This window comes from Trachinotus anak, unplaced genomic scaffold, assembly GCF_046630095.1.
Source record: "Trachinotus anak isolate AG129_WGS33_773 ecotype Australia unplaced genomic scaffold, CSIRO_AGI_Tana_v1 ptg000019l, whole genome shotgun sequence".
Classification (NCBI taxonomy): domain Eukaryota; kingdom Metazoa; phylum Chordata; class Actinopteri; order Carangiformes; family Carangidae; genus Trachinotus; species Trachinotus anak.
In genome coordinates, this window is record NW_027273870.1 from 9,604,705 (window position 1) to 9,893,062 (window position 288,358).

Genomic DNA, 288,358 nt, shown 5'->3' on the forward strand with positions numbered 1-288,358 from the left:
TGGAATGAAGGCCAAATGTTGCAAACATCTATCACAGTTTATGCACCAACTTCCTTGTCGAGCTTTGGTCTACTGTATGTGTTGGTCACTTTTAAATGCTTAGAAACCTGGACATAAAGATTTACAATATTGCAGCCAATAGCTGTATACACAGCCTTTCTGTGCTATGAGATTATTAAAGCCTTTGTGGTTTGGTTGTGTTCACTGGTTCGCCTCAGAATAATGTTGTTTAGATAATAGACTTAAACTGCTTATTTACCTGTTTGTCATCTTTAATAGAAGTGATGGACAAAACTATGAAAATCAGACCCAAGTAAAGACTGGTCCTTTTCAAAAAGACCTCCAACCACATACCGTCCATACCCTATGATACGATCCATAGGACTGTACTAGTGGCAGGCATACAAGACCTCCGTTGTCATGGTAACAATAATAAACCGACAGTTTGTGGAAAGGCAACCGTTTTTTTTTAGATTGAGGAAACTGGTTTAAAGTACTTAGGTTAAAATAAGTTCTTCCTTAATGTTAGAAGAGCTTTGTTTTCATGGTTACAATAGTAATCACAGAGTTAAGGTTGTGCAACGGTCATGGTTAAAAGTAACAATGGTTTTACATGGGAAATGAAAAGTGGACTTCTGTGGAAGAGTCTTATTTTGTTGATCCATCCGCCACAACCGGACAGACACTGAAGGATCAACACTGTCACCCTCTATACACACACATATACATACATACACTCTCTACTTTTACATCATATAATATATTCGTCACACACACTTTCCCCCAAACAACCTGAAAAGCACACACACACACACACACACACACACACACACACACACACACACACACAGTGATCCGTCTCATAAATCAGCAGGCTCTCTGAGAGGGCCGGAAACCCAAGGACAGCTCAGACACGTGGAACAGACACAGCCAAGACCTCCTGGTCCCACGCCACCCTCTCTCCCTCACTGTGTGCGTGTGTCTGTGGTGTGTCGTGTGTGTGTGTGTGTGTGTGTGCTTGTGTGCATATTTGCGTGTGTGAGTGAGAGAGTGTGTCTGTCCATATTTATGGCTGCCTCTGAATGTTCATTCCCGTGTGTGCTCTCACAAGCACGTGCATGTTTCTCTGTGTTTAAGTGTGTGCACATTTGTGTGTGTGTGTGTGTGTGTGTGCGTGCGTGTGTGTGTGTGTCCAGTAAATGTGTGCTGCTGTCTCTCGCTGCCAGATTGGCCTCTTGTCTTTCTCTGGTCTGTGTGGACTTGCACAAGGCCTCTAAGTTATGAATCTGCAGACCGCCCTCCCTCTCTGGCCCCTCACCAACTCTCCACTCCAACACTTGGCTCTTGTACACGCAGAGTATGCAGTCGTGTGTGTGTGTGTGTGTGTGTGTGTGTGTGGGTGTGTGTGTATATTATGTCTTTCCTGCACTTGTGTCTTCACTCAGATCTTTCTGCTCGTCCTGTCTTTATGCTTCACAACAACACACACACTAAACTCACACTTAACAAGCTTTTGATCCCCAAATGAGTCTGACCCCCTCCCCCCCCCCCAGTTAATGGCCACCTGTTCTGGGCCTATGGGGAACGTGTTGTAGCCAAACACTGTGTTGTTTAACATGATTAACACACAACAATGTGAAGGGGGCGAAGGATGGAGTGCACGTCAAAAGGAAGCAGTTGGTTTTTAATGATGTTTTTCAGCCTCTAACTGACTCCTTATAGCAGCACAGAGCAGAGAGCATTGAAATGAGACAGCAGCGGGAGAGGGTCTTGTTGTCTTTTGTGTGTGTGGATGGGACTGTGAGTTATTTATGGGGTCTTTAACAGTCTGAGGGGACAGGGAGGAGGGCTGGAGAGGTGAGCACAGTGTTGGATGGAGAGGACGGCTCATTCAACAGAGTCACTGCCAAAGTAGAGCAGCTTTTCTTCCTCTCTCTTTACAAAATTCCTTCTCATTCTCGCTGCTCTCTTCCTTTTATCATCCCCTTTTCCATTTGTCGCTCTTCCATACCCAATACTTTCCACAGATCTGAGGGATAATTCCAATTTTTCCTCCCTCAGCCTCTGAATCAAATCAAATTTCTCTCAGGTACACTCAGACTAATTTGGCATTAATGCTTCAATCCCGTCTCCTCCTCCTCCACCTTTCTCATCTCTCTGAAGCTCCTTCACCAGAGTGAAATTCAAGTGTAATTTTAAAATCTCCCACGGAATCAAATCTAATTTTTCTCACTGTCTCTCACACTAATGTGTATTTAAAAAGATCTAATGCTGTATTTTCTCTCTGGTGAACTCTATCCCTCTCTCTCTCTCTCTCTCTCTCTCTCTCTCTGTCTCTCTCTGTCTCTCTCTCTCTCTCCCTGGGTATCCATCCCTTTCTTAACCATGTATTCATTCCAGTTTCAAGAGCAAACAGTGAGAGTGAGACTCAAGGAGGAATTTTCAATGCTGTAAAAAAGGGGGACTTGAGGAAGAGAAATTTCCAAAACATGATTTTATTTAAAGTACTTGATTATTTTTGACATTGCTTGACATTTTTGAGTCCAAAATTTTAATTAATTTTAAAAAGACCTGTTTAAATTCATCCCTGGCACTAATTTGTCTTACAACAGTTTATTTTTGTCACCCTGTTCATCTCACTTTCTTCTTCTCTGTTGTTTCCCATCTAACTGTTTCTTTTTAGTCTCTCTCATTCTTTACTCTTACCCCCCCCACCACCCTCCCCCCACCCTCCCCCACCACACCCCCCACCCCCCCACCTCCTCCAGTGTGTAACCAAGGGTGCGAGATGTCTGGTCAGAGAAAATGTTCCTACATATCAAAAGGCTCCTGGGCTCTGAGTGGAAGTGGCCAAGAGAAGGAAAAGGTCAAGTTGAATACAGTGGGTGAGGAGAAAAGGATGAGGGCAGAGCTGTGATTAATACCAGCAGCACTAAAAGGGCACAGAGCGGGAACTAATACCACACTGCTCTGTCCTTTATTTCCTCTTGGAAATATCCATTCATTATACATCTCTTATCACTTCTCTTTTAATGGTTGGGCATCGTATTCATTTTGTTACATCATTGGTTTTGATGCTGATCCCCCCTACAGACATTTAAACAGGTTTAGATGTTATAGATCAATGTACTGTTTCAAATGAGTGTTTTTATGAGTATTACCACATACTAACAAAACATAGAAAATTTTTATTAATTAGAATAAAGAAGCAACTGTATTTGTTTTTAATCATTTTAGGAGAACTGTCGAGCTCCAAGGCACAGACCTGCAGGATCTGGAAACACAGACCTACAGTAGGATCATTTTTTCATAAAAGAAAAATAAAGAATATCTTCAGGCTTATCTTTTAAATTTACTATTTGTGGAATAAATAATAAAATACAGTCAATTATTTAAGGGAAGTACAAGAACCATGGCCCACTTTTTTGCCAACAAAAGGCTTTTGTAGAGGACCTTGCAGGAGACGCCGGTATTTATCAGCTCTGGCTGGTGAACCTGCTAATTTTTACCCCTTTTCCTTCTGTAACGTCTTTCAGAGCACAGACACTGTGGACAGACCTGTCACCTGCCCACCACAGTGCTGTTAAACCAGAAACACCGCGGCTATAGTGCGCCAAGGGTGAGAGAGTGAGCTGCAGCCACAAAGTAAGTTTTAAAAACACAATCACCGATTGAAGTGTCTCACACGGAGGCTCCAACAACTTTACAGGAGCACCAACTCAGAGATGAGCCGGATCCGACAGATTTTACTGTCTCTCCACCGTGTCTGTGTGTGTGCTCTGTAAATGCACTGCAGTTGTGTGTGTCCTCAGTCTGAACAAAAAGACAAACTTGACTGGCAATGGAAAAGGGATCAATCAGCTTTTATACGCATGTTTACCTGTGTAAAAATCTGCTTATACCCAAAAATTTTGGTTAAAAAGGGGTTAGGGTTATATTTCTCCCTGTAAATGGCATAACAAAAGCCCTTCTCCATAAAATGGCTCTCAAAATCTCTGTCAGTGGCAGCCATTTTCATTCTCTCTTTCAGACTCCTTGTGTTATTTCTCTCCTTCCCTCCTCAGTGTCTTCTCAGTTCCCCAAACCACGTGGCACCCTCCAAAAAATAATGATAATTAAAATTAAATCACAATAAGCAAATTTGCTCCCCCACAGAACATCAAGTGGTGCAAGGTACTCCAATCAATGGCCTTGTTCCCTCAACACAGGCCTGGAGCTCGTAATTTGCATGACATTGGACGAGTCTCTCTCTCTCATACTCAGCCACAAACACAATTGCATGCATATTATGATCACACACTTATTGCACTCCATAACAGACAAAAGACAAGGATATTCACACAGGCACAATGCAGGCACACGTGTGCTCACACACAGACACACACACACACACTTACAGAGAGAGAAAAAAAAAAGAAATACAATAAAAATCTTGGCAGGTTGGTCTTATTACACATAGATGTGAAGTTTCCATTAAACATAAATCCAACTTACTGCAGCCCTGATGTGCTGTGGCTCCTGTCTGCTGCTGATGGTGGGTGGATTTTTGTTTGTTTATGAGAGATGTGTAATTTATTGTTCACTAAACCCTTCCCCAAAACAGCAATTTTGTCCAATCATAACTTAATGTCTTTAAGTGGGCATTAAGCCCTGTAACTAGCAGGTCTGTCAAGCTTTGGAGTGTGGAGTGGTGCTCATGGTGCTGTAGCGAGAGCAATATTTCAAATGCAAAGAGTTTGGTATCTGTTCAGCCTTTCCAAAACCCAGTGAGTGTTTATCTGCTCAACTGTAAGCCACTAACTTACTAATGACACTAGCAACCTGCTGTTACTCCTGATATCAAGGGGTCGAATATCATTATTTTGTGGGATTAAGTGCAGCTCGCACTTGTTGTGTTATAGGGTATCATAAAGCAGCATATTATGTTAGCCAGTTAATTCTCGTAGCACAAACCCGATGTGTCATCCCGGAGTAGGCACGGTACGTGAGGGCAGCAAATGTAAAGGCACCTGCTTTTCTGTGGAGCTGATTTATGTTGGGGATCAGTTATTATAAGATTGGGGATGGGGAGTAGAGCAGTAGTATATTCTGACAAACTGTCAACCCATGATCATACGTCAATGCAGTGGCATGCTGGCAGGGCAAGCAAGGCAAGCAGTGCTTTAACAGTTAAGCTAAAAACAGTCATCAGTTACAGCAATACTGAAGTGGAAGTGATGTCTCTCCTTCTCAGAACAGCCTCCTGTCCTATAAAGGATCTGACGTTGTCTGATTGCATACATAACGTCATTTGTATTGTCTCTGAAAGCTAGCGGTGAGGCTGGCGACCGGAACAGAGTTAGAAGATAGCAGTGTAGTGGTGAAGGACGTGCACTGTAGGATGTTTGTCACTAAATAAACGCTACTACTCCTCCCAAAACCCAAGTTTCTGCTCTCCCCTGTGCTTCCCAACTGCAGGTGAATAATGCAGAGACAGGAAAATACAAGATTCTGCATTGTTACTAGAATTTGTCTTTGTCAATTAATGGTTAGAAAAAAGTTTGCAACCAGCTCATGGAGTTAATGATAATTAGCTAGGTACAGATTGTATCAGCTGCCAGCGACAGTTGTTGGCAGTGGAAAAGAATAGAATTGGTATTCACACCCAGGTCAAAAGACTCTGCAATAGACGCGTACTTATCGGCTCCGGCTACAGTCGGCTGTGATTGGCATTGATGTTAGCACAATACTCAGGTGAACCCACTACTTTTCACCCCTTTGCTGTTGTAATGTCTTTCGGAGCACGGTCACGGTAGACATTCATGTCGCCTGTACAGAAACACCGCGGTTACTCTGAGCACAGGGTTGAAAGAGTGAGCACAGCTTCAAAATAAGTTTTCAATCACTGATCGAAGCATCTCACACAGAGGCTCTGACACTTTCACAGGAGCACCAAGTATGGCCGTCCTCTCCACGTGACAGATCCGTCTTACCAGTTTGCACCGTGGCTAGCAGCTCACTCTTCCTCCACTGCTTATGTGTGTGTGCTCTGTAAGTGCATGGGATGACATTGCTCCTTGCAGTTGTGTGTGTCCTCAGTCCGAACAGAAACTGGAGTGGCAGTGGAAAAGGGGTCAGTCGGATTTTATTATTACCCACGTTTAAAAAATATATGAGTATGAGGATATGAGTTACAAGCTAGATATTGTCTGTCTCTGTGTGAAATCAAGGACCCACTGTCTAAATAGTTACTGTTAATGTTCAATGATATCTGCCGCTGTCATCATTGTTTGCTGCATACATGCTATTCTAGAGAGGAAAGCTTGACAGGCCTAGCAACAGTAACTAAGGGAGGTGGGGCCTTTTAAACATTACACACACACACATACACACACACTCCTGTCTTCCTCCTCTGTCTAGCAGGTGAGGAGAAGAGAAAGGGTTTGTGCACGCGGCAGCTAAGTGGCTCAATGTGCTATCGACTGGCTCACCGTGGCAACCTGCAGAATTCCACCGCCTCCCCACGAGCCAGACAGACTATCTGTTCACCCTCCCGTCCCTCCTCATTCCTTTCCTACCTCCCTTCCTCCCTCTTCCCTTTCTCCCATCCCCCACTCCAGCAGCTCCAGGGAAGCAGTGACGTGGGGGCTCCCTGCTCTGAGAACAGAGAGAGAGAGAGAAAGAGGCACGGACAGAAAGAAAGCCTGGTAGAGAGTGAGGATGAGCTGAGAGAGAAAAGACAGAGCTGCCGCACTACAGAGAGAGAGAAAAGGAGCAGAAAAGGAAAAAAAAGATAAAGATCCTCCCTCTCCCGGCACTCGTTGACAATGACACTGGGAGAGTCATTTCGAAGCAATGAGCCAGAAAACGCAGAGCTGCTCTGCCATTCATCCTCCGAAGCACGACACTCAGTCACCACCATGCCACAATCACATTCATCTCGGAGGGAAGAGCACTGGCTTAATAAAATGTATGGCAGAACGCTCATATTACAAAAACAGCTATTTTGAATGCAGTGACTCATATTCATGAAAAATAATAGAGAAGTGGATTGGGATGGTGCGATAAGCTCTCCCGCTTGACTTGCACTAAAACTGTTTTAAGGGGATAATGTATTTTTGTTTATATAATTTTTGAACAAAAAGATAAGAAATAATATGTCTTGTACAGTTGATTGATTTAAGTGCTCTGCATCAGTGTCCACGCATCACATAAAATATCCCAAATTTAAAAAGAAATACAATATAAGTAAATGAGTTATACTCATAAATCAATCATTCGAGATACTGAATATCAAATAACACCAAAATGAGTACATTCACAGCAGTACAGTGTCACTTCACTTCTTCTCCAAGTAGGACATCTTGTAATTGCCTGAAGTGAATATTCATGTCCCAGCTACCAGCCCTACTCCACTTTCTCTCCCTCTACAAATAATCAGAAATACCATCTCATTTCCACCAATCAGCCTCAGGTCATGTGCTGACGCTGAGATGGAAAACACAGCGTGTCGTTAAGCTGCCAGCTAATCAGCGTTGGCTAGTAATCCCCCCCTTTTCCATCATGTCTTCCAAATAGGCCCCTTCTCTCCCTCCACCACCTCCACCGCTGCTGCTGCCGCACTGCTGCTGTAGTCAGCCTGTGAGATGGATGGCACAGCGCTAATCACCCCCTGCAGTGCACGGTCGGCACGGCTGCAGGCCGCTCTTAACATTTACACCACATGATCACACACGCACACACAATAAACACAATCCAATAAGTGAGAGAATCTACTCTCACTCACTCCTCTGCTTCTCTGTTTTCTCATCCTTCAGCTTCCAGCTCCCCCCCTGCGCCCCCACCCCCCACCCCCACCCCCCAGCCCAAGGCCCACCATGCACCACCACTTCTCTTGCTGTCACCTTGGACGGATTCAGTGGGATGAGGCTGTGTCCGGAGGGCTGAAGAAGGTACTCCTCCTCTTCCTCCTCCTCTTCCTCTGCCTCCTCACACAGCACCTTTCTGCTGTTATCTCCAGGCTGGAGCCTCATCAGCCTGCACAGCAGCTCTGGCTTCCAGCTGTCTCATAAGCAGCTCCGACAGGGGAGAAGGCTGCCAGAGGAGCCAGGGAAGGAGGCCGCTCCTATATCAGCATCCTCTCATGTGGCCTGCTTCAAGGTTCCTCTTAGGCAAGCTTTCAGTCAAGTCTACATTGTGGCTCACAAACACGCGCGCACACACACACACACACACACACACACACACACACACACACACACACACACACACATACACACACACACACACTCAGTGGTTGGCATTCATTTTAAGAGTCTCGGGTGCAGATTTCACCATTTTAAAGGATTATTGTTGTTTTTCTTTTTACTCTCAACAGCAAGTCAAATGTACACAGTGTGATGTGACACTAAGATAATTCCAGTGCAACTGCAGTTGAATATGACGGTATAAAAATCTATATCTAATCTATATAAAAACATCTTTAGACATTATATTAATAAGAAACGTTAGGTTCATGTATCAGTCCTTCCAAATCAAAGACCAGAGCTCTTTTCTATACCGCTGCAGTGACCTTCAGCATTCACACAGGGGGATGTCAGTCAGCAGGAGTCTGATATAAACCAATTCTCTCACAAGGAGTAGCCTCAAGCGACCATGTCCTGTTTTTATCAATTTTCTAGATGTGAAATTTTGAACATAAATGAAAGATAAAAGTAAAAATCCTCCCTGAAGGTCTCTGCTGGTACACACTGAAGACAGGAGAGGTGTAAGACATCAAACATAAAAACTGTGGAGGGCAATACATCAATGAAACGCTAAGAGCCCTGGACAACAAACTGAATAAACACCTGAAATACAGAATATTGACCGTCTTTGAACACCACACCAAAACCAACAGCAGCTGTTTTGCCCTGGCGTCCTGACAGGTAAACCTGGCCCTGATCTTGGGCTTGGAGACTACAAGTAGTTGATAAAAAGCCTGGTTGAGTTTGAAGACAAGGACAGGAAGAGGAAGTGTAGTGAAAGATGCTATAAAGTAACATTATGGGAATTGTAGAATGCAGCATTTTAATCTATGCTAGGGACCAGTGGCATGCACTGAGTTTTATAATGATACACCCCAATGACAATGTAGACTCCTGAATTTTCCAGCATCGGTGTTGTTAACCTTTCCTGGTTTATCATCTGGACTGTAGTTGTAGCACAGAGACACGGAAACATCAGTCTTGAGGAATCCTAGCTTTTATGTACTGACACACAGCCCAAAGTGCACGTACATCGCACTGTACGTTCACAGCTACACTGCTAACTGCTAACTAACTAGCTAACAGACGGGTGTTTAGCTTAGCATAAATACAGGAAACTCAGGGAAACAGCCAGGGCAGCTTGTCCAGAGGTAACAAAATACACCAATCAGTACCTCTGAAGCTCACTAATGATTACATTATGTACTGAGATCCCGAAAGGAGATGCTCTACTCCTGCAACAGTACTCTGTCTCAAATTTCTCAAACTTACAACAGATCCCGCACAGAGATTATAAATAAACGTAATTTGCTTGCTTTCTTGCTACTGCTGCCTTTTAACTTTTAATACGTTTAGCTGAGCCAAGGACAGCTTGCATAGCACACCTTGGCTGTAGTTACTCACCAGTCAAAGATCCCAGAATTATACTCAATGCGCTTGCATAAACCTCCAATTTAAGCTGCTCTCCAAGCTCCAGCCTTTGTCAATCGGACATGGTGACATCCACGAAAATGACAGAAACAATAAGTACAATGGTTGGCAACACGAGAGGGCAGTAAATTACATGATGGATGCAAATAGGCAACAGATCATTTATGGGATAGAAAGCTGTTCTGAGAACAGACGTAAGGAGAGATATCACTTCCACTTCAGTACCGTTCTAATTGAGTTGAGTTGAGTTTTTAGTTTTTGAGTTTTAAACTGGGCAAATACTGCTTGCCTTGCTTGATCTGAGGCCACGCCACTGATAGGGACTAAAGCTACGTCTACACTACTATGTTTTCATTTTAAAACGCAGCTCTTTTGCTATGTTTTTGCCTCCCGAAAACAGAGCGTTTCGGAAACACTGCTGGCCCAGTTTAACTTTAAAAAACTTCACGGTTGCACTGTAGTGTGAACAGACTGAACAGCAGATGCTGAAAATCTGTTGTCACGTTTAATTAGAATGTCATGGCCAGTCAGACACAGCCGCATCCCATTTGCAATTCTATTTTCTTGTCTTTTTTTAAAAAATCAATTCTATATTGCGCAAAACTGCAGTTTTATGCTGAGTATGCTGTTTGCCACACACGTATATATACAGCAGGTCTAATACAGAAATCATGACAGAAAATACAACAGATGACTGTTTTGTTTTTGGTTTAATGTGACTTAAAGAGAAACATCTGCCTCGCAGCAGCGAGATGAAAGCTGTACGCCGTTTACTGCACTTTAAGCTTCATTTCGTACCAAAAAATCCAAGTATTTAACATTTCTTTGTTTTGTTTACAACAGTTTTACTTAGTGATGTCTTTTTTTAATATGTAACACAGCTTGCAGACAGTAAATATGCAAAATGACTTTAAAGTGTACCAAGCACCATCTTCAGCACCACATACAGTGTTAAGAAGCTCTGAACAGCATGTGCATTAACTCACTCGTAAGTGCTGCTCTGAGAAACACTTAGATGCAGGGCCCAGGTTTTTCAGCACTACAGGTTAAAGTTGCAAACCACAAAAACAAACAAACCATATTTTTGCATCCAACATCAACATTTTTATATTCAGCAGTCCTACCAGTGTTGCAGTCCTCCCTTCCCCCTTGATTTCCCATTTAAAACTTGCTCTACCTTGACCAGCTACAACAGTAAAATACTGCTAATCTAGTGATGCATCAGTTGGCTATTAAAAATCTAATAATGTTAGGTTGGTGATGCTAGGTAGCTACCAGGTTTTCATTTTAAATGTGGCTAATGGCTGGTTAGTTTACTACCTATTACTGATGCTCTGGGTGGTGAAAAAGCCCCTGATGTCTCTTTTTTGGTCGCATGATAACTACAAAGTACAAAACGTGTTGGTATGGACAATACTACGTTTACGCCCATGCTTGAGGTCTGGACTGACAGCACTGATAACTTAACGTTGTCAGCACATTGATCTGCTCTCACCTCCTCCAGTAAGTATTCACACATCACGTGAGCCTCCAGATAGTCCGTGCCCTTTCAGCCAATCAAATGCTAGCATGCCTAAATCCGTCGTCTTGGAAACGTAGCCTTCGGAGTGCACATCAGGATTACCTAACGACTTCACTCCAAATGTAGTGCGAAAGAGTTCACTCAAATATTAGTAGAGACAATTCTGTCCTCCCAAAATACTCGTAGGGACATGTCCCTGTCGTCTATATGCAAACCTACGACCTTGATAATATAAGCTGACCACAATACAGCAATTTGTAATGCTACCACTGATGTTATGGATCTGTGTGGTGTTTTATTATGACACATTCCCACACATTTCTCAGGATCTTTTTCTGTAAGTGTCACGTAGGAGTAACATAGGATACATCCTCAGGTCTGCAGATGTGTTCTGTCCAGCCATCCTGCCATTACAGCTGTTATTGTTCTTTTGATACCTGAGATTCTCTCTTCTTGGCTCTCGGCACGCTTCTCGGCAGCCAGCTCCTGTTCACAGCACACAGAGAGCTTCTTTTCTTTTGAGGAGCTCCCTCTTTAGCGAGGGCTACTTTTGGAGGCTTCCTGTAGACATCTTTCTGGAAGCTGCGGGTTTGGTTTTCCACATTTTTCGGGTCAGAGCTTCTATCTTTCAGCTCAGAATGGCTGGGTCCTGATGGTGGGCCTCTTGAGGTCCTTCTCTCTCACATTTAGCTGTTCCTCAAGGTGGATCGTCCAATTCTGCAACCTGTCCTCCACCTTCTGCTGCTTCTCTCCAGTCTTTTCCAACAACGGCCTTCAACCTGTGACCTTCTGTGAACTGTTCTTTCTTTTTCCTCCCTTCCTTGTTTTGCGACATTTCTCAAACCGTTCTGTCAAAATATTGTTTGTCCGAACTGCCTAAGAGTTCAGATTTTGTTGAGGGGTAGAAATTTGTTCGTCTTCCTCCCTCACCTCCCATAAAGTCTTTCTGTGCTCTGCCTCCAGTTCCTTTCCCCAACCGTGAGGACTTTTATTTGCTTCACTTGTTCAGTGGCCATGTCCGTCATTTTAATATTTTTATGACATGTATACTGTAATCTTTTGAGGATCCTGAGTGAAAATAGACACACACAGACACACACACACAAACTGTTTGAATTGAAGTTTGTGTCTATGTTTCACTTGGCTTCCTCACACACCTTTATTTTTTATTTTTTCCAGGTTTTCTGCCAGTGAAATGAATTCCCTTCCTGTTCTGACTGTGCATGTGTGTCTTGTGTGTGTGTGTGTTTGTCTGTTTGCTGTATATACTCGTCTGCTCCTCTCATGACCTGTTGACCCAACTATCAAATGAAACCATGTGTCCACTCAACAGCCAGACTCCAGACTGCTCTGTTGGGCCGTTGCCTCTCCTCCAGTCTGCAGCCTCCCCACCAGCACCACTGATGTCTCCTACACCAGCCCCTGCCAGATACATAATTACACTTGTTTCCATTGGCACCAATGGTCAACCATGAGGTACAGTGCTACTGCACAGAACTACATCTCCCAGGAGTTATTTAGTGTGATAAAAACAAGCCAGTAAGTCCCAGTTTCTGGTTCAACCTGTTGTTGTGTACTTGACTTCTTGTTTTAATTGTCTGTGCCGGGAAATGGAAACTGCAGCTGATTGATGTCATGAACCAAACACTGAAGTCAATAATCACACTCATGAAGTCACATTATCCCACACAGCCGATTGTGAGTGAGTCAGGCATAGGTGGGAAAAGGTGCTTTTCACTGCAGACTGACGGCACATCATTGGAAAATTCATAAATCTAATGAATAGTTTGAACGTATGTGTTTTCTTGATTTAACCCACGTCACTATCAGCGCAAGATCCATTATGTAGACCTTTCTGCTGTGAGTCACAGAGCACAGTGGCCACTGCTCAGACAGTCGTGACTGCTACCTGCCTCTGACGTACACACACATACACACACACACACACACATCTTTATCAATTACACGTCTAGATGAGAGTGTGAGTCACTGTGATGCCAGGGCACATCTTTTCTCCTCTCCCTCTAAATGCACAGGAGACGCAGGCAGCTTGTGTCGTGAGCACGGCCACTGTTGACGTAAGCAGGAGGAGTCTTTAGAGAATGCCGGCGAAACCTCCTGAGAGACTCATTTCACCCATGAGTCATGTGCACCCATTAACTTCTACGTCATTACATTCCAGATAAAAATAACTTCAATATCAGGACTGCATCTTGAATCACTAATTGTGTGCTGGTGATTTATGAGCAGGGCTTGCTTTGTGCAGCTCTGAAAACCTTTTGAATTATACTCAGAGGATGAGATAATGAGTGTGACTTCATGAATCCCAAAGAATTGACTCTGTCACCTCGGCAGGTTAAAAACGTTTGTCACACACCAATACGCAAATGCTTTTTCTTTTATGGCTCATACAAAGACAAACCACTGAAGTGAGATTTTAGAGAAAAAAAAAATCACATAATTATTTTTCGTACCGTCAATCATTTTACAAATGTAGATGTCACATCAAATTGTTAAAGTCTGTTAAAGACAAAATCTGTGTTAAAAGTTAATGAACATTCAACAATTTTAAGTATCTCATTTTAGAGCTTTAAGAGTACAATTTCTCTATCTTGTACCAAAACCAATATAAGACTTCATAAGCACAGGCTGAGCTGTTGTTAAAGGGGCTTTAAAACCTGCTCATAGTGCAGCGGTGACACTAGTTTGATCTCCATAAACAGTTGTTGTGAGTCTCGGCTGAAAATAAGAGAACAGTGAAACAGAGTAATGACAGTTTGAATTGTTCATCCGTGACCCACGAGGAAACACAACTGTAACCTTTGCTCCGATTACCCGACTAACCCCGCTCGGCTCAAACGGTCTGATTTTCAGGAACTTTTAGAAAGCAGTCTTGTTCCCAGATGAAACCTCAGGCATGTTCAGTTTATTCAGCAGGTTTTGAGACAAATTTCCCTAAGACAATAGAGGCGCATTTGAACTGTCAGCTCATGTGGAAATATGAAAATGTGATGGTCTTGAATTATTTGGTTTATATAACTGAGTCCATCATCCTCGGTACTCATTCAGACAATCTGAGGTGAACTGTTATGGATATTATAAAGAAACCTCTCTATTTTAAGCTTTTAGTACCAGGACAGCATTTTCTTTTCCAATACTTAAAGGATGTCAGCAGTGACAGTTGCAGTTAAATAAAAGTCATGTAAGGAATTATAATTGAACTTTAATAACATATATTTTTTAAATTTTGAATTGTTAAATGTCATTTTAGTAAATTCACTTCTTAATGGATCACAAAGGTCAGAAGACTCATTTATGGAAACTTTCCAGCTCTCCAGGGGGAATTTCTTTTAAGTGTGTACTGTTATTAATCACATCCTTTCCACTGGACTTTGCTTCGTGACACCTCGTCCTCCCTCCATCCTGCTGTTTTCCCCTCGCTGTCATTTGATCTGTAGTCCAGCGCTGTGACGCAGGCAGAGCATCACTTCTTCCTATGTGGAAATGTCATCTTAATCAGACGTCCCCACTCATGAAAGAGCAGTGGCGTCATCACCTTCATGGATCATGGATAAACATAAGCTCTCATCCTCATCTGTTGCTGCTCCTCCCCTTTCTGTGCCATTAAAATCCCCTTTAAAGCTTTTCTTGAGGATTTTCAGTCGTCCTCCTTTGTGTCTACTGTACAACAATTTGCTTGTGTATTTTTCCAGCTCAACACGGATTGTAATTTATGTCATCAAGCTACATACTGGCCAATACTATCCCCTGACAAAGAGATTCTGAAAATTTTTAAGACAGCAAAAATGATCACTTTAGATTTGTGTGTCTCACCCATCTTCACAGTCACGTCATCACTTCTTCATCAGCTTCTCTCCTCCTCTCACTGTTGAAAATAATCACTTTTCCCCTTCACACTTCTACCAAGTAAGTGAGATAATGCCTACCTCACTGACTTATCTAACTTGTACAAGGTGCAGATCCTGAGTAAAGTTAAGACTTATTTAAGACTGAACAAATGACTGCAAACTGCCACAGGTGAAAAGTCATCTGCTTAAGCAACAATGATTTATGCTCCACTTATAACTTATAGTTTCCATGGAGTATTAATGGCAAGAATTACAGTGTGAGGACACATTTTCTCCGTTCAAAATCATCTTTAAAATGAGTTCCCTCTCTTTTATTTACTGTGGACTTCTCATGTCACGTGTGTGGCATTTAGTGAGGGAAAGTCCTTTCCTGGTCAGTAACTGGGTCCCCGACGTGGCAGCTTACAGCTTGTGTATAAGATCATTTCGTGCACCTAAACTGCAGAATGAAAACAGGGAAGTCAGAAAAAGGATGGTTATAAATATTTTTCAGAGAAACCGACAGCTACTTCACCGCACCCTTGAATTTCTATTTTTATAGGGAGGCGACCTGAGGAGGAGTTCAGATGTAGATAAAGACGATTGCGGTTTCATCAGCTGTGCTCAAAAGACACCAGACCTGTTTGTTCGCTTGTGTGTGTGTGTGTGTGTGTGTGTCACATTTCTTTTATGGGCGTTTGTTTGTTTGTTTGTTTGTTTGTTAATAAACGACTTCCCCATCCCACGGCGCTGCATTCTCATGAGGTGAACTGTGCTTGAAACAGCTGGAGACAAACGGGACAGAGAGTCGACGTCTGGGCGGATTTTCGTTCGTCCCCTTCTGAAAATGATCATGTATGATGCACATGGCGGGCTGTCAGAGGGACAGCATGTGTGTGTGTGTGTGTGTGTGTGTCTGCTCAGGTGAGGTTCCTGTGCGCGCACGCGACCCTTAATGACACACGCACGTGCGGCATCACATTCCACCCGCCCCTGTAGCACGTGCACCGGCTCTCAGCGTCATCGGCCATTGTTGTGGTGCTGAAATGTAATATCCAGTCGGCCTAAACACCGTGTGTGTGTGTGTGTGTGTGTGTGTGTGTGTGTATTTGTACTTGCTACATAGTAAGGACCAAAAAAAGTATTTTACTGACAGAGTGAGGACATTTTGGGAAAGTGAGGACATTTTGGCCGGTCCTCACTTTTTGAGACACCTTCAAATCACATTTTGAGGGTTAAGACTTGGTTTTAGATTTATGGTTAGAATTAGGTTTAGGTTAAGGTCAGGGTCAGGGTTAGGGTTAGGGTTATGCACTCAGGTGTGATGGTTAAGGTTAAGGTTAGGGTAAGGGGCTAGGGAATGCATTATGTCAATGAGTGTCTTCACAAAGATGGAAGTACAAGTATGTATGTGTGTGTGTGTGTGTGTGTGTGTGTGTGTGTGTGTCCCCTTCATGTTGTGTTTGCTGAAGCCGACAGGTGACATGTCGGACGGCACCTTTCAGCCAAAGCTCTCCGGCTTCTGAATTGATGCCCGTGTTCCCTCCGCTCGTCGCTCCTTTAGGAATGACGCCGCTGAACGAGCGGGACTGCGTGCAAGGGGCGCTGCGCACAAGCCCCGCGGTGCCGCAGGGGAGGGCAGCGTGTAGACTTCCACTGTGCTCCTGAAGGGCGCTTGGAGCAAAACAGACAAGTGTGGATGTGCTATGGTCGCTCGATTCATGCGATATTTCACCGCCGATTTGCACTCATTGCCTTATAAGGAAAGACAGCCGTGCCTTTCTGCAATAGGCCGAGCGCTGCAGCCTGGGAGCCCTGTGCTTTAACCCTTTCACTGCTGAATTTTATTTAGTCCAACCGCCTGATACAATGCGAGGAGGGCTGCGTGGGCACTTCGACGTTCTCGATTTTGAAAGAAGTGCATCGAAAATGGACTCTAGTTGCTTTAGATCTATAGTTTGGCTAATAAATAACAATAAACAGCTGGATTCATGAGCCAAAAGCAGCTAACAACGGTGTATGTGATTTATAACCTTCTCTCTGTCCAGTCATATCAAAATAAATTTCCAGTGTGCACATAGGTGCAACCCCAGGCACTGCCCTGCGACAGCCCAGCTTTGATGCCAGAGGTCGGTGTGTCCCTTCAGGCCTGTGCATTAACGTAGGTCTTGTCTGCGTGCCAAGTGATAACCGGACCGGCTGGTGCCTGTCCTGCTGGGGCTCCGCAGTCAGAAATAACCCCGCTGGAGTTAAACCCGGTGGGGCTGAGGATACTGACCTACATCGGCTGCAATACAACCAGGGGCTATATTTTAACACCGTCAAGATCCACCAGAAAATCCCCGCGACACGAAGCCGTCTGATTTGTCATCTGGTCGTATGACCTTGACTCAAAGGGGATATGGAAATCTATTCACTGTAATGCGCACAACAGCGGCTGGGCTCTGGCCGCAGTTTAACTCTCATGATCTTCCTCACAGAAAGCTTGATCCAATACTACAAGAGCATCGGCTGTGAATTTCTCATCCTGTATCCTGTAAAGGAGGAGGCCTTGTTACGGTGGCGGTGATAAATCAATGTCAGCCAGACTGTGGCCTTGGCGGTGGTTGGGCCTAGGTGGAGGAATTCGTTTATGATATTGGTTGCCTTGTAATTGCAGGTAAACCCAACTGTGTTGCGCGCCCCGGTTTACACTTGAGATGTTGGCGAAAGACCGAGGACCCACAGATGGAGCAAAACACACGACGCACCCCGCCTGCGTCGTGTTGTCACTGGAAACACAAAACCAGGCGACAGGCCTCTCCGAGCTGCGACATTCAAGTGGGTGAGCAGCACATTGAGGCCATCACGACTGTGGATAGCGACGCTCTCCTCTTTCATAGCACCCTCTTGCAGTTAGATCTCGCTTCACATCCAGCGACATAGGAAGGAGAGATGCTGCCTTCAGGATCTCGTCTCAGCTCGTACTTTTGACAATCACAGTCACGCCTTCAGTTTGTAGAAAATTTACTAGCTTTTGGGTTGGCCATTATGAATGATATTGTACATGATTATTATCTATGTAGTAATGGGTGTTGCTGAATCCTGTGCCATATGTTGGTTTCCTTCTAATGGCATAACCTGGGCACCCTGTCATCAAGGGGGAATACCTATTGTGACAGTTGTGTTTTCTTATGGTTTTGTACGCTACTGCACCAGTTAAGTAAAGAATTGCTGATGCCCTCTTCAGATAGAGTAAATATCTGATTTATGTAGATAGACTGACTAACGGTTAAACAAGGGTTTAAACAGCAAAAGGTTACAATTAGCCTTCAAAAAGGGGTCAAACTGTAGCCCACATTATGCCACAGTAATAAAATTCACACTTAAATCGCCAGGTGTTGCCATGGTTACTTTTCACTAAATGTAACAATTTAACGCATCAATTTTAATAGATAAATCAAACACTTTCTATATTACAATTATTTGTCATAGTTGTAGTTATTAGTTATTAGCATAGTTATAGTTACGACAGGCCGCGGAGTACACTTTTTTCCGACAGCATTTGAAATCAGCACGGGAACAACCCCCTCCCCTATTACCTCCCCCTCGTCTGACGTCACGCCAACGGCTATTTGCATGAAGTGTTTTGTTGCTGCAGCTTCAACTCGCCTGCAGAGCGAGTCTCTCCGAGGGGGAAAGCGAGGGAGGAGGCGCAGTGAAAATAAGAAGAGCGCGGCTCTTGCGTTTCACACCAGAGGAGCAGAGGGGGGACGACGGCCTGGACGCGAGGATAAAGGTGTCAGACACCAAAAGCAGAGGAGGAAAAAAAACAAAACAAAACAAAACAGAAGAGCCGCTTCTCTTTTATTGGAAAATGGAACTACCCGCCGCGGGAGAGCACGTCTTTGCGGTGGAGAGCATCGAGAAGAAGCGCAGCAGAAAGGTTTGTCACCAGCGCGGTGAAGGACATTTTTACCCACATGCACATGGGAATGAGTGTGATCTGGCATTTGTTTTCCTTCTCTTTCTGGTGGACTACATGTTTAGTTTTTTCACTTGATAATTTCTAAGATGACTGTGCGATGCGGGGTGCATTTTGCTGTGTAAAGTAACGTTAAGCTGATTATCCCGTTCCTCTCCATTCACAGGGGAGGGTTGAGTATCTGGTCAAGTGGCGAGGATGGTCTCCCAAGTAAGTACCCTCATGCAACATTACGATCATGCTCATGTATGATAATACAGCATTCAAAATAGAAGTGTGCGTTGATGTGTGCATCCGTACGAGCGTGGACGCGCATATGGGCGGTTGCGCGTTCTTGCTGTAGGCGCTCGATGCGTTGGCCCCTATGATGGATGTGGTTTTACCATGTATGCAATCCCCTGTGTTCCAATTAGAGGAGGACATGTCTCTAATTGATCCAATGTTCAAGAAATGCCCATATATCTACAGTTGAGCGAAGACTGGGCCATTGTATCCACCTCCCACCCCCCCACCCCACCCTCCTACACTCGTGCGTAAAAGTTACTCATGATTTATTACACGTGCATCCACAGGGAGTGCAAGTCTCTCAGTTTGTTGTTTACACATATACACAATTGCAGATATGGGATACGGGAGAGTTCATTAGTTAAAGACAGTTGAGGGTCGCTTTGGTGCAGAAATCATCAGCTATCCTCAGCCATTACTTATTAATGTCGCTCATGTTTGACAGGCCAGTGTGTCTTCACTGTTCACATTCTCTTCTCTCAACAGATACAACACGTGGGAACCAGAGGAAAACATCTTGGACCCAAGACTGCTTGATGCTTTCCAAGACAGGTGAGTGTAGAGCTGGATAAACCAGCCCGACATGTGGCGAGGTCCACAGAATAGGTTTAAATTCTACTGTTCCAGGTCTTCACTCAATATATTACCTGAATGTCACTCATCCACGTGCCCCACGTAGGAACTCTCTGTTTGTATGTTTGTTCTCTGTTTGTCAGGAGTTAGCTATGCAGCCCGGTCACACAGTGTGAATAATCCTATGTTAGTAAACTGTCCACATAATGTGTCAGTCAGAAATTCAGTGCCTGAGGGCAGGGGGTTGGATTAGGGTTAACACTGGTGACATCAGTGGGTCAAGTCAGGGTTAAACTCAGGTCAGGGTTACCAGAGCAAACTGGGACACTATGTCGAGCATCTACTTTTTGTCACCTGATAGTTATTTGAGTGTCAGCATCAGGTCATCATGTTTAGGTGCTGCCTGATGTCATGTGTCCATGTGTCATCCACCACAGGCCATGACAACCAGTTATATATTAGCCAATATAATTGATTGTGTGGTTAATTTATTTTTCAGATTTTCCTCATTCAGTATTATTCAAGTAGATACAAATTTAAAGACCTTCGGAAAAAACGTAAGTTACTTTGTTTAAAATTAAAATTACATTTACTTCTTCTCTGTCATTAATGACAAAAATTCCAGATTCTATGAATATGAAAATATTGGTCATTTCAAAAGTGAAGCTGCTTCAAAATCACATGTGATATCGTAAATTCATGGTTGTGCCTGTGCATTCTACACTGAGATTTAAGCACATAGAAGCTTTCTTCCTGCAGCTGATGGATGTGAAAACAGTCATCTGCACAGGCATCACTCTGCACAGTGAAGGTGAAACATCCAAGTGTAAGGAACAATAGGCAAAACACATTTTTTGCATGGAGGGTTTTTGATTATGGTGCACATCTTTTCTTAATCTGCTCATGATGTAGTGGAAAGGCATGAGGAAATGAGGCTTTAAAGTAAGCAGGAAAAGAAATAATAGCTTAGTAACTGTCATAAATCAGAGGTGCATGCATCATCTCAAAATTTAAACCAGAGAAACTTCCTCATGGTCTTTATTAGTAAAGGGCCAGTTCTCCATGGTTTTCAAAGTGGCTACCATGGTCAAATTAGCTGCTTGGCTAATTGCTAAATAGTCTGTTTAGTGACTGACCAGACAGCTCCACATGAGGGACAGTGTAATCGAATTTCTTAAAAGCATGGCGTGTTAAACTGTCACTGGCTTCTCTCTGAGCCTCCCTCAGCGTTTGCTTACAGCAGCCTTTCAGGCCAGGTCACACGTTAAAGCAAAACATCGACATCACTCCACGTCTGTTTTTGCAATTACCTCTCTCTCGAAAGGGGAGAGATTTTATTGAAACTAATTGCGTGTCTCTCCGGGGAGCCAAATCGTCTGAATGCCAGGCTATGAAAATACACTGAGTCGTCATTGTAATTAGATGTGAGGGAGGAGGGTGGGGGAGGGGACTGACATCACTCCTGTCTGCGGTATTGAGTTACTGCCTTGGAGAGACTTGCATGGAGACTGAGGAAAGCTAAGGAAAGTCAGACAGGAGAGAGGCCTTTATCTTCCACTGTGGACACAGACATCATATGAGATATTGAAGGTTACTTAGGGAGAAGGAAACCTCAGTTGTAGCCACTGTTTAGCCTTTCGTATCAGTGAGGAAAAAGTGTGACGTGCTATTAAATATTTGATGGTGCGTAAAGGAAGGTTAGGATACTTGTGTAAAGGTAAAAACATAATAACAAAATGAGATGAATGCTCCTTTTAATCTGTTGAATGAATGTCACTTTGCATCAGGAAGTGTAACTCCAACCTGTAACATGGGCTCAGTGTTTTCTAACTGAGCCTGAGGAGGACACCCGTGACGTTGTGTTGCCATGCAACGGCGACTCATCTCTGCAAGATGGTTTCACTGATTGGCTGCTGTTTTCTTCTCCCACAGAGAACGTCAAGAGCAGCTGATGGGATATCGCAAAAGAGGACCCAAGCCCAAGCACCTTCTGGTTCAGGTACGAAAACAATGATACTTAATACGACTCCTGATTATTCCAAGCCTAATTACTTCTGAAATCCCACGATAAGGAAGAAACATGGAAAAAGTGAATTTCTCAAATAAGGCAGGTTCAACTGGGCACTCCAGGGATTTAATGTTGCACGTCCCTGAGGCCAAGGGACTCAGAAGAGGGATTTAAAAAGTAATTGTCAAAATTAAAGCAGCAAAAAGCCAAGACAAGATCCTGACTGTGATAATGTAGGGCCCCACATTTCCCATAATGCAACTCAAAATCATCTTTTGTTAGACCTTCCCTGCCTGCTAAGCACACACACCATCCAAACTTCGCACCTCCAGTTTGTAAAGCTTTCTATTACAAATGACGCCTTAACTGAGATCATTAGAGGTTATTTTGTCAGGCTGTCAGGCAGCTCCTTTCAAATTGACAGAAGACATTATGTGACTGTTTTTACAGGCTGAGTAGAAACAGCCCCCCCCCCCCACCCCCCCCGAGATAAGTGACTGATATTCATGTTTACAGTCCTCTAAGTTCCCCTTTCATTTGGGTGTTGGAAGCGACAGTTAAATATTTATTACAAGCAATTAATTTTTTTATCTGCATTAAATTTTATAGGGACCAGTTCCCTGACTTAACAGTTGTAGCTAAATGACTGTGAATTGTATGTTTAGCACATTAATCACCGGTCCAAAAGGCCAGGGGAATCCCTCAGAGGAGTGTTTTTGTTCCTCTCAGGAGGGTGTTGGTGCTAACACATGGGACAAAGTCAATGACGGGACACAAAGCAGCCAGTGACATTCCTCTGAGCTGAGGTCACAGCCGCAGGAGACACTTGGAAATATCACTCTGATGCCCAGGCCTGTGGCTGAAAGAGTTGCTCAGGAACTGTAGGAGGGCTGTGTGAACATGGGACCAAGGCCCCTGAAATAAACCATGCTTGTTCAGGCCTCAGAAGGGCCCCTTCACACATTCCAGGCACAGCTCAGTTCATTGGCCCCAGCGAGCCATAGCTTTTTGTTGTAGCTTGACACAGACACATGTATAGATATTGTAGACAGTTGCACCATTAATCAAATTTCCCACCCAGAGGGATGTCCTTTATTTTAAATACTCATGTCAACAGCATGAATATAATATTCATCAAGATATATTTTTGTGCTTTTTTTACACTAATTACTCTCTTGTTTCACAGGTCCCTTCATTTGCCCGGAGATCCAGTATTCTGGCCGACCTTCATGAGGCGTCCCTGGATGAGGTTAGCTGTCACAAGTCCAGCCCTATCCAGATGCTCTGTCCTCAGGGCCAGCAGTACCAGCTGAACAGCAAGAAGCACCACCAGTACCAGCCACTGTGCAGGGAGCGTGAGGCCGAGCAGCAGACCAACGGCAAGAAGTTCTACTATCAACTCAACAGCAAGAAGCACCACCACTACCAGCCAGACCTCAAGGTGCATGAGCCCATATTTGCTAAACCCAGGGCCCCGGAGCTGCCAAACAAGGGGTACAATGTGCCTCCGATGCTGCAGCAAAATTGGGTTCGGGATAAAGACTCAGGCTGCCTGACCAAAGTGAAGGATATCACTATGGAGCTGAAGAAACTTCCAGGAGATCTCAATGGGCACAAAGAGCCAGAGAAGGTAAAACCTAAAGAGGATGCTTTGCCACAGTCTAATGGTGTCAGCAGCAGCAAGCTAAAGATAGTGAAGAACAAAAACAAAAACGGGCGGATTGTTATTGTCATGAGCAAGTACATGGAAAACGGAATGCAAGCGGCTAAAATTAAAAATGGTGACTCTGACACTGCTGAAAAGTCGCCAAAAGGAACTGATAGCAGCGCAGAGAATGACCTGGAAAAGATGAAACTTGTCAAGAAGCTCGGCCTCATGAATGGATTTGCAAAAACCCCCAAAGACAAACCAACAGTTCCAAGTTCTGGTTTTAACATAGCTTGCCCTAAAGAAAAGGACCAGTCCCCAAAAATGGAGCCAACTGTGACGGAACAGGATAAACATGTCGAGGTCAGGGGTCAGGGGCAGCTTCCAGCGGATCAGCCTTTACAATTGACAACCAAGCCTAATCTGCTCTCCCTGCCTTTGGACAGGGGAGTTCCCTCTGCACAGGACAAAAGAGGAGCCCAAGGTGGATTTCAAGGACTAAAGCGACACCTCTCTGACACAGACTGTGAGGAGCATGGGAGTAGTAAGAGGTTTGTAAGCTCCAGGAGCATCAGTGTTCCCAATGCAGTATCTTCATCCAGCCAAAGCATAAGCATCGACCAAAACGCCCACTGGAGTCCCACCGGCCTGCAGGTCTGTGGGTATGCAGACCAAGAGGAACCCATTGACTTGAGTATTGTCAAGACCAGGCCTACAGCCGCAGCTCCCACAGTGACCCAGCCTGAAACACACACACAAGCTGAAACTCTAACACAAACACAGGATGAAACACACACAGAAGCCGAAACACAAACACAAATGGACACACAAACAGATGCACAGCCCCAGACTGAAACACAGAAATCTGCAGAGAAGATGAGAGTTGACTCGTCCGTTTCTAACAATGAAAAGAGAAAAGAGGAGACATTTCCCTCCTTCCAGCCTTTTCTTGGGAATATAGTGATCACAGACATCACTACGAACTGCCTCACCGTTACGTTTAAGGAATACGTAACAGCGTAACAGAGCTGGATATCATCTGTATAACTGTATAGATGTACATTGGATATATTTGATTTCCAGATGCTTGAATGTACAAATGACCCTTGATGTTGTTTTCATTTTGTATAGTTCAGACAAAAGAATTGATCTTTTATTGCGTTATTTGCATAGCTCTTCTTATAAGCTCTATCTGTTGTTATTTCTGGAGATGCACATGCAGTATCTAATTTCAGCGATTTCAAACTTAGTTTAAAAAGCAAAATTAGATCAAATAGATGTTGGAACTTTAATTGAAAATGCACTTAACTCTTGTAAATACTCTCCACTTTTCTATGGATATAATTTGATTTATACACTCAACTGTCTACATCTCAGATAATGTTAAAAATGTCGGCTATATGGAGAATTTTGTAAGGAAGAAAAATTATATTGAATCGTGGTAAATTACACTGTGTCTGTGTGTGTGAGCGTGTGTGTGCGTGTGTGTGTGAGTGAGTGAGTGAACAGATGGACAGGTTTAAACAAGGATGCATGCTGCTTGGACACATTATGCCGTTAGGCATGCTTAAACAAGCAGATAAAGAAAAATGAAGCGCCTTTCTGTTGATTAATGTGATTTGCATTGAAAAGGAAAAGGTGTTTTTTTTTTTTTAAGATTGTTAATGGTTAATGTTTGATATATGCGCCTATTATTCAAAGTTCAGAGTGTTTTTGAGTTATGCATCTCAAGATCTAATATTGAGCACAAATCACATCCATTAAGACAGCTGATATTCAACCATAAGACCTTATTTATTTTAAAGTATTGCAGCTGTGCAGTTACTAAAATGGGTTGTTTTTTTTCATTCAGTCACAGATCTGTGTTAACACTGCCAGGTGAGCTGTGTAATCTAACAGATTAGTACCAGCAACTGGATGCTCCACAATTCAGATTTTTCCTGTTCTCTGGCACCCTGACACGTGTAAGACACACAGTTAGGCTATGTGAGGAGAATAAATGCCGTTTCCATAAGGAAATATGAAATATTTGTGTCATATTTTGTGTAACTTTTGCAACAAACTAGTCATTAAAAGTCTGTAAAAGCACACCGTCTAGTCATAATCAGACCTGTTTCCTTATGTCATACATTCCTCCTCTCCTTTTTGAAGAAAACCCTTGCAGCACCATGTGACCTGAGCTGCACTGACCTGCTCTATGAGAACACTGATGAGATGCACTTTTGATGTTTTATCTGAAGGCTAAAAAAAAAGTGAAGGCTTCCTATGATGTGTTTTGCAATAATAAAATTGTTTGCAAATGATGTACATAATATGCCTCTTTTTATACCTAGCCTATTAGCACACATAGCTGTTCATGTATGGCCTTGGCTTCCCGTGTGGAGCTGAAGATTTTAGCAGGAAAAGGCGGCTGCTATAATGCTCTTAAATGGCTAACCTTACCTCAGAAGAAGCTAAATCTGTACATGGCTCTATTTGTGGCTCTCCGTGTGAGTGAGTGAGTGTGTGTGTGTGTGTGTGTGTGTGTGTAGGCTGCGGACCGTGAGGATTATTACAGGGCCTGTCAGTTTATTTTCAGATGGGCATCGCAGGCTTTGCCCTGTGTGCACACTGCAGCTGCATGTCAGGCCTGGTTTACTGTAACACATGGAGACTCATTTAAACCATGAACAACATATTCAGTTGAAAGCGACTGAAAAGGTCACATGTGTGTTTCATTCTTGGCTCTTTATTGATCATCTCGTAAATGTAACATCAGAGCTCTTTGCTATAGGCTGCAGCCGAACTGGTTAATATATAATAATCTAAAGGCCTAATTGCCACTTCTTCATGCAAGAAAAAAAAAAACTCCATACATAATAACTTAAGGGAAATCCTTCCACGGTCACCTGGGAAGTGCTTTATGTTTAACTAACACTTGAACGTGTCTTTGAGGAGGATATTATTAGTTTACGGCTCCTGACTTTGACCTGAGCAGCTGTTCCTGTCAGGTGTTTCTTGACTAAAATCCTCCGGACACGCTGAGGGGCTCAGCAGGAGGTCGAGGCTGGTTTCTCTGCTCGACCCACAGGTTGAGTTGAAAACGACACGACGCCAGCCCCTTGTCTTCCATTTCAGCCACAGACACAACGAGACAGTCGGTTTGCTGTTTCTCTGGATAACTGATAACTGGAGGTCGCTGTGAATTAAAGATGCGCGGGGGGCGGGGGGGAGGCAGCTCGGTCCACCGCTGCTTCAGAAAACCTCGGTCTCCTCCTGTCATGTGGATGTAACCTGCGCTGATGTCCGCCTGTTCCGACTCTTCTGCGCAGACGCGGTTCGTCCGGAGACGCGGTGCGGCTCGACGGCTGGGATGACAGAGAAGCGGCTCCCGACCCTTCCCTCCCGCAGCCCGCCAAGGAAGCGCGTCAACGCGAGCGACGCCAGAGAAAATGGCTGTCCTCTCTGCTCCATCCACCCTCTCCCCTCTCGCCTCGCAGCTGCTGCGGCCGACAAGTAAACGCAACATTACGTCTCTGCGCGGCGGGAAATTCCCCTCAGGAGCGCAGCGGAGCAGAGCGCATTATCTCCTCTAAGTATCATATGTGTCCTTGTATTCAAGCAAAAAAAAAAAAAAAAACCAAGCCAAACTCTGAACAAGCCGGTTACATAATCCCTTAAATAAAACAAGAACTGCATGAAATAGTGGACTACTTGTCTTCTTCATGACCCACCCTCTTTTCTTCTTCCTCTTATCTGCCCGCTCATATTTGTGCATGCATGACCGAGCCAGGCCTGTAGAACACGATCAACTTCATTTCCGAAATCACAGTTGCATTTCGGGGAATATTCAGACCGCTGCTCTGACGGGGACGTAATCTAAATTCTCCACACGTCTTCAGTAGGCCTACAGCCCCCCCCCCTCACACACACACACACACACACACACACACACACACACACACAGGCGGCGTGCACAGGAGTGTAAAGTCCCAGCTCTGCATCATAGATTTAAATCAACACATCACACCAGCTCAGTGACGACAAGGGCTGAAATACAACAGTTTGCAACAATCTGTGAGGCGGGCTTTGTTTAATTACTGCTCCAACACAGTCATTTTAACTGTCGGGAGCTGGTCACAAAACAGCCAACAACTTTACCCCTGTGTAATGGTGACGGTGTAATGGTGCGACATTTTGAGGTCACCTGAGCTACAGAACCAATTCATTTTGTGAATATTAATACATTGTGTAAAAGAGAAAAAGAAAAAAAAAAAAGAAAAAAAAAACGCGGGATCGCTGCCGCAAAACCACCACATCGGTTCCCTGAGATAAAACTGTACCCCCCCCCCCCCCCCCCCCCCCCCATTTACTGCTCTCCAAGAACCGATGCAGCGCCCACACATTTCCTCCTGTATTTTCAGCCTTCCTAATAACCGGGTGGTGAGTGGGAGGCTGACGGGAAACAGCTGGATTCAACACACAGGACTGCGCTCAGCAAAGCTTCTCTCACGGGGACTAACCTGCTGGGATCACTCAGCTCTGTCCAAGTTAGTGACAAACACACCAGCGACTCGTGCAGCGGGGACTGATGCGTCGGCGCTGACCTCAGTGTGATTCAGCTACACAGTAAGGACGCAGGTGAGATTTAACACGGGCCCGCACGGGTCTCCGTGGGGACACGATCACCCAGTGAGCCACTTGACACTGTGGGTGTATCCACTGGAGGTATGCGCCTGGCAGAGGAGCCTCCGGTTGTCCCCACCGTTCATTCACTCACAGAACATGCCTGATGTCTGGTGCGATTAGAACTGGTTAACACTGGGGTCTGGTAGACTAAATCTGAGTGAGGCAAAGGGGGATTCCGGGAAAGAAATCCCGGCATAGAACTACTTGCAAACAGTCTGCTAAGCACAGTGAATATAGCCTGCCTGTGTGACGTGAGACCCTGACAGATAAAACTGTCCCGCCTCACCTTTCCGTCAGTGTTTATTTCCTATAAATAGCTAAGTGAAATAAATGAAAGTCCCCGAAAAAGAAAAAAAAAAAAAACGGAATAAGATAGTTGTCTCATATTAATCATCCATCTCTAACAGCAAAAATCGAATCTAATTGTCTTAACGGGGACGAAGATTGCTCCAGCCCCTCTCTATCTTTGTCTTTTCATTATCACTGCTGGTGGTGCGGACGGGTTTCCCCGTTTTTGCGCACATCGGGAACCCGCGTCTTGCCCGGATACAAGCCAACCAATAGTGTTTTAAGGGCGGCAGCGCTGCTGCACTGCAGGCGCGCCGAGACCAATCGCATCCAGAGTGCGAGGTGCGCCCGTCTTCATCTTTCTGTCTGTGCTCGGCGCGGGTTTCGGCCGTGCACTCAAACATGCGGGAGGGCAAAACAGAAGAATCGGAAGGTGAACAACCCGTAGCTGCGCAATTAGAAAATCAGGTCGCACACGTCCTCCTCAGCGCAGGCTTCAAAAAGCGCTGATGTAAGATCCTCTTATCAGATATCCGGCATTCATGGCAGCCTGCACATCTTTACAGTTTCACTGAGAAAACAATATGAAATGCGCATCTTCCAAATATGAAATGTTTGGTCAGATGAGTTTACTCTCCCGAGACATTTCATTCGACACGATGAAGTTCGGACTGGGTGGGATTATTTGGATTATAATTCATGTAAATCAACAGGACTGTGATGACCGGAGCGGACTGTCTGGTGCGGGAGTTTTTATCGGATCTATCTTTTAAAAACAATGACACTAATTTGGGAGTAACAGTAAATGAAAGGCTCAAAGCATTCAGTCCAACCAAGGCGCATTTTTTAATCTCACGCACAGCAATTCATTAAAGCACAGAGGCCTAAATGGCAACGTCCCTGATATCATTTGCACTGAACCGCCTCATGATGATTTTATGACTAGGCCTAGGCTTAAATGGATTAGAAAAGATGAAAGGAGTGGTCAGTCTAATCAGTCACCGGCCCTCAATTACCCCACCGGGTCAATTGTCTTGCCCATTTTTTATTTATTTTTTTTCTAGATGAGGCTGAGTCTATGGCAGGTGCCACCTTGTTGAAATTGACCCCGTGTTGTCGGCCCGGGTCTTTACCCTCCCACCGGTGAGCGCCGGTTGTTCTCCTGTATTTAATGTGAAAGTAATTGTATTATCTTCGCTTTCATCAGGCCGAGGACTTAGTCATTCACTGACAGAACAAATGTCATCGGTTCTTACAAAATGCTGTTAACAGACGAGTCATAATTATCAAGCTCTTTAGCTGGAGGTGCTGTGATCGAGTCACCGCCAGCCACACAGGGGGAAAGGGGATCAGACGATTTAAGTAGACAGATTTCAAATACTGGTGTCTTATTCTGAATGATATTTTTCATGTATTCCTTCATTGGCACTGATTACGTTCAGCAAGAGTCTCCTGCATTTAAATTATTATTATTTCCTTTATTTTACCAGGAAGTCCCATTGAGATAAAAATCTATTTTGCAAGAGAGGTAAGAGAGATAACAGCCATCCAAACACACTACATGTAAAATGCATACACATGCATAGGAAATTCATTTCAATTAGTCGTTTTCTGTATAAACCTTCTGACCTGTGTTTACAAGCTACAGCTAATTTAACTGTTGCTATTAATCATAGGCTATAGAAAAAAAACAATCAAAATTATTATTATTATTATTATTATTATTATTATTATCATTATTATTATTATTATATTACCAAAGCGTCCGTGAAGAAGGCGCTAAATTAGACTTGGTTTTCTGTTTCCGTCATCAGCTGATGTGTTTATCAAAATGAGGTTGACAAATAGAAAGGAAAGAGGAAAGAAGGAAAGAAGGAAAGAGTCACGAATATTTTAAGGATTTAACAAATCATCAAACAAATGATCACCCACGACGGTATCAACGAACTGTATAGTCAGTCATTTGTTTTCTTATTCGCAGAGCCTAATTGTTCAACAAATGGCTGGATTAGCAGCTTTGTATAGTCTACCTTCAGTTTTAAATGAATTAAAATGATTAAGGTGCCTGTTTTAATAAAATAAATTTTAGTGACACTGAATAATAATAATAATAATAATAATAATAATAATAATAAGGAACTCGGAGTATTTATTATTATTTTATGTACAACAGATAGGCCTATACAGATTAGGCTACTAAGATCTTGGCCACTCAAAAAGTGTTTTTTTTATCTATCTTTTCTTTTTTTTTTATCTTTTTTTTTTTTAAATCATTATTCCTAAACTTTTAAAATTGACTTGTCGGCCTTTAATTGCAATCTGAGAGCTGATGAGGCACAGTCATGTCATTGCTTTTTTTTTTTTTTCTTTTTTTTTTTTGAAGAGTCCACAATGAAAAAAAGAATTAAAAAAAGGTTGTAGGATTTGTATTTCATTTTGTACATATATTTTTGTTCCGTTGTTGTAGTCAATCTGCCTGGAAACGATTCCAAAAATAATATTTTCCTTTCTCTGGTGTTTAGTTCTGGCGACCCAAGTGCTTTTTTTGGTGTATTAAAAAACAGAAGGCCCAATGAAAACCTGTACCGATGATTTCTGGTCCCTTTGGTTGAGTAGGCCTGAAAAACAACGGTCAGACATGGAAGCTGTTCACGCTCCAGATACGACAGAAGCAAACTGACCACTCAGAGTGTCTGCAAGGAGGTGACAGGTCGCTTTGGTCGAATCTTTGTCACAGTACAGAAAAATTATTTACATGCACCAGCGGATCTTCTGCTTATTGAGGGTCATAACAACAGCGTCCCCCCCCCCCTCCCCCCCCAAAATGTTATAAATCACAGTCACTAAATGTCCTGCATTACAGAAATCCCATGGACTGTCCTTTCACCTGGCTAACTGTGTTTTTTTAAGTGTGCACTGAGTTCACCTACATCTCTATGGATAACAGGCCTTAGCCCAAAACGAAGATATATTTTATCCAGCAAACCATAAGCATTGGCAAAAAAAAAAAAAAGAAAAAAAAATATATATACAGGACTTAAAACTTTCCCTTCAAGATTAACACACAAGCGGCGTTTAGATGAAATAATATGAATATAAATAGCCTACAATTATACAGTGCACAGAAATAGCGCACCGATCCTCTGCGTCTGGCCTGACACAGCGAGGCCGAACGAAGTGGATCGAGTGAGACTTGTGACGGTGTCGCCCCAGCCCAGCGCGCTCAGGGACTCGGATATCAAGCTGCGCATCAGCTGATAGATCCGCGGCTGGATGGGCCGAGCGGCAGAGAGGGATCGTCTGCACTCGTCTCGACAGTTTCTCGAGTGGCGGGCGTGAAGCGCGCGACACCGCGACGTCTGCGTGGGGACACTGGCGCGTGTCTGTAGACAGATAACTTTTGGGACCACGTGCGTGGTTGGATCGCGCGCATAACTCGCGCGAAACGATTCACCCGCCGCGCGAGGGAAAAAAAAAAAAAAAAAAAGCCACCATTTTCCCCCCCGAAAGAATTCACCGAGCTCAGGCTCCTCCCCTCACTTAGCAACCAGAGCACGTAGCAACGGCTGGACCAATGGGCGCCCTTCTAGAGGTTCCACCGACTGCGGTTCCTTAGCAACGCTGTAAAAAAAAAAAAAAAAAACTGCGCTGACGTCCATTCTGTTCGGGAGTATTATGGTCTGTCGGGAATTCAGAGTGGCTGGGACTGGAGAAAAATATCTGCTCTGCTAACGTTAGCGTCCACCGAGCTAACGGTAGGTAGCACTGGAGTAAACATGGAGCTGTCTGCCGTCGGGGAGAGGGTGTTCGCTGCCGAGTCTATTATCAAACGGAGGATAAGGAAGGTAGGCGTGAGATGTAACATGCCCCTTTTTTTCCAGAGCGTTGAATATAATGCACCACCACCGCACTCAAATACTACTGTTGCCCTGCAAGCTAACGAAGTATATTCTGTTTGTTTCTGATGGCATGCAGGGTCGGATTGAATACCTTGTGAAATGGAAGGGCTGGTCTCCCAAGTAAGTGCTGCTTCATTGTGTCTCTTACATGTTTTCAACCCGCGGCTGTGCTGTCTGTACTGTGTCGGCTGTGGCTGTCGTTAGCTCACCAAAGCTAGCGAGACAGCCGGATTAAAACTGAGGTGCACAGCACGATGGAGATTTTAGCTGGCAGGCTAACGCTATGGCCATCCACACACTGTGTGTCAGCGCCCGCTTCCTCAATCTGACTGAATGTTCTAATTCACAGGTACAGCACTTGGGAACCAGAGGAGAATATTTTGGACTCCCGCCTGTTTGCCGCTTTTGAGCAGAGGTAAGATGTCTGCAGGGGCAGAGCCAGTGAATGTTAACATGTCCAATAAATATATGGTGTACTCGCTGCACTTTGCTCCGTGACACTCAAAATGGGAGTCTGCTGCTATATATTTCACAGGGAGCGTGAAAGGGAGCTCTATGGGCCCAAAAAGAGAGGACCAAAACCCAAGACATTTCTGCTCAAGGTAAATGTAGCAGCTTTGTTTAATGTTTTCGGAATGAATTGTGGCTAATTACGCGACCAGCGTTGTCTCGGCAAGTTCTTCAGCCTGTTTATAAAAATAGAATGTGTGCTCTTGTTTGTTAACTGTCTACTTAAAGCTCTTACTAGTTAATTTCGGCCTCACTCTATTTCAGAGAAATACGCAATGCTCCTAATTATGCTAATTACGCATATTCGAAGTAGCGCATCCACCAATGGATGTGTATTCAGCTTGTGTTTGAGCTAATGGGGAACTGTTGACACGTTTGAAATAGCTTAACAAACAAACAGACAGCCCTCTCCAGAAGCTGCTGCTGCTGAAGCGACTTCCTCAAAGGCTTTAATCCTTGTATAAAATCGATTTTTGTTACTAAATTCCAAAATTAAATTCAGATTCTAAAGTGTTACTGTCGTATGTGAATGAAATCGGTAGAGTAAAGCTTCATAGCCTGGTGCAGCCAGCAAGAGGTTTCAGCTCTTCAGGACAGTGAACCGTGAAAATTGCTAAATGACCGGCAGATTATCTTGAACTAAATACCAGAATCTCCTTCGACAGGACTGCTGCTTAGAATAAGTTAGATGAATTTCACTAATAAATACTGTGGCCCGACAGGAATTGTTTTCTGTTGTAGTTGTTAGAACCTATTAGTATATGTTTGCGACTCCATTACACTCATTTTTCACAACAATGTAAATGACACTGAGTGTCAGGCATGGGCCTTTTCAGGGAATACAGTTTGATAAGTGAGCAGGAAAAGCAGGTTGCAGAGGTATAAATAATACAATTAACAATAGATTAATACAATTTACCTGCTTCAGGGTCCTGTATTGTGCGTGGTGGCTCACTGTCACTCTGTCATGTATGCTAGGGCTGTGCTATGTTACCACTATCTCATATCCTCATATAGATCATTTCATATCCAGACAACAATATATATATATATATATATATATATATATATATAGCTCATCTAATGTAAATTCATTGAATGCATAGTATATATAAAATGATCACATGGAAAGGCCTATTTCTTATTACATTTTGAATTTTATATTCAACAAATAAAAGGTGCTTATTCTCTAATTAATATTTCTTTTATTTAAAACCAACAGATGTATTAGAACAAATTACAAAAAAATACTTCTGTAAAGAGTGTGATTTGTGATACAGTTAAATAAGTACTGGAGCATCATATGAAACAATAGACAATAGACATTTTCTATCATCACCATATATATATCTATATATCTATATATAATGGCTGTTCCAATATGATGAGTCAAAGTGACTGGTGTGAAAAAAGCCTGTTATTTCAACTTAGAAATAAAAAAAAATGTAATGGAGTAGTGCCATTTTAATATAGTTTTGAATAATAATTTCCCTGTTATTTTCCTGTTTTGTAATAGGCTCAGGCAAAAGTTAAAGCCAAGTCCTATGAGTTCAGGAGTGAGGCGGTCCGAGGGATGCACATCACCTACCCAACCCCAGAGCCAGTTGTCACCCCCAGGGCTAGAGAGGGCCTGAGAGCTGTTGTTCCCACCATCTTCCCACCCAGCACTGTCAACCGCGGAGAAAGTGTTCGTGTCCGACCACCAGAACTTAGCATCCGTGAGCACCAGCAGTCATCCCCTCAGCAAACTAGCCCAGACGGACTCATTCATGTGCCCAAAAAAAGAGGCCCAAAGCCTAAGCCCCGCTTCAAGGACAGCAGCTACAGCCCTACGGCCTCTGAGACCCACAAGAGGAGGGCAGAAGAGCAGTTGAGCCATGGCCCTCACAAACTGGCCAAGCTGCAGGGGGTTGAAGATATGAGGCTGTTCAAAGTTGCCCACAGACATCCAGAGAACCACGGTCACAGCCATAAACACCACCATCACCACCATCACCACCACCATCATCATCACCAACAAAACAGGGAACTCTCTGGTGGAAGCTCCTACAAGCAGCTCTACTCTGACCGCAGCCTGCATCCACACAGGATAGACATCGATACACACAGGACTAAGGAAGGATCCAGCTACCTGGCACCTGCTCAGTTCAAGCATCATCCCAAAATGAGCCAGAGCCTGAGTCGTCCCACTGAGCTTCCGCTGATGGAAAAGCCTTACTTCTTGGACAGGCCCTCCCCAACTCGGCTCGACGACAACTTGGATGACGTGTCGTGGAGGCCCTCTCTCAGCAGCGTTGAAAAGGTCCTGGTGACAGACGTGACCACCAACTTCCTGACCGTCACCATCAAGGAGAGCAGCACTTCTAAAGGCTTCTTCAAAGAGAAAAGATGATTGTTTGATTGCTTTTTTTTTTATGCCACTCCTTGTTTTCTCTGACTTGCATCAGAATCATTCTCATGTTTATAGGACATAGTGTGATTATTAAGCAAAGCTGTTTTTGTATGTAATGTATAAAGGCAAATTACATAATGTGCATATGTGTATATATTATAAAGTTGGACAACTATTTAATGTATTGACCAAATCAAATGAAGTCCATTTCGCTTCATGCACTGGTTAACATGAAAGAGTTGCATGTTTCCTTTGCAGCAGCTGGCTACTTTCTGTACAGAGCTTGTGAATTTTACTATTTTGCAAATATAACTAACTAGAATGTATTTTTTTTTTCACTCTGTTTTCAGCCTGAGCGCTTGCTAGTGAAAAATGAGGCAGGATATTAAATCCTTTGTGTGGATTGAATATTTCTCTATAATTTGAACTGATTAGACTGAAGTTACCCTGTTCATTTCAATAAGATTTATATTTAAAAATTTACTCAAGCACTTTGAATTCAAAAGTATTAAGAAATAATCTGTTTTTGTAGTGTTTAAAGACAGATGTTGCAATGTCTCTAACATTTCTAATTGTAAGCTAAATTAATAAATTCAACATGGACACTTTAAAAGTTTTCTCAATGCTCATATAACAACATTACAGTATAGTTTACATTTTCATAGAAAACCTTCATGAAGCTTTGATGTAATAACGCAAATTACCAAGTTGGTGTCAAATTGCTTTTTAGACGCTTTTCAATAAATACTCAATTTTCTCATTCTGTTGTGTTTAAATGTGTCACTGTCATGTCTCATTATTACGCCGTCGGCCATGAACGCAACACCTAAAACCTGAAATCAGATCACGGATTGTAAACTGTGACGCCATCAGGTTTTTAGGCCACCGACTAAAACGATAGGATTATTTTTCTAATGTAGGTTTTGATTGCCTCAATTAGGTTTTTGGGGGAATCTATGAAAAATCGCGCTGTTTTTAATGCCTACAGGCGAAAAAAAAAAGAATCATCTATATCATTATTGCAGTAGAAGTGAAAGGCCTCGGGCTTGGACGAAAACGTGAAGCTTATTTGAGCGAGTAGGAGCCTGCTGCTGCTGCTGCTGCTGCTGCTGCTGCTGCAGGCCTACACGCGTTTCTGCTCAAAGCAAACAGCACAGCGAGCCCATGGCTTTACCCTGAACGAGAAATGGAATTGAATGTAGGCCTATGCGTCGCGCATCTCATGGCTGTTTTTTATGAACTTCTGTCAGTCCAGAGGCGTTTGAATAAATGACAAAATTGCGACTAAACGCGGCGACCTATTCTCCCATAGGCCCCAACTGTCTGTCATTTCAGACTCAGCGGCAAATTCTATCGATTTACTTAATGGTTTTTTTTCTCTCCGGAGGTGCATATATACACGAACCCCAGCCACATACCAAAGCATTTATAACTTAAGGTGTTTTGCAATGCCCGTCCCTAGACGAGCTTTTAAAAATAGCCCACCCATTGTTTTTTAATCGGGTCTATTTCTCTGTGCGCAGCCCGATGGATCAACCTGACACTGCTGTTTGAGCCTCTGCGCTGTTTATCCATCACACATCAGGTCTCTCTATATGGGCCCAATAAGCTTCAAAGCTGGGCCATGTACACCTTACATACACAGGACGATCTATTTTGTGCTAAATAATAATAATAATAATAATAACATAAAAGAAATAAAATGTTCACATGTTGAACCTTTTCAGTTACAGACCTGATCCCGCTCTCCTCTGAGACCGAGCCTGTATCTAAAAATTTAGACGCACAAACATGATAAAAAAAGGGAAGTGCTTTCTGGCCTAGCTGACCACCAAAGGGTTAACTAAAGTCATATTGTCTGTCAAATTATGTAAATTCAGTTTCACATTCAGACGTTCGTGAGGAAAAATAGGAGTGAGGGTTGCAGCCTGCAGCCTTCACCCTCAGAGCACCCCTCCTCTTTTTAATGCGAACCACCTCAAATTCAATTAAAGTAATACCACCATTGTTGCCCAGTCCAGGCACTCATGCATTTCGGTTTATTTTTGACTGTATTCACTGTTCACAAACGACACTCTGTGATGATACACGATACACAGCTCAGAAAATAAATGTAGAATCTACTGGAAACAGCAAACTACACAGATCTAACGCGGTAAGATTACATATGCACGACCATTCATTCAGTATTCTGCATATGGTCTTTATATTTCAGGAAGAAGAGAGAGAAAGTCTTTCTATCCTTCTGTTTTTCAAGAGTTTTCACTGTTGCCATTGTCGCTTCTGGTCCTTCACTGTGGAGAGAGAGAAAAATAACAATTCAAATACTGGGAAACTATCAGGTGAAGTCAGATATATGTGTATCATGGATTACACATGCAGAACATTTCAACATCATTCAGAGATATTGAGAACCAAAAAATATCAGAAGGACAAGATATTGACAGTGTGATAGTGTGAATCTTTATCAGTGTGATATTTTACAAAGAGTTCTTTTACAACTGGATTATCCAGATGGACACATTTGAAAAGAATTATTAAAGTGATATAAATTATTATAAATCTTCTTAAATTCATCCATATATTTAACCTGCTCCTAGAACCTTAACCTAATGTTTAAGCTCAGTTTTAGATTCTGATGAGATGATATTGGCAGGTTCTTATTCCTTCTTTATACAACAACCCCTGTGTCAGTTGTATTTTTCTTTTTGAAAACAGAAACATTTCAGTCTTAATAAGTGTTGATTTTTCCAGGGACAGTCAATCTTATCAGTGTTGATGTGACTCAAAACTACCCAAGATGTTAAATTAACTTTACCGTACTAGTGTATATGTAAAAAATATTACATGATATCTATCTATCTATCTATCTATCTATCTATCTATCTATCTATCTATCTCTATATATATATATGACATATTATACATATTACATTAGTTATGTATTATTATACATATTATATTAGTTATATTATATAAACTGTTAGACAGGTTTCTAAGGTTGTTGTTGCATTGAACAAAAATCACAAAATAAACGGGAAGAGGAGCAACACAACAGCAGTGAGACATTTCCAGGACACAAACCAATGATTCAGTATGAAAAGGAGAAAAAGGGGTTTCACTCTGTCATTTCGTAACATCTGACTGAAATGAAAACTGTTGATGACCTTTGTCATCATCTTCACACAGGGTATCCATAGTTCCGATCACAGCGGGGGGGGCAGTGAGGGTTCAACCAGCTCTCCAGGTTGGTCTCCTGGGCCCTCTGATCCAGAGCCTGCATGTGGAGCAGATGCTCCTGCATGGTTGAATAAGGGGGGAGGCAAAGACACATGAAAATGAATTGAAAGAAACAACAGAGGAAAGCGGATGAGCGTGGATACGGTTTGCTGCCCACATTTGCACAAAGTCAGAGCAAAACTCTGCTTATTCACGTCTATTTATTGAGCTGCAGCAACACAATCAAAGTAAAATTACAGAGATGAGTAAAGCTAAACATGGGGGAAACATGCTTGGACTTATGAATAATGATGAATGGCAGCATTGCAATACACAGCAAAATGAGCAATACAATGCACAAATGCATTGAGAAAGATTAGTTCGGTGTTGCTGCTGTTCTCACATTTTCCTCAGCTCATGAGAGAAATAGAGGAAATAGTGTCAAAGGCTGATCTGTCACATGCTATTCAACTAAATGAAATTAGGTGGTTCAGGTGGAAAGATTTCTATAGGTTGTCATCAGGGCTCTGCTGTGAGTTCGGAGGTGATCTCCAGCATGACACAGTTTGTTGTAAATGTACTTTCACAGCATGTAGAGAAACAAAATGTGCTCAGCTAAAATTCTTCTCAACTCCATAACGACCACGGTGCACAGATACTCAGAAACAGATATATAATTCATTTTAAATTATTATTTAAAATGAAATATAATTATGTCAAGTTTTATCTTTCAGAGCAGTTCCGTGGCCATTCAAGATCACTAAAGGAATTTTTATGTTTATCAAAAATGATTTTTACTTACTTATGTATTATCCATTTTGACTTTTGATCTGTCACGTTGCTTACTCTGATGATGAGTTTAATTTTTGTGTCAGCTGTCACTAATGTTTAATTTAGAATTATTAAGTAAGAAAAAAAAGAATGACAAATAAAATGATTAAATGTTTTTAAAATATACTGGAGTAAAGTGTAAATAATTATTTTGTTTTAACATTCACAACTAAGCAGCCCTCATTTTAGCATTTAGAAGCACTATATAAACACTTATACACACACCACAATATGCTACAACAGATGTAAGGACACTTTTAAGTGCTCATTTGTGAATTTATCAACAGTTCCTCAGCTCCTCATATAAAGCACTCCTGACTGTGTATGAACAGATAATGAATGTTTGATAACATAATATTACGTGTTCATAATCATGTCACTTTCATGGAATTTCAACACCATTATTATCAGTTTTAAAACCACCTGTACCTGTGTATAAACAGTCAAATGCTTTATAAAATACTATAAGATTTGTTCGCATATACACAAATATCATCGTGACTGCAGCAATATCTATCTGTGTTATTAAGCACCTGTTTATGCAACTGCAATTAATGCTTCGCATGAGAAAATATAATTGTTGACAACAAAATTAATAAATAAACACAATGTCTTTATATTTGTATATAGCTACAGTAGTGTGTTAAAAGCATTTGTTATCTGCTCATATAGTTCCTATAAATGCTGAAGAGAGGGTAGTAAACTAAAGCGTTAACCAGAAAGCTATAGATCTGAGAATGATCACTAGTAGCAGGTTAATCTCTGCCTTGTATAATGAATCTATGCTCTTTGCTCTGGATGAACCTTACCCTCATTGGCTCATCAGGGTAGCCGGCCTTCATTGGCCGGTCCTGCCTCTTGCTGCGGAGAAGCTGCTTAGCAAAGCTCTCTTTGATGATAGGGCTGGCATCTGAGGGAGGGAGGAAGATAAGGGTTTGACTGCAAAGAGATAAAGTGTTTATTCATATGTCTTGTGATACACACATTCAATTCTTCTGTGCGTGCTCGGGGAGATACAGATTCAGTAAAATGGATTCACTGCACATAAAAGAGATAAATGACTAATTTTGTTCAAGTCATGTAGATGTGAGTCAGTGTGTGTTGGCAGTTTCCTCTATTTTTACTTCCACTTTACAAGAACGTCAGGAGCTAAGATTGTCTGCTCTGAGTTTGACCTCTGCTTGAGTTATTTTGTTATTGTGATGAACATAACAGCTGTTTGCTTGCTGGCTGGGTATTGGCTAATCAGGATAACATTCCTCTGACTGAAAGCTGCCTTCAGACCCATGAATAAACCCCTCACCACTATCTGCTGCTGGTGGGCTGTGGCTGACCTGATCTGTTTAGCTAGTCCATGTGAGGCTGTTTATTCCTAACGCCAGCCCCGGGGGAGCTGCTCTCTCTCTCCCTCACGCACACACGCGCACACTGGCCTCTGCAGAGCGAGGGCACTCTGTCTCTGTCTCGCTCTCTCTGAACCCAGGCCTGTATTGGGAGGCAGGGTATTTGGTGGAAGGTAACAAAGTGCCCATTCATCCTCCTCACTCCCCAGGGAGTCAGCCCGTGCAGCACGTGACCCCAGCAGGCAGCCAGGCTGGCTCTCTCTTCCTCTGCTGCCAGAGGGAGCTGCTGTGGAAATGAACCCAGCTCTGTCAACACAAGGCCAGAGCTGCTGCTGCTGCTGCTGCTGCTGCTGCTGCTGCTGCTGCTGCTGCTGCTGCTGCAGCCCAGGCCCTCACAGCGACGTGGCAAAACACCTAACACAGTCTCCAGCTGTCTCATTAGGAAAGCTGGTTTTTGATTTTCAGAAAAAAGTGCTATTTGGGAAGATCTGTGCAGTTTCATCTTGTGTTTGATGCAAGAGCGCATGCAGAATACAATCTGTTATACATGGAAATGCATTGGCTGTAAGATGTAACACTGGTGCAAAACAATAGTTGCAAAATGCAGCAATCATTGAAGTGAAGAAGTCATGATACACCATTTCTCTCTTAATTCAGCGACTATGGTCTAATGTAGTCATGCAAAAAAGAAAGACACTAAATTCATGCAAAATTAGCTTAAATGAGACCACACAATGACCTCCATTATTCACTATTCTTCTCTGTCCTTTTCTGATCTGATGGGCCTGCGTGCACTGACTCATTCTCTGTCACAAAACCAGGGTGCAGAAAAGCATGAAAGGCTATTCATTTGATTAAAATTTCCCCCCTTGATTCGTCGTTACAGCTGCTCTCCTCAAATCCCTGAGAGTTTCTTACCTGTGCAAAAAGTCAGTAGGACCAGGCAGAGCAGAAACACCACCAGCTTCTTCATCTTCTACACTTGTTTTCCCTGTCTGAGCCGTCTCTGCTCTGAGGTCCTGACCAGAGTCCAGTGGGGGTGAAGGGAAAAATTCTCCTCCTACCTCCTCCTGCATGTCACCCACAAACTATCACATACCTACTCATGTTACCCAGGAGATATTGAAAATAAATGGTTATCAGTGGTAATACACCGTCTTACATAGAAATATGATTGATATACATCCATATTAAACATTTTAAAGTTGAAAAATGAGGATTAAATTAAAAAGCACCTACTGCGAGGTCTATGGAGGCAGGTAGCACTCTGTCCACTAGATGGCAGTGCACACACAGTCATTCAGAAACCATAACCGTTTCAGTAAGTGAGGTGGTGAGCACTTTTATGAAAAAGTGTCCTATTATGAGCAAAAAACTACAGCTTAAATAAAAAATTTTAAAAAATCAAAGGATTCACCTGTTTCAGCAGGGAAATATATCTCTCTGTCCCTCGTTACTTCAAAGGCCTGCTGTTTGCATGTTAAACCTTGTCTCGGGTTAGAATTAGGTTTAAATTTAGGACCAGGACCGGGATAAGGTTTAGGGTTGGAATAAAGGCTGGGGTTAGGCATTTAGTTGTGATGTTTAGGGTTAGGGGTGATGGACTGCATTGTCAGTAGGGGTCCTCTCAAGCATAGAAAGACAAGCATGTGTGTTGTATTTATCTGCTGTGGTTGTTACATTAACTTTTCAATTTCAATTGATAAAACCACACACACAGTTTTGTTAAACAACACAATAAACTAAATGCTTTGATAAATCTAAAGGGAAATTCCACCTATTTTATGCAGGAAGTTCAGTTTACTTGTCTAAAGGGGTAGCCTACTGCTCATCCTGTGAAAACAGCTTCGGGAGCTTTTTTTCTGAGAAAATAGCCCTGATGATGTCATCAGGGTTATCTTGAATTGTTGACTTACTGACTACAAATGTTTAACAGGAAATCTGTGTTCCAAACTGGGGGTGTAGCTTTTAAAAGATGTGGATGCTGACCAGGCAGGCACAAAAGGGAGAGACCGAATTCCAGCATATGTTATTGTTTGCTGCTTCGATCTTGACCATTAAAATCTGCCTAAGTGCTCCAGCTTCATGGGACTACAACAGTATTTTGCTGAATTACCCCTATGACACTTTTAACAATTAAAACACTACTGGTGAGTAGGTTACCACACTAGCAGCCAAACTCTACAACGACCTTTACTCATTTTAAAATATCAATATTATTTTGATATCAGGGTTTCTTTGTTTGATTAAACATTTCCCTGCCAAAATTATTTCATCTCATGATTTATTTATGCATTTCAAAAACGGATTGGCGGGCTGCCAGTGACATCCGAGGGAAGACGTCATTGCGCGTCATTCTTTCCGTTTCCGCTTTTCCTATCCCTAGTGGATTAAACACGTGTCTCCAGCACCATGCGGATTTTAATAATCATTTTTTGCTTTGATTAATTCCTGAGGCATAGAAAGCTTTTGTTCCCTCGTGTGATTATTGAGGTCGCGATGCAGCTCACCGCGCATGCGTGCTGTGGAGGAGCAGCGCGCACATCAAACGCTCAAGATCAGAGATGATATAAAAAGTGTGATTTAGCCTGCGAGTACTTCCGTGTTCGCTGACCACGTTTGGGCCCCTTGCCTTTTGCTCCTCAGAGAGAAAGTAACCACCAGCAGTTGCTGACCATGTTAAACAAATACCCTTGACAAGGTGTAAGTGCATTTGCCCTTGAAGCAGTGGTGGAAAGTAACTTATACAGTTACTAAAGTTATAGTTACTGTACTTAAGTATAATTTTGATGTACTTGTATTTCAATTTCATGCTGCTTTAAACTTCTGCTGCACAACATGTCAGAGGGAATATTGCACATTTTACAAAGTTATCAAATTATCCAGTTTTCTTCTCTTCTGCCCCCTTAATGATCTCATGACCCCTCAGATTTATCTTGTGATGCTTTTAATGGGTCCGACCTCTAGGATGGGAACCACTGGACCAAACCACCTATCTTTGGTTTAGACTAACTGCACCTCAACATGCCACAACAATACATTTCTGCTTACAAACTAACACATCAGTAATAAAATAAAATATATAATAATATTTCAGTCACAAGGGACATTTTACTGCAAAACAAATAGGCCTTTTACTTGTGATTTTTGTATTGTACATTTTGTATCTAATATTTTTGCACTTTTATTTAAGTTGGACTTGACCTGAGTACCTCTTCCACCACTGACAGAGGCCCTTTCTTGTACTAGGCCTACACGTTTGAGACTTGATGCACATTTTGTTGCTCATACATATTTGATTTCATTCAATACAATTTTGAACGCGGGACCTCTACTTGTAATGGAGAATGTATTATTGTGAGGCATAGCTTAAGTGAAAGGTTTGGAAGGATTTGAGTACATTTTCCACTGCTCCTGTATGTGCACTGCGGATCACAGTTGTGCGCATGCGCCTCGGTGACTTATCTTAACATCTAAATACTCTCCGCTGAAGCTAAGTTAGCGAGGTAGGTCGTGGGTTCAACGTCACACCGTCGCCCCCTTGTTTACAGCTGGTCGTTTATAAAATGGTCAGATCTGAGTTCAGATTAGTGGCAGCGTCCTGCTGGTGTCTGTGAACATGCGAGTCGCAGGGGAGACGTGGAGCTCGTCCTGTGTGCAGTCACTGTTGTTTACACTCTCCCCTTTCTACTGATTTCCGCACATTAGCACCAGCGTCCAGCAGCGATGTACAAGGAGGGGGACGAGTTGCAGGACGACTGCGGCTCCCGGGAGGAGTGGACGCTGCTGTTCTGGACCTCTCTGGCCGTCATCGTCCCGGTCATCATCACGCTGTGGTGCAGCGCCCAGCGCTCCAAGCGGAAAACGCACATGAAGGATTTCTTTCGCAAGAGCAAGCACGGCTGGCACTACACGGACCTCTTCAACAAGCCAACCTACTGCTGCGTGTGCTCGCAGCACATCCTGCAAGGGGCTTTCTGCGACTGCTGCAGCGTGTGCGCCGACGAGCAGTGCCTGCGCCGGGCCGACCGGAGCCTGCCGTGCAAGGAAATCATGGCCCCCTCCGGCCCCGATGGAGCCATGGAGCACCGCTGGGTCCGCGGAAATGTCCCCCTCGCTAGTTACTGTGCAGTGTGCAAACAGCAGTGTGGAACCCAGCCGAAGCTCTGCGACTTCAGGTAGCGTTGGGGGAGCTGCAGCTGCAGCTGCAGCCACATGTGCGCAGACATACTTCAGTATGTGTGCAGCAGTTCTGAAGCTGCGTTTGTGCGTAAAAAGATGTGGTTTTGGTGTTTTTGCAGCCTGACGAGCTCCAATGCATAGATGGTTACCTACACATTGATATACCTGTAAAGTACAATAGAAACAATAACCCAGTTGCCTGCATGAAAGGCTGCTGGTGTACACATCACAATGCTGCACAAGGACCTTTCATTTTAATCTGTCTTTAATTTACTCTAATGGACTGCTGCTGCTGTCCGGTTTTGCAGGCACAAGCTGGTATAATCTCACACTGTCGGATAAATTACTCCACTAATCCTAAATGACCCTTTTACTCCTCCCACCTACACAGGTCAGAGGTCAGTGTCAGAGACAGACCAGTACCTCTCTAGCTAGGGTCACAGAAGCGCCTGCTTCTGTGTATTTTCTTCCTTCTCTAATAGGGTGGTGTCCCTCTCTCTCCCCCTCAGGTGTGTGTGGTGTCAGACCACAGTGCACGACGACTGCATGGACAGCCTGGCGGATGCTGACCAGTGTGACTTGGGCGAGTTCCACAGCCTGATCATCCCTCCTCACTACCTCTACCGTGTCAACAAACTCCGCCGCAGGCACCCGGACGAGTACAGCAAGGTGCTGAAGATATGTCGGGGCTGTTAGGACTCGCAGTGTGTTCTATGTGATGTTCCAGAGCTGTCATAAGAAATGTTGCTGTTGTGCGCTTGTGTTTCTGTAGCTGGCATCTTCTTGCGGCAGTGGCTGGACTCCGGTATTGGTCTTGGCTAACACACGCAGTGGTAACAACATGGGGGAGGCTCTGCTGGGAGAATTTCGCACCCTCCTCAACCCAGTGCAGGTCAGTCTGCAGCTTGCCTCAGTAACACTGAATTTTGTTCTGCACAAAACATGACTGAAACCGGTCTTTCCTCTCCTCTTTCCTCCAGGTGTTTGACCTGTCTGAGCTGAGTCCTTCCAAAGCCCTCCAGCTATGCACTCTCCTGCCCCCTGGGAGCGTGCGGGTGCTGGTGTGTGGAGGTGACGGCACGGTGGGCTGGGTGCTGGATGCCATCGATACCATGAAGCTAAAGGTGAGACGGGGCTGTCTGTGTGCAATGAGGGGGATTTAGATTTATTTTTATTTGCAATGTTGCATTACCTCTTTCTTTTTTTGGGTCTGTCCCAACATCCGCATTTTCAGTATTGGCTAATATTCAAGTGGCTGCTCATGTGAGGTATTCATTACTACAAGTGTGCGTATATGGGACAGACTCATTGTCCACACCTCTGTGCCACCACTTGTCTTTGCAAAGTCGATAACATACCCGCTGCTCTTAATTCTCCTCTGTCAGGGCCAAGACCAGTTTATTCCCAGGGTGACCATCCTGCCACTCGGGACAGGAAATGATCTTTCCAACACGTTGGGCTGGGGTGCAGGCTACGCTGGAGAGATCCCTGTGGAACAGGTTCTCCGTAACATCCTCGATGCAGAGGTGGTCAAAATGGACAGGTGGGGCTATAACAGTGTTCCGCAGTGTGATATTATTTCATCATCTTATAATTTGTTATGTTTCAGATGTGTTTGATGTGCAGTGTTCTTCAGTCAAAAGCCACAGAGGAAACTGCTGCTGGCATTATCAGATCTGCAAAAGTCTCTTGTGGGCACCCAGAATTTGTTTGTGTTTATTCATGGTTGTTTTTGTAGCTAACATTTAGGACACTGGAGTCATTTTACCTTCTTTTTTTTTTTTTTTTCCTTGAAATTTCAGTGTTTTGGGTACAATGGGAAGTTCACGGTATTTTTAAATGAAGTATATTTAAATTTCACTACCGCCCCAGAACTGTATTTGTGTTAGTGTTGAGGGGGCTTTAAATCAGCAGTTAGACCTAGGGAAGCAGAAGTTATAGAAAATACAACTTAACTCTTAACCAAATAAACACAAAAAAATAATTTTTTTACCGACTTTCTTTTTACTGCCTCATCAAACCTTTCTGAGGGCTCAGGTTTGCATTGGGGGGCATGGGCTCACGGCCTCTATATTTCTATATTATCATTGTGTTCCTTTTGCTCCTGCTTATTATCTACATCATGATTTTCAGATGGAAAGTGCAGGTGGCCTCAAAAGGACTCTACTTTCGTAAACCAAAGGTGAGTTAGAGCTCTGATGAATCTTAGAGTCTTCTTTTTACTTGTCAGTATTTTATCTTAATGTCATTCAGGCTTTGTGTGTAGAGGTCTACGGTGCAACCGATGACAACTGGCCCACTGAAACACTTAGTGGGAGATATAACACATACTGTCTCCTCCTCAGGTTCTGTCTATGAACAACTACTTCTCTGTGGGGCCAGACGCTCTGATGGCACTGAACTTCCACACACACCGCGAGAAAACGCCCTCCTTCTTCTCCAGCCGCATCATCAACAAGGTCTGAGCCACTTCATTTGAACGCATGAATCATGTGCAAATTTTTCCTGCATATGAATTTGAATATTATGACAAAGGCCTGGCCTCTGAATATGTTACCCGTCTGTGTCCTTTTGGTCAGAAACATCAGAGAAACAAAGTGCTGGAGTTAATGTCTGCCTTTCTCTTTTCTCCAGGCGGTATATTTCCTGTATGGCACCAAAGACTGTTTAGTGCAGGAATGTAAGGATCTGGATAAGAGGATTGAGGTACAGCAGCTTTGTTCATGTGCTGAAGCTTCATGCTAATTCTGTGAAGGAATCAAGCCAACGTTTTCACTATTTGTGGTATTTCAGAATCACTGATGTCTGCCCTGGACTGAATTTGTTGTTGTTTGACTTGCTTGGTTAAAAAATAATAATTTACACTAATTTCAGTGCAAATAGAGTTTTTTACATTCTGTCTGGGCCCACTCATAAATAACAATGACCTTTTTGAAGTTTATAATTATGGCTAAACAATATGCAAAAAAAATCATATTGCGATTATTTTGACAGATATTGTGATTTGCAGTATAAGTTTGTTACATGCATGCATTGTTGTATTTCATTTTCACTGAAAAAATTTACAAATGATGATTATGTCATTTTTGCTGGGGCTTGTACCAAACAAGCATGTTCCCTTTCATCTGGAGAATATGATTTATAGGCCGGGGCATCTCTGTAGAATCAACAATGCTTCATTTATGGTATGTTGTGACACATTTTACATGCATCCAAAAAAATTGCAGCTCCTGTGATTTGGATAATATTTTGATTAATTGTTCAGCCGTAATGAAAATGATTGCCTCTCTGGGTAAAGGTAAGGGTAAAGGGTAAAGGGTAAAGGGTAAAGGTTAGCATAAAGACGGGGAAGCAGAGGGGGGAACAGCTAGCCTACAGCTAAGAGTTAGCTCCAGTTCAAAAATACACCAACCTCGCCCCATAAAACCACAACTTCTCACTATTACACATCAGCATTGAGGTACTGAGGAAGTAATTTTGAACTTTGGTGGAAGACAGGCTTTATACGAAGCTAAACTAAACTAAGCTAAGCTAGGCTAATTGAATCCAGACTCTTGTTCTGAAAATACCAGTATTGTCCTCAAGAATCCACCATCTGTCAGGCTGTAGTCTCCGGGCCAGTTACCGCATTGGGTCTGTTCAGAAAATAAGTGTGTGTGTGTGTGTGTGTGTGTCCGTGCGTGCGTGCGTGTGTGTGTGTGTTCCTACCACAGTTGGAGTTGGATGGGGAGAGGGTGCTGCTGCCCAGTCTGGAGGGGATCATAGTTTGTAATATTGGCTACTGGGGTGGAGGCTGCAGACTCTGGGAGGGTATGGGGGATGAGCCTTGCCCCCCGACACGGTAAGACCTGCACCTGCAGGACAATCACAGATAATTATTACTGTGAGAATCACTTTTTACTCATGAAAATGTTAAGTTAATCTCTAATGTCCTGCCACCGAAGAGTTTGTATCTAGTGCTCCAGGTTACCATGGCAACTAACGGTGTGCAGCAGCGTTGTGTTTGGTCTCACCCTGCAGACTGGACGATGGCCTGCTGGAGGTGGTGGGTGTTTTTGGCTCCTTCCACTGTGCACAGATCCAAGTCAAGCTGGCCAACCCTGTACGACTGGGACAGGCCCACACTGTCAGGGTGAGGCGATCTCTCACACACACACACACACACACACACACACACACACACACACACACACACACACACACACACACACACACACACACACACACACACACACACAGTCCTGCTGTAGTGCTTCCTGTTTACCTCAGTAAGTGGGTATGGAGAAAGACAATGAGGGGCTGAAATTAGTTTTCACTGCCATTACTTGAGAATCCAATTTGAACTAATCTGATTAAGCACCCACCACCCAGCTCTTGCATGTGCTCATATACTTTGCTTGTTGTAATTTTAAGCCCTTTAAGGAAAAAATCCAACCTCATACACTCATTAAAAAGTGCTTTCAAAGCAGAGGAAGTGAGCAGTTAATGCTGCCATCCAACATTTTTACTGTGAATACGATGTTGGTGGCAAGGAGAGGGGCGAGTTAGCATAACCATAACAACCACAGCCAGTATAACGTGGAAAAGGTGGAGGCACTAAGTTAACAGGTATTAAAATAAGTAGTTTGGTTCATAATGGTATCAGGAACATTGCTGCGAACCAACCAAACAATGCATTTGTTGGCATTTACATAAGGATACGCATCTGTGAAATATTACAAATAAGTCTGGAAAAAATTTTTTCCTATCGTGATGGTGTATGTAAACCCATGCAAATGTATGTCTTTTATGAGACGTGTGTGAGTAACTGTGCTGTTGTGCTTTATGTAAATTAGTAATTATAATATATAGTATGAATGGTCTAATCCCTAATTTAGATTCATTGATGGAGCTCTGACAACGTCAGATAATATAAGGAAAAAGCTTCTTACTTAGTTTTATGCATTCTATGTATTCTTATTTATAGTAATTTTAATGTTTTTTTTTTTCAATTTTTTTGTTATTTTTTATTATTCCATCTCATTTTACATTAATGTTTTTAACATGTTTTTATCTTTTTCATGTGAAGCACTTAATGCATATAATTTCTTTATTGTAAAGCACTTTGAGCTGTATTTCTTGTAGGAAAGGTGCTATACAAAAAAGATTCTTTTTATTATTATTATTATTATTGTTGTTGTTGTTGTAAAGAGTGGTTAAAGTTGTATATAATTGTAGCCATGGAAACAGAAGTGCATCCCGCTTTTGCAAGTCAAATAGAGAGCAGGATTGTCACATGAGGGAGAAATGCAGAGGTAATGGCTGATATCATTGGCGAGACACTTGATGATACTGCATGTCACATCTCTCCAGCTGGTTCTCAAGAGCTCCAAGATGCCCATGCAGGTGGACGGGGAGCCATGGGCCCAGGGCCCCTGCACCATCACCATCACCCATAAGACCCAGGCCTTCATGCTGTATCACAGCACGGAGCAGACAGACGATGACGACGACGAATCCAGTGCCTCCGAGACAGAGAGCCCCACCCCTCACGACTCGCCCAGGCCCCCAGGGCCAGCCTCCGCTCGTGCATGACCCACCCCAGACATCATGTGATCTGAAGCTCTTCTTATCTTAGGTTTCTGTCTTCTTTCTTCAGCCCAGTCTAGATTAATCCCTCTTTTGCGATTGGCACTTAGTCGTCGTCCTCTAAGATTTCTTAACACACTTTATCCTCAAATCATGTTGGTGAGAATAGATGTCATAATCCTTTCGTGATCATATTTCAGAGCTTTTCTGAGAGATTGCAGGGGTTAGACAGGTTAGTTTGTCATTGGGCTGGTGTGAGTTGTTCTTCGGTCTTTTACCTCCACACTCCACATGTATTGTAACCCAGAGCTCAGGCAGCTCCCCCTCCACAGGCGGGACAGTCAGGAGGAGGTTATTGTTATGGAGAAAGATTGCTGTTTATTTGCACTGATCCCTTGTGCCATAGATATCTATAGTAAACTATAATGTATTTATTATACTTTATTTACAATTGAATGCCTAGTGCAGCCCTGCCACGTATCAGTGAGCCATTTTTTAACACGTTGCCCAGGTTCAATTGACAAAACCCCCTCAAAGCCATGTCTAGACCAGCAGCAGGTGGTGATGTTGTAACACAGTACTGTTCTGTTGAGTGTCAAGTGGACATTTCACTAACAGTACATGCAAAGCTTTATTGTCCATTAATGAAATTGCATTACACAATAAGCACAAAACACCTTGCAGCAAAACACATATTCTGCGAGACAGTGGGTGCTGCGTAAAAAGTTAAACCGCACAAAATATCTTAAATTTCACTTCCGGCCTCCTCATCAATGCGGACCGTTTTCTAGTGTCTCCTGCATTTTTCATCCAAAGGAAGGCTTTGAAATGTGTGTTTAGGCCAAAAGGTCTCTATGGAGCCAGGGCTCTGTTATTACACCTGTAACGTGCTTGTCAATCACTGGACATTGATCTATGTTGGTTTGTTTACTTCATGATGCACTGTTTCACGTAGCTCGCCAAACTGCTGGACTCTTGAGGCTAAATTGAACTTTGCTGTAAGAGCCACAGGAAACAGGCCTGTTGAGGTTTTATTTTGAAAGTACTGCCAGAGGATCCTTTTTGTATTTCCCCCTTTTCTTTCCTCCTGTTGACATATTTTGTGTTGCACTGTTTTGGCACTTATGCTGATTAATAACTTACACTGCTTAGGACACAGGTTACAAACATGAAACCATAATGCTGACTTTTAATGTTACAGCTGATAGTGATAACTGCTGATGAGATTATGCTGTGTGTTATTGTTATTTTACATTATTCTTGCATTTGTGTTTTACCACGCAGTCCCCACAAGGTGGCAACTAAAGACAGTATTTTCTGCAGACAGGCCAGGCTGAGTTGTCTTTTCCTCAAACCTCTACAGTTAATTATTAATACAATCACATGTGTATACTTTTATGTGTAGTGTTTGCGTGACTGACATACCTGTTGAGTTTTATTGGTTGTGTCTGTCCTGCATTCTACATATAATGTGTGTAAGAGATCATCTGTTTGTGAAACAACCTTCTTGTAGGGAAATTAATTTTGTCATTTGAGGTGGTCCTGTTTATTGCGGAATGCCATGTTGCTCACAGCCATATGAGAAAAGTCTGTAAAATGTTAGTTTATGTTTCCAGTGAACCTGAAGCCAACCTGCTGCTCATAAGGCTGAACAGGGATCAGTTTCTTCGCCGCGTGATGCCTATGCTTTTGGAATATGCACCTCCTTGGGCACCACCCTCTGTTTATTTGGTGAATGTCCTCTTGCTCAAGGACACGTGTTTGACCTTTTACCTTCTCACCCATGTTTACCAGACCTGTTTGTCTTGTGTTGCGTTGCACTGAATTTTCTTAAATGTACCTGGGGTTTATTGTGAGGTTGTTAGCCACGTTAGCAGCAAGGCTCTAGTTCAAGACACTGTTTCAGAGGGAAATACCTCAGTAATTGCAGGACTGATTGTTATGCAGTTTGATACAGAGACGCCTGATGATTTTGTAAAGTATTGAGTAATTTTTTATTTGTGCTTGTCAAACAGTTCAGTTCAGGACATAATACTCCAAAAACTACTGACCCAGTTCCTCTCAGCCTCAGCTGTGGTTTGAGACTAATGCTAGATAGCATGCTAACATGCTAAATATGAGCCTAATACAGCAACATGCTAAATGTCTAGCCTATATCAGTGCAATATGAAGCTGCACTAATAAATAATTTTAGATTTTTATGTGTAATGTGAAATTGGTTGCTCACAGTAATGAATCCAGACAGAATTATAACAGCGCAGAGTAGCTGTGTGCTAGCTCAGAGCCATGAGATGGTAAAGACCAAAACATCTAAAGAGATATTTGTCATTTGGTAGAAATATGACATGGAATTAATGCCAATGTAACTCCTCATCTGCTGGTAGTGTATAGGTTTTGTTTGCTCATATATTTGACATATAAACTTTACAAGCTGATAATATATAAAACATGTCTATGGAGTTATTCTCCTTAGAAACCAACTCAAAAATCTGATGAAAGCAGCACAGAACTGAGGAAAGTCGACAATATACGACTGTGTCTGAAAAGCTGAGAGCTGAAAAACACGGATAACCCTTGCAAGTTATGTAACATGGCACCGCTGTCACTTTTTTCTTTTCTTTTTTTTTTTACCTCAGTTGTGATAAGGATTTGATAAAAGCCAAGTGGTCTCTTAAAACCATCCAACAAATATAGAGTCTACACAGAGGGTTGCTAGTGCGGCTAATAACTCTTACTTATTTTATTGTGTGAGGTGGAGGCACATGACTGATATGTTATAGGTTGTTTTGAAGGCTCGCAGTTCATAGCTGTCAGTTTATTACCTGTTAAACCTTGGCAGATACACAACTGTGTTCTGTAGACTCAGTTTGGCAAGAGCGAGTGAAACTGTCACATTGCTATCTGATTGGCGTCATCGTCACTGGGCCTCTGCGTTTAAAACCTAGTTGGTCCTCACCTTTCACTATGTTGTGTGTACCAAAATGCTTTCATTATTATTAATATATATTTGAATATGCTTACTTACTTTTTTGCTGTCAAATATGTGTAAAAATAAGAGAACCCTGAAGGCTGATGAGAATGTGCAGGAAACATGATGATTTCATACAACATGGTCCTAAGAAGAAGCCTGATGTGACCTGTGCGAAACACAGAGGAAAATACAGAGAAACCGTGTGTGGGAGAAAATAAGCTTTTATTGGTAACAATCATGTAAATTGTGCTGTTTACAAAAATGGTAGTAAAGAGGGTTTTGGTGAATTTGCTCAAGTGAAAACTGATTGAATTGAATGTAATGAAGCAACCTTTTGAATTTGAAGACATTCCCATAAATATTTTCATATATAAACCTCACGTCTCTGTGTTTTCATGAAGTTATATTTAAAGCCGTGTCATTATACTGGGATGTGTTAATCATTTACCAATGTTACAAACACTGAGCTCAGAGAGCTGAACGTTGGATGATGTGTTCATTTCCAAACAGCTGCTACCACACCCTATTAATCATTTACAATTTAAAAAATACAATTGTCATGTCATCATGCAACAATCATACATCTCCATAGTACCTATTATTTGAAGTAATGTAAGTAAGTGCCAAAGGCTAGGTGTGTGCATGCATGTATACTGATGATTTTTTTTTTTTTTATGCCCATATCTTCACAGTCCCTCATTGTTTCAGGACTAATTATTTTTCTTTGGCCGTGGATGGGGTTTAGTTGATTTTTCTGAAGGAGGATGGCTTTTCGGATTATCTTTCTTCGCGACATGAGGTCGTGCTGAGCCTGGTTTAGTTCCACCTGGAGCTCCGGGTTTCTTTTTGTCGTCCTCTGAAGGAAAATATACAGAGAGGTTTCTTTAATAGTTTGTCCTTAGTGTAAGACTTTAAACCACTCGCCAACCTGATTGGAAGTGTATTCGCTCAAAGTGAAGTGAGTTCTGTCAAGCTGAAGCAGTGGGAACACCTGAATGTGTAGTTATCACTGAATATTGAAGTTGCTCTTAAAGCCAGAGTCACAAATGCAACTCGCCAAACGCCTTTAAAAGTTTGCCAACATGTTGGCACAGGTAACAGGTAATTCAGGTAGTGCAGGGTTATGACAAGTGCAACAGCTGTTCCCTGTGAATTTCAGTCCATAACTCCACTGTTGTTCTAGCGAGGGCTGGAGAGAGGCAGGTGCCACATGGTCACTACTGGGCAAACTAAAATAATACGACATTTAAATCTGAGGAGGTCAGAACAACAACACATCAAACTCGCCCTGCCCTCACAGCTGGAGCTCATTACAGGTGGAACATAACCTAAAGGATTAAGTAACACAAATGCTTGTACAAATGTAAAAGATGCTTCCAGTTCTGAACACAGATGTATCTGGCCAGTCTTAACATTTCGCATAGACAAGTGAAAATTCAGAGACGATGTTTAATGTCGTGTGGTAGACGACTTTTAAAAGTTTAATTGGAGCACAAAACAAAAACTGAATGGAACTAAACAACAGAGCCGCTCGTCATCTTATTGGTCAGATTGTAGTGAGTGAACATTATAAAATCATTAAATCCATGTCTGGTTAAGATGCTGTTATATCAACAAAGGCTGAGAAATACATCTACCTAGTCCGTTGGTAAGTGTGCATGACCAAAAGAATATATATTCATGAAATAACATGAATTTGCAAAACAATATGAGGGGAAATGACTCACTGTGGGGGGGCTGGTGACTGGAGTCACTTTTCTTGTCTGTATAAGAGAAAAATGAAAATAGCAACACACATTTGTTTTATAATAATAATACATTTTATTTATAGGTACCTTTCAAGGCACTCAAGGACCCCTTACCACACACAGTAAATGATAAAAGGCATATAAAAAGGCAAAGGCAAATACTAAATAGATTAGAATAAATATAATTGCATAACATAAACATGATTGCATTTAACGCTAGTGGTGTGTGTGCATGACCAAAAAGAAAATATATTCATTCATCATAACATTTCAAAATAAAGTTTGCTAAAAAAAGTGAGGGTAAATGACTCACGGTGGGGGGGCTGGTGACTGGAGTCACTTTTCTTGTCTGTGTAAGAGAAAAATGAAAACACATTTACACACACAATACATGACAATTATTTTACTTGAGAATACAAAACATTCTAATGCTTCATGCTTCTTTGAGGTTGCATCGATGCTCTTTAAACAGCAGTGTTGGTCAGTTTATTATCTCTACATTATCTGTAAATCCAATTCACTGCCTGCACTAAATTTGTCCAGTTTCATAATGAGCCAGAAATGTATTCTCTCAGCACTCAGGACACACAGAGCTGCTGCTGTGTGTGTTGGGACTGGGCTCACTGGTCAGTCACAATATGTGCTCAGCTCACCACAGACAGAATCTAACTCTAACTCTGCACCATGATTATAACAATGTGTCAAGGTGCAAGTGCACCTGGCTTTTAAAGGGAATGGGAGATGGCACTCTGATTGGCTTACTGCATGTGACATCAAAAACACTCCATGATTAATGAAGAGACTAAGTACAACCCTTTTGAACCATGCTCCTGGCAAAGCGACTGTTTTTTTTCCAATGTTAAAATAGCAAAAGTGATATGGACAAGCCCTAAATGCACCTTGTGCTTTGGAGTGTTAAATCAGAGCCCTCGGTGTCACTCATAGTGATGAACTACCAGATAATTATCGTGATACTGCAGCTCCCCTCACATCGGCCAAAGAAACCACAGCCTGATTCAGCACTCATTTAGTAAATGGACATTATCTCTCAATACCACTTTGCATAAAAATGGAGAGCCTATTTCTCTGTTCAATGCAGTGCTTGTTACTGCTGCAACTCAGCCAGGTGCTACATCCATGATACACTGTAACCCAAGCAAGCTAAACATACTAATCTGGGAAACCCAGAACATTTCCATTATAACAACGCACCTCAAACTAGCCCTGTCTCCTCATTTGTCAGATTGTAGTGAGTGAAAATTATAAAAACAGTGAATCCATGTCTGATTAAGATGCTGTTATGTCACGCCCGGTGATAAGTGTGCATGACCAAGAGAAGATATGGTCATCAAATGAGAGTTCAAAAGTTTGGCAAACAATGAGAAGGTAAATGACTCACGGTGGGGGGGCTGGTGACTGGAGTCACTTTTCTTGTCTGTACAAGAGAAAGATGAAAACAGCAACACACATTTGTTTTATATAATAATAATAATAATAATAATAATAATAATAAATTTTATTTATAGGCACTTTTCAAGGCACTCAAGGACCCCTTAGCACACAGTAAATGATAAAAGGCATAAAATGCTCAATAGATTAGAATAAATATAATTGCATAACATAAACATGATTGCATTTAACGCTAGTGGTGTGTGTGCATGACCAAAAAGAAAATATATTCATTCATCATAACATTTCAAAATAAAGTTTGCTAAACAATGTGAGGGTAAATGACTCACGGTGGGGGGGCTGGTGACTGGAGTCACTTTTCTTGTCTGCTTAAGAGAAAAATGAAAACGAACAAACATTTACACACACAATACATGACACAATTATTTTACTTGAGAATACAAAACATTTTAATGCTTCATGCTTCTTTGAGGTTGCAGTGAAGCTCTTTGAACGGCAGTGCTGGTTAGTGAGGGTAAATCCTCCCTTCCTCTGAAGGAAAATATACAGAGAGGTTTCTTTAATAGTTTGTCCTTAGTGTAACACCTGAATGTGTAGTTATCACTGAATATTGAAGTTGCTCTTAAAGCCAGAATCACAAATCTGAGCAAGTCAGAACAACAACACATCAAACTCACCCTGCCCTCACAGCTGGAGCGCATTACAGGTGGTACAAAACCCACAGGATCAAGTATCACAAATGCTTGTACAAATGTAAAAGATGCTTCCAGTTCAGTTTGCAAAACAATGTGAGGGTAAATGACTCACGGTGGGGGGGCTGGTGACTGGAGTCACTTTTCTTGTCTGTGTAAGAGAAAAATGAAAAAAGCAACGCACATTTGAATACATGACACACATTTGTTTTGCATAAAAATTGCAGATCATCTGTACATCATTTGTACATCCAACGTTTTGATCCAAAGTGAGATATTTTATACAATTTCACATATCTGCATTAAAATAAAGTTTGATACTGACATGACTCCTGATGACTTTCACATTCAGTTCGTGACCAGAAACCTTAAAGCTGCTATAATCAACATTTATATCATAACAATGGATCTGATCGCTGTGTGAACTAGTTGTCACACATAGTGATGAACCACCAGATAATTATTTTGAGTTATCGCAGTTTCCCTCAGCTCTCTGCTGACACATCACTCAACAAAACCACACCTCTAATACTCCTTTGGTAAATGAACATAAACTTTCAAGACTACTTTGCCAAAACATTCCAGAGCCTATTTGCTCGTTCAATGCAGCGCTTGTCAAGCTGATCAAGAGTAATGAAGTGAACGGTGATTTGATTTGCAAACATAGCAACAAACTCCACACAGCCTTACAGTAAATTACACCCGTCTTGTAGATGAGTCACAGAAAATGACTGTATCAAGCAGCAACTGGAATTACCAGCTCACGGTTGTATGCCTCCACCACTCAGACTAGTTTAAGGTTATTGTTGTCATAATTGCTGTGTGAAGTCTTGAGTAATGGCTAAAAAATGTTTTGTGAAGTCACACTGACCACCAAAGTCAAATCAGTTCATTCTTGTGTCCAGGTCATGTGGCAACCCACTGTGACGTCACCCATTGGTTTGTGAACTGCCGTTTTGAAGCCTTGAGTTTGCAACGTGGCCGTCGCCATCTTGGTTTTTTTAAACCAGAAGAAACCATATTTGGAGGAGAAGGTGGAGCTGAGGAGGAGTGAGGGGTGGATCTGACCTGCTCTGTACTCTGATTGTCAGGCAGGTCGCTGTGTGTGGTACAGTCTGTCAATCACATGGTAGCCCTGCCCTAATGCACCCTGCTTTATGGTCTATTTTCCTCTAAATGGGACCATAATTTAAAACATGAACATCAAATTGTATTGAAGAAGACTTGAAACCAGCGATTGAGACCATAAACTGATTAGGAAAACGTTTACTGAGGTAATAAATCAAGTGAGAAGTAGTATTTTTCCATAGACTTCAATATAATCAGACTTATTTTTGCAACCAATGGAGTCGCCCACTGATGATCATTAGATAGAATACAGGTTTAAGCCACTTCCACATTTGCTTCACTTTTTAGACCCAGAGTCCACGGCTATTTTTATATTCAGTCTATGGTCCTTCGAGGCAGTACAGAGATATTGTGTTCACAAGGCCAAAACTGCGTTTTGTGAGGTCACCACGACCTTGACCTTTGACCACCAAACTCTAATCAGTTCATCCTTGAGTCCAAGTGAATGCTTGTGCCAGATTCGAAGTAGTTCTATCAAGGCTGAGATACTGAGATATTGTGTCCATGAGACATGGCACAGGGGCATAAAAAAGCTGTAGCCTGACATGTTCAATTTCATTTGCCTTACCTGACATTGCAGTCCTGCAATGTGACAACACGGAAACAATATGTTGTGACCATAAAGAATGAAGAAAATAATTTTTATAAATTATTATTATTATTATTATCATCATCATTATTATTATAAAAAGATTACATTAAATTAGGAATTCAACACTACAATAGTCATGCTACGTCCCTAAAATGACTGTTCGGACTTTGTATTTACAACTTCCTGTTTTATTTTGAAATTCTTTTCCATGTGTTCAATTACCCTCCATTCACTTCGGTATTTACATCAGATGTCTCGCATTCTTGCGCCTCCCCAGAGTCTGCTCCCTGCCCACTGACAACTCAGTTTCCTGCTTCCTGTTTGTTTCTGGAGAAGTCAGCAGTGTTCATGTCATTGAACGTCACCATTTGCATGAGCCAAGGCTAAAAAAATACAATAACATTAAACATATTTGACTTCATCAGAGGGTCAAGATGAAAAAAAGACTGATTTAAGACAGCTCGGACGACCAGCTTACACCAAATGAGCCAGATGACAGGAGTGACTCTAGCAAGACTTTTCTGAAATTTGATTGCAGTTTTTTATCTTACTTACGTGTCTTTGGTCCCGCCTTGAAGGGAGGAGCTCTATTAAAATGTGGTGCCGTGCTGCGTGCATACTGTGATGAATTCCAGTCTGGCTGTGAGCCCATAAAGGAAAACAGAGGTACAGGGACTGGCTGGAAGTATGGCTGAATAGGAGGAGGGCCTGGACTGTGGGACCTGGGTGGTCTTTTCTGCTCTGGAGGCTCCGGTGGTTCTGAAACAGAGAGGATAAAATGAGAAGGCGTCTTGTACAGTGGAGGATCGCACTCAGTGACAAGAAATCATCGTCCAGCTGTCAAGCATGCAGAATAGCTGCCGTTTAAATAGTAAGCACACTCTCCTTAAGCTATTTAGTGTATTCACTGTTAAATGAGTTGCTCATTTAACAGTGAACTTCTGTGTTTACTGGGAGACATTTTACAAACCAACGGTCCACCTTTAAAAAATGTTTCCTCATTTCTCTGCCTTGACCACCAAGAAAACAAATCCATTGAACTAGAAATCAAATTATTCAATAATAATCACTGGATCAACCTCCTCACATATGACACATGTCCACAGAGGAAATTAAAACCCTTAACTAAAATACCATCTTTGTTCAAAGACAGCTGGACCCCATGTCACTTTTTTCAACCCGAACACAGTTTTTTTGGGAATAATGCCATCCAATTCACATCCAATACCACCATCTCAAATCAGAAACAAACACCTTGACACAACACAAACACAGAAACACACGCAAATCCAATATTAGTTGCCATATTAATTATTGGAGGCACAATGAAGTGGACCACCTCATCTCTTGTGTCACAAAATGCTTGTCAAATTGTTTTACACTTTCTTTTTACCCTCTTGTTCACTCAAAGCCTGTAGGTGCTGTGAAGGTATTTTATCCTCAAAGATTCAGTCTGCACCAGTGACTAGTAAAAAGCTTTCTTTCAAAGCCATGTGTAGACACTTGTGTGAATGTTGATCATACACATCATCACACACATATCGTTCAAATTATGAAGTTAATTAATTCAATTGTTTTTAAAATTAAATTCATAAAGAATGACAAACACAGAGATGAAGGTACCAGATTCTGGCTGAGAGCCAGTACTCCCAGTACTCCCGGTACTCCCGGTACTTGCAGGTCCTGAGACAGGAGCTGTTTTTTCACCTGTGAATGGTAAAAGGACTGTATTTACAGTGTATAGCCCTTTATAATTTGCCCTTCACACACACACACACACACACAAGCATGCCCATACTTACACCCACATGACACAAACTCACCAGATGCATCGATGTTGAGTTCTGCAACAAAATTGGACATGATTGGCTCTGTTATACTTTCACAATGCGCCACCAATTGTAAAACCTCCCACTGAGAAATCACCTAAACATTCACCTGGCTTAATGATCGGTAGTCTGGCCTCAACAGGCTGCTGAAGGGTCTCTGTCAGGTGTTCCTTCAGTGCAGCAGCAAAGGCCTGTGTTGCTGTCACCTTCATGGAGTCCAGGTGAATCCAGGGCACATAAGGCTCAAACTTCACAACCGTCGGCAGCTCAAATGAAGCCTGGGAGGAACAAGCGGAAAGATATTATTTCTTAAAGGGATGTGGTTTTTTTTCCAAGTCGTGCAAGACATGGCTGTAGTAGGTGTAGGGGATAGCAGAATCTATTGTTCACCTTCTTTCTGACACTATCGCCAAAGTCAGAAATGTTGAAATGCAGTTTCTTTTGATAAAAGGTAAAACGTGTCTCAACAAACCATGAATGAGACGTTCTGGCCTACAAATGATATTCTCCAAAAGTAAAGGAACATGTTTGTTTGGTACTAGACCCACCAAAAAAAAAAAAAAAATTTTTTCAATGAAAATGAAAAACAAAAATGACCATTCCAACTTAAAAACTGGCTCATATCACAGTTGCAATATCTGTAAGCCCTAGTGTCACTTAATTTTCTCTTGATCAACTAATCAACAAATTGTTGCGGCTCAACAATTTTGCTTTAATCTGAATTGTGGTGATGAAACATGACACGCTGTACATGCAAATGACATACAGGCCAATTCCTCTATTTATTTAAAGAGGGCGCCTTTAAAAAAGAAACATATTATTCCACATGTCTACAACAGTAAGACAACATCAGTTGTTATCTTGGTCTGCAGTCTATTCTGTCTCACTTGTCTTTAAGAGGTAAACATTAATTTCCCTCCTTTCCCTTCTCCCCTTCTTCGTCTTTCCATGACAGTGATCGTTCACCTGTAGGAAGGCCGTGGTCTCAGACTGACTCAGCAGACTGTCGATATCCTCTCTGGCTTTTCTCATCTGCGCAGTGTTGTCAATTAACCTCTTCATAAGTTCCTGAAGTTTCATCTGACCAGCCTCCAGCTCACGGTCCACCTCATTTTGGGCCTGATGCTCCTCTTGGGCCAACATATCCCGCATCTGCTGATACACGGCTGCCAGTGCTGCTTTTCTTTTGGCTGCTCCATCCTAGGCAAGGACCACGAGAGGAGCCGTAGACAAACACAGGGACAAGTCAGCAGACATATAACTGACATTATGTAATTGCCATCACACTTTCCTTTTTACCTATTCTTATAAGATGTATTGGGTAAAGATTACCATCAGGTTGCTCCGCAAGTCATTCATTTGAAACATAACGGTCTCAGTCTTCTCAATCTTCCCGTCCAGCAGACCCAACTTGTCTCTGAGTTCTGACTATAAAGACAGATATAAAAAACAGCTTCAACACACAGAGAGTGCTTTTAATCCCGCAACATACTCTGCTGACATGTTCCTATGTTGCTGAAATCTATTTGGAACAGCAGCCTAGTGTAATAGCCTTCTGTGACGTGATCAGTGGGGATCTTGACTGTTGATCTACTTTTACTATCGAGCCTTTGGATGCTTCCTTTGTGAACAAACAGTGGTTGATATTTGAAGATCCTGCTCAAAGCAACATCGGCACTAATGTTGATGAATGGTGGATTTTAAGATTTGTGTAAATTGACTGTATGTTGGAACAGTCTGGTGTAAAAGTCTTGAACGTTGATGATTTCTCTCTACTTGTCCATTTCTGATAAGCTGGTGTTTTGTTGTTTTATGCAGCAGCAGCAGCGGCAGCGACCCCTTGGCTCAGTTTAGCACAAGGACATGAAACAAGAGGAAGCGAATACTTTTATTTCTCAAAACCCATGACTCGCACAGACCTCTTTCATGCTCCTCTGCTCCTCGGGGGAGGTGAAGGTGCAGCCTTTGTGCACATGTTGGAGGCAGAGGCTGCAGATTGGACGGCCATGCTGGCTGCAGAACAGCTCCATCAGCTTGTGGTGGTCCGGGCAGATGCGCTCCGACAGGTCACCCACAGGTTCACCCAGCTGGTGGAGTCGGAACACTGGGTTTTCCCGGTGAGGACGCAGGTGCTCCTCACAGTAAGAGGCCATGCAGGTGAGGCAGGTCTGGGACGCCTCCGCTTCCATGCACGTATCACAGCGGATGACATCTTTCACCTCGGCTTTTTTCTCCTCTTTCAACAGGCTGACCTCGCTCTTGCTCGACCTCAAGTTGAAAGTCTCCACGACGGTGCTCAGGACCGTGTTTTTCTTCAGCTCCGGTTTGGCCGGGATGTGGGTCCGGCACTGAGGACAGCTCTGGGTCTCCTCCCAGGTGGCCAGGAGACAGTCCTGGCAGAAGTTGTGTCCGCAGGGGATGGTCACTGGACACTCAAAGGTGCTCAGACAGATGCTGCAGGTCAGCTCATCCTCCAGACTCATCAGCGAAAACTGCGCCTCCTCCACATCGGCCATGATGAGAGTTCAGACGAGGCTGCGAGGGGAGAAACGAAACTTATCTGGTGGGGTACGTGTTGGCCTCGGACGCCAGCCGCCTTCTGGTTACTGCAGCCGAAAAGCAGTAAAAATTCAAGCAGCTGAGCTCACTCACTTATCGACGCGACGCCGCTACCGTCTCACCATACATTTATTTTTCCAGTACACGTCTAATCCACGGCGCGCACACTGTCCATTGTAAACAAGACCACGGGTCAAAGCCTGTTGTGCGGCTGGACCGCGTCCGGGTTCCTTGCGTTAGTGTCAGCTGGTTTCTGGCCTAGTATCTGTTCGCTTCCCTACTTCCCTGTATTTTGATAAAGCCGAACTCGGAATAAAGCTGCTCTCATTTACATGTTTCTGCTTCCGCTGTCGGACGACGCTTGAGGGCTTCAGTGACTGAAAGGCGGCCCATTTGACACCACGTTAACCAGCAGTTGTACCCAATCTGCTGCTAAAATCCCGATTTTAAAACCACGACATAGTGATTTAAAAAAAAAAAAAAAATCACCAAATAAAAGACAGAGCTCCTGTGGTTTCGGCTATGCTTCCCTGTAAAATGATCAGTCTCAGACTCTTTTAACCCCACTATAGACAATATATTTATGTGCAGTGCATTCAGAAGGAACCCTTCAGCTTATTCACATTTTGTTATTTAAAAAAATAAATAAATAAATAAATCCTCACTCACTACATCATAACGACCAAGTGAAAACAATTTTATATTTTTTTGCAATTTTATTCTGAGGGAAAAACGGAAACATCACATTGACTAAGTATTCAGACCAGGAGGAGCCCTGGTTGCTCCATATTCCTCCATTTCAAAACCGTGGGGGCCACTGCGCTCCTGAGAACAGGAAATGCAGCAGACATGTTTTTGTATATCTCAGAGATGATTCATATAAAAGGGAACAGAACTGTTTTTATTTTAGCATGAGCCTGCGAAAAAACTAAATGTGAAAAAAAAAAAAATTGAAGACTGGAGAGGAATCAGTTATCAGCTGTATGATGAGGGTCAATATTGATGCTGACATTGTAGAAAAAAGAGCGCATTTCTTAAAATGTTGAACTGCTCCTTAAACCACTTGTCCCAGCTTAAGAAAAGAAGAGTAGCTCAGAGAGAAAAGAACATTTATTACGTGAGGACATTGGTTAATTTGTAATACAAACAGATCTTAGTTGAATTAAACTTTTAAATTTTTAAGACAGTCACCATATATTTATATTATATCATTTTAAGCCATCATCTACACTGAACAACATCACAGATATGGCAAAAGATATCAACTAGCACTTAGATTTACCTGTTTCACACACACACACTGAGCACAGGACAACTGAACAAGGAAAGATTACACAAAAGCTGCTTCAGCAAATAGCAGTTTTTAGAGTGAAATCCGATTCACTGGAACACACAATGAACTACATTTTAGTTGAACATCAGTACTGTAAAATCAACAACAAATCAGCAGAATCATCTATGAGCCAATGAAGTCTGCAGTTGGTCCCAGATGCATTTTAGGAGCCAAAAACAGAAGCAATAAAGTCACATGTTGCAAATAAACAACTCTTCCTCAATTCCACTAAGCACAGACACCACTATCATGTTATTTAAGCTTGGTAGTAAGACCAAACAAGTATCAACACAATGTCAGGACTTTGGCATTCATTAAGATATGGTAAAGCTCTCAAACCAAACCAAAATTTCTATTGTGAAAATAAGCAACAGCAAATAGTTAAAACAGCAGATTTCACTGTACAGGTTCAGACTTTCTGTGCATAGGTCATTTTAATAACAGCATGTAACCTAATAAAAAGGCCCATACCTGAAGTGCACTGGCAGAAATGCCTCAGTGAAGCTTTCACTTGTTTACTGAGGTCTGAACCTTTACCAATTAATCAGTTACGTCACTCTGGACAACGGTGTACTTGGTACTTAGGCTGCCTTTGTCAAAATGACAAAGAACTATGTTCAACCACCTAACTTCACTGTTCATGTACTATATGTTGTGCAGACAGATCTCTACTGCTCGACACCCATATGGTTCGTCATTTCACAACTTTTAGCGCCTGCAAGACGAGCACGCTCATGTTACATCTGAGTGAACACGGTCAGTGCGCACGCTGACCAACCACCTCACCCCCTGATGGACTCCAGTGGTGTCACATCAGGAAATGAGCCATGGTAACTAATGTAACCAGTGTGCTGCAGCAAACACATCTTACAGGCTGGGGTAAACTTTGTGTCAAACAACAAATAATTTAACCCTGTGAAACTGTACAGTACATCTTGCTACTTTCCCGCCACCTAACCAAAAGCCTACAAAGCATTCTGATGGCTTCTTGGTTTAATGTGCCTGCCACAGATATAAAACAGTATTGCATTTTATTTCCATGGGGTATGCCATGCAAGCATGACATCCCAGGTTGAAATGTGGCCTAGGATCATTGCTGCATTTCATCCTTTACTCTCTCCCATGATTTTCTGGCTCAAACCAATAAAGCCAAAGTTCCATAGAAATATAGGAGAAAAAAAAAAGTCACTGTCAGAACTTGATTCGAACAGAGTCTATGTGACGTCTGTTCTCATCAGCCAAACAGGTCAAAGAGTTGAGGAAGTGAGCATATAGAGCTGGGGGATACAAACAATATATTGCCTGATTGATATGATAAAATGATACAGTGATGAAATGATGTGAAAATGAGACACTACAATCACTGCATCATGGAAACAGAGGATTTTTTTTATCTAATCACGTGTCAATCCTTTGAGTAAACAGGGATAAATAAACATACAACATGTTATGGTTTTGGTATCAAGAACTAGATAGATGGAAAACAAGAGCCCTCTTTCAGAGTGTCAGCTCCATAGCAAAAAGGACTTTATGTGCAAGGATTTCGAAGAATTTATTGCAACAGGATTTAAACTTTATTTTTTCCGTTTGCAGCCCATTAGTCAATCTGAACCTTTAAGGTCACCAGCAATGAGTCATACCATGACACATAACAAGTTATGTGTGCTGTATCGCCCAGCCCTATGACTTTAACAGCCACACTCACTCCAAAACAATCATGTATTTTTCACATGCAGACTGTATCATAACACTGTACTGATGTGTGTGATAACATTCACATCCATTACAATTCTTCAGTGTATAATAAACAGTCTGCACACTTAAAACAGGACACACACTGGGATAAACATGCTGTACAGTAAGTGTACAGTGAACTATGTGTGTTCTGTTACAATTGTAAGGGCATCACAGCCACTTAAGATGCAGTTCAAGCATGTTATGTTGTTTTGAGACACCTGCTGTGGCAGATGCTCTGCCAGCTGAATTTCTGTGGTCGCGTAAGCATAAATTTAGTTGCCTTAAGTCACAGCCAGCATAGGTAATGGTAATGGCAAGCTGTTAACTCTCACATCCATTTCACCTGTGACACTCTGTGTACAAATATATTCAGAATAACCACTATTACTTAATTTTCTTGGGGTGCGTGTGTGTGTGTGTGTGTGTGTCTGCATATGCAACTATATGTGCACGTGCTCCTCATGACTGCAGCTTGCACAAAGAAATGGACGAGCCACTTGAGAAGATCCAGAAAGCTGGATACACTGCTTCAGCAAAGGGGAACACAAAGGAGTGGAAGGGATACGCCCTGTCTGCAACGTTATAGAACGTAGCCATGCCCCCCTCACAATCCAGCAGCACGCCTACACGCTTTGGACTGGGATTGACCAGCACGGTCTCGCTGCTGTTATGCCAAGCTGACAGCTTGACGTTGAACCACTCAACACACCAGGACTGGGCGTTACGGCCCAGTCGACTGGTGGGACCTTTGCGGTCAATGCTACCATAAGCTAAGCCTATGCCGATGAAGTTGTTGCTGCTCATTCTGACTTCCCAGTAGTGGCGCCCTCTAGAGAAACCCTTGGAGGTAAGCACTTGGGAGCAGACAGAAAACCGCTGGGGGCAGTCTGGGTAGTTTGCGTGCTCATCTGATACAGAGGCCTTAGTGAAGTCCTCGGTCAGAGTGATGCGTTTGTGGGCCGTTCTTGGATCCAAAGTGAGTACCGTGCCATCTAGAAGGTACAGAAGAGAGAAAGACCAATTCAAATAGCAAACATGGTGGCTATTACCATGAGAGTAAGACACCTGATACACTCATACACCTACATTTCAGAAGCTCGCTTCTTTTTTCAGCAGCTGTTACGTTTAGAGGAATGTCCGGAGTTTCTGCAACAGAGGAAGACAAAAAAGTCATTTGAAAACAGGCTCAGAGATAACAGACTAAAACAAGAAAGGAGGGAGAGGGATTTACAGATCAAAGTCTATTCAGATGTCCAGCAGAGTGCTGCTGCATGTGTGAAACTAGAATTACTGCCTCGCAGTTGTACTCTTCTGCCAACCAGGCAAGGTACAGGAAATATGCTCTCAATCTCCCCTTCCTGAGTTACAGCATTGAATAATGCAGACCATTATGATGTCACAGTGAAGTTGACCTTTGACCATTTGGATATAAAATGTTATCATTTCAATGTATCCCTACTGAGATATCACTTTCACAAGAATGGGACGTACAGACGTATGGATGGACAACCCAAAAACATACTGCCTCTGCCTCTGGCTGCGTAGGCATAGAAAGTTGTATGAAAACTTCTGTGGCTCCAGCAGGAGCAGTGTACCTGGTTTCTGGTTGGGTTCACCTGCAGGAGGACAGTCGGTACCTTGTAATTTTGCAGCAAGTTCCCTCAGGTTTTCCATTGACCGGGCCAGATTATTTCTTAGAATTTCTTCAGTGGATTGTGGAGGTTTTTTTGTTTGTTCTGACGAAAAAAACAAAGCAAATATTTGTTGTATGGCTTAAGTAAAAATTCTGAAAAGCTGTTTAAGCTCCTGAACAAAATAAGCAACAATCAAAGTTAATAGTCCAAAACTCAGCAAAAAATCTCTTGTGTGAAAAAACAAAAGCTGTTTTAACTTTGGCAGACAATAGTGTGGTCATGTCCCATTGCTCATAGCAGGAAGCTGATTGAGAAAATGAGCTATGCAAGTGTTACGTTACAAATAACTGCAGCCTCCAAAGTAAACATTAAGTGAACAAACTCCTCTCTATGACAAAAACTGAACATTATAACATTTATGAATGTGGGATTTAATGTGTACTTTAGTTACAAATAGGTGTACCCAATAAACTGGTAACTGAGTTTATCTTATCTGTTTGTCTAATAAGAAAATTACTTGAAGGTTTCTTCTTTGGGCCTGCTTTGGGTTGGGGACCTGGACCTGGACTGTGGGACCTGGGAAGTCTGGTATGCTCTGAAATACAAGCAGGCAAAAGAAAAGACATTTTAATTTTGAACTTTCATTTGTCATAAATCCTTGTCACATATCATAAAGCATATGTGCTGGTAAGATGAACATACCAGATTCCTGGTGAGATCCAGGGCTGAAAGGTGTAAATCCTGAGGCAGAAGCTGCTTTTTCACCTGAGAACATGTCAGATAGTGTCATTACAGTCGTCTTTTTATTTTAGATTTTTATCCACACGACCCCAATATCCCACCACCACCCAAGTCTGCACCAATTTGAGGAATATTTTTAGATTATTGTTTTGATTAGATTTCTGTTTGCACCAACTCCCACATGACACAGACTCACCAGATAAAACACTGTCAGTATCATAGTTAATTTCTGCAACAAAATTGAACATTACTTCACTCTACTTTCTTGATGCATCTTCAAATGCTAAATCTCGTGCTCAATAAATAAACGTACCTGAAGCTTCACCTGGTTTAATCATTTTCATTCTGGTCTCAACAGGCTGTTTACAGATCTCTGTCAGATACTCCTTTAGGGCAGCAGCAGAGGCCTGTGTCGCTATCACCTTCTTGGAGTCCAGATTGATTCGAGGGGTGTAAGGGTCAAAGTTTACAGCTGGGGGCAGGTTAAATGACGCCTGTGAGGAGAGGAATGAGATAAAGCTGTATCATTTCATAATGTGGAAAATTGCAAAAATTAATTTATCTCTCATTGGAATAATTGATAAAGTTGTCTGATGTGTGATGATTGAAACAGGATGAATTCAAATCAATTTGCAATAAAATCATGATCAGGTCATTGTCTCGTGCAGATTAATGTTCTTTCAGCCTTTTAAAAGAACAACATAATTAACATAGTAGATTGAGACGTGTCTGCTTACTGTTGACAAGTTATACTATCACAGTGTGGTAATTCGGCTGTGTACGTTGATAATCACAGTTGTCTCACCTGTAGGAAGGCCAGTGTTTGGGACTGACTAAGAAGACTGTGGATATCTTCTTTAGCTTTGCTCATGTTGTCAATGTTCTCAGTAAACTTCTTCATGAGACCCCTGAGTTTAGTCTGACCACTCTCCATCTCTCGATCAACTGCAATCAGAGCATCGCGCTCGTCTCGCATCAGCATGTCCCGCATCTGCTGATAGTCAGCTGCCACAGCTTTCTTCCTGTTGGTGGCTGAGTCCTGGGTGAGGACCGGGAGAGGATCCACAAACAGATCAGTAACGAGACACAGCGGAAATGTATTAAAATTAGGGCTGTCAAAATTAATTAACTTAGATTAATTCATTTCAAAATGTGCGATTAATTTGTTAATTTTGACAGCCCTCATTAAAATACAATAAGCTTGCAGTAAGTCATTTTTTAATGATCAGCTTGTGTGACATGTTGGGTTGAACAGCAAATACTGATATGTTTTAGGAAGGGCTGGGTTTCAAAACTTTTTAAATTGATGCCAATAAGAAACCTGAGTACTTGCATTGATACCATAACAATACTTTCTTTTTTTCAGGAAAGATAAAATGTTTCGGTAAAAAGCCTAAAACAACAGGAATAAAAACTAAGATTAAAAAAACAACAGTGCTGGCAGAGACTGGGAAACAAAGTGCAAATCTGCAGTATATATACAAATATGCATTGTATGTATACACATATGTGCACATACATTCATACATCACTAAAACAACACCATTACCATATATTCATGTGCGCACAAAGGCAGGCCAGGTTCGAGCCCATCTCTGTAGCCAGGATACACTGGACAGCGGGGAGGTGTTAAAAAGCCTGATGTCCCTGGGACCTAATGAGTTCTCTGAGCGATCCTCCTTACAACCAAGAGAAATCAGCCTGCCACTGAATGTGCTTCTCTGGCCAACCAGAGTGCTGTGGTCTCTCTGCCATCATCATGAGAGAGTCCAGCTCCATGCCAAGCACGCACCAGCTTTCTTTACAAAAACTCATCATTAAACAAAAGTGTTTCATTGTTTCAACATCAATGAAGAATTACTCCTAAATAAAATATAGTCTGTAACGGTTGTTTCTTCCTATGTTCCAATGTTTCCTGATTTAGATCATTGAATAAGAAGAAATAGGTATACATGCCAAAGAGTCTAAGAAAAGAAGAAGAGAGAAAAAAAGAACAATTAAATCCCAAATGAAGATACTTAATGTTACAGTGTCAGCTTCGACTGATAGGCACCTTTTTTATCAGGGAATTTTCAAGGCAACATTATCATAGAGTAACAGTTGCTTAATGTTACTTTTCTTATCATTTGGATATTTGCTTAATGACACCATACCACCTAAAATACAGACCATCAAGTTGAATAAAGCTTCCCTGAGGCTGAAAAAACACTTTCAGCTCAACACCAGAAAAAACCAAGACTTCTGGCACAGCAACCCCCCCACCCCCCACCAAGTTTCTAGGGGTGTAACTCAACAATAAACTGGGCTGGTCAGACAACACTGAGGCCCTTGACAGGAAAGGAGAGGGCAGGCTGTTGTTTTTGAGGAGGCCTGGGTGTTTCAATGTGGTGTGAGGGAAATCTTCTCTAAGGGAGAAACGACTTTAGCAGAGTGAGATTGATGAAATGAACCTTTTAACATTTAATGGAGGTTACAGTTGCACACTACACTCATGAATACAGAAATCATCTCTTTTTTATACACTCAACATCACCCTTTGACAGATATACTAAAATAGAACAACACCAAATGTGGTCTAATAGACCCATCTTTCCCCAGAACACTCTCATCCCAGTTGTTACCCAATAACTAGTTGTCACACACTAAATTCCCAACACTGGATCTGTCCAGGTCGACATGATCCAGCCAGACAAACGTCCCTGCCAAAACTTTCTTGGCTCTAACATACCAGTTAACATCCCCGACCACATGTTTTCCTATCCAAGTCCACAAACAGGTTCAAATGTGAAATCAATACATGCCAAACATACTACAACCATTCCTCACAGTGGGCACTAGGCTGCTGTGGATGTTCTCCCAGTCTGAAGTGGCCAGTATCGTTTTCTTTGCTGTGGTGTACTGGGGAGATGGCACTGAGAATAGCTGGTGAGGAAATGCAGCTCTGTGGTGTGAACGAAACTGGACAGTGTGGAGACAGCGACAGAGAAGAGGACGAGAGAGGCCGAAAGCTGTTATGTGCAACTCCTCTCTCTGAGGCGGCCGAGGAGCACGTTCAGACTCATCCAGCAAAGCACTTAGAGGGCTCTTTCCTACCATCACACTCCACGATGCTACAGCACCCGGTACCTCCTACCTCCACTGACTGAGACTCAGCCATACACCACTCACAGCTAAACTGAGCTAGAGGCACAGCTGTTTGACTTATACATACAGTATATACACACACACACACACTGTACATGCATATACACATAAATCTATCTTATTGTGTGTATTATCCCCATTCATTTTATTTTTAAACTTATTTCTCATGTATAAATATTTATGGAATTTATTTAATTGAACTACACTTGCATATGCTGCTGTGTGAAATTGAATTCAACCAATGAGGGATCAATAAAGGTACATCATAAGTTATTGAGACATAATGTGGTAATTTATGCTTTTGGGCTCTCAGTACTTTTCCCACTGGTAGCTGTTTACAGTATGTGGATCACAGCACAGTCAACTTTAAAACAAATGTTCAAACTCACCTTCAACTTGTTCTGCATGTCCTTCATTTGATTTATAACAGTCTCATTCTTTATAATCTTCCCATCCAGCAAAGCCAACTTTTCTCTCAGGTCAGACTGCAAACAGAGAAACATAATACATTTAGTTTATTCAAACACAGACACACAGTTCACAGAGGGTCCATTTTCCACTTTGGGCTTTATCTTTATGTTTCGCTTTCACAATGAAGGTGGCTACGCTCAGTTTACCAACCCTGACCTGTTAAATCTCTAAATACAGCATCACCTCTATAAAGGTCCCATGGACCTTTAAAAAATCTTGCAAAGTCATTTTAAGAGGCCACACGAGGAAAAACACTGCATTTTGAATAAGACAGGCAAAAACAAAATACAATTTGTTTCACATTGAGTAATTTGGGGAAAAAAATTTGTCCCAGCAAGTGCTCACAACAATGTATCCTTCCCAGTTAGGTTGTGAATGGTTTTCATTTTAACACCTTTCTACCAAACAAATAATCCATATGGAAACTGTTGATGGTTTGTTCTGTGGGTTAGGCAGAATATTAAACACTATACCTCAAAGACAAGTTATTGATTTTCTAAAATATAATTTTCAATGCTGTGAGCACTACAAACAAATTACATTCTCCCCTGTGTTGGGTCCGGGTCGAGGTCCCAGAGATTGATATTTCAAAAACCAGGAAATGACACCTAAATGATCTGCATGTCCAGCACTACAGAACTGCTCGCACAGACCTCTTTCATGCTCCTCTGCTCCTCGGGGGAGGTGAAGGTGCAGCCTTTGTGCACATGTTGGAGGCAGAGGCTGCAGATTGGACGGCCATGCTGGCTGCAGAACAGCTCCATCAGCTTGTGGTGGTCCGGGCAGATGCGCTCCGACAGGTCACCCACAGGTTCACCCAGCTGGTGGAGTCGGAACACTGGGTTTTCCCGGTGAGGACGCAGGTGCTCCTCACAGTAAGAGGCCATGCAGGTGAGGCAGGTCTGGGACGCCTCCGCTTCCATGCACGTATCACAGCGGATGACATCTTTCACCTCGGCTTTTTTCTCCTCTTTCAACAGGCTGACCTCGCTCTTGCTCGACCTCAAGTTGAAAGTCTCCACGACGGTGCTCAGGACCGTGTTTTTCTTCAGCTCCGGTTTGGTGGCGAAGTGGGTCCGGCACTGAGGACAGCTATAGGTCTCCTTCCAGGTGGCCAGGAGACAGTCCTGGCAGAAGTTGTGTCCGCAGGGGATGGTCACTGGACACTCAAAGGTGCTCAGACAGATGCTGCAGGTCAGCTCATCCTCCAGACTCATCAGCGAAAACTGCGCCTCCTCCACATCGGCCATGATGAGAGTTCAGACGAGGCTGCGAGGGGAGAAACGAAACTTAACTGACGAAATGCACGAAAACGAAACTGCAGACTTTCGATTCGTTTTGAAAGTAAAATGTAGTCTCGATGTCGACGGTTTTATTCAAGTTAAGCGTATTTTATTGGCAACATAGCAGTGTTAATTAAGAATATCGATGGAAATGTAAGCAAACGTCTTTTAAGATTTGAAGAGCGCGACGCCCGAGAGTGACGTTCACTTTGTGATTCACAAAATGAAATACACGAACCAGGGTTTCGCAAGTAACATATTTTAGATAAATGTCCCACATTACCTTGAGTCCTCAAACGTACAGCTGTCCAAGTCACAGCAGCGACCTGCTCCTGCTTCCGACAAAGTGTGGAGTGGACTACAACGTAACACAACGTTGACATCAAGAATGTTGGGTGGCAGACGCGTCATCCCTTTTCAGGCCAGGGGGGGGCGTGCCTCGGCAAATTTTTGATGTCTGGATTTTCTTTTTTTTAATTATTATTCTAATTTGTTTTTCTTTTATTTTACAGCTATTATTTTTTATGATATGTAGTGAGGATGATTTGATATCACGAATCAAACGTATTCTTCGAAATGTGTCATAGATCAGACTTAAAAAAAAAAAAAGTCACACACCCCCTTTTCCCCATGGTATTGGTGTCTTCCAAAAGTTGCAGGTTCACAACAGCAGGTAAGCAAGCGATCCTGGAAATGCTGTGGTGTTTTTTTCCCTACAGTACCGCCGCTGCCCCCTGCTGGACTAAAGCAGCTTCTGCAATTAGGGAAAAACTGTAGCTACATTCACACTCATTACAGGCTATTTTGAGTGTGAGGTTACAATGAGGATACTAATCAATATTATTATTAATACACATGCACAATTTCTCCCACTTGTAACAGATGTTGGAGGGAGAGTCTCTCTCATGTTTCGTGACTCAGGTTTTGAACCAGAGCTCTGACTCATTCTGACAGGAAGACAGCCAGAGAGGTGAAAGGTCAGAGGTCAGACTGGGTGTGCAGGGAAAAGCAGCACTGTCACAGAAGTTCACCAACTTCTTTGTTTAAACAGTGTCACAGCTCTTGTCAATCAGATTTATTTGTCTTTTTTAATATCCCCCCCACCACCACAGTTACAGCTCATATGAAAGTCTAATGTGAGCTTTTCAAACAATGAATGTGTCTAATTAATTAATGAATTCTTGTAGAATCATGTAGTGAAACAAATATGACAAAGTCTACAAATTGAGTTTATTTTTGTGACCTTGCAGCTTCTCTCTTCTCATGCAATAATTTTATTTTGAGTTTTATTTATATATTTATTAATTAATCTTTAAATGATTATTGTTGGACTTAAAGTCACTCTCATCTTTATTTCTGCTCCTGTAAAGCTCCAGTTTCAATAAAGTTTATTGTTGTTGTCAATAAACTGTTTTAAGTCTTGTCAACTTCTGGGTCTCTGACATTAAGACTCACACAGAAGAGACACAACAACCTCTCTCATATAAACACAGATTTACAAATACAAATTTTGACTCATATTTTTGATGTCTGAACTCCTTCTCAAATCCTAGATGTGAAGGCAGATTAATGAGACTGAAACACACATATTTAAAATGTAAACATTTACAGAGGTTTATAGGTATATGAAGTCATAGCAGTGACATAAATGTAGAATAGTGACACCTGTATAACAGAATAAGAAAATAAATGTGGAAATACAAACAGGAATAAACCAAAGACTAAATAAGTGAATAAAAAATGTGGGAATATAAATAAAAATAAAGGAGGGGGGAGACCCTTTAGGAGGATTCAGATAAATTAGACATCAATATAGAGTTTATTTCATTGTAATAGTCTTGTGTGGCTGTGGTCTCCACTACATTTCAGACAGAAATATTCTACTTTCTACACCACTACATTAATTTGACAGCTTTACTGAGTGGTTACCTTTAAGATGATTTTTTTTACACAATGGATAAAATAACAAGATAAAATACAACACATAATTACAAGTAAGTTACTAAAACATAAGGTTTGAGTCACAGTTTGTGTCAGGTTTTAATCTTGAACATTAACTGTGACACATTTACAACACTGATGAAATATTCAACCATGTTTTCTAAATGTGAGCAGGATAAAAACTAGGTTGTATTTAAAGGTCCCGTATTTTACACTTGTGTTGAAATCCATCAGAAGATATATTTGTGGTTTTAAGAACCAAAGAGCGTCTGAGTGTAGTTTAACATCTCCTCTCTCAGGCTTCTCTCTGGAGCTCGAGTGACAACAGGTCAGTCTGACTGTTTTCTGAGTTACAGAGGTCCTGACGTCACGTCTAAAAAAAGGTTTATTCACAATATGTTCACATTTTAAACGTGATGAGAAATCCACAGTAACATGATGTAAGAAGTGAACTCTCTATACACTATAGAGTGATGTTCACACGCATACTTATTCTAGACTCTTTTCAGGGAGGAGTAGAGGAATTAGAACACCAGAGCGCTTCCTAAGTTGAACCAGAACATATAGCCGGCATTTATTTGACAGAAACACTGAACAAAGTACAGTTCCTTTTTCCTTCCAGTGTAATTTGTTAGTCAGTCTTCAAAAACAACCCTAAAATCTCCTTCAGTCCAAATAGTTTGAGATTTAATAAATAAGTTCAATTTCAGTTCCGCTTTCTCAGTTCTCATGTTGAGGAGCTGTGTATGTTTCTTGTTCATTCAACCAACTCAGCTTGAAAAAAGAAATAACCAAAATAAACAAGTCAGAGCTCTGAGAAAATAACAAACCAAATGAAATAAAATATGTTCATCTACCCGGGTAGTATGTTTTTTTTTATTTTAGTTGGATTGTGGTGAGATCTCAGTGCTTATCTGTAAACAGCGATGAAGGAAGGCAGAACGAGTCAATCCTCTTGACTGGTGAGACGCTCCTCGGCTCACATACACCGTGGGTCCTCGGCCCGTCCGTGGTCGGTTCTTCACCCAATTGTCCAACAACAGTCTCTCTCCCTCGCAAATCATCAGTTGCAAAAAAAACCAACCTGCGTAAGCAGGACAAAACTTAATTATTCTCTTGAATTTCTTCTAATTATACCTTTGTTTATTCAACTCAAGTGCTACTCCGATTTTTCAGTAAATGTCTTAGAAATTGCCACATTGTGAACACACTCAGAAAAATGGCAGAATGACAGGACTTCTCATCAAAAGAAGATCTCTCACTATGACAGAGTACTGCCGTGGATGTATTATAACACCTGGATGTCGGATCTAAAAATGGCGCCCATTCAGCGCTATGGCGCATACGCCGAAAAAGTTTGTGGCTTTATAATACAACCATGGTGGCTTCTGGGTTACTTCCGCGTTATGGGGCCCATAGAGACTGCGCAGTAGTGTCACTCCCATCGCGCTGCGCGTTCACGAGTGCTCTGCCAGCGGACTTCATGGATATGTAACCATAGACTGCATGTGTAATAGACTTCCACAGGACTGGCCCGGGGCTTTAAACAAACGGCAACAGGAACAAACAGTGGAGATATTGTTCTGAAAAGTAAGGTGGCATTAAACCCGCGGTTGTTGATATCGTGTAAGGAGTTAATTTATTTGTGATGTTAGAGGGAAACGTGTCAACATTCAGTTTGAAGCTTTAGAGCCTAAAGTCACACTGGAATTAACATTTAAAAAAATCCTAACCAGGCAATTTTAAGATATGGATGCTGCATGTGGCAGATAACGACAGCTCATCAGATAAAGTCATTACGTTTACATTCTCTCATTGAGAAGCAGATTTATACGGCATGCCTTCTTTAAAAAAACAAACAAAAAAAAAAAAAAAAACCAAAACTGTGCAGTGCTGTGGTTATGCTTGATGTCCTGTCATGACTTTCCCCTGTTCTCCACAGCTATATGCTCCAGTCAGGACTGGGTGGGTGCATTATAACAAGCCGAACCTCCACATGTCCTGTCCCCTGCAATCTCCGCTGTCAGGAGAAAACACTGATTTATTCATAGTGGAGTAAATCAAACGCCTGTTGATTATTTGACTGTGCTGATTTTTTTTCTGTCTTACCAACTTTGATCCAGCAAAGCTTTTCAGTTTTACTTGTATTTCAATATATATTTATTCATGGAGTCACTGTTAAATACTTAATTGTGTTTAATATTGTCAGTAAAATTTGGTGCAAATACGTGAAAGTGAAGCTGTTATTTGTGACGACCTTCTGTCAAACTGAGCCACATGTAGTTTGTAACAGCCAAGCTAACGGCCCTGCTCTTTACCATGTAAACCACCGTCTGTGCATCCAGGCCGGACTCAGTTATAATTTTAACACGCTGACACAGCTGAAGTCATAAAGTAATGTACAACAGAATAAGGCGGTTGCTGTGATCGGACGACAGGCTGGTGAACTGCAGTCAGGATGAGACACTGCTGGCACACAGATCACAGAAACTACCACGCAGAAGGGAAATGACCACGAAAATGAAAAATCATATCGGCGTCTTAGTGGATCCAGTGATGCGGCTAATATATCGATTAAATTCCTCATTCCTGAAAAAAAGTGTAAGAAGTGACGAATAAGTGCGACAAAAAAAAAAATCACAAATACAATGTACCTTGATGTGTGTAGAAGAAAACTCGCCTTTGTGCCGTTTATTCACTTTTCATACAAACTGTTTCTCATCCTTAGGACGCTAGCAGTAACCTAGCAACCACGCTCGTTCCCGAGACACAGCACGACCGCGGATAGAGTGCACCTACACAGTGGTGACGTCACTCAGAGAAAAAAGACTTTGAGGGACTTTTTTTGAGCTTTGAAAAACTTTTACGAAGATTAAAACCCCATGGCTTAAAAATGTAGAATAGAAAGATTGATATTTGGCTGCGTGCACAGCTGGAGGTGTCCTGTTAAAAGTTTTACAGGCCTCTTTTACTATTGATAAATGATATCATACATATCATTTATTGGTTTGTTTTAATTTGTGTCTAATGTTTCATCTTCACACCACCCACATAGGTTTCGTGGCTTAGTGCAGCACATTGTTTTTCCACCTGGAATTTAATGTGCCAAATGAAGAAAGCTTTACTTGCTTGCATAGTAATTTAAGTAGATAAATTACTTTTCTTTTTTAGCTGTTTTTTTTGTGTTGTTATTTTGGGCCATAAAAGGAAAGGAAACATTTTTATATTTATTTTATTGCTTCTCTCTTTCATCCTGACCACTCTGAAGACGTGGCCAGCCAATGCATTTGTCACGCCACACACTTGAGCTTTGTATAGTGCATGTGCTAAAGTTAAAGGCATTTGCTATTGCTTTATTTTTTGTTTTTATTGTAAACAAAACCAAAGCTGACATTCCAGCACTTCCCCATGAACAGTGGACTGTTTTAGTTTTTTGGTTTCTTGTGACCTGTGAACAAGTAGGCACTTTTTGCAGGAAACTGGCATCTGACTTTTTTGTATTATCCTGGGTTGTTTTGTTATAATTTTGTATCACATGTACATTTGATCTTTTTTTTTTTTACAAAGTAGTTTGAACTACTTTTTCTAAGTAGCTTTAGTTTACTGAAATTGTTTTCTCCCTCGGTAGCTTTGCTGTAGTTCAACTTCTTCCAGTGGAAAGTCATTGGTTGCTCACAAAGCTATGCTGTCATAATGACACTGGTCATTAAGCACTGCAGTGGAAATGGAGTCATCTCTCTACCCATCATCTTCAAAGAGGACACAGCAGGAGTGCTCAATATTGAAGTGTGCAGCAACAGAAAAGTCAATCAAAATTAGCTCTGTGACATCTCTGTCTTCCCTTCACAGGAGGCAGGAGTGTTGCTTCCAGTGTGTTTGTTTAAAAAATCCTTAAACCTAATTTCTGTGTTAAGCAACATGAATGGAAACAAAAAGAAACCTTTCATCGTCACTCTGCTGCCCAAAAGCCTTTTTACATAGACTGTGATTTTTAAGGTGTTGTTTACATTTGCATTTATTGCAGTCATTTAAAAACATTTCACAAAATGTAACAATACACATACAAGAAATCCAATGTTCATTTATTTACTTTAAGGTCATTTAATGTTTATGTTTCTTTTCATGACTTCGCACTATATGAATACAACTGACTCGACTAGACTTGACTTGATGCAGTGCTGGTTGAAGATTCTACTCCCACAATGGAAGGAACAACATTGTTATTCCTTCCATTGTGAGAAAAACTCATCTGCATCAAGTCAAGTCAATATTATTTATACAGGACCAAAACATAACAGAAGTTATCTCGGGGCACTTTTCATGTAGAGCAGAGGCCTGTACTACGAAGCAAGTTCAACACACCCAAGATGCCTTTATCTTTTCATTATCTGGCTTAACTGAACCTAACACTGTCTGTGCTGATAGCCTGGGCCACAAAACTGGTCATCAACTGGCTCAGTTAAGCCTGGGTTTACCTATCCATCTATGAGCGTGTTCATGTTCATCATCATTGTTGGAATCCTGTTGGAATGAGGATTCAGTTTTTCCAGTGATCTGATTGGTCAGTAGTTGAGCTGTTGGCAGGTTTCTAACCCCAAATGCTGCTGCTTCGTAGCACAGGTCTCTGGTCTAGACCGTTACCGTATAGGGTTGACAGAAACCCAACGTTCCCACCATGAGCAAGCACCGGGCGACAGTGGCAAGGAAAAACTCCCTTTTAACAGGTAGAAACCTTGAGCAGAACCAGGCTCATGGTGGACGGCTGTCTGCCTCAACCGGTTGGGTTGGGGGGGAGCAGAGAGAAAGAGGGGGAGAGAGAGAGAGAAAGGGGGGGAGAGAAAGAGAGGGGGAGAGAGAGGCAAAGAGGGGAAGACAGAGAAAGAGAGGGGGGAGAGAGAGAGAGAAGGGGGGAGAGAAAGAGAAGGAGAGAGAGAGAGAAAGAGGGGGAGAGAGGCAAAGAGGGGGAGAGAGAGAAAGAGAGGGAGGAGAGAAATGGAGGAGAAGAGGGAAAGAGAAGGGGGGCAGAGAGAAAGAGGGGGAGAGAGAGAGAAAGGGGAGGAGAGAAAGAGCGGGAGAGAGAGGCAAAGAGGGGGAGAGAGAGAAAGAGAAGGAGAGAGAGAAAGAGAGGGGGAGAGAGAGAAAGGGGGGAGAGAAAAAGAAGGAGAGAGAGAGAGAAAGAGAGGGGGAGAGGCAAAGAGGGGGAGAGAGAGAAAAAGAGGGGGGAGAGAGAAATGGAGGAGAAGGAGGGAAAGAGAAGGGGGGCAGAGAGAAAGAAAGGGGGAGAGAGAGAAAGAGAGGGGGGAGAGAGAGAGAAAGGGGGGAGAGAGAGAGAAGGAGAGAGAGAGAGAAAGAGAGGGAGAGAGAGGCAAAGAGGGAGCGAGAGAGAAAGAGGGAGGAGAGAGAAATGGAGGAGGAGGGAAAGAGAGGGGGGGCAGAGAGAAAGGGGGACAGAGAGAAAGGGGAGGAGAGAAAGAGAGGGAGAGAGAGAGAGAAAGAGAGGGGGAGAGAGGCAAAGAGGGGGAGAGAGAGAAAGAGAGGTGGGAGAGAAAGAGGAGAGAGAGAAAGAGAGGGGGAGAGAGAGAAAGGGGGGAGAGAAAGAGAGGGGGAGAGAGAGGCAAAGAGGGGGAGAGAGAGAAAGAGAAGGGGGAGAGAAAGAGAAGGAGAGAGAGAAAGAGAGGGGGAGAGAGAGAGAAAGGGGGGAGAGAAAGAGAAGGAGAGAGAGAGAAAGAGAGGGGGAGAGAGAGGCAAAGAGGGGGAGAGAGAGAAAGAGAGGGGGGAGAGAGAGACATGGAGGAGAAGGAGGGAAAGAGAAGGGAGGGGGGTCTTCAGTCCAGATAGAAGTGGAGAGGAGAACAGTCGGGGTTGTGCCGTGAGGAGAGGATTTGTTCAAACTGCTCCGTCATTAGTGTATACTCTTCTCCAACGATGGTCGGGTGGGTGGGGGGGTAGAGTGGGGGGGGGGGGGGGGGGGGGGGGGGGGGGGGTTCTTGTTCTAGACCGTACTGTATAGAGTACAGTTTACAGAGTTTACAGAAACCCAACATGCCCACCATGAGCAAGCACCGGGCGACAGTGGCAAGGAAAAACTCCCTTTTAACAGGTAGAAACCTTGAGCAGAACCAGGCTCATGGTGGACGGCTGTCTGCCTCAACCGGTTGGGTTGAGAGAGGAAGGGGGGGCGGGGCAGACAAAAAGAGGGGGAGAGAGAGAGAAAGAAAGGGGAGATAGAGAAAGAGAGGGGGGAGAGACAGAGAAAGAGAGAGAGGAAGAGAGGAGGGGGGCGAGAGGGGGGGTGTCCTCAGTCCAGATAGAAGTGGAGAGGAGAACAGTTGGGGTTGTGCAGTGAGGAGAGGATTTGTTCAAGCTGCTCCGTCATTAGTGTATCCTGCTCTTCAACGGTGGTCTGGTGGGTGGGTTCTACACAGTACACTGGTGGAGACGTGCACTGTGGGCGATGTTCATACATCCATGGCAGGTCATCGGTGTCGCACACAGGAACAGTCACTGGAGTCTCCGTGTCAGGAAGCGTCACATAGAAGATGTGACGTGTCGGTATGCAAGGATCCTCCATCACCAGGACTGGAGCTTCCGTCACGCCTGTCTGTGTGTGTGGAACCTCCACGGTACCTGGCTGGGCTGTCTGGGTGGTGGCAGTCTCCATCACTGCTGGCTCCACTGGTGTCACATAAAGATTCTTGGCTTGCCCCGTCACCTCCTTTGGTCTAGATGCAGATGCTGAAATACAAACAAACCAAAACACTGATCAGTCCACTGAGACTAGAGATGCTGTTTCTTACACTTGCATCAATATTTTTTGATGCTAATACCAATATATATACATTTTATTTCATAACATCACAACTTTTGTTGTATTTCTTGTTCGTTTTAAAAAATAATTAACTTTTCAGCTGAAGATAAAAGGAAGTTCTGAACTTCACAGTTGTTTTGTGGTGGTCATAACTTTCATTTTAAAAGTCAAATACGTCACATGTCCTTCAGCTTTCATCACATTTCACATGAAAACACACTAATCCGCAGAAACATTGTCTCACCTTCAGCTGTGGTGGGAGCCTTCCTTCTGACCCTCTTTCTCTTTTTGCCCTACACAAAAACAAACACATTAGACTTTCCATCTGATGTCAGCAGATAAAAACTCTCTGACTGTGTTGCATCATCTAGAGTAATGATGTAAATATGTAAGTGTTGTATGTGAGCGACGTGTGCATACGTAATTGTTGCTGCATGACCAATTAGGGAATTGCTGGGCGTGCAGCTGCTTCTCCCTGTTTGCTTGTTCATAATACTTGGCCTGCTCTTCCTTTGACAGCGCCTTCCACTGTGGACACACAACAACACAGTGTCAGCCCACACAGAAACACACAACTACATGTAACTACAGGCTGACTAGCGCACAAACACAAGCATGAAAGAAATCTTAACAGATACACACAGATCCACATTAATAATTGCAGCCCCACAGTGTATTGGTGCCATAAAATGCTGGAAATCCTCTATTTAAATTTAAATTTGTTCTCTGGTCACGTAACAGTAAATAACAAATCATTCTCTTTCCAGAAAAGAACAACAATTACTGGAAGTGTTGTCTTCGACACTGCTCGATTCATGTCTGCAGTTAACTTGTAAATCTTTTACCAAACTGTGATGAAGTTTGTGTGACACTGAGTGTCTCAAACACACAAGAGCGAAGACACTTACTCTCATTCCCAGGACAGTATTTACTAGTGCACTGTCCGTGATGTTGAGTCCAGCGATGACGTTTGGGCTCTGCTCCTTCCTGAACAGCATGAAGGCGTTGGGCGGCTTCTTAATGTATGGGCAGCCGTCATCTTCCTGGCTCTCACGCTTTCTCTTTCTATGGGAAACAGAAGAAATGGAATGAGAGCATCATCGCTGTGTCAAACTGTGAGGAAAGAGCTATTTTTTAGAAACAACCAGCAACAGTTGGCTGGAATCTTGGTAGACAAATAACAGACACCTGAAATCAAAGACCAGAAATGAAATATAAGGTGACTGTGATTTGATTATGAGTCTGGCTTTGTTATGGTCTTCCAGTTGGTGACCACTGCCACAGATCATGAGCCAGTCGGGCTGACTTACTTTGACATGGGTGTCTTAGGTGGAGGAGCAGGTGAAACAAAATGAGTGAATCTCTCTGCTGGTATCCCGTACACGACCTCTCCGTTCCTGCATAGATAAAACCAGACAGATGCATTAGAGAACAGAAAAAGTGTGTTTGAGGATACAAACAGAGGCTCACAGATGTGTGCACACATGTGTTTGTTTGCATTTATCTGTGTTACTTACACTACTCCAACAGGAACCAGGTTCTGCATCATGTCTTGAGCGATCCTCACCGTTGGCATATTGTCAAACTGGAGACACACAAACACAGAACAGGTGATTAGACAAGCTGCATCATTTGCTGTGTCATCTGTCCAGCAGGTGTCACAGTTTCTCCTCCCTTTAACTTTGAGTGACAGCTTGAATGACCTGCAGTGGCACATGTGGAGTAAAAACACATCTGGAGAGTCTATGACACACAGGTAAATAACCACAACACGATGATGTGTGAATGTTGCTGCAGAGGGCCACAGACAGCAGGAGTTCACATACAGAACGGTTTGCAAGAACCTTATTAATGCTTTAATGCAGCATTTAAAAAAACTAATATCTCATAGAAATGACCCTCTTACATCCACCTGTGAACTGTAGGTTTTTGATATCCGCTTATTCAAACTGGTTTTAGGAACTCAACCCTTCTGTACTTGAGCTCAGCCTGAAACTCTGGCACAGACAGCCTTGATAATTACACTTCTATTTACAGTCATAAAATGTGTCTTTTTTGTATTGGAGTATTGAACTGAAAGAGCACAAACTCCAGCTGTGACTGATCCAGCACTGATGTCATATTGATGCTGCTAATGCTGCTGTCTACTCCACCACATCTGCAATCAAAGAGTGAAGACCCTTCTATTGTTCCAAATGAATAAAAAATGATATCCTCAAGCCTCTGAGAGGATGTGGGAGGCACAGGGGATTTCCAACAAAGTAAACCTGCCATGTAATTTGAGTGAACCTTAGTCACACTGAGTACAGCATGAATTATTGAACCAGGACTAATTACCAGTTATAAGCTTATTGATAAACAGATCTTCACAGTACTGTTGCTTAACTCAATAACTAACCTATTCTTAGCATCTTACCTGTCCCTGGCTGTAAGTATCTGGCTGGCTGTACTGGTGACCTGCTTGCATGGCATTTTGCTGATACAGTGGCACTTGGTAAATCATGGGGGCAGCCTGCACAACACTCGGTCCAGGAGTCGTCATTACTGGCTGCTCAAACCTGTGGGGAGCTGCTTCCTGGGGGATGCACCCACCATATCCTCTTTGCACTGGCTGAGGGTGGGTGGCAGCAGGGACAGCGGTTGGAGGTGGAGGGGAAGGAGGAGGCAGAGGTGGGGAGTTGGGTGTATTTCCCAACATTTCATTTACCATCATGTAGACAGTGTCAACCACCTCATTCCAATCCATCCCTGCTATGACTTGATCAAACGTTGCTCTGAGATCCATCCTCTTCACAGACACTTGTGGCTCTGTCCCTACAGCTTGTCCTTACTTGAACTCTGAGGCTGTCTTACTGATATTCTGTGACAGTGATAGGAAGCTGGTTCTGAGACACTTTTACTGGGAATAGCATCATGGATAAAAGTACAAAGTGACAGCCTGACAGCTAAAGCTACGTCTCACTTGGCGGATAAAGATTTAATGTAAATATGCTGCATAGTTAAAGATTCAACTATCCTATAATGTGTAATATTTGGCTTCATCTCAACATCCAACATTTAATCTTATATATTGATGAAAAGGGATTCCTAATTCAATAATGTAATATATCAGGATATAAAACTTTAAAAGAACTCACCTTTTATTTTAATCTTATGCAATGTTGCTGTACTTTTAGTTCAGAAAATGTTACATTTACTTGTAATATTTTCACATTGTGTAATTGGTACTTCTATGTCTGTACCTGTATTAACCATCAGCTAACACCGCAGTAGGCTGAGTGTCTTTACTTTCGTCAACATTTTTTCGTGTTGAGGAATATTGTTATATTGATAAATAATAAGCCACAGGGTGTGTGAGTTTAGGCAGTAGAGTATATTTAAGTTATGACTGCTAAAAAGTACTATAGCAGCTCAGTAATCTACTTTCTGCATTTGAAAACAACACATGCAAAGCTAGCCAAACAACTAGCTAAATGAGTACTTACCTGCTGCGTTCACTGACGGTTCAGTTCGCTCACAATCGACGTTTTCATGCCTTAAAATGCGGGTTTGCACTTTTCCTTGAGAAGTGGTGTTAACACTGTGGAGTCTGCAGGTGAACTGAAGCAACAGAATCCTGACACACAATTTACCGATTGTGCGTAAAGTTCCACAGAACGTCATCGTCATAGATGAATTAAAATATTCTATTCCCCATGCAGATCATGCAGGGTCATGTTACTGCCTCATCCTTAAACAGGTCATCCAGTTTACTGATAAACATTACAGCTATCAGTGTCTCTATCTCTTCTCTGCCCCCTGACGGTATAATTCCAACGATGTAAAAATACTCCACAACAAGTAAAAGTCCTCCATGCAAAATACTAATAAAAGTATTCTCAGCTAAATGTATCAAATATATTGAAAATAAAGGTAGTTGTTCTGATCTGCAGTAAAATGTCCTCTGTGACTCACATATTTACAGGACATTATAGATTGTTAATATCTACTATGCAACAAGCAGAACTTCACTGTTGTAGCTGTTTGATGAAACTCCTATAAGACAGTTTAGTACAGGGGTCTCAAACCCGGGGGGTCAGACAATCCACAAAAAGTCACAAGGTAAATTTGAGGGTTCAGGAGTTGATTAATGGCCATCTCTCAATTCAGTTGTTTAGCTTTCCTCACTTGCTACCTAGTCTTGAATTGTGATACTATTGCATCCTATTTAATGCTGATAAAGCAGAGCTGTGTGAATCTAACTGCAATGAGTCGACAGTTCTTACAACAATATCACAGGTTAGAGTTACCTAAACACTGCATACCATTTGATATCTCCAAGGTGCAAAAGAAATGATCTCATCATTCAGAAAGCATCACACCTGTCCTCAGCCAGGACATTGACTGTGCAACGGGAAGATTAGGTGAGATTTACAGTGATAGCCTACTTTTCCCTGAAGAAAGTGTATGCCGATTCAATTGAAAGACTGACCATTTTAGACCAATAAAGGGATGATGATGATGAAAAGTCAAAGTTAAAGACGCTGATCTGTGTGAATCAGGTGTAAAGATCAGTGAATGTCCAGACGATGGTTCTCACAAGAACAAAATGATGATGATAATTATAATACTACTAGTAAAAATAATGTTGTCAAAGCCCGTTATTATTCACATGACATTTAGGGATTGGAAGTCAGCTTTGGAGACAGGGAAAGATTTTGCTAAAACACAATTCAAGCCAACAGCATATTGAACACTTTCAATAGTGACATATGTATTTTATAACAATTAATGAGCAACTGTCATCAATTGATCAACTGACAAATTTCACTGATGTGCATTGGGAGCTGATGGAAAATGACCCGAAGAGAGCCAAGACACTGAGGTGCTGCACAAAATGACACAGAGTCCTTCATTACCATGGATTTGTGGTGGATCGGATTTAGACTAGTGACGCATTTGACTGGGACACATCAGGGACTGCACTGGCACTGGCTTACAATACTGCTCTTGCTCTTTCTCCCACTCCCGCTCAGTCCCCACACACACACACACACTCAGTTGTAGTTAGCATAATTAGTGGTAACATACACAGCCCTGATATGGCTGTAGGAGAGTGACGCAATATTGCAAACAGTACTGTTGGGTTCCTTGCTGCGTTTCTTGTGACTCTTTCTTGTGTGTGAAGGCAGTTTGGATAAGATATTGAAAACAACTATTAAGAGAGATAAAGAATGTGGAATTACCTTGAATGGCTATTGCTGACAAAATAGATATAAAAAATGCAATTGATTTCGTGAAGCTTTTAAAGATTATAACTTTAAAGTCAGAAGTATGGCATTTATGAAATTTACTAAAACAAAGCAAAGATATATATTAGTAAATGTAACTAAATATTAAATAGAGACTAATTGCTACACGGAGAACTCTGTGATCCAGCCGTGATTGTACTATTGGATTAATTTTACCAATGCATTTGTGTTTAAGCAGCACAGCATTCAATTATCTAGGTGGAGGAAATAACTAATTTCATCAGCTTGGATTGATACTAGACTTCGTCAAGTCGAGTATAAAGTACAACAGATCCCTCTGAAATGTAGTGGAGCAGAAGTATAAAGCAGCTAATAATTTTAATTCTCAACTAAAATCGGCTTCCTCAAAGTACCTCAAAGCTATACTTGAGAAAAGTATTTGAGTGAATATACTTCACTTATAATGACATACTGCAGAGAAACACTTCAGGTTGTATTTCTTTTATTTATCATAAAGGTTTTACAGTCAAACTCTTCTGTAGCTGAGATATGGTAAAAGCTGAAATGCAGACAAGTTCTGTAGGTTTCATATTCACCTGAGTTTGCCCACTCACATCCATTTTGAATATATTTATAGAATAACATTACATTTCATTCGGAAACTTAAATTGCAACTTCAGGCAGTGGTTTCCACATCAACTCTATATATGTTTTTATACAAAACGGTGAAGCTGAAGCTATCAGATTTCAGTTGCTGTTGATGCGTGGCTTTTCAGGGTGCTGTATGTTGTTTTGGACACTTTTGCAGGCCTCACTGAGCTGGTTAAGGTCCCTCTGCAGGCCTGCAAACTGCTCCTCCTGTGAGCACACAGAAAACATCAATATGTTTTATTCATCTCATTCATAAATGCAATTCACTTATTCTCTGCTTAATAGTTAGCTTTCTTACCAGTACGTTCATCCGCTCAGCTGCTGCAATGGCAACACTTAACTTCCTCTCGTCTTCCTCCCTTTCTTCCTCAATCACACCCAGCCTGTGACACAGATATAAGAGATGCCCATATAGACAAGAACTCTTCTGTTATACATGATATGAAAACATAAGATCATTTGTAACAACACTTTGGACACAGCCAAGCCTACTGCTTTCTGCATCCTATCCAAAAGCTTCATTAAGTTATAATACAGACTGAATACACATATACACACACAAATGCAGGCAAAATTAAATATATTTGGTTTGAACACTGAATACATTTGCATGCACATTACTGTTAAACTCCACGATGTTACCTGAAGGTGGCGCTAGCAAGCTGCTCTTCTCGCACCGCCAGCAGATTCCGGAGCTCGTTCACCTCAGCCTGCAGCATTGCATTCTGGTCCTGGCTTTGGTTGATGAAGTCCTCCAGGCGCTTTGCCATGTCCAGCTCACGCTCTGTCACCTGCTCTATCCCAAGACGAAGCTCCGACAGCTCTTGAGCATGCTGGTGTGTAAATAACAGTTGACATTTAAGTGTGATGAAATCATACACTATACAGCCAGAATTAGGTCACTTTAGTGGGTAGGAGGTTTAACATACCCTATCCAGTAAGTTGAACTCCGCGTTCTCAGTCTTCATCTCACTTGACTCTCTGTTGTGCATATCTTTGATCCAGGGAACTATTGCAGGTGGACGTTTAATACTGGCACTCTGAGACAAGATGAAATCATTTCTTTTAACTATCTAGAGAAAGCCATACTTTCTCTGTGTTCACATAAATGCCAAAAATATGTTTATTATGGATTTTAATATAAAAAAAGTGTAGTATTTATTTCAGTGGCATTAGAACATGACCTGCTGATGGCAGCAGCCAAAGTAGCTGAGGTGAGCTCACAGATCCCCTTTGTACTCACAGTTTTTGGTGGTGAGATAAGTGGCAGGTCGTTCTCGACCTCTTGTTCTGGGTCAGGTGTTGGCAGAGCCTCAGAACTTGTCTGCCTCTTCAAGGTATGTTTCGCATGACCAGGACGTCTGTGTGGAGCACTCTGAGTCCTGGCAACTGGCTTCCTCTCTTTCATACTCCTCCGAGTTCTGCCCTCCCTGTTGAAAAAATAAATGAATTAATTATTGAAGTGGCTTACATCAAATGATGCCATTTGAATCTTCAAATCATTTTAGAAGGTTAAACCATCCTATATCTGCACTGTGTACTATGTGTATGTGTATATCCTGAACTGAGCAAACGATACCTTCCAACCAGTGCTGTGAACTAATAATATGACATTCAACTACAGCCAGGTGCAAAACTAGGAATACTTTCCAGGAGAGACTGTCTTTTAATGTGTGGCGTTATCCACATATTAATCAGATGAACTTACTCTAATCAAGCATAAACAAACATTTATGTACATTTATGTATTTATGTACTTCCAACCTCAACACAAGGTTATGAACTCCAGGTAGTGACCGAAAGAATAAGACTGTGGACATATGCGCTGCAAAAAGAGCCCTATTAAAATGAAGCCAAATATTCTTAAATTTAATCAAATTGGGGTAAGCCAATTTTGCTTGACTAGAACTCTTAAAACTAGCAAAAAGTTCTAGCTACTGAAATATCTTTATGGGCCTTAAAACTAGACAAAAAAAACCCCCCAAAAAAAACAAAAACGAAATTCAAGCAAATAGATCCACGAACTTGTTGTCGTTTCATAGGATTCTTAAATTGAGAAGTTGTGTTCTTACTCTTAAAATAAGGAAAACAATCTTGTTCCTCTTCTGGGATATTATGTAAAACATTGTTATAGCTTATTACTGGTTCAAATTAGCTTGATATTAGCTGGGATATCTTATTAGAACAAAGTTAGATGTATTTTCTTAAAATGAGATTACATTTCTAATGCAAATCATGCCTGATGGGATTATATTTCTTTTTAGACAAAAAATAAGACCTAATTTCCTGGAAGCAAGGCTGTTTTCCTTTCTTGAAAATCTAAGGAGCACTGGTTGCTACGACAAGCCATAATCGGCGACTGTCAGAAATCAAATGGATGTCTGAATGGATCATTGGTACAAAAACCTAAGGTGAAGTCAGAAGTCACAATCTTCATGATTATTGACACCCAAAAAGCACCATTGACTGAGGCCAGTAACAAATACAAATATCATACGCTTCTCGTAGGCCTTTGGAGTCCGCAGGAAACTGCTGGAAGGATGACTGGTGAGGGGTGTAATTTCCCAAGTCTTTTGGAGGAACATACACTGGCTTGGCTTGTCCTGTTTGGCTGCAATAAAAAGTGTGCTGAAGTAACATGTAACAACACTGCTTAAGTTAATAACACATCATGTTGGTGACCAGACAAATAAGATACAGTCCTTCAACATACCTACTAACTATGATCCGAGTTGCTTCAGGGCCAAGTGACTCTGTTATCTGGTTCAGAATTGAAGGCAGAGGGTGCAGCTTGTCGATTGTGTCCTGAGGAAGAAACAAGCTGCATGTTAGGCCCCATTTAGTGAATTTAAACATGTCATCAGTATCATGATACCTTGTGTGGATAAGAAAAATGGCATTAACAAAAGCTGTACATGCAAACATCGATCAGAATATATTCAGCTGTGGCTAACTGCAACTGCAGCTGGTCTGGCAGTTGAAATGAAAATGTCTAATTGAAAACTAGCTCTTTATCAAATAATAGCTAGACATATGTCACATTTTTACTATCAGGTGTAAATAAGGCCTTTAAATGGGCAATCTGAGAATTGTCCTGTCAAGGGAGTAAAGGGGCTGTGCTATATGTATTTGTTTGTTACAACCTATGAACCAAACAAGTTCTGTCAAATTTTCCTTAAACTCTTGAGAACATAAATTCTAAAATGCCATTACAACCTATATTTTGTCTACACCAGATATTAAAAGTAAGGGTTAGTGTTACTCAGTTAGTGTTGTCAGTATACTTCTTCAAAAGTGCTTGTACGGTGGTCAAATAGCTTTGAAAATCCCATCATCCCACACCTTTCCGATGTTAGAAGTGGGAGGGCTAAGTAATTTTTGTAACTTTCCAAATCCAACAAACCGACACTTAGTCCATGGTGTCCAGTGACTGGCCTGGTGTGGGAGGTGGGAGAGTAAGCACGATTTGAACTTCTCTCCCTAGCTCCATTTTTTTGTTCTTTACACAACTATTTCTGACAATTTTCATGTTTGCAACTGAGTACATCATTATGAATGCATTTCGACAGAGACTTGCAGAAAAAGTGTCATCCCTATATTAAAATGTAATCTAATCTATAAGTCTGTCTTCTCTCTATGAAAGCCATCTATTTACTCCACCTTCAATTGTGGCCATTTGCATGTGGGCGGACAAAATATTGTACTAACTCGTTCTTCCCCAGCATAACCAGACCCTAAAGATTAGGAGGCACAGCAGCTGAGCCAACAGTGATTTAGGTTGTGGCATTTCCTGCGTATGAGTCTCCAAATCAGCTTATAGACTCTGGAAACTATACAGTTTGCTGTACAGTCTGCTGTTAAATCATACACAATCTTAAAAGTTCCTCTCAAGACATGTTTTAAACTATGTAAAAAATACTCTAGAAAAAATGTAAACCCGGGGCTGGAGGCACATCTACTCTTACTTTCTCATTGAAAAATTCTGTATCAGATTACCCCCCACCATTGCTTGCACTAAATTGACAGCTGAAAGAGCAGCGTGTATCTAGACGGTTAGGGGAGGAAACATCAGAGAGACTCAGCCACATGTTTGATCCTCGGTCAGACCCAGAGGAGGAGTTTGTTTTATATTTTAGTGGCTGTGCTAATGCAGTCTCCTGCTCTCTCTACTGACAAGGTTTTGAGCAGCGCGTTAGCAGAACCATCAGAGAGATTCAGCCACATATTTGAGCCTCAGTCAGACCCAGACTCATGAGTCTGTTGCGTACCAAAAGTGGCAACTAGCAGACATATCTGAATGGTTAGCATAGTTAGCATCTTTTATTCGTTTATGTTGTTGCAGTGGTTGGGACAGTGTTAGTGGCTATGCTAATGCAAACTCTCGCTCTCTACTTACAAGGTTTCCAGTTTATTTTGCCCCCATCCCTGCTAGTTGAGGGGACTGGTTCTTTAGGTTATATAATGTATGACACTATCAGTGGTTCATTGCAGTTTCAGGGTGGAAATGCGCAGTCATGGCGTTGATTGCTTATTTCACTACTGACATGTTTGTACTATATAAAAAAAAAAAACACCATATGGACATGTTAATAAGGTTAACATGATTATCATCAGAGGGGATTTTTAAATTCAAGTACACGTAAATGATTGCCTTTACAACTAACTACCAAACTGGACCCGGTTTTCCATCCTACCTGGTCTCTCTGATAGATGATGTCTACCAACAGGCCATGGAGCACAGCCAAACGCAGAGGCAGATCCACATAGCCATCAAAGGAAGACATTTGGAATTCGGTTTCTAGACTGGACACTGTTTGTAGAAAACCCCTCATTCCATCCCAGTGCTGCTGCAGGAATTCATTCATAAAGAGCATATACTCTTCCTTCTCACCAAACCTGATTCAGAACAAAATATTTAATTTACTTAAGCCACTTCAGGTTAACTAAGATGTCATCATTCTCATTCCTAGAATACATTTTTTAATTGTATCAAGAGATATTTTCTTTGCTTGGGTACAAATGCACAAAAGTGATGTATTTGACTTTGTCTGTGCAGGTAAGAAGCTGCTCACAGGGTGAAGTTGGCCAAATTCTGGATGACCTTGGCAGTTAAGGTTAGGGTACGCAGGGTGTTTGGCTCTGGATAAGGCTGTGTCAGACCAAAAAGAGAGGGACTGAGGATAGCAGGACATAAGAAGCGAAGGAAGAGGGAAGCAGAGATAAGACGCTGGCCAATCTCAGGTCTGCCCTGGTCTTCACACAGCTCCATCCAGCTGGAGAAAATCTTGTTTAACTCCTCTGGAAAGGGTCTGAAGGCAAGAAACATGTGAAGTGTCAGCTCTATGAATTCCACTTTAGCACTACTGCTGGCCTAAACATTTATCATTTGTTATTTCAAGTCTTTTTACATGATAACAGTCTCTTCTCTCACCCATGGATCTCAATAATCTTCTGCACCACGTCCTCACAGGTTGCCTTCAAGTGCTTCTGGTTGTTTGACAGGTCAGAGGCAGGGCATTTACGAGGATCAACTTCACAGTTCTCCACTGAGACATAAAGACGGGTGATAAAGTTTCCTGCAGTGAAAAAGAAAAGCACAGAGTTTGGCAAAACAAAGCACCAACTGATACCAATTACAGGAGGCCATCTTTACCAATAAGTTACCCTACCTAGTGTGTCAATGAGGTACTTCTGGCCAACGAGCTTCATGTATTCATCTATGGCTTTAGTGGCCAGTGTGTTCTCTCTGAAGATCAGTGCTTCCTTCTCTCCAAGACGCTCAACCTCTGCACTACCCAAATCAACGAGGAACTCCTGAAGCATACACATTCAGTTAAGAAAACATGTTATTATTCTTCATTATTATTATTCCTTTTTGGTGTATTTATATGGATTGTGTAATGTTGCAGTTAGCTCATTATTTACCTTGGCTTTGCCGATACTCTGCAGTACATGGACCAGAGCTCCTGCCAGCTCTTCCTTCTCCTTGACATTAAGAAGTGGTTCCAGACTTCTGCACATTTCCACATAATCCAATGTCACATACTCAGCAAACTCTTTGTATTTCTCCATGGGCAACACCTGCAGATTCTGAAGACGGGCTCTGATGCGGAGTGATGCCTGTGGGCCCAGCAACTCTTTGTTCCCCGCTGTGCCTGAGGCCTTGTAAGGAGTGATTGGATACCACTTCTCCTGGTAGGTCCTCCCACGGATATCAGCTAAAGGTATGGTCACGCTGCCTAGTGGATGCAGGCTGGCCTCATCTCGAGAGTAGCGCTTTTTCTTGGGGTCCTCTTCGCGAAAGAGGTGCAAGGTGATTTGGGAGACAGAGGGTAGGTTGTCTAGCTCAAAGAATTCACCCCAGAATAGTTGACACCCTCCAGCCACACCTCCACTGGCTCCCTGGCCTCCTGAAGACCCAGTAGAGCTGTCCCCGGCCAGGCTGGAGCGGTTAGATAGCTTGCCGACAGCTCGGCTGCTTGTACGGGCAAACAAGGTCCCGTCCAGGTGCACCTCACAGTAATAACGACGTTTGGGTGGCAGGTCCTTAGCTTCATTTACCCAGAGGCTCAGAGAGTTCTCTGTGCGCTCAATGTTATCCTGTGAAGATTGATGCCTTTAGGTCTTTTTTATCAGCGTTTTGATTTTGTATGACACATTTTTAGAACAAATGGCTAGTACGGCTTACCTTGTTGGGCTGGGCAGCCCGTCTCAAGTCCTCAATCCAACGGTCACGTTCGGCAGCTGAGGAGCAGCCAAAGCAGTGGGTATTCTCAGAGTTTATCACCTGTAAGTACATTTAAATCATCAGGATACTATGAACCTTACTGGGATGGGAAGTTTCTTTTGTATGACACAATGGAGAGCACCATGTAATGCTCCCTAAGATCAAGTCAAAATCTACCTCAAAGCAGTACTTCTCCCCCAAAATGGAGCTGTGGACTGGCCTGACGACAGTGCTGGTATCTGCACTCAGATCTAGACTACCCATTGCACCAACTGGAATTGACACAGACTCCCGGGAACCATAGTGCCTTCAAAATAAACAGTGGAAAAAGTCATTCATAATGGAAAGGATAAAAACATTAAATGTCAAATACCATGATTTGTTGAGGTTAACAATTTATTTGAAGCCTTTACTATCCATTGTTCTGCCCATGGGACTACTACAACAATCAAGGAACTAATAGATGAATCCCCATAAATTTTGCTACAGTAATTCATGCTTCATCTGGATGATTTGTAATAACTTTGTTGATCCTTATTCTTGGTGCCATCATCAATTCAACATCATCAATTTGTCTTGTGCTTTGGTGTATGACCAAATACTGTTCCTACAAAACTGATGATATTCCCATCATCCTCTGTTGTGCTTTGTGTTTTATGCAAATTAGTGAATGTTAGAATGCTCAGCATCATTAATTGCCCCCCACCCTCACCCTCAATTAATTTCACAGTACATGCACATTTACATGTGTATGATACTGTCTTTATATACAAAATGTACCGTACCTGCTTCCTTTGCTCAGTCCTGTTGGGTTTAGTTGGGTGTTGCCACTCTTCTTGACTCTCTCTCGCTGTCGCCTGATCAGTGCCTAAGGGTGAGAATGGCAAGCATGGTGTTTGGGGGTAATTATGTGTTACATCAACAGGAAATTTGGGACTCATAGAAAGACTGTTATCTCTTATGTGTAAAAGACTTACCATTACACCGCCATCTTGGGTCTTTGATCGAGGGCCACTTGACATGCCCACATGGTCAGGGCTACATTCTAAGAATCAGGACGAAACAAACACTTTGATATTGACAATGAACTTAAAAAGATATGTTTACATTTACAACTTCTAATATCAACATGTGTTAGCTTAAGAAATATAGTTTCTTTCCTTTTCAGGTTTGCGGTCAATATTTCATATCTCACTGTTATATCTTTCTGAGTTTCTGTTTGTAGGCAACTGTTTGATTGGCACTCCCTAACGTCAGATCTTTTTTTCCTAACTGCTCGAACTCCACTGGCAGTACTCATGTCTGTGCTTCAAGTGAAGAAAGACTAATCTCTCAAAAAATTAGCCAAGTTTGTAGTATTAGCAAATACAAACACATGAGTCAATACAGGATGTGGTTTATAGCTGAAGCTGCAGCTATGTAAGAGAAGTTTACTAAGTATACATACTTTACTGGCAGAAATTCACATCAGTGAAACCTATTTAAAACTTTACAGAGAGTAAAAAAAGAAAGTCACAATCTGCCATGCTGATTTGTGCCTTCAGTGTCACTGTTTTTAACCCTTCAGGTATGAAGTAAAGACATCTTTAAAGTCAAATATTTGAATGTACAAGTTTACAATACAGAGTACTGTCAGATAGAGTTTCTCTAATTTTTGCTTACCCAAAGCCCCACCACAAACAAACCAACGTCTAAATCCCATCATTTAGTCTGCAGGTGTGCCACGGTCCTTTAACATTGCTCTCCTCTCTTCATGAACATATGTTGATGGTGACACCGTGCCACCCAGCCCAAATTAATGCAGGATAAGTCACTTCCACAGCGCAGCCTCTGTGCTTCTTCTCAGTTGAGTGGAAGCAGATACTGACTCTGCCCTATCTCTCTCGACGAATGGTAGAACACCCAAGCGTGATGCTATCTTCCTCAAAAACGTAGAGGAAGCAATTTGACAATCATTTGCATGCATAAACATTCAGCTATTTCCTCTGTGACTGTAGAATCATAGCTAGTGTGGCTGTGATGTCAGTAGCTGTTACACTGGTCATGCCTGTCCAAATTTCCTGATGGTTGTACTGAATGTTAGAATACATAAATTTGTTCTTTATTTTTTGATTTATATACAAACATACTGTGTGTGTGTGTGTGTGTGTGTGTGTGTAATGTATTAACCTGTGTCCATATCTACAAGGTTCTGCAGGCTGAGGTTGGACAGGCAGCTACTAACACGATTTCGGGTCCAAGTCATTGGCTGAGAAAAACACATATAGACACATTTTGTCACTCCATCAAAAAAAAAAACCCCAACTTAAATGAAAACAACAAGACTTTGTGTTCTTTTCAGAGGAAGTGTGGTGTTGATTTTTATTTCTAACATTTTCCACTGTGTCTGCAGGTATTATAGACTCTTGATGAACCATGGGGAGTTGTGTGTAGGCTACGTGTGTGTTGGTACCTCTTCCTCTGGGGATATGAGAATTTGTCCATCTTCAAGGACACAGTTGCTGATGTCCCATAAGGGGAGCTCCTGAGGCGGGGCCCATGGCAGTCGTGGGAGTTCAGTGGCAACAGCTGGTGCCGCTCCAACCTCTCCCACATCTGCCACACAAGCGAACATGTGCACACACTTACACTACACTTACACACAACGATATTCATCACTACACAACTTACACAAATGTGACACTGCTGTAGCTCTTTATGCACAAAATAAAATTGCAAACTAAACACATTCTGCAACATATTAAATGAGAGAATAGTTTCTCTTACTTTGGAGAACCAACCATATCCTTTATAATATCGGAGAAATGTAATTGCAGGCGCATGCTGCCCCTTGTTTGTTTTTTATTTTTGGTAATTATGGCATGATGGCACTTATCTCCTGCAGCTCTTGACCACGCCCATTTGTGGAGCTGCTGAGGCTAGAGATGCTATCGCTCTCTTGTTATGACACACCAGGATGAGCTGCGCACATCCTGTGGTTTCTCCGTAGTTTTGTCTTGATGTACACGTTTTTCAACATGCAGTTGCATGGTGCTTCAGCTTTTAATTTTTTCCTTTTCAATCAGCTTTACTGGCATGATATGTTATGGATTTTACAAACAGTTAATTGAATACAAATAGATAAAAACTTGGATCAATTTATTTAGGATAAATAGATAATAAAATATTGTACATGTACGAGTACAATATCCATTAGTCTAAAAGAAAAGATAAAGCAGGAAGTGATCTTTTCCACAATGCACAAAGCAGATTCTTTTGCAGGAGATGATTGTCACTCAGTCTCTATGTTGTAATTGTTTTTCTGTTTCTGTGGTTTCTGTGTGGTCGTCTGCCATATATTGTCAGCTGACACCTGCATATGTAGTAATTTTTTGTTGTGTATGTGAACTTTGGCAGGGTGTAATTCTCTGATGCCTCCAGAAGTTAGCTGAGGTTTCTGATGTCACTATAAGGTCAGCCAGTCTGAGTACCAGCTGGCCGCTAGATGATATTTTGTGATCGCTCTGTTATGTATAGGCTACTTGAAAGCAGAGAATATCAAATGTTTTCTTTTCCTTTGTACACTTAAGAGCTCTGTGTAGGGTTTTACTTGCATTTCTGTGCCATTTTGAGTGGTCATTTTATTATAAAGAGCCACAATTGGTTCATAAAAAAATCATTTTTCTAGGCTGTATTGCTTTAGCTTTGAGCTCCTCCTCAGCAGAGCAGACATTTCCTGTGGGAGTGGCTTGTAAATGTAGGTAATGTGGGGGAAGGTTTGTTGTCTGTTCATTTACAATTACTTTACAGTTCTGGATCATTTCTCTGCAGTTTTGACCTTTTTTGGAAAGTGATTTTGGTATGTTTGGTATGCACCATGAGGGTCTGACAATATTGATAATAGAGGATCTGGGTTCTGCTAAAGTCTTTTCAGTTGGGGAAACATTGACCAGATTATCTGCATAAAACAGACACTTAATTTCTGTGTCTGAAAACACGAGGTCCAGTAATGTCTGCAGTTCAGACTACAGTCTTGCCTGATGCCTCTTATTCAGTGTGAAAAACACTCTACCTCCATTAGATAACAAAATCATCCTTTATGCCAGGGTCCCTGAATTTGAGATTTTTAAATATATTTTTGTCATTTTATCATTAAAAACAATTATGTTGGCTTTATTTAGCTCATTGTTTTTTACAGTACATATTAAGGTGAATTAATGATGTCTTGAAGTGTATAAATCCTGAGTTGAGAATACTAGTAAGTAGCTTCTTGAAGTCACCACGGATGCAGAGTCCTCAGATTTGTTGTCAAGTGTGATCACACTGTCACTCCAACTTAAAGGAACAACCCAAACTCAATAAACGTATTATGTATTTTCGTTGATGAAAATTTTCTGCTGGTAAAGGTTATTTGAAATGCAGAAGGTGTTCTTCAAGTTTAATTCAATGATAATCCAGATAACTCAGGGATGTCTGGTAATTTTTTAAACAATTCTTTCAAGGACATTTAGCTTTTCTCAGATCTGCTCTTTTCCTTGAATTTCAAAATTAGTTTCTCCAATTTGAACTTACAACACACCAGAGGTTTTATCTGTAAATTGATCATTTTCACGTTTTCCAAAATCAGTTATTTGTATCCTATTTCAAGAGATAATTTCCTTTTTTGTGCTTTTATTCTTTTGTGTGTAATTACTCAGATTGTCGAATATGACACCAGAAGATGAAATATTCTTAACAGTACATCTGTATTCATCACATTCACTCATACACTATCTACTCAACTGTGTCACTGATCCTACAAACAGTAAAAGGGAATCATGCTCGAACCACATGGTGTAGCCATTTTGATATGTGAAAACAAAATGTTGCTTAGTGCATCTTTTATGTTGAGATTCACATTTTACCATAATTTGATGTGTTTATCATATCAAAACGTATCATTCCAAATATTAAAACATTTGTATCAATTATGTTACATTATTTTTTGTATCATCTCACATTGTACAACTATTGTGCTGATCTCAAGCATAAAATTGAAGACTGAGTAATAAAGTTAAAATAAACTGAGTACACGTATAAGCACTGTCTGATTACGTAGCATTACCTTGCAGTAATGTTGGGGTGCTGCTCCGACTCTGCAGCTTGGGCCTCTTGAACTTCTGGGAAACAACCCTCATGTACTTCTTTAGGAGTGCCCCTCCACCTCCTCTCTGTGAGGGGTCTGTGGAGGAGGCCTCATCAGCAGCTGAGGATGAAGCTGCATTAGATGAGCTGGCTGCATTGGAGGAAGGGGTCAAGGTTGTGAACAGTGACCCTGGAGGCTCAGATAGGGCCCTTCTGAAGGGGTTCTTCCTGGGTGCACTGGCACCTTTATCCTGCTTGGCTCCCTCTCCACCTTTCCCACTGGATGAACTTTTATCGTCCTCGCTCAGGGCCTTGCGCCAGTTCTGCATCTTGCTCCATTTGTTGGTGGAGGCCTTCTGGATCTTATTGATTGTAGATGTGGAGGAAGCTGCTCCTCCTTCTTCTTTCACCTCATTGAGTGCTCCCTTGGAGCCGGTATGCCACTTGTATGTATTGAGGGGGTCGGTGGTCTCAGATATTTGTCCTGGAGGAGGCTCCACAGAAGATTCCTTTTCCTTCTCTGGTGATTGCTGCTCCTTTGGTGGTTGTTGAGCTGCTGGCTCTGAATCTGTCTCCTCAGTGCCCATTTCAGATTTTCAGGGTGTGACTCAAGTTTTGCCTCTTCTCTCAAAGGTGCATCAAAAGAAATTCAAATACCTTCACAGGAGACCTTGCGAGTTTCTCTTCTGATTTACCACTACGTTGGAGATTGTTGCCTCTTTTAAGGATGACAAAGCTGTCCGTGCCTGCTCGGGCTCTACTTCACTGCTTTTCTAGTTTCCTGTCTTGCAAAACGTTATCCGGCAACAACATGAGCCTCTGTCTGTGGTTGCTTGCTGCAGCGCCAACTCCCCTTATTGGGCTGTTTGCTTCCTCATTAGTTGACACAGAGAAGTTCACCTTCAGTATTTACAGAATTCTCACTATTTTTGTCTGCTCTTTATGTTTTCACTTAATACTTCCCTTCTTCCTCACTTCCTGTTCTGCCTTTATGTCTAAGGTTTTTGTCCAAATGAAAAAAAAACAAATCCTTAACATCTTATTTCCTATGTTTCCTTGTGTTGAAGGTTAAGTTAAAGGAAATATTATGATTTCCCCTTAAACCAGGCATTTGACCCAGCATTTCTTGAGGAAATCAGCCCATTGTTTGTACATTAACTTAACTCAAAGTATGATTAGATGGAGGCCTGTAGGTAGTTATCAGCTCCATCCTCAGCTTAAAGGAAACCTGCCTGTCTATCAGCAGATTCACTTCATTGATTCACTGATTCACTCATACTGCAACAGTCTGTTGCAGTATGAGTATGAGTAATGTGGTTTTAAATCATGTGTTAATTTAACTGATGGTGTGACTTTCTGACAGTTTATCAGTCTCTGTCTTCTCATATTCATAAAGATACTTAATAACTGACATGTCTAGATAATTAAAATACAGTAAGTTAGATTTATGTTCCTATATTTAGAAGTGTGCTAATTAGAAAGACAAATAATTAAGGACTACTTTGTCTAACAAAAATGAGTTATATCGCATGGAAGGGTGCAGACTCAGTTTGACCATGACTGTTAAGACCCTGATCAATAAAGCAGAGTGACAGTATCCATCTGTTATCAGCTACCTGTGGGAGTTTGGACTGTTGACTGTTAACATCGGTTTCCTGTCAAAGCGAGGCTTCACTTCCTGCTGAGTTAGGTCTCTCAGACTCGAAAACCACTTCCTGCAGTCATGGTGCTCTCTGCTTGTACACACCTGCAGGATATTTCTGTGTGCCACTGGGGCAAGATGTTACCAGTAGTGTCAGTTGTTGTGTGGTGGTAAAATATAAGTGGACAGTGGGTTACTGATGTTACTGCAGCACTCTACATATTACTTCCACTCTCTGGACATTCAAATCTATAAGCAGGACTGTAAACGACTTATTTTAAAACAGCTTTTTGTGCTGTATTTGATTCTGCCTTTAAGTTCCTTCAAAGTATGATTCAAGTGATTAGCTAAGAACATCACTGCGAACAGTCACATAAGCACAAATGCATTCTTTTTTTTTAAACATACATGACATAAAGCTCTGGAAGTTACATTTTTTTTCTTGTTTTTTTGAGGCCCTCTGGTGGCTCTGATGATATTGATATTGCCAGTAGTATCAAAATAATATTGAAAATGTGCATTAACTGTTGAACTGCAGCAATTAGTCAACAAATTAATTAGTCGATTCACAGAAAATTTATCAGCAGCTATTTTTCATCTTTGAATTATCTAGCATAGATTTGAGAGTCTCATAATTTGATCTTTAACTTTATCTGACTTGATTTTGCCTTTGCTGATTGTTATCTATAAAGTGCCATAAATCCATTAATATCAGATATCATGGAAAATTATGTTTTGTAGGTTTAATATTTTGTGTTCTGCATTCTGGTTTAGCATGTTAGTATGCAAACATTTGTTAATTAGCACTAAATGGTAATGCTACAGGAAAAGTCAGAGGATTTCCATGGTTACTGGACCATAAATGTACAAAATTTCATGGCAAATGGCAATCCATAGTTGATGAGATAGTTCAGTCTGGAGCAAAGTGGTGGACTGACTAGTTAACAAATTGGTTGATCTCTCAAGACTGAATGACAAAATACCACCTGTTATATTTCTTCCAACCCTGTTTCCAAAAAAGTTGGGACACTGTGTAAAATGTAAATAAACACAGAATGTGATGATGTGCAAATCATGTAAACCTGTATTTAATAGAAAATAGAACAAAGACATCACATCAAATGTTGAAATGCTGAAATTTTATGAAAAATATATGATCAGTTTGAATTTGATGCCAGCAACACGTTTCAAAAGAGTTGGGACAGGGGCATGTTTACCACTGTGTTGCATCACCTCTTCTTTTAACAACACTCTGGCGATGTTTGGGAGCTGAGGAGATCAGTTGCTGGAGTTTTGAAATTGAAATGTTGTCTCATTCTTGCCTGATACAGGATTTCAACTGCTTCAACATTTGTCTTATTTTTCATTTCATGATACGTCAAATGTTTTCAATGGCAGGCAGGCCAGTTTAGCGTCCGGACTCTTCTGCTATGGAGCCATGCTGTTGTTGTAATATGTGCAGAATGTGGTTTGGCATTGTCTTGCTGAAATATGCAAGGCCTTCTCTGAAAAAGACGTTGTTTGGATGGTAGAATATGTTGCTCCAAAACCTGTATATATCGTTCAGCATTAATGGTGCCTTCCCAGATGTGCAAACTACCCACGCCATAGGCACTAATGCAACCCAAACACCATCATGGATGCTGGCTTTTGAACAGTGTGCTGATAACAAGCTGAAAAAATTTTGTTTTTTCAGACCATAGAACAGTTTTCCATTTCGCCTGAATCTTTTAATGATATTATGAACCGTAGATGCTGAAATTCCCAAATTCTTTGCAATTTTACATGAGGAACATTATTCTTCAATTGTTGCACTATTTACCCACACAGTCTTTCACGGAGCGGTGAACCTCTCCCCATCTTCACTGCACAGAGACTCTGCCTCTCCGGGGCCTCTTTTTATACCCAATCAACCTCTGACCTGTTGCCAATTTACCCTGATTAATTGTGAAATATTCAAACTGGTGTTTTTCTTTTTTTTCTTTTTTTTTTAGCAGTATGCAACTTTTACAGTCTTTTGATGCCCCTGTCCCATCTTTTTTGAAACGTGTTGCTAGCATCAAATTCAAATTGAGCATATATTTTTCATAAAACAATAAAATTTCTCGGTTTCAACATTTGATATGTTGTCTTTGATCTATTTTCAGTTAAATAGGCCTATGGTTTTACATGATTTGCAAATCATTGCACTCTTTTTTTTATTTGCATTTTACACAGTGTCCCAACTTGTGGAAACAGAGTTGTACATTTACCTTTGTCACTACTGTAAGATATGAGTACATGAGAAAATCGTGGCAACACACACAACTCCAAATTCTGAGTAGGTTACTGTATCGGGTGCACGGTTTTAGATGATTGCCCCATATTAAATATCAAGACTATTAAAGTGTGAATCCCGGCATCTTCTTTACCTTACAGGAAAGCAGTTCATTATGGTACTAAAGAGGGTGAGGAATCTCAGCTGGAAGGAAAAACAGAATAGTTTTTGTTTTGGAAAATAAAAACTGCGGCTGGTTCTACCTCTGTTGTGGAGAGAAAAAGGAAAGTTCATTATGCCCCTCCAATTCTCTGTGGTAAAGGAATCTAACTGAAGAATGTGCTATATAACTAGTGATGCAGAGGGTTTGAGATTTTGGCCTTGCTGAATGTTTTATAAAACCATTGAAATTATTTGATTTTTTATTTAACTTACTTTTTAAAAAAAATCTTATTTGGATAATTTTGTGTATCTGGTTGCTCTGGCTATTAACAAGATAGCACCATGTTAGCCCTGTACGCTCTGGAGAAACCATGTTGTTGCTTAAACTTCAACTTATGGAATAAATTTTCCATAAAAATCCTGTCACTGAAAAGTATTTAAATGAGGTGAGCTGATGGCCACTTTACTTCATGACATGCCCATTTGCATCTTAAATTGCAATTTGTTGTAACTGCAGCCGCTGCCCAGTAGAGGACACTGCACATCCATTGAAAATGTTCTGAGTCATAAAGTAGATGTTTTCTTTTTTTTATACATACAGTATTTTCTGTTGTGATTGGGCCAATGTGGTAAATTAGAGGTGTCTGTCATCAAACTGCACAGCTAATGACACTGGCAAAGTATCAGCAGTCATATCAGCCTGTTTTCACCCCTGCTAGATTTGAATCTGAGACATCACAGTAACATAGCATTTCACACCCCACTTAATGATGTTTTTGTTCTGTTGCACTGAACAACACTCAACGTGATGACCTTTTTCATTGACCTTGATAGAATCTGAACCAAAGCTGTGGTATTCAACACTACATCCTGTTTTCATGGTAAGGCAATGAATGTTGCATTACTTTGTTGTAACAGAGTCACCATGGACCACATTTTCCCTAAACAAATTCTCTTTTTTTCTACTTTTTTTTGTTGTGTTTTTACTGTAACTGCCATTGTTCTTTAACATTTGGTAGAGAGGCTGACCTTGGTGTAAGCTTCACAAACTCAACTAGCCTGCCCTTTGAAACACAATCGCCTTAATGCAATCATCCACCGCCATCGCTGCTAAACCTCTTACATAATTAGGATGTGAGTGTATCTAACCCTGAGCAATAAGCAGGAGCTTATAAGCCGCAGCAAAGTCCAGACATATTTGTGCAACAACAGAGGAAACACTTATGTATGAGACACGTGAGCATGAAATGAAGATAATTTGTCAATAAATGTTTCAGTTAAACAAAAATTATATACATGTAAAATTAAGTACTTTTCTATTTGTCTGTTGATGGATGAACCACTTAGATGGCTTCATTTCAGTTGTTTTTTTTTTTTTTTCAAATTTTGTGCCATTTGTTATCATACCATGTAAAACATGTACCTTAACATTTCACATTTGAACTCTGTTTAAATTTTTACAACAGCAGCGGTCTTGAGTTTCAGGTGTGTAAATTAGCCGGTTCATATTGCCAATGAGATCAGTAGTTGTTTGCAGTGCTTGTTTTACATATTAGATATCAGATTCCAACAGCAGTAGCATTGATTACCAATGGCCTAAAATGGCTCTCACTGTCTCCATGTACATGAGGTGTTTGGGGGTTTGGCATCTCGCCAGGGTCACACACTTGAAGGCAGATGAAACCAAAGACACACTCATGGGAAAGAGACACCACTCTGTCATTTTGAACAGCTAAAAGACACACAGCGGTGTGTCTGTGCTGTAACACAGTGCACTTCATTATCTTATTGGTAATTAAAGCTCCAACACCAACTTTACACATAAGAGCTAGTACTCTAATCATGAAGGCTAATAGTTAAAACTGTTATATAATGTCCCAGTCTGAGGAAATGACCCCCATGATGTCACCTAAGGAGCTCCCCCCATACTCCCAGCTCAAATTCAATATCATTGATGCTTCAATGCTTCAACCAATCTTTTCAAAATTTGACTCATAATGTCATGGAAGTACAATTCTATATTGTTGCAGTATCCTTTTAAGCAAGCAGGTGAAGTTCAAGTCCTTCCCATGTACTGTTAATGCACAAACTAATAGTGTATGTATCTTTTTTGGTTAAATGTCAGTCTCAGTTCCAACATATTTCCCCCTCTGTTAACACACAATACTGCACTGGAAAACATATGACATTAATCTGGTGACTCCAACTGAGCTGGTTGCATTATAAAACTGCAAATAACTGTCACTGCAGTGACAACAATTGCAAATTCCTTGAAATCAAACAATAATGCCGTGACTTGAAGACCACATTTTGTTTTGGCGTGATCATCTGCATTGCTCACTGATGATTTTCCTCTGGTGTTTGGCCTTCACTAGAACAGCTGTGGTTAGGCAGGAGACTCTTATGAACGCAGCACTGCGCCGCCCTGAGAGGTGGAAAAAAACTGAGCTTAGGAAACGGGGAGGAGCGACGGCATCACGGGCATGAGAGAGGAGGAGATGACTGAGAGAGGATACGGTCCTCCCCTGCCGACACTTCGTTTGGTTAGGCGTGATTGAACAGTACACTGTTTAGGACATTCGGTTTATCGCTGTTACGAGGTCCGTCGGTGCCTGGCTGTGAGACTTCTCCGACGGTTAGCTCGTTGGTTACTTACTCCGACTACATGGCCAGCTAGCACGATAAAGCTAACTATTGTTAGCCGCTGGCTTCAGCTCAACAGCCGGACCCGGCGAAGTGAAGAGCCGAGGAGGGAAATGGCAAGAGTTCACTCGGATAGCCCTCTCAGAAGAAACGACGACTAACCAGACTGAACAAGTCCAGATTTCTTTAGTTCTTTAAGTCACCGGTAAGCACCAATAATGAGATTTACATCAACTTAATAGCGGTTTGTGAAGTTAGCACTAGCTTGCTGGCTAGTGTCACATTAGCCAGCACTGTTGTGAAAGCTAACGTTAACAAGTCGGCGTGGCAAATGTTCAGCACTATCGAGGTGATTGTATTGAAATGACATTACCTGTTACAGAGTCAAATTTCACTTTTCCATTTTTAATGAGAAACATAACACTTGGTCATTCAAAATATAATATTTTTCCAGGTGTGTCTCTGTCAAAACTGTTAAGCGTTAACGTTACAGCCGACATTCAGTTAGAGGGACACTTAAAGTGGTTCCTTAAAGACAACAGGAAATGACAAGAATGAGACCATTCAAAACATGTGGCTGGCTAACTGACTTAGTGTAAAATAGTGTACACTAAAACAGAAGATATACATAGACGGTTGAGAGGATAATTTGATGTGATGTTGCCAGACATTTAGACCTGATGAGGTATTCATATAGATATTAACTGCTCAAGTGTTTGTAACTGTGTTTCCTGAGTCTCTTTATATAACACACGCTAAAGTACTTGTCTTGTTTTGACTTTAAAATTGCTGACAGATCCTGAAGCATGACGGTAATTGTGTATATTGCTAGTAGCAATCGTTAGATATGTGTTGTTTAGAAAGGAATACTGTGGCGACCTGTTTGTGTTCTGTCTGTTCAAGCCCGGTTATTATTAGTCTGGCTGTCCTGATCCCTCTTAAAGTAGTGCTGGGACGTTAGCTTACACCCTTCCTTGCAGCCTTGTTCCCACAGCATAGCAGGAGGTAGAAACATGTTACAGCATGCTGAACAAACACATGAAGTTCAAGCCACACATTGCACTTCTGCTAAATTACCTGGAATAAATTGAGTCTTTTTTGCATAACATTTTGTTAGGGCCATAAAAACATTTGAATTTGTCTTTTACTACTAGTAGTAATTTTCAAGTAACTATAAGATTCCTTTTATTTATGTGGTTTTACTCAAATTTCATTCTGTTTTTCTTGTCTCTTCCCCAAACGCTCCAGCATGTGGAATGTGCTGTTGATATTATAAAGAATGAATAGCACCTGCATTTTTTTTTTCATAATGTGAAGTGGTGTATATATATGTGACCTGTGCTTCTGCAGAGATAGTAGTTGGGCTTAGCTTAATATAGCCACGATTAGTTAATAGTGATAAGCCATTGCAGTGGTATAGTCTGTGTTGGATAAAGGGGCAGGGACTGCTGCATCCACTGATGCAGCCCATCACTATACGTGGTTTTCTAATTGCCAATACACACACACACACAAACCTGGCATCATTCAAGCATCAAGTAAGCCAAAACACACCTTTACTTGATTACATGCCGAGTCTCATGTTGTAAGGCCAGATGCTGCTGTAATTGTGCAATTTTGGCACTCAACACACAGTTATTGCGAAGATGCCAACAGGGCTTGAAATGCAGCCCTATATCTCAGCTATTCTGTCTTTCACAAATGCTTATGATCATAGCTTACACTTTATTTTCTGATTAATTTTCTCCTCAGGTTGTTGGTGTTACCGTAATCCCCATCATGGTGCAGAAGTACCAGTCACCCGTGCGGGTGTACAAGCATCCCTTTGAGCTGGTGATGGCGGTAAGTGTTTTTACCTGTAGTTGCAGAAAGTCTCTGTCCACATGAATTTTGCATGCCATAGATGCAGAGTTATGTAATGCTGGTGGGTGGGCGCTTCAGAGGTCACCGTCAGAGGGTAGTCATTGAATTACACACCTTGCTTGTTATTTGCTCACACATTCAAAATGCTGTTGCTGAAGGCCGTTTACATCATGTTCCCGCATCACCACTGCACAACAGGAGCGGTTTCTGACCAGAAGTGTCACAGCATAAACTTGTATCAATTAAAACAGCCATCACAGTTCATGTGTTTCAAATAGAGAGTTGAGGCTGTTTATTTTTTTTGTTTTAAGTTGCTTGTAATGTGAACACACAGAGTAATCTAAAACCAGCAATTTACTATGAGGTTATACCCTTGCAACACACACCTCACTCTCTCACGTCATGTGGCCTACTGAAAAGACAGTAGATCTATCCTCTTGTCATTTTGAGGTTTATGATCCCCTCATTGTTCACTGAGATGTTGAGCCCTTGTGCTGTACATCTGCACACTCAGCATCTGAATATGCAACATGGCTGTGCTGTTATGTCAAACAGAGGTTCCGTCGCAAACCTGGCGGTTAGTCCATTTGCACTGTAAAAAATTCAGTGTATAGCATGGCTTTTATCAAGCGTCTGCCTCGCTGCATGCTTTTGTTCACTTTCAGGCATGAGTGCCCTTGTCAAGTGCAGATGGAGTGTGGAGTTGCATGTTCCTTTTGCTCTGTTGTAAATGGGCCTCTTAGAAGCGTTCCAGGTGCCTTTTTTGTTTTCTGACTGTACATTTTGGAACTTGTGTTAATTTCTGATTTGATCTAGTTTGTAATGTGTAGCTGCTAGTTATTCTTTACCACTGTGGTGCAGGACCAGGGGGTGTTGGATGTCAGAAGAAACACTGGCTAAAATGCCTCAGCAGCCAGTACTTGGAAAACAGTAATTGATTCCCTGTTGTCAAGAAGCTACAGCGAACAAACCTAGGGCCTACACTCATATACTGTGGATGGAAGGTTTAATATTTGACCTCAGCTGCTATTTGTCAGTAATGTGATGTTAGTACACGCCTGCGAGACCTGGCCTGATTATACAACGACCACTTTCAGCCAAACAGCTGCAGTAGTCAGAGATACTTTATTGCCATGCTGATAATTTCTGTAATGTATTCCTGTTTCACTTATTTAAATGACCAGGAAGTTAGTTGGGAAATACTTTCTTTGAATAGTCTGTCATGTGTTTTTAAGCAGACCAAGTTCCAGAGAGGTGCTCTTTTCTTTAAATGGAAATCAGCTTTCTACACCAGCATGACCGAGGATGCAGGAAGACCAAATCTCCTTAGCACAGACTGGATTGAGCACCAGGCAAACAGTTGGCTATAAATAGAGGACTGGTACCTACACCTGGGTCTACACATGCGGGGGGGGGGGGGGGGGGGGGTTAATAATAGCAGAGCAGACTTACATGATTTGTAAGCAGGAGATGACCCACCTCATGGGCTTTTTGTAGATGGTACTGGCTTACTTTTGCAAAACTAATGGAGTAGCCCCTGGGAGCTTTTAAACTAGGCCAGCAACAGAGACGGTGGATGAAGGAAAGAAGTGTTTGTTTTTTGTTGTATGGTACAATGGTTAAGATGTGGTTAGAGTCTGGAGTGAATTTTTGAGTTAATAAGTGGCAAAAACGTACAGTTCTGTCTGAAGCTGAGTTTGGTGCATTCGGATTCATTTCTCTTTTTGCGACTTTTCTCTGCAGTGAGCATTTTTGCAGACACTGCAGAGCAGACTTAATGGTGCGTCACATCACTTGCTGGCTCTTTTTATTGAAAATCCAGTGAAATCTTTCCCCTCTCACTTCCTCTACAGCAGGTTTGTCACTATTGCCGCTTAGTAATGTAACAACATCCTGTGTCTGTGAGAAACCATCACGAAGCACTGATGCAATGCACTGTTTATCTACTGTGTGAACAAGAATCTGCTTCTTTGTGTCGGAACTACTTTCACCTTTCAATGTGAATACGGTGTACTTATTGTGCAGACAGGACTATGCATTATGCAGAGTAATTCAAAATAATGCACATACTATACTGGGCCATAACTTGTTATTCCCCCTCCAGTTTCTATGTCCCAAGCATCTGAAATATTTGCCAGTGATGGCTTCTCACTCTCGTCTGTTGGGAGATTATATTTGACTTTTTCTTTGAGCATTTTGATACTTTCTCCCTACTTGACTCTGTTATTTGCATACCGTCAGTTCTTTGAAATACCCATTTACTCTTGTGAGGGTAAAAAGCAAGGCTCTACATTCCTGTGTTAAAGCCTTTAAATACATTCCTTTAGTCTAGATGAAATACAGCCTCTCCTCACTTGGCTTCGAGGAGCCACTCGACTCACTGACAGGTGCTCTCAAAGTATTTGAACTTCTGGTTAACCACTGTGGCTTGAATGTACTGTTGCATAAGGCAGGCCTGAATCTCAGACCCCTGTCAGCTATTTTTAATCTGCAGTAGTTACTTTACCAAGCTTAGAACATGGTATTCTCAGTATTCTCGGCTTTGACAGCTTTTTGGCAGCTTTTTTGTCCAATCTGATGTTTTTACAATCTGTAACTTCTTTACTAGACATACCTTCTCTAAAAAAGAATCTACCATTATAACATTGAGTTTAATGGTAATCAAGTTTGTTTTTAAGAATAATGTCACCTGTGCATACCAAAAACCGGTCATCGCTACCAAGAAAATAAACTGAAAACAAACTGTTAATGGAAGATTGTGTGTTGTTGGGTGTTACTTAAATTGGTTTTGGCTTGTGGGCATTGTGAAACGCTTTGAGATTGCAACGTAAACCAAACAGGATTAGACTTGACACTTAACTGAAGATTCTGCTATGTTGTTCCACTGGGTGTTTTATTGCAGAAACAATGTTGAGGTGTGCGTGTTACAGGGGCCAGCTCCTGAAAGTACTGACTATATTAGAATGGCGCCAGAGTGAAACGCACATCACAGCACTTTCTGTATATATCCTACTAGGAAACTCTGAACTTCCTTTGGAGAATTACTGTAAGCAAGATAAGTAAATTCAGTCAACAATACTTTTATCCCCCTGAATTAGTTGCTGTGTGCCCACAACAGCTGACTGGGTTTGTTTGAGCTGCCCAAAAGCACACAGACACCCATATGTATTAGTTTTGACCTTGATAGCCTTTTATCATTCCACAAAGTTGTTTTTTTTTTTTTAAGGGTTTGGCAGTATCACTGAAGTAAGGAAGTACAGCAGTAGTTTGTTTTTCTTTCTTCAGCCACAGCGGTCCCTTGAGTCTGGTGCCGCATATCAATAACAGGAAATGCTGCTGTTGCTGTTGCTGCTGTTATCGCAGCAGTCCAGTCTCAGAGCCTCTATTCTCCCCACGGGGAGTCAGAGGAATGTCCAAAGCACAACACAATACCCCTCTCGCTGTTGTTTCAGGCCTAAAGGGACAGTTGCATCTGGCACACATCCAATGATGGAGAATGACTTCAGTGGCCACAAGAGGAATAAAAACCTGGCTGACCTTGGACTAGTAAATAACTGCTGAATGAATACTTTCTGCTATAGTTGAGTGTAAAAGACAATAAATATCCCTGAAGCCTGAACTCTCAGAATAGTCTAAATGCTACAGCGAGAGGGTATTAAGTGAGTCAGAGCCTAACCTGCTCCATGGAAACGTATGGGTCTGTAGCTAATCCATGAGGACTAAGCACTTTGGTCCTGCCCCTGTCCCAGTAGAGTTTCTACAGAGGAAAGAACAGGATGTGCCACGCTAGGGTAATGCCTGCAGGACTTGTAGCCACCATCAACGTCAGGGCACGTTTCCTTCTTTGCGACTTAATCCTTTTTATCAGTAGCAGCAACACACTAATACATAGACTTCAGATACTAAATGTTTGTATAGCAGCATACTTCATAGCCACATAGTGACATAGTAATCAGAAATGTGTCACTTTGTTAAAATGCAAGCTTTACAGACAGAGTGAAGTATCGAGAGAACACTATTAAAAGGAATTGGCTAAAAGATGAGGAAGCAGAGCTGTGTTCAGTAGAACTCACAGGTCTAGACTGAAATGCCGCAAAAGGGAAGCGAATGAAAGGCAGAGTGACTGGCTGTGTTAGCCATATATTAGACTAAGTTCTGTCAGCCTGTACAGTAGCCTCTGGCCTACAACCATGCAACAACAAATTCTCTGAATTTCACTTTCCTTTCTGTGGACCCACACACACTGTGCGTTTAACTCAATTGAAAGTAAAAGGTGAATGAGTACACTGCTTCTCCTCCTCCTCAGACATATCCCTTCACATAGGATGACTGGAACCTGTTGTTTCCTCTACAACAAGTGGTTACCAAAGCCTTGGAGTATGACTAAAAGTAATTGATTGTCTAGCTCAGTTCAGGTGTCCTCTCTACTTGTTGCATATATTTTGGCAGGTGAATAAAGCGGCACTGCAATTGTTTGAACAGCCTGATCAGATGAGTCCTCTTCACATGGACACCTGTGCTAGTTGGCAGGGGGCCTCATCTCTGAACTGATGGTACTGTATTTTAGATTGTTCTGATTCTTTTCTTCTACTGTCTCCCCCTCTCTCTCAAAAACTGGTTCATGTATCATCTTCACTCAACACGCCAACATGTGAGTTTTCACACTGGATCATGGTGTACTACAGGAAATGTTCCTGAGCCAATCTCAGCCTCTATCATGCAAAACAGAAATAGGTTAGTGAGATAACATCACTAAACCCTAGCTGTTTAAGATAATAGCACCAACACCCAGATGTTAAAGATGACAGCACCAAAACCCAGCTGTTTAAGATAACAGTACTAAAACCCAGCTGTTTAGGATAACAGCTCACTTCATGCTAAAGACAGTGTTTCCCACAGAATTAGATCCTAATTGAGCTGAGCAAATCAATGCTTTGCACACAGCTCTACTAAGAATAAATAAATGAATAAATAAATACATTAAATGGACACTGCTTTGAGCTCCTTGCGCCTACTATAACTGTCCACATGTAGGTTATTACTATCATGTTTTGCTAAGTGTCAGACTACCAACACATTGTTTTTGTGCCTGTTTACTGCCAGACTGTGTTTCTAAACATGGCTCATCCTGCTGTCCCCCTTCTTTGTGTCTAGCCTGGCTCGATGCAAATCAGCTATGCCAGGATGACATCCTGTCCCACCATGTCCTGACCCACTTAAGGCCAGGTCTGGTTAAGACTTTTGCAGCCCAATTCTCTCGTGCCAGTGCATCCCAGGCTTTACTCTCTTGTAATCTGTCTGTGAGCTGCTGGCTTGTCTGTCACTCATATATCACTTAATGATCTCAGGTTTCTCATTCAGAAAAAATAGGTAATTTTATTAATTCACATTTTTGTCTTTTTATTGTCAATGTGGTTTATTTAAAAAGAGAGCACAGACAAATAGAATGAAACCTGGTTCCACTTCATCCATATTAGTTATTCAGGCAAAGCTCCTCAGGGGTAAAATTTTATGCCTGCTCCAGTGAAATGTTTGCTGATTTAGCTGTTTGTGTATGCTTTCCTCATTATCATTTCTCAGCATTGCACCTGTCTGTTCTGATTCAGAGAATTCCCATCCACTATTTCTCAATGAATCTGTCAGAGCTTTGTCTGCAGTGTCTAATTCACTTACTCGGCTAGATGCTATTTGCCAAAAAGAGGAGAGGGGAGAGGAGCTTATCATTCAGCGTTCTGCTTCAAATAGAGGACTGTACCCACCACCACGTGCCTGTGAGAGCCTATGAGAAAATTCTGGAGCTGACTTCATTCACTGATCACTAGGACACTCATTCACCCTCTTTGCCGCAGCAAGGTCGAGATGCTGCCCCAGTACCTCCCCTCCCCCACTCTGCTTTGCTCTGCTAGACGCAGATGAATGTGTACACACATACTCTCACACAATGACCCATTTTACACTGCAATCATGCTACAGTGTGGCAGTGGATAGTGACTCAAATCTACGTGGCAGCTATGGGACATTAATAGGAAATGCATACAGTATATAGTCACAGTCTTTGCACATATATGTCTGTAAAAATGTGGTTGTATTTCTGGCAGATTTTTAACACAACCCAGCTTTATCACCCCCCCCATTACATATCAATATTTGTATGCATTCTTGCATGCTTGCATACACCCCATGCTCACACATGGATACAACAGTCAGCATCAGTGATCAGAAATCACCAGTCACTCTATAACCCCCCCCACCCCCCTACCCCTCTCAGCTGTCAGCTGGATGAAATCAGAAGCTGGGGAAGCTCCAACAATTTTTACTGGAACCATCCATTAAGATGTTCATCACAGTTGATAGAATAACTGAATCTTTTAATAGTGGTGGCAGGCTGTGAATATGCTCTGCCAGCACCTCTCTTTCCTGTAAATGTCAATAATGCTGCAATTTCCTGTAACTTGTTGCTCAGAGATCTAACTGTATATGCAGGGGTTTGGTCCTGTGAAGAGAACAGGCAGAGTGATGAAAAAAGCTGTACAGTTATTAGTGGTGTAAGGACATAAGATGTAAAGACAAACATCTCATAAAATACCCAGTCACTAACACTTTTTATTAATACCTGTATTGCTCCATTTCCTTTTGAAATCAGAATTCATTAAGATCCTTGTGGGATGCTGTCTTATGTAACTGACTCCCACCAAAATGTGTCCTCAAAAACTGGTCCATTTCATCACTTTGAAGGATGATTATCCCAGCAGTTTCTCTGTGTTTTTTAATGAGCTGACACAGTTAAAGCTTAGTTTGACAGAGTTATGTCTCAATAAGCCTTACACCAGCAGAAATGTGTATAGTCAGCATTTCTTTGTCTCACTGTGGTGACTTTTTGATGGCCAACAGATGGCCGTCCTGCTGCTTTCTGTTCCCTGATGCACACATATATCCAGTCATGCATGCATAACCCAGCACTACAGTTTAGCATATTACATGGCCGACCAAATATTTAGGACCTGACATTCACAGTGTGCTCCAAAAATATTCAAACCCCTTCCATTTTTATCATTTTGTTATGTTACAGCCTTATGCTAAAATTGTGACAAAGCGGAAACTGGATCTTTGAAAAACTGAAATATCACATTGACCCTTTACTCAGGACTTAGTTGAAGAACCTTTGGCAGTCAGTACAGCCTCAAGTCTTCTTTGGTATGATGCACAAAGCTGTGCACATCTGGATTTGGGGAATTTATGCCATTTTTCTGAGCAGATTCTCTCAGGCTCTGTCAGCTTGGATGGGTGGACAGCCAGTCAGAACTCTGACTAGGTCACTCAGGGACATTTCACAGACTGATCTGTAAGTCACCCCTGCTTTGTCTTGGCTGTGTGTTTAGGGTCATTGTCCTTTTGGAAGGTGAACCTTCAGCTCTGTCTGAGGTCCTGAGTGCTCTGGACCAGGTTTTCATTACGGATGTCTCCGTACTGTGCTCTGTTTAGCTTTCCCTTGACCAGTCTCCCTGTCCTGCCACTGAAAAACAACACAAACCCAGAGCCTGATGCTACCACCCCCATGCTTGATTGTTGGGATGGTACTCAGCAGGTGAAGAGTGGTGCCTGGTTTCCTCCAGATATTAAGCTTAGAATTGGGGCCAAACAGTTCAATCTTTCATCAGATGAAAGAATCGACACAATCCTATCTCTGAGCTCTGCAGGCAGTTCCTTCACCTCATGGCTTGGTTTTTGCTATGAGATGCATTGTCAGCAGTGAGACCTCATAGAGACAGGTGTGTGTCTTTCCAAGTCATGTCCAATCAGTTGAATTTACCACAGGTGGACTCTAATCAAGGTGTAGAAACATATCAAAGATGATCAAGAGAAATGGATGGCACCTGAGCTGTGTCATAACAAATGTCAACATGACATTTCAGTTATTCCTTTTTAAGTACACTTGAAAAAAATTTTAAAATAATATTTTCACTTTATCATTATGATGTGTTGAGTGTAGACTGATGAGATAAAATGAATTTAAACGATTTTAGCAAAAGGCTCTATCATACCAAACTGTGAAAAAAGGAAGGGGTCTGAACACTTTCTGAATGGTCTGTATATAAGGTCTATAAACTTGGCAGATTGTCCCCCTTCTCTCTGAGTTGGCCGTTCCAGGCAGTTCTGCCATTACAATGCACACTGTAGCAGTGAGATCAGTGGAAGGAGAGAAGTGGGTGGTATGGCATGCAGAGACCAAAAGCTCTATTGTTGCATCTTTTCAATCAGGAGATTGTTCCCTCTCCTACCCCACATCAAGTCCACACCTAAACTCAGATGCTTTTGGACCTGATGGGTGGAGAAACTTTTGAATTCTTGCCTGTCCTTCGGTGGTGCTGTGGTTAACCTTGATTTGCCATGACGAACCTTTTACATCACATTCACCTATATCCTGAGTTCTCACTCTTAAAATATGTCAGGAGAGCAAACATTTAAGTCTGTTTAAATTGTTAAGCACTCTACAAATAGAATAGTATTAGGAGTATACCAACACAGGAGACTGTGTCCACAGCATCCCTGTGGCATTGCATTGTAAAGCTGTTGAACTGGTTGGCCCTGCTATGGAGAACAGAGACATAAAAGTACAGGATCTTTTCCAAAGAGTGGTTTCACCCACGTTGAGTGTTTGAATAGGGAAACATTCATATGAGCCAGTCTGTACACATTGGATCAAAAGATGAGATGAGTCATAGTGAAACTCGTCTTGTTGAAAACCCCATTGGATAAAACCCAGGTCCTGCCACCATTTTTTGAATGCCATGGCAAGGATAATTGTGTTAATTAATCATGGTTAAGGATTTTACTGATCAAAAATGTATTAGGTGATAATGAACAAAAAGGCAAGTAGTTATTTATGTAAAGTAAAATGTATTATTGAAATACCTAATTTCCTTGGGCTGTGGTGCGGAAAACTTTGTTTTGAAAATTTGCATCCCTATATATATGGTAACAGGGGACTCAGAATCTTAAAGGGTCACATAAATTGTTACTGTCTCAGGGCACTGACATTCAAAACTATGTATAGCCAAGCTTGGTTTTACATGAGATCATCTCATGCTGTCATTGAATATACTGTAGCAATCAAGTAATGCAAGGAAATAAAATCCAAACACAGCTTGTAGGAAAGATTTTTCTTTTGGTTTCACTATTATACCACTAAGAATGAGACCATTTCATTCCTCTTCATCATCAATAGTACCCTGATAAACCAGTACAACCTGTCTCAGTTGAAACCTGCCAATTCTAATGTAAAAAGTATTGTTACCAGTGTAATTTTTTCCACACTTTCCCTTTGCATTTTAGTCAGTTAGAGGAAACCTAGAATTTTCAAGCTCCCTCCTCTGTAACCTTCCTCCTGCTCTCCTCGTCAATGACCTAGTTTGGAGTTTATAGCTTTGCTCTCAGAAATGAAAACCAGGAGGAATTTTCCTCTCCATATGCTGTTCACTATAGCTCATTCTCTACAACCTCTTCACCTCATATTATGTAAAAAGATACCAGCAAGGTTTTGTGTGTCAGTACCAGTATTTTCAGAAGCAAGTTGTGTGTCTGCAACAACATGTCTCATGTATGAATACGATATCATCTGTCTTTGATATGTCAATGATAGCAAGGAGTGAATCACTAATCTGTAGGCCTAATAGTCTCAAATGTTTTTTGTGACCCCCAATTGATCACCAGACAACATCCTGATCTTTGCATGCAACCAAATGCGACCCAGTGAGGCCAATTCATTATTGGCGTGCACATGGTGGGAAAACAACAAAAGTGCAAATATGAGACTGGGCTAACGTGTGTAATGACGTTCCTAACTGTTCAGGACCCAGGATTGTCCGGGGTGGTGGGTGGGAACTGGTAATGATTTTTGCCACCAAACATTGGCTCAATGATGTCACACTTCTGCCATTGGCCCCCATTCAAAGCCATGTTTTGTTTGTATCTGATGTCAAGGGTGGTGTGTAGTCATTATACAATTTGTCCTTTAAGAGAAAACACTGGTGAGCACTTTAAGAGAAAGATTGTGGCAACACTCCTGATACGGTAGCCTGTTGTCTGTGGGCCCCTTTTATCAGTGTAACTACATGTGTGAGACACTGTAGGATACTGATATGATAGAAGGAAAGTTTTACTGTCTTAGGCTGCATTTGCCGACAACTGCTGGATATCTTTGTGTACTATACAGTTTGTGAATGCTGCTGCTTTATGATTGAAACCAAATGTGTAAGTCATCCTGACTCATATGTTACAAGAGAAACAACAGCCATAGTTATACATAATATGAATGAACCCATGAATAGAACATCTCAACTGTGTCTTATACAGCACTTCTTGTGAATTGCCTCTGAGCGCTTAGAAAATGCAGTCATATCAACTGCTGCTTCTCAGGCCCTTGTGAACTTTGTGTGTTTACACTTCATCTCTTAACTGTCCTCATCAAGTATCAAAATCTTAAAAGTGTCCACGACCAAAATGTTCCCATTTTCCCAGCCACCAGAAGAGCCGTCTTATAAAAATAGCAGAGGTTGACCTTTGGGCGTCTGCCGTCTCTATTTCACAACCATTTTCATAAGCTCCAGAGATGTGACACTGCTACTGAGGAAGTTGGAAGTGTTCTCCTGTCAGTGTGTTGCTCCCAGGAGACCTATAGGCCAAGGATTTTCATCTTACCCCTCGCAGATTGACCCTTTTCTCACTTTCAGGATTGACTACATAAGCAGATGGTATTATCTAAATGTAACACACCCAAGAAGTGGAACTTAAGTTTTTTTTAAAGCCTTATATTGTTTGGGAGAAAACTCCTGTCAAAAAACAAAACTTAATGCATTTTTTCCTTGGCTGTTTTTCCGAGCTTGTGAAAGCTGTATAAGACTTGACATGTCAGAACACTTTATTTCCTGTATCCACTGTTTCAATTTAAAAGCCACCTGCAGAGTTGTGTAATTGCAACTTTATGACATCGCAGCAGTGGCAATAAATTTACAGCAGCAGACTCTCGCTGCAAAAACCGCTGTTTCCAGCTGTGTGTGTCACATGACTTTTTTGGTCAAATAGTGCTCAAGTGATCACGCCTGTGATAAAAGTTAAGATAGTTTAATTAACTGAAGAACTGTGAGATTGCAGACCCCTGCTGGCTCATTCAAATCAGCAGTGAGGTGATACCCTGATGTTAGGGCTTCAACTAACAATTATTTTCCTAAGTCATCAATTAACTGGTTGGTCTATTGAATCCAAGGCAGCTAACAGTCCCAAACCCATGACATAAAACAGATAAAAGCAAAAGATCCACAGATTTGAGAAGCTGGAATTAGAGAATGTTTGATATTTCTCATAAAAAATGTTTTAAACAATTAATTGATCATAAAAATAGCTGAAGGTTAATTTACTTTCACTTGACTAATCAGTTGATCGACTTTTCCGCTCTGCTTGATTTGTCATCTACTTCTTTTGCTGAATTAAAGGTTAAGTTGTGATTGCTGTTGAGGTATGACACTCAAACCTAAAAAAAGTTATATTAAAAAAAACTTTGTATGTAGAGAGCTCCTTTTCCTGTATTTGTTTGGACTGTGCTTGCAGCTATATTTAAGTTTGTTTTTTAATGCCAGATAATGGCTGGGCTGCCTGCCAGTACTCTTGTTTTCTTGCCCTGTAGTAGGTTATACACGTATATGAGCACCATGCAGCCCTTTGTGGTCCTGAAGTGTATTACGCATCCCTCGGAACTACTGGATTTCCTTAATCTCCCTTCTGATTCCATACTCATGCCCTGTCCACACTGCCTGTTGTTCCAGGGAAAATGTTTTCTGCATGTGCAGGAAGGGTTTAAGGAACCATGTATTGTTTTTATGTTTTCTCTCATGCGCCCCTGGAAAGCACATATACTCTCGAGCCAAATTCCAGAAACCATTACTCATGGCTTGGCCAGTTGAGGTGTGTCCAAGCACAGCTGATCTCCATAGAGACTGGAAGATGATGTTCTCCCAGTGTTTCTTACACACACACTGCTTTTTGAACTCGTCTGGAAACTGGGATATTTTTTGTTTTGCTATATATTTTTTTTATTGTCTCATTGTGCTGAAGTGTTCCAGGAAAGAGTTGAAACAAGGGGCAGATGAATATTTACTGTGGTGGAGCTTGGTTACCATGGCTGTGGGTTGATGTGTCATCAGTGCCTGTTCCTGATCCCAAAGACTGACTAAATAAAAGGGCAGTATCGTTTATAAACATGAGTGTTTGTCGTCAAACTGCTGCTTTGGCTGCCCACTGAGAAATTACATGGAAATCTGGTTTAAATGTCAAGTGGAAGTGTATAGAGCATCACAGGTGTCAGGTATACAGCTCATTGGGTATTTTGAGTCATGCCTGCAGAACACTTTATAACGTGACAGGTGACTGAATAAAGTTCATGAATGTATTCATGATCCTGTTAGAGGTGCGTTGACACATCCTGGAATAACTAGCTTCAAGGTTTGTGAATTAAAACAATGTCTGGTTAGCAGCGACTGAACTTTTAAATTAGGTATCTAAACATAGCACCTTTTGATGACTCAATCTTACGATTCATCTAAAAAGTAGATCATCGTAAGATTGTCCACTATGTAATATCATCAGATCTTCGACCTCAGACCCACAATTCATTCACAGTTTAACTTTGGTAATCAATGTTTTGTTCTTATAATGGTCATAATTTTCAGTGTTATTGCTAAGAGTAGGAGCAAGTCAGATGATCAGATGTGACCAGATTGGGTCTCTGTTTACCAGCAGCCCAGCAGCATGCCCTTACAATCCCTTTTTCAAGAATAACCTGCTATCATGATCTTCCCATTTCCTGTTTTTAATACTAAAAGGGTGTTTTCTGTGCACAAGGGCCAGATAAAAATTGTGCTATGTTTAGTTCATTTTTTTTCATGAAGCAGAACAGGGCTCAAGGTGGAGGTTTTTTTTCCTCTTAGATGTTTATTACGACTGAAGTGAAGCCTGTGTTTTGAACATTATGTAAGCCTATTGTGAGTGACGAGTAGTGGTGTTTTTGACAGTACGTGCCATTTGTGGTTGAGTTTTTGTTGACGTATGGTTGTTTTTAATGGGTGAAACTAATGTTTACAGCCAGTGCCGTTGTGCTGACAGCAGTGCAAAACCTGCACCCAGTGTTCCAGAGCATCAGGGCTGAAAAACAGAGCACAGAAATCAGTCAGGGGACAGTAGGCAGCTGAGTGGTTCACTAGCCCTGGCAGCAGCATGCCAGGAGCAGCTGAACCCCACTCCCTATTCGGACACAACACAATGACTGCTGTTGCTCAGCATGCTAAATGTCCTAAACCTACTCTTGTGTTTGTTTCTTTGTGTGGAAATGTTGTAAACAAGGCGGTTTTGTTTGAACGAGTCATAACGATGAAACATTTATATCAACCGTGACATGCAAATGGACAGGGCGTATTACACAGGGCTCTAGTGAAGGACATCTAACTTCAGCTTTGTGTTCCTATGTGCTGAATGTTAAACCCCATCATATTTCACACTGATCTCCTGTTCTTATGGTTTTCAGAGGACCTCAAGGACATGAATTGTCCTGTGCTCTACAGAACACAGCGCCTTTATCAGCAAGGCTCAGCTGACACCAACTCAGCCAACTCCGAAAGTCTTGTGAGAAGCACTGCTCTCTCAGTTGATCTTGCACAATCTGTCCCCACTCGTGCACATGTTCAAATCTCAGCCGGTACTCTTTCTGTCAGGCACACTGTATATTTACAGTCTGTGTCCCCGTTGAAGAAGTGCAAGATTTGCAGCTGATAGGTTTTCAATGCGGCATTCCCTACAGTACATCTTGTCTAATGAAGACAAGATGTACTGTCTAATGAAGACAAGATGTACTGATATGTATCTCTTTATGTCTGTTTTAGCTTCCTTGGTCCTTTTTTTAAAATAATCTCTGTCCTTCACTTATTTGCTTATTCAATGGCAGATAAATGCATTTGTACATATGCAGGAGACTCATGTTACTCCAGAGGAAATATCCTGTTGGTTTATGCAACAAGGACACATGACATAAGAGTCTCAGACTAGCTCAGTGTTATGACAAACTTTATCATCAACATAACTCCATGTTTAGACTTGCCTGTTATGCAGCCACGCCAGTCAGATCCAAGATAGGAGAATTGTGGCGATAAAGGAAAGGAAGCAATGGTTGCTGCTTCTGCACATTGTGCCAGCCACAGCCCAGTTGCATAACCACTGGCTGGCTTCTGCACAAATGCTGAGTTTGCCTACGTTTTGCATTTTATGAGAACACATAATTTGGAGACGCAGTGTTGCCACTGGGCACAGAGCCTGTTATTGTGTGTTGAGCCCTTTGTTGTAAAGGAATTAAAAAGTGCGTCTGCTGTGGCTTAACTCAAGTGAGGAGTTTGGGATGTAGCTTTTGTTTGGCCTCACTTGTTTGCTGCACAGAGTGATTCCCTTGGTACTTGCATTCCTAGCTTTTTTTTCTAATGAATTTTACATAAGCTGGCAGTACCAGACCCATTGTAGCTGTGTGGTATTTTTTTAACAAAGCTGAATTTATCCTGAGCCTTTCAATCATATTTATTTCTAAATAGAAGTTTTTCCAAATACTGAAAATCTCAGAGCTCAACGCAAGAATACCATATTTAGGATGCAGTTTAAAAAAACTTCAGTTCCTTCAGAGAAACTTTTAAAAATTGAAAGTGATGATTTTAATAAGACATGAGCAGCCATATGATGTTACTCACTTAGTTTAGTTTTGTTAGTTTTGTTTTCAGCCAAGTATTTTCTCTGAAGGAACTTTTTGCCACTTGCTATATCTAAAATCCATTAAATTACTGTCATTAATACACTTGAGAAAATGTACAGTAGGGTTTTAGTTCTGAAGCCGAGACCTCGATGCAAATGTCTATGTCCCCATGTTGCAATACTGGAAGACGGAACCTTTTCCTTTATTCACTGGAAGGAAACTTGAAAACCTAGAAGATTTCTTCCCAGAAAACCACTGTGTTGACTGATAATTATGTTCCTCTTTCCTCTCTCAGGCCTATGAGCGTAGATTCCCCACCTGTCACCTCATCCCCATGTTTGTGGCGAGTGACGTGGTGAATGAGGAAACCAGCGAAGACAAATCTACCCACAGGATTGAGCGCCGCTGTGCCCTGGATGTGGATGCCCCACGCCTGCTCAAAAGGGTACAATCTTCAGTGAATGCGTCATGGTTATTGTGATTTTTACCAGCTTCTCCTCACTGCTTGAGAGGATTAAATAATTTTTTCATTTGTTCAACTTTTTTTTATACATATATACGCATATAAACAATATAATAATTTGGGTTGTGTTAATTTTCCAGTCGCAACCGTACATTTAAATATTGTGTCTCATGTCAGCGTGGTTTATTGTAACATGGGTTTTGTGGTTTGCAGATTGCGGGTGTGGACTATGTCTACTTCATCCAGAAAAACACAATGAACCGAAAGGAGAGGACGCTGCACATTGAGTCCCATAATGAGACCTTCTCCAACAGGGTCATCATCCATGAGACTTGCTGCTATTCGGTCAGTTGCAAATATATCGCTTGTTTGTTACTAAAAAGCAGCTTATAACACATGAGTTTTTATATTTTTTAGCACAGGTTGCTGCAGAGCAAGAATCAAACCTTGATTCTGGTTCTTTATTTGATGTGCTTAACCCACTTACCTACATAGACAAATGAGCAAACACACAGTGAAGCTGTTGTTCAGCTGCTGAATGTAAAGCTGTTGCCAGCACACCCTTGTTAATTTTGTACTTCCTCTAATCTCTTCCCTGCTTCCTCACAGAAAAAGCCATGTTTAGAGCAGCACTGAGCATATTGCTCGCTCTCGCAGCCTATACCTCTTTGAATTATTCAGTCCTCTACATTCTGGCTGAATGCTCTCAAATACTGATCTGAAACCAGCATGTTATCTGTTTTTCTACCAGCTCCACTTCTGTGCACTGCATCCAGATCTACCCATTCATGAATGGATGTGCTCTGAGTTAATGAGGTCAAGCACATTGTATTAGCCTCCAACCAGCTAGGGTGCTAATTTTAGGTCCAGGACACACACAGAGGTTCTTATTGTGTGCTAACAGTAACAGGGACGGACAGCTCTGTTAGACTGAGCTAATGGACCTGGCTAAAGCTGAAATATTTTGGTAGCCAAGGGCAATGAAACTACCAGCACACTGCCTTCAAAATGAATTTCACTTAGACTATTTGCTATGCATAGAATATACAAAAACAACAGTGTCAGTGTTTCTGTGGTGTTTTTTTTCCTTTCAAGCCCCACCCCTGCAGAGCTGTCACAGCAGTGCTAGATTCAGCCAAATGATAGGTGGAAAATAATTGTGCTTCATGGTGTAGGATGCTGATGATGTTCTTCAGCTTTTTCTGAAAGTGACTGTTCTGTGTTTGAGATTTGCCTCACACAACCTTTACATCACACAACAGAGGCATGTGTGCTCCTGTATGTTTGCATGCTGTTATTTTTAACTGCAAACTGATGTGTAAAGGACTGGCTAATATTATATGGACAGACTGACACATACACACTCCCACACTACACAGTGTGAAAATTGCTCTCTCTGCGTCATCATCTAATGAAGCTGGGTGTGTGGTTACCATACTAACATGCTCATCTTGTTTTTGTGTGTGTATACAGTATAAAATACAGTAAGTGCTTGTATGTGTTGCTACAGGTTCACCCAGAGAATGAAGACTGGACGTGCTTTGAGCAGACCGCCAGCCTGGACATCAAGTCATTCTTTGGCTTTGAGAGCACGGTGGAGAAGATTGCTATGAAGCAGTATGCCAGCAGTATCAACAAGGTGTGTGTGTGTGTGTGTGTGTGTGTGTGTGTGTGTGTGTGTGTGTGTGTGTGAGTTACATCTAATAATGTACCTATTTCCTTTTGTACTCAGACACAAGTTAACAACAGCTTATTATTCACACAATGCAGCAAAATGGGTGTTGCATAGATTATGCAAAACTCACATCAATGTATTATGTGAAGTTTAGTGTTAAAAGGTTTCTGGAGCATGAGTCAGTCAGTCCAGCTCATGCTGTAACTGCAGAAATAAGCTTGCATAATCAGTTAGAGTGGACAGGGGTCTTTTATGTCAGACCCAGTGAGTCACCTGCCTTCATTAGGATGGTTGGGGCCCATGTTGAATGCATCCCTTTAATTTTCTGATTCCATCACCTGACTCTTGGTTTGAATTAAAAAAGAGTATCATTAGCACTGTTGATCTCTATTCCAAATTCACAGCCTCTTCTGATTTTCTCACCATGATTCTCACACTGATTTTCTTCGCTAATATTCCTCACAGGGAAAAGAAATCATCGAGTACTACCTGAGGGAGCTAGAAGATGAGGGGATCACCCATGTGCCCCGCTGGACTCCCTCATCCCTTTCCCTGCCTCCCCCCAGGCCAACCAGCCTCTCCACCAGCCCACCTGACCTCCCCAAACTTGAGGTCACACCCGCCGTTTCTATTCCGCTACCGGCCAATGCCAAGGACAGCATCCCTCAGGACGCCAAGCAGGACAGCAGTGTGCTTCAGGCAGACAGCCTAACTGAGATTCTGGCTGGTACACCTGAAGGTCTGTTCCTACAGATGATTGAAGTTTTTCAATCCAGATGCCAGCACTTGTTTTACACTTACTTTATGTAACTGTGACAACAAAAGTAGAGAATGATCCATAAAAGGTGACTGTTTGTAAAGAAATGGGCAAAGAAATGACATAAAAGATATTATTGGATTTTCAACAAGGATATGTGCAACATTATTTGACAGTGGTGTCAATTTACCTTGTTTGCCTGAATTATTTTAATTTGAGGTGTCATGTTTTTGCCTTGCAGACAAGCTGGATGCAGACTATATCAAACGTTACCTAGGCGACCTGACCCCCCTGCAGGAGAGCTGTCTGATCAGACTTCGCAAATGGCTGCAGGAGACGCACAAGGGAAAGGTGATGCACTATTTTCTACCTCCAGATTTTAGTAACATCTACAGTGGTATACAACACAAAGAGTTGGGTTGTTTCAGATTGTTTTAGTCTGATAGCTACCAGCTACTTTTTACAAACTGACAGTGACGTTGGCGTTGTTGTGAAAGTTATGAAAGGTTTTGTTCTTTTGCTGTATTTGCATTTATTTGATGTTCTCCCCTCACGGCCCAGATCCCTAAGGACGAGCACATTCTGCGTTTCTTGCGGGCCAGGGACTTCAACATGGACAAGGCCCGGGAGATCCTGTGTCAGTCACTGACCTGGAGGAAGCAGCACCAGGTGGACTACCTGCTGGAGACCTGGACTTCACCGCAGGTTCTTCAGGACTACTACACTGGGGGCTGGCACCACCATGACAGAGGTAGGTTTGCATCTGCAGCCACATTTATAGACAGTTGACCAAGATAACATGTGTACTTATGATTTATGTAGGCCATCTTGGAGCTGGCTATGCTTGTGCTGTTAACTAGAGGAAGATCTCAGTGCTCCAGTTCCTTACATTCTCAAGTTACACACGCAAGTTACTCTTGGCAACCCACAGCCTTCAGCCATGGACATGAATTAAACATGAGACCAATTTGCCAGCACTACTTGGTTACCCAAATAGCTTACACATACTCACAGTCATATTCTTCATTTGGATGAATGCTGTGGGTTTCTTATTTACAACAGAGGGTGGCTGTTGACAGAATAAATCAAATTTAAGTGGCTTTTTTGTTCCCACATCACTGAACAGTTGATCTTCTCATTTCATTCTTTCCACAAGTATTTGTACGGGACCAACAGGACAAAACATGAAAGCATTTCTCAGTGTACACAGTCACTTATTGTTTTACACAACACAAGAACACACGGACAAACAATTCAGTGCAGACCCTTCCATGCAGGCTTGCAAATGGTAAACAGTGTGATGGATCATGTAAATGTTTGTTTTATTTCTCTAGATGGTCGTCCTTTGTACATCCTGAGGCTGGGCCAGATGGACACGAAAGGACTGGTCCGCGCTCTTGGAGAGGAGTCTCTGCTTAGACATGTGAGTAACACAAGCTGCAACACAGTTCCAGTTTGCATCTATCAATGTGGGCCAACACATTTGTAGGTCAGGCAGTTGGTGGTTGGATTACAGGTTCTGAATTAATGGGCACTGGCATGTCCTCACAAGTGTATTAACACCAGGATGTATACAGTAAAAGCCTGTATAAATAGTCTGCTTATTTATAATTCTGCACTCACAGTAAGTCACTGTAAGGTTGTGTTAAAGTGCCAGAGCAGGAAATGTAAAAAAAAAAAAAAAACACTGCTGAGTTCATATTGTGTCATTTTAGGTTCTTTCGATCAATGAGGAGGGTCTGAGACGCTGTGAAGAAAACACCAAGGTGTTTGGTCGACCCATCAGGTAATACTTCATTACAGAACAGTGAAGAGCTGGAGAGAGTAAGCGATTCAGTGGATCGACTGAAAACGAAGCAGCAATTTTTATCATCTGTTAATCATTGAAGTCATTTCTCAGTTAAATCTTTGTAAAGTGAAATATCTTTAGATTTTTGAACTCCGGGTTGGACAAATCAAGCGCCCGGGGAACGAGTGATGGGCATTTTCACTATTATTTGACATTTAATAAACTCAATATTATGGGGTGACCTGCTCTTAAGGCCGTTCTAAAAAGGCTACAGTGAAGTATAGAATACAAATTTGAAAAATAAGCAAATGTAGTGCAAGGAGGACTTCAAAGCTAATGTCTCAGTAAAAATATCTGAAAAGCTTTAAATGTGGTTGTAGATCAAGATGATGGCAGGATTAAGAGGAGACAATGAAAAATTAAACATTAGTCTATTCTTTTATAACCAAGCAGCATACAAGCTATTTGGATTCAGTTCAGCAGGTGTAGCCTGGATACAAGTGTACACACACACACACACACACACACACACACACACACACACACACACACACACACACACACACACACACACACACACACACACACACACACACACAAAAAAAAGCAGTGAGTCCAGAGAAGTATTATCTCCTCCAAAATGGAAAGAATGCATGAGGCTCGTTGCTGAGTGTACTAATTCAGATAGCCCTTTCAAACCAGAGGAAGTGGCTGGGATAAGAGCCACGCAGGAAGGCATGTGAACTATGAAAGGCTGTCACGTCACAGCTCTCAGCCAGAGTAGATAGAGGGAAAGCGAAGATGTGGTGGGGTCCAGAATTAGCAAGCACTGCCTTCACCACTTAAGCTTCACTTCAACGCGACAGGTGCTAAGTGGTTAGAAACAGGCTGTAGCCCAGTTGTGTGTGTGTGTGTGTCTGTCTGTGTATGAGGGTATGTGTGTGTGGGGCTTGTATTCATCCACACTTTAATCCTCTCACTTCCTCTTCTGTAGCTGCTGGACATGTCTGGTAGATCTGGAGGGGCTGAACATGCGTCACCTGTGGCGACCAGGGGTCAAGGCGCTGCTGAGGATCATCGAGGTCGTGGAGGCCAATTACCCAGAGACTCTGGGGCGACTGCTCATCCTGAGAGCCCCCAGGGTCTTCCCTGTCCTCTGGACACTGGTAAGAACCAGGAGGAATACACATGAACTAGAGCAATATGTTGCCCTCCTCTTAGAGTAATGTGTAGTCCATCCACAGAATATAAACACCATCATTATCACAGCCCACTATAGCAGCCCTAAAGCCTTAAAATAACGGAGTCTCTGTTAGCAAACAGAAGCTTTACGAACTGCTAACTCTTTTTCACCCACACAAAACACACATATTATGTTCTGCTCGCGTTATTACAGTAAATTCATATGTTTGCTCTGCAGTAACTAGGATACAACCATTTGATGTGTCCATAACCACCTCTGCCTCTGGCCTTAGGTGAGTCCATTCATTGATGAAAACACCCGCAAGAAGTTCCTCATCTATGCAGGCAACGACTACCAGGGTCCTGGAGGTCTGGTAGACTACATCGACAAGGAGATCATCCCTGACTTCCTGGGAGGAGAGTGCATGGTGAGTATCTGATGAAGATTTAAACTTGTAGGTTATATTTTGAGAATATGATTTAATTCTTTAACTGAACTTTCTGGGACATGACACCACCCACACTGTGCTCTCCTTTACTGTCCCAATTTGCATATGTGCACATGGTTTTTCTATGCAGTGTGAAGTACCAGAAGGCGGCCTGGTTCCCAAGTCAATGTACCGCACAGCTGAGGAGCTGGAGAATGAGGATGTCCGCCTGTGGACAGAGACAATCTACCAAAGCGCCAGCATCTTTAAGGGAGCTCCACACGAGGTGAGGCTGAACACAGCAGCAAAGTGGGAGGTAGAGATGATAAGTGCGTGGGGATGTTTTGCATGAATGTAGGGCAGGAGAACAGAGAGCTGCCTGGTGTCTCTGATGGAGGTTTTGTTGAATGTTCTGCCATCTAGTGGTTGTAATGTGCAGGTGACTTCTTAGTGGTTTCTGAATTCAGACCAAATGTAGCTCAGCTTTGAAACATAATCTGCTGTTACTGCCACGTTACATAATTCATACCAAAGGAAGGGGTGCATCATCACTCATAATCACCCTTCTGGAAGCAGTTTTGATGTCATGGTTATGATCCTGTCTTCATCACAAACAGATGTTCTCTGCTTCTCACTAATTTCTCTATTGTGCCTCATTGAACTGATACTTAAATGTGGAGCAACATGAAACAAACCTGAGCACTGGTATGAAGGGCAAAAATAAAAAGTGCAAGGTTCACTGCCACAGTGTGTTGAGTCCTGATTAGTCCTGTTAAAGAAAAGATGTGTGTAAAGAAAAATAAGAGAGCAGCTAACGTTGCTAAAATGATTCTCTGTACTGCTGTTTAGTTCTTGTCTTTCTCTCCTGAAACATGTCTTAATTACAGTTTGTCTTCTTCCCCCCACTTTTCTTTCTTCCAACCAGCTGCTGATAGAAATCATCGACGCCTCCTCAGTCATCACCTGGGACTTTGATGTGTGCAAAGGCGACGTTGTTTTCAACATCTACCACTCCAAGCGGGCCCCCCAGCCACCTCGTAAAGACCCCCTGGGCGCCCACGGCATCACCTCTCCAGGGGGCAACAACGTGCAGCTTATTGACAAGTCATGGACGCTGGGGCAAGATTACAGCATGGTGGAGTCACCACTCACCTGCAAGGAGGGAGAGAGCGTGCAGGTGAGGATCCAGGATCATGGATAACATTTTGTGTGTGTGTGTGTGTGTGTGTGTGTGTGTGTGTGTGTGTGTGTGTGTGTTTTTTTTTTTATGGGTTGTTTTTGCTTGTCAGTCATTAACGTTGTCAGTATCTTCTCCTCAGGGCTCCCACATAACACGATGGCCAGGCTTTTACATCCTCCAGTGGAAGTTCCACAACATGCCAGCCTGCTCGGCCACCAACCTGCCTCGAGTGGACGACGTGCTGGCCACCCTGCAGGTCTCCTCGCACAAATGTAAAGTCATGTACTACACCGAGGTGTTGGGCTCTGAGGACTTCAGGTTGGTAAATCTGAGTGTGTGTTTGTGTGTGTGAGAGAGTGAAAGACAAAAACATACATTTGTGTCCATGCTATACACATGTAGTGTGTGTGTGTGTGTGTCCCCATATTTTTGCTATTTTTCAGGTGTTTTATCATGATGTGATGTTTTAATTTCAGACATTATTTCTTTATGATTGCTCATTTTTCACTCCTGTCTTCTTTCAGTTTTTCCCCTCTACAACCTACTACATAGTGACACGTATGACTTATGATTAATTACATAATGCTGCTAAAATGATCTTATGAAATGCCTTAAGAGCATCATGAGTTTTTAGGCCCAGAGTTTTGAAATGAGGATGCTTCCCTGCCTGAGAAACTCCTTTAATCTAAATTTTTCTGTCCAATCCGCTCCTGTTCTATCTCTCACAACCCCGTCCTCCTCCTCCTCCTCCTCCTCTTGTCTTCCTCCTGTGAAGAACCGCTTGCTGTGATGTGCAGAGTTTGTAAGTGGCTCAGTGTTTGCCCCTTTTCCTTTAGCACGACCTCATCATCACCGCTGCTTTTGGCTGCTGATCTGAATGCCCCCCTCCATGGCAGTCACGCTTCTAATGCAGCAAAGAGATGCTTGTTTGCATCTGTTCTTGCTTACAATTTACCATTTTAGGGTTGGCTAACAGGAAGTTGCTTTATTCACACTGAAGAAAGTGTCCTTGCATTGCGACTGCAGTCCAACTCACTGGCTTCAGTTACTCTGCTTGCATCACTAACAATATTAGGAATCTTGCATTGGAACATGTTCAGCACACTTGTGGTCAACTGCTGTATATCCAAGAGTGTGCATGCGCGCGTGCACACGCGCGTACACACACAGACACACACACACAGACACACACACACACACACCCACACACCCCCCAAAACCCACCAATACATGCACTTGTTTACCCACATCCAAAGACATCTCCTGGCATTGGTATTTGTTTTTCATCCATGTGTACTACCAACCCACTGAATCTCTCTCTTTTCCTCAGTTTATCTGCTGTTTAATTTTACCATCCAACTCATTCTAGTAGTTTGTAACAGGATGTTTTGCTAATGGTTTCCACGTTTGATTGAGTTTTAAAGGTTCTGTAGATGTTGCACTAGACCACCAGCATCTCAGACCAAAACAAATGCTTCATCGGCCACAACCCATGCTTTCCTTCCTTTATGTTCTAACTCAGCAAGGTGTTGACGAAGTTCAGTGAAAGTAACCACTAAATACAAATAAAGTTACCGTGTACATGAGAGCCAACAAAAAACAATCTAGTCACAGCCATTAGCCCACACTAACATTGCCTTGATACGCTTCACAGCAAAGCTGACAGTTAGGCGGCTAGCAATCGCAATATTTGCCGAACACATTCATAATATCATTAACGCCAGGCTAGCTAATGTTATCATGTTACTGTAGCCGGTCTGGAGGATTTTTTTCACCTGAACGCTGCATATGGCACTGTGCCATCTCACCTGTGGGCGGTGCCTATGTGTTTATAAAAGAGGGGAGGACCAACGGTTTACCAGGGGGACTGGCATACACGAACACACACACATACATGCACCAACATGCACATGCTCATGGATGAGGTTACCAAACCAAAGACCAGAGAAACTCAAATCACAACACTCTCAGAGGGGGCGTGACTGTGTTCTCAGCTCAGGACGCCACTGCAATGAATCTCCCCTTCATGAAGACTATAAAGTTCAGTTTTTATGGAGTTGTAGTTTGTTGAGTATGTGGTTTGGGGTGTTGTATTGTATTATACAGAGAGATCTGTTATTTAGCCTACCCTCATTGATATAAATGGGGTGGACAAAATAACACCAGTCCCTACAGCAGAATAGATTTCAATAGCACCACAAACTGCAGCAGGACTGTTGTAATCGGCTGCAGTAGTTTTAACAACATGTACCAAATAAGCCTGCTGAGTGTACATGATACATTGTAGACATGGACTTCAAAGAAATTGTTGATGATCCAAACAAGTGAACCAAGCAGTCTCCTACCAGATATACTTTAATAATACTTTTTACTTTTTCATGCTGAAGCTAATGCAATATGGAAAAAACAGGCTTTGCCACAGGCAGCTATGCTTTCAAAGATGCGAGGAAGCCATTAACACCAAAGGCTTTTTGGATTTGCATGTGAGTGGATCTGCTTCTGTCCTCAACAACACAACCTGAAGCCAGCAAGAATCAATTTCCCAGAAAGTATTCCTAGAAAAAAAAATTAATTGGAACAAGCAAAGTATTTGGCATTTTTATATCCTCTCTCACATATTCTAATTCCCTTTTCCACACACTGTTGTTTGTTGCAGGCTATGGTAGAGCCTGAGTGTTATGTGCCACACAGTGTGAATTAATAGTCTTCCAGTAGGCTTGATTTGGCTGCATGGCCCTGCATCATGAGCACGAGTTGTGCACACAGAATGCATTCAGTCAGTCACTGGCAGACTGGGGTTGCTCAGGTGTTGCATACAAATTAGCTGACGTTTTTCCCCACCTCACATGTAATCTGGGTCTCTGTCTCTTCTTTCAGGGGTTCGATGACCAGCCTGGAGTCGAGCCACAGCGGCTTCTCACAGCTCAGCGCTGCAACCACCTCCTCTAGCCAGTCGCAGTCCAGCTCGATGATCTCCAGGTAGAAAATGGAAGCAGAGGACTTCAATCCCCCCCACTGCCTTTACCATCAACACTGAAGCCAACTCTTCTTCTCCTGCCCCTCCTCCTCCTCCTTGTCCTGCTCCTAATCTTTGGACTCTGTTCCTATTGCACAGCCAGTCTGTATGGAACTGAAGCATGCTTGCACAAACAGAAGACAAAGAATATAAAAAATCTGAGGCAAAAAGAAAAAAAACAGACTGTGTACAATTTAAAGGGCTGATTTTTGCACAACGGTCATATATTTCTTGTGTCTGGCATCTCTGCCAGGCAGCAGTTTGAATCATTAAACATTAGTGGAATGTTTGTTTGCATCATGTTGTGTGCAGGCTGGAAAGGTTAAAGGTCAAGAGTTGGGTTGGGGTGCCTTTGCAGCACTGGAAGCCGAAAGAAGCAATATTCTCATTCTGGGAGCGACAGGACCAGATGATGACACTGGAGGCACTGTTACATTTATGCATTTACATGTACATCCACATAAACAGTACTGAGACGACGCATACCTCATTCATGTGCGTTGGCTGAAAAGACTAGATGTGCTGTTACATACAGAAAACACCACCAACACATAAATATACACATGGACGTTTGATAACTTGCAAAAATTTACAGTGTTTGCCATATTGTTACCAGAGAGGTTTGTTCAATCTGGTGAACTGTTTATAGGTCAAGTGGGTGGGTGTGGGGTAAACTCTTTAGACCAGGGTCGAATATCATCTGCAAATATATATATATATTTTTTTTTCATTCTGTATGGAATTAATGGATTGGGTGGAGCTCCCTGAATCATGAGATTGCAGATGGTGTCAGCAAAGTTGCCAGTTGACAGGAAACTAGAGATGCTTTCCTGTGGCTGTCAGCTTTTTGGCATTCATTTTGTTGTGTTGTGTGGCAAAGCCCACCCGTCTGTCTCACGAGGGCTTCATCAATTCTTGGAAAGCATTTGACTATTTGCCCTGGGTCTGACTCTTAGCGAAGTAATCCGCTAGAAGCAATAACACATGTTTGACTTTCTACTGTGTGACATATTTCTATTTATCATTAAAATGTATGTGGAGGATCATGGGTGCTGATTGCAGATGACTATTTTATTGTGTACAGGCAGACAGTCCAACTGAGCCAGTAAACCGCTAAACTCTGTGGCATCAACATCATCATCACTTATTGACTCTGTTACCATTATGTCACAAAAATAACTGGCTAGATTTTCTGCTGGGCACAGTTTATTATCCTCATACATTGAAAACTTCAGTAATCAATACCTGGAATGACCACACTTAGTTTTCTTTATGTCCAGCGTCTGCACAATTGAGCAACTCGAGTCAAATCAAGTCATCAAGGGGATGCCTTGTCACTGATTTGTGAATGTGCTACTGATTGGTCAGCACTTGCTAACCAATGAAATACCTGAATTTGGAGGGTTGTGGTGTAATTTGGCAGAACTGCCATCATTGTCTACTTTTTTTTTTTTCCAGAGTGATGTCGATTTCAGTGTGCATTGGGGATGAATGTTACTTTGTGATTATCATTTGATGGCGCGCCAGTAGACAACATATTGAAGCTGTATATGTGTTGGTTGGAGTTTGTTACTGTTTTTCAGAGCTGAGTACTTGATGGGGTGAAGCAGTGTGGTGTGTTGCTGCATGCTCACATGGTGATTGGGTTTACAGATTTATTATTTAAAAATTAAAAAAATAGCCATTCTAAGAGCCATGTGTCAATAAATACCATTTTAGCCTTTGTAAACATTACTTAGAAACGTACCTGCTTTTTTCAAGGTCACCACTGTAATAGATGAGTGATTGTGAATTGAATGAACATTTCTAAATGCAACACATCCATGCAACAGTTTTTTCGATTTTTTTAATACAGTTTATTTGGTTAATAAGCATTGATGACTTCACATAGATCAGACTCCCTGTAGAGGGCAGAAATGATCACCATTGCCAAGAGTCATCGGGTGCTGTTGCCATGGTAACCGAGTGCAGCTGACAGCAAAAAGAAACAAAAAAAAAAAGAAAAAAGAAACATAAGATGGAGGCTTTCTCCTGTAATTACTGGCCCTGCCTGTTGTTTTTTGATACATGAAACTGCTTGTTTTTAACTGTAAATGAAAGGTCAAGGGTTAACATGTGGTAACTGTCATTAACTGCAATAACATGAAATGCTTTACTGAGAAAAAGAACCTCCTCTGATTGAGGGCTATTAGGTGTGTGTGATGGTATGAAAGAATGAATGTTAGGAACAGTGGCATAAAAGATGCCTGTAAAATGTGTGTAAACACTCCTCCTGACCCTTAGGGCAGGTGTGTTTCTCTGCTCGGCCTCTTCTCACTCTCTGAAGCATGTCTAGAACCACACAACTAACCTTCCTTCACCTGGTTATTTCTCCACGAAACTTGATTTCCTTTTCTTCAATGGTTCAACTGATGAAACAACAAGCTGCATCACGTCAGACCTTACTACTCTTATATTTCCTTTTCTCTCTCTATCTAATCTTTATCACTTGTACACTCCGGTTTTGCAGTTTTGCTTTCAAACACTTCATTGTGTATATCTTAGAAAGCAGAGTGGACCTTTTGATGGAAGCCATAGGCATAAACACTGAACACTTTTCATCAAGATCTCATTGACAAATGAGGGCTATAACTGTTCGTCTTGACTGGTCAGCACATTTGTCCCTGTCCCTGCTTCCTTTTCTGACATTGTTGCATATCTTCTCTTTACCTTGATGTAAGAAATTATCTAAAAAGTACATGTTTGGATTAATGAGAATATGGCGCCTTTACATGTTTTGAAAACATTAAACTTGAATTATGAAAAATTACATGCACTTGTATCAAATTCATTTGTTTTTTACCTGTGACTTTGCTAGTTTTCTTTACGTGATCATGAAGTAGAGTGCATATTATCTTTCAAAACATTATAGGGATATGTTAAGTTTTCCTTAATTTTGAGAATGATGAGAAAAAACAATGTCAATTACCAATTGTTCAATGTGTCCTTCTACATAGTGTAATCACTATGCCAGCAGCAGCTTTCTTTTGTTTTTTAATGACTTAATGAGAATCTTGATGTGTGCTTCTCAATAATGATCTGTCCACAGTGACCTCAATTTACTCATTGCAAACTGCTGTTTTCCAGTCTGAATTTTCTTCCTGGTACTTTCAGTGCTGCTGTGGGTAAATTCAGGTCAAATCAGTGTCACTGAATGTAGGTTGAAAATCCTTTGATGGATGGATCCCTCTTCATCCTTCAAAGGATGGAGAAGGACCAAAAGTAATAACCAGCTTCTCTGATTTTCTGGAATTTAGAAGCAGAAAGTCTCATAAGAAACTTGTTTTTTACAGCAGCCAGGTAAGCCTCAAATTGCCTATTGTTGTTGCGTTTATGAATAAAATTGGTTTAGCTGTTGAAATTTATTCCATAACTACATAAAATTTGCCCTGAGCCCTGAGATACACTGTATTTCACATATAATTTAGATGAAATATAGCATCGAAGTTTAATATGTAGATTAAGTTCAGCTGTCATTGTAGTCTCTATGCCATGGAAATTTAGTATTTGTTATACCCTGCTGGATTACATGCACATGACATATTTTAGGGATCATTTAGTTGAGTTACTGTTTCAGTGGTGAAAGATGAGCTCTTAGCATCCCTCTTGGTCCTCTTTTATCTATCATACTGTTCTAGTAGATCTGTCCAGGTTTTATGTGTAGGAGTGTTAAAAGAGCTTGTTGCACGATGGATCGCCAGTAGCCTGTCTCCTCTGGTGGAGTATTCTCATCAGTGAGCATGTCGATCTTGGTCCAGAATTGGTGCAGGATTCCTGTCTTGCCTCCAGAGTTACTTTGGTAATCTCAGCCTCCTCACCATTCACTCTATCTACTTTAAAAAAAAAATAAAAAAAAAATGATATTCAACTCTTTGTGCTTAATTTCAAGAGACAACAGATCATCCAGTTTGTATTTTATTTGCAGTGGAATCAAGTGGAACACGTTCCACTGGAAAGCTTTTTTTTGGTTGTTTTTTTGGCTGAGACAATTTTATTGTCTGAACCGTCTGCATTTCTCCTGGTCAGTGTTGTGATTATTTCTCCTTAGCTATCAACATTTCCCTATAACTCATTATGTTTTTATTATCACAGATCAGTCAGATTAGAGTCTGATCCTGATCCATATGGCATCTTATTTTTTTCTTCTTTTTTTTGTTTAAAAAAAACAAACTATAAAACTATATAAAGTTATACCTTGAGCTGTCTGTCAGTACAAGAAAATACTGGTTCTTTTTTCCCTTTTTGTTGTTAAAAAAAAATAAAATGAAATAAAAATGATGCAGATAACTGCCTGTCAGTACAAGAAAATGTTGCATGGACTCAAGTTTTGCTTATTGGTGTAATTTGCCCTTTGAACCACTAGATGACAGTATTCACCCGCAAAACACCACACTGGCGCTAAACGTAGGCCCCGCCCCCCCAAGTGACGCTAAATACGGAAGCAAAACAGTATGTTTGGGCTTCACGTTGCATGTGTCAGTTGAATTTTATTTTTGAAAAAATCGTCTTTTCGCGCAGGATAAGTCGTCTCCGCCAGGCCGACTCAGATGTCTGCTCCTCCCACAGAGGACCTGGTCAAACAATGGGAAAGGTCAGGTCGCTGTTCTGTCGTTTATAGACCTCAGCTATATACAGTAAACTACACACAGTACAATTAATATCAGTGGCACTTGTTTTCAACAGTGTAGCCACTGTTATCATGGGCTAATTTGAAGGCGCTGAGCGATATTACTACTAAATCTGCCTGAGACCCCGCCCCGCCCTGTTGTAACTCTGCCAGCAGCTCTGGACCTGCGCCACCTTTCCCCAGCAGCCATTGATTTGAGAGTTTGTCATGACAAGGCCACTGATAACACCATGATTCTGTATTATGTCCTTATGCTGCCTGCCATCTCCACCACAGATTTGTGTGTGTGTGTGTGTGTGTGTGTGTGTGTGTGTGTGTGTGTGTGTGTGTGTGTGTGTGTGTGTGTGTGTGTGTGTGGAGCTGAGAGCAGCTGAGTCCAGCTGAGTGAGGTGTCATCTGTGTGTGAGCCCTGAGCTTAGTTATTTACACTTTTTGTCACCAACAATTACAAAGTCTACATCATAATCCCCGGTCTCAGAGTAGAATGGTCCTACTTCTGTGTGGTTGTATGGAAGAAGCCTTAGACCTACTGTAGATCAAACTCTCTACATTTTTATTATCATTATTCTTAATTCTTTTAATGGTTAAATCATATCACGTTTGCCGTCACATAACCAGACTGTAGAGCTCTGAAGGCAGAGCGACCTGCAGGGAGCAACAGGAGCAGAGAGACAACAAAGTTCAAAACTACAGGAGAGAGAGAGAGAGAGAGAGAGAGAGAGAGAGAGTGATGGAAAGAGAGGACAGAAGGAGGAAAGAGAGAGAAAGGGGCACAAGTCTGCAAGCCCATGTGCTCGAGGGTGTAAACAAACAGAGTTAGAGTGATGCAGTGGTCTTCAGAAAGTTTGCAGTAATCTCGTTAGCAGGTTAGCAGACTGTACCGTCTATACTGGGTTGAACTGATTGAGACTGAGGCCGATCTGCTGGTGGTGGAATACCAAAGGTACACAGCCTGAAATAGAAGAAGAATAAAGTGCTGAAAGTTAAGGCATAAAAATGAGTTTTAAGTTTTGATTTACGGAGTTAGAGAGTCAGATGTCTGCAAGGAGGTTGTTCCAGAGAAAGGCAGCATGATGAAAGAAGTCTGCAGACGTTTTACTTCTGAGAACGCAGAGCATGGGATGAAATATCAGGTTTGAGGAAATCAGACTGGGGCCTACCCATTTATGATTTTGTGTGTCATTAGAAGAGCCTTAAAGTCTGATCTGACTTAAGGAAGCTAGGGTTGGTGTAATAAGGTCAAATTTTCTAGATTTACCTGAAATTAAAGCTGAACCATTTGAAGATTTTTAGCACAAGCATGTGACAGGCCTGAAAACAGAATGTTACAATAATCCAGTCTGGATGACACAAAGGTGTGAATTAGGATTTCATCTGCCATAGACAGAGAAGACTCAATTTTAGCTCTGTTACAAAGGTGGAAAAAGGTGGTTGGTCACATTAAAGGAGGAAAAAATCTATCACTTTAACAGGGGTGTGTACACGTTTTATATCCACTGTATATATATTGTGAAACAACCCTGTTTCCATAAAAATTGGGACAGTGTGTAAAATATAAATACAGAATGTGATGATGTGCAGATCATGTAAACCCATGTTTAATTGAAATAGAACAAAGACATCACATCAAATGTTGAAATGCTGAAATTTTATGAAAAATATATGATCAGTTTGAATTTGATGCCAGCAACACGTTTCAAAAGAGTTGGGACAGGGGCATGTTTACCACTGTGTTGCATCACCTCTTCTTTTAACAACACTCTGTCGACGTTTGGGAGCTGAGGAGATCAGTTGCTGGAGTTTTGAAATTGAAATGTTGTATCATTCTTGCCTGATATAAGATTTCAACTGCTTCAACCTTTGTCTTATTTTTCATTTCATGGTACGTCAAATGTTTTCAATGGCAGGCAGGCCAGTTTAGCGTCCGGACTCTTCTGCTACGGAGCCATGTTGTTGTTGTAATATGTGCAGAATGTGGTTTGGCATTGTCTTGCTGAAATATGCAAGGCCTTCTCTGAAAAAGATGTGCAAGCTACCCAAGCCATGAACACTAATGCACCCCAAACACCATCACGGATGCTGGCTTTTGAACTGTGCGCTGATAACAAGCTGGATGGTCCCTCTGCTCTTTAGCCAGGAGGACGCGGCGTCCATGACTTCCAAAAAGACTTAGAAATTTTGATTTGTCAGACCACAGGACAGTTTTCAGTTTCACCTCAGACCATCTTAAATGAGGTCAGGCCCAGAGAAGTCAGTGACGTTTCTGAATCATGTTTAGATATGGTTTTTCTTTGCATGGTAGAGTTTCAACCTGCATTTGTGGATGCAGCGACTGTGTTCACAGACAATGGTTTTCAGAAGTGATCCTGAGCCCATGCAGTGATGTGCACTGTAGAATAGTGTCTGTTTTTAATGCAGTGCCGCCTGAGGACCCGAAGATCATGGCCATCCAATCTTGGTTTTCAGCCTTGTCTCTCTGCCTACAGAGATTTCTCTGGATTCTCTAAAATTTGTAATGATATTATGAACCGTAGATGCTGAAATTCCCAAATTCTTTGCAATTTTTCATTGAGAAACATTATTCTTTATCTGTTGCACTATTTGCCCACACAGTCTTTCACAGACTGCCTCTCTGGGAGGCTCTTTTTATACCCAATCATCCACTGACCTGTTGCCAATTAACCTAATTAGTTGTGAAATATTCAGCCAGGTGTTTTTTGTTTTTTTTTAGCATTACACAACTTTTCCAGTCTTTTGTTGCCCCTTTTGCAACCTTTTTGAAACGTGTTGCTGGCATCAAATTCAAATTGAGCAAATAATTTTCACCAAAAAATAAAATTTCAGCATTTCAACATTTGATTTGATATGTTGTCTTTGTTCTATTTTCAATTAAATATGGGTTTACATGATTTGCACATCATCACATTCTGTTTTTATTTACATTTTACACAGGGTCCCAACTTTTTTTGAAACAGGGTTTATATATATAATATATAATATATAATATTAGTGTCACTGCTGTTCGCGCAGTGAGCAGGCCCGTCTGAGGCAGCAGGTGGTGGAGGAGGACAATGAGGACTGGCAGATGAGTCCAGACTTCTCTGGCCTGGAGAGAGTTGGTGGAGTGGACCTCTCCTTCATCAAAGGGGACGACATCAATGCCTGCGCCCAGCTTGTGGTACTCAGCTACCCGGACCTGGAGGTGAGCTGTTCCCTCACTGCACCCAGTAATTACAGATGAACGAAGAGCGTTGTTGACCTTCAGTGGTGAAAGCGGGAACAGCAGCAGCATTAGCCTCCTACCACCCAAATAATAGAAACTTGCATTTATCCCAACTGAATTTATTCAACACACATATAATGAAAAAGTAACAAATGATAATGTAAAATACTGAAAGGCATCGTAACAAGTGCAGCTGCAGTATTGTCTAATGTCAGCTGTCCTCCCTTAAATGGAGATATTATTAAACATGTTTTTTTCAGAGCTGTCTTCACAGGTTGTTACTTCTTGTCCATATTAACCCCATTACTTTTTTTTTTTACAAGATACAAAACAGGCCACGCAACCCTAAAATCTGGCACATTACTACTTACTGTTTTTGTCTGTTTTTTTGGTAAATGCTAATTAAAACAGTTGTGGCCACTAAACCAAAACAATGAGTTTAAAGATCCTAAAATGTTCCACAGAGCTGAGGGGAATTGCAGAGTTGGGGGTTTATTCTCACCATGAGTGACACCTCTCACAGTATCCCACTCCTGTGATCCATTGTGAACATAGAAATATTAATTATAGCAGCTTTATGCTTACCTCATATTTTACATTATTTTAAGCCATTTTCCATCGTGTATAAGTTGTATTTTGGAAATTGTCTGAAGAGAACAGGAAGACGTACAACAATGTAGAATCAATACAAATGTTCCTGCCATAGCAGATAACAACTGGTGGATGTAATATTAGGATATAGAAATGCCAAATACACTGCAATAGTAAATCTTCCAATAACAATAACATGAAGGGATTATGAAATATGAAATAACAGGAAAGTGGTTGTCTCTCAAACCTTTTGTCAAAAACCAAGAAACCAAAAAGAAAACATCCAAACTCAAAAGAGACTTTAGAATGCTATTGATTCACTTTGTACAACTATCTTGTAATCACTAAACCCGTGCCTCCTTTGACAAGTAATGGATTTTGATATTCTTTACCAATTAAATGGTGGATGTCTAAGTCAACCTAAGCACTAAAAGTAGAATTGTCAAGTTTAGAAAGCAATGTTAATTCGCAACAGAGCTGTGGTTTAATCTAGAAAACAGCTCAAGGTTGCGTCTTGTTAAACCCGCTGTTGTTATGGTGACCTTGGCAGTCCCCATTTTCATTTCATTTACTTTTCTGTCCAGCCTTTCACAAGCACTCCTCTTTCCTGCTGTTTATCTGTCGATTAACAAGGGCTGCTGGCACCTTCCCATTATATAAGCCTTTGTAATTAATGACATTTGTCATTGCAGGTTGTTGATACATGGACCCGACAAGGATAATGAAATGTTGCTCAGAAATGCTGCCCAATAATCTGATTATGTTCCCTGCTTGCTTCCCCTAAACTGCTTCAGTTTACTCTGACTCCGCCACCTAAGGCACATTTGTGACACAAAGTAATACTGGTAACATGATGCACAGTGTGTCTACTGCTGCTGACGTCTTACAGGAAAAAAAGCTAAAGTTTGTATTTAAATAAGCTGGGGTCAAACTGAAGCTGATTGTTTTTTAAACTGTGAATTTTTTCAACATGAACAGCTCCAGTTATTGAAATACTTGTCGACAATACTTTCCCACCCAAGAGGCAGTATTTTATCACTGCTACTTAGCAGAGCTGATGAAGGTCACTGCTGTTAAAAATACAATACTGAAATATCCCTGAAACATATACCTGAGAGGTAGTTGACAGTTCTGATAGCTACAGAAAACATCCATGTGTCACGACTCTGTGGGCTTGATGCTGTACACAGTCGAGAGTTTATGCATGTTTCTTTTGTAGCCACTGCTCCAAGCCTTGACAAAAGATGTTTGCGTCTAATGTTACATCATCTGAGACCGTGGCGCGTCCTCTCGCTGTGAGCACAGAAAGACTTTTCAAGCTGGTCAGAAATGAGCTCACACGTCAGCACCAGAGCGTTGCGGCTTCTGGTCTCCTGAACCCTGTTGATACTCAGTGGGACACTACAATAAGAAGGTCATCAGGGAGAGATGCTTAGCTGTGGTGGTGCTGCCCAAAATAGATAGGTGTAAAGCTGTGCAAGAAGCCTGTGAATGTGTGTTAACTGTTTAAATCATTTTAGGAACCCAATTCATGAAGCCAGTGAGAGTTTCATTTTAAAATCTCAGAGTCTCAAAGAGTCTCAGTTGGACTCTTATCTTTTTAAAGAGGTTGGTTTCCATCAGTTTACTCTTACTGATACTGACCAACTGCAGGGCTGTGGACTGTGGTGCATTTAGCAGTGCAGACAAACAGTAAACAGATGATATCTGAGATGACCTCAGTTGGATATTAAGGCTATAATGTGCTCAAAAAACAGAGAACTACATCCAAAAAGGTGCCTCAGAAATTACAAATGATTCTCATTGTATCACAGTGGTTTAAAGTGTATTTGAGTAATAAATAAACAAGTAATAAATACAAATTTTATATCATAATTTTATACAATTTTGGCAACGGATAGGATAGGAACAGACAGTAATGACTTGTATTTGAAACACATGACTTTCAGAGACTTTATAGCCAAGACTTAAACCTAACTTGTCCCTTCTGTTGACTTCTACTATACTAGCAAATAGTATAATAGACATTTTGATTGCACATCCGACTAGGGCTGTCACAATATCAGATTTTTACCACTTGATATTTGGCAATTGTATTATAAGCTTTGAAAATGGCACTAGTATATTTGATTGTCTACTTTTAACTGCAACTTTTCCACAGTCGAAGGTCATATGTAAAGAACTGTGAAGTGTGTTAATATTTTTTAATAAATATTTTAAGACAGATGTATCTGTCAAGCCTCTCAGGATGTTTGTTTGGTAACTGGGGCATTAAGCAAAGATGCACCGTGAGAGATGTGTCTGTGTTTGTAGATGAGGAGATATGTAGCTTATGCTACAACAGACAAAAACCGTGAAATTTAATCTGAGTTTGGTTTTAAAATTGTATAACCTTAATTTGACTGCGCCTACCTCTGCACTCAGGAGGTAATCTAAATATATTAACTTTGTCTGATGCTCAGAATGTGTTCACAGCCTTAAATCAAGTAACAGATGTTTCATTTTGTGCCAGATGGGGGATGTTAGTGACCATCTTTCACAGCTTGTGTATGTGTCTGTGGACTTGCCCTTACACATACACTTGGGTGCACGCATTTGTCCAAAGCATGCAGCCAAACAGTGTCACTGTCTGAGCTCCATTTGTGTGTATTTGTGTATCCAAACCCGGTGACTTGACACAGTTATGAAGGGTGAATCACACCGAGTGAACAGGTAGGGGATCAGTGTTTTGCTCATCAGTGGAGACAGATGTGAAAACTCAATAAGCAGTGTCTGCAGCCACCATGCTGCCCTGAAAAAAAAGTCAATTACAGAAGCTGTTGTTTCTGCCCCCTCCTGCCAGGTGCTGTATGAGGACAGTCAGATGGTGACCCTGACAGCCCCCTACATAGCTGGCTTCTTGGCCTTCAGAGAAACCCCTTTCCTCCTGGAGGCTCTGCAGCGGCTTCAGAGGAACCAGCCCACGCTTCTCCCTCAGGTCAGCTTCTGCACACAAACTGTACATAAGTGGAGTCATACTTTGTTTTTGATAGAGAAATTAATTGACTATTAATTCAAGTACTTGACATAATTATAAATATTTTTGATTTGGGACCTCTATATACACTGATCATTTGTTCCTCGTGTGTCCTTAAATCATATGGAAAAGTCGTTTTCCCCTTTTCCGCTTGCAGAAAAGTTAGAAAAGAGTTTTGGTTGAACTTTTTGGATTTTTGATTCTTTTTTTTTTATTCCTTTGTTTTGTTTGTGTTAAACCAGCTCCTGAAAGTTTACAGCCAATTTAGAAGTGGCTGGAATATTTGTTACACATCGAATGTGGAATAAAATTTTGGAGTTTTCTTTCACACTTTCGGACATTACTCAGATAAATTTTTTTCTTTCAGTACGAATGCAATGCATGATGGTATACGTGGCACATCTCGGCACATCTCGCTGCCACCGTGGATTCTCTCAGCACAAACACCAACCAGACAATTGGTTTAACTAAAGTCCTTTTTTATTTAGGCCACTGCACACAAGTAAATGTGTTCACAGCTGTGTGTCTCCAGTGACCACTTGTTATCAGATCTCACTTCCCCGCTTCATATGCAATTAAACTCAATGCATCATATTTGCGTTCACACCTGAGCTTAGAGCTGTCCACCTGTGGATGGGTCACCTGAGACAGATCAGGACCTCTGTCATGTTGTGTATGATCAAATATCCCATTTGTCTGCACGAGGGAAGGACACGAGCGTGAAAATATTGTACTTCATACTATGAAGTGAATTTTTAAAGAAAGGATTAAAACAAGTTAATGTTTTTTAAATAATTTTATTAAAGTTCATAATTATTCTGTAAATAAATAAATCAGTCTATTCAGTGCACTGTATACACTCTACACTGTGCTTCATGATTTATTTTCATGAATACAAACACACACACACACACACACACACACACACACTCAGTTTCACTTTGACTGCAGTCCCTTTATCTGCAACCTTTGAAGTGAGTTTTTCCTGTGACTTATGATTCACTGCAGGAAAAAAGTCTGCTTTGACGTCAGTAATTCATTAGTATTTAGTTTTACCTCTGAAGCTCAGGGTGAACACTATCTTACTCTACATTTGCTTCAACTGACATTGTATCAGGCAATAAAAATAAAATGAACAGAAAAAAAGTTTTAACTTGTCATATCAGGGAGAGCACAGGTGGGACTAACAACATTAACAGTGCCTCTGCTCCACAGCCATGATCAACGTTATTAATCACACCTGTGCTATGACGTGTCAAAGTGTTTCCGGCACAAAAGCTGTAAAACCCTGGAAAGGTGTTTCCATGAAAAAACACCTGAAATGTGGCACAACAGCTGAAGCCAGAGCTCACAGAGACACATACTTTGCTTCCCCTTGGTGATGTTTTAAAAATGAACAGGTAACAGCTGTAGCTTTGTTTCAATTAATTTCATTTGTACATGTGCTGTGTGCCCTGCCCTGCAGGTGGTGTTTGTGGATGGGAACGGTCTCTTCCACTACAGAGGTAAGTGCAGCTGGTCTATACCGACCCGGTGAGTGGTGTCTTCTGTGTGATTTATGGAAGGATACATTCAGTGACAGACCTAAAAATGAAGCAAGCAACAAACACTTTGACATTTCATGGCAAGAAAAGCACGGGCAGTAATTAATAACATTTCTGCAGGAGCCATGAGCCTGAATGACTATATATCTGCGGGCTCACTGTAACGGCTCACACTTATAGATTATAATATGTAACTTTTCCACATTATATAAAATATCTAAAAATAACTAGACCTATGTTATATATTTTTTGAGTTGTGTACTTATTTTATCCCAAATGTTTCCTGCAATTCTCAAATCTAAAGAGATCTGTGATTTTAATCATAGTAGCAGCCTGTATCATTTTGCTGCCTGTCTATGACGGCATATCCCCAATGCGCATGTCAGTGTTGTGGCTGCCTGGCAGAAACTCAAAATTGACTTTTATCTTGTTTTAGGCCACATTTTTAAAATACACTTTTTACACCATGGTTGTTTTTCAATCATATATTTTTACTGGATGAGAGATTTTGGTCATCGGATGTCTGGATCTTAAATTATTAGAGAGAAAAGCCAAGCTCAGACAGCTCGGATATCATCCACTATGAGACATCCTGTGTCTACTGAAGAGTGTTGGTGAATCATTGTTTTTTTTTTAAAAAGTGAAACTGCTTTATTCAGTGTTTCCACCAGTTTTAATCCCCTGGTCTGTTTGTTTTGGAGTGGAGGAGATCTTTGTGGTTAATTCGGCTGCTGGTAAAAACCTCCTGAATGACTGCTTCATAAGTTCATAAGAAACAATCAAAACAAAGGTTAGCAGCGGTCTCAGCTCCCAACCCTTCCCTGACATCTTTTGTCTGCTGTATAGTATTGGTGAATCACTGATTTTTAAAGTGAAAATACTTTAGTTATTTCTAGTGATTTTAATCCCCTGGTCCATTTGTTTTGGAGAGGAGCAGACCTCTGTGGATAATACGGCTCCCAGTAAAAACCTCCTGAACAACTGACACTGAAGGAATCCAAACCAGGAGAGGCTTACAGAAATGGTGGTGAAAATAACAACTCGCATGATCTCGCAATATTTCATGACCTCACCCAACGCTGTCTCGTGTTTTTGTTTTGATGAAAAGACCTATAAGTTTTATACTGTGCGTTAAATGGAACTGAGCTGTCATTAATAAAGTTAATTACACCTGTGCTTTTCCTGCTCTGACTCTGCTGTGAGAAAGGTCTATCGCTGTTATATTATGGCAGTAGTTCACATTGTGTCAAGGTGGCCTAACTAGTGGTCCCTTTTCTTTTGAGGAATAATCATTTTCCTTCGTTCTGGGAGTGAAATGAAAAGAGCAATATTAATCTCAGATCTGTGTGATAAGTACAGAACTGGAGTCACAAAAAACTCCCCCTAGAATTACAAATTGTTGCTTTTTATATGTAAGGGTTAACAAACAAGATATAATGTGTAAAGAGTCAGCTGTAGAGGGTTTGGTAGCCATATTTTTTCCCCTTCAGACAGAGTCAGGCTAGCTGTTTCTCCCCATGTCCAGTCTTCATGTCCTGACTTGAGCTCTGTATCTGAAGGATAAGGTTAGCCATATTCTGTATTTTTCCTCTTGTGGACAGATCCCACTGAAAGACAAAAAAGCAATAATAAATTTACAAGTACTGCCTGCGTATCCAAAGCCTGATACAGCTGCTCCACTATTGTCTTCAAATATTACAAATATATCAGTGAGCCGCACTGTTGGACTGGCTGATGTTCCTTCATTACCATGAACATACACACCCTTTAGTTTGTTTTGAGTCAATCCCACATGCACTATTCTTACCGGAGCACTAAATGTGTATTAATCCGCAGCTGTAAATAGTCCCCAACAAATGCAGTAATTACTTGTGTTGTTGTTTGTCAAAAACTACAGTCCACATCTGTCTTGTGGAATCACTAGCTCCATTTATTTTTGAACAAATGAAATTAAATACTTCAGCAGGGACTGACTGCAACAGTGAATGAAGACTGAAAGCATTTACAGAGTAACACAGTGTTGGTTTTTTAGTCTTTTCATAGGATTTACTGTCAACTCTCACTGAAATGAACACGTTTCTCAAAATGTTGTACTGAAGGAATTTTATGACTTGGAGAAGGAGGACAAGGCCGAGTCATGCACTTCTGCAGGAGACACCTGGAAAATATTTTGAATGTGACTGTCATTGATGTCATTTCATTAAATCAGCTTTTTGAACAACAGAGTTAAGAATTAAGAATTCTAGGTGAGGCCATGAAGTTGTGTAGGCCAGACGGATACGTTTTTGCCAGCTGTCTCAGTGTTCACCAGAAGTCCACTGGTTAGTCTCAGATTAACAGTAGCCTGTAAAACCTGTATTATATCAGTGCTGGCTCAGTTGTTGTTACTGTCACTGTTCGGACCTTGCAGAGTTCGGCCTGGCGTGTCATCTGGGAGTGCTGTCAGGGCTGCCATGTGTGGGCGTGGCCAAGAACCTGCTGCAGGTACAGGGTGTGTACAAGAGTGAGGAGCACCAGACACAGGTGAGACAGTCACCTCCTTAAGGACAGACTACCTTTTAACCTGACCTGAACTTACATCTCTGCACCAGTGGTCATTGTCAATATGTTTTCAGGTTGTCTGTTCATCCATACATACTTCACCATGAATGTGAAATTTGGGGCAAACATTCACTATTTTTCATTAATATTTTATTAGTAGGTTTTCAGTTTTTTTTAAACAAGTAACACAAATACAAAGGGGTCTACCACTTTGGAAGACAAAGACAAAGGAAGACATGGGAAAGAGAAAAAAAAAACAAAACAAAACAAAAAAAAACAACCCTGCTCTTAGAGTACAAGGTATTACAGTTACCATAACAATGAGTGTCAGCCACAAAATGGATGTCCAGTATATTACACTCACAGAGAGAAGTATGTTTATGTATATACATAAATATATAGTACATGTATAAACATACCATGTATACACAAACATACAAGTATTTAGATAGATGCTTTAGACCACTCTCGACAAATAAGACAGAAGTGGTTGCCACATTAGAGTGAAGAGAAACATTATATCTAATGCTCTCCAGATGTAACAAATTGGTGACCTCTGCCAGCCAAGACTTAAAAGAAGGCACATCTTCATTTTTCAAGAGGGTTAAAATATTCGTCTTTGCAATGACTGTGCAATATTATATTGTCCTAGGTTGCAAATGAGTTAAAGTTTAAAAGTGACCAACCCAAGAATGGCAGTATATATGTATTTATGTATGTATGTATGTATGTGTGTGTGTATATATATATATATATATGTGTGTGTGTATATATATATATATATATATATATGGGTCTGGTGTAATAACACAGTTGTAGAGTTTAGAAAGGCACTTGAACTATCTGACCAGAATTTGTTTACTTGTGGGTAAGACCAGACAAGGTGACCTAAGGTACCTCTGCTGATTTACATTTCAGGCAGGTTGGAGAGATATCAGGGTAGGAGTGTGGCAAACATTCACTTGAACTCAAGAATAAAAAGATTAAATTATAGTGGTCAAATGTCAATGGTAAAGGTCATTGTGACCTCAGCCTGGAACCGCTTTCCCAGTGTTTTGACTCAGACTTTGAATTAGTAATTTGAATTATTTCTCTGCTGTGGTTTGTCAGTGTAACAAAGATGCTGAAGAGCTGTTGTGCTGCTTAGTGTTTCTTTTAGATGCTTCTCCAGTGAAAGAGGCGCCAACCTTGACAAGTGTCAGTAGAGGAATTATTTGAGCTTTTAAAGTGTAATCACTTTTCTGTTTTGTTTATTGCTCACTGCATTCTTAAAAAAAATCGAAGAAATGTCAGAGAGGAACGAGGCAAAGGACAGAATCCTCGATTGCTTTTCAGTGTGCATCTGTGTGTGTGTGCATGTGAACTCACACATGTCTATTTGCATCCCCATGCAAGTGTATGTGTTTGTGTGTCCACTGTTTTGACAGTGTGACTTTTATTGCAAGCCAAGGCCCACTTGTGTAGCTAATGCTAATGTGACTGTTGGAATACAAATCAAGCTGGAACAAATACCTGTTGGTCAAAGTATACCTGTGGGACAACAGAATCTGGATGTCGTTAATATGCAAATGTTCACACTGTTTCAGTCTGAGCCTCAGCGACTTGTTGAGGAAAGAACAAAAACATGTGAAAGTTAATTCTGTCTGATGAGCAGGCACCAGCTGCTGTCTAAAACAATATATTCGCTTTTATTGAGAAAGGTTTATGGGAAGAAAAAAAAAGATGTAAGAAAAAAACAAACAAACAAAAAACACATTACAAAAAAACATGCATCCAAAATATTATGCTGAGTCATGAGTTGTAATTGGATTATAATTCCACTTTGATATACATCCAATGCTGAGCTGGATTTCTATTAAAAATATTTGCATTTTCTGATAGGATTTGTACATTTGCATAACTTCTACATATGGACTGTAAAAGCATGTACACACAAAATTGATAATGGATGTGTCATCCCTATGGAAGATGGTTCAAAATGGGGTTTGGTGTAAAATAGTGTTTGGAGTAACCTGAAGAAAACAAAGCCCTTATAAAACGGGTCCTGTTTTTTTTTTTTTATCTCTGATGTGACAGTGATAATAATTGAGCTCAAGCACTTTTCAATAGATGATGTTGTTCTGTAGCAGAGCGGTAACGGGCATTTCCTCTAGTGCTGATGATAAGTGCTTCTCAAAAGGGAACCAGATTGAAAGGCTCAAGCAATCATCTGATCCACTGCTAACTCAATTAGCAGGCCACACACTCCCTGTTTATAACCCCAACAGTCTTCATGTAGTAGTGTGACATGCTAATTCAGTTCTCTGTGGGAGTGTATCCATCTCCCTCAATTACTGTTTGTGGCTTTGGCGTCAGAAAATTGTCTCTGCTGTGGGAAGATCTGATCTCTTTGTTCACACAGAGCATGGTCGCCTCTAAGTTCACAGTCACACACATTACTGATGCAATCAGGGACAAAATCCTAATGGCTCGGACATGTTCATTTTAGGTATCGGGTAGCATCGGCATCACACGCCCATGCTGCATCTTTGGGTTCAGTTGATGGATCAGTTGCTGCGCGTGAAATTTTAGACCTCCCGTTTCCATCCATATTGATGTAATTGTCACTCTCTGGGGCTTCATCTCATTTGTCAACAGACACGCAAAGAATTGCGGCGCCTCGAGTCAACACCATATTTGGCATTTGATCGCTTCTTGGGAAATTAGTTTTGAACTAATCTGTGAAACACAAGCCATATCAGGCTTCCAAGTATATTTCAAGAGAATTTACTGTTTAGAAATAAGATTAGCCATAACCAGATCTACATGCACGCTGCCGCATACCACTGACAAATGATACGCTGCCATACCCAGTTAGATGTCATATTGCGTATCAGAAAACATTTCAGTTTTTAAAATACAATATGCTGTCTGAGAAGTGTCTCTGAAAGTTTCAGACACAACTTTCTCACTTTTGCATTAATTTAATGTGTGAGCCTCAAGAGTAAGTGTGTGTGTGTGTGTGTGTGTGTGTGTGTGTGTGTGTGTGTGTGTGTGTGTGTGTGTGTGTGTAATGTCAAACGAAAGTATTATGTGGTTTAACAGGATAAAAACACATCATTTGTTGCTGGATGCGCTGTGGTTACAGACACGGTCCTACAAGTTACAGTTACATTGTATGACATATTCATCTTAAAAATTAGTTCTAGTGCTTCAAAAGAGCTCAGTATTTTGAGAAACACAATTATGCTTTATCTGTCTGAGAGTGAGATGAAAAGATCAATATCACTCTCAGTGTGTGTGTTATTAGTACAGAGCTGGAGTCAGGAGATGATAAGCAGTTAGTGAACAACAACTGTGTGCAGCATCAGAAACTGTCAGAAAACGTCAGAAATTGTCTCTACATAGTAATACTAATACTAAAACTTGATTATGTGTGAAATGACAAAAAGGATTGTCATGTCTGTGCAGTAAGTACAAAGCTGGAGTGAGGACATGAGCATAAAGACTAAGGAAGACTCCAGCACATAATAACCCTCACAAACTGTCATTTTACATTTTTGTTTGTGGACGAAGTAAACAAACAAGATACATCATACTGATTCTTGAGCCTTAGAGGTGGGTAGATTGTTGTATTTCTGAACTTGGGACAGAAACAAGCGAGCTGTTTCCCCCTGCTGCCAGTCTCTAAACATGTTGTTACTCTGTACTTGTGCTGCATCCCCACAATGTTATTCTGATTTAGGAATATTCAAGCTTCCTTACCTCCACTGTTAGCCTTGTAGTCATATTATATAAAGGAGGTTTTTGTAAGTTTTGCTGTTGCTTCATAGCCAACGTTAGCATTGGCAGCTATTTACCTGCCAATCTAGAAGAAACCTTACAAATTCAGCATCAAATGTCATCCCTATACTCACCAAGAGCTGTCCACAATGGTGGAAAGCAACACTGATGTTAACTCTTGACTCTATCATGTCTTTTCTTCCACTGAAGTTAGCATGCTAATCACCCAGCCCCGATCCGTCTTCCCAACTTCCGATAGTGAGTCACTGTAGCCTCCAATCTGCCCCGAAGACGTAGCGCTGCTCAGAGGGCATGTTATAACCTCTTGTCCTGTAAATGCAACAATGGCCGAAGCTCTTAGAAATCACCCCCCGCTCCCAGCAGGAACCACATGCAGTGGCAGAAAAAACTTACAAACAGCTCCTTTAAATAAATTATCTGTTTTTGTCTGAATTAGCATATTTTGTAGGATTACAAATTTGGAGCAGCTCATTAACAAGTGAAACCAGATACAAACAAACATGTATTAGTCTTAATGTTGTTTTTTTATTTTATTTTTTATTTAGATTTAGCTGCCACCTGTTTTTTGGACACTCTTTTTTGTAGAGGACCACAGATCTCACAGGAAAAGTAATTAAGCATTTCCTTAAAAATAGGAATTGTAAATAAAAATATATAAATAAACGATTAATCCATCAATAAATACTATGATTTTAAAACAGATTTACAAACAGCATAAAGCTATCATTAAATACGCCATGTAGAAATACATTTATTAATTCATGAATATATATTAGAATTTAATTTGCTAATCAATTTGCTTAGTCATTTAACTTCTCCTTTTAGTCTCTCCTTTTAGCCTTTTTGTGACACTCTGGGCCTTCACTGCAGGTAAAACCCTGGTTATGACGACTAAGCTCTCCAACCAATCACAGAGCTCATTACATCCCTTAGCCAATCGGGACCGTTTAGTCTGGTTATACCAGACGTAAGAGTGGTATTTATCCTCTCATCTCACTCTGGGAAATAAAATAAGTGAATTTCCCAGACCGTGAAGTATTCATTTAAATAAGAAAAATCAAGCTGTAGTGTGTAGCTAAAACTAAACAGGGTTTCATGGCTTTCAGCCACCATGCTGGCCACTGCTGGAACCAGCTCCCAGTGGATATCAAATCTGCCCAACCTGCTAAACTGGCTTTAAAAAGAAGCTAAACACTGCTTTATTCTCCACTGCCTTCGTTTAAGCTGGCACTTTAATTAGATGATATACTCTGTGTTTTTATACTCTTTTCTTATGTTTTTTTTTTTTTTTTACCTCTATTTTTTTATGCTTGTTTGATTTCTGTAAAGCACATTTAATAACTTCTGTGTATGATAGTATGGTACACAGATAAATTTGCCTTTCCCTGTCTAGTCTGAGAAAACTCGGTTATTACAGCTTAATGAAAATTAGATTTTTTTTTTTCTCTTTACCACTAAATAATGGACCAAATGCCTTTTTAAGATGACGGCCGGTGTGTCCATTAAAAGACATGCTTGCATCCTGTTGAAGTGTCCTTGAACAAAAGCCTTCATCTCTACCTGCTCTCTAGCCTCTCTCTGTTGCTCACAGGTGAATTCCCGCTAGATGTAAATGTAATGTGTCTGTGCTTGAACAGAGTCAGGGGAGTGCAGTGTGTTTTGGTCTGTGCCAAGTCTGAGACAAAAAACAAAAAGGATGAAAGTATTTCCTGTTTTGCCTTGATTCACTTTTAGAAAATTATATCCTTGTCGACGTTCCTCTCTTTTTACCTCCAGTGTAGCTGTCCTCCTCTCCTGCTCCATCCTCTTTCCTCCTCTCACTTACTTTTCCTCCCATCTCATCTCTGTTTCTTTTTTTTCCCCTCTTTGTCCCTCTTTGTCTCCTTCTCTTTCTCACTGATGGCCTGGCTGTAACTCAAACTAGTGTGATATTGATGACTTGCTCTGTGTTTCTGCTGTCCTGGCTTCAGTCCTACACTCGCTTCATGGGAGCCAAATCTCTAGCTCACATACAAACATGCACACACACACACACACACACACTGTTGGCCTCATCCCAGCCAGGATCAGAGGCCCTGTGCAGCCCCTCCTGTCTCCCTGCTGGCTGCTTGCTGTAATCAGTCATAGTAGAGTGGACACCCCATCCATCATGGAGGCTAAGCTCCCTTCATGGCTCTAGCCCATAACCCACAGCACACCTGTCAACAGCGGTCCACATCACTGTGTCTGACTTTGCACTGTCTCTTCGACTGTGAACGTAAAACTTTAGTTCTTGTAGAAGGAAATGAAGGGGTCGTTTCAAAAGTTATCCTGAGTTAATCGTCAGCTCATCATAAATATGAGGCATTTATCTTGTCTGGTTTGATGTATTAAAAATCAAAGATTAGCCAGCCAGTGGATCGAGTCATATTTGACTGATATATTGTTTTGGATTATTTTTTCTTTTTATGATTGATTTAATACCAGATGGATAAGATTTATAATTAATCATTAATAAGAAAAAACTAACAAAAAAACGAAATAATAGTGATAACATCTTTGATAAAAGTAATAATATTTGTACATTATCAGGAGCTCGCATTGCGATTAATTAATTAATTTTTATAAGCAACAATCAGTGTATATTTGGTCATAAGTGCAGCATAAGACAGTTACACCCAAAGTCAGAAAGACTGGTCTTTAAATCGGTATCAGTGTGTCAGGTGTCAGTCTGCTCTGTAAATCATTTCAGACAAATGCTGTTTGATAACTGAAAGCTGTCCTACCAACACACTGAGTCATAAAACAATACAACATCATATAGACAAAAGACATGTATAAATAAACAGAAATCAAATCACAGCTGTTTTTGTGTTGCAGTGTGATGTCGGCCTGTTCAAAGCAGAGTCACATTAAAACAGGTTTTTTCTACCAAGTTGAAAACGTTCTGACTTTACTCCTGGAACAATTTCAGTAGAAATATTGCATGCACAGACAGTTTGGATTTTTGTCAGAGACACAATTTAAAAAAAAAAAAGAAAAAAAAAAAAAGATGAGTTTGGTCCAGTTTTAGAACAGCTTGCAATTTGAGATGAAAGTCTAGATGCACAGAGGTCAAACAGAAAGGAAAGAGAGCTTGAAGCCTCTCCTGCAGGTTAATAGTTTGTTTCAGTTTGCTGCTGTTTGCTCTTGCCTGCTGTACATCTTTCTTTTGATTTTGATTTTTTGTTTCTTTGCCTCCGCAGATCGCTGCCCTGCAGAGAGGAGGAGACAGCTTCCCACTCACAGCCGCCTCAGGCAAAGTGCTCGGAAAGGTGCGGCAAAGGACAGATGCGCAAAAATAGAAGCCAATAGTTTTCACATCAGTGTTGTTTTGCTGCTGCTGACATCAAAGAACACACATCGTGCTAAGAGTCAAACTCAACAAAATGCGTGTGACGATCACAATCAGGGGGAGAGGTGGATGTTGAAAAGTTACCGGAGACTCTTTGTGTCCAGGCGCTGCGGAGCTCTGACAGCAGCTCTAAGCCGGTGTACGTGTCTGTGGGCCACAAGATCAGTCTGGACACAGCTGTACGCCTCACACACTCCTGCTGCCGCTACCGGGTCCCTGAGCCCATCAGACAGGTACACACACACACACACACACACACACACACACACACACACTTCCAGCTTGCAATAGAGAAAAGGCAAATTCAAAAGACTCTGTGATCAGATGTAACAAAAGTTGAACTCCTCGGCGTTGAGGCCAAGCTGTGTTGGAGAGTGAGCAGTGATCATCACTTGTGTAACAGTGTCCTGCTGTGAGGCGGGGAGGTGCGATCATCACTCTGTGTGCTTTGCAGCAGAAGGGCCTGGGAGAAATGGAGGGAATAATAACATTTGCAGCCAAATTAGGGATGCACCATTTTTTTTTTTTTTTTTAGAGCCAGTGCAGATGACCATGCAGTTTCAGACAATAACATGATGTCAGCTGTCAAGAACTAGTCCAAGCTACAATGTGACAATGAAGGTTTTTTGTAGCTCATATTCAGACAAACAAGCCTTTTTTTCTGCTGAGTAGTTTATTGCCTATGCTGTTGCTGTTGCTGTTGCTGTCATATTTAGTCCACGCTTCTGCCATACACAGTCAGATTTAAAAAGCGAGCACGCTGCAGGACAACAAAGCAGGATGATTGATGTTTCAGCAGGACAGTAAGGACATAGCCAAACAGAGCACAAAAACAACCCCTGAGTACCTGTTAACCAGGGGGATGAATGATTTTTTTCTGGTTTTTCAAGGGAAAACCTGAATAGATGAGTGGAGAAACATAACAAATGCAGAACCTTCTAAACAAGGCTCGAGGGGCTCACTGAAGGGTTTGATGGTTTTCAAAATGCTGGACAGGAAATGAGAGAATTTTCTTTTGGAGGAATGCATTAGAGATTAGTCCAGTGGTTTGACTTGGAAAGTCTGTAAGGAGCACTGTAGCTGGTCTGGATCCTTGTGTATGAATCCATTTGAACATTTGTGGTATTTAAACATAAGCTTAAAAAGATGATTCCTGCTGCAGTTACATGTTTTTTTTAAATTTTGACTGCAACAGCACAAACTCTGGAGGATAAAGTGAAGGAGGCTGAATACTGTAAAAGGCATAGAAACAGGCATAGAAAATTTATATTATGTTCACTGTATCAATGTGATGTCCATTATGACTGCTGGACACGACATGTCTCCTTCTTCACTGAAAAGTCCACTGTCAGATTGGTGCACTGGAGGTTTCGAGTTTCAACAGCACACTTGTGTATATTACACACTGGACCATCACATGTGTCTTAAAGGAAAACTCGACCGATTTCCTTCAAAGTCTGTTTCCAGATTTTGGGCAGCTCTACTGCACGCATGTGAAAAAAGTTGTATAAAAACTTGTGTTTCTCCAGAGGGAGCTTTGTAAAGTCGTTGGTTGGTGCTGAAGACACCAAGTTTGAAAATGGGGAAAAAAAAAAAAAAAAAGTCACAAAACCACTGTGGGCCGCTCTCAGCTCTTGCTGCAGGCTAAAGCTCAAGGTCGCATTGGCCACTACTGAATCTCTGTGACCAAACTGATGGTGGCTGAGTTGCATTGTGAGTAATGTGGGCACCAGGTTTTGACAAGGTTGAGGAGTGTGTGGAGGGGAGACTTAAATGTTTTTTTTTTTTTTTTTTTTGGTAATGAACTTTTTTATTGATATCAAAATACAAAGGATACAATACTATTACTGGACAAAGTTGGATCTCAATGGTGATACAAGGTCGACCCAATTTTTCTAGAAATTCTTAAATTTATAAGATTCTAATCTGATTGAAAAAGTTAACCTTTCCATCATATAGATATTATGCATTACTTCAACCCAATCTTCCATCTTAGGTGCCTCTGTCTTCAGCTACTTCCTGGTAATGGCTTTCTTACTAGCAACCAACATGATCCTAAACATATATTTGTCTCCTGAATTTCTAATTCTTTCATTCCCTTTTCCCAGGTATAATATGTCAAATGGGAATGGAAATTCCACCCTCAGAATTTTCTCCATACAATTCTTCAAATCCTGCCAGTAAGGTTTAATAGAGGGGTTAATGGTTTTTTTACCTTTAGGTAACAGAGGAGAAGGTCACCTGACATGGAAAATAGGTGTGTTGATAATGTTGTTTACGCTAACGATGACAATCTCATGAACGTGCACCTCCTTGTGTTCAAACATCTCAGAAAACATAGGGGAGATTTTGTATAGGAATGTGAAGTTGCAAATTGTGCTGTTCATTCCCTTTTTGTGTCAGCTTGTTAGTGGTTCAAGGATTTTTATATATTAGACAATATAAAGAACTTAACTGAGTTATTGATTAAAATCACTTTGAATTGTTTGCTCACACTGTCCAGCTACAGTGTGCACTGTCTCTAGAAGCATTTACAGGATAAGTGGGTATTGACTATCAGTGTCTGGAAGGGTGGTTTTACAGCTGTCCTGTAAAGGAGTAAAAGTTTTGACAACATTTCAACAACATAAGGTCTTAAAAAGTTTGGTCTTAAATCATAAAAATAAAGAAAGAACTTGAACTCATCCCTTCTCCTCCTCCATCAGGCTCTTTCTGTTTCTGCCACTAGGCTGTGCTGTGCTTCTGCTTTTTCAACATGCTTCACTTCCACTGCGCAGAAAACACACACTCATGCACACACACGCGCGCATCTCAAAATCAGTTTTTCACCAAGGGAGCTGCAGTAGCAGCGGCTTACTCATCCCCTCCTGTGTGTGTGTTTATTTCATCAAAGTGTGAGTGTGATGTGTTTAGCTTGTGGGAGGAGGAGGAGGAGGAGAAGGAGGATGGGGAAGCAGCAGGGACTGAATATGGACATCAGAGAGAACCTCACCTTCCTCCGTCCAATCACTGACCCCTCTCTCTTTCATCTTTCTCTCTGTCCAACTGTTTTCCACAGTCCCTCCTCACTCTCTGTCTCCTGCTCTCGCCCTGTGTTCTCTCTGTCTCTGTCTGCCCCACAGATATTTCCTATTCTCTTTATTGCTGACATCACAGAAAAAAAAAGATCCTTACAGATCCAGTTCTGGAGAGTGTCATGTTCGGAGCTGAACTCTTGAGTTTACGTCGCTCTTTCGTGGGCAGAGCAAGAGCCGTGTCCCTCGGGCCTTTTGAAACCTCACTCACAACTTGTGGGAAAAAATTTCAAAAAGCTGTCGACCTGACAGGAAGGCTCTTTGAGTTATGTAACAGTCGTCTTTTTGAAGAGTGAACACAGTAGAATACAAGCTGCTGCATCTTCCCCTCTGTCCAGACCCTGGTCGTGGACAACAATAGGAACAGGCCAGACAGAGGTCAAATTATAGACAAGTGAATATGTAATATTGTCCACACTCAGAGGAAGATATCTCTCAGTTACACACACACACACACACACACACACACACACACACACACACACACACACTTGTACACACAATTGGGCCAGACTCAGCAACGAAAGGTTGCCAGGGTGTCTGTGGCAGACTTTGTGCTGTGGTTTGTGTTTAGTTGTGGTTCACTGCCGACACACACACACACACAGAGCAGTGTTGGATTTTTGTCAGATAAGGGCGCAGCTGACACATCAGCCTGTGAAAGAGAACAAAACAAAAACACTAACACTCGTCTGGTGCCAGTAGGACGTTTGTCTATATGATTTTTACCTTACGAAGATTCAAAGAAAACCAAATGAAATTATCAATAAAATGGAAGAAAAAAGCAAATTCTTGTTTTTGACAAACTGGGAAAAAAATGAAAAATTACAAAAACACACATTTATGTATAACAAATGTTTTTGCCTTTGATCAGTGATCAGCTACTCATAACGAATATCATCGTAAAAGGCCATCTTAATATTTTACCATGATGGATATTTATTAAATTGATTGAAATGAGCAAAATCCAATTAGATATTGTAGAAAGTTTTGGATTAGTCCAGGGTGTCAGGCGTTACTTACAGTTTTAATAATCACGACTGACTGAGGTAAAGTGTCCCAGCAGCTTGGGGGGGGGTTCACGTCCTAAATCTATGAATTAACCATTCACTCTGCTCTGTCTTCCTCCCTCATCTTCCGCCCTCCTCCTCTAAAGTCTAACAAGATCCCCTCACCTTACATCATGAGTGAAGTAAACCCCTCCTTCCACAGCCTGGAAGAGTCAGGGGGAGGAAGATGAAAGGGAGAGATGACATCATGGTGGAGTCTGCAGAGAAGGCTGATGTGTGAATGCACTGCAGCAGAATCTTATGTACCACCATGGAAAAACTAAAACACACACGCACATATACACACACACACAAACACAGGAGCTGAGATTAATTCGCGCCCCATCTCAGTCTTGCTTCCTAACGCCATTAAATTCTCACACTCCCTCTGTATCCCATGCTTCACTTGATAAAGCCTAAGAGTGCATGTGATGGGAAGCAGAAGGACAGCAGATACCTGACTGGACTCATCCTCTCATGTTTTACTCTGTGGTCACTGTGACAGTGTAGAGGTCAGAGTGAGGGAGCTGACACGTCACAGAGATGTTGCATCAGTGACCAGACCAAAAATCACAAATCTAATCCCTGCACAAGCACATACTTGGTTTTGGTTCATTGTCTCATAGAGACTAATGTCTCATAGTCATCTAGTGTTTCTCCTGGGATGTTCATCATCTGAGGTGGAACTGGCTCCTGTGTTGATGTAATAATCTGGATCTGAAGAGTTAACTTCAAGCTTAAAGTGGTGTTACCATACATAACCTCATATTGGCAGGTTTAACAACTGGCCCCAAATGACAAAAGCTGGAGAAAATAAATGAAAGTCTCAGTTGTTCTGGAGTTGCAGGAACAAACAACACAGAATATATGTATATGTATGGATTAAAAAAAAAGAAATCTTATTTTTAATTTATGAAGGTGCAGTTTTTGGCTGTTGTCCTGCAGGGCTCTGTTTGACATTCACAGGTCTAAAAATTTCTGAAATAATCTTCCATGAAGTTTTGTAAAATCGGGGTCAGTAAAAGTAAAATCGGGACAGTGTTCAGCTGATACACCAGTTAATTCCAGTGAACTACTAAGTGAGTGTAACCAACAGTGCCCTTCAGCTGAAGCACAACAGGTCAGCTGAACATGCAAAAATGTACAGTTTGTTGACAGGAAAACGTGCAGGTTGACGTGCTGCAAATGAAGGATAAAGTTTCCAATAAGAAATTGATCATGAATAACTTCTTACTTGGGCATAAAAAGAGCAGCTCCTTCAAGGAAATTCCTCTGAATCAAAGGGAAAAAAAGTCAGCTTTGTTAGCAGAGAAGCTGGATAAATTATCAAAAGAGAAGACGACAAAATGTTCCAGTTTTCTCATCTTTTGTACAGTGTGGAGTCTAGAGCTGAAAGTCAGTCGACAGAAAACTGGCAGCTGTTTGACTGTTTTGATGATGCTTTAGATCAAATGTTTTAAGGATTTTTAAAGCAAGCATGTCCAATAGTTTTTTTTTCTGCTTCTCCGGTGTAAAGAACTGCTGGTTTTCTCTGTTTTATATCATTGTAAACTAAATATTTGGTTGAACAAAACAATGAAAAGTTTTTTTTCGCTATTATCTTAAATTTTATGAACCACATTAATAAAAGAGAAAACAATTGGCAGATTAATGTCTAATAAAAACAATACAAGTCCTAGTGGGGTTACTTCACAGAGAGAAAAGAAAGTGTGCATTCATTAAATGATAGATGGTCATGGTTCTGTGATTTTTAGAGGTCTTCAGATCTCATGTGGATGTTGCTGTAGTGCTCTATAAGTGTGATGAAAATGTGAGATTCTAATTTATGATTAATATTTTTCCCTTATTTCCCATTTGTGCTTCTCCCTCCTTTTCAGCATGAAGTTTTATACATTTTCTTTAAAGAAAACATGTCATTTTCACCTAATATATATAAGACCATTTGTGTGTTGACTCATGGTGTTCCTTTTACCAACTGAATTTTTGTGGTTGTCTGATTAGGTATTTTGCCCAGTGTTTTTGTGCAGTAGATGTAAGGGACAGTTGTGATGCTTGGTCATGTGCTTTATGGAGGTTGTATACACACAAAACTTAGAAGTAAATGTAGCAGCAGCAGCAGCAAATATTTGCACTTTTATTCAAGCAGTGTTGCCCTCAGATCCACCTCTTTTTTTTTTGTTGCATATTTTAGTTTTATAAGGAACTTCCTGTTAACTAAACTTTACTATTACTAATCAAATCTCAGAAATTTGTCTGTGTTTCTGCCTTTGATTATTAGCTACCAAATTACGTACTTTTTCCAGGGAACCTTCAACTAATGATCAGGAAACAACAGATAAAATAAATCATAAAGAGAGTCACTTTTCCTTCCCACATGTTCAGCTCTGAAACATGCAGCCCTCTGGTCAGAAGCTCTCTCCTCTGACCTCTCAGTAGATACACAGATAAATAAAGCATGTGCACACACTCCACACATACACACACACACACACACACATTCACACAGGCACATCTCCAGCTCCTCACTTCCTCTCCAGAAGTCAGTTAAAAGCTCTAATGGACAGCAGTGGAACAGAAACCTAATTTTCTTCAAGCTAATGTTCCTTGACAAACACACTTATCCCGTCAGACCTGCTCACGTGGGATTAGCAGGCCTGCCCGCTGCCTTGAATAGGTACAAAGAAATATAAGAAATAAAGTGTTGTTGTGAAGCAGTTTTAAGTTCTTTGCACCAAATGACAGAATCGCTACTGTTTTAGGGCGAATTTTCTTTTGTAGTGCGTATATTAAAAAAATGGCTCAGAGCATGAACAACACCTCAAAAATACAAACTTGTGAAAACTGAAATCTTAAAGATTCATCATCATTTATTCAAGCATTTCAGTGAACTGATGAGGCGTCTTGGACGAGTAGCTAAGCATCATCAGGACTACAACAGTGTATCTTACAGCAGGGTTCTCCAACCTTTTTTACTCTGAGAGCTACACTGACAAAATAAAAGGGACTGAGAAGCCTTCATGTCTTATATTACTGTTCACATTTATTCTCATATCGTATCTAAACTGATCTCCAAACCAAATTAGATCAATATCTGAAACAATAACCAAAAACATCTGAAACTCACATCAGTGTCAAAAATCTGAGCCATGATTCAGTGACACCTGAACACACAGACATGATAACACCACCGCAAAGAAACGTTCGTAAATCTGCTTAGAAATTGGAGAAAAAAGAAGCTGCTTACTCAGTAATCTAGTGATAGTTGTCAGTACATCCAATGGTAAATAACAACTTAAAATAGCTGATTTAATTTAGCAAAATGTAAACAAACATGGGCTGAAGTTGAACCCTACAGCTGAACTCACTTCATCCATGGCAACATATTTCCTGTTTGTTGTAAAGTTTATTTTTTATCTGTTCTGTTATCCAGAAGAGTTACTATCATAGCATATCTGATGTAAACAAACATGACAGGGTAACTCGTCTGACAACTGACATGTAATGATTTGTTGTTGAAGAGGGGTGGGTCTGTCTGTGTGTTGGATTTAGTTGCATTTGGAATAGATTTACTGGTGGAGGTGTTGCTTAAAGTTTGTACTATGCATCTATGGTTTGTAGATATATTCTGAGAGCTTTTGGGTGAGCTACTGTAAAAACAGGGGGTGAGCTCCTGGTAGCTTCTATACATCCTGTCATGTGGTCGACTGTGAAGCTTCATAGACAAGTCTGATGCTGGCAACAGGCTTGTGTTCATTGTTGTGACATGTGAGGAGTCTTGGCCCACATTTGGTCCAGATCCATTACTCTCCACCCGACCCCACCCCCACCCTCTTCCTCCTCCTCCACATACCCTGATGGGAAGACATCCAGTGGTAATGGGACTCTGAGGAGCTGGCTGAGATGTACAGTAACAGCTCGTTTCCAGACCTCTCCTCTCTGCCTGAGTGCTTTGCACAAAGAAGGAAGTCACTAATTACGCTCGCTCTCTGTCTGCAGCGGTCACCTGTACACTGCAGACTCTCAGAGCTGCCCTGCATCACCTCATAGAGGACTGTAAGAAGTCACTGTGCGGTCCTCTATGATGTCTTGCTTTCTGGCAAACTGTTTCCTGGAAGTATCAAAGAGGTTTGACTTGTGTAGCTGACATTTATCTGTAGCTTCTTAAAAACAATCTCCCTGCAGAGCCACACATGCTAAAAACATCCTCCTTTACAGCATCGTGATGCTGTCTGAGTATTGGATGTTTACAATTTCCCTGATAAGAGGCGATAAATGTGGCTCCATGCTCCAGTCTCCATTTTGTATCTCCAAGCAGCCCCCCCCCCCCTCCACCCACCCTTCTGTAGGAAGACGGGAAATGTAAAAGCTCCACAGCTGCACTCCCAGATTGCGAAAACAGATGGAATTTCAATGTGAGTGATAGGCGATGGGGAGCCTGCATGCATAGAATAAAAGAGATTGAGAAATGCATTGTGGGTGTGAGGGTACAGAGGAGAAGCCATGCAGCGTGTTTGTGTGTATGTGCTTGAGAGGGAGATTTTGTGTATGTGTGTTTTGTGTGCAGATATGAGGGACAAGGATATATTTCTGTAGGAAGCAAGGATTTTTTTGTTTGTTTGTTTTGGGTTTTTTTTAGGATTACAGGCTGCAGATGCAAGAATCCATCCTGTACAGGAGGCCATAACAAAGTGTATGTTTTTGTGTATGTGTGTGTGCGTTCTCTTTGATGTCACCAGCCCATGTGTGTCTGTTGTGTGAGACTTGCTTTTGATAAGTTGCCACTTTTTCAAATTTCTCTTTCAACTTTCAACCTCCTTGTTCTACACGACTTTGTTCGTCCTCACTGTTTTTCTCTTCTCTCGCAGCTGTCTCTCATCCATCCATCTATCTCCACCCCCACCCCACCCTGCTGCTCCGTCTCCACTCCTTGAATAATTCAGGCTTGCAGAGCTAGTGTATTTTTGGTTGTTGTCACCTCTGCAGTAACATAAACACAGAATATACCAGTGAACACACACACACACACACACACACACACACACACACACACACACAGAGAGAGAGAGATCCACACAAATGAAGCTGCCGACAGCAACAAAAAAAGAGTCTGTCAGGCCGCTGAGACTCGCTAACAGCGAAGAATTATCTTTACAGGGATTTCACACCATCACTGTGCTCCACCCTGACTCTGCTTTTCTTTCCCAGCAATGAGTAATGATATGTCTCACTTTTCAAAGTTTGACTGTAGAGCAATGTGTGAGGGATGACACAACTTCCAGAGCTTGCTTTTGGTCACATGGATCCCCCTGCGCTACTGGCTCTCTTGTAAGGTGCTGCGTTTTGTGTTTAGGCAGTAAATTTAAGTCATTATGATCCACACTCTGCTTTTTATTAATTTAATTGTTATTTATCTTCATTATCCCCGTTGAGATCAAGAATCTATCATTAAGACACCTGTGAAATCTGCTGAAGACAGCAGCACATTTACATACTAGTTAAAGGCCAGTTTTGAATCTGTAGACAACACTAGGCTCCACAATGTCCTCTGGGCATCATGCATCAACAAATGCTTCTTTTAAAGCCACATTAATGTTTTTTTTTTGGCAACTTGTGGACAGCAGAGCAGTGTGAAAACACAACACTGACATGACCTTATAAAGCTGTGAAACTGAATGTGTTCTGGCACTCACGGAGCAACATTAGCATTCATCTGGTCACCATGGCCCTGTTCAGACTTGGCATCAACATGTGTCTCGGGTGATTCGTTCACATGTGTTCAGCTCTAAGTACTCAGTTCACACCTGGCATTAAAATGCGTCTCCACATGCGTCTTAAGTGACCACTTGTGATTGGATCTCACTTTTCTGCTTTATATGCAAGTAAATAGGTATATGCTGTTGTTCTTAGCCAATCTGACAGACGGGTCCTTTGTGTTTGTGAGAAAGAAAGGAAAAGACAGAGAGAGAGAGAGAGAGAGAGAGAGAGAGAGAGAGAGAGAGAGAGTGGAGCAAGGATGGTTGAGAAAATCACTGCATTACACACAGCTCTACAATGAAATCCATCCATATCCATTTGAAATAGTAAAATATTCAGTTTATTATGAAACAACATGTGGCCCAGAGCACCTCTGAATGTGGTCGAGTGATAGGATCTCACATGCATCCTCAGTGCGTCTTGGGTGCGTTCACACCTGAACTTAGAGCTGTTCACTTCTGATCAGATCACCTGAGACGGATTTTAATGTTCGGTGTGAACAGGGTCCATGATGCATGTACGTCCAATATTCACTCTCCACTAGCTCCTGAGGAAAATATCTGGCTTTTTAGCTGCTAAATGATTCACTTTAATCACCAGGCCATCACTAACTAACTATCTTACTAACTAGCTTACTAGTCTCTGTAATTTGATACTGGTTGGGTTGCATAAAGTGACTTTATCATAGCAAGTTTGGTGAAAGCAAGCTATGTTGTGTGTGGAAACACTGTTCATTAGAGCAGAGTTTGTGGGCCCAGAAACCAAAACAATGAGCTTAAGAGGGAAAAAGACTCTGTAGAACTGAGGGGAACTGCAGTCAGTTATTATTTTCTTGGTGTTTGTCACTACCAGCAACTACCTGTCCTGTTTCACACAGGCATTTTATCCTTTGATAATATAAAATACTGATTTGAGCAGCTTTAAAAACAAACTTTATGTTTAGAAAGTTATTGATGTTAAATTGGTTGATGTGTCAAAGTAGAGTGGCTCATCAATTTGATAATAGCTTGATACTGATTGTCATCTGCTGTGTTGAGTCATGAAAGCAATGAAATTGTAAGGTATCTGCATAGGATATACAGATATAGGGCTGGAAGCAATAACAGAAAGGTCAGGAGATCACCAACGTTATTATGACCCATCCTCTGTGGACCGAAGTTTATGCTGATTCATCCAATGTTTATGGAGATATTTCACTCTATACCGTGGTGGCGGACTCACTGTTTGACTGAACAACACAACCCTCAGGCTCTCAGATGTGCTTTTCTTTTGGATATCTTTGTAAATCGAACATCTTTTGGTTTTGGACTGTTGGTCAGACAAAATGAGCAATCGGAAGACATCACCTTGGGTGCTGGGAAACTGTGATGGGTTTTTTTTCACTATTTTCTGGCATTTTATTGAACATTTTATAGACAATGAACACTATCAACAGATTGATTAATAATTTAAATAACTGCTGGACACGCTGATAGCAATGATACACATCACTTCCTCTTTTAAAACCAAATTCTCTGTGGAGCAGAACGTCACATTGACTTGACAGTGATCGCAACTAAACACAACGTCTTTAGTGGAATTTGAAGGCATAGATGAGTCTTGTGAGAAAAAGAGAAGCATAGCTATAAAACAGTCATGCTGTACATCTGACAGGGTAAAACATCTGTGAAGATTGACACCGCTGCTCTGCTGGTGCCAGCTGTAGCAGAAGGCCTGTGAAACTTTTCTGAATATGCCGAGAGGATGTGACTGATTTAAAGTGGAGCTCCCCTTTGGGCCCCCAGGCTGTGTAAATGTTAATATATGGCTGTCTGACATTCTAGTGCTGCAGCCACTGGACTCTGGACCTCCACAGAGAGATTGGAGGAAGGTTGGAGAAAGACGAAAGAGCAGCCCTGGGGTGGATATGAGAGAGAGGTGTAGATGAGAGGTAAAACAGCGGTATGAAGAGGGAGGACAGCAAAAGAAGGAGGGAGATCTGGAGGAAAAAGTTCAATGATTAGAGTGATAAAAAGGATTTGGCTTGAAAAAAAGTAGACTGGAATAGCTGCAGGGCTTAAGGGGCTTTGGGAGACTGGAGGATAAAGACCTGCCCCAGGCCACTGGACCACAGCCAGGACTCAGACACCCCTCTATGTGTGTGTGTGTGTGTGTATGTGTGTGGCCTGAATGTACCAAAAGCCCAGCAGAGCGCGAGCATTGCACATCTGTTCACCTGTGCATTCCCACCCTGCCAGGGACTGTGGCCAGAGGAAAAAGTTGTGAACTGATGAAAATTCAGCCAGTGGTTTTCTTTGCTGAGCAGCAACACAGCTGTCACATTCTGCTCAGTTTATCACAGTTACTTTCCCTCTATTTTCTCTTTGTCAGGTACACAGTGTTATAATTTATGGTGCTACCAGAGTGGGAAAATGTCTTTACTGCATTTGTTTTACAGTACCTAATTACAAACCAACCAGGTTAGTAAATAAACGTTGCAGGAGCGAAGAAGTAGCTGGTTTATTGGACAGATTTTTGTCAGCCTGCCAGGTTTGAAAAGACAAGTCTAAACATTTGGGTTCCTATTCTACAGCTGCTTCAGTGTCGTTCCCTCTTGCTCTAAAGGAATGTCTGTTCTATATGAAGATGGAGCCAGCAGCCTGTTAGCTTAGTTTAGCATAAAGATTGCCACTCACAACAAGTGCCAAAATCTGCTCACCAGCAGCGCCGAAGCTCACTTCTTAACCTACCTAACCAGCTACTGGCTGAAGCTTCATATTTATGGAACTGATATGAAAGTGTTGTACATCTTATCTGTTGTAGCTCTTGGCAAATAAGTGTAATTAGTGGGGTTTTCATTAGTAATGAAGATGACACTGGCATCTACTAAGAGTTTATCTATGTTCATTCTAACAATTACAAAAAATAAAGCTGAATCTAAAGAAACCTGCCTGTTTCATCTCCTTAATGGGACGTCATGATACCAGAAATTTGGTAGTCGGTACAGACACCGATGAACTTCACAGTTCTCAATACCAAATACGATACCAGGGCAAAAAACAAAACAGCAGAGGCTGCAGTGCACAGTATGCTAACACACTCAAACATGTGCACGCACAAACACAGACAAACACATGCATATATAACCAGTGTAACCAGTACATACAACCAGTAGTTTAAAGTGACTAACAAGGTGACAGGCTGATGGTGTGAAAATATTAATTTGAAAATGCACGAAATATTACAGTTTTCGCTCTTACTCTGAAAAAGACAATAATCCTATAAAGTTGTTTACATGTGAATGAAAATTACTATTCCACTAATAAAACTCTGATTAACTCCGATTGAAGGGTTGGTGTTGCAATATTTGTGCATGTCACAAAATCACAAAAACCTGTTGATATTCAAGTCTTTCAAATGTTTAAAAAGAGGTGCCTTTCCACTCCCATCCAGAAATGTGGGCTTTTCTTTTGGGCATGCATCTCTACCCCAGCTTTGGAAACTGTTGTCTAGTTGGTATGTGTACAACGAACAGATCTGATCGTAAACAGCCAAGAGGCCTCATGCCACAAACTGCCATAAAAACCCCAACTGAGATGCATATTCTGAATGTGCTTTTTATGTGTCAAAAGAATGCCCCTAAAACCCGAATAATAATGGTATATCCCTCATGTCTTAATCAGATAATGACTGTAGCCCTCTAATGGTGTGAGTTCCCAGCTAATATTATGAGGTGTTGCTAAGCTGATGTTAGCCTTTGTGAATGTTGTGTGTGGAGTGTTGCTACAACAGACGCGAGCTGTCGCTGTATCTGTAACAGAAAGGAGTTATTTCTTATTTCAAAAGCTCACTTTAAAGAATTTGAGAGCAAGTTGACAAGCTAGGATAGCTGTCAAAAAGTAGCCTACTAATGCCTTCAGCTGCCTCTGACTATCACACCTTGGTCATAGTGGCCTGTCGTGAGTCTCCCGTCTCACTCTATGACTGACACACCATCCCGGAAGAGGATGAAATTGCAGATTGGAGCTTTAGAAAGACAAGAAATTTTTAGGGAGTTAGGATTTGCTAATTAGCAGTAAACAGTAAGTGCATCTGATGTTTATGGTAATGTGGCATTAGTTTGTAGTGTTTATAGTATTTGGTCATAAACCAAAGACAAATTAAAGAAGAATTAAATTTTTTACCTGACGGTGTTAAATGAAAACTTCAGGGATCATCAAGTTTATTACAATTCCTGACTGGAGCATGAATGTCTGTACAAAATGTCATGGTAATCCATCCCAGAGGCTTACTGATGAGATGGATGGCCCCCTGTTACTGTTGTTGTATCTGCTAGCTTTGTGTGTGTATGTGTGTCTGCTTGTAATCACAGCTCAAGCTGCTATGGGGAATTTTTCTTTATAGCACTATGTAAATGAGGAGTCCCAAACCTGCTGTTCTGTTCTGTTCTGTTCTGTTCTGTTTTGGGGTCTTCAACGTTTCTCCAGCTGTAGCTTCCTTTTGGATCTTCCTCTCAACTTAGAGTATTTTCACCCACCAGAGAGGGAGCAGTGATCTGAGCAGGGACACAAAGCACTACAGCAGGTTAGCTTGTTAGACCCTGCAGATTGAACACAGTTTGCCACACTAATTCAGATCCACAAAGGCACTTTACATCCAGAAGTTTGCAAGAAATAGCCAGTCTAAAGAATACGATTCATGCTCAATTCATGCTTTAGTTTGTATTTCTTTTCTAGCTTAGAAAAGCACCAACATTATAGTTTACATGATTTTGGCTTTGCCTTGTAGGTAGGCGTGTGTGTGTGTGTGTGTGTGTGTGTGTGTGTGTGTGTGTGTGTGTGTGTATTTTTGTTTATTCTATCTGACAAAGCAGCTAGCTTCACCTTTTATTGTAAAGTGTTGCTCTCTGATAATACAAATACTGTCATGGAGATGTGTGAAGGCAATCACATACATAATCTTCACACAGGCACACACACACACAGGTCTGTGCCAGCATTTCGCATCTAAATTGCATAACTGGTATGAGATGAGTGTGCAGAACAGTTTGATCACTGGAGAGCGGGTTTATGAACTCACAGCTTCACTAAGTCAAAGCATTGATCAAAAGCTGGAGAAATTATCAGACTGGGTCTAATTTCTTCTAGTTTTTGTCATAATGAGAATTAAAAGCAGCATCAGTTTGCAGATATCTGATTCATTGATTTATTTATGGCTCTTCAAAACACAAATCCAAAGGATCTTTGTTTAAGTGGGAACATTTTTTTCTAACATGGTCAACAGTCAGATATAAAACATATCAAATGTCATGAATTTTATCCTACTCCACAATTAAACTGTCAGCTCATATTCAATGAAAGGCTGTTCCACAGTATGGCTCCAAAAAGCTTTTGACTGCAGTATTTAGTCAAGCTGCTGCACATAAACACACACTGGCCCCAATGTCTGTGACAAAGACCTTGTCACTGATTATGGACGGCACATGATAAAGATACTCAGCAATACATTTACAGACGGTCATTTGGACACAAGCTACCCTTCTGTCATAGCAGTAGGTACACACACCACATTAAAGCTACAGCTCCAACTTTGCACACATCCACTGCAGTATTATGTACGACAGAAGAAACACCAAAGTGTCACCATGTTTGGATGTTCCTCTCCTCCACAGTCCCAGGGTCTGGAACAGAGCTGCTGCCTACTGCTGTCTTATATAGGAGCAGGAGTAACTGGCATGGGTGTGCTGATGGCAGATGATACCATGTCTAACTGGGTCATGCGTTATGTTGCCCAAGTAGTTAAGTGATAGTGAGATGTGGGGATTTATTTAGGTAATTTAAATGGTAAAAGTTATATTTATTTGCTTCAGAACTGGCAGTAGAGTTGAATATTGGGGAAAATAGAAAGTTTTTTTTTTTTTTTTGTATAAATAAAAGCACCTCAATTTACTTGTGTGACTCAAGCCATCATGTTAAGTTTCTAACATAGCTGACCCACAGTTTTTGTGACAGTGTCAAAGCCATGCTGAGTATGGGCCGTTGTTATCTGTGAATGCAAGCATTCAGTGATATACCCACTGATTATGTTGTGCATATGATGCAGCTCTCATTGTTTCAACCTGAGCTGTACAGGCAGCACTTCTCAAATCATCACAGCCAGAGAGGAGATGTTTTTAGTAAATACCTGGTAGAGTCATTTTGCATCATCTGCAACTTGCTAAATTAAGATGGTCAAACCATCATACCAAGTGGAACAGGCATAATCAAAATGTCACCATAGTAATGATGAATGTAAGAGGGTTCTTACTTGATGTTGAAATTGAATTGTTCTGCACAACTGGAACTGTACTTTACTGGTGCTCTTAGAAAATCCCATGTTATTCCTAAATATGTAACATGTGTCTGAGATACACAGGACATCTTATAGTGGATGGGAGCTGAGCTGCCAAACATTTGCTCAGCTTCTTTCTCTGATAACTTAAGATTCAGTCGTCCAATTACTAAAATCCTTCATCTGGTCAAAATATGTTGTTGAAAACAACCAAGGTGTAAAACGTGTGTTGTAAAAATGTGGCTTTAAACTGGATACAAGTCTATTTTGAGGGTCTGGCAAGCAACCACAATGCTGCACAAAGGGGATATGACATCATTCACAGGCGACCAAATGAAAAGTACCATTACAATGATTAAAATTATGTATTTCTTTAGCTTGAAACATTTGGGATAGTGTAAGAATACAACTCAAAAAGATATATAACATAGGTCTAGTCATTTTTAGACATTCTGTGACACACAATCTTTAACTTCTTCTTGGTTGCAAATATGAATGACTGAGTTATACCCAACTGTAGTGAAATTAATTATCTATGATCTATTATTATCTAATTATCTATGAGCGCTTTAATTCTGCAGTAAAAACGATCTCATTCCTATTGATATCTTTCCCAGAAACCTTTCAGCAGAAGTTTGCACTTAACTGCAGTTCAGGGCCGTTTTTAGGCAAGGCAGTTGCCTAGGGTACCACCAGCTGGAGGAGCCAGCTGGTGGGAAGCAAAATCCTGGAATGACTTTCGAAAACATCCACATGTGTTCTGTTAAAACACTGACCACACAGCGTTGTGAGGGAGTGAACTGCGAGCTGCAAATAGAACTGCAGACAGCAAATTCATTTCATGATATCACAATTAATGACATGAGCCATGCTGGCAGAGTCTCTTTGAGTGTCGAAAACAGTTGTTTGTGTTCTGTGAGACATTGTGCAGATGAACCACACCTCTAAACCGCTGCTGTCGGTCAAAATATTTAGCATTTCGTTAAAATGAGGTTAAAGTGAGTGGAAATACTGTGGAAACTTTACTGCAATAACAGGTGACAGGTCTTGTATTATTCCTGCAAATGCGATAGATGTCTAAGATACAGTTTCAGTCTGTGACATCTTTTTTTGTATCTGTTTGTCCTTTGCATCTTCTTCTTAGTTGCAAAGTGACAGGGTGAGTGGTTGCTTAATATTAGTACTCTCCATGAATAGGATACACAGCTCTACAGGAGACTATACAAAATATTATAGGAAGCCATCAAAGAAAAGCTGTGGGTGATGTGGGTTATATTTTCTTAATGCACAGCTATCAAGCTGTCAATGATCCAAGTTGCTTCAATAATGTTAATGCATGCTAAATGTGCACTGGAAGCTGTGTAATTTAAATAGAACTGTACAAAATATTGGATCATAAAAAGAAATCAGGATGTTTATACCTATAAATAAGTATAAATAAATTTAAAAAACCGCACTTCGGGACAGAAATGACAGTTGGTGTGGAAAATGACACACCTGATCAGAAACTTTAATATTATAAAACTAACACTCAGATTGCTTATGTTCCATATCTCACCCTAGGTATGATTAAAATCAGGATAAGAGATAAGAGGGAGTAATGTGTATATAAAGGACACAGGCCAGAGGCTGAGTGAAGTTGAATAAATTTGAAATAAACTAAACTGTGATTAAATTATTTGTAAATGAAAAGATCAGCTTCCTCAGGAGCAGCAGTGGATGTCCGGTGGCCAGAGGGCAAAATGACCAGAAACAGCGCTGCTTGTTTTGGTATCCTCGTGTGTCTTCCATAGTGTTTCTACTGTTTTGCTCCCCTTCCTTGTGTTTCTTGTTTGTCCCCTGTTAATCTCTCTATGTTTGTGTGTGTGTGTGCATATGTGTTTGCCTGAGCGTGGCCACCCGGTTCCTTCTCCCACCACCACCTGCACACCTGCTTCTCATCACCTCATTAACCCAACAAGCATCTGCAGTATTTCAAATGTGACTCTCCACCAAAGTCTTCACCAGATTGTTCAGTTCATCTGCGTAGAACATTTTCCTGCTCTCCAGTCTTTCCTCTTCCCAAACCTTCATCACTACAAAGCTGAAAGGCCCTAATATTGAGCCTTGAGGCACCCCACTATTATCCTTAGCCTCTCACATAGTCTTAATCCCATAGTTCATGAATAACAATACAAACCCAAAGCACCAAATGAACATGTGAAGGATTGGTTATGAGTCGTCTCCCTGATAGCACTTTCACACACAATCAGTTTTCATGTCATGTTGCCTTTATGGAGCCTCTCATCTTCACAGAACGAGTTTTGATCTGTTATGAGAACCAGTGTTTGGTGATAGTAACCAACAGCAGCACTTTGATAAATAAATGGTGGATATTCTGTATGTCATTGGGGTACTGTAATATCCTAATGATGTTTAGATGGAAATGCTGCTTAAGAGACATTTGTACAAACACCTGACTGTGTCAGACAGTGATTTATGTTCTTTGTCATCCAAAAGAGCTCAGTTTTTTCTGGATGAAGTCAGCAAAGTTCAGAGGGATGTGTTAGGTGTGTAAAGGCGTTCCTGCTCACCTCTGATAGCAGCTGAGCAACTGCAGTCTGTGACAACTTGTTAAATGTTGACTCTCTCCCATCTTTTTCTCTCTTTTTGTCTCTCTGACTCTCACTGTCTTTCTCTCATTCCCTCTAAACCTGTTCTTCCTCTCCTCTTCCACAGGCCGACTGTCGCTCCAGAGAATACCTTCGTGTACACTTCCCCACCGCAGATACAGGAATCAAAGAATGAGGTAAGTGACAAAAAAGAACCATCACAGGCATTTTCGCTTTCACACTCCAGTGCACACATTCGCACACACAATTACACAAATAACTTGTTTGTGTGGTGCCCTGGCACATGGTGAGAGGAGTGATTTACACAGTCTTAAAATAGGATTAAAAGCCGCAGCAAGTGACTCATTGAGGAATTTCCCCAAATCCTAAAGTAAAGCCAAGTTTGTTGGTAGAAAGCCTAAATATTCTTATCTAATTTGCTGTTTAAGCAAATTTGTAGAGGAGCATAAATACAGTGGTATCTTCAGAAAACTAATTAATATAAAACGATTCTAGCAGAATTTGCTAGAAGATTATTGTTTTTAATCTAAATATCTTCTCCCTGCTTTATTGGGTACAGTAGGTACAAAGGGAGAATACAGAGGGAGTGAAGTTTAGATCAAACCCATGATATTAAACCCATACATCGCATCCAGTGTGTGTGTACATGGCTTATGGCATGGTCATTATTTAGCTTTATCCCCTGTCAGCAGGGGGGGGGGGGTCTTAGGTCATGTAAGAGCATCCCTGCAGTATGGTTGGGATTCATTGCTTTGTTTTAAGATGGGAGCTTGAACCCAGGCTTCCTGTTTCAGTGATGGTACGCAGCTTCATTCTACTGCAGAGGAGGTGGAAAGTTTAAGAGTTTAAGAGCCTTTGACAGGTTCTTGGCATTTTCAGTGGGGTGTGGAAGGGGCAGAGGTGAGCCAAGGATGCCTGAGGTTAAGCAGAAAGAGAGAAGTAACGATGAGGAGAGAAAAAGCCTTTGATCTTGTGATTCTCATCTGAAATAACAGGCAGCACAGCTCAGTTCGGCCCTATCTTTCTCATTACCAGTCAAACCACAGACCGTTAGCACACTCAGATGCTTGGAAAATGTATTTTCAAACATGCACAGAATTGAACATTCAGGACCCAAGTGTATCTGCCTGTGTGAGCTGACAATTATATCTTCGTTCACAGTTGCTCACGTGCAGGCACGAAAGTGTGTGTGCACTCTCACATACCTCAGTGTACCCCACAGGGAAACATAATGGGGTGTCCATGTTGATCTGCTCAGAAGCTCCCTGACGTGGTGAATCCTCTGTGCGCACTCCGCTCTTTGATCAGCCTCTCTACAAAGAGACTGAGACAGGGAGAAAGGCTTTGTGCTGAGTAGGCAGGGCTGTAGCAGGTTCCTCAAGGCCTTAACCCAGCTTTACCCTCTCACTCACTCAACAGGCGGCATGCACATTTGATCAGACCTGTACTGTACATTAGCAGTTAGAGGTGGCTGGCTATATCCCTCTCATATTTATGTTTTTAGCAAGACTAATGTTTGTATCATTGATGTTAGCTGAGGAATTAGTGGGTACATGACCCATTAGATAAGCTTGTCTGTCTGTTAGCAGGATAACCCGAAAGTTACTTAAAGGAGCTATTTGTAAGTTTTGCCACCGCTACAGAGCCAGCGTTAGCATGAACAGATGTTTATTCACCAGTCTAGAAGAAATCTATCCCTTCCTTTCTTCTACTGAAGCTAGCATGTAAACCAACTAGCCCTGGCCTTGTTGGTCAGACTGTCTGGTCACTTTCCAAATACTGAGTTACTTTAGCGACTGGTCAGCCCTGTAGAAGTAGCGCTGTTTAGAGGGTGTATTTTAACATCTTGTTCTATATAATAATTAAAACGATGGCTGAAGCTCTTGCCAAGACTGGTAAGTAAACAGCTGTCAATGCTAATGCTGGCTGTGTAGCAATAGCAAAATATAGAAAGATCTCCTTAAAGATATTTGTTGAAAAGAAAGGCCATGAGCCAAAGAGGATGTAATTAGATTTGGTGCAGATGGTGCCAACATGTGGTTATTTACAATGTGCTTAATGCTTTGACTGGTAATTCCTGTAGCCTGCAGTAGATCAGGGTGCTGTTAGTCATGGCTTAAGTGTGACTTAACAAGTTGCAATTGAGCGCAATTTGTATTTGTTTGTATGTATAGATACATATTACAAAAGGAGGATGACATGAACAGTTGTCCTGCTCTGTCCTTTGTAATTGTGATCAGAGGGATTTGACAAAATCCCTGGAAGATTTCAGGCATTTGATCGCCTCCATCATCAGTTAGTCAGCAGGTCTGCCTGTCACTTAAAAGCCTATATATTCAGACTCAGATCCATCTTCACTTGCTGATTAATCATTTATCAACATTTTCTATCATTTGTGTTTTGTGGGTTGAGTGGCCTTGATGGAGACACATCCTCTCTGATTGCTTTTTAGTTTTCACATAATGTTGAGTGTGTGGTATTTTAGAGAGGTTCAAGCCTCTTGGACCCAAAGGAAGTCAGCCTGTTACTGCAACAGTAAAATGCTTTTGAGGGAAGATATTTGAGTTGCGTCATGTTACATTCCTGACATCATTTTTAATGGTAACCTTTGTTTTCTTTACTGTAAATCATTTAACTTTTTTTGAACATTCATCAATTTTGTCTTTTGCTTTGGATTTTCCTCTTGAGCTGTCTATATGCAAGCAGGTATGGATTGTTTACATGCACAAAGTGTTGTCTCTTGTCGAGATATTTCCTGTTTTTGGACACATTCTGAACACAGGTTAGTTTCTCTATCTGGTTCAAGACAGGTGTCAAGACGGGTTGAAAATCAGCCTTTAGCGGTGAGCTCTTCAGTATGTGGCTGAACTCATTCCAGTGTTCAGCTCCTGATAGGCTCAGGGAGCAAGTGGCTTGACAGCAGACTGTGGTCTGTGTCCCTGGGTGGCAGAGGAAGAAAAAATAAAGTTTCTGTCTCTGTCAAAGAACGAGGAGAGAGACATGAAAGATGGAGCAGCAGGAGAGGAGATGAAGAGATCCCAACAGAAAAGGGAAACAACAGGGGTGCAGTGGGAGGGAGGGAAAGAGCAAGAATGTAAAAAATCAATGGCTGCTTAAGAGAGAAAAAGAAAGGAGTCAAGGCAAGAAGATAAAAACTTATCAGTGGTTAGAGTGACAGAATGATATGCTGGTGCTTTCTGGATTTAACTCCTTATATTTACTGTTATTGATTGCTTTTATTGTTCTATGACAGTATGGTATCTGAAGTAAAGAAGACATCTGGTACTTGAACTGGTCTGATTTCTTCTATATTAAAGTTGGAGTAGGCACTAATTGTTTTGGTGTCAATAGGCGAAATATTCTTTAATTGTAATTCAAGTGGTTTTAGAGCAAACTAGATGTCTGCACCTCCTCTAGTCTTTGACAGGAGAACGAAAGCGTTCCTATTGGCTTTTTTACAAATGCAGATGCATGTGCATGTCACATCAATATCAGTGAAGTGTTTTAGAGGTGTACTTCTCCTGGACAGGTAACAAGCTGCTCGCGTCATTTCCCTGTGATATCTTAATGTGTTGTAATTGGTAGATTTACCATGAAAGCAAGTGATGAGAAGAGTTTAGGCTTCTGTCACTTGTGCTGCGTTCGTGTATGAAGTAGGTGTATTGTATCCCCTCTCATGAGGGGAGAGCTATATTTTCAGATTTTTCTAGAATTTCTAGATTTCTACATACCCTAGTTTAAATGTTTCTTCTTAAAACTCTACTTTTTACTTCTTTTTTTTTTTTTAACTTTTTTTCTCTAAATACCTTCAACTTTTGTACTGTACTGTCAGAGTAATTCAATATTTCATGGTAAATCACTTTTGGGAATTTTAGTGGTGAGGCCTGCAATTAACAGTATCTTTCATTTTGAACTATTGGTTTTTTTCAGTTAATCATTTCGCTTTAACATGAGCCTTTAAATACTTTTTGTCTGACCAACAATCGAAAACCCAAAGACATTCAATTTAATATACAGTGATACAAAAAGCATCAAATCCTCACATTTGAAAAGCTGGAATATCTTTTTCAGATTGACCACAAGACAAAGTCAATACAGTAAAAAAAAAAAAAAAAACTGTATACAAATAAAAAAGATTATATTTAATTTAGATCAATGTAATGCAAATGCAGCATTATGTTTTTGCCTTATTTTATTGTATCCCCTGTGTTTGTTATATTGTTATATTTTTCTGCTATAAGAGCAGAAAGTGTAACTTCCTGTATTTTGCTTTTTACAAAGAATTATTTATGGCATTTAATAAAACATCAAAAACATTTAAAAAATTATATTTTTATGACATTTTTTCCTTTATCTGATTGTACAACATTGTAATGTGACAGGAAACACTGTAATAGCAGAAAACAATAATTATCAATGATACTATGTGTGTGTTATATTTTGAGTTTAGAACCATTGTAACATCATGATCCCAAACTATCATTAAGCCATCACGAAACAATTCAGTTTCGATTATGGAGATTGTTTCAATCAGCTTCATGCTGTTATTCAGACTGTACTGCCCTTTTGGAAAACATTTCTGAAATGCCATTGAAAATGTTGTAGAGGCAGTTGGCCCAAGGTTGGACCCACGAGCTCTGTTGGGAGCAGCCACTCTCATTAAAAACTTATAGTGGTACAAGGACACAGCTTGTTGTTGTTTCATTACCTTCCTCCGCCCCAGTCCTCCATCTCAGAAACACCAATTCCACTGTATATCACTGACTGTCGGACGTTTCTTTAAACACCATCACCCCAACTCAACTCGCTGTGGTCTGACTAACATACAGTGGTAAGGGCCACCATGTGTGAGGGTGTGTGTGCATGTGTTTTTCTCAAAGGTCAAATGTCAGTTTGGACTTTCGTTCGGTCAAGAACAATGTTGATGTCCCCAGTTTGATTTTTTTCAAAAACTTTTTTATACACATGCACATAAATTAGTAATTTGTAGTATTAGTCACTGCAATTTTCATGCAGTTTTCTTTTGTTTTTTGACAAAGAAATATGCATATATCTTGTTGTATTCTTACTAGTGCTTTCTGCGCACAAATGGATGTTCTTTTTTACTCTGCTGAGTCGTACGGGGCACGTTTATGTCACTGCAGTTTCATTCAGCATTACATAAATATGATGATTTGTTGTCTGGGATTTTGTTAAAATGGTCCCATGTAACTTTTGCTTAACAGTGGTAACAAGTGACAAGTGGGAGGATGTTAAAAGCTAAAATGTAGTTTAGTTTAACTAGAGCACAGTCATAAAGTCATACAACTGACTCAGCATTAGCCACCACAAGCTGCTGGTCATACAAGACAAAATAAGGCTGTAGCAGTAAAACCATACACTGTATATAAAGATGGATGTAGATTCTGGGTCTGAAAAGTGAAGCCAATGCTGAAGTGCCTTAAACCTGCATTCTATGTAATGATCATCAGGGGGCGACTCCACTGGTGAAGAAGTGTGATTGTATTGAAGTCTGTGGGAAAATGTCTCTACTTCTCACTTGATTTATTACCTCAGTAAACATTTTCCTAATCAGTTTATGGTCTCAATCGCTAGTTTTAAGTCTTCTTCAATACAACATGATGTTCGTTTTTTTTAATTATGGTGCCATTTAGAGGAAAATAGACTATAAAGCAGGGTATGCATTAGGGCGTGGTTACTGTGTGATTGACAGACTGTACCACACATGGCGACCTGCCTGACAATAAGGATAGAGTACGGAACAGGTCAGATCCACCCCTCACTCTTCCTCAGCTCCACCTTCTCGTCCAAATATGGTTTCTTCTGGTTTAAAAAAAAAAACAAGATGGCGATGGCCACATTGCAAACTCAAGGCTTCAAAATGGCAGTTCACAAACCAATGGGTGACGTCACAGTGGTTACCACTTGTGTAAAAGCCCTGAGTGTATTGAATTCAACAATGATGTTTTTTATTGCTCATATATTCAACCTTTATTTATAAGGGTAAAAATGTGTTATAATATTAAAGTGTTATAGGTGAAGAGTTAATGTAAGTGGACAAAACATCTCAAAGCTCAAAGTTTGCTAAATCATCAAGCGTGTGTGTGTGTGTGTTTGTGTGTGTGTCCTGAAGGACTGTAGCCTCTGGCTGTGTGTATCAGGTGCTCGGCCCAGACTGACCCAGACCGTGGAGCAAACAGTTCTGATGCCAACTCTGCTTCTAAGGGACAGCAAATAAAACATGTTACGGTGACTCGAGGGCAGAAAGCTTTAATGATATTTTTTTCTCTCCATCTGTCTGTAGCGTTCTGACTTTCTCTTCTCACCTCGGTTTTTCTCTCTCTCACACATACACAGAAAATCAGTTATGTTAATGTGGAGAATTAAGATGAATTGATTGCTACAGGGTAGAGATACATGAGGACAAGTACGATGCCATCTATCTGCTAGTCCGCTTACAGTGGTACACACTGACCTGTGTTACTTTGCCTCTTATTTATTACAATTAGAGGATAACACCAGGTTAATTGCTGAGATCTGGGAACATGGCAAAGTCATTAAAAAGGAATCAGATGGAGCAGAAAACAAACATACCTCTAGGTTAGCCAAAATTTCTTGGAAGAAACAACAAAGCCTAGTGTCTGCACAGTTTTTAAGTGAGGCTAGGTGTGATCAACATTATTTCAGGTGTCTGGTAGTCTGGCTGAACAGTGGACTTGTTTACTAGCTGTCTGATCGTAGAGTGCTAGTGTTGCTTTCCCTGTTAGACGTCACTGTAGCACCACATTCCCAGATAAATATCTTTTTATCAACCGTGTATAAAACTACTGTGTAATGTGAGATGGGTCACTCTTAACAACAACCATACAGTGAATTGTCATCCAACTCTGCCATCCCATCACCTCTGAGGCCGTTTAGCCTTTTGATTTAGTCTCTCCATTTTCATCAGCCCTATCTCCAGCAGCAGCAGCAGCAGCAGCAGATAACTGTAGGCAAATGCCTTGTAAGCCCACTGTAGGCTACCTCACCAGCACCAAATAACACACAGGCATGTTAGCCACTAGCTAATGAGCATAGTGAAGCTTTTAGCAGCTCAATATTCAGATATTTTCTCCAGGATGGTAAAAAAAACTAAACTAAAACTAAACTGAAGAAGGAATGTGAATATATGAACTTGATCAGGTGATGAGAAATGGCTTCTGCTGGTTGTGTAAATAGTCAAGTGTTTGCAAGTTAGCCAAAACAATTTTATGAAGTCATACTATGTGAAATTTGTGTGTGATGGTCAGCTTGTTATGGAGCTCTCGGGGCCACTGTAGATTTCTGCCATTGAAGCCTGTTCATGATCATTGTAAATCAATTCTTTTGGCCAAAAGCTTGAGGATTTTGGTTTGTCTTCTGAATTCTTGCATCATCAACGTTTCATCTCATCCTGTTTGAGTGTGAAGTGCATCGCTGCTGTTGGTTGGATTCTTTCTTCCACTGTTTCTCTTCTCCCTCTCGTTGCTTTGTGAGCATAAAACATAAAAAGTGCTCCCTGTTCAATTAGCTGTTGAAATCAGAGCTGGAGATACAATAAAGCCATTTTCTTCACTTAAGAATCTCTGAAGGTGCTTCTTCTATTCTTCTCTTGTTTCTTCATATTTGTCATTGTTTCACCATCCCCACATATTGTTCCTTCACTGTGCCTCTGCACCGGCCACAGCCAGGACTGGAGGCACTGTGACATTCCATCTGTCCCATTATCGTGACCGCGATATCTCACTTACACCTTGAAGGAATTTCCTCAAATTTAGCTCAAACATTCACTTGGACTCAAGAATGAATTGATTCGAATTTGGTGGTCAAAGGTCAATGGTCACTGTGACGTTACAAAACATATTTTTGGCAATAACTCACAAATTCATACGCTGATTATGACACAATGTAACACAAACATCTAATAGGATAAAATGATGACATGATGATATTTTATATCCAAATTGTCAAAGGTCAACTTCACTGTGACATCATAATGTTCTGCAAAGACACCTCTGGCCATTATTATAGTTTCACTGGTTCGGCTCGATATATATTCAGCTCTTCATAATCTGTTCTGTGTGACTCCACCCTTATCTGGCATTAAGATGAAATCACTGTCCCATTCTGGTTTATGTTGCGATATTAGCTGAATGAGTCGTCAATAATTTTTAGCTAGTGAAAGACAACTTTCAGCTGAGAGTATTTGGTATCTTTATTTTGCTGTTTTTTTATCACTTGAACCTTCCATCACCTTAATGCGTCTTTCCCTCCCTGCATTCTTCCCAGTAGAGCAAGTTGCACAGTGTGCCTGAGGCAGCTGCAGGCATTGAGCGGAGCCACAACTGTGTGTGTGTGTGTGTGTGTGTGTGTGTGTGTGTGTGTGTGTGTATATGCATTGAAGTGGAGCATTGGGGGAAGAGATGATAGGGAAGGAGATAAATTGCGAAAAGGTCAGAAAGTGTAAGAGTGGCAAAGGGGTTTGTGTGTGTGTGTGGGTGTGTGTGTGTGTGTGTGTGTGTGTGTGTGTGTGTGTGTGTGTGTGTGTGTGTGTGTGTTTACATGCTGATTTAGGGGGTTGAGTGCAGAGATGACAGGGAGGGAGATAAATCAAGAGATGGTTTGAAAGTTAAAGGGTGGGAGGGAGCGAGAGGGGGAGTTGACATGGCATCATTGGACTGTGAAAGAGTCTCTCTCCTTGTTCATCCCCTGTTTCTATCGGCATTCTGTCATCTGTTTCTACAACAACAGAAACACAAATTGCAAAGAGAAAAAAGGGAAACAGAAAAATGCACACTGCATATTTGTAGAGCAAACCCTTAAAGACTGACTCCATGGGCTGGGAGGGGGAGAGCGGTGATGGGGATGATGTGGGGGGCGTTGCTGAGGGAGAAAAGCCGTTGCTTGATGTGGAAGAGGAAGCCTGCAGATCGAGGAAGGACCCTTCCCGCTTCCCTCCCCTCTCTCTTTCTTTTCCTCTCTTCATCCATCCTCCCTCCTGTCTGTCTGATGCAGCAGAGGAGAAACCGCATCCATTTCATCATGCCTGGCCTCACACAGAAAAACCCCTCAGTGTCGCGCTTTGCGCCGCCTCGCCTCCCTCTGCCGGAGTGCCTCCATGTGCTGCACAAGTGTTGATAAATTGCCACCACCTGCCTCATTTTTCACCACCGCCACATTGTCGTCAAACACACTGACACAAAACCCCCGTGCACTCCTCAGCGATAACAAGAACAATCGCTGAGCCTCAGGAATGAGAGATGGGGAGACAGAGAGAAAGGGGCAAATGAGCAGGTGGATAAGTGGGTGGGGCCTGGGGAGGGGGCAGATGAAGAAAACAAGCTGTAGCAAACGTTGCCTCATTTAGATTTTGACAGACAAGTAGAGACAAATTTGCTGTGCGTGGAAGAGCAAGAGCTCAGTTTTACCTTTTTTTTTTTTTTAACAAAGTTAAAACAAATATAAGTAGGCACTGTTAAAATATACACATTTTCTGAATCCACAGCAAATACTTTCATAGCTATGCGGGGATTTCAGTCAACCCAGGGAATGTACTGAGACACAAGTATGAAAAGGTGTAAAGCAGGAATGTGAAAAAATCCCTTTAGCTGCTCAGCAGCTGTGAATTTTAACACCATCACTGCATCAGGACTCCACAAACAACAGATTAGTTACTCACCGATACCCTGTCGTAACGATACTGTCATTTCCAGCAGCTGTGTGACTGTAAATCACACCCTGAGGCGTTGAGTCAGAGGGGTTGAATCATGCCATAGACTGATGCAGTGTGCTGCTGTGTTCAGAGGATACTAAAGCAGGAGAAAGGTCTGGATGTGACTCAAAGATATGGACAGACTCATAGTGGAGTTAATCAATGGAATATCCACCTGTCTGTTTCTATTTGTTCCCATCATGCTTTGACCTTTTCCTGTGACTGATTTGTCTCCTGGTGGATCATGTCAGTGAGAAGTATCATGATCTGTGGGTTTATACACTGATAAACCTCTTATAAATCACTTGGTGGAAAGATTGTGTTTACATGTTTCTCAGTAAAAAGGTGGATATATACTGAAGGCAAGAGAATTTTCAACCCATATATGTTTCCACCAAACTATTTTTATGCACATTTTCAATTTGTGCGTGAAAGAAAACTTTAACCCCAGAAGACTGAGGGGAAAAACTGGAATATTGCAAGTCTTGTATGCCTGGCTGAGGGGGAACAAAGTGGTTTATAGGAAGAGAGGCGATGAGATAAAGGCTGTAACAGATTTCTCAAACACACCTTGATGTTCCAGTGCCCGTGTCTCCTTACGGTACTGTACACAAACCATTCACGTCATGCCCCCACTCACCATCACCATCACCTTCAGCCACTTCACGTCCACACAGACGCTCTCATTGTGTAACACCCGAGTGTATAACAAAAGCAGCACATGGAGTGAAGAATCTTTCGAAAAAACACATGTGCCATCTGAGGTGTGAAGCAGCGATGGAAAGACTTGATGTATGAGCCACTGGTTATGTTACTAGTCACATGTTCTTATGTTCATTTAAAGGAATAGATGGTGGAAATGTACTGATTCAGGTTTTCCATAAATTTCCAAAAGTTGCTCATGGTAACGCTACTACAAACAAGATGGATGTGAAAATGTCAATATAATTTGATTATAAGCAGTAGTTGTGTTATTGATATGTGTCAAGTTTGAGGCTGTAACTCTGATTATGTTTCTAATCAATTAATCTGTAAATTATTTTCTTGATTAATTGTTTGGTCTGTATGATATCAGAAAAAGGTTTTGCAGAGCTCAGAGCATGAGATGATGTCATGCAATGAAACGTCTTGTTTTGTCCAACTAAGAGTCCAAAACCTAAAAAGGTTCAACCAACTATAATAACTATATAAACTATAAAACAAGAAAAAACAGAAAATGTTCACCATTCAGAGGCTTAAAACAATAAAATGCTACTTTAAAAATGACTTGAATTTTCATGACATATTGGTTCATATACACACACTTATGTCTCTTGTTTTTTCTTTATTGCATTAAATTATTTATTAATAATGCAGATACAGCTGAGAATGGAAAGGTTGCTGAAAGTGAAATTAAAACTAAGTTAAAAAAAAGACAGGAATTGTTAAAACAAAAGCCAATTAATATTCTGTCAGTCACTAACTGATTAATCAACTAATTGTTTCAGCAATAGTCCAGTTATATTAACAGTGGATTTAATTTTCGGAAAGCATGCTCATTTTATGTTAAAGTGATAGTTTGGGTTACTTGAGATGGGGTTGTGTGAGGTACTTACTGTATCTATAGTCAGTGTGTTAACTGCAGTAGATTTGGATCAGTTTAGGAAGCACCGGCACAGAAGCTGAGTGATGAGCTGCTGTGGATGCGGCCTCCCGCAAAAACATGTTAAAAAAAATGTCCACAGAAAAAAGCTAATTTCAGTTGTACGCTTCATCGTGAATATTTTAACAGCTTTATCTTGCCACCAAACAGCCCTTTCCTTGGGAACTACATTTTATCAACCATTTAACTTCCGTATTACTACGCATTACTATGAGTCAGACAAAGCTAAGTGTAACTGCCTCACACAACCCCATGTCGAATAACCCAGACTATCACTTTTAGAACAATGTATTTTGATATAAGGATTTGTACATTTGAAGCAAAGTTTACACATTATATACAGTACAACATTTAAAATAAATAGTTGTGTCACAAGGCTGAGAAATGACCCTGATGATATCAAAAGGGTTTTTGAGTCTTGTAGGGCTATAGCTATCTACTTTTGTTTTATTAAACAATAAGTCATAAGAAAACAATAGAATATGTAAAATAGAACATAGAGAATATAAAAAAGAGAAAAGAACACAGGTCTGTTGAAATTTAATTTAATTTTGTTTCTTTTCAAGAAAACTTAACATTTTTATTGTTTAAATTGCTACAATATTATCTGTCAAAACTCAACCCAGCTCACTCTCTTGTCTTCCTACGTCTTCCTACGTCACATCACATGTGCTCTGTGCTCATGTGATGACATCACTCCAAACAGAAAGGCTCATCTGACAGTGAAAAGGAGTCAACTGCCTTTTTTTGGTGGGTTTACTTGCTTTTAAACAAAAAACACTTCAGTCTTCTAACTTTGGTGTAAAAAGGATTTTAGAAGGCTGGAAAATCTCCGGAGGAGCGCTGTCACTGCCTTCCTTCATGTTTTGACTGACACAAAACAAACGCTGAGACGTTGCTTGTCGTGTATGTGTCTGGCAAACTGTTGCTGGTTGATGCTGTACGGAACGTGAGTTAAATTAACCACTGTAATTAACTGAGCCCTAGAGTCTTGACAGAAAAAAACAAATAAACTGGCGGCATGGAGTTTGAAATATGAGCGAATTTAGTATAAGGGACAAACAATGACATGAAAGTTTAAATCGAGTTGCATTATGGGAAGTGTAGGATCCAGTGTTTTAAAATGTCTTTCATACCTTCGAATTTGACCATTGTCAATTGTCCACTTTGTGGCAGTACAATACTAAACCACTGCAGTGACCTTGAAAAAGTGAAATGGCAGTAAAACATTTTAATTCCTAAAGATGGATAAGTCACTGTGACAGGTGATTGTGATGTTAGTACTGAATAAATGTCCAAACAGAGGAACTGTGTGTGTTTTCTGTTTTGTATTTTTTCACACAGTGAAAAAAGTGTCCCTGTGGCAATGTAGCATCTCTCCACCATTGACAGCAGCCTCTTGCTCTGTTGTGGCATCTTGATGTGCGTGCGTGCGTACACCAGTTCACACCAGCATCCCACACTCCCACCCGTGTGTCCCACCCCCTGCACATTCTCAAGACGTCCAGGTGTCTTACCGTCCACCTCATTGCAAGCACAAACTTCTCACAAGCCCCTGCTGTAAACCAGAAAATCAATCTGGCCTTTATTTTCCCTGAGGCTTCTAAAGACAAATCAATTGAGGCCGATCTATTGTAATAAGGATGCGTCAGCCTTGGACGAGGCAAAGGAGATGCTGCGAACATCGGTTATTAGATTTTCCAGCGAGGGGGAGAGAGGCTCAGCAGACAGGGCCAGGGCTTTTGTTTTCATCGAGTGGCTGTTATGTGAAGTCCACAGCTGCTTAGTAACTCCATCGTCGGTGCCAGCGGGCTGCCGCGCTCCTGCTTGTAAGGTGCTTCAGTCAGCAGTGATGCTCGACTTCGTTGGGAGTGGGATTAACGCTCTCAGAAGCCTTTCCCACTGACTGGAGGCTTCAGACATTAATGAGATTCCCACCTAAGCTTTGTTGTGTAACATTGAACTCTGTGTTAAACTACTCAGGAGCTCTTTGCCAGATGTCTGCTGTGTCCCTGATTTGAATGTTAACTTTATTGCCTGTTGTGCATTGTGGGCTGTTTAACTGTTGAACAACAAAACTTACAATGACAGTTGAGTCCTCATGTTCAATATTTTATCCACATAGCCTGCTGGGTGGGAGTGGGGGTGTGAAAGACAATAATCAGCGAGCCCATCTATTAACTCTCCTTGTAGCTACACTTGTCCAACAAATAATGGCCTCAGCCCCAGCTTCATATATACTATTATTTTCTCTCTCTCTCTCTTGTTAGACAACAATAACTGAAAACTACAAGAAAATAAAAACATAAAAGTTACAAGCATATATCTCTCCATTGTTTTAAGTGTCTGTTGATAAGCAGGCCCAAACATCCTAAGCCAGTGACCAACAATAATCAGGCCCAGACATGTTAGCACAACAGAAATTAAAATGGAACCCATTAACAACATTATACAAAAATATAAACAATTCAAAGACAGTTAACACGTGTGCCTCTTGAACCATGTGCAGATTAACATCATTTAGGAGCCGTGTATCTTTCCTCTGTATCCATGGTGATTCTGACCCATTGTTTTGACATACAATGCCACATCATAGCTTAGCCACCCTTATCTTAACTTTAAAACAAAGCCTCATGTGAAAAGGTTGCTCCATCCCCTTTTCACTGTGCCCTGATCCCCGACATTATCATTGTGTTGTTATTATCATTGTTGGGGTATTGCTATTTTGAGTAAAGGTTTCTATTAATTTTTCAGGGATTGTTTTTTATATGGGTTTTGAGATATTTTTGTGTGGTTTATGTTGGAAGGGTCAGCCCACTTTGCATATTTTCAGTTGTCTGTCTGAGTGGGGTTAATTAGCAGTTCAGCCAGGGAGAGAGGAAACAGGTGTGTGCTATCAGGTCCTTTTAGGAGAATTTAGTGTGGGTAGTGGTAGTGTGGGGTTGGGGTGCTTGGGATGGCTAGCATTTTAGCTCACCCCCATACTTACCTGAGAGGATGGTATGCTCCACGTAGGTGAAGAAGATTAAATGCAAGCCATTCAGTGGTCAAAGGAGAGAGAGATGCAGAGCAAGTGGCAGCTGGCTGTGAGGCTGCAGTGTTAGAATTAGTTTGTTATGGCTTAGGTTCTTTTTCTTTTTGAATTGCCCGGGATTTATTTTGTCTTCTGTTTTGTAGTATTTTGTTAATAAAATATCACTTTTTTGAGCACATACTCCGGTCTGCTGACAATGCTTTTTGAAGCATCTTTTTTTTTTTTTTTTTTGGGCTTTTTATGCCTTTATTATAGAACAGTGGAGACTGACAGGAAAGGGGGTAGAGAGAGGAGAATGACATGCAGGAAAGAGTCAGACCGGTCAGGAGTCGAACCAGCGACTGCCTGCCAAGAGCGTCTTACGCTCAACATGGTACGCGCCCTAACCACTCGACTACCGGACCGTCTTGAAGCATCTCTTTAAAAGTTTCCAGTGCCCATACCATCATCTGCCCTTTGCAGAGAGAGGCAGCACCACACCTCACATGAAAAGCATATACTATCCATCTCAAACATTATATGAACCTTTTATCAGTGTTACCCCTTTTTTTAACATCTTATTTATAGCATTTTTAATGGTCAATAGGCTGCATGTATATAGCTTTTTTCTAGTCTTATCGACCACTCAAACTACTTCACAATACAAGCCACATTCTCCCATTCACTCACACATTCATACAGTGCAATTTGGGGTTCAGTATCTTGCCCAAGGCTACTTTGCCAAGCGGAGTGAAGAGGCCAGGATCAAACCACAAACCACACTCCGTCTCCTGAGCCAAAGCAGCCCAAAGACTGTATGAATTAAAATTGTCATAAAATAAACATCTCAATGAAACCTGTCACTTAGACAGTTACTAAGACAGTTATTTTCCCCCTCTTTGTGCGACCCCATCATCAGACAGCAGCATTGATATTCAACAATCATGGAAAACCTTGGTTTAGCACCCTCAGGAAAACTTTCTTACTTCTTGTAAGGCTCACAGGCAAAAATGTCAGTGTGATGTTAGTTTCATCAAAATTCACTTTTGCTTTGTGTGTGTGTGTGTGTGTGTGTGTGTGTGTTTTAAATAAACATCACATCCTAGGTCCTAAAGGACTATTAGCATCCTAGAGGTTTTGTTGCTACAGAAAGTCTCTCACCCTCCCTCCCCCCTCACACTGCTCTCCTGTTCCAGTGTACACCTTTCAGAATATTCACACGTGTTCCATTAAGGAGGCTCGAGCGTCTTCAAAGCTGTGTTTACTCTCTTTTTTTCCTCCTGGAAAAGTAATCAGCTTTTCTTTTAAACTCGCAGGCAGAGTGTAGGCTCTTTCACATCACTGCTGTCCTGGGATCTGTGGGAATAGTACTTGTGTTGTTTAACTGTGCATACATTTGTGTGAGTGTCTTTGTTTTTTTATGCAATTGATCAGAGTTGGCTGATGCTGAAGAATATTAATAATCCTAACGAGAGCATTGCATAGACACTGCTCAGAGCACGTCAGCGCACCTCATCCCAGTGAACTCAGCCAAGCATCACTCACTGAGTTAGGATGTATCTGTTTTTCTTCAGCTGCTGCTCAACGAGTCAGCTGACGACTGCAGATATTACTGAGTGTTGTGGGCAGTAGTGCATTGCTTGTGGATTCTATGATTTTTAACCAGCATCACCAGATTTACAGTACTTGAAGTTAATGAAACATAAATGCCTGTATAAATGTACACAGTGACAATGCCCTGTGTACTATATCTCTTCAGTGATTATCGGGTCATTTTCACAGCATGAAACACTGTCTTTTCTGTGCCATTCACTGCTACAAGATGAGGATTCAGCTACTGCTGATACTAAAGTGACAGTGCAAGTAAAGTTAGCTAACAAATGTAGTAAATCTCAACATTTCTCAGCACTGATCGTTGGGGAGATGGTTGAAACGTTGCATGAAGCCAATCTGACAAAGCATGATGAAGGAGAGCAGGTCAGACATGGTGACTAGTTGGCTACTGGTTTGCTAAACCTTGCTAAAAATGACTCTCACAGTGACTCCTAACGTCTGTGAAGCTTTAGCAAAGTATGTGAAGTATGTATGTTGTATGACTCACTCCATATGTCTACACGTTTTTGTATGTAAAACAATCTGATATTGTTTATGTGATATTTATGTTTCAACAAACACCATTTCCCATAATGGACCCTCTAGGGCTAAACCGTTCAACAACAGAGGCTTTGACATGTCTGTAATAGCAGCAGCAGAAATTACAGTAAAAAGGAGTGTTGGTTAGATTTCTGGAATTGGGGGTGGATAGCGATCCCACCTTTGACTCACAATTTTATCGTGCACATGAGAAAAAATGAAATATTCAAACTGTAATGACCTGTTTAAATTCATTATTTACAGTGTATAAATGCAAAAAACAAAGTATTTTGCTTTGTTCCAGGAGACGGATCTATTAAAATTCCCTATCAGCTTGATTTATGGAGGCAGACAACAGGAAGTAAAATGGGTTGCATTTGAATGAATTTGAACATATCAAATGTTAAATTTGTTCTTGAGTTTTCATAAAAGACCTAATATCGGTATTGTCTTAGTGAACCCAAGGAATACCCTTTTAAAATTTTTTTTTTTTAGAAAGAAATGCTGAATGAGAGGTTGCATTGCCAAAAGTAGTGGAACAGAGGTGAGGCCAGACATGACTCAGCTCTCTGTAGGTGTTCTTCCATCTATCCATTGACTGACTCTATATGTCCGACTCAATTTGTCTGTCTGGTTGTTTCTCTAACAAGCTGCAAGGTCGTAGCTACTGTTGAGGACGTCGAGGTCATATTTTGGGCTTTAAGTCATAATATTTAGCGGTATAAATACTAAATATATAAAATATCATAAACTAGACATTTTTTATGCCAAGAAAGAAAAAAGGATTCATGACATACAGGGATTTCTTTTCCCCACTGTGTGGTGAAGGCTTAGAAAAAACAATTGTGACAATGTTGGGAAATAAAAATAAGGTCAGGACTTTGGAGGAAGTTACTCATGACTCAGAAGACGACCTTGCTAAGTTGTTGGTTTGTCTAACTGCAGTAAATAAGTAAGTAAACTTTATTTATAGAACACCTTTCAAAACTGGGTTATGAGGTAGAAACAGTTAAGAAAATGGATACTTAGAAACAGGAAATAACAATATAGGAATAATACACAATTGCTGACCTCCATGGTAGTTCAACCTGACCTCATCACTGTGTAACATGATGTTATTATAATATAGTTATTATGTAATATTATAATTTGTTATTCTAATATAATAATTTTTGTTATGTTATTTCAATATAAAAATAGATTTAGAATAATTGCATTATATAAAACATATAAATGATACACATTGTCATAATGTCACTACAGTATTGCACTGTTTTACACAATTTTATATTATTTTATATTATTATCATATTTGTAGTTGTAAGACATATTACTAATACATTGTCATTACAGGTCATTTGTACGTCTCTGTAACTGTTCTTGTTCTTCTTGTCATTTACATGTCAGTCCATTATGTCCTAAATACCCTTCATGTCACACCTCTTTTAGTTATCTTATATCAATAATAAAGTAATTAATAAAAAACAAAAGAAAGAAATATAAAATGGGGCCAGCCTGTGTAGTGCTTTATAGGTAATTTAAGGACTTTTAAAATCAATTCACTGCTCTATAGGTAACAAATGTAGACTGACCAACACTGGTGTGATGTGTGACCTATGCTGTGTATTCATTAACAGTCTGGCAGCAGTGTTTTGGACCTGGAGCCGAGACACAGAGGAAAGATTTAGGTTAGTGAACAGTGAATTGCAGTAATAAAACTGGAGGAGACAAAAACATGGAGGATTTTTTGAGATCTTGAAAGGATAAAAAAGTTTTGGTTTTTTTTGCAATGTTTTCTCAGTTGGAGGAAACAGGATTGGACCAATTTATTTATGTGCTACTCAAAGTTCATATGTTGGTCAAAGAACATGCCTAAGTTTTTTGAGGCTTGTTTAACATTTACTGCCAAAGGCTGTCTTGCTGTTCTGTCTTATTAATTCACAGATACACCCACACACTTGACTCTATACACTCTCTCTACTACTCATACACCCACATTAATGCTCACAAAGACTCATCCTAACCCCTGAGGAAATAATGGATGCAGCTCACAGGTTCAAGCCCCTGAAATAATCACATGCTGATCTGCAGCATCAGCCTCTTGTCTCAGCGCTGACGTCTCATCAGCAGCCTCAGTGTCGCTATCCCTCTCACATGTGTGCCTATTCGCTCTGCATGTGTGTGTCTGTGTACACAAGTGTGTGTATTTTTTTCGTAATATGCCATCATGCTCTCTCGTGACTGTGGGAAACGCACGCACACACACACACACCTCCCCTCACTCACACATCATTACTTATTACAAAGAACCCCCAGCCCCTGGGCTCTCGCGCTGTGGCCCACCATAAAGCCTCGTCTCCCAGGCCATTCATAAGCAGTAATGTGCTTGTTGGTGTGGAGTAGATCAGCATGAGTGGTGGCGCCGTGTATCACCCGCAAGTTTCCTTAAGATACTACATCTAGTTCCATGCTTCACACCCACTACAGCTCATTTGCATCAGAGTAATATGGTGTTTTACTACAGGCGAGGCAGGAGTGTGATTTGTTGACGAGATGAGCAGTGAATCAATGATGTGGATATTTGACTTCAAACTCAAATGTCACACGTATGTGTTTTTTTTTTGTCTGTGTGTATGCAAACATCTGCTGTGTTCATAAATTTATGAATGACTTGCTGGCATATTATTACATAGTTACATATAGTACATACTGTACGCGGTGGTAAATCATGGCTGTTGAAAGGCAGTGGTGCAGATTGTTAGTTGCACAGATTGTGCTATTTGTTATGTCAATTCCCTTCACAAACGGGGTCTAACAGAGAGACCCTTCATTTCTCCTCCTCCTCCTCATCCTACCCTTCACTGTCAAGGCTCAGCTGCCTCATAAAGCCTGTGCTTTAATGTCAGCTTCAAACATCCTGTCTCTCTCTTTCTACATGTCTCATTTTTGTTCTCACCTCCTCTCCCTTCTCTGTTTCTCTCTCTCCATTTTCCACTCCTCCTCCACTTTTGTAAAATATTTTCTGTCCTAACACCTTCCTCTTTTTTTTTTGTTCATCTGCCTCTACCTCCCTCTTCCTCATCCCTCCTGCCCAGGCCGTCTCTCTCTAACTCTGCCTCCCCTCCATCAGCTTCTCACTCTGGTACACAGCTGTCAGACTGACCAAATCAGAATGCAATATGAGGAGGCATCTCTTCAAAGTGATTGTTGGCCATTGGTGAGCAGTTGCTTTTGGAGCAGAAACCGAGGCCAGACAGACAGACAGACAGACAGACAGACAGACAGACAGACAGACAGACGGGAGGCAACAGGGACTGAACTTCTTACTGTTCACTGATTTTTCTCTGCTTGGAATTCCTGGTTAGTCAGGAGGCTGTAGGTGTTTTTAAAGGGGCAGGTCACTCAAATGAAAAAAATTACATAAATGTCTCTAACAAAGTTTTCAGAGCAGGGAGATCCTTTGCATAGATTCAGCTCAAGGTTCAGATTGTGTGAACATCCAGATACATCCATGATATTATATAATTAAATGTGTTTGAGTGCAAACCCCCAGTGTGTTTTAACCATCACAATAACAGACTGCTCCTTTTCACTTCCACTGGTTGAATGGATGAATATTAAATTTTTTTGCAAATTATTTCTATGTGGGGAAGGATGTTGTTAGTGGGCCTCAAGAGCCAAGTTGCTGATGTGAACACTGGCAAAAACAATCTCTGCTGCTGACTGAGTTTGGTCTGTTAGTATCAAATACTCTACAATCTCTTAAGTTGTCAATAATGACAGACTTTTCCCCTGTGAAATCTACGCATTACTTTTTCTATCAATTACTAACACTATTAATGTACCAGTACAACAAACTATTACACCCTCTATTATTCAGCTAATTCTCTTGTGATGAGTCCAAGTCGATGCATCATCTTGTCTCCTGACTGTGATCCTCTGAATTTTCCTCTTCTGCCTCCGTCAGATTGATCATTTTTCGTTTTGGTGAAATACCTCAACAACGATGTGATGGGTTGTGGTTATATTTGATACACACATTTATGTTCCCTTCAGGCTGAATTTTAAGACCATTTGTAAGTAGTGAGTCTCTTTACTTCAGCAGCAACACAACCATGATGACAAATATTTTATTACTTCCACAAGTCATGTTATAGTATCACCAGCAAAATGTACTTAAAGGGGCTATTTGTACGTTTTGGCAGGATGTGGTTTCTTGCTGGGAGTGGGTGGTGGTGATTGTTGCCTGACGAGCTTTGTCCATCGCTGTCTTTACAATACCTTAAAATACTACGAGCAGCGCTATATCTTCAGGGCAGATTGGAGGCTACAGAGAGTCGCTATAAATGATGAGATGGCTAGCTGGTTAGCATGCTAACTTCAGTAGAAGAAAAGTTGTGATCGAGACAAGAGTTAATACTGGTGTTGCTTTATGTTGCTGGAGACAGCTCTTGGTGAATAAAGGAATGAAGTTTGATGTTGCAACTTGCAACTTTTCTTCTAGATTGGTAAGTAAACAGTTGCTAATGCTAACATTAGTTGTAGCAGAATGTCCCCTTCAAGATGTTACATTATCATCGATAATATTATTGCTTTTTTTTCCTCATGCATATGTAACATGGACTCTTTTTAATATTTTGGCCTCAACATTTGCACCATTGGGGCTAAACTACATTTTAGAAACAGCTCACACACAACCCAAGCACAGCACAGTTCAACAGCACTGCAAACTACAACCTCTAAAATGACTTGAAGTTTCAACTAAAAACTGTCAAGAACTTAGGAAAGTAATGTTATTGATACATCACTGTATATACAGGTATGTAGATTAAACGCAGCATCATGTTTTATAAGATAATATTTTTTATAAGATTTTATAAGTAGCATGAAATGTAAATACTCATACAGTACTAAAATTGTACTTCAGTACACTTTTGTGACTCTACGTGTCTGTCATAAATGTTTAGCAGAAATGTCACCTCCTATAGAATATACTGTGAATGTCATTTTGAGTCATGCAGGCAGGAGTTCTTAAAAACTCCTCCTCTGATCCTGACTTTCAGTCCGTCACCAAACCACAGATGTCAGCTCCATAAATTTAGGGTTTTTTTTTTTTTTAAGTCCATAAGTCAGTCAGCGGTTTACGTAGCTAGTGAACATCTCCTGGGGAGTAGCTTGGTGGCAGGTGTCTCTGTCACGCTGCCATGTCCTCATCAGTCAGGTCACTGCTAACGTCACACAGTGCAGCTCTGAGACCTGATTCTGCAGCATCTCATGTTTTTTATACCCTTCCTCTTTATGCGTTCATGAATAAACCAACATTATGTTTGATGTTGATCAGGGAGAGTAAGACTAATAAGATATTTATATTTATATTATTATATATCACACTTATATTATTTTGGAGTATTTTTCAAAATGTTTAAAGCTATGATTTTGAGACCAAGTGAGTTATCTTCTCCCTGTTAGATCAGACTATTCAGATGAAGCCATGAGAGAATACTGAGCACAGGAGGTACGCAGCATGACTTAGGTTAACGTTACTCAAGTGGTTAGTTAAAGGTTGAATAAAAAAATGGAAACTTTGTTGGAGAGCTTTTGGACTTGTGTGAAATGAAAGACCTTGTGGCCATATCTTGGTGTAAATGCATATTTTAAAAAAGGTTTATAGGAATCCATCAATTCAGACATGAACACATCTGCAGTACAAATTTATTTTTATGTAAAATGAACCTGGTTGACTTATTGAATTTCCCACGTAGTTAAAATTGTCATGCTGTTCATGAAATGCAACAAGAGGAGTAAGAAACAGTAATAATGATGTTGACTGATACTGAATTTTGAGCTTGCAGGTGAACTTTAGACTTCCAATCCCCATTGATCCAGTCAGATTTGTAACTGAGAAAAGGCTTCTGTTCCATCACAGAGAAATTATGATTATATGTATCGCATATGTATTTTTAGCTTCTGTTTTGTTTGTGTGTGGGTTGCAGAGATCCTGCAAATACATTACAGCAACAACACATACAATAACATAAGGGTACTGTACAGATATGAGAGTGGTATCTATCTTTCTCATTCTTCTCAGCAAAAAAGGAAATAAATATATTCTCCAAAATCTCAAACTGTGTTTCCTGTCAGCAGTTCAGACTAGAGATAGTAATAGTGTATGTCATCTGGTCAAGAAAATGATGTGTTGGTGGTAGAGACCACAAAATACATAACTACGACAAAAGATACGGTCATGTAAACATAATAGGAGCATCCAGCAATATACTCAAAGTTTATGTGCAGTATGCATTTCAGTGAGGGAGATCAGTATATTTGTCCTGTAAGTCCAGAGTCCAAGTTCAGATTCTTCCTGTATATTATACTTAATAATATATTTTCACAGAAATCTCCTCATGTCCTTTCTGAGGATAGCTCAGTATTTGTGTCAGCCTGAGAAGGTCGTGGTTATACATAAAACTCTGAATCCACATGACCTGCATCATTGAAAACAGCTCTGTGCCTGTTCTCTGCTGACAATATCTGAACAAGATCCTTGACCTCCCCCTGTCCCTCTGATTCCACACACACACACACACACACACACACACACACACACACACACACACACACACACACACACACAGAGCAAAAGACCATAACGGCCAGCCTTTGCATGGCACGTCAGGCCCCCTTCCCTCTCTCCCACACAGTGACCCCATCCACCATGATTCATCTCCCTGGCAGTGTGAAGTGTAAAGGAGATTATTACCAGTGAAGGGCTCAGCCCCCCTGAAGATCTACTGCTCTCCTGTCTGCCCTGCAGAGGAAATGGGAAAATATTGCTAATGTTTACAGCCCTGTGTGTGTGTGTGTGTGTGTGTGTGTGTGTGTGTGTGTGTGTGTGTGTGTGTGTGTGGGTTCATGTTATGTGCACTGGTAATGCCTGAAGCCTGACCAGCATGGCTAAGCAGCTCCGAGGCTTGTTTACCATCTAGAAATGTGCTGACTTCAGGGGGTTGTGTGTGCAAATGTTTCTGTATGCATGCATTTAGAGAGGTGTGTGTGTGTGTGTGTGTGTGTGTGTGTTTGTGTGTGTGTGTGTGAACATGTGTACGTTTATTTTTGCACATCAATAAATCTTGGAGTCAGCTGTTGTTGAAGCCTGTACAGTGAGTTGCACAGTTTTTCTTTCTTCTTCTTTCTCTCTTTGTTGCCCTCACATCTTCTATTCTGACCTAAGACTGAGGCCCATTAAAACTACAGGACCAAACAGGCACAGTCATAAAACCACTCTGATCAGTAACTCTGCTTAGTGAGAGGAAAGCTGACTAATGTGCTATAAATGAAAACCTATTAGCACACATCATGTAAATTATAGGTCAGTCTCATTATTTTGTAATGGGTTGTAAGGTGAGGGAATCTATATCAGTTCACCAATCTTCTTAAATTAACATAAAGATATTGAACAAGTACCCAGAGCAGTAGCCCTGATTGCAGTGTGTGCATTTAAATGGTTCAGGCAGGGATGAGCAGAGTCCTCTCTCTGAGGGTGTTAATGCCACAGCCAGATTTGCATAAATACTTAAAGATGAACTCTGATGCAACTTCAGCACCAAAATATGTGGAAGTTGCTCTTCCAATGAAATCTTACCCAGTACAGAAATGAATATAACATCCCCTTATATTAGCAGCATAGTTAGAAATTTGTGAAGGGCCATTGTTTAATAGGTCTATATCAAAGGAACCATAGATGAAAAGGTAAAATACATAAGATAAAAAGTATTTAGGAATAAACTATTTTAAAAATAAGCAATGCCTTTGAGGGTAAACTTTGAGCTAAATGCTAACATAACAATTAAGCTGGATTTATAATTGATGTAAGGGGTTAATGGGAGTCCTGCTGTAGCTACAGTGTAGGTTTTTATAGTTGCTTTATATTCCCCACAGTGGCTGTTTTCACATACTTTCATTTACTCTGTGATACAGAGTGACAGTGAGCTACAGACAGATTTATAGAAGTGGAGTTACATTTAGGTTATTTTGCTGTGTCTCATTACTGAATAGGAGGCTGCCACTGTATAATCACAATTTGTTCTTTCATTCATACAGTGCAGCAGTCACAGGTCTGCAGTGTAATCGCTTTGTTAGATGTGTATTACAGAAAAGAAGACAACTACTGAGAGTTTTTCCTTAACTTCCTTAATGCAGACTTCATTCTCAACAAACTCACCAGACATGTAGGAGAAACTCAAACAGACCTTAAGCTGTATGAAGATGTATGAATCCAGGTTTACACTCATCAAAAACTTAAAAATGTCAACCTCATGCTGGTGCTAGAGAGGAAAAGTTAGATGATCATCAAAGTGAGACTGATTCAACCTTTGGGAACCATGAATGTCTGTGTTTGGTGCTGGTCCATCTCATAGTGTACAGACTGTGTTTCAGTCTGGACCACAGCACTGAAACCAGGGGAAACATGTAGTATGTCAATTTTTCTTTTTTTGTTGGACAGGGGGGAATCACTTGTCAATTCACCATCTGTCTCCTGACTCACTTTTCTTTCATTTCGTCCCGTTGCTAGCCAGCCATCCATTTTGATTCTGCAGTTTTCCTGTTGTTCATACAGCCCTTATCACAATGATAGACCTTAACAGAGAAAAAAAAAACAATAAAAGGAGTTCTTGAACGTTTAATGTTTTCAAATATCATTTCAGTTTAAAACACTGAAAAGAAATATGTATATACAATATATATTTTTTCACAAACCTTCGCACCGCCCACAGTTTGGGAACCCCAAAGAATTGAAATTGAAAAAAAGTAAAGATGGCTATTTATTTTTAATCAAGGTAAAACCAAATAAATAAACGTATTGCATACAAAACTTTTTCCAGTAGCTTTCAATGACACACAGATGCTCCCTCGCCCCCTCGCTCTCTAGTATATGTCCATACAGTTTGACTGTGGCAGGCCGATGAAAGCAGAGCTGACCTTGGCTGTGCAGCACAGACACACAGGTCAGACAGGTTAGCAGAGATGATGGTGCACCTCGCTGCTGAAGGTCAAAGGTCAACTCTTTCATGTCTTTCTCTCCCCCTGTGTTGGTCAGATTTAACACCGGTCTTTAATGTAAGATCACTTTCTGGTTGACATTTATTTATTAAGCACCATGACACAAATGCAGCTCAAAGAGCATTAGCTCGGCAATAAAACACTAAGTGGAACCACAGCATCAGAAACATGATATACATAGACAACAATGCTGACAGCACTTTATGAAAACAATACATTTAATGAAATAGATCTTTTTAAAAGAATCCAACTTCATCATGTGACAAAATAAAATACATACAAACCAGCCTTTTGCAATCCATCCATAGGGGAGAGGCTCAAACTCTTCATACGGAGCAGTGAAAAGAACTAATTTAAGCCACTGAAACTGCTCTCTCGAAGAAAATATGAGACACGCGAGGCATTTTAATAGTGCCTGTTGAAGCTTCTGATCGGCAGGCTCACTGTTTTAGGTGCATAAATGCTAAATGCTCTCATCAGATTTGGAGAAAGCTCACATGGGATAGGATGTATATTCCTTGAGGGTTTAAACTAAAAGCATGTCTGGTAGGTGTTACAGAGACAGGCCATTAAGAGCTTTGGGCACACCAAAGAGGATCTTAAATTGAATTGAACTCTGAATACTGAAAGTAACAAGTAGCCAACACAGGCTCCTGAGGATAACTTTAAATGAGCTGCAGTCCATGGGTGTTTTTAAGAAAACCCATTAAGAGGGAAATGCAGTTATACAGCTTATTCATAACAGGCATTATGAGTTTTCATAGTCAGACAGAAAACCTGAAAACCTCTGATCTTAAATATCTCTTGGCAGCGATGCTGCTAATGTGTTTATGAAAGTTCAGACCAGGATCCGTAACCAGCCTGAAATTTTTAATTTGGTCATTTTTTTTTTACATTTTACTTAACTGTGCTCATTGAGTCTTTGCACTCTGCAACCAGACATGTATCAGCAGCTGATTCTTATCATTAGGAGATAGTGAAATGAAAAGTTGGGTGACATCAGAATAAGTATGATAGCCAAAGGTTAGCACTTATAAATGAGTGCTGGGAAGTGTGAAGCTTATGCTTTGAGTGTATCAAACTGCAGCAGTCAGACTTGGATATTCTTTGTCGTACTGACAGCTGTTTGACATGTACAGCCAGTGTTGAAGGCAGTCAGTTTGTATGGGTGCTGGTATCAGCAGCAGCTGAGTCCAGTCAAGCATACGGGTTTGTAGAGCTGAAAGATCCTAGCAGCGAGTGTGTATCGCTACAGCGAGCCTTAAGGGAAAAATGTGTCAGTCAGCCACCACACACCCTGCTGAATGCAGGCTTAACTTTTCCACCCAGTGCTTGAGTAGGTTTTAAATAAGGTTTAAGGTTATGTTTCATATTTATCGGAATAAAAGTCACCAAGTTTGATGATGGAGTTCCAGTTGAGACTGGTAAAGAATTTATATTCCTTTTTTGTATAGGTCTGTTTCATTTAACTTTCCAAATCAAGTTTCATCTTTATACTGGTGATTGTACTGTTTTTAATTTATTAGGCAGAGAACATCTTGTAGCTATATGTACAGTGGCCCTGAGAGCAAATCTCAACAGAACTAAATACAAAAATGCCCTGCAAGTAGCACAGATGACAATGTTTCCAGGGGTCACAGGAAAGTGATGAACCCGGCTGGGATGCAGTTGTTGTTCAATGCTTTGTGACTTTTGAAGTTTAAAGCACTGAACAATAAGCGCACATGGATGTATTATGATACATGTATTATAATACATCCATGCATGTGCATCCCAGCTGGGTTCATCACTTTTTTTGTATCCCCTGGAAACACTTCTGTCTGTGCTACTTGCAATGCTTTTCTGTATTTGGTTGTGTTGTGAGTATTTGCGCTGTCAAATATATGACAATGTTTTCTGAATTTGCTTGAGTTGTGTCTGTTTGCATGTGTTTTTTATCAAGTTGCAGTGCTTTGAGCTCTCAGGGCCACCGTACATATGCTATTAGTCTTATGCTTTCATAACAAATGAGTAAACCAAAGCAAAGCTGCAGGTTGAAGATCCTTATATTTAGACAATGTGGCCCAGCTGTATGGTATTTTTCACTCAACTATTTCCTGTCAGAGGTTACCTGAAGCATCAATGATTGTGGACTCAGTAAATGTCCTCTTCCTTCATCTGTCAAAGAACTAGAGGCTTTCCTTTGTGAAGGATGCTGCAGTATTGCTCGACACAGTTCATGGGGTGTCTGACAGCAGAGCAAGGAGGACTGGCGCGCAGAAACCTGAGGCTGCTGACTGAATCTGAACATGGCCTGACAGATGCCACAAAGCATTCTTTTTCTACTGACTGCAGTCCTTTAGTAAGACTGAAAGAAAGCTTCAAGGTAAATTGTAAATGTTAAGTTTGTAAATATGTAATTCCTGGATATATTTATATACATTAAAATGTTCCCTGTAATACCCCTTCATTTATCATCAAGTCTTATATCTAAGTAGAAAAGATGCATAATAGCCCATTAGAGTAACACTCCCCAGCTCTAATTGCCTGAGTCATAAGCCATCAAAGCTTTACTATACACTTTAAAAAGGTGTTAGTTCCACAAATCAACACTCATCATGTGTCTTTAATCAACAATAACCTTTTAGCAGGAGCACATACTGTGTCAGAATGTGTTGCATGTGTGTAAAGAAGAATGAGGCCACCTTCGACAGTGAGGATATTTTTACTCTGAGTAGTGTGTATTTTAAGATAGACCAGATGGGACGGTGGGAAAATAGAAGAAGAAATGGGAATTGGTCGCTTTTATTTTTTTTTTCACTTTTCAATGTCATTCTGACTTTGTTTGCTCCACATTTAAAAGTAAAGATTGTATGATTGCAGTGTGGCCTGAGCAACTTTACATCATGGACTGTATATAAATATGGACGTAGCCTCCGTGACATCACCCATTGGTTTCTGAAGAGTGGTTTTGAGTGGGCTGGTCCACCGTCGCCATCTTGGCAGTACCTGACTCCAACTAACTCCTGGCTAATCCAAAAACACAAAGAGGTGGGGCATGTGTGGAGTCAAGACTTTGGTGCATGCTGGTTTGTGGCAAGCATATGCTCACCTACCTGTCACTCAAAGCAGGCATGCCCTCAATTATTCAGGACTTTAAGCCTTAATAAAATATAAACAGGTGAGTTAGCCTATAAAAATTCAACCCTGTATGAATCTTAAAATAGCTATCACGACCAAAACCCTTTTTTGTACCAGGCTGTAAACATGTTTATTTCTGCTGTAAAGTTGGACATTTTAACATGGGAGTCTATGGGGACTGACTCACTTTTGGAGCCAACCTCAAGTGGAAGAACTGCAGTTTTTGGCACTTCAGTGTTGGCTTCATTTTTCAGCCCTGGAGGTTACCTCTTGGTCTCCACCAACTCCGGAGGAAAATATCTCACTTATTCACTTTAACCACCAGGTAGTCACTAACGAACTGGCTTTCTAAGCCCTGGAGGTTGCCGCTTGCTTTATGTATGTTATAAAACAGTGAGTTGAAAAGCAAATCAAGAATTGCTGCTCCTCTATGACGCACACACATCTAAAAACATCCCTTTTTTTATCTACAGTCATTGTTGGGTCGATGGCTGATGATGCATTTTCCTTTGTTTTCCTCTTTGCTCTCTCATCATCTGCAGGAAACTTTTAGGTAACTACAAAACAGTAACTCACCTCATTTCTACATCACAGTTAATAAGCTCTGAAGGAAGATAAAATTGTATATTAGGGCTATATACAATTTAATATTGCCCGATTTATTGGTGTCAAATATTTCATATTTTTTAATATCAAACATGAATTACTAAATAAAAAAAAGTTAGTGTTACATTTTGGATAGAAAAAATACATAAACATATTCATTAGGAGTTTAAGTCTGATAAACTCAGTTGACTTGAATGATACTAAACCCTTTTTGGTGCACAAAAGTAGCATAACCAGTTTTAGATCTCAGCGGTGTCCATGTCCACTCAGTGAGAAGTGCACAGGCAAAACAAAACAAGTAACTAAAAACACCACATGTGAAATACCCCAAACTGTTCCAACTTTGGCAGAAAATGTTTTCATGTGTGGCTCAAAGCAAGTTGATTGATGAATTTGTTTTTTAGTGCCTTCAAGCTGAGAAATCCAATCTCCTCCATTTTCTCAAATGCTTCTCAAATGTGCGTTCTATTAGAAATCTCTCTGATTCTCTTTGCCCCATCTGATTTCCACTTTCTCCAGCTCTCAGCAGTTGCCTTGAAGAGTACAAAGTTATTATTACTGATCCAAATGCCAAAGCTACAAAAATAAGACCCAGGTTGCAGTAAACTGGAATTATGCTTTAATCCTGATCCTGATAGTACCCACATCTACCCACTGAGCTGCATGATAATACAAGGCAAGATGAAACAGTACTAATCATAATACATGTTTAGAGCCCAATAGTTTTCTCTGCAAAGCTACTACTTATACCAAAAGAGGAGAAACAAGCCCTCCTACTTCTCATTGTGCACTCAGGGGGGCTGTGTGTGTTTAATAGATGTCCACCTGCAAAGATGATTTTGCAGAGAACAATATGGTTCCTCACACACATGCACACTCTCACATGCACATTAAATCCCACTAATAGAACTAATCATACCGCTCCATAATCACCGGCCATGACATAATGTGTTCGCATCTAATAACTACTATGTGCTGCAGTATATTAATATCAGGTCTGCTGCTCTTGACACAGTAGGGGCCTCATCTTCTCTCCTCTAACACTGACCCCAGGTCAGCCTTATGGAATGTCCACTCTCCTGCCATTACAACTCCATTATGCTGTCCTTTTATTGCCTATTCAGCACCTTGACCGGCTCTATGGCCGCCAGTAACATAACAGCTCTCATCTGGCTCTCTCTGTCTCTCACTCTCTCTCTCTCTCTCTTTTTTCTTTTTCTGTATCCGTCATTCTCACCCGGTCTCTGACTCTACTTTCTCTCCACTGCTCTGTTGCTCAGTGACACTCTCCCCCAGTTTATTTGCTGGTGCTGATTGCCTCTGTAATGCACTGAAAATGTCCTGGGTGGATATTCAGAGCAAATTGTGTTGCTGTAGGGCCTGAACTAACTGGACTGGGGAGACAGACTGTGGCCTCCACAGTCTGTGGATAAAGTAATGATGGAGGCTGCTAATGGGTCTCTCTGTTAGGCTCCTGATTTTGCTTTTATAGCACAGAAATAGCTGTGGCATGATAGTATAATGTGTTCAGTGCAGTGTAGTGAAGCCCCTGGGTGTAAACTCACCTGTAAGTTAAACTACCTCTTCAGTATTCTGTCTGAAAACTAGCCAAAAATTCCCAGTGATACATTTCTGGTCCTACTTTTCGGACTCGGAGTAATAGGATTTTATCAACTCTCTTATCTTAGAAAATCAGTCTTACTTCAGCTGATACGTAGGAGCTCTCCAGACGTCTCCTTACCTGTGATGAGATGCCAGAGACTGTGGAGAAATTAAATGAGAAGAGAGATGTTCTGAAAGTCCTTGATGACAATAAGTTTACTGAAATATCATTTTGACATAAACAGAATAATAAAAATTTGAGACTGACTTTGTGTAAGATGTAGAGGATAATACACGCTGTCCCTGAGGAAGCCCATGTCCTCACGACATTACACTTTATTGTAACAGGGAAAATGTAAGATTCAGTTTGGCAGCAATAAATCAAATGTTGTGCTTATACACATCATGAAGATAATGTTCATGGCAAATAACAGGAGACTAAAACTTGCTTGAACACAGACATGTTCCCCTGGCTGCATGGCAGCTGCATAATGACTGAAATATCAACTTAATTACTGCAGGTAAAATATTTTGATAGTATGTTATTATTCTTTATTTAGGCTATTTCAAATAATAGCTCAGGCTAAACTGCACTGTAAAATATATGTTTATATTGTTATGGTTTATTTCCCAAGACTGTGTGACTTTACAGAAAAATAAAAAATCTCAGTTAAATGTCAGGAACACTGTTAACAAAAGGTGTAGCTGAAAGGGGGATTGGACAGTAGAGGAGAGGGTGTCCTTCATGGAGTTTTTAAGTCACAAGTGGCTTTTTTAATGGCCTACTATATAAATGCCATATCTGTAAATATCACATCATCATATCATTATTTCTGACATTATATTATTGCATATATAGGAGGATAGGATATGGCTTTATTGTCACTGTAACAGTACAAGTACAATTGCAGCGAAATGACAACAATCACCCCGTCAACACATAACATAACAGGATGACTGTAGCAAAAAAAGGGGGGGGGGGGACATGTGGAGACATGACCTTGGTGAGCTACCAAAATTATTTGACTAAACATGTAAACCCTACACATAATAAAATGCTTATTATCATATTGTCTTATTATCAAATCACAACTGTCAGAAAACATCATTTTGACTTTGTGGCTCTAAGTGTTTTAAAACAGCGACGCTACAATCTCTCAGAGGAGTAGTCGCTCTCCTCGCTGACAGTAAGTGTAGGACGCTTCCGAGATAAGAGTGTTGTTAGTCCTAGGTTAACTTTCAATGTAATTCCTAGGAGTGACTGAGATGCATGATAAATACACACTCGGGCTGAACTTCATGTATCTCTGGGGATTTTAGCAATTTGAGATGAAAGCAGCTGCTGAATGCAAAATGACTGATTTAAATGCTTTAAGCATGTTTTTAGTCTGGTGGCGCAGCAAAATCATTTTTATTGTAATGAAAGGTTTGTTCTTTGTCTCCTCTTCTCTTGTTTCAGGTAGCAGATGATGCTTGAAAGGATCTGAGGACCTCTGAACAACTACAGGAGACACCTAAAACTGTGTGTGTGTGTGTGTGTGTGTGTGTGTGTGTGTGAGAGAGAGAGAGAGAGAGAGAGAGAGAGAGAGAGAGAGAGAGAGAGAGAAAGAGTGTGTTTGTTTGAGTCAGAGAGAAAAGTGCTGTAACTTTCATGTGCTTTTAAAAGCACAGCTGTTTTAGTCTGGGCCAAGAAGACACCATCAGATTAGCTGTATCTTTTTAGGCACTCGCCCCACATTTAAACTGGATATGGGTCAGATCGGCTCTTTTTATATACTGTTCTCATTACATTTTGGGTCACTCAGCTTTTTACTCTGGGAACTTTGTAAATAAATCATAAATGTCCCTGATCATGTCTACAGTTCATATCTGTGAGGTGTGTGAATTGTGCTTTATGTTGAATTATACAGTGAGCTATTCCCATACGGCTACATGTGGGAACAGCTCACTGTATAATTCAACCGTATGGGAATAGCTCACTGTATAAACACTGTAACACAGAAACAGTCACATGCCTTGTGTATATGTTGTCACTGAGCGTCTCTCTTTAAATGAGTCACACTTGGCAGAGGGCACCGCTGTGCCAGCCTGGTCCCATCGAGGCGAACGGAAAAGAAGGGCAGGGGGGAAGGGGGCTGACTCTGCAGGGATGGTGGCCAGGAATAGAAGTGGTCAGATGGGGCAGTATTGATCAACAGTAGGGGTCAGAGGATCAGCTGGTGGAGACCGCAGACTGAGCCCACATCAGAGCAATGTACAGAGTGTAGGACACTTGGAAAACACTGTAGATACAGTAGTGGAAACTAGAATAGTCTAATCAGGTTTTCTTGCTCTGATTTACAATATAAACAGTTTGATCAGGTTGATGTGATCAGGCATTAGGTAGCCTATTAGCACTTTATCATGCATTGTTTTGTCAACAGACAGAGGTAGAGGTGTCAACTTAAATGTCAATTGTAGCTGGCAGATTTTATCACCTGCAGTTAGCTAGCCAATCGAGTTGGTTGAAAACCAACTAACCGATGTGTTTGGCAAACATAACGCTATCCCAGGCTGCGTTGCTCATGTGTAAACTTCCCCAAATTGAAAAAAAAATAGCAGGACAGCTGGTATAGTTACCTTTTCTCATGCAGTGGTATTCTAGCCATGGAGCTTGTAAAACTCTTTAACATAACTTGTCCTGTAATATCAAAAAACTAATGCCTTGACCTTGACCTCAAAAGTAATACTCAGTTACTACCAAGCGAGTTATCTGATATGCAAACTTACATCTCTAACCAGTAAGGTCAAGTGAACCCAAATGCTCCTTTTTCAACTGTGTAAAATTTCACTATCCCATGTAAACAAATTTTAAAATTGTATCTGCGGAAGTTGAATTGTCAAAAATCACCTTCTTGCCCATTTTCTGTTTCTGATAGAAAACTTTCTACACATTTAAGTTGTAAGTCAGTTCTCCACCTCCTCAAATTTTTATCTGCAACCACCATGAACTCTTTATTCAAAAGTTATAAAAAGCAAATCATTAAGCAGTATTAATGCTACAGGGTTTTACATCATCATACATTACCTCTTCATTAGACTTTTTAGTTGGATCTCTGCTTTAATTATGCACCTCTCTGGTCTGTGAGGACCTGACACCCGGAGAAAGAATCTGACAGCCTCCTGTTCTGCAGTTTGCTCTGTTTGCTCCACAGTTTTCCCATCTGCAATCCCTCCATCTTCTCTTCCATCACCCCTCTCACTCGCTGAGTGTCAGAGTCTCTGAGCAGTTGAAACTTGGGTGGACATCTTTGTTTTTTCGTTATTCAGAGCCTGAAGACTCTGACAGAGGGCCGTGATCCTGCTGTCCACCTCTGACAGCTCTCCCACCGTTCTCGCAGCAGCCTTTGTCTCCTCCATTTGCTCCCTCGCTCCTTCTGGAGAAAACCTTGCTTGTTTTGGCTCACCATCAACTATGACCTCCATTTATCTTCCAGTTCACATTTTAAAGGTTTTTCAAAGCTCTATAATTGTCTTTTCTTTTTCTCCACATTTCATTTGGTGTTGAAAAAAATGTGATTTTTTTTACTTTGATGGCTGACAATCTCCAATGTTGCATTTTACAAGGTTGTGTCCCTGATCCCTGTGACTTACTGTAAAACAGACTGAGAGTCATATAATATTTTATACAACTAGAATTATTTCACTTATGGAGTTGAAAACTCAGATATTTCTTGAAATACTATATATGGCATTGATATTGAGACACACTTACAGATAGCAAAAGATAAGAAACATAAAAGAGAATACTAAACAAATTCATTGTTATTGGGAGAGGCAATGAAGCCATCCAAGGCAAAGAAAAAAAGACAGCAAGAAAGAAGACTGGGGGGGGGGGGGACTGTAGAAAACAGTGAAGCAAGGCATCACATTGTCTATAAGGTGAGGAGCAGTGACATCTCCTCCTTATATCCTACCCTACATCATGAGGAAAAACCATCTTTGAAAGCCTGAAACAAGAATCAAAGAAAAGCTTAAGAAATCAATCTTTCAAACTCTTGACGTTCTGACCAGGACAAACAAGAAGCTGCCCAAAAGCGTGGCTGCCCCACGCTTAAAGACGTTTCTTTAAGCTGAACTGCTGCAAAGCCCAACAATGGTTGGTGAGGAAGACAGTGGTAAGTGTCATGGCAGTCTGTAAAGAGAAGAGCAAAGTGTTCAGCTCTCTTTTGATTGGAGTCAACGAGTTCCAGAGTCTGCAGAGGCGTCAGTAGCTGGCTGAGGAATTTCTTCAGCTCTTTGAAGAGAAACAACAATAATATAGAGACGTGGAGGCAAGCTTAAAACAAATCCTCCAGCACCTACTGAAGATATTTTGTAATCAATGTCGCAATTCACTTTCTTTTTGTATTAACTTGTCTCATCTATTTCAGCATCAGTCTTTGAGTTCTTACATTTTCCCAGAATGACGATTGCAGCATGTAACCACGATTGCCGCCCGCCTGCTGGCTGCTTTCCTCACTTGACTTTAAAGTGACTTTCCTGTGTCATGCAACATGGAAAATTAAGCTGCCATTGGTGTTGACGAAGTGTCCTCCTTTCTCAGTCTCCATTTTCATTTTTTTCATTTTATGTTGGTGGTCCTTCTGCCATGTAGCCAAGATGGCGTTTTTGTAGTTTAGTTTTGGTGTTTTTGTAGTGTACTACATGTTGCCAGACTTGTCAATGTGAACACACTTGTGCACTCAAAATAAGAAGTGTGAGTATGGAAGTATGCAAATTGAGATGCAGGAGTAATTATTTAGCCAGCTAGCTAGCAGTGGTTAGCCAGTTCATGAACATATTGCTATGTCTGTCTACAAATGCCCAACACCAGCACAACAAACAGTCAAATCTAAATTCATATATCAGTTCATGTCAAGTCCCACATCAGGCAACCGAAGTTCAATTCTAAAGTAATTCAAGACAAGTCAGTTTAGTCAATCGAGTTGTTCAAGACTAGTCTAAATAAGGTAATTTGAGGCTTGTCCAAGTCAAGTCTGAAGTAGTTTGACATTGTTTAAGTTGCCCTATGTCCATAAAGACTAGTCCAAGTCATATCTCATGTCATTTTGCACAACTTCAAGTCTAAAGTCATTCAACTTCAAGTCCAAGTCAAATCACAAGTCTTCAAAAGCAGATTTCCAAATTAACATGCAATTTTTAAAAAGTGAATAATGACTATCAAATCATGTGGTATTTCAACATTTTCATTTCAGAGCTGTGTTCAGAGTGCTGTTTACATAGCTAACAGACCGAACTCTCTCAGAACAGACGGCCTTATAATTTATATTCAAGCCATGTGAATATGTAGGTCAGCCCAGCCTTGCTCCAAGATATTATTTTATCAAAACATGACGCTTGATCTTTTTGCTGTCAAGTCAAGTCCTTAGGAAGTCTAAGCTCAGAGGAGTCAGGTCTGAAACTGAAACTGAAATTTAACTCAAATCCAAGTTTCAAGTCTCTGCTTCTCTTTAGCACAATGCTAAGCATCAAGGCTTGTGCAGCAGATGGGATTTACATGTTTGGTGCTTGGTTTGCATTTTATATACATTTTGTATATGTGTTATTTAAAACACAAACAAATATGACACCCCTCATTGGTGAGTATCTAAGGAGATTCACTTTCACAGATGCTGGGTTGCACAGGGAATGGTTACACATTTACACTTTGCTTTTTCTGTGGTCCAAAACGATCTCCAATTCTCTCAGATGAATGACTTCCAAGTGAAAGAAGAGTGCTTTCAGTCCCTTTTATGTTAAGGGTTTCATCCGGCTGATTTCTCACTACTTGGTTTGACCATCAAACAGTGTTTCATGTGGTCCCCAGGTCTTCGTGAGCTGAAAATCTCTGCAGACATGAAATATTAACTCTCCGCCAGCCTGTGTCTCCCTCCTGGAGCAGGCATGGTATACCTGGGCCTTGTGGCGGTTATCAGCTGGCTGGAGATTAAAGGGGCCAGGACAGAAATCACTTCACACAGAGATACACAGGGGCTCGACAGAACAAACACACCTCCGCCCTTTTTTCCCTTCTTGAATGAAGGTTACACTCCTTTGTGCATTAGGGACACTGTGTGCTCAAGTACAGGTGAATTTGTGTTTATGTGTATTAGTGTGTGCACTAACAGCAGTTCAGAATCCCCCAAGGTATCATGCAGGAGTCCTTGTAAGAAATTCTACTTTGGTGAAGAGTTTCAGCTACATTAGGCCAGCTCTGTCCTCTCCTTGCCTGTCTCCCAATGGTCTCCCCCGACACCTGCCATCCTGCTGTTTATCTTGTTATAGATTAAATGTAATTTGTGTTTGACAGAGTAATATTTCAAGGATGATCAAGCAAAACTGGAATTTGTAAATACCACTGAGATAGGTTGTTTTATCTTTTACTCTTGATTTTTATGATTCATCATTTATAAAAGTGACTTCTGATGCATTGAAGTCAACAAGTCCTCATTGCTTGGAATTGCTCTTTGATGCCATGTGGGAGGACAGTATTGTTTGTATCACTAGAAACATCCGTTATTGGATTCTGCACCTCATGATTTGCCAAAGCCAACATTAAACATCACAGAAAGAAGTAGTGTTCCGTTTATATAGTGAAATTAAGGATATGGAGGACAGGATGGTAGGTAGGTTTCTTGCAGGGAGCAGGTGGTGGTGGCACGTGCCAAGAGCTTCAGCCATCATTGTGTTAACATTATGAGAGATTATAACACACCCTCTGAGCAGTGCTACTTCCTCGGATTCGAGAAGTCACCGACAAAAGCCCCAGATCAGAAGCAAATCGGCGGTTGATCAGTAAACACCAATCACTGCGTAAACTCTTCAAAGACGCAATTATTGAGGCTCGCTGACCTGTCACATATGCCGAGCAGATATCTAGCATGCTAAATATCTAGCCGAGCTGCCGACAAGCTACAGCCAATGAGAGTGCAGGACACAGGATGAGGGGAAAGAAGTAGAAACTTGGAAGCCTACAACAACAACAGACATGGCGGAGAACATGGCAAAAAGTTTTTTCAGCACTTCTGAAAGGCGGTGACCCAACTATTTTAAATCTCTGAACTCTCTGTTTTGGCAAAAGTGCTTGAATCTCTGTTCAGTTTTCTTTCACAATATCAGTCAGGATCATAGTACTACTACCGCTGCCATGAAAGTCATAAATTATATAACAAAAACTCTTGATAACAAGCAGTGCTGTCGTTCTTTGTTTTTAGATTTATCTAAAGCCTTTGATACTGTTGATCACTTTAATTGATCGTCTTACAGGTATTTGTTTATTGTATTGTCACAGGTAGAACCCAGGTGGTTCAGATGGAGGGTTCTACCTCTGATTTATTGCAAGTACATAAGAGGGTCCCACAAGCTTAAATTATTGGCCCATTATTGTTTACTATATATATATATATATATATATATAACCCTGGACAGAACATTCCAAACTCAGCTTTTCATTTCTATACTGATGACACTGTGATTTACTGCTCTGCACCTACTCCTGCATAGGCTTTTGAATATCTTCATCATGCTTTTGATAGAGTCCAGGAACAGCTTTGTCATCTGCAACTTGTTTTAAATGCAGAGAAAACAAAACTTACGTTTTTCACCAATTCAAAAACAGCACTGTCTGAGAAAAATTTTACGAGAAATGGTCAACAAATAGAGTTGGTACCTACTTTTAAATATCTAAGATTTTTTAATGATGACCACTTGTCTTTTAAGTAACACATTGAGTATGTCGTAAAAAAGCTGAGGTTCTCATTAGGATTTTATTATAGAAATAAGTCTTGCTTTTCCTGAAACCTGAAACTGGTGGAATCAACCTTTTTACCTGTTATTGACTCTGGAGATATGCTATGAATGCATCTGGTCATTGTCTTCACATGTTGGATAGTGTGTATCATGGGTTGCTGAGATTTATTCTCACTCATCACTGTGTTCTCTAGACTAAAGTTAATTGGTCATCTTTACATGTTCTTCGCCACAGTCACTGGTATGTGTTAATCTTCATTCTTCATTCCTTCTTACTTATCTTTATTTTTGATATGGAAACAAGGAGGTCACAATCTTTGATCAATGGACATTTTGAAACTTCTTGTTCCAAAAGTAAGAACGGAATTGGGAATGAAGGCTTTTAGGTTTTCGGCACCTGATGCTTGAAACAATCTTCAATCTGAACTTCATCTGCAAAATGTAGTATCCTTGACTGAATTTAAAGCTCTGGTGAAAACTCTGGAGTCCAGGCTATCTGTGTGCAAGTGTTTTATGTAAGTATGTTTTTATGTAGTTAACTTCTTGTTTTTTTCTTTCCTCAATACTATAACTGTGTAGCTGCTATCTTGGCCATGTCTCCCTTCTGAAAGAGATCTGTGATCTCAATGGGACTAACCTGGTTAAATAAAGGTTAAATAAATAAAATTTTAAAAAAAGGCTTGTTTTCATCTGGCCTCAATTTATTAAAATCCTATTTCATGCAAAGAATTGTGTCATTTCCCATATCAGAGTGTAATTTCCCTCGAGAACAGACAGACTAATTGGGGTGAAAGAGTGTGTAGTGTGTGACTCCGTGTCACCGATCAGTCGTCTACTATGAACTCTTCTTCAAGGCTGCCCGATTGCAAGCCAGCAAGTTGTGTAGTGTGAACTGTACAGCAATCCAACGCCTCTGAAGTCATGTAGTCTGAATTTAGCTTAACTATAGACATGTCTTAACCATGGTTTATTGAACATGATCTTTCCCTAACCTCAACCATAAAATGCAGTGGCTTGAGAAAATATTCAGACCCCTCTCACTTAATGTGTTGTAAAATGACCTTTAAATGGATAAAATTGTCATTTTGCCCATCAATCTATACTCAGTAAACTCAAAGTAAAAACATGTTTTTAGAAACATTTTGGAAATTTACTAAAGTTCAAAAACTGGAAGCAGTTTGGCAGAGTGGCTTTGGGACAAGTCTCTGACTGTCCTTTAGTGGCCCAGGAAAACCCCCAGACCTATACACTGCTTAACATTTGTGGAGAGACCTGAAAGTGGCAGTTCACTCTTTTCAAACCAATCTGACGGCGCTTGAGCGGATCTGCCACGAAGAACGGGATAAACTGCTAAAATCTGCATGAGCGAAACTTGTAGAGACTCAACCAAGAAGTTACTAGCTGTAACTGCTGCCAAAGAGGCTGCCACAAAGTTCTGCCCCATGGATATGAATAGTTTTGTTAATAAGTAATTTAATATTTTGATGTGCAGCATATTAGGGGGATATGAAATCTGTCTTATTGTTGTTATTGTTGCTGTTGTTCAGTTGAATTTTTCAGGTTAATGACACAAACACACTGACAAACACACATCTTTTATAGTTGTCTTTTGTGGATGGCTGTTCATCTGTCCTATACGAAAACTTTTTAAAATGGTTTGATGTTTTGTTGAGTTTCTATCACACAATACGTTTTCTGACCTTTTTGAATCTTGAATCCCCCATGTTACTAAAAAATCCTTATACTAACACTGAAAATAATCCATTTTCAAAAAAGACAAAAGAAAACAAAAAAGTTGAAAAAAAAAAAGCTGATGAAAAATCCAACACTTGACGCGCTGCCACTGTTTTCTTCATATGGTGTACATAGGTCTATCTGAAGCCACAACTGCTGTTGCTTTTGTGATTCAACAGACATATTTTACAGTAAGGCACAAGTAAAACTAATCATATTAACATTTGCTCTGTTCAATTAAGCCATTATAAAGTGTGAGCTTATTCAACACCTTTTCTTCTATAACATGTCATAGCATTAAATATCCACTGTGAAAAAAGACATCACGGATGCTCATTTTGGGGGCATTAGTAAAGGGCAGGGCAGGATTTTATTGGCCAAGTTTAATATTTAAACCTGCCCTTCACTTGTTTTTATCTCGGTTTCTTATTAAATCTATTACTTTTTAATATTGTTTCTCTTTCTTGGTGATCATGCACACTCTTCTCATTTTGTCCAAAAGAGTGCATTCAGCTGCATAGTACATTTTCACAGCCAAGAGAGTTCATGACAAGCTGTGGTGGGGGTGAGTACCTTCATAAGGAAACTTCTTTGCTTTATCACCTATGTGAAGGTCAGTCTGAGGCCCAGTTAAGTGGAAAAGAGACGAGAAGGGATGAGAAGTCCCTTAGGGGAGACATACACATGAGAGAGGACCAGAGCAGGGATTTTTAATGAGTCTGTGAACTACCTGTGTGTGGTGAGGGGGAGGTGAGGGATTCTTGCAGTGTGCGTAGGGCTCCAGTTGTCTTTCTTTGGGACTTCAGGGCAGTAATTGGCAAAGGGGACTGGGATAAACTGACAGGGAATTGCTTGTCCTTTACCACATGTGGAGATGTGTCCAGTTCATGAGGTGATATTCAGCAGAGCATTAACACATTTCTTTTTTCCCTAAAGGACAACCACAACATGACTGAAGGTTTTTGCTCATTCTATATGACTCCAGTCCTTCTTATATGAACCAATGACAGAAAGCCCATTGGAAGCACCAGGACATTTCCTGGTGGCCTGAGGGTTGTTTTGGCCTATGCCATGAATTGCGGCTCGCACTGTGTCAACACTGTGTGTCCACAACATTGCTGCTATACACACACACACACCCTTCCCTTTCTCTGTCTGTGTTCCTGTGTGTGCTTGATTGCAGGAGTGGGGACAGGTGTGCGGGTGGTCAGGCCACCAGCTGCTCATCATCATCATCATCATTTTCCTGCTCCGCCATAAGAGCCTGGTTCCAATTTCAACACCCTGCCCAATCGTAGACTTTGTTGTACAGTCAGCCACCTTCCAGCTGTCAGTTACTCAGCTGTTCTCTACCGCCTTTTGCTAACACTCATCCTCCTCTTCCTGCAGTGTTCTCTGGTCTGACTCCTGCCACCTCCTGCCTCCCCTGAATCCCTCACTAGATCAAATCTTTCTCCCCATTCTCTGGACTCACTCTGCTGTGCTCCCCCTCTGCAAAGACCCCTGCCCAGTCAGTCCTGCTCCCCAGCTTCAGCCTCTGTCCCGACTTCCTGCTGCCTGCCCCTGCCTCAGCCCTCGCTCCTCGTCTCTCAGCCTCAGATCCCCTCCGGCCGTCCACTCTGCTCAGCTCATTCCCTGCCTCCACTACCAACCTCTTCATAAATAATCCTTGGTTCAAACTTGCTTTCCTCTGTTCTGCACTCAGGTTCCAAGACTAGCCTCAATAGTAAACAGTGAATTTATTGGGACTATCTTCACGTGCGGATGAATACACATTTGATGGTCCAGTGAGTATTTATGGCAATAGGGTGGTGTGTGTGGGATCAACTCAAACTACAGTGCTCATGTTTAGGAACGTGTCTCCCAGTGCGACAGTGTGACTCACTGATGGTTTTTAATAGTTTTGGACAACAATGGAGCTATGTGGCACAGAGGAATAAGATATATCAGCCTTGTTAGCACTTAAACAACACTTGTTAGTAGGATCAATTCATTGTTGTTTTGGTATTTTCATGGGATTTGTTGACAATAAGGAGAACATCTAATGTGATTTACACATTTAGCTTAAAATTGCTGTGGTTTTCTTCACAGTTAGAACAGGGAAATACATAGTGATTGCTGTGAAATGCTTTGAAAGATGCAGGAAAAATACTAACTAGACCTGTGAGCAGGTATCAGCAGTGTCCAAGGCATCTGAGCCACCCGCGACCGACCGCCTGTCGAGGCGATGCAAGCCGGGCCTACAGATCCACTGGTGCTATGTAAGACTCACTGTATTATGCAGAGTCACTGTTTGACTGTTCGATGAGAACACTTCATATCTACCACGAGAGAACGTCTGTGTCATTTTTGGTAGCATTTGAATGAAGACGTTTATTGATTTTGTATATTCTGAGAAATACAGAGTGACTTCTGAACTGAGTATAGGTTGCATGGAGGCAAACTTTTGTGACATGGTGATTGCTGTGAAATGCTTTGAAAGATGCAGAAAAAAATACTAAATATTATGACAAGCTTCTTGAAAACAATATACTGTAGCTACAGTGATGTCTCTGAAGCAGTAAAGGAATGCAAGAAACCTCACTGTAATTAACATAAAAATAAAAGTCCTGTAATTATTTTCCTTCCCATCACAAGACTGTCTCATGGCACCTCACTTTTCCTGTGTCAACTTGTCATCCACATGACAGCAACGGTGATGTTGTTTATAGAATAGTATGCATAGGTGAACCCATGATATTAGAAACACGTCAGTCTGGATTATCTTGTCCTGTATTCTCCTTCTTACTCTGCTCTTTTTTCCCACTTCCTCATCTCTTCTCATGTTCATCAGTCCCTCAGTGCAAACCTCATCTCTCGAAGGTGAACCCAGGTCCTCTCCTCCTGGTTGCCTTGAAAGTCTCTTCTCTCTCTGCCTTGTCATCGTGAGCTTCGCAGCCACATGGCTTCTGCTTGGCTTTCACTCAGTTGCTGAATCATCACTTTGATTCCCTTCTTTCTATTTGTTTCCCTCCATCATCTGCCAGCTCTCAGTCCCCAGCCGCTGATCCAAGAAAAAGTTGCTCTGTGCTTGCTTATGTAATTCCAACTTATTTATATGTTATATTATGTAATGTTTTTTGCTGCAGTAGCAAACACTGAAAACAATATCTCTGCCAGTGAGGGTTTATGCAGAGATGAATCATGTTGAACCAAACAGTTGTCACGACTAATGAGCGGCAGTATGTTGGTTATTACCATGAGGGCATTAGTAAAGCATAATTACCACACTGACATGATAGCTAGCTCTCTTGGTCTTTGCTATCTCAATTTAACTTGCTCGTATGCAGTGAGAATTTTAGAAAAGCTCATTCAGCGGCTGAGATGTTGCTTTCAATTCCCTAATTGTTGGCTCCGGATGACAATTTAAATACTGATTAAGAGTTGCATCTGCTGTTGCATCTCATGTGGCTGCAGAGTTTAATGCTGCACTAGTTTAGATGGCCAAAGTGGAGAGGTCATTAAGTCATTAAGTCATGTGGGACCCAGATTTTTTGGAAGTCAGGATGAGTCCAGATACTACTCTGTTGACCATTGTTCTTCAAAAGCATCCATACTTCTCCATCCAAATGCAGCGCTAGAATACATTGGATTCACAACCACTGGCTGACCATGAGCTTTGGCAACCAGACCAGAGTCAGAAATTTAGGGCCCAATTTATATGTGACTGCTTATTGACAAATCCTCAATGGTGGTTTTTTGGTGACATTTCGAAACAACTGTTAAATGGAGTTCCATTAAATTGGGTTCAGACATTTCAGGAAGACTGATAACTGTGGTTACACCTGCAAAGCTAATGACACTCCCATAAACCTCTGTTCTACTTATTTAGAGCTAATTGGCCAATGTTAGCATGCTACCATGCTAAATTAAAGCTGTGAACATGGTAAATATTACGCCTGCCAAAACATGATTCAGCTGATTTTAGCTTCACAGAGCCATTGGCTTAGAAGTCGACCCTTGAACTTAATATAAAATATGAGAGCAGCACAGATGCAAGTACATATTGTGTTTCTAACTTCTTTGTTGTGCTACAATTTACCAGGTATAAATCATACAATCTGATGCAGATTAAAACCAAGATCTCACAGTGTGACTGCAAAATTGCTGATATCTTTCTCTTGCAAAGCTCCAAACTGTATGTCAATGCAAGTAAGTCATCTTATGTGTGGGTGCGTATGTGTGTGTTTATGCATGCGCCAATGACTTAAATTGTTTGTTTTCGGTGTATGCTGCAGGTAAGTATTTTTGCATGCCATTAAGTCTCACTGACAGGGGTGTAGGATAAAACAAAGGATTGTCTGTGAAGTATCCTGCAGACCGTTTATCATTAGTGCTCACTTTCAGTGAAGTTTTGTTCTGTCCTCTGACCTCCATCAGGTAAAATTCATGTAGTCAAACAACAGATTTGCATTCATTTCAATGCATCCAGGTACAGTGGTATATCATGAAGATGTGTACACCTGTGAATATGCATTAAACAGTTTACAGTTGACCTAATTACTTTGTACATCCATTGGCAGTATTCCCAAATGGAGGTAAGGTGAGTGGGCAGGTGTGTCACTCTGTGTGTGTTTGTGTGTTTGTGTGTGTGTGTGTGTGTGTGTGTGTGTGTGTATGAGAGAGAGAGAGAGAGAGAGAGAGAGAGAGTACTAGCTTAATATGTCACTTATGTTCCTTCTCTCCCAGGAGGCCACATGGAGGGGCGAGGAACCGGCCTCACTGACTGGCAGATTTGGGCCAATTAAGCTGAAACTGGAGCATTTATACACAAATCCCCCCACCCCCCCAAACACACACACACACACTGTAGCTTGAGCTCTGGCCCGGCCTGACAACCCCTGCAGGTACACCCTACTGCTCTTTCATACACACACACACACACGCACACATACGTTTCCCTTCTGTTCCACAGGCACTTAAGCAGGTACTCAGCCTGTTTTCACACACACACACACACACACATACTATATGCATACACAACCACTGCAGTGTCTCTGTCCCTCCCTCACTCACACACACAAACACACACACAGACACACACACACACTGCAGCACTCCTGTCTCTTCTTTCCTCTCACATACAACATACACATCCACATCGACTGCAGTACATTCATAACTTTCGTCCTCTGCATTTGGTTTCTTTTCTTCTTTTCCCACCGCTGGGAAAACTGACTGATCCAGTCCTACACAGAGTCCCCTCCAACAGAAATCTGCTCAGGAATATTAATCTCAAACATTATCTGTTCTCTCTCCCCTTTAGGCTCTGACTGTGAACATCAGCTCAGTGTCATACAAGGCTGTGAAATACTCAAGTATCCGAATATTCTCCTTTACTCAAATTCCCACAGTGAGATGGCAAACACAGGCTACTTTACTCTGAGTGTGAGCCCTAGCCTTCTGCTTGAAAAAATTTGTGTATGTGTCTTCAAGGTTATTCTCACATTTATACTGAGGTAAACGGGACAGTCAGAGATTGTTGTTTTACGTGTTTGTTGTTTTGTTCTTGTCATGAATGCCTTCCCGACTGCCTGCCTGCCGCACCAGCAGACACAACCGCAACAGAAATTCTCAATCCAGATTCAGGCTCGTTCAATTATTCATACTGCTATTGCGGTGCTCTGACACAGAGAGAGGGAGAGAGGGAGAGGGATGGAGGAGGAGTGAGGCAGCTAAGGAAGGAGGGGAGGGAGGCAGAGAGAGTGAAGTGAAGGGTGGGGAGTTGGTGTTTCCTAAGAAAGCCAGCTTTAGAGGTGGAATATGTATGGGTACCCAGTGGCGGCATCTACTCCGTTTCACTGTCGTCAGCCTCCTCCTGCTGCGCCCGCCTCTCGTAACCTTTCCCATCTCTTCTTACTTCTTCTCCCTGAGTTTTGTCTGCCTCTTTTTGCTCCATTTAATCTGTCTTTCTCTCTCACATCTGCTCATTTTTTCCTCTCCTTCTCCCTTTCCAGTCTCTTTCCTGTTCACTTCATCTGTCGCTCTCTATCTGCTTTATTTACTGCTCTCTCTTCCTCTTTCTCTCCTTCCTTGTGACACTGTATCTCCATCCCTCCTTGAGGTCCTGGTCACAGGATGAGCCCCCCAGACTCCAGGGAGAGCTGAGGTGATTATCTCCATCAGGCTGCAAACTGTCATGCTCATATATCTGACCTTGAATATGTGATCACTCCCTATGCTTAACCCCCTGTGGGAGGTTACATCATCCTATTTACAGTTCATCCTACACCTCACCACCCCCTGTGGAGGGGAGCTGTAACGGATAAGTCCAGGACCTATATTTAGCCCAAATGGCTTTTTCAGACCTTTTGACCCATCCGTCTCCAGATACCTAATTCCCTTCCTCTTGTCTTCTATGCTTTTACTTTTTCATCCCTTCTGTGATCTTCTTGTCCACACCCTATCTTCTTGTAGGTTTTCTCAATGCAGCAGACCACTGTGAGGCTCCCGCCCCATCCCTCCCCCGTCTCCCCCGTTATGGAAATCACTGGCCTCCTCTGGTGGATGGCCCGTTTCTGTGAGATATGGGCTGTAACTGTTTCCCCAGAGAGACAGAGAGCAGGCAGTGAGCGAGAGAAAAAGAGAGAGAGAGAGAGTAAAAAGAATGTGTGGGGAATGTGGGAGGGTGAACACGCAGGAGGAGAAAATAAGGCACGAGCGTACGCCTGCTTAGTTGAGTTCACAGTGAGAGAAATAAAGATGATGGAGGAGGTAGAGAAGACTGGAGGCAGAAAACGAGAGTGATGGGTATATAAAATTTGAAAGTACAAGGAACCAACAGTGTGTCATTAAACTACATTTACAAGCCCCTGTTCCACTTTCTAATGAGCCACTGCACCGAATAGCTTAATTATGGCTTAATTATCATTTACTTATGCTTGATGGATCAGTAAAAAAAAAAATTTTAAATCTAGTATTTTTCTGTAACATTAAATATTCAAGACTAAATAAACAACATCAAAGTTTGATGAGATTTAATTGTTTTTCCTAAATCCTGATTGGTGTATGGAAGTATGTGTGAGACCATTACCATTTCCCAACTGAGCCCCGTCCACTTGAAATCACTGAGAAAAGTACAGATTTTTTTTTAAAAAGAGAGCAATAGAGGAAGGACTGAAAACAGGAATCTCAAAATAAACAAAACTTTCTTATTGCTGGCAGAAAATATTATGTTTGTGTGGAATCACAAGCTGAAAAGGTTTCAGGGCCATCAGTAACAACAGCTTTTTGGGGTTGCCAGGTTGTGGAAAAATTCTTTGGTTTCTTTTTATTCAGCTCTTAAAGTGATATTCGGGGTTATTTGATGTGGGGTTGCGTGAAATACTTATCTATAGCCAGTGTATTACCAGCGTAGACATGCACAAGCGCAACTATGGAACAACTTATTCCTCTGCAAATCAGCTGTTGGAGTCAGACAGAGCTAAGTGCGCTTGTGCGTTGGAAATACAGTGGTTCAACGGTCGACAAATGTAGTTTCAAAGGAAAGGGCTGTTTGACGGCAAGATAGCAGGGTGAAAATGTAAAAAATGAACTGCACACTTCAGCTGATATTTGCTTTTTTCTGTGGATATTTTCTTAAAGTGGCTAAAACACATCCCACGCAGCACATCACTCAGCATCTGTGCCGGGGCTCCTGCTGCTTCTCCAAACTGGCAACTGACCTGAATCTACTGCAGGTAACACACTGTCTGTAGATAAGTACCTCACACAACACCACATCAGATAACCTGAACTATCACTTTAAGTTCATCAGCAAAAACCCACAACCTCCTCAATAAGTCACTCTGTGGAACTGCAGAATTAACAGATTGCTGAAAAAAGCCTTTAATTGATTAACTGGTAAACCTGAAGACCGGGTTGCTCATTAGAAAATAAGACAGTCATGACCTGCACTTAATGACTTGCTAAACAGCTGTGTTGATGGAACAAAGGCTGTTCTTATTAATGACAAACACTGCTTATAAATGTAATATGCACAACAGGGTGTGTTTGAATGCCATTGCTGTGTGTTTTGTAAAAGTGTTCTTTTGTGTTTTTCACTATCTTCTCTTAGTTGCTGCAGGCTGGCAAAGAGAAAAGGTTAAAGCCCGGACATGTCTCACAACATCCATGAAGAGCCATTTTCCAACATGGTCTCAGGGAGACTGATGAGTATTCATTTATTTTTATTTTGATATGAAAAAAAAAGTTTCTCAATGCCACTCCAGTTTCTGTCTGTCGCACTCGCCTGCCTCACAGATCCTGATTTCCACAGAGGAGTTCACCCCAGACAACCTTCTAAATGAGATCAGGACTCCTGGCGATGACGGCTCCTACCCTTCACCTTCCCCAGTGTTCCTGCAGCTTCCTCTTTGACATCCTGTTGTCATGCGTCACACATACATATTTCATTGAGGATTCAGCGAGGGGTAAGTGGCAGTAGGTTAGGGCTAGGCACATTAATAAATCAAAGCGGATTGGAAGTGGCGTGGTGGGATTTCATACTGATCTGGTGGGCAGCAGGCATGTGCACTGCAGTAATGGTTTTTAGTTTTTTTTTTTGCTTGAACTGAAACTTTATTTATGTTTGTTTGTTTATGACTCTGAACATAAAAAAATAAGCTCAGTACAGTTATCTAAGAAGAAAATAAACACTCATTCAACAAAATACACTCACTCCTGAGACCTCCAGTGACCGGGAGGAAACCTGGAATCACCTGGGAGGAACTCATAACAAACAGAGGCAGGAAACACCTGAGAGGCCCCAGAACCACAGGCAAGAGCATCCATCTGTGGAGAACCGAGGTATAACTCTGCAGGGTTTGAGATCAAACGCACACTTCAAAAGGCTTCAGCATCTCAAAGAACGGCCTGAATTGTCAGGATTGTCCGGACTTGTTTGGGATGCAGACAGGCTCGAACAGACACTGATGTCTCAAAGAAGAAGTTTTTATCTCTCATTCAGAAACTTTGCTTGTGGATTATTAAATGAGGGAGCTAGAGACAGCCAATCACAAAAAGTGTTAATGAGCAGAAACACAGTCGGCCGGTTACAGTCATATTAAGTTTAAAGTTTGATCAAAACAATCAATAAATCTTCAAGCAAGGATAAAATTATAATGATAGGTAAGTCAATAACAGTGAAGCTGCATGTAGCTACGATGCTGCACAGACAGAAACAACCTCCTGATGATCTCAGATGTTACTCAAATTGAACCACTTTTAAATTTAAATGAAGTACTCTGTTTTCCACTGTAGCCTTGCTTTCTATTTCCATTGTACTTTTTTATCATGGATTTTCTCCTCTTGATAATGTTTTTAAATGATGTTTTAATACATTTCTATACTGTATGAAGCAGGGGTGGATTACTCTGTTAGGGGGTGCTGGGGCAAAAACTTCCATTTGGGCCCCTGCTGCATGTAAACACAGTATAAACCAAGATACATTTATATATGTTTAAGTTCAATAAGTGTAGTCTGTTTAATAGTTCATGCAAATTAAGTTAAATAAGTGATTTCATGGAATAAGTAGATAAACAGTAATTTGTTAAAAGTCAGATAATGATTATTTGATTTAATTGGTGATGTTGTAAGCATTGTCTGTTTAAGTGAGATAGGGTTTTTCTTTTTTTCTTCAGAGCCACTCAGTTTTCCTAACATATTACAGTGAGAGCATTAGGAGAACTTAACTTTGAATACTCCTGTAAGAAGATACTACAAACTGTGGAATAAAAATAATTTGGTTTTTTTTACATCGTCCTGTAGGAGTTCTGTAAAACTTCTTCCTCTTCAAGTTACGCCAAGGCAATCACTGAACTTCAACTCTATATGAATTAAACCAATAAAGTAGCTACAACTAGATTTTGAGACTAGATTCCCACAAACCGGTGCCATGAGATTGGATAATAATGTCTGTGGCTGCTATTGCATTATTGTGGTTCAATTTCACCATGGTATGAAATAACCATCTGGGGTTCAGGGCAGTTGCACACTTGGTAACCCAGCCTTAGGACGGAGTGTTTTCTCTTCTTTGAGGTTGGCTTGGTGACTTAAATCAGATAAAATACAGATAAAAGCAGAGCTTCCAGATCTGAAATGTCAGAGTGCTATAGTAAGCTCTCAGCAAACTCATAGGCCTAAGACTATAATTCAGTCAACAACCTGATGACTTTGCTCACACCTTGCTCTCAGTCTCTCCGTCTTTATAACAGCACATGAGACTGAATTAATGAAACCTAATGGGACCATTATCTGACAGCATATGAAGTCTAGAAATCAAATCCTGGAATGCACCAGGGAATAGAACAGTATATGCAGTATATTTTATCCCGGTGAGCTACTGTAACTGCTGTACTGCAAGACTAATTAAGTAATTTCTCACTGGTATTAACTCACAGGTATGTCACCTTCAAAAAAGAACACATAGCATTTAATTATTTATGGTCTTTTAAATCTGCAAAATGTCAGTGGTTCTGGTTAAAAGTGGCTATTAACAACACTTCCATATAAACAATGGATTAAATGAATTCTTGTAAATGAAAAGGGGTCACTTGTAGTAATAGTTGACATCAGTGTAATCTGTGGTCTGTTATCTGTCAAAGTTGCACGTCAAAGTTTAGTGGGAAATGAAAATCAGGTATGTGTTAAAACCCAGCATGGGCTAATTGACACTGTGATATTTAGCTTGCTGAATTGGTATTCTATGTCAAAATGATATTGGCAGGAGACATTTGGAAGAAGTTGGACTGTGTTATTGATCTATACAATTTAAAACCAACAACATCTCAATGTCAGCTGTCGTTAGTATTCTACATCAAATTAATGTTGGTATTAAATGTCCAGTGTTCAGGCTCTGTATAGAGAGGAATAACACCTTAGTTGTTCAGTAGCTGGCTAAAATAGGAGCGGGTCCTCTCTGCATGGTTCTAGGCAAGTCTTCGTTTAGTAGAGTTTTTGTCCCATTTTGAGTCCTTACCAGAAGAGCAGACTCCTGGCAGGGCCTACATCCACCTTGATCCCAGCCTGCACAGGAAGCCTCATTATCCTCCCTGCAGCCTTCCTGGAAGCGTCTGCTGATCAGTAAATGCCACAAGCTCCACTCCCTGCTGTCTCTTGGAGCTCTCACCACACCAGGAGAAAGGAGAGAAGAGCACAGGAAGACGACGAGGAGGCGCTCGTTTTTTCTTGATGTTGGCCCCTCACTTTCAGGTATCTGCTGCAAGTCAAATCCCACTTCAAGTCTTTGGCGCTCAACATGAAACAGCTCCAGTGCAGAAATAAGCAGGTTGTCAATTGTCCAAATACTTCACCATTTTGCTGATATCCGAAGGACCACATTCTCTTTCAGCAGAAATTCCTCTTAGTTTAATTTGTTGAGCACAACGCCCCCAAAACTCTCATTACATGGTGCTGCTTTGTCACCCCAATGTTAACAAGAGCAATTGCTGCAGTTCTGAACTGAAGCATTATTCCTGTCTTGCCTCTGCCACAGGGGACAGCTTATGAATTAATGAGATGTCAGAAGAGATGTCACGTCTTTATCCACTCAATCTCTCCAAAAGAAAAAACAACCTCCGCGGAGGAATTGATGTAATGTAGCACCATGAATCTTGTCTGTCTAGGGTGGCTTGACTTATCTAAAAACGCTGCCTCCTTCTGTATTGTTATGACAGATATACATTTGCAGTTAAATAAAATGGGATGAATCAGTGGAACGCAATTATTTTGGTGCTGAAATCAAATGAATCGCTAAATCAGACTGTTTGCTAAGTGCACATTTATTTAAGGATTGTGTTGTAATTTTATCAGTATAGTGTATGCGTGCTATAGAACCTGACTCATTTTGTGAGTGCTGCACATCTTTCCTTCTATTTATGGTTTGGTTAACCTTCATGAGTCCATAATGGCTCTCACTGTTTATGCTCATTGTGTGTATTTGGTTGTGTTGTGTGTATTTGCAGTGCATGTGTTGTCAAATTGATGAAGATGTTTTCTGAATTTGCTTGTGTTGTCTATTTGCACGTTTTCTTAAGTTGCAGTGTGTTGAGCTCTCAGGGCCACCGTACTACTAAGCCTTTAAACACATCAATGTGTTACTCCATCTGGACTTACTAAATTGTATTTCCTTGTCTCACCAGGGCATTTAACAACACACACCTACACCTACACTCCTACTGACGCAGCCCCCTGCGCTGTTTTAAAGAAAACACTTTCCTTGTGTTGTATCTGAAGTTTGATTTCTATAAGATGATATATTTGTGAAAACCATCTCAGTGTAGTTTCACATCTCCTCTATCACACTTCTCTCCAGAGCTCTGGCAAGAACAGGGTGTTTTGTGTCAGTTAGCCAATCAGAGAGGCCCAGAGCTCCTCTTCTGTTTTCTATCGCCGTGTCTCAAATCAGATACTTCACTCAGTACACTCACATGTAGTACACTGTGACAGACACAGTATAGTCATTGGCATTGTGTGTGAATTTCAACAAGGTAGTGTCATTCCAAAGCAAACCCTGCTGTTGTGCACTTACTGGAGAGGAAGATTACAACATGTGACAGATATTGTTGTGCTGGCTGCTTTGTTCATTTGAATTGAAATTGAACATTTTACCTTCCTGTGTCATGCAACATCGAAATTAGGCTGCCACCTGCGCAGACAATGTGTCACCATTTTCATAAAAATGAAAGTGCTGTAAATAAAATTGAAAATACATAAATGGTCCCTCTCCTTCCACTACATAGCCAAGGTGGCAACTGTTGAAGATGAGAAATGTCAATCATTTTACACTCATTTTTTTTTTATCATTCTGAGTGCATCATCCAGGTACTATAGTTCACTATATGTTGCTATATTTTTCAATGTGAACGTATTTATGCACTCAAAAAAGAGTATGGAAGTATGCAAATTGAAACACAGCATAAATGAAGCATGACCAGGCCAACCACAGGTACGACTGCAGCCTTGTAAAATGAGCCTTGGGCCTGGTTCTGGTGCAAAGTCCTTGGTCATCTTCTAATGATGGGGTGAGGTCCAGGAGTGGCAGAGCCCACTGCCCTTGCCTCCAGCTCACGCTTCTCAGCTGCTTGACCCTCCAGGTGGACTTGTACAGTGGCATTGGGCGTCATAGCCAGCCATGGGTGTGTGTATAGCACCATGAATTCACCAGAATCCAAGACCATTCGGAACATCGGGGAGGTGGGTGATTAGGAGTTGGGAAGACTGGGAGGCAAAATATGCTTTGCCTTGGCAACAGCTACGGAGACAAAGCCATCAAGCAGCTTCTCCTTCCAGCTCCAACTCCAGGCAGTGGATATCGTCCCTTAACTGTGAGTAAGCAAGTTTGCAGTCCTAACACACAGCCGTAATAATAGCTGGTTTTCAGTCCATGTATAACTCTTAACACAACATCACAGACAAAATGGGAAACTTAAAACAGCAAAATAAAAGTAATCCAACGATCAGTAGAAGAATAATGTTAAAAAGATTACAAGCTGAAAAGACTGTTGGAGAGCCCTTAATGGAGATCGATCAAAAAACAAAATAACAAATAAAACTCGAACACTTGGAGAAACCAAGTCTGGCTGAACTGTGCTTGGGGCCTGGCTGAGAACGGGTGGCATCACAAAGTTACAGAAGTCCTGACACTTGTTTTAAGGCACAGTTTCTGAATACAGGCTGTGTGCATTTGCATCTGTGGCTTGAGTGTGTTGATAATTTCACAGACTTTTAAGATTAAGATTAAGATAGGCTTTATTATTTATTATTATTTATATAGAACCTAGACCTGATTTATATTCTTATTCATATTATTCACATTAATATTCCCTGAATATGAGGTATTTGAAAAGCAAAAACCTAAAGATATGAAGTGGTCTTAAAAAGTAAAGTAGGGCACCTTCTCCTAATCTCCTACATGAATCACTGCATCTGTTTACATTGCCAGGTGAGATGCCCTAGAATATATTCTTTGCCAGCAACACGTTACATAATGCACTGTACCTTAGAAGCAGAAAATGACTAACAACAGAAGTTGCTCTGCATTGTCTTTAAGTCATGTGGCCTCCTAGTGCTTATGTCGAGGCTGTAAGGGGAAAAGTTGGTTGTAGCCTGAACCATTTCATCATGTAACGATGTCAGTTGAGATTGAGTTAATGTAAGAGGTGACTTGATCTTTGTGTCTTATGTATCCAAGGTGTAAGATCCATCCAGGCCGCCTGGATCTATTTTCTCTGTGGATATATTTTCTGCACAAAGGTTTCTGGAGCAATAATGCAACTGCACTGCGGAAATGTATTCTGTCAGTTTTTAGCAGCATAACGCCGACAGGGTATTAGTTGAGTGTTGTAGGCAGAGTTAACGATTATAACTGTGTGCCCATTGATGGGTGTTGAGTGTGGTGTCAAAATTAGAGCCAGGCTTATCTGGCTGTGGTTCAACCCCCCCAACCCCGCTGAAACCTGAGGTGTTATTCACTCAGCATTCATGGAATAACTTGCTGGTCTCAAAATTTCACATTTCAATAGGTGCATCCCTTTGTTATGTGGTAACACAAAATGTTCATCAAAATAGTTAAACATGAAAATTACAGTCTGCTTCACAGTGTGCTCTCTTATCTTAAAGACTTTTAGTGGCTGCTTCCATTGCCAATGCACTGCACATACTTCCTGCTAAACCTTGAATATGGTTGGAAAGTTTTTTCACAGAGACAGCCACTTTGGCCAGTGCCCAGTCATCTTTCAGCTGTCCTGGTATTTTCTATAAATGTAATTGGCTGATAAACCTGAGTGTTTTGGGATCCATCTGCCAATGTGGCTAAGGGACAGAATAAATTGTTTTCTGCCCTGTGTGTGTGTTTGTGTGTTGAATGCTGTGACAGGAATATGCTCCTTCTATTAATGCCTTGTCAACAGGCTCACCACCCGGGCTGATGGCTGCTGTGGATCATGGGAGATTAAGGTGATGCAGCTTCTCTCCCTGCTCAAGAAAATCCACTTCAAGGTCAAGCTTAAGACAAAATTTTATTGAGCAGAAACCCCTCTGAGGATGTAGAACTTTGCTTCAACCAAATAATGTTTCAGTCCAGGCTCAGTGAATTAATTTATGAGCTAACCACCCTGAGGAGTGAAACTTTATTCCCCAAAACACAGTATGATGACTGAAAAAGATTAATTGGCTGCTGAAAGTCTCTGGCAAAAACAGTGTAAACAGATTTAAAAATAAATAGATAAATAAATAAATAAATTGAATAATAAATCTTTGTATGGAAGATGCTGCAGGAGTTTAAGTTGAAAAATTTCAAGCAGGTGAAGTGTCAGTTAAATCTGAAGCACCGAAAAAACGGGTCTGTTCATGTTTGAGAGCCTCAAAATAAATATTTGTCTCAGATAAAGTGCTGTAAAGTGTTTTATTTTCAGTTTGTATGTAAACTCCGACAGTTGTTGAAGTGTAAGAGCTGAAAACAGATGAAGTGTTAATCAAGTAAGACATCAAAAAGCAGCTGAGAGTGAATAAAATTTCAGGTGAGGTTCAGGATAGTCTGTGTGTGTGCTCTGTAAATAACTGAGTATCAGTTGGTATGTGAGAAGTGACAGCAGCTGAACTGTTGAGTTTAAGAGGAAAAATCAGTTGAAGTTGAAAGTAGTTGATGCTGAAGTTGAAGTCAAAGTGATGGAAGTGTTAGTTAGTTGAAATGTAAGGGCTGAAAGCTGTTGAAGGTTTTGTCTCAGAGGGAGGTTTGATATCCTCTGAGTGTAAACAATGAAAACAGTTGAACTGCTTTTCAAAAAGTACGGGGTGAAAGCAGCTGAACTGTCATTTGAACTGTAAACAATGAAAGGAATTGAAATTTTGGGTGAAGTTCAAGTGCCAGAGTTGACTTGTGCATTATAAATAGTATGTAAATGTTACAAAGTGTTGACTTATCTGTTGAAAGCATTTTAAATGTCAGTTAAGGTGACTAAGTTACGGTATTTCTTCTTAAGAAAGTCCTCTTTGAGGTCAGGCTTAATGGCACTTTGAGCAATATAAGTGTCAGTAGATTTTGAAGCACTGAAAAGGTTTGAAATGTTGGGGTTGAAAGTCAACTCTGATTAAATTTTGGTTTCAAGTTTAAACCATGTGGGTAGGTGAGATTTTAGTTTGTATGTATGGAAAGCTTAAGAAATTTCATGTCAAGGTCAAGCTTAAGCTGAACCACTGAGGAACTGAACTTATTTAGGTAAAACTTAATGATAATAAGACAAACGTGTGATGTGTAAGATCTGAAATGATTCAACATGATAAACATGTGAGGACCCAGAGGTTCTTGATGAAGAAAAAATGAAAATAACACTGTGGAAAGCTTCACTGAAATGTCTCATAGTAAAGTATCTCAAGGTGGTCTGATAGAAACAAATTGTGTTATTCCCATGTATTGCTTTCACCACTTGACGCATGACTAACAGATTAAGTGTCTAATTCAAATGCAGAAACTGTCACCAGTGCCGTCTCTTCGATTGAGATGTTTGGTGCTGCAGCAACAGGTCATCTGAGTGAACTGATAATTAAAGTCGAACCTTAAGTGCTGTAGTCATAGTTTAGGCTGCTCTCACTTGACCTGATCCACTGAAAGGCTGATATGACTAGGCACTTTTCTCCTTGGAGAGCCTCGCTGTCTTTAGTGCAGGCACCGCATCTCACAGCGGGAACAACAAAGCAGCGAGTGGCTTATCTTCCGCAGTCAGCTTAAAAAGAAACGCACAGGCACCCACACAGTCTCATTTTTTTCTTTGTGACCCTCACTGCCCTTGGATGTTTCACTTATCTTGCAATTAGCTCCCACTCTTTATTGTTTGTCATGGTGGACGTGTTATATTTGATCAGTGATTCTCTCCTGCACCAAGTGTCACCTTCCCCCCCACACTCCTCTCCCTCCATGACAATCACACCTCTCCATGCACATAACCAAAGCCAGGAAAGCACTGTCACATTAAGTATCACAATTTTATTACAAAAATTAAATTCTTCATCTCTCAGTTTTGCCATGCTTGGAGCATATAACAATACAGTAAAAAACCCAGACCCAGAGAAGATAGTAAAGCAGATTTCAACAATGCTTTCACAGCACTCTGTCATTCATGCTGTTACTATACAGATACTGTAACATTCCTAATACAGAGTAGTACAAACACCTGCCAAAACACGTTATGTCAGATAACAAACTGTAATTAAATTACATTTACCAGAGGAACAAGTAACTCAAACCAGCTCAGAAGAAAAAAAAAACAGAAACCAATAAACACTGAATTTGCAACTGAAACATACTGAATGTGCTGAATATTTGTACCAGCCCAAGGCACCCAGGCTTTGTAGCAATGTTGGCAAGTTAACGACATTCTTACAGAAACACTTGAAGCAAACAACGAGAACAAATTGACTTGTACCACAGTCTGACTTTGCAGTGTCCTTCAGCGTACCCTCCTCTCCTGGCGTTCTCTTTGTCAGTCACAGTGCAAGTTCCGGAGGGGTGGGGCAGAGAGAAGGAGGAGAAGGATGGGGGAGGGTGGGGTGGGTAGGTGGTGGTTGGAGGTGGTGGTGGGAATTTGGGCTTCGCAGGGAGCTGTACCGCGTCAGACATCACTTCACAGCGCCAAACACTGACAAGAATTGGACGGACAGCACAATCTCCCACTCTCCAGAGGGAAGGGATGGGAGCGGTTATGTAATTCCTCACTTGGATATTGAATTGTTCAAACATAAGGCGCAGATTGCCAGCTGCCAGTCCAAGACGAAATAAGCCAAACGAAAAGCTTAGGTGTGCTTTTAACTGAACGTCTGAGGGGGGGGGGGGGGAGGAGCAATAGATACCGATACTTTCTCACTGAGGTTCCCAAGATGAATTAGATTTTTTTTCCTCAAGATGAAAAGTTGTTGTTTTGCACATAAATACCTAAGAATGATAGAAATCCCAGATTTAAGCTTACCAATAACTCAAATAGTCTCTAACAAACGTCAAATGAAGACAAGAACGACAAAAGCTCAGAAATACAGAGAGGCCTTTTCTTGAACAATGTAATGCAGTTCAGTTGAGCGAACGGCAAGGCTCGAAGGTCCATTTGGTCGCTCCACCAAATACTTCAATGTTGCTCTCCGTCCAGGAGAAGACGTTGCCAGCTGGTGCTTTGCTGTTGCAGGTCGCCAAGTTGTAGATCTCGGTGGTGGAAAGTTTCCTATTCCAGATATTTAAGTTTGCTAGCTCTCCGACAAAGGCTTGTGTTGCATCAAAGCCTCCTCCCAATGTGTCCTGTGGAACGAGACAGGCAAGTGTTAAACATCAGTGTCACAATAAAGCTTGAATTGAAGTGGTAACAGGCCTGTTTATCTGGTTAGAGAAAAGGGGCTACACACTTTTTTTCTTGTGAAGAATCCTTAAATTGATTTTGAGCAGAAGATCACATGAGGTAAGTTTTCTGTAAAAGCTACATCATCTGAGAGGACTGTTGTTCTGGTTTGCTGTCTTTAGATAAGAAATGCAAAAATGTGACTTCCAGGTAAATGGAAAATCTTTATTTTGCTGACCTCTGTGAGCATGCATGACATGATTTAAAAGGATCATTTGGGTTTCTTCATTATGGATATATGTATCTAGCTCTGCGCAACAAACTGATTTTCTCTGAAAAAAAAAAGTTCTAAAGTCTGTTCCCCTGTCCAAATTCAGGCCAAACTGGTGCAGCACTGTTATTTTTTCCTATGATGAGATGATAAATTACACACTAATTAGATTGGAAAGCCTTCATTGTCCACCTCATCACTGTCTCCACAATATAATTTCGTAAATATGTCCACTTTTAATCTTTGTCCAAAATGAAAGACATAACTGGCAGAAGCAGCAGTCAGTTATTTGAAAATGTATATCCACCTGCTCTTGTCCCAGGACCAGCACTCCCTCTGGTTTGATGGGGTGGTAAGGTGCCAGATTTTCTCCACTACCCCGCAACACTCCATCCTGGAAAGCCTCCCACATCCCATCACGGGTGGTCCATGTGATGCAGAGGTGATGCCACTTTCCATCATTGATGAGGAACGGCAGCTTTGCAACCTGCAGCAGAGACATTTCGTCATAAGTCACGTCTTTCTCTCCTGACTCTCTTTCAGACGTTAGTCGCAGAGTCACTCCCCACCTGAAAACTCATCCACACCCTCTCCTCTTCCTGCTGAATCACTTCCCCTATCACATATCTTTTCCTCTATAAAAAAGACCTCCTGTTTTTCAACTTAGCACCTATTTTCATTCCATTTCCTGTTCTGGCAGGATAAGTTGTCAGGTCACTCTGACTCATCCAAACTCACAATGATTTTTAACTGTTTCTTTCTGGTTGTCCCATGTGTTAACGTGATACATCTGAATGCAGAAATACCACAATGATGCACTGCAAATATAAAAAATATATGTATAAAATAAGTCTTTCCTCATGATAATACATTTGTCATTACCTTGTCGTTAATTAGAATCTCCATGGGGTTGTTCCCCCACTCGATCAAGACCAGCTCATTGGCCTGACCTGGCACAGCATAGGAGAAGGGTGTCCCCACCCCGGGCGAGGCGTTGGACTTGATCCACAGACACACACTGAAGGAGTACATCTCAGGGAGGCTCCTCTTGGCTTTGGCATACATGTAGTTGGTCCTCAGGGGGAAGGTGAGCTGGAACTTATCTGCTGGCCTTGTGTCTTTGCCTGTAAATTACATTCATGTGAGTGAAAGTGTTTCATCCGTCAGAATCTGTTATTTTAATACATAATGAGCATTTTCCAGCATTTTGTTGATACGTATTATGTAGGCATTACCCAGAGGCTAAACCTTCATAAACCCACATATCTTTTTTTGCATTCATGAACTCATGACTTTTATGATTAGAGTCTCATTTAATGAAAAACACAGCCTGTCCATTCCCAACCGTTCAAATTAAGGCTCTCCAATCTGATTATATATGAAACAATCATTTTCTGTCTGTTGCCTATGTGTAGGAGGGCTGTTTTCTCCCAATCCCTCTCTCTCTCTCTCTCTCTCTCTCTCTCTCCCATATGCACGCGCATTTGCACGTGCTGAAGAGCTCAACAAGCCATTGGTTTAAGCTCCAACACGCGCCAGTGCGAGGCGCACCCTGCAAAGTTCCCCTGCCTCTGACCTCTGCCAAAAAAAAAAAACCCTGATGACCCTTTGCATACAGGCTCATTTGCAAGTTTGACAGACTGTTTTTTTTTTTGGCTGTGAAAAACATTATCTCAGCGAAGCAAAAGTGCTAACAGAGTCTTGAGTTATGCAAAGCAATGCAGCTCCCCTCTCCCCGCTCACTATCTGTGCGCAACGTGACGGCTGCGGCATTGGAAAATGTTCCACATGAGTGGTGTGATACTGAGGATTTCTGTATCTTCTACCGGCTGGGGCGCCCCTGACTTTAAAAATCAATCCAGTTAAACCTCATCTTGTTGTTGGACCACACTCAAAGCAGCACTGCGCTGGTCTGCTTTAAGTCCTGAGCGCTCCGAAATCCAAACGCACCTTTCTCCAGATCTGTGATCCGGTGGTGCAGAGAGGTGAGCGTGGACTCCACTCTGTTCCGCTGCTCGGTGTCGTTCCTGGAGCCCGGTTTGGTCTCCTCTAACGTGTTGACCCGGGACAGAACCTGCTTCTCCATGTCATCTATCTTGTTTTGGAGCAGATCTTTCAGGCTGTTCGCTTGCACGGTGTTGTTCCCCCGGCTGTATTGCTGCATCGGACAAGAGGGAGACAGACACTGGGTTAAGGCAGGACATGGAGACTTTCTCTGGTGCTAAACTCCTTGACACAAGTTCCCTCTACTCCATTTGCATCTCGTATCCCTGATCAAACTGCTTTACTTACTCTGCGTGTGTTGTGCTCTGCGCCACATTATTCAAAAGGCACTTGCACTTAGTTTACTTTACACGATGCTTTTCTCTGACTGCAGCGAAACGCATGTGGCTCCAGACAGAGACTGCAGCACTTTTTGAAAGGTCTGACACTCTTTCCAATTAACAACCAGATCCCTCAGTCTAATTAACTTTTCACCTGCTCAGCGCTGCGCTCCTCTGCTTGCCTACCTCTAGATTCTCCAGTCTCTGTTTGAGCGTCTGTAAAGTCTGTCCCAGCTGGGCCAGAGTGTCCGTGGTGCCCCGGGATACATCCCCCATCGTGTTCTTCGACCCCGGCCGCCTCCCGCCGGGTCCCGCCGCAGAGGGGACGCTCTGGCTCTCGCAGCGGCTCAACTTGGACGTTAGCTCCCTGATTGTCTCCTTTTGGTTCATGATGGTCTCCTTTTGCTGCAGAACGGTCTCCCGCAGCTGCATGACCGTGGTCTTCAGGTCCTCCGCCGGCCCGCTGTTCTGCATCGTCGCCGTGCACAGGTCCATATCCTTGGGCACCGACGTGCAAATAAACTGCGTCTGTCCGAAGTCTTGCGCGGAGCTCTCCATAGCAACCAGGCAAGAAAGTACAAAAAGTTTCCACGAGAATCTGTCCATGGTTCCAGTCACAGCACGGTTGAGTGTGTGTGTGTTTCTGGGATTTCAGCACCACGGAGCTGTCCGCTGAAGCTGTGAGCTCTGGCCGCTGTGTGCAGTTTATATAGCGGACATAACGCAGCGCAGATCCACTGCATCAATAAGGGGAGGCAGCGGGTTCTGCCATACCTACAAAGTCCAGCCCCTTATTTAAGGTCGTACTCGCGGACAATTTTTTTTTTTTTTTTTTTTTTACTGTAACAGAGAATGCGTGTACACTTCAGTTAAAGAAAAGTGTGGACTATTAGACTTGTTCTGCATAGGAATCGACATATTGAAGACCACTATATGTCATTTTTATGACTCAGTTAGTGGTGGGGGTGGGAATCGGATTACCTCAGTGAGGCAACAATGTGAAAATACTCCAATACAAGTAAAAGTTCGGGAATTCAGCATCGTGCACTGGTTGTCACGGATAAATGAGTGTAGGGCTGTTTCACCTGCAAAATCTTTCAAACCTACAGAACCATTCCTGCCTATAACTCAATCAGTGCAGGAAGAATATTTCATAGTTTTTCATTTAAGTCGGTGTGTTACAGACATTTAATCAGGTTTTAGCACGAAAATAATCCCATAAAATAGTTGACTTTGACATTTTTCTTTCAAACCAGTTGATTTGCTTGGAAAACGGGTCTAATAAAGGCCTAATAGAATAGCCTAAGACTTTTAGGACTCCAAACTCAACAGCTTGACAGGAGGTCAGATTTTTTTTGTTGAACAATGAATAATATTTTAAAAGTTTATTACATCTTTTTGGAAAAAATAATTAGCAAAATATGAAAAATAGCAAGTAAATAATTGTCACATAGTGGAATAAAAGCTACTATATTTCTGACTGAAAGGTAAAAGTGGGCTATAAAGACGCATAAAACATGCTCAAAGTACAACCTCGGGATTAAAGCAGGACAGTGTTAATGCTGAAATGAGGAACTACACATTTTTACTTTCACAAATTGAAAGTTAAATTCAAAGGAAATAAAACACTTTTGACTGTATGCCTCAAGCCACAGTTTAACATTGGCCATCATCCCATAACTATCACATATCGTCACATTTTTTCAGTTACCTCCAGTTTATGTGACAGACATGGGTTTATTCAAAAAGCCGCACATGCGCCTTTTGGCATTGTGTGACGATGACATTAGTCCACCTTAAATGAAAGCCGCTCCCCATTCTTCAGAGAAGTCTGTCTCACGGCCGGAGTCCCCACCACCACCACCACCACCACCTCCATCACCACCACCTCTCCCTTTTCTCTGCCTCTCGCAGCGTAAAATCCTGTTGGAAATGTTCAACCACATTTCCAACAGGATTTTACGCTGTCATCAGTGAAGTTATAGCCCGACAGGCTCTTCATGCCTCCCCGTGACTGCGTGTGTCTGCTTGTATGCAGCCTATTCCTTAACGAAAGGCTGGTTTTCAGCTTAACTCAGGGGTGTTTGAAAGTCTTCCACACTTCTGAGAGCAGCGGCGAAGAGGAGCAGAGGCAGGAGAGGCACAACAAGTCTCCACCGCAGTGCACACATCCTGACAGAGATGCTGTGGGCTCCTCTGATGTGATGGTAGTTAGGTTGAAGCCCACCACTACAAGAAGGAGGCGCTAAAAGGAAAGTGAGATGTTTCCAAATAATTAAACAGACTGTTACGTAACTACCCCCGCGGCTCTGACATGAATAAATAAGATACACAGCAAGGGACGAGCTCCAGTACTCTAACATAGATCATGCTGGGATAACAAATTATCAGTGATGGCAGTGACGTAGGAGGACACACAACTGCGAGGGAACAGCTTGACCTAACCTGACTTCATCTGCACTCCAGATAGGCCTAGATATTATTCCATTGCAGTGAGGTAAGGATAAGGTAAGAAGCTGTTACATATTAATGAGCAATCATTTGTAAAATAACACATCTCACTGTGCATCTGGGACCAAAGTTTTACCCTTAAGCAGTGCATAAGAACAAGAAAAAGAAAATAAACTAATGTCTGCAATAATAGTTGTTGTTGTTTTCTCCCCCCAGTTTTTTTTTTCATTAATCTTTGTTCTCTTTGTGAAATACTTGATAGTTTTACTTCCTCAAGCCTGTGAACTGTTAAAATGAAACAATGTAAGAAGGAGTCATCACTCTCTTCTGATTGCTCATAGTCAGGAAGTCCTGAGCAGAAATTATCACTTTTAAAGGTCCCATATTTTACACTTTTCCAGCGTTTTATTTGAAGTTTTGATATCCATTAGAAGATATATTTGTGTTGTACCCAAAAAATGTAGTTTTACAGCTCCTGTCTCAAGCTTCTACCTGGAGTTGTAGTAGGTTGGTGAGCCAGGGGCTCTGAGCCTCTCTTCTGATTGGCTAACTGTAATGCAAGAAAAAAAGCAGCAGATTAACCTTAGTTATTCCTGCAAGGTTGAATTGTGGGTCCAGGTGAGCGGTGCTGGCAGTGTAGCTGAGGAGGTGGCTGTATATTTGTGACATCACAAAGTTACAGAAGTCCTGAGGGCTCGATTTAAGGCTCAGTTTCTGAATACAGGGAATGTGCATTTCTATGTGGACTGAACACTTTACTACTTTCACATATTAATATAGAACTGATACCTGCTTTATAATAAAAAAAAAAGACGTCGAAATATCACTTTATACAATATGGGACCTTTAAGGCTCACACAAGTCAAAAAGGCTGTGAACCACTACTTTAAACTACAGTAAGCCGGTATGTGGGGGGGTTTTTTTGTGAGGAAATGTGTGGCATCTTTTCAACCAAGCTCAATTTTTCAGGTTTGGTACCACTGAAAAAAATAAAAAGAAAGGCTAAATAACAGTGGAAGTCGATTGTATTATGCTGACTAGTTATTGAATATAAAGAACATTCTTTATCCAAGTTGATATGACTTATTCAGACATTTCTATTTGTTCAAATTAGTTTTGTACTTTTTTATTGTCATCATAACCTTAATGTAAGTTATTTCCATGCCTCTGTAGAGCACTTTGAATTTCCTTGTGGTGCCATATACATGAACTTGCCTTGTCTACATAAAACCATATAGAAATTCACCACTGCAAATAAAAGTCTTGTTGTCCTTTTTCCAAAAACTAAATGGGTTACACTGTATATATGTCTGCGGTAAAATTTGGAAGTCCATCTGAAATTGTGAGTAGACCCACTTTGTCGACCCCTCCCTCCTCCAGTACATTGTCTTTTTCCACCTCTGCCAGTAAGACTAGGTTATATGTCATCAGGCTCTGCGCTGCACGTCCCAGGCTGGAGTCTTTCTATAAAAGTCACAGGTTTGCTGCCAAGTGAAGAATTACCGCCTGCTCCGAGACAAATGACTTCTCCCTGCCTGTCGCATCAGCGCGGCAGAGCTGCGTAAAACTGTGCCATCAAACAGGAAACAAATGTGCAGCTCAAACATTTTTTAAAACCAAGCCCTCACTTCTGTTCCGTTGCATTTCAAGTGGGTTTTTACAAGGCGTATTCATGACGTGGCGGCAGCCGCTGGGTAGGGTGGGATGAAAATTGACCGAGTAGTCCGCTTTAATTTGTTTAATTAGGCTATCGATCCAGCGCAGTGTAATCAGCAAGGTGCCAAGCTGAAGGCGAGAAACAGCGGATGTAACAAATGGTTAATGGCAGAATCTAATTGCTGGGGCCCAGGACAGGCGTGGAACAAATTCTCCTTATCTCAGCACATGCATATTAAAGACAGAGCAATTCATGAGCGTTCATAGTGTGAACGGATCAACAAGCAATGCCTCATTCATTTTCAGCTGATCAGCAGCGGTGCCTTATTTGTTCGCCAAAATGGTAACAAATAGAGTCGTTTTCAGTGCTTTTGATATGCAGAATTGAATGTTAATGATCAAGTGGAGCAGTGGGCTCCTGCTGGGAGACAGCCCACCTCTGATACAGTCAGGTTACAGGAAGGAATGAGCTGCCTGCCACGTCTATCTATTCAATATTCATCTCCTATCCCACACATAAAAGTGCTGCAGCACCATATGTTCAGCCATGTTTTCTCTCATTCCCACCATGTGCCTGCCTCTTACTCTGCTGTGAGACTGAGAAAAACTGCATTGGATGTCAATCGGCTTTCGCTTTCCAGAGTTTAAAGTAATCTAAAATGTTGCCAGTAACTTTGGAAACTGTGGCAGCCTTGCATGCATGTTGCTAAGGTTGACTTTATTTCTTACACACATGCTTTCTGTCTCTCCGACAGCAAAGTGTGCTGGTGGGGCTTGATATTTCGCAGCCAGATTTTGATGTGTTCTTCTTTCGCGTTTGTCTGGGAATACGCACAATCTCACGCTGACCCTCCAACTGCAGCGTTCAGAGCGTTCAGAGCCCTAGGTCAGATCTGCACACACAGATCAGCCAGCAGGCCGAGCTGGACTCCAGGGGCTGTGTGGAACAGGGCTGAAATCCATAATGATCAGTCTCTCAGGCTCACTGAATAATGTAAAGCTTTATAATAGAACCCACTCTCTAATGGCAGAGATAGATAAGAACCATTTCACACACTGGCAGCAAACTGCTTGCTTATTTATCCAGCATGTGCAATAGCAGAGAGAGAGAAGAGGCAGAGGATAGAGAGGTGGGGGTGACTGTTGAACTGACAATGCAACACAAACAAAACAAGAAAGAAATAGGGGCAAGGGCAGCATATTGGAGTCAGATCAATATGGTCTGTCTTGAGATAAGCACACTTAAACAAACTAAAAGTTGTTTTTGTTATATATGCAATTGTGTAGCACATTTCAAAACACATTTCTGCTATTATTATGTTTCCACAGCTCAAAGGAAGTGCAAATGTAATCATTAACCTGTTTGTTCTGTCCAGGATCCTCAAAGTATGCTCTGCTCTCCCTCTGTGCACACTTCACCACTGCACTTCTGACTGCTGAGAATTAAGATGTGCTGCCAGGTAACTGGAGCCTCGGCGCAGCAGCTCTGCTTTCTCTGCTGCACTGACGTCTCCATTTCAACCGTCCCGCAGAGAGGAAGATGAAGGGGGAGTCAGGAGGGAGTTGTCCAATGGGACGCCTGCACTGTAGAACAGTCTGCTGCCATTCATGCACTCCCACTGGGGAGAGCGTGGAAGAGTGGAGGAATAGAGTAGGAGAGAAAAAAAAAGCACAGTCTTCCAAGCCTATGAGCCATAGTCATGCACAAGCACACACATGCACACACACACACACACATACACACACAGACTAGACATTGTAAATTGCTTAATCTATAGACCTGTTATTTCCCTCTACATGTGTGACTTTCAGCTCCAAAACTAGTTTTCTCATACCTCCCCAGACAGGAACATCGTTTTATTGATGTCAAGCCACACCAGAGACTCATTCACGAACTGATCCCCCTCTCATTAAAGCCCAAAGTGACATAAACAAATACTGGTGGCATTATGCATTCCACTAGGTGCTAAGCTAGCCTTATCATAATTCTCCAAAGCTTACACATTAATGCTTTTGCCACGACAGCACTGTTCATCAAGCGGCTTGTGTTGGCCTTGTTGGACTCCCTCCAGAAACAACATTTTCCCCATTAGGCCTTCGCCTCGACAAGTCCGTGGCCATAAGAGGAAGTGGGTTCAGTCTGCGTGAGTGAAATGATGATTCTGTTTTTCAGCAGCCTGTGTGGAAGATATGTAGAAAAAACAGAGACATTTTAGCTGCTGGAATCACTTGCGTTTCCTTTTGGAAAGAGGAATGACAACATGTCATGTTCATCGATTTAGGATGTGGTTTTAAACAGCATAGACGCCACAGACAGGTCTGATTATGCTCTTGTTCACTCTTAGTAATCAGCACTGTTGGGGGAAAGTTATTGGAAAGATGTTATTATTTCTTACTGAAAAAGCAATGACATCATTCAATCCAATTTTATTTGTATAGCGCCAAATCGTAATACACATCACATCAGGGCAGTTTACAGGGTAAGGTCAAGACCTTACTTTATGATAGAGTGAAACCCAACAGGTCCCACAGTGCAAGCACAGGGGGGAGGAAAACCTCCTTTTAACAGGAAGATTCCTCCAACAGAACTGAACTCTGTCTGCCTTGATTGGCTGGGTTGAGAGGAGAAAGAGGGGTGGGGTGGGGGTTACCGGGAAGAGAGAGAGGGGGAAGAGAGAGAGACCAGGAACAGCTGTATATACAGGAGATTATTGATTTTCATACTGAAAATAATAATAAAAGTGATCATATATACAGTACTATTGTTTGTTAATTGTTAAATTATATTAATTATGCAAAAACAAAAGTAAATATATTTCTTGTTACTTTACTTTTTTAACTCAGCTGAGCAACATCAACGCTCCAAAATCCTCCACATGCACATGTCACATCCTCTGTCTTTAACAGGTAGAAATAAACATTGAGGTTTATTCATCTCAGAATTTCTCTATGAACTTGATTCCTGAACATACAGTATGTCAGCTCAACAGTGGCTAATGTTAACCAGCCAGCTAAACACACAACGCATAAATAAGATAACTTTTGCGACCAAAATGAATTAAATCCTGCATTAAACTCCAGGTGAGACAGCAAAGTTCCTGCGGTAAGGGACTATTACTGTGATGGGTTACTGTATTGTCATTGCTGTAATCCCTTACATTATTCATTACTAAAAAATATAATTACAGTACTGTACCTGTAATGCATTCATTCCCAACTCTGGTGACCAGGCTCTTGGCTCTCTGATGTAACCTAATGTCATTAATGTCTTGAACCAGAGAAAACCAGTTTCTATAATTGTTGTTGAGGATTAGAGAACCCTGATTTCTCCCAGAGCACCAACGTCTTCAGCTTCTCTGGGTTATTCAGGTTGAATAATATCATCCAAAGAGTAGTCTGGCCCTAGGAATGTAAATCCACCCAGTGGTTTGTCTATTCAGACAGATGGGCAAAGGCTAAAGGTGTTGCAGTCCATTCTTTTCATAAGGAATGGTTTGAATTTGTCTGAGAAAATAATAAATACATTATATTAATTTAGACACAGTAATTACTTACACCAGTGAACTGATAATACAACAAAGACAGATTAACTTCAAACACAATTATAGTCCAAACCAACTAATGAAAACACTAAATTAACCATTACTGAAATTTCATTCACACAGCAACTAATAAATCATAAAGCTATTTAAGATAGAAATTAATTTCTTCAAGTATAAAACAAAGTCATCTTAAACTTATAATTAACACAGTCGAAACTAGTGAAGGGTAAGAAAGCCACATGAGGTCAACCAGCTTTTTTGTTCCCAGATGGTTTGCCACAGGTGAGATGATGCTCTTTAGAGGAAACAGTCAGAACCGGTAGAGGTTGGTTGGAGTGGGAAGAGACTTTTCACATGGGCCACTTATTCACCCTAACCTTGTTTCTAATCTACGTTTGATATATAGGCATGTGCAGGACAAAGACTGAAGGAAAGTGATAGCAGAGAGGCACGAAGATCATTATGTGTAGTGATTCATCCTTGTAGTTAAATTCTCACTAAAACTAAAAGTAAGTTAGCCCGAAGAACCCTAAATAAGTCAGTTTCCACTGCTTGCAAAATGCAGACACATTTGCACAGTAGGGAAAAGTTGTATGCTTTCTCTACAGAGCTGTCGATCTCACTGTCAGGAAGCGGCATCTTGTATCACTACAAGTAAAAATAAGAAAGAAATGCTTCCAGAGTAAGGTCGGGGATAGAGGAAAAATCAGATTACTGACCTCTTGCATGTATACAAGGATTTACTTGTTCTCTGATTACCTGTGTGGCCTGGTTTCCCTGTTTCTTGTGTGCATGTACAGAGGAAAGAGTTTGACAGGATCTGAATGGCTGCGTCCCTGATCTTTCTCTCCAATTCAGTGTCTTTACGTCTGTCTTGACAGAATGAGTGAAACACATCGCACGCTTTCAGACAAACTCTTCCGTCAAAGCCATCCAAGATTTTGCACTTTGCTGCACACACAAAGTGATGGAAGCTGTAGTGTAGAGAATGAAAAATGAGAGTTTGAGAAAGAGGTTCAAGCTTTGCCTTCTTTCACATCTGGACAGTTGCTGCATAAAGTGGTCATGGTTGTTTCAATTGTCTGGAAAAGTTGTTGGACACAGTGTTCCCCGATTCCAGGGTTGGGAAATGAGGTTTCATACACTGTGAGATCCACTTCATATGAAGCACGCTGAGGCTTTAGTCTGATTGCTGACAGACTGTTCAGTTTCATTAGTTGGATAAACTCCCTGTGGTTTTGATCTTTTTAATGTTCTGTTTAGATCCTCACTGGGCTAAACAGGGTTTATTATTAATCCGGTTCAATAATCAATTTCATTGCAAAGATGGATTTTTCATTTAAAGAAATAATAAAGACTTTAAAGCAGCATCATAAGGTCTCACAGCCCTAGCGCATGTGTGAGGCAGGCTTGTGACATTATTACAAAACATTGTATTTTGCTTCTGAAAGGTCACTTTTTCTCCACTTGTGAAAATGTCACCGTTTGCGCTGACTACATGTGGCTCAGAAACACACAAATACTCTTAAATCTGACTCGTTTTGAGGAGTGTTTCGGCATCGTCTTGTGACACAAATAAACATTACGCCTTCTTAAATTTTACACAGTGGTATAATGGAGCAACAGTTCCCACAGAGCTCCTGGTCTTGAAGACAAGCCAAAGCACTTAGCGTTTAGTGGCACAGCGAGGCCGTCACGCTGTGGGAGCAGGTGTGTTTTAGGACTCAATAACGTAGTGAAGATGAAACCCTGTAAAGCAGAAGGGTCTGAAGTGGAAGTGAGTAATAGGGAGAGTGAGCTCTCTGCACATCCCCTCTCAATTACATCAAGTGACCAAAGCGTCTCCTTGTAAAATGCAACTTTCCTGCCGCGCTCCTCCTTTGTGCTAGGTTATTTCTCCCAAAAGGAGATTAAATTTTGACTGAGGCCAAGGTGGATCTAGTTTACAGAGAGGGAAAAGGAGTGCAGGATATTTCATCAACACTTCAGGTTTCTCTATTTGCGAGTAAGTGAAACATGTTATAGCTGTTGCCTCATTCATATCAAACTGTGTTCACTGTCCTGTAGAAAACGAGCCTATAGGTCATTTATGCAGCAGGTTATTTTGACCCTTAGTTACATTTTGTTGTTAGGCGACATCTAGCTGCAAAGTAATTATAACAGGAAAAAAGAAAAGGGGCAGGACACAGTATATAGAGCGACAGAATCCACATCAGTAGGATGTTGGGATGGATGGATGGGTCAACAGACTAGAGGGCTTTGGTTTGAAGACCAGGGTTTGATTCCAATGTGGAAGTAGGAGTTTATATTGTTTCTATTATCCATGACCATTCTACAAAGTTAACCTGTTGTTTTATTATTATTATTATTATTATTATTATTGTAACCATGACAACAAATACCATCTAATGTTGAGGAGCTACTTATTTTAATTCACAATCTTTTCCTAGACCTAACCAAGCCATGACCATGGCAATGAAGATAGGTACTTCACTCTCAATAGTCAGCATGTTTATTATTGTAACCATGACAACCAAGGTCTATTACTGTAGGGGTGCTATTTCAGGAGACACTTCTATGGGTCATATCAGTGGGTTAGGGTTAGACAACCTATGTGGTTGTTGAGTTTGGAGGACTGGTTGAGAGACGATTTCAGATTAATCAAAAGCAGCTTTGTGAAGAGTCGTGTCTTCTGTCATGTGCTGAATGTCTTTTTATAAATTTAACTTTTTTTTCAGCTGTGTTTTTGTGGCATATTTTGTTATCTGCATGTGGATGTTACGAGATTAAAACAGTGTCGTCATACTAACCCATTTGCTTTGGCTGCATTTCTCTACATAATTTATAATGTTGGAGCAAAGCTTAGAGATCTCAGAGTTGTACCACACAGTTTATTTATACACAACAAATGAGGAGCAGCAATGAACTGCACATGAATAATATAAGGTCTCAGGGTATCTTGATGAGTGTTTTTGTGAGTTAAAGGCATGTCTGGGCTCACAAACCCTCCACATATTAACCAGGATGCCTTTAATTCTCAACACTAATAAAGTGAGATCTTCTGATGTTGTGGCTTTTCACTGGAATCACACCGTTAGGGGCTGTATATCACAACAATCCCCCTTAGCCAGCATGTGCCAGCACTACTTAAAATCTCTCGCATTTTACACTTGAGTGCAGCGTGTCCTGGTGGATCTCTGTGTTCAGCTACATTTCCTGCATGTGTGAGTATTTAAGACCTTGAGTGATGACAAGTGAGCCGATGCAATCTGAATTTCAAAAGCTGCTCTTTTAAATCAGTTCGAGATGTTGCCTTTATCATGTGTCTTTGATATTATGCACAAGGCCACTTGATACTCTCACACTGTCTTTACAAGCCGCTCACTCTGAGGCCCAGCACAGAGAGCAGCTACAGACTCTGGCTGCTTTGTTACGCTCATGTCTCATTAATCTTTACTGTTGTCACAGCACAGATTAGTCCACTGAAATTTAATTTCATTCAGTTACACTGGTGTATCTTATCTATCTATCTATCTATCTATCTATCTATCTATCTATCTATCTATCTATCTATCTATCTTTAGCTGTGATGTCCACCTGCAGGGCTTTGTAACATTCATTCTGCTCAGATGATGATTCAGAGCTGCCCTTTCATAAAACAAAACCAATCTCAGTCAGCTGAAGTGGTCTGTACAGGTTTGCTCTCAGACCCAGTCACTCCACACCGCCCACACCTCTGTGTGTTTGGAAAGGTGAGCTGCATCTGTTCTGAGCCGGTAGTGCATGTTCCTCATGTTTGTTCAGTCACAGTTTTTCTCAGTTGCTTTGGTGCAGTTCTCAAAACAGTTCATGCATTTCTCATAAAACTAAATCACCTGTGCAAAAGCCACAAAAACAATGTGTTGAAACATGCACAGTTAGTCAATCACTTCAACATTATGAATAAAATCCTCTCACCAGTGCTTTAGGACTGACACATCAAATGTTTTGATATTCTGATAAAAAGCTAAACCTTTTTCCTAAAGTCAGTAGACTTTGAAATAGAGTACTGCAAAAAACCAAATGTAGTGAAAACAAATGTCCACACATAACAATGAAATGCAAATGATTTCTTTGTAAATTCACACAATATAATTTCTCTAACTGAGGAAAGCAAAATGATAAGCATGGAACTATGCATCGAAAGACAGACAAAGAAAAATATGCAATCACACTTAGAATATAGCACCAATCATAGCGTATGTGTGTGTGTGTGCGTGTGTGTGTGTGTGTAAATTTAGAGAGGGAGAGAGAGCGAGAGAACTTAGGCCACGGTTGATATTTGAGTAGAGACCCTCTAGTACCTATTCAGTCCTCTCCCTCTACCCCTACCTCTTCTAAATTCCTCTCACAAAGTCTGGTTCTTGTACCTGCACGACACCTGCTTCTGTCATTCTAGCTGACAAACATACATACTGTTTTCATGAGTTGTCACAGTCAGATGAGAAATGCATCAACAAAATGAGAAAGAGGCATTAGTAGTGTGCACAATGGCAGTTTGTACAAACACAGTGAGAAATGCTGATGTGTGTGGGGAAATGATTGTTGCTGCATTAAGTGTTGTAAGAATGACGTTTCTGATGTGTGAATTGTATAAAAGCAGTTGAGAAAAACTGTAATGAATGTGGCTCCAATCTTCTCCAAGGAACAAAGCCTGTGTGTGTTAGTGTGCGTTAGTGTATGTGTATGTGTGTGTGTGTGTGTGTGTGTGTCAAAATGGCCTTTTCTATGTCTGTGACAAGAGCGGAGCTGTAAGTGTCACAAATCCTTCCAGCGTCTGCCTCGTCAAATACAAAGTGACATCAACATTATTGATGACATCACTTCAACAGTCAAGGTCAAGGTCAATCAGCATTCATCTCCTTCATCTCCCTCTCCCTGTCACTGTTGATCTGTCTCTCTCGCTTTCACATGTGTGTGTTATCAAGGCTTCCATTCAGTAAAAAGGACGAGCGTTTTTATCCAGCAAAGTAAAAAGATAACTGTGAGTGAACCTCTCATGAAACCCATTGAGCTCATGAATTAAAAACCGTATTTTCCCAAAGTAGAATATCACTTTTCTAACATACTGACACCATGGCAGGTAATCTCTCACTGAGCATCATGCACATTCATTTTCTTAAGAGGAGGACACACAGATGTAGACACCCTCATTCATTCAATTGACCGCGTGTCGTCTACTCTCATATGGACTCATTGATCAATGGTAAATGGAGACATGTCTGGGGTATGTGTGCTCCATGATGCCTGTACCGTCATGAATGAATAGGTACCTGTGTAAGTGGCTATCGATTTACCTGTCAGGAGATGCTGCCAGCGATTACAGAAGAACTGCATGAGCACAGAGGCAATTTAAATATCTCTCAAAGATAATTATTGACAAAGTGCATTGGTAGGTTTTAGTAAGCATGTTGTTGTCAGATACAGTTATTTGATTCAAAACCTGCAATTAAGCATTTTGGTAGTTAATAACTAATGGTTGAGGTTCTGGGGCAGGTTCCTGTTTTGTCACTGAATCAGCTCCTTTACATTTATGCATTAAAGTGATTAGTGCTAGAAAGTAACTAAGTACATCAAATCAAGAACTGTTAATAAATACAAATCTGAGGTACTTGCACTTTATGTGAGAATTTCCATTTTAAGCTATATTAGTGTAATAAATAAATCAGTTATGATGTGTTATATAAATTCAGCTGCCCAGCTTTATGTAAAGTAAAATGAGCCCTACTTTTACCAGCCGTAACATTAAAGTGATGTTTAATACATCAATAATTAGAATCCAATAATATATCATGCTGACTGAGATCATTCTGCATAATGAGCAGTTTTACTTGTAGTACTCTAGTATATTTTAATGCTAAGAAAATACTTGCACTTATTTATTTCCAGCAGATTCAGATCATGAGACGTTTTCATGTAAAACACTTATTGGAAAGAATTTTGCATTAAATTTTATTTAATCTTTATCATTTGTTGTCTTTATCTGAACAGACCCTTATTCTATCATTTTTGTATGTGATGTCGTATGTTAAGATCATAAGATTTCAGAGAGCAGACAAGCCCAGCTCACAGACCTTTATAACAGGCAGGTGGTCCAAAAGGCTACCTCTCTTCTGGAGTGCCAAGACCACCCTCTTTGAACAGAGTTTGAACCGTTACCCTCAGGTTGTCAGTTTAGGGCGCCCGTTATGAGGACCAGGAGATATAGCTTTTCCTTTGTTCCTGCTGCTATTCAGGTGTTAAATGGCAGATAGTATTGCGTTGTTGTCTGCAGATCACTTATTGCACACAATGTTTAATTGACTTTTGCACTTTGACCTTGATGAACGAACTCTAACTCTGGCCATCAAGCCGTACTGTCTGTTAATGTCCGTAACCTGCTCCGTCCAGTTTTAGGTCCAGTCTCCACCTGCAGTGTCTTTAGCCAGTCTCTGTTACACTTCCAGCTACTGACAACAGTTTCCAGCATCAGCCTCCACCTCAGCCTCTCCCTGAACACTTTCTAGAGTTCAAGGAAAGTTCAGTTTGAAGACAGGAGGCATCAGCACCACCTTCCACCTAAGACGTCCAGAGGCCGATTGCAGCACCAGTCTGTGCCTCCAGCCTCTGACAACCAGCCTCAACTCGACCTCCACCTGCAGCTGCTGCATAAAAGATGACATTTAGCAACATTTTAACAACAACTGTACCTTTGAGACACAGCTCAATAGGACACCTTGAATGTGCTGTTTTACTTGTTGTACTAATGTGGTGATGTTTGTTGTTGCTTTTCTCAGGAGCACAGTATCCAGCATCCAACTACAGTCTTTGTCAGCCAGCCTCCACCTGCAGCCTCATATAGAAGAAAACCAGCAGCAGCTCCACCCTCCAACTAGAGCTTCACAGAGGGCCGATTGCAGCCACAACCTCTGAATGAAGATCTCTAATGTGATGATATAACTTTTAATAACATTTATCCTACAAGTTAACCTTTCACTGTACCTCAGTACCAGCAGCTCCACTCACAGCCTTGGAGCCTCTGTGTATCAGACCCCACCTGTTCCTTCCACCCTCAGGCTCCACCTGAAACCTCTGACAGCACAGCCTCATCCTGCACCTGGAGCATGACATTAGATGACAAGTAGTAAGCTCACATTCAGTGACAAGTGTCTCTTTAAAGCAGAGTTTTCATGAAAACGTAATATCTAGAGAATGTGGTTTTATTTACAGTCTTTACGATCTTTGCTGTCTACAGCTTTGCTTTTCTCAGGACCTCAGTACCCACTGTATATAACAACATGTGTGTTCAATGTTTTATAAAAATGATTTTAGTTAACATACTTATATGGTATTTCTAGTCATTATTTAAAATTCCTTTCATTAACCAAGGCTGAATTACCAGCCAGGCACAGCAAGTGACTTCTCAGGGCCACAGATCCTCAGGGGCCTAAAACCTTAAAGTTATGTTTGTGGTAATTTGATTACCTGCAGTTTTGTCTGATAATACTGTTACACCACTAAAGCACAATAGAAACCAAAATAAGAGCCTTAAGACAACACCTACAACCCGGTGAATAAAAATCTTGTTTTAACAGATTTTTGCTCTCCTTTAACTCCTGACAGGAACTGCAACATTTACTGGCATTGAAGTGAAATTTCAGTTGGGGACTTGATGGATTTAGGATTTGTAGCCTCAGTCAACTTTGAGTTATGAAGGCTGAGGCTTTCACTGGACCTGCTCAGAGAGTAAATACTAATCACCAACGTGCTACAGAGTACAAAGCATTAATCACTGCAGTAGTTTTTATTGATGTACTGTAAACCTGGCTTGAAAACAGCAGTGGGGAACACGATTAAGGCGTACACAGTGTCTGGCCTTTATTGTGGACAAAAATACTCAGACTGACCTTTTGTCTTCCCTGAAACTTTCTCATGAGAGATTGAATGAGAATGTGTTTTAAGGTGTTAACTTCTAGTAGCTACCTCTAAAATATTTTTAATCTTGTTGAACTTGATTTATGATGGTGGTGAGTGAGAAAGTTCCTGTATAATATGAGACATGAGAGCAAAAGAAGAGAGGATTAATGCTCCATTACAGCTATTGTGTCTCCAGTTTCCTTCCTGAGAGGAGTCACTGGTTGGTGCTGTTGGTGCTGATGGAGGTTCACGTGACAGCATAGTTCCCTGTCATGAAACACTCGCTTCCTCGAATCCACCCATCCATCAGTGTCTGCTCTCTCTCGCTCTTTCTCTCGCCTTCTTGCAATCAATCCTTGGGAAAAGGACTTTTAGTCTTTTCCTGCCCCTGTCTCATTTGGCTCCAGCTTCCAGGATCCAGCCCAGTTGATAATGTCACCTTGTTCCCTACATGACAGAGGGGCGGATGAGGCGCAAAAAGTAGACTAATCTTCTCTTTCCTCTCCCCTCTGTAGCTATCAGCTATCCCAGGGTCCCAACCTCTATCACACCTAAGAGATTGGATTTGTTTCTTCCCTGCAGTGGACACTGGGACCAGCAGGCGAGAAGAGCAAATTCAGTCAGATGTACCTGAGTTTCTTACACACCAGATTGCTCCTGCGCTGTTAGTGCAGCCAGCCAAGAGGCTGTGGAGATGATTGCCACGCTAGCGAATGCACTGAGTGGGATATTTTCATGCTCATTCCATCTGGTGTAGCATTTTCATGTTTTATGATGAGCTGACAGCCCAAAGAAAGCTGTTAGTCATCTCAGCGCAGCATTGCCCTTTGTGCCTGAGACAGACTGTGTTGTGCTTGATTAAAGTCATCGAGGCCTTCGAGCAAATCTCTTTGTTGACCACGAACAAACTAGTAAACATGTTGATTGTAGTCTCCCAATTAAAGGGCTCTCAGTAATGTCATGGCCAACTGTGAGTGAATCCACACAGACTGGTGTTAGACTTTGACTCGGGGACAGATGGGACAGCTTCTTCTCTCCTTCAAAAACAAACCTTTAGCTCCCGCTGTTTGACAAATGAGTGTGAAGCCTGACAGCAAAGGATGTTGGGGACAAATCATGAGTAAATACACTTTGTTCACTTGACTCATGCAGGTGGTGAGAAAAGCGAGGCTGTGCACAACAAACACCACCATATTGTTGAAAAAGAACAAACACAGCAAGTGTAATTGTATTATTGAAACTACCCATCTTCAATTATCCATTTTTGTTTGTTTTAAAAATACACTGGCCCTTAAAATGGCTATTTTTTTTTGACAATGTGAAAAGAAAGCTGATGTGATGTGATTTCAGCTCATTCTTCAGGTGCGGCTTGAGAGTGAACGAGAATGAATATGGGACTTGTTTGCAAGGTGGCAAGAAACACAACTCCAAATGAATTTCTCTGTAACTGCTGGATATATAAACTCAAACAGTCTACAGGGCTGGAAAACAAGCAACAGTGTGCAAACAAGTTCATATCAACTTGAAAGTTCTGGTTTGACCAACACATTGTCTTGGTTCACCCACAACACCCTGAGTGGTGATCGTAGACCCCAGGCAAAGAAGCCCATTGAAGAACCCTCCCCCCTCACATTCAGACTATGTTCACCTGTACAATTTACCAATGTTCCCTGAATGTCTCCTATACAGGCTCATGGTAGAGGCCAGCAGCTAGAGGCTAGAGGGGGATTTGGGGCAGCAGCAGTGCACAATATAGCGCCTTCATGGGAGGTTTATGGAGGTTTATAGTTGTTGTTGCAAAATGTGCCAATATGAGGGATCATCAGGGGCCTCTTTTCAGCTTGGGTGCCCCAAACATTTGTCTGGTTTGCCAATGCTATATTGCATTCTTCAGCTAAATGTGAATGCTAGCATGGCAACAATCACAACCATGATATTTATCCTCTGTTACTTACAACCTCATCTTTGAGGCAACTGAGTCACAGTCTGAGAGCAGCTCTATGACTTCAACACAGCACAGGCTACTTTTAAAACACCCCCACATACAGCGAGAGGTTTTAGAGCAGCTGCTCCCCTGCTATTTTTTGATGGATGCAGCTTTCAGGTGAACTGGCTCAGGATACAACACATCACACAGAGGGGAGATGCTGCGCATGCCTTCACTTGGCTATTAAATTAGCCAAGGTCCACACACTTGACACTAATGATACTGCTATCCCACGATTAGTGGAAATAATGAAGTAACAAATGTGGAATACATATTCGACACAGTGTAAGATTAGAGAAATATTTAATATCATTTTATGTGATGTTTCCTTGAACTGTTCTTCTTGTCACATTTCATAAAAAATGCTGCTTACTACTTTTCATTGAAATTTCCCTTAAATGAAGGAAACGGTAATTAACTTGTTTCATGTCCACTGTCTGGAGCTCTTTCAGAATTATTTTACATAAAATCACAGAAACGGAGAAAACTAAACATAAAAACAATTAACAATTACATCTGTTTTATAAATTTACATTTGCTAAAACAAAAAGATGTTGCTTCATTGTATAGCACTACAGCACTGAGGTCAACATTTGTTATACAACACTTGTAGCTGCACGTTCAATAAATAAAGAGACTTGAGTTGAATTGACTTCAGCATTGAATTCATCTTGAATTTGAATATTTATGGCACCATCACTTCCTCCAGCAACGTAAATATTGATTTGAGCTCAGGGCTCAGAATTAGGCCTGCATGTGGATATTTGATCACAACATCCTAGGATTGGCAAAATTAATATTTAACATTGCAATTAAACCCAGATAAGAACTAATAACAGACTAAACCTGCAAGTAAATACTGACCCCTGACATCCAATTTAACACATTCTGCAACTACACTGTATTAATTCTACAGTGTCAGTGGTTCAATTGTTTAAGCTATCAATTATTTAAAAGGAAGGTAAATCCAGGATACTTGTTTTAAACTCTGATGAGAGATGAGGAAGTAGGAATATAAGGATTTGCTTGAATGAACAATAAGAAAAATTACAGCCAGGTCAAAACAAATATCTTGTTAAATACAATGCTTATTATTTTCTTCTATAATATAATCAGCAAACAAAGCATTGTAATACCTTTCTTAGACATTAAAGATGTAACTTCTTTTTTGAAGCCGGGCTTTCTGACTATTACAGCAATGAAGAGAAAATATATTCAGTTCAAGTGTTTTGTTATATGATGCTCTTCTTAAAATCTAAATTTTTTTCTTCTCAAGTTCTACTGCTGTTTGTGTGTCCTTAAAGTTTTTCAATGTTTCTTTAGCAGGAGCATTAAGACTCATGGAAAAACAACTTTATGACAAAGCCACAATTACATTAACACACATAAAATAAGCTTGTTGTATTGTTTTTGTGACAGGTTCAACAATTTGTTGATATTTGAGCCTGTAGTTTGTCCTCCATGCAGACAAAATAACCTAAATACCTTGCAGCGTTATATAACACCACCACAAATGGCCTCAGAAGTTGAGTACACACCGACATAGTATCAACAAAAACTGCACAATACAGCCTCACAAAACAGCACCGTCACCGACACAGGATTAGCGTAAGGGGTGTTCATATTATTGTATCCAGTTCTTCTGTGAAGTTCATCAATGATACCAGAGAAAAGAAAAATCACTTTTTTACCACACTTAAAGTCACACACACAGTAGACCTTTAGATGGTAAGATTAGCTTGATACTGTCCAAGGGGAGTTTTGTAGGCTCAGAAAAGAATATTGAGGTTTATTAAAGAAACCCTAGCTTGAGACTTAACTAGAATTACTTTCTTTTTTTTAGTTTAATTTATGTGATCTAGTGAAGTAAGTGTGGCTTAACTTCTAATTGTGATTATGAAACCACTGCTCACATGTGATTGATTTGTACTCATTTTTGACAAAATAAACATGTAGGTCAAATGTAAACAGGCATGTACATTTTCACCATGGCAATTGTAATATTTATGACATTTAAGTATTTCTCATGGGACTCAAAAAAACCACACATAAAGTAACAAATAGCCTACATTAAGAATTCAGTTAAGACATGGAATTGCATGTATACAATTTTTTTTTCGTGTAATTTTACAAACATATAAAGTGAAAGAAATTGTAAACCTGGTCTTTTAAATTGACATTTGTGAATAAAAAGACCAATTAATATAACTACATTCACAATGAAATGAACGTAGGAGAGCTCACATTTTACATCTTTAACCAAAAATTAAAATAAAATTTACAACTGGTGAAGAGATAAGTGAGTAACTCTGGTCCACGTGTAGTAAAGGTAGCGTTGGCTTCCACACTAGCAAAGAGTGACATGAACACATCAGTTTTTAAATATTATTGTTTCGTTTTCCATGGCGTTAGTGTGTGTGTGTGTGTGTGTGTGTGTGTGTGTGTGTTTACATTTTGGTGTGTGACGGCCAGGACCGACGGCGGTGACGTTTCACGACAGCCTCGCCGCCCCAACAGTGCATTCTGGGTCCAACCCAAGATGGCTGCGCCCTTGCAGAAGTGCTGAAGAAGTGCTTCTCCGGAGAAATTGTCGGGATTGTATGAGATTTCCGCCGAAACTATCTCACCAGATCAGCTCCTCGGGTCGCTGGTTTGTAGAAGAGGACCACAGGGCCCCAGTCATCGATAAGTGTGGCCGGTGCTCCGTGTGGCTGTGGCAGACTGTCCGTGTGAAGATGGGCCTCGTCTCCAGCCCCTTCCCATAGCGAAGAGCCGTGGGGAGAGGAGCCGCAGATTCCCCTGCAAACACGCACCCGTCCAACTCGGATTTGACGGGTTTGACATACTGTACAGGCTGTGGACGCTGCCCTACAATTTTCTGACCAGAATTGTTTGTGCGACCGTATCTGTTATCGTCCGGAGGCGGAGAGGTTCCCCAGCCCGGGTAGATAATCCCACAGCACCGAGGTCTGCATCTGCACGCTTCGCTGCCACCACCAGCGCCATTTCTGCACATCTGCTCTGTCTCACTTATCTCTCTGCTCAGGTTGCCTCGCAAGTTACCCGGAGAAAAGCTTTAAATAGCGCTCGCTTCTCATGCAGCCTGACAGCTGGCGTTAGGGAGAGCTGTCAAATTAGCCGCGCTAGCTTGGCTAACAGTTAGCTAGCCGGCCGGTTTATTTGTTAACTGTCGCGCCAGGTTGCCAGGACTGACACAGCCAGGCCGTTTTAACGTGGCCACAGGTGCACACAACCCATAGCTTCTCACCTGCGGCCAGCTGGAGCCTCATCGTGACAGTATCCAGGTGTTGCTTTCTGTCCCAGTGTGAAAACAACCTACATGCCACAGAGATAAGTCAGGCAGCTAGTCAGCTAACAGTAAAACTGAGTGGATCAAGGTGTGAGTGGATCCGGTGTGAGTTGTTGCTGTGGTTTTCATTCAAGCAGGAGAGCTTTAAACATGACTCATAACCACCATCATCCCATGAACTAACTTTTTTTTTTTTGTTGAAGGTCATGAACTTTTCAGCAGCATTGAGATTTTTTCAGATTCTCAGTTTTCAGTGTTGTGGCAAAACACTGATTATGTCATCTTTTGACAGCCAGTTGCAGTGAATGCATCACTGGCTTGACATTAGTAGAAACAGCGTTAAGAAGGGTTTCTACAGCAACAGTGCTCAGTTCCAAGAGTTGTTAGGTCATGAGTTGTATTTTTTGATGCCAGTGCCAACATGATACCAGGTGTAGTTTTTTCATATCTTACTGTGAGAATCAAAAATCTTTCTCTTCAAACAAAGTTAAAGTTCTGAAATGTTATGCTTTGGCTTCATGAACCCGTCAGAAATGTGTGATTTAAGAGGACCACCCCAGCAGGTGGACCATGTACCGTCAGTAGCTGACACTGTTTGATTTCACTGAAAAGATATTGGTTGATACCAAAAAAGGTGTTGAATTCTGCCCCAGTACTGTTGTGTAGAAGTTCTGTTTTTACTGTGTAATTTATTATTTTTGGCCCATAACCACATTTGCGCAACTGTATGATAGCATGGCTGTACAGGCAGTTTGCCAATATTGCGCAATGTCTTCCTGTTGCCTGATGGTTTGAACCCCTGCATGATGAGGAGAAAACTATTTTTACTTGTCTTCTCCAAGTGATGTTCAAAGGATCAACACAACTTAACTCAACTGTCATTTTAAGATTGCCCTTAAACACTCAGTAGTGAAGTAGTACCTCAAGTGGCTAATTTGAACCTGCTGATGTCAGTCAGTTTGGTTTATTGTCCTTTCTGAAATTTTCTTTGTGTCTGTGGCAACTGTCAGATAAATACAACCATGACAGAAAAGACAGACATTTAACAATAAACTGCTCCACAGCAGCATCACCAACAATTGGGAATTAGGTACAACAGATGAAGGAGACACATGGCTCATATCATCAACATTTGTTTAACAGAGCTATGCTGGATGTTATAAAGGGTCTCTGATCAGGTGGTACCCTGTACCTCTGTCCTGCTGGTATCATCTGTATTTACTATAGAGAGGGTGCTATACATCACAGAGTACTGCCCGTGCTTTTCCCACCACTCAAGACTCAAAAAGCAGTGTTATACCTTAACAAGTTTATTGAGCTTGTTCCTATTAACTAGAGACAATGAAAAATACCAAGCAGTTAAGCAGAAAGTTAGAATAAAAGAGAACCATTATATATTTACCCTCCTGTAAATAATAATAATTTATATTCAGTTACAACTCAGTCGCCATCAATAGCGTCTGCTTACTCTGAAACCAAAAATCATTTCCTTAGTTTTCTTGGCATCATTTAGCTGAAGGAAACGAGTGTGCCACCAAACTCATCCGCTATGCTTTGTTCCGTTCTCAGGGAACAAACCATCAGTCACTGTATCATCAGTAACTCTAACAGTGAAAACAGGATGAAGTAGTTCTACATTCATCTGTGTAAAGAGTAAATATCACTGGAGAAATGACACTCCCTTGTAGGGCCCCAGTGTTGGTAATAATAGGGGAAGATATCACAGCAGGCTCTCACATACTGCGATCTGTCAGTCAAGAAAGACTCCACCTGTCTGATGATTCTGCTGTATCCATAACAGCCTGTCCCTTAAAACATATATGTTGTGTGGTGTTTCGGTCCATCACATCTTTGTTACTGACGTGAGCCCTCCCCCACAGGGCCCTGATGAAAATGGACTCAGACTTGCTTCATTCACCGGCCATGGGCCTCGCTGAGGAAGAGGAGGCCGACATGAATGACTGGAAGCTTCCCCTGGCCTTCATGAAGAAGCGGCATTCGGAGAAGATTGAGGGCTCCAAGGCTTTGGCGCAGAGCTGGAGGATGAAGGACAGGGTAAGTGTACTGCTCATGTATGTCAGGAGTAATTCAGGAGGTTAAGGATGCTCCCTGTGCTGAGCTGTACTCTTGAGGTCATAGGGGCGGCTCCTCCTTCTCGTCTATAGCCAAGGATTGTGTGTGTAACCTCATTCAGATTCACACTTAGACACTAACATGTTTGATAGTTGTGAAGTAGCTATAGCTCTGGTAAGTCTGGTGATATTCTATATGTTTTTTTTTTTAATTTAATGTATCTTTAGAGCTGCTATCAGCCGGCATAATACAGTAAAATGGTATTATGACAGTCACCATGATAACTTCACAAGATCATAGCTGTTTCCCTCTGTTTTCAGTCATTATGCTAAACTAAGCTAGCTGCCTGCTGGCTGTAGCTTCATATTTACAGTGCAGACAAGAGAGTGACATCAATCATATCATCCAACACTTGGTAAAAATGTGAATAAGCATTTTTCTAAAGTAGTGTCATTGTGTTTTGTATTGTTCTCACCTGTTTGTTAGGTAGTTTGTTGTCAGCCCGCTTATGCAAAAAGTACTGAGCTGATTTATGCCAAACTTGGTGGAGGTTGGGGAATGGGCCAGGGAAGAGCCAATTACATTTTTGGGCAGATCTGAATCATTTACGATGATTTTGAATTTTTTCCTCTGAAGTCTCGTGCATGTTGTTTGACATTGCCGTTGGCAGATTTTCTAGTTTATGCTTAGCAAGTGTGGCACCAGAGCGGAGATACGACAGAGGTTGTCTGCTGTTGCACTCAGCTGTCATTGGTGCATGAAAGGAAACGGCGGTGATTAGGATTGGTCAATTGGCCGTCTACCAGTTCTCAAAATTTCAATTAATTAAAGAGACAAATCTTCACCAAAGCTTCACACAGTCTTTAAACAGCCAGGACAAGGCAGCAAATCACTGGCCACCCTCGTCTTTATTATAGTGCCAATTCATTTTATTCTGCCGGAGGCAGCCCATGCTCTGCTGTGACAGGAGAACCTCAAAGCTTTTGCTCATGAATGGCCACAGTGTGTGTCAGCTCCCGTAAAGCTGTCGTTTGATCCACTGCAGTGCTAGCAACCTGGTTATTTCTTTGCCTCGTGGCTACAGAGCAGTACGGCTATAATGATGGCAAATGCCATGTAGTCATACATAACCCTCACAAACTCTGCACCAAATGAAAATTCACCACCTCGCTGCTGGTAGGACATCAGTGGAATTGCACTGCAGCGACTGTGTCAGGCTTCAGGGAAACGTTGAATAAGAAGGGATCATTAAGTGTGAGGCTGCTATTGATTTAAAAGTGGTGATGGAGGCTGGCTTGAATGGGTGTTTCTGTCAGAAAGTCATGCTAAATTGGCTGTGTAACATTTCATTTTTCATTTCTTAAGCATTTTCAGGCCACAGACCCTCATTTGTACACTTGTAAGAAGAATGTGTCCTTTTATGTTTCTGGGTTCAGAGCTGTATTTAAAGAGAGTTTCTGTAGCTTCATGGGTTTTTTTCAGATGTTCATGGGTGATCAAATACAGAGCTTGCCTTGTAATTGTTTTGGCTGATTTAAGCTGGCGGACAGGATCTGTGGCAGTTCAGATATCGAACGAGTCGGTATGAGAAGAGTTAAGCCTGGTGAGAGAAGCGTGCAGCGTGAGGCTCAGAGTGGGCTGTAAATGATGTTGTGCACTGTGGGAAATCAGAGGTCTTGCTCTTGGAGACATGCACACACAGACACACACAGACACACACAGACACACACAGACACACACACACTCTCTCTCAGTATGAAGACAGAAGAAGAGGGGGAGGCTGTACAATTACAAGGCCCATTGGTCAGAATGGTGTGTTTATTCCCCTGTTGGGCCAGATATGACAGATATGGAGGGGTGTGTGTGTGTGTGTGTGTGTGTGTGTGTGTGTGTGTGTGTGTGTGTGTGTGTGTGTGTGTGTGTGTGTGTGTCTCACTCTGTGTGCAGCGTGATTGTGTGTATGGTTGCAGCACCTGCCACGTGCAATCATGATAACAGTGTTTAGATATACTATGTGAAAACCTGTCAGTATTGTATCGTAAAGTCCAAGGTCTTGGCTCTCTTTAGTTTATGAAAAGTTTCCTAATTGTTGATTAGAAATTTTTATTTAAAGACCCCTCTGATGAAAATCAGAGTTTTTAACCTTGTCAACATGTCCGTATTGTGTTTTTTTTTTTAAATATATAATGTAAGACATGCAATGAATGAAATAAGCGTCACTAGCATTTCTGCATAGTTCCACCTTAGAACTGCTGTGAACCAATGACAGTCTTATAGAAATGGCTCCAGAAAGTCAGGATTTAAATATCTAAGGAACCAATGCCGTCAATTTGTGAGGATGGGGGGCCAATAAATCCAAAACCAGAACAGTGCAGAGAGCGAGAGTTTACATTAGCACAATCACTAATACTGTGTCAGTCACTGCCAGTTACAAGCTAACAAACAACATAAACAAATGGAAAATGCTCACGACACTAACCATTTTATATGTCTTCTAGTCTCTGATTCTGGTCTCAACAAACTCCTCATTTGAGTCTGGGTCTGACTGAGGCTCAAACATGTAGCTTCGTCTTTGATGTTTCCTCCACTAACCATCTAGATACTCTTGGCTCTGTCACCTTGTCAACCCAGTGCACCCAGCAGTAGTGGGTGAGGCACAAGTCCTGAGTCAGAATTTCTGGATGGAATTAAGCATAGATGAGCTTCCAGCCCCTGTTTCCAGTTTCTTAACTATTTATGTGGGGAAACCTTGTTAAACAAACTCTTAATCATAGCAGAGCATGTTTAACATAGTTTAAAATATACCTGGAGGGAACTTCAATGGTCATGGACTAATATTTCTGACATTAAAGTTAATGTCAGTAAAAGAGGGTAAGATCAGAAGGTGTGGTTTGACCTAGTGTAAGTATTATGCTTCAAATTCAAATTCATGTAATCAACAGATGCCATGACTTGTTGTTTTTTGGTTTATTTTCACTCTCTGAATCATGGAGAAAGTAGAACACGGCACCTGTATGTTGGTATGAACAAACTTGAACCTCGACCTGAGGAGATAAGTGGTTGCATCACAGGCTTTGAGAGCCTGAAAGCTCACAAACATCATCTGAGATTATCACAGTCAAAGGCCGGGACAATATAACAGTAACCTTGTCCACGTAGCCTGTATCAATAATGTATTGTACTGTTGATACCTGCATAATGCACTATAAACATACACTGTAGGTCAGCCTCATTGATTTTGTGTTTTGAGTGAGAGATTGGAGCCTTTAGGGAGTTTTAGCGTTTTGGAGCTGGTGTGTAGTGGCCATTGATGGAGTTGTAGTGAAGGCACTTCCACACTGGCTTCGTCCCTGTCTCGCTGAAAGAGGTAGCAAAATATCAAGACCTAGTGAAATGGTATTGTGCGAGTCTGAACATGGAAATGCTTGAGGCTGTAAAGAATCATTGTGCCTTATGACTATTATAGTGGCATTGTACTGCGTTATGAGGGCCTATAGAAACATGATTACACAGAAAATGGAAATAAGAATCATGGAACACATTTAATCAACTTCTTCAGTCAGATGCTTAAACATGAGACAGTCTGCCAAAGCTCATTACTTCAGTTTGTTTATTCTGAAGATAAAAAGTGTGTTTGTGCCTCAGATGTTGTTTCAACAGTATTTTTCTTTATATTCACTTCACTGGCACAAAGTATGTTTTTTTTTTGTTTTTTTTAATTACTGGTGAAATGAACAGATTAACACCTGCTATCTTTAATTAGAGAAGTGCCAGAGCAGACAGGATCTGGCCTTTTTCACAGCAGACATTTTAACTTGTTAAGACAAGCGAAGGTGTTAGTAATAGCCAATAAGCCATGACAATGTGACAGAGAGGCAGCATGCACAATACCGTGACCTTGAAAATGAAGCATCATTCATTTTATAATTTATCTCTGTGCCTTTTATACTATGACATGCGAAAATATCTTCAGTGAAAAAATCCTATTCGAACAGGCTTGTCCGTATGCATTTAAATAATGCTTGTTAGATTTGGGCTTAATAAATGTGCTGTTTTATCCAAAAGCGCCTAATGGCATCAGGGCTTTAAACATTATTCTGAATGACAGATAACCTGTGTCAGAGCTGGATGTGAGCTGACCTACCTTGCACGCACAGAAACTTTTTTTCTCCTCAGTTATTCTCATACCTCAAAATTCCCTGTGGAGCTGTGAGCTGTGTGACGTCAGAGTGGCTTGACGCAAACATGATGCAAACTTTTTGTGCAGCCCTTCCTTGTCTCACATTGTAGCCTCTTTACAAACCCTGCCAACGTCTGATGCCCATTTGTCTCGCCCCCATTTCCTGTTAGACACAGAAATGGCGTCGTTTAGGATTATTTTTAGGAGTCTGTGTGTATGGGAGCAGTTCAGTTCGTCAAGCATGAAGGTGGATCAGAATTGATTTGCCTGCCAATAATAAATGGACGGGCATTGTGTGGAGACAAATGGACAGTGTGGTTTATGTATAATAGACTGTATAATAGCGGTGTGGACATTGGGCCAGCGTACACAGGGGTGTCAGGGTAGTCTGGCCTGGAGTTTAATTTTTCAACACCATGGTTTTAGCATTTTTGGTCAAATGTAAGCAGAAAAACACTTTGCACATCTGTGTAGTGAGGCAGGTGCATAAGAGCAGGGTGAAGGGATCCAAGGTAGCAAATAAAAGAAAGTTCACCCTTCAATTTTTCACATTCAGTATGTAAATAACTATAAAATGAATGCTTCTCATGCATGAACTACACACTTAAAAATATCTGTTCAGACAAAAATCCATTCCCAAAAGTTATAGGTTACATATATAATTAACTTGTAGGGATTAATATGAGAAACAGTATCAATATATTAGTAAACATAATAAATAATTAATAGCTCTTGAAATTCAAAGTTTAGTCACTAATCAAATATAGCTCCTTATGTTTGCAAGTAGGTCCTTATTAAAAGAATCCTCCAGGCCCCAGACAAATAGCTTCAGTCAAAAACATGCACTCCTTTATCAGGTTAAACCTAAACCGAAGATGGCACATAGAGAAAACTGTCATAAATCTTCTTCAGTCCACCACAATACATATAACATATAATAGACTCCAAGGTGAAATGTAAGCACCATAAAATGAGAAAATCTTAAGTGCATAACAAGTATAATAAATATTTATTATTCAGATTAAGATAGAAATGTTTGTTGTTGTTATTGGAAAATTACTTTGATGTACTTGAACTTGAAATGCTAAAAGCAGTCATCATGGGCAACAAATGTCAGCTCAAAACAAAGAATGTGCAGAGAAAACCTCCATTATTATGAAGAATGACAGTTTGTTTCACAAAGAGAAAAACAATTAAAAATCTAAAACACAGACTTTAAGCCAAAAACATACAAACACTCCAGAGATGTTTTCATCCTGGCAGACCCCCGGTATGTTAAAAACATTTAGACCGTGATAGATAGTGATCAAACGACACAAAAGACACACACTGTTGGCTGCTACAGGGTCTAATGAGTGTCTTGGAGATCTAGAGTCATTTCCACCTGGTGGCACTTGAAGAAAAGTCAAAGGATTGTCAAAGTCAGTTGGATTCACCCTGCGAGGACCATTATTGTATTAACCAGTGTTCATGACAAAAACATGCACAGAGTAGCAGCAGTTGTGCAGATGGAAACACCTTGCTGAATGTCCAGGCTGGTGGTGGTTGTGTAACGGGGTGGGTAATGTTTATTATGGCGGACGCCCTTAATAACAGTCAGTCATGATGTGAATGCTGCAGCCTGTCTGAGTATTGTTGCTGACCATGTGCTGACCAGCCACAGTTTACTATCTTCTAATGTTTGCTTCCAGCAGGATAATCACATTGTCACAAAGTGAAAGTCGTCTCAAACTGGTGTCATGAACATGACTGTGAGTTCAGTGAACTTCAGTGACCTCCCCAGTCACCAGGTCTGAATCCAGTAGATTGTGGTGATGTAAAACAGGAGATTGGCAGCATGAATGAGCAGCTGACAAATCAGTAGAAATGATGTGATGAAATCTGGTCAACACGGAGCAGAATCTTAAGTAAATGTTTCCAACATCTTGTGGAATAAATGCCTCAAGAGCTGAGGCTGTTGTAAGAACAAAGGGAGGCCCTGCCCACTATGTGTGCAATGCCTGGTGAGTGTATATCCTGGTGTCAGAAACCTGAATAAGCTCTTAACTCTGGTTTTGAGAAACCTCATGAGTGCCCTCATGGGAATCATGACATGTCAACACCTTATCCAGGTTTCTGATCTCTGTGTGTCATAAGGGACAGGTGCTTTTTTTGAGTTAATGTTAGTAAAACAAAAATCAGGATGAGACTGTAATGGTGATCTACACGCTGAAATGGAAGTGAAAGTCTGCCTTATGTTCTCTCTCGTTCATCCTTCCATTAGTGCTGATCAAATGACAAAAGCAAATCCACACAATGCAGTGCGCAAATGCATCAGGAACCTCATTACTGTTGGAATCGTTTATACAGGGAAAGGAAAAACCGTGCTTCTCTTTGTAATGTAATGCAGTTGTCATATAATCAAACACAGAATAAGACTCAAAACTTTTTTTCTCACTATCAGACACACTAGCACAACAAGGCTTTACTTGAACAATGCTTCACCATGTCCTCCATGATACTCTATCAAAACATTTTAGTACATCCTATTAGTGGCCTAGTTAGTGCCTTTCATTTTCCCTGATGCTGACAGCACTGTTGTAATTAACACAGTGACAGCACATTGTTGTTGAAACACGTTGTTACAGCAGAATGTTGAATTGTCAAAACAGTTTGTAGCTGTGTGCGTTTGTCATCTGTCTGTGTGGGTCCACTGTCTTGGACTCACAAATTGCTCAAAGTCTTTTTTAAGACGACTTGATTTTAACTACATACACACACGCATCCACACAACTCATTTAAATTTCACTCATATCCTGCTTGTTTTCACACATGCACCGCCTCCTGTGTTTTTTTTGCCTTAGGAGTAATGAAATCAATACGTCATCAATACCCAAGCTCATGTAATAATGTGGAAATGAGACAGGGGGCCTGTGCTGCTTTATCTTCTGCATCATTAGTTGAATTCAATCAATGTGCACAGTTCATTAGGCACCATATAGACTTTCAGCCATGGAAGCATGAAAACAAAACATGTTTGCAAGGTAGTAAAAATGATTACATGCTAGTGATTTTATATCTTTGTTGAATCATGGCAGCGAGTTCACCATAGTGAGCGTGTGGGGAAATGTCCGTAAAACAAAAGCTCCGACCCTGCTCAATTGTCCTTGAGATAAGTAGATACTTGACAAAGGATAAGACAGTGAAACAAAATGCAGTTATGACACAGGCCTTGCTCTGAACTCTGAGGCTGTCACAAGCTGTTCTTATGCTTTTGACATAAACTCTTACACACCGGTGGGATTCTGGATTTCCAAGAAATTTCTTTCACACTTTCTGGAAAAAATAGCTTTTATCGAGCCCATTAGCTGCAAGGATCTGACTCAGTCTCAGTTTACGTCATCTTTCATTTCCTCTTCGTATTATTGTAATGAGTGGAAGCATAATGCTGATGGTTTTTATTGGAAATGAAGATTAATGTACAATAACACTGCTTATCTTCTGGTAGATATGGATGTAGGCTTTGGGAAATGAACAGTGTCATGTAGAAAGTTGTCTGAGCTTCTTTAGCAGCCTGACTTTGTCCTAGCAGCCACACCACCTCATCACAGTCTTATCCTTTTATTGTTCATTTTCAGTATAGACTGTGTACATAGTCCCAGTCGTGGAATGATTTGTCTCTTCAAATCCAGGTCTATATTTTTTTATTGAGGTATTAATCCATCACATCAATGAGTAAAGCACAGGGAAGATTTTAAGAGCTTTTTAAACATCTTGAACAGAGCAAACAGTGGAACTTACTGAAGTCATTCTATGTATTTTAATGCGTGTAACAGGGTGTTGCCTCCCTGGATAAATAAAGATTACTTGTGCAGACAGTTAGCAAATATCATAAGTATGTACAGTAGGGCTGTGTATAGGCAAGAATCTGGCGATATGATATGTATTACCATACAGAGGTTATGATTGAGTATATTGAAATATATTGCATTACTCTTAACAAGTAGATACATTGCAATCTAATTTTAGGAAAATGTACATAGTATAAAGAACACACCACCACATGCATGAAATCTGAGTAAAAGCTGAGAGGGTGCATATTTTTCAGTCTTTCCCACAGGTTGAGAATTTACTTGTGGTGTGGCGTGTGACTGATGTGCCTGCAGAGACTGATGCAGTTTAGAGTGGGAATGCAAACAAGGTTATTTTCTGTAGTTGAAGTGTACTCATGTCCTCTAAACGCGTCACATGGAGCCTATTGGTCGACGCTACAACAGTAATTGTTCGACTTCATGTGTGGACGCACAAAGGAAAAAGGAATAGTTCGCTCAAAATGCATAATCACGTAGTTGTCTCGCCCTGTGGGGCAGTCCTGAATGCAGAGTCTGCATCTCTTCTGTGGCTAATGTAAATTTCATAACGATCTTACTCCATGAAATCTGAGCAGCAGAAGTTAAGTGACAATGTGCAAATTCTACTGTCCCATTTTTTGGGTGAACTAAATATGCAAGAGTAGTCTTATGTCACTGTTTATGAAACAGGGCATTTATCCTTTTGCTGGATAAAAAGACTGGGGCATAAATGAGTGAGTATATCCACTTCTCCAGGCACCACTCCACCTCTGAGTGCCATGCAGCCTGGAGGAAGCTGTGACAGTTGGCTTTTAGCCCAAACTTTGAGCGTGGCTGTTTGGTTCAAACCTTTTGTAAAAGCTTGCATTTGACCTTGTTGGTCAAAAATACTAGCCACATGTTACAATGTTAGTACTTCAAGAGTAAGTCAAATACACAATTCCTCTGGATTCTTAGCTGAAGTGTTCAACCTGACCTGTTGCTGCAAGCGAGCTACGACACGGACGGAGGAGATCGATGCTCTCCACCATAACCTTCATTTATTGTGGGCTGGGCTGGGCTGGGGGGGGGGGGCACGCAGAGGGGAAAGGCTGGGAAGTCCCCTGGAGTCCCGTGCAGTTATTAATGAGAGGAGGATGGCAACCAATTATGTGCCTAGGCTTAAATAGGAAGATGTGCACACACACACACACACACACACACACACACACACACACACTCACTCTCTCTTTTCTTCCTCCTTCCCCGCTGTTTGTCACAGCAGACAGATTTCTTCAGTCGTTATTTGTCTCGTTCTCTCCTCCTCTTCCACCTCCCCCTCCTCTCCGTTCTCCTCACTCAGAAGAAGACTTTATGAGATTATTGGAAATCCATGAGGATCAGAGCATGGCTGTATTAAAATCTAGTTTTGTTCAGGCTGTCCTCTCAGTTTAATGCTAATAGTCAAATTACTGGCTGGGGCCACCCACATGATAAAGAGCAGCTTGTTATGTGTCAGAAGGTGTGTGTTTGTTCACAGTGGGAACCCTGGTCTATCCCTGCTCTCCTCCTGCCCTCACTCGTTTCTTCTTATCACTGTTGTTAACTCTCCTGTCTTTGATCAAATTTTGATTACAGTCCTGCTGTCTCTCTCTCTCTCTCTCTCTCTCTCTCTCTCTCTCTCTCTCTCTCTCTCTCTCTCTCTCTCTCTCTCTCTTCTCTATTTCTTTCTCTATTTCTTTCTAGGGCTTATCCATTACATTATATTTTTCAGTGAGAAATAGCCACCACTAGTTCCCAGAGCGTAACATGATGTCAACAAATGATTTTGTCCAACCAACAGTCCAAAACTCAAGTGTTCAAATTACAAGGCAGCAGTGATTAATGGATTATCAGTTATTGTCAGTTTGTTATTTTGTCAATCGGCTCAACAATTTCAGCACAATTAGTTTCCTTTGTTTGTTTTCAAGTATCTTGAATACAAAGGTCAGTAATGTAGAACTGAAATCAAATGTCTGAATGTCTCTAGTTCTATAGTTTTATAAGTTTGATCTGGAACTGATTTTTTTCTTTTATTCTAGTTAGTGGGGCCAAAACCTAATTTATTCTGCACCTCACAGTCTTTCTTCAGTTCACTTAAATTCATTAATATGACAATAAACTTTGTATAATGTTGTTGTTTCCACATTTAAGATTCAAATATTGATTATTTGAGATTTGTGATTAATGCAAGACATGATCTGCAGTAAGTCAAAAAAGACTTTCAGACAGAGCTGCTTTTCAACAGAGAGTCTGAAATGAGCATGTTTCCCGGTTTTCTTTGTTTTCTGTGATAGTGAACTGAGCATCTTTGGGTTTGTCACACAAAACAAGACATTTGATGTCAGAGATGTTCAGATCTAATTTTTCACTCAACGATTCCAATTCTGATACCTGAACTTGTGTATCTGACGATATTGATAACCGATCCGCTAGAAATACTTAAAAAATATAAGAAATAAAAAAAAACCAAAAAACAGCTGTATCAGCTGTATATGACTAGCCCTGTATGGATGTGGTATAATTGCTGTCACTGTTCAGGCTGTTCACTGGCTCAGGTTAAACCTTTAGAAGATGAAGGATAAAACATGAATGCCATTTTTTTTTTTTTTTTTTTTTTTTTTTTACAGTGATCAACAGCTTATATTAGATCAAAAAGCTTGGGACAGAATCATTCCTACACCAATGCTGTTTAAATAATTTGCTGATAGTAATCAAGTAGTCTGCTGTCTGTGTTCATTCTGGGTCTTTGCATGACAACACATGGACCAAGAATTTTGAACTGTTGTAGCCTCCTACTGTGAGCGGTCATGTGCTGAGACACTCTGACATACTTCTAAGACCGTCTCTCATCTTGTCTTTGTGTTTGTGTGTGTGTGTGTGTGTGTGTGTGTGTCTCACTCATTGACTCAAGTTGCAATTATTGGCTATGTAGCATCACATGACCAGTGCTGTAAAGGCTAGAAATGCAGAAACATTCAAAATGGACTAACCCTCGATCATTTGTAAGTTATAAGTCTGGCTCTGATCAGGACAGAATCTGGGTTGGATATCGGTCCTCCATGGTCATACCCTCAGTACTTACCGATTCCTGATCCAGTATTAGCAGAATCACATGGAAATGTGATGGAGCATTTTTTTACTTTTATCTTTATTTTAAAGACCAAAGCATTAATTATATAATGAAGAAAATATCTGACACATGAATCAATAATGAAATCGTTGGTTGTTGTGGTTGAGTTTAAATTAGATAAGTGAGTCAATGTAGAAACCAAACTGTAAACTTAGACATAAAAAATATGTGTGTGTGTCAGTGTTTGATTTGTTTATCTCACAGCAGAAAAGAGTTTATAGAATAGTCCAGATCTGTTTACTTTCATTAATGTCCACTTTATCTTAAAGAGAACTACACACAACTAAACCATATTAAAAAGGACTGAGGTCTCACAGTCTCTCACAGGGAAGGAGCTAATTTATTAGTGTAAGCCATGCAGACAGCTACATTCCTACATTTTACTTAATTTGTAATTTCCAAACTTGGTTGATAAATGGAATTCCTGTTTTCACTCTGTGTGTGAAGTAATATGTGGAATAAACAAGCAGATAAATCACAGAGAGTAATGTGGACCACATCTGTGTGCCGTCACACTCAAACGCCATGTTGCACTGCGATGATGAGCTGCAGCAGAAAAACACTATCCCTCATTCATCTGTATTAGTCTCATGCAGATGAATATCAAATGTGTTCTAAATTGCCTGCACTGGACGCTGGACAGAAACAAATAAGTTGATCAGGGCTGTTCATGTTAGGATGTTAATTATCTCGCCAGCTTGAGTCAGTTAGTGAAAATGATGATTAACAATTAATGTGATCCCATTGTGGTGCCATTAATGAAGTCTCCAGGCCTCACTGTACAAGTTTGACTGCTGTTTACTTAATTTTGCATTTCAGTATTTGAAGTAATTTTGTGTATTTTTTTATGCTGGTCCATGTTGAGTTTCAAAACATGAAATTATGGGTTACCCCCCCCCCCCCCCCCCCAGAGAGTCAACAGTTTTCTTTGACATTTCACTTGGCATGACGGTAACATCTCTCCTCTCTCTCTGGACTTTGTATTAATGTGTCTCTAAAGTGTGCTGTCATTTCTGCTGTTGTATTTTAAAGGGCAAACCTGCCCTGGTTGAGTCTGTGTCTTTGTAATATGTTTCAGATATAAATGTCTTTTCCCAGGATACTGGTGTAGATATTTTGCAGCCCCTGCAGAGCTGACAGAGAACAGGCACACTTACTGTACATTATGTGCATGCATATTAGCAGCTAGTTGAGGCCAGTGAACTCAATCTCGTTTGGTTTTTTAAAAGTGAACATTGTGTAGTTATTAGTTTTAATATTGAAAATTAATTAAAATATTTATATTTGGGTCCAAAAGTCTGAGACCAGTCTCCCATTCATCCCTTTGCCATGGGAGGTAAAACGAACATTCTGCCACCACAGGGTGAACAAGTGTCTAAGTTGGAGTAGACAAAGGTCAACCATTTTCCTTTCTCTATTTCCTTTCTCTACCTTCAAGAATCTCTTGAACACTCATCTCTTCTCAGAGCACCTCCTCTCCTTAAACCTCCAACACCCTAATATGCCTAACTAGCACTTACTGTGCACTATGCACTACCAGTGCACTGCTTTACTTGATCGCTTTGCACTGTGCCTTATTAAATAGATTTAGTACTTCGTGCTTACACCAACGTCTCCGACTGCACTGAAGTTTTAGTGATGTCCCTCACTTGTAAGTTCCTTTGGATAAAAGCGTCTACCAGATGAGTCAATGTAAATGTAAATGCTCAGTATACACAGTTTGGGACATGGAGCTATTGGGGAAGAGTTCACTTGAGAGATGTAGCTGCGAAGGAATTTTCCTCCTTTTCGTCGTCTTATTTTGTAGACCCACACTAACACTTCACTCGTAGTGTTAGACGATTGTTCACTCTTGGCTGACAGTGTCCAGATGGACCCATGACTACCCTCAGTAGCCAGGGAAACCAAGGTCTTGTAGATAGTCTAATAGGTTAGTTACAAAGTTAGTAAAACTGCCTAAACAACAGTTCCAGACAAGGATGAGTGAAGTGAGGCAAAGGGACAGACAAATGTAGTAGTAGGTAGGTAAGACAGGAGACAGTGTTCAAGTTAAAGTGAGCAACAGCTTCCTCACACATATATGTTAAGCCTTATTTGGGTGTAGTATGGAAATGTGTTGTAACCATCTGATGGTTAGGAACATATCCACCCTGTAGGGCCAGACACCTTGAGGAACTGGTGTGACATTACTCTGATTCACTTGCCGACAATATTCTGTTCATCATTTTATCATTGGTGCTTTAAGCTTTCAATAAATACTTCTGTCTGAGACATCTGAACCTGAACTCCTGGTGAACATCTTTTCTTCAGCTCACAACAATTCCCACCACAATAGTGAATCTTCAAACCCCAGAATTTTATAATCTCCTTACATTCCCACATGCAGTGATATAAAGTACCATGGTGATGGTAGCACTTAAAGAATAGGAAAGCCAACCTCCGGTCTGAGCTAACGCAGAATAAAATTACTGGCAATAAGGTGTTCGTTCTGACAACAGAGGATCTGCATCACACCTTTCTTTAACAAGTGTGAAGGGAAAATGCAGAAGTTTGGACAATGTAATGGGAAACACCTCAGAGAGCAAGCAAAAAGAATATCAGTTTAGTAAATCAGGTGCTTAATAAGCAGTAAGGCTGTCCTTTAGCTTCCACACAGCTTGAGTCCTCATTGACTTTTCTGTCATTTGGGTAGGAGCTGTGTGTTAGGGGACATTGGATCATTCTTGACAGAAAGCTTCCAGTTCTTTGATGATTGAAGGATTGAAGGAAGTGAAAATCTTTATGTCCCATTAAACCTCACTGAGTGTTAGATCTGGTGGCTGGGGAGACCATGATAGACTTTTAAGCCTCTTTCCAGTGTTCATGAAACGATGCTTGAGCTTTCATTAGGTTAAATGATACCATTACACATCCAAAGGCTGGGAATACACGGTCAAAGTGGTCTCAGACTGTATATTTTTCTCCTATACATTGTGAACTTTTGAATTATTCAAAATAGAATAATACAATACAATGATTTGTGTGTTATGAGTTTGTCCAGAATTGTAACTTAGATGAAGATGTTTTAAGACAGATTTGTACATAAATGCAGATGATTATCCAAAGGGTTAACATACTTTTTCCTGCAGCTGTATGACTGATTAACTGTATTATTATGTTGGAAACTGTTTTTTGCTCCTCATTAAATACCTTTTTTTTTTTTGTTTTTACCCTCTTTCAGTTGGCAGGTACTGGATGGATTGTTATAAAGCTTTGTACAGACATTTGTGGTGCCCAGAGGATGAAGTCCATGACTTTGGTGACCCTCGGACTTTTCCTCTAGAGCCATCAGCAGGTTGTAATTTGTGGTTTTGAGAGAAGTGATGCAATGACTGAAGTGATGAACTGTAATGACCTTTGTAATCCCTCTCCACCTAGTGCCACCAGCAGTTCAATTTTTTTTATTTGTCCAATATTTTAACATTCACACCTGCTCCAGCTGTACTTTTGTTTAGTGCTAATTAACAAATGCAAGCTTGCTAACACACTACGATTTTGAACATGGTAAGGATTAAATTTGGTAAACATTGGCATGTTAGCGCTGTCACCATGTGGCTTCTTGGACTATTTTTGGCTAAACATCCTTGGCATATGTTTTTTTGTCCACCCAAAGTAACAATGCTGGCACTGTTGGTATAGAGATGGAAAAGTCAGCTGATGGCCAGGTGGTTGGTCCAGACTGAAATATCTTAGCAGGTAATGGATGGATTATCATGAAATTTGTTGCACACATTCATTTCTGTCTCAGGGCGAAGTGTAATAACTTAATTGAACCTCTGACTTTTCTTCAAGCTCATTGTCTGGTCAAAATTCTAATTACCCTGCTGTATTGTAGTTCATGTTTAGTGCTAACGTTAGCATGCAAACAGACTTTACTGACATGGTGAACTGGGTACTTGCTAAACATCAGCATTTTAGCATTGTCACTGTGAGTATGTTAGCATGCTAATATTAGCATTTAGCTCAAAGCGCCACTGTAAAGTAAAAGTACAGCTCCATAAAGCTGTCAGCTTGGCTGTAGAGTCTTAGTCCTCTTCAAGAATATCACGCCACAGTCAGCTGTGTAAATTCTGAGATGGAGCTCACCTTAGTTTTATTCGTCACAGTTTCCTGGGGCACTGTGTGTAAACAATTGCATAGCCAAGCACAAAACCGGTGCATCAGTTCCCATTCACGAGGAACAAAATAGAAGTTTTACCAACCGTGCAGGTGGGAAAAGGGTGAGGAGGTCAGGTGGAAGTGAATGAGGTGATATGCTGCAGTGTGACAGTGTGTGTGCGGATGCATGTACATGTTGTGTCTTGTCCTGCTGCGTCCCACTAGCACACTGACCTTTTATTGTGTCGGCGGGAAAGCAGAGAGTGCCTTAATTACCGTTACGACAACAGCCTTCCTAACGCCGCTCAGCCACAGGATGTCACATAACCCACTGTACGTACACAACACATGGTCTATAGGTCTGCACTAACTACACACAGAGACAGTGTCGAGCACTACCTGCAAAAGGTCACTTGACACTATTGCATTGAGCTACATGCAAGTGTTGTACGTGTCTAAACTTCCAAACGACTATAGCTCTTATCAAATTTATTTTATACGACTGTGTCTGTGTTTGACCACACACACACACACACACACACACACACACACACACACATACATGGATAGCAGGACAGAGAACATGACATTAAGGGCAGTGAAACTTATTATTTGAGTTGACAAAAGCTGTGCTCATTAAAACCTCAGTGAGTAAAAGTCAATAGGAGTAATTCATCAAAACACCCATTAAACATATATAAACTTTTAGAAAAGGGATATTTTGAGCTTTTCCCGCCATCTTTCATCCACCAGTGGTACACTATATGTTAGTCACTGCAGGCCTGTTAGGGTAATAGCTAAAACAACCTAACTGTTTAGCCTCACATCTTAAAACTGAGTAAGTTCGCTCTAGCTCAGGTGACGGCTCCATTTTCCAAACAGCTCCTCCTCCCTCCATCTGCAGTACCACGTACCTGCTGAGGAGTGAATCCACATCAGCAGTGAGAGGGAGGAGGAAGTCATAGTGACTAATTTACGGTATATGTTCTTCAGGATTTTTATACTTCACCCAGTTCTTAATGTCACGATTATTATTCATTTTGATTTAGATTTTACATGTGTTTCCAGGGAGGTATTATATATGTAATTTACATAATATTTAAGTTAAATTTATGTAGTCACAGGGAATAATGTTTTATTATGTTTGAAATATAAATACACACAATCTTCTGAATTGATTCTTTTTTAGTAATAATTCAAAAATTGTAATAAAAAAGAATAATCAAACCCCAAACCTATTTACGAAAGCCTGAAGTGAATTGGTAGACTCTATGTTTAAAGGGATTCATGAAGCACAATGCATTTCAGTCCTTCGATAGATCTCTAGTTCACCTAGTTTGTCAAAATTAAGTCTGTGTGTTTAATGTCCTCAAATAATAACTGAGCTTCTAAACGTTTGTGTCGCCCATATAAGTGTGGAGCCCTGATCGATTTGACCTGATTTCGGCAAAACTGTCCCCAACGAGCTGCAAGAAGAGACTGAGCCCTGTGTGACGCCGTAGGTAGCTGACCTACTGTTAACTGATTACACAAGGCCTCATCAAGTTCGAGCTGCGTCTGTCCCACAGTGAATGCTCCAAGGCTTTGATTCACAAAGTGACACGATGATGAAACAGTGACTCGTCAGCTTGGGTCAAGCAGTGCCATTAAAAAAAAAAAAAAAAAAAAAAAAAAAAGCAGTTGTCCTGCTGAGTCCATTGAATGAAAGTCCACACTCTACCTTTTAGAACAACACATTTCTAACACAGCAATGATGTCGAAACACTATAATAACACAAGATATGTCGTCACTAATGTATATTTTGTGTTAAAATGACACATCTGTCCAGAAAATATATTCATGAGTGAGTGTGAAATGTTTCCAAAAGCCTTAGATCATATAAAAACACTGATTTGATGCAGAGAAAATCACATTAATCATTTTTATGTTTGTTTTTTCTTTTGGAGCAAAATTAAGACACTCACTATAAATTAGCATTCTGCAACTGTAGAGAAACACTGAGCTTGATGGCTGTTAGGAAGCCTAGATGAGACAAAGTTTGTTTATCATCACATAATAAAAACTACAATGTTTCTCCTCTGTGGCTGTCTTGTCTATTTGGCAGCAGCTATCCACTGCTTAAAAAGAATTCAGACTTGAGGAAAAAGACTAACTCCTAATTGAGAATCTTGTGTCCTGACTTAACTATTGATGATGATTTGAAGGTGATCTATCAAAATGTTACTTATTTCATTAACCCGGGTTTGAATGTCAAACCTGACAGCAGGAAACGTGGCGTTAGGGTCGCTCCATCTCATGTAACCTTGATGTGTGAGGGTCGGTGGGCATTCAGACTGAAAACAGCCATGTGTTGGTGGGGGTGTGTTGCTTCAGGTACAGGGGTGACACAGAATATGATCCAGGAAGTCCAGTTTGAGTAACAGATCTGTGAGTTTAGAGATTTGCTATGCACCAAAACACTGCAGTGTACTCTGGGACAGGATTTTACAACAAAGTTATCATGGGGGCAAATATTTTATCTTTCAGCACAAGGATTGTCAGCTAAATTGTAGAAATATGGTGTCCAAGAGAGAAGTAATCTGTTTGTCTGGGCACCTCAGATACTTGCTGGATGAAGCTGAACTTTTTTTTGGCTAAAGCTCCCTGCGTTGTCACCCCCGCTGCACTGTTCGAATAGCCTCATTCACATGAATGAGCAGGCTGTGTGTTTTCCATAGAGTGTATATAAAGATAGACGTAGCCTCCATGACAACACACCTAGGTTTCTGAAGAATGGTCTGACTCCGCCTAACTCCCGCGTTGGAAGCCGAGACTTCGGCACACGCTGGCTTGTGGAAAGCATATGCTCACCCACCTGTCACTCAAAGTGGCACACCCTCAATTACACAGAACTTTAAGCCTTAATAAAATTTTAACGGGTGAGTTACATAAAATGTCACCTCTGGTGCAGTTGTCATGAAGCAGGAAATTAGCTATACAGACCAAAATGTTTTTGTACCAGGCTGTAAACATGGTTATTTCTTATGTAAATCAGAATCAGAATCAGAATCAGAATCAGTTTTATTGCCAAGTATGTTTTCACATACAAGGAATTTTTTCTGGTGATTGGTGCAATTGATCAGCAACAGTGGGGCTCTCTAGCCTTGTTGATGAGGCTAATAGCAGATGGGAAGAAGCTATTTTTGTGGCGAGAGGTTTTGGTCCTGAAGGACCGCAGCCTCCTGCCAGAGGGGAGTGTCTCAAAGAGTTTGTGTCCAGGGTGGGAGGAGTCAGCTACAATCTTCCCTGCACGCCTCAGAGTCCTTGAGGCGTACAGGTCCTGGAGGGACGGAAGATTGCAGCCAATCACCTTCTCAGCAGAGTGGATGATACGCTGCAGTCTGTTATTGTCCCTCTCCGTGGCAGCAGCGTACCAGATGGTGATGGAGGAGGTGAGGATGGACTCAATGATGGAGGTGTAGAAGTTCACCATCATAGTCCTTGGCAGGTTGAACTTCTTCAATTGCCTCAGGAAATACATCCTCTGCTGAGCTTTTTTGATGAGGGAGCTGATGTTTAGCTCCCATTTGAGTTGGACATTTTAACATGGGCGTCTATGACAATTGACTCAAGTGGTCATTAGAGGAACTGCAGTTTTTGCCCCTCATTGCTGGCTTCATTTTTCAGCCCTGGAGGTTGATGCTTGCTTTTTTCACACAGAGCTTTAGTACATTGTTTCTTCTTCCAAAAGAAGTCAAAACTATCATTTTCAAGTTGTACTCAGAGCATCTAACAAGATGATTTCAGAGAGTGGTGTGAAAGTAACACAAGAGCTTGCTGATTTCTATTAGAATATAGATACTAACTACTTATTTCCTCTTCAAGAGCTGCTCAGTCAATGTGTATCAGTCAGCCAGCTGTCAGGGTCTGTCTTGTGTTTGTGTTGCATTCAAGTGCAAGTTTTGGCAGAAGACTTAAGGCAGATGATCAGGCAGCTGTGATGTGGCACATATTCTTTGGGGTCAGCTCACTGTGTCAGTGTCCTCATTAACTGGAGCTACAGGTTGGGGCGACAGGGGGTCACACCGTCTGCTGTGCTGCACAAAGGAAAGTGTTTTTGAGGTGCTGACAGCCAAGATAGAGTGATGGCTCACTGCTACTGCAATCTGTAATTTGCACTGTAGGGGACTGGTGGTTGTTCTATTTCAATGGCTGATATCTTTTTCACGTCCTGCCACAGTGGTCTCTTGTGTTACCTGGTGTGAGGCCAGTCTGTTGTTGCGATTGCACTGGTACCATCATTCTCCCAAGTAATTCTCATTATAATAGTACAGGTTATGTTGTCGTTGTTGTTTTTCTTAATGTGTACAGTTTGTCTTGCACTGGTTGTGTTATTATGTTGTGGTTTTTTTTGTGTGTGTCTTGTGTTTCTTATGTCTACTCTATGTGCCTTTTAAATTGCCCCTGGGGACAAATAAAGTTTCTTGAATTGAACTGAATGCTGCTCTCTTATTTCAAACATGTATTTATCCAAAAACGGGCCTTTGCTTGATTTGCACCTTTCTGCTTTGAATTCATTCCGAACCGTTTCAGGTCAGATTCCTTAATGGAGTGACTCACTGTTTGACATGTTGTATGTCTTTGGCTGGAATCCCTGGTTCAGATGGGAAAATGTGGAAGGTGGCGGTGAATAAATCCCCTTTCTCAGTAACTACTGTTGAGTTTCCCCCAGAGTGAGACACTTAACTTTCACTGCTTCAGTGGATCTCCTTCACTGACTCTTCTTTGGCCACGAGCAGCAGGATGCGGTTTAGCAGGAGAAACCCACACGCTTGGTCCAGTTCCTCAGATGAATGAAGATTTAATGTGCTTTTGAAGAGGATTAAAAATGAATCCACCATGTTTTGATATGAGCACTGATGAGATGAGTGATGTGAGAATAACGTTGTGTCCCGTGTTTGTCCCTCAGATGAAGACTGTGAGTGTAGCGCTGGTGTTGTGCCTCAACGTGGGAGTGGACCCTCCTGATGTGGTCAAGACCTCCCCCTGCGCCAGGCTGGAGTGCTGGATAGGTGAGTGAGTCCACACATGAGAATGAGTGAACAATCACCCAAACAGAACCTTTTTTCCCCATTGAAGCTCTGAGAACACGTGTAGTACCACTCACATTCAAGCTGATCCTGAAAAAAGCAAAGTTTGGCTTTTACTATGCAGCATTTTGGGCTATTCTCAAGTCTGTCCCATGGGAGCTCTACTCAAACGGCCTCTGTCTGAGGATGAAGCAGTCTGCCTCTGCCAGAACACAGAACAAAAACAAAAGGAACCTTCTCTGTTGAAATGGGATCCTCAAAACCACCTTTTAGCTCCCCTGAGACTCCTTGACTCTTAAGAGTGAAGGAAGCACATTACACAGCTATGAAGTTTCTTAACTTTCTGAGCGGCTTCTGAGGATGCTGACACTCTACAGACCTGCCACTTTTGAGACATGAAGAAGTAAAGGCAGAGGTGATGTCCTCAAATGCACAGCTGTGTTTAATTAAACGACATGTGCTTATTGTAAATACTGATAGAAAGAGATACATGTGCTTTTCAGTGGCCATAGTGCGTGTGGTTATTTGAACATGTATTTTATAAAGTGGCATTTTAAATATATTGCGTATTACTGTATTGTAAAATGTACTGTTGTAATATGCACTTTCACCACAACAGGTTTTATTAAAGGAGAAACATTCTATTTAATATTCTTCCATGTCCAATGTGGGAAAACTATATGTAGAAGTTCTAGATAGTTCCTCAATTATTATGTAATATGAAATTGCTTATTATACCAAGAAAGTGAAGTTATCATTCGACTCCTCATGCTGTTGTGATAATGCAGTGCAAGAAGGCATCATTCATCATCAGAGCAGAGGTTTAATTCTCTGCATGAAGCATATCAGTGTCTCCTGCACACTTGCCAATTATGTTCTTCTGCCTGCTGAGCGCAATCTGATCCGTCCTCAATCTATATTCTGCTATTCTTCATGCCGTATTGATTTACACTCATCAATATTTCAACCTGAGGGGCTGCTGCTATTTTTCCAAACCCTGCTTTTTTTATTTATTAACTAAATATTTCCTTTGATGCTGAGCAGAGAAACCATAACTTGCTCTTGTAATCACAGTGTTGTTGTATCTTTGCCTGAATATTAGCTTTGTTACACTGCTCTGGAAAACACTGCCAGATAAATGTGTAATACTGTAATGTAAGTGTGTGTGGGGAATAATATGATTATGGCAAGTTTGTCACCAGCAGACTGAGTGTGCATGGTTTCTCTCTGCAGTCAATGTTGTCTGTTTTGTGTGTTTACACTCTGTGTTTGGTTGTCAGATCCTCTGTCGATGAGCCCACAGAAAGCCCTGGAGACCATCGGGGCCAACCTGCAGAAGCAATATGAAAACTGGCAACCCAGGGTGAGTGGGTTCATGTGGACCAGCCTCCCTCTTTCTCTTATAATGATTCTGTGACCACAAGCACACACTCACAACTCTGCTCTATGTTACAGTACATAAGAGCTGAAATGAAATGAAATGAATGATAGTTTCGCTGAGTCTTGATCTTGGTCGTACAATCTTTTCACTAATTGATTTGGCCTCCATTGAACCACACTTAGGTTTTTTCAAAGGTGTCTTAGAAGTTGTTTTATAGATTTTGGCAACTTTCCAGAGTGTCTTTCGGGTTTTTGCCAAATCTGTGAGCTTGAATGTTGGTAGTAGTAGTAGTTGAAGTGTATCAGTGGACAGTGGCAGCTCATTCTAACCTTGTTTTCTGTGGGTGTCACTTCATCAGTTTCTACTCTCTCATGTGACAAACACAGTTCTTGTCCAGATGAAACCTGAGCGAAGCTGGGACAACTTGCACACATGAGCTAGTTCAGTGTCGATGTCCTGTTTGTAATGGTAACTCTGTGGCTCTTAATTCACCGTGTTTATGTTTAGTCATCAGTTGAGTGTGTAAGAGGTTGAATGGATTTATTTTAGATATCTCATTGTGTCAGCTCTGACACTCTTCCTGTAAGCAACGTGCCAACAAACCACCCACATGCTCTTGACAGTGATTCATAGTTTTGTTTTGTTTTTTTTTGAAACAGATGCATCATGTGTTCTTGTAAATTCAGCTGTTATAAGTTCACGTGTGTGTGCATGAATCAGTATCGTTGCCAGCCGCGGTACTTCTCCTTGGCTCCTAGCTGTGAGCGAGCTCAGTGTTTTCCCAGTGTTGTCCTCCTCCAGCAGCCCCTCACCCGCCAAGCACTGGAGCCGGGAAGCTGGAGCAGATGGCAGGGGCAGCTCCTCCATCACTCCTGAACACATTCCTTCTACTTTAAGACAGGACTGTGATGAAGCGAGACAAGTGAGGGTCTGGGTTTAGGCTGTGAGATGAAGAGTTAATGATATGATGATGATGGACAAGAGTAGATAACAGAAGCTGAAACCTGCTCAGGCAACAGGAAATCTGATCTTTGTGATTGACTGCACACAATGTAAAAGCCCAGTGTTTAGACAGCAGTCTATCATCTGCTGACAGTCCACCATTAGATATCATTGTAATGGTCTGTGCTGACTAAAAGTCAATCTACACTACCAGTGTTTTTTTTTTTGAATAGTTCAGATGTTCAGACAGACACACAAACATCGACTGACACCCTGTCAGTCGCAACAAAAATGACATAATCAAAGCTCAGAATTCTCAACATATCATAAAACTTAAACAATGGAAAGAGCTTTTAAACAATCTATTTTGTGTGATAATACATTTGCTGCTTTTCTTTGACATCAACTTGTGCTCTGAGAAACTGCAAAATGGACATTTTTCTACAATTTTCTGACATTTTATATAGCCAGATTTATTAATCAGTAATGGAAATAATCATCAGTTGCGGATCTTCTCCTGTCTATAGCCAAGTTTCCATCTAATTTTAATTTTAAAACAGCTGTTGCTGCTAATTCTCCAGTTGGTGCCATTAAACTGCTGCAGATGAAGAGGAAACAATGAGATGATGTGACTACAAGATAGTCAGTCAAAGCTCAAACGAGCCAAAATGATGTGGAAAATGTGATGGAAATATGGCATGTTTGGTTTAGAAATTAATTTGCGGAATGTTACAGTTTCCTCATCCCTTCATGTCCATCATGGTTTTTACGCTGAGTCTGTTTGCCTTGCACTTTGTCGCCTTTTCTCTTTAGCAATACACCTCACCAAGCATAAAAACTTTTCTGCAACATTTCAGTTTTTCGATTGAGATTTTTTATGCACAAATTGAAAATGTGCATAAAAACATGCGGTTGAAAATGCACTTTATGTGTTGTGAATATAACAATAAATGAAGGCCAAGTTTTATGTGCTTTGTGGTTGCACTACGTGCAAATAGGGCAATAGATAAATGAATCAATATATAATAACTAGTATTTTCTTCCAGGCACCTTGTAGAACCTGCTCAAACGCTGTTTTAGTCCACTGTATTTCTAAAATGAGTTCATCTGAGGAAGATGGTCGTGCTGGTGAAGAGACCCCTGCAGGGTGGAAACTGTTCAGTTGTGTTGCTAAGACATCCAGACTCTGAAGCTTCTTCTCTCGTGGTCAGATTAGTGAGTAGATGAATCCAGTCTAAATAACAAACAGTCCCACTCGGGATGTGGCATTTTCTTTGGGAATGGTGGCCCTGCTCTTTCCCCTCAAAGGTTAATGTTTCATTTCAGAAAATTGTATAAATTTTTTATGAAATCTGTGGAGGGGACAACCTCTCCTATAAAACACCATGGGGGATTCTATGCAGTGACAGCTGGGACTGGAGTCTGTGAAGATTTAATTAATGGATGATTCAATGTGCTGCTGTTTCAGTGCAGTTACTGTGAATTTGGGCAAAGACCACCATGGTGATTGTTGCTGCAAAAATGTGACTTGGCTGGTAGTCACGGCTTACACATATCCAGTCGATGTAGTTCCCCACAATAATCCACTGGATTCTGCTTCTGTTGTAAAGTTGAAAAAACACAAAAACTTTTATTCCACACATCTCATAAGCAGGTGAAATCCACTGACTTTTCTTTTTTAAACTATAAAACTAACCATTACAGGACACGGTATGAAAACTGTATGACCCCACAGCTAGTCCAACCTCCACTAGATTTCTTTGTGCTACAGCTTAACTGGAGTAAATGTTCCAGGTGCTCTCTCTTAAAGTGACACTACCTGATTACCAAAGAAAATGAATTATATATGTATTCTATTCATGAAATATAACCTAAAGTCAAATTTATTAAAAACATACTTATACATCATGATGAATTTACTTTTACCATTTTAAATCCAAAAGGTATAACTCAAAATTTACACCTTCTAGGAATGTTATAAGAAAAATATCAAGCTAATCCTTGTCTCATAAAGTGATGGTAACCAACAATTAACTAAGAACACTGCCTGATTTCAACATCTTCAGGCCGGACTGTAGAATACATTGTGTATACCGTGTTAGCTGGTGCTGGACTCCCCTCCATATTTTTTTTTTTTTCTGTGCCTCTTGCTCGATCAAATATGTGTCCTGTGGGGAGTGATGGGAAAAAATAAGCAAACACTTGAAATCTGATCCGAATGGTTGAACAGAGCAGATATTGGATTTGAACTGCATTTCAAAGGGCTGGCTTTGATCTCGCTCTTTTTCTGTTGAGACTTGGTAACAAAATGTGTGTTTGGTGTTAGATATGTGACAATCTGATATTGGCTGTCTGAACACAGCCTCTGAGGGAGAGGCAGAGGAGGATGGAGGAGTTTAAAAGGGTAAGTGTAGTGTAGTAGTAGCTGCTTACCTCAGCATCAAAATGGACATCAACTTGTTATTTTGTTACTGGGAGCCGTGGAAACCTACAAGGCCACCGGATAACATCTATCATGAGGTAAAAGTAAAAAAAACAAAAACAGTGTGTGGCTGTTTTGTGGAGACAGTAGAGAAGTAATGCATGAGGCACGAGGAGGTGGAGGAAGAGACGTCCTGAGAGAGAGATGAAGGAATGTAGGCTCGGGCTTGGCTGACCTGGGAGGTCAGCAGCAAATGGTGGTAGGAGTGCAGGGGGAGGAGTGGGAGGGTGTGAAAGCTGTTCCTTTTTTTTTTTTTTTCTTCCCAGCCTTATGATTTTTCAGCTCTGCAGCATCACTGCAGAGCAGCGTTCGCCAACACACCTTACATAAACAGTTGACAAAGCAATGAGTTACACCACAGCTATTCACCTGCTCTGTCACCACCACGAGAGATCTCGAAATAAGTTTGTTTCGGATGAAGAAGAGTTGGGAAATATTAGACCCAAGAGCTAATCTGAAATCCCTTTTTTTGCCACTTTCTTTGCCCCGTGGTGTTGGTACGCCAGAGTGGCGTTCATAAGAGTCGAGCTACCCGGAGAGCTTAGCTGTGCCAACCTGCCGTCACGAATTCACTTCTCTGTTTGGTTCTGTTCTTTCTTTAACCCTCATGGCCAGAAAGGCAAACACCGTCTTGGCTGCTGCCCACTCGCTTTCTCTACCAACACTCTCTCTGTCAAATTTAAATTCAAATAGCTTTATTGGCATGAACAAACATGTTGTTGCCAAAGCAGTTGACAGAATATTAAAATACATACAATACAATATTTATTACATATGGAGGATACAGATTTAGATTTCCATATAATACAATAAAATACACAATTATTCAATACAATATAACACAGTTTCATACATTTATCTACATACAATCATTTAACATCATATAGCTGTGTAGTGTGGATGTTGTGAGTCCCTCGGGCTGTGGCAGGCAGAGACATATTTCGCTGCCGGAGGAGCTGCTGGTCCTTATATGATTCTTATGTTTTGTCATTTTAAACCTTAATATGTGCAAAAGCTTTGAACAGCGAGTGTACATTTTTAAAAATCAATAAATGGCTGAAATTATCAGGAATTCATCTGTTAACCATTCCAGCACTGTCTTTAAATCCTCGCCTCACACATACTGTTTTTTTTGTGTGTGTGTGTGTGTGTGTGTGTGTGTGTGTGTGTGTGTGTGTGTGTGTGTGTGTGTGTGTGTGTGTGTGTGTGTGTGTGTGTGTGTGTGTGTGTGCGCACGTGTGTGTGTGTGCGTGTTCCTCACCTTTAGCGTTAGCTGACAGTAGGGCTGATGTGTGTGTGCTGTCGGCCCGGGGGCACACAGACAGCTCCATTGTCGTCATACACCTGTTTGTGACGCTGCCACAGAATAGCCTTGTGCCTATTATGATGCTCAAGTTTGATATATTTAGTCATGTTTTTCTCCCAAAACATAAACCCGATTATTTATTTTTTCTTGTTTTTTTTTACTTTGCAGGCTCCTCATCCTCATCCTTTTACCTCATTGACAGTTTTAGCTGGAGTGGGTCAGGATTTGTTTCCAGTATATGTGTCATTTAGCGTAATATATGACAGCCAGTGCTATATTTATAAACTGCTAATGGGCGTCACGTTCCATTTTAAAACTACCTCTGTGGTACATGTGGTTTCATTTGTGTGCTGTGCCTTCAAATAGAGATTAGCAAAACATCATTGGGTACACATTGGTCAGCAGTGAGCTTGACACTTGTGATGGCCATAATGGCAACATGTGACGCTGTGCCAGCATCAAAAACCTGTTTTATAATTTTAATGCCCCTACTTCACTCACTCATTCTGTTCTGTTCACTTGTGTTGTTTTGTTGTGCAGCAGCCTCAGTATGTATATTCCTCACCATCATCCTTGTATTTGTCAGCCATCTTTGTTGTTGAGCCTCATCTAAAAACTGTGCTTTTATTGAATTTGTCTGTCTTGTATTATATTAGAGCCCAGAGTGAATTCAACTGAGGACTGCCTTTGTTTCATGCAGAGGCATCAAGAAGTTACAAGTTATCGAGATACCTTCCTTCGCTTTCAATTTCTCTGAGAGTTCCCCAGCTCTACATGCGTCCTCTGCTCTGTTATTCTCTTTTAAGCCTCACTTGTTTCTCTTTCATTCTCTTTCTGCATGTTACCCCCTTTTCTCCTTCTCTCTAGGTCCTCTGTTATGTTTGGGAGTCTAGTTTGAAATTCTCTCCTCTTGCCTTGCTGATGTTTGGCCGTTAGTAAGATGAAAAGCATCTTGCATGTCTTGTCAAATCGCCTCTTCAATGCCAGTTCAGCATGGCCTTCCTTGCTAACCTTGTTGCAGCTCCCAAACAGGTTTACACCTCATCTCTGGCCAGTATTATTGTCACTTCTCCTTTGATCTGTTGTTTTCTGTGTCTGCGTTGTGGATATTCCTCACGACTAATTTCCCTGTTGATTAAATAGAAATTTAAATTTACTGAACTTGTTTAAAAGTAAGAAAACAATGAGAAAAGTGGAGCATCACAGCATCTGCAGGTAAACAATGTCATACTGGTTTGCTGAATGTGGCAACACATTACTCAGTGGAGAAGTTATAGGCCAGTATATTCTGACACAGCCTAGAGATAAAAACTTACTTTCATTTTCTAGATCAAATCCTGCCAAACTGCTTTGGTTTTAGTAGATATCATCTTTCCCCTTTCTTGTTACAACATCCGGGCATTAGCACAGGGAGAGGGGGGGGATCTGCCTGCTGGGCCTGAAGCCCCAGCAATGTAACATCTTAGATGTAACTTTTAATTGGTGCTGTCCCTCCATCCATCCATCCATCCATTTTTTTCCACTTATCCGGCGTTGGGTCCGGCCCTTGTCTGCCCCCCGGTCTACATTGCACCCAACCCTGAACTCCATCCCTGCAGGTGGAGGGTCCATGTAATTTCTTCGGGCTGAGCCTGGCCACCATACGCCTGCCACTGAGCTCCCCTACCAGGTCTGGCTCCAGGAGGGGGCTCCACTTTCCTTCTCCTGGGCGAGTTGCTGGTGCCTTGATCTGGCCTCTTCATTCGGGGCACTGTGAATCGCTCTTAGTCTGGCCCCTCACCTGGGGCCAATTTGCCTTGGGAGACCCTACCAGGGGCTATTGCCCTTGACAACACAGCCCCCAGGGTCACTGGCTGTAATCGATACATTAATAAAATATGATTAAACTAATTTAACTGACTAGTATTTCTGGAGCAAACTGAAGAGAGTGGCAACGTTAAATTGGGTAGTCAACTAATCACTAGGGCTGGGTATTGAACTTTCATATATATGGACTGACCAAATTTGTTTGATACTATTGAGGAGCAAAAATGGCAATTTTTAATACCTAAGGAGAAAATTAGTAAATCTCATCGGT

General features: G+C 41.1%; 12 protein-coding genes across 53 annotated transcripts in view; 6 read left to right on the plus strand and 6 right to left on the minus strand.

Annotated features, from left to right (window-relative positions):
* Positions 1 to 18,555: 18,555 nt before the first annotated feature.
* On the plus strand, positions 18,556 to 25,807 carry LOC139636280 (E3 SUMO-protein ligase CBX4-like). The gene is made up of 5 exons (XM_071504183.1): positions 18,556 to 18,951; positions 19,157 to 19,200; positions 19,762 to 19,827; positions 21,781 to 21,847; positions 23,043 to 25,807. The coding sequence occupies exons 1-5, from the start codon at positions 18,883 to 18,885 to the stop codon at positions 24,525 to 24,527; spliced, it is 1,731 nt and encodes a 576-aa protein (XP_071360284.1). The 5' UTR covers positions 18,556 to 18,882; the 3' UTR covers positions 24,528 to 25,807.
* A 6,180-nt stretch (positions 25,808 to 31,987) lies between these two features.
* cbx8b (chromobox homolog 8b) lies at positions 31,988 to 36,021 on the plus strand. The gene is made up of 5 exons (XM_071504775.1): positions 31,988 to 32,305; positions 32,436 to 32,479; positions 32,709 to 32,774; positions 32,895 to 32,961; positions 34,386 to 36,021. Exons 1-5 carry the CDS (start codon positions 32,237 to 32,239, stop codon positions 35,259 to 35,261), a joined length of 1,122 nt encoding a protein of 373 aa, XP_071360876.1. The 5' UTR covers positions 31,988 to 32,236; the 3' UTR covers positions 35,262 to 36,021.
* Positions 36,022 to 37,266: 1,245 nt separating this feature from the next.
* On the minus strand, positions 37,267 to 41,731 carry cunh17orf67 (chromosome unknown C17orf67 homolog). The gene is made up of 4 exons (XM_071504776.1): positions 41,573 to 41,731; positions 40,121 to 40,221; positions 38,429 to 38,559; positions 37,267 to 37,555 (listed from the first exon to the last, which is right to left on the minus strand). The coding sequence occupies exons 1-3, from the start codon at positions 41,625 to 41,627 to the stop codon at positions 38,443 to 38,445; spliced, it is 273 nt and encodes a 90-aa protein (XP_071360877.1). The 5' UTR covers positions 41,628 to 41,731; the 3' UTR covers positions 37,267 to 37,555; positions 38,429 to 38,442.
* A 2,430-nt stretch (positions 41,732 to 44,161) lies between these two features.
* Positions 44,162 to 53,750, plus strand: dgke (diacylglycerol kinase, epsilon). The gene is made up of 11 exons (XM_071504774.1): positions 44,162 to 44,832; positions 45,346 to 45,505; positions 45,609 to 45,728; positions 45,817 to 45,960; positions 46,222 to 46,379; positions 46,970 to 47,018; positions 47,182 to 47,295; positions 47,471 to 47,542; positions 48,550 to 48,677; positions 48,857 to 48,968; positions 50,189 to 53,750. The coding sequence occupies exons 1-11, from the start codon at positions 44,381 to 44,383 to the stop codon at positions 50,408 to 50,410; spliced, it is 1,731 nt and encodes a 576-aa protein (XP_071360875.1). The 5' UTR covers positions 44,162 to 44,380; the 3' UTR covers positions 50,411 to 53,750.
* On the minus strand, positions 53,581 to 64,278 carry LOC139636569 (E3 ubiquitin/ISG15 ligase TRIM25-like). Of its 26 annotated transcripts, XM_071504746.1 has the most exons (14): positions 63,427 to 64,278; positions 62,694 to 63,309; positions 62,107 to 62,202; positions 61,741 to 61,974; positions 60,884 to 61,052; positions 60,748 to 60,789; positions 60,569 to 60,652; positions 59,501 to 59,704; positions 57,341 to 57,376; positions 56,863 to 56,901; positions 56,523 to 56,558; positions 55,437 to 55,472; positions 55,103 to 55,138; positions 53,581 to 54,231 (listed from the first exon to the last, which is right to left on the minus strand). In XM_071504746.1, the coding sequence occupies exons 2-14, from the start codon at positions 63,288 to 63,290 to the stop codon at positions 54,086 to 54,088; spliced, it is 1,755 nt and encodes a 584-aa protein (XP_071360847.1). In that variant the 5' UTR covers positions 63,291 to 63,309; positions 63,427 to 64,278; the 3' UTR covers positions 53,581 to 54,085. The 26 variants fall into 26 exon arrangements, 25 of the variants coding, with proteins under 25 accessions (XP_071360847.1, XP_071360860.1, XP_071360849.1 ...); XM_071504759.1 differs by having other exon boundaries at positions 60,596 to 60,652; positions 60,769 to 60,789; positions 62,694 to 64,278; XM_071504748.1 differs by having other exon boundaries at positions 60,769 to 60,789; positions 62,694 to 64,278.
* Positions 64,279 to 64,425: 147 nt separating this feature from the next.
* On the minus strand, positions 64,426 to 74,116 carry trim25 (tripartite motif containing 25). 5 transcript variants are annotated; one of them, XM_071504741.1, is made up of 11 exons: positions 73,960 to 74,116; positions 73,047 to 73,662; positions 72,312 to 72,407; positions 69,584 to 69,817; positions 69,104 to 69,272; positions 68,975 to 69,007; positions 68,740 to 68,802; positions 68,555 to 68,632; positions 67,999 to 68,139; positions 67,490 to 67,549; positions 64,426 to 67,395 (listed from the first exon to the last, which is right to left on the minus strand). In XM_071504741.1, the coding sequence occupies exons 2-11, from the start codon at positions 73,641 to 73,643 to the stop codon at positions 66,863 to 66,865; spliced, it is 2,004 nt and encodes a 667-aa protein (XP_071360842.1). In that variant the 5' UTR covers positions 73,644 to 73,662; positions 73,960 to 74,116; the 3' UTR covers positions 64,426 to 66,862. The 5 variants fall into 5 exon arrangements, with proteins under 5 accessions (XP_071360842.1, XP_071360845.1, XP_071360841.1 ...); XM_071504744.1 differs by having other exon boundaries at positions 68,041 to 68,139; positions 69,092 to 69,272; XM_071504740.1 differs by having other exon boundaries at positions 69,092 to 69,272.
* A 7,166-nt stretch (positions 74,117 to 81,282) lies between these two features.
* On the minus strand, positions 81,283 to 88,013 carry LOC139636460 (transcription factor 7-like 1). 5 transcript variants are annotated; one of them, XM_071504562.1, is made up of 8 exons: positions 85,911 to 88,013; positions 84,842 to 85,036; positions 83,943 to 84,010; positions 83,736 to 83,822; positions 83,334 to 83,490; positions 82,846 to 82,953; positions 82,670 to 82,718; positions 81,284 to 82,352 (listed from the first exon to the last, which is right to left on the minus strand). In XM_071504562.1, the coding sequence occupies exons 2-8, from the start codon at positions 84,965 to 84,967 to the stop codon at positions 81,916 to 81,918; spliced, it is 1,032 nt and encodes a 343-aa protein (XP_071360663.1). In that variant the 5' UTR covers positions 84,968 to 85,036; positions 85,911 to 88,013; the 3' UTR covers positions 81,284 to 81,915. The 5 variants fall into 5 exon arrangements, with proteins under 5 accessions (XP_071360664.1, XP_071360663.1, XP_071360662.1 ...); XM_071504561.1 differs by lacking the exon at positions 85,911 to 88,013 and adding an exon at positions 85,563 to 85,904 and having other exon boundaries at positions 81,289 to 82,352; positions 84,842 to 85,285; XM_071504559.1 differs by having other exon boundaries at positions 81,290 to 82,352; positions 84,842 to 85,285.
* Positions 88,014 to 88,141: 128 nt separating this feature from the next.
* rasal3 (RAS protein activator like 3) lies at positions 88,142 to 100,965 on the minus strand. Of its 2 annotated transcripts, XM_071504557.1 has the most exons (19): positions 100,118 to 100,965; positions 97,487 to 97,629; positions 97,204 to 97,282; positions 96,012 to 96,079; positions 95,820 to 95,902; positions 95,212 to 95,341; positions 94,996 to 95,094; positions 94,233 to 94,907; positions 93,977 to 94,121; positions 93,739 to 93,883; positions 93,380 to 93,616; positions 93,002 to 93,203; positions 91,021 to 91,112; positions 90,805 to 90,918; positions 89,551 to 89,737; positions 89,237 to 89,347; positions 88,950 to 89,140; positions 88,606 to 88,690; positions 88,142 to 88,514 (listed from the first exon to the last, which is right to left on the minus strand). In XM_071504557.1, the coding sequence occupies exons 1-19, from the start codon at positions 100,722 to 100,724 to the stop codon at positions 88,404 to 88,406; spliced, it is 3,504 nt and encodes a 1,167-aa protein (XP_071360658.1). In that variant the 5' UTR covers positions 100,725 to 100,965; the 3' UTR covers positions 88,142 to 88,403. The 2 variants fall into 2 exon arrangements, with proteins under 2 accessions (XP_071360658.1, XP_071360659.1); XM_071504558.1 differs by lacking the exons at positions 97,204 to 97,282; positions 97,487 to 97,629; positions 100,118 to 100,965 and adding an exon at positions 96,697 to 97,110.
* A 5,687-nt stretch (positions 100,966 to 106,652) lies between these two features.
* Positions 106,653 to 136,782, plus strand: LOC139636191 (SEC14-like protein 1). Of its 2 annotated transcripts, XM_071504018.1 has the most exons (17): positions 106,653 to 107,046; positions 108,594 to 108,683; positions 123,779 to 123,928; positions 124,160 to 124,291; positions 125,457 to 125,585; positions 126,087 to 126,360; positions 126,620 to 126,729; positions 126,940 to 127,129; positions 127,713 to 127,801; positions 128,094 to 128,164; positions 129,162 to 129,333; positions 129,643 to 129,777; positions 129,929 to 130,063; positions 130,703 to 130,954; positions 131,097 to 131,275; positions 131,733 to 131,759; positions 133,835 to 134,152. In XM_071504018.1, the coding sequence occupies exons 2-17, from the start codon at positions 108,621 to 108,623 to the stop codon at positions 133,938 to 133,940; spliced, it is 2,214 nt and encodes a 737-aa protein (XP_071360119.1). In that variant the 5' UTR covers positions 106,653 to 107,046; positions 108,594 to 108,620; the 3' UTR covers positions 133,941 to 134,152. The 2 variants fall into 2 exon arrangements, with proteins under 2 accessions (XP_071360119.1, XP_071360120.1); XM_071504019.1 differs by lacking the exon at positions 131,733 to 131,759 and having other exon boundaries at positions 106,676 to 107,046; positions 133,835 to 136,782.
* A 1,658-nt stretch (positions 136,783 to 138,440) lies between these two features.
* On the plus strand, positions 138,441 to 208,264 carry LOC139636678 (endonuclease V-like). Of its 2 annotated transcripts, XM_071504928.1 has the most exons (9): positions 138,441 to 138,603; positions 141,670 to 141,841; positions 145,296 to 145,430; positions 146,935 to 146,974; positions 149,424 to 149,536; positions 156,562 to 156,630; positions 156,815 to 156,943; positions 175,615 to 175,684; positions 207,874 to 208,264. In XM_071504928.1, exons 1-8 carry the CDS (start codon positions 138,560 to 138,562, stop codon positions 175,681 to 175,683), a joined length of 771 nt encoding a protein of 256 aa, XP_071361029.1. In that variant the 5' UTR covers positions 138,441 to 138,559; the 3' UTR covers position 175,684; positions 207,874 to 208,264. The 2 variants fall into 2 exon arrangements, with proteins under 2 accessions (XP_071361029.1, XP_071361030.1); XM_071504929.1 differs by lacking the exon at positions 175,615 to 175,684.
* Positions 208,265 to 232,897: 24,633 nt separating this feature from the next.
* LOC139636911 (neuronal pentraxin-1-like) lies at positions 232,898 to 237,583 on the minus strand. Its single transcript, XM_071505328.1, has 5 exons — positions 237,035 to 237,583; positions 236,475 to 236,682; positions 235,407 to 235,648; positions 234,832 to 235,011; positions 232,898 to 234,216 (listed from the first exon to the last, which is right to left on the minus strand). The coding sequence occupies exons 1-5, from the start codon at positions 237,452 to 237,454 to the stop codon at positions 233,995 to 233,997; spliced, it is 1,272 nt and encodes a 423-aa protein (XP_071361429.1). The 5' UTR covers positions 237,455 to 237,583; the 3' UTR covers positions 232,898 to 233,994.
* A 19,353-nt stretch (positions 237,584 to 256,936) lies between these two features.
* Positions 256,937 to 288,358, plus strand: part of rptor (regulatory associated protein of MTOR, complex 1) — a 178,515-nt gene continuing 147,093 nt past the window's right edge. For 5 of the 6 annotated variants that reach the window (XM_071503413.1, XM_071503416.1, XM_071503415.1 and 2 more), the window contains exons 1-4: positions 256,937 to 257,386; positions 259,610 to 259,784; positions 280,050 to 280,152; positions 281,451 to 281,533. In XM_071503413.1, coding sequence (XP_071359514.1) covers positions 259,617 to 259,784; positions 280,050 to 280,152; positions 281,451 to 281,533 — 354 coding nt within the window. In that variant the 5' untranslated portion in view covers positions 256,937 to 257,386; positions 259,610 to 259,616. The remainder of the gene's footprint in view (positions 257,387 to 259,609; positions 259,785 to 280,049; positions 280,153 to 281,450; positions 281,534 to 288,358) is intronic. The other variant, XM_071503414.1, reaches the window with a different exon arrangement.

What these genes read in the sequence shown, in the direction of transcription:
- LOC139636280 (XM_071504183.1), top strand. Translation starts at nt 18,883, where the DNA reads ATGGAACTACCCGCCGCGGGAGAGCACGTCTTTGCGGTGGAGAGCATC. An exon ending in AGAAGAAGCGCAGCAGAAAG is followed by an intron (nt 18,952 to 19,156) that starts GTTTGTCACCAG and finishes CTCCATTCACAG; the next exon opens with GGGAGGGTTGAGTATCTGGT. An exon ending in CCAAGCACCTTCTGGTTCAG is followed by an intron (nt 21,848 to 23,042) that starts GTACGAAAACAA and finishes CTTGTTTCACAG; the next exon opens with GTCCCTTCATTTGCCCGGAG.
- cbx8b (XM_071504775.1), top strand. Translation starts at nt 32,237, where the DNA reads ATGGAGCTGTCTGCCGTCGGGGAGAGGGTGTTCGCTGCCGAGTCTATT. An exon ending in TCAAACGGAGGATAAGGAAG is followed by an intron (nt 32,306 to 32,435) that starts GTAGGCGTGAGA and finishes GATGGCATGCAG; the next exon opens with GGTCGGATTGAATACCTTGT. An exon ending in TGGAAGGGCTGGTCTCCCAA is followed by an intron (nt 32,480 to 32,708) that starts GTAAGTGCTGCT and finishes TCTAATTCACAG; the next exon opens with GTACAGCACTTGGGAACCAG.
- cunh17orf67 (XM_071504776.1), bottom strand. Translation starts at nt 41,627, where the DNA reads ATGAAGAAGCTGGTGGTGTTTCTGCTCTGCCTGGTCCTACTGACTTTT. An exon ending in CCTACTGACTTTTTGCACAG is followed by an intron (nt 40,222 to 41,572) that starts GTAAGAAACTCT and finishes TCCCTCCCTCAG; the next exon opens with ATGCCAGCCCTATCATCAAA. An exon ending in ACCCTGATGAGCCAATGAGG is followed by an intron (nt 38,560 to 40,120) that starts GTAAGGTTCATC and finishes TCAACCATGCAG; the next exon opens with GAGCATCTGCTCCACATGCA.
- dgke (XM_071504774.1), top strand. Translation starts at nt 44,381, where the DNA reads ATGTACAAGGAGGGGGACGAGTTGCAGGACGACTGCGGCTCCCGGGAG. An exon ending in GAGCCTTGCCCCCCGACACG is followed by an intron (nt 48,678 to 48,856) that starts GTAAGACCTGCA and finishes CTCACCCTGCAG; the next exon opens with ACTGGACGATGGCCTGCTGG. An exon ending in GACAGGCCCACACTGTCAGG is followed by an intron (nt 48,969 to 50,188) that starts GTGAGGCGATCT and finishes ACATCTCTCCAG; the next exon opens with CTGGTTCTCAAGAGCTCCAA.
- LOC139636569 (XM_071504746.1), bottom strand. Translation starts at nt 63,290, where the DNA reads ATGGCCGATGTGGAGGAGGCGCAGTTTTCGCTGATGAGTCTGGAGGAT. An exon ending in ACTTGCGGAGCAACCTGATG is followed by an intron (nt 61,975 to 62,106) that starts GTAATCTTTACC and finishes GTCCTTGCCTAG; the next exon opens with GATGGAGCAGCCAAAAGAAA. An exon ending in CAGTCACCAGCCCCCCCACC is followed by an intron (nt 55,473 to 56,522) that starts GTGAGTCATTTA and finishes TCTCTTACACAG; the next exon opens with ACAAGAAAAGTGACTCCAGT.
- trim25 (XM_071504740.1), bottom strand. Translation starts at nt 73,643, where the DNA reads ATGGCCGATGTGGAGGAGGCGCAGTTTTCGCTGATGAGTCTGGAGGAT. An exon ending in TGAACCCAACCAGAAACCAG is followed by an intron (nt 67,550 to 67,998) that starts GTACACTGCTCC and finishes CCTCTGTTGCAG; the next exon opens with AAACTCCGGACATTCCTCTA. An exon ending in AAGAAGCGAGCTTCTGAAAT is followed by an intron (nt 67,396 to 67,489) that starts GTAGGTGTATGA and finishes TGTACCTTCTAG; the next exon opens with ATGGCACGGTACTCACTTTG.
- LOC139636460 (XM_071504561.1), bottom strand. Translation starts at nt 85,210, where the DNA reads ATGGATCTCAGAGCAACGTTTGATCAAGTCATAGCAGGGATGGATTGG. An exon ending in ATACTTACAGCCAGGGACAG is followed by an intron (nt 84,011 to 84,841) that starts GTAAGATGCTAA and finishes GTGTGTCTCCAG; the next exon opens with TTTGACAATATGCCAACGGT. An exon ending in GGCTCCCACCACAGCTGAAG is followed by an intron (nt 82,353 to 82,669) that starts GTGAGACAATGT and finishes TTTGTATTTCAG; the next exon opens with CATCTGCATCTAGACCAAAG.
- rasal3 (XM_071504557.1), bottom strand. Translation starts at nt 100,724, where the DNA reads ATGGGCACTGAGGAGACAGATTCAGAGCCAGCAGCTCAACAACCACCA. An exon ending in GGACTGAGCAAAGGAAGCAG is followed by an intron (nt 95,342 to 95,819) that starts GTACGGTACATT and finishes TTTATTTTGAAG; the next exon opens with GCACTATGGTTCCCGGGAGT. An exon ending in TTATCTCACCACCAAAAACT is followed by an intron (nt 89,348 to 89,550) that starts GTGAGTACAAAG and finishes ATCTTGTCTCAG; the next exon opens with AGTGCCAGTATTAAACGTCC.
- LOC139636191 (XM_071504018.1), top strand. Translation starts at nt 108,621, where the DNA reads ATGGTGCAGAAGTACCAGTCACCCGTGCGGGTGTACAAGCATCCCTTT. An exon ending in CCTTTGAGCTGGTGATGGCG is followed by an intron (nt 108,684 to 123,778) that starts GTAAGTGTTTTT and finishes TTCCTCTCTCAG; the next exon opens with GCCTATGAGCGTAGATTCCC. An exon ending in CTGGCACCACCATGACAGAG is followed by an intron (nt 127,130 to 127,712) that starts GTAGGTTTGCAT and finishes TTATTTCTCTAG; the next exon opens with ATGGTCGTCCTTTGTACATC.
- LOC139636678 (XM_071504928.1), top strand. Translation starts at nt 138,560, where the DNA reads ATGTCTGCTCCTCCCACAGAGGACCTGGTCAAACAATGGGAAAG. An exon ending in TCAGCTACCCGGACCTGGAG is followed by an intron (nt 141,842 to 145,295) that starts GTGAGCTGTTCC and finishes CCCTCCTGCCAG; the next exon opens with GTGCTGTATGAGGACAGTCA. An exon ending in CGGTCTCTTCCACTACAGAG is followed by an intron (nt 146,975 to 149,423) that starts GTAAGTGCAGCT and finishes CGGACCTTGCAG; the next exon opens with AGTTCGGCCTGGCGTGTCAT.
- LOC139636911 (XM_071505328.1), bottom strand. Translation starts at nt 237,454, where the DNA reads ATGGACAGATTCTCGTGGAAACTTTTTGTACTTTCTTGCCTGGTTGCT. An exon ending in AGAGACTGGAGAATCTAGAG is followed by an intron (nt 236,683 to 237,034) that starts GTAGGCAAGCAG and finishes TGTCCGATGCAG; the next exon opens with CAATACAGCCGGGGGAACAA. An exon ending in GATCACAGATCTGGAGAAAG is followed by an intron (nt 235,649 to 236,474) that starts GTGCGTTTGGAT and finishes TGTAATTTACAG; the next exon opens with GCAAAGACACAAGGCCAGCA.